At 44.8% G+C, this 283198-nt stretch overlaps 13 protein-coding genes and 1 long non-coding RNA gene across 21 annotated transcripts; 7 read left to right on the top strand and 7 right to left on the bottom strand.

Moving 5' to 3' along the window:
• Positions 1-22601: 22601 nt before the first annotated feature.
• Positions 22602-24372, bottom strand: LOC118079330 (uncharacterized). The gene is made up of 3 exons (XR_009558098.1): positions 24123-24372; positions 23283-23862; positions 22602-23054 (listed from the first exon to the last, which is right to left on the bottom strand). It is a non-coding gene; the product is annotated as an uncharacterized LOC118079330 (long non-coding RNA).
• A 1177-nt stretch (positions 24373-25549) lies between these two features.
• DELE1 (DAP3 binding cell death enhancer 1) lies at positions 25550-44927 on the top strand. The gene is made up of 11 exons (XM_035103448.2): positions 25550-25708; positions 25796-25901; positions 33508-33583; positions 33731-33866; positions 34115-34255; positions 34632-34693; positions 38785-38878; positions 41697-41839; positions 42932-43093; positions 43707-43824; positions 43934-44927. Exons 1-11 carry the CDS (start codon positions 25657-25659, stop codon positions 44179-44181), a joined length of 1338 nt encoding a protein of 445 aa, XP_034959339.2. The 5' UTR covers positions 25550-25656; the 3' UTR covers positions 44182-44927.
• Positions 44928-45005: 78 nt separating this feature from the next.
• Positions 45006-54143, bottom strand: PCDH12 (protocadherin 12). Of its 2 annotated transcripts, XM_035103445.2 has the most exons (4): positions 50076-54140; positions 48695-48792; positions 47115-47227; positions 45006-45600 (listed from the first exon to the last, which is right to left on the bottom strand). In XM_035103445.2, exons 1-4 carry the CDS (start codon positions 52773-52775, stop codon positions 45308-45310), a joined length of 3204 nt encoding a protein of 1067 aa, XP_034959336.2. In that variant the 5' UTR covers positions 52776-54140; the 3' UTR covers positions 45006-45307. The 2 variants fall into 2 exon arrangements, with proteins under 2 accessions (XP_034959336.2, XP_034959338.2); XM_035103447.2 differs by lacking the exons at positions 45006-45600; positions 47115-47227 and having other exon boundaries at positions 48700-49932; positions 50076-54143.
• Positions 54144-56619: 2476 nt separating this feature from the next.
• POLR3F (RNA polymerase III subunit F) lies at positions 56620-70359 on the bottom strand. Its single transcript, XM_035103535.2, has 9 exons — positions 70252-70359; positions 67973-68090; positions 66419-66486; positions 66013-66080; positions 65662-65774; positions 63831-63974; positions 61962-62069; positions 59470-59661; positions 56620-57001 (listed from the first exon to the last, which is right to left on the bottom strand). The coding sequence occupies exons 1-9, from the start codon at positions 70293-70295 to the stop codon at positions 56924-56926; spliced, it is 933 nt and encodes a 310-aa protein (XP_034959426.1). The 5' UTR covers positions 70296-70359; the 3' UTR covers positions 56620-56923.
• Positions 70360-70463: 104 nt separating this feature from the next.
• Positions 70464-96982, top strand: DZANK1 (double zinc ribbon and ankyrin repeat domains 1). 2 transcript variants are annotated; one of them, XM_035103557.2, is made up of 17 exons: positions 70464-70529; positions 71322-71444; positions 73693-73846; positions 75796-75913; positions 78814-78910; positions 79551-79675; positions 80070-80183; positions 80345-80437; positions 81801-82017; positions 83342-83445; positions 85106-85180; positions 87780-87876; positions 89218-89312; positions 91365-91445; positions 92298-92425; positions 93809-93883; positions 96001-96982. In XM_035103557.2, the coding sequence occupies exons 2-17, from the start codon at positions 71336-71338 to the stop codon at positions 96155-96157; spliced, it is 1839 nt and encodes a 612-aa protein (XP_034959448.2). In that variant the 5' UTR covers positions 70464-70529; positions 71322-71335; the 3' UTR covers positions 96158-96982. The 2 variants fall into 2 exon arrangements, with proteins under 2 accessions (XP_034959448.2, XP_060134074.1); XM_060278091.1 differs by lacking the exon at positions 85106-85180.
• Positions 96983-97525: 543 nt separating this feature from the next.
• On the bottom strand, positions 97526-111831 carry KAT14 (lysine acetyltransferase 14). Of its 2 annotated transcripts, XM_035103495.2 has the most exons (10): positions 111576-111831; positions 110197-110315; positions 108994-109115; positions 108279-108460; positions 107020-107436; positions 104523-105082; positions 102341-102477; positions 101150-101325; positions 99792-99982; positions 97526-97750 (listed from the first exon to the last, which is right to left on the bottom strand). In XM_035103495.2, exons 1-10 carry the CDS (start codon positions 111829-111831, stop codon positions 97577-97579), a joined length of 2334 nt encoding a protein of 777 aa, XP_034959386.1. In that variant the 3' UTR covers positions 97526-97576. The 2 variants fall into 2 exon arrangements, with proteins under 2 accessions (XP_034959386.1, XP_034959388.1); XM_035103497.2 differs by lacking the exon at positions 107020-107436.
• Positions 111832-111950: 119 nt separating this feature from the next.
• LOC118079357 (protein PET117 homolog, mitochondrial) lies at positions 111951-113997 on the bottom strand. Its single transcript, XM_035103498.2, has 2 exons — positions 113832-113997; positions 111951-112097 (listed from the first exon to the last, which is right to left on the bottom strand). The coding sequence occupies exons 1-2, from the start codon at positions 113988-113990 to the stop codon at positions 111951-111953; spliced, it is 306 nt and encodes a 101-aa protein (XP_034959389.2). The 5' UTR covers positions 113991-113997.
• Positions 113998-120696: 6699 nt separating this feature from the next.
• On the top strand, positions 120697-127485 carry OVOL2 (ovo like zinc finger 2). Its single transcript, XM_035103361.2, has 4 exons — positions 120697-121075; positions 124187-124389; positions 125713-125902; positions 127175-127485. Exons 1-4 carry the CDS (start codon positions 120976-120978, stop codon positions 127483-127485), a joined length of 804 nt encoding a protein of 267 aa, XP_034959252.1. The 5' UTR covers positions 120697-120975.
• Positions 127486-128592: 1107 nt separating this feature from the next.
• On the bottom strand, positions 128593-136769 carry MGME1 (mitochondrial genome maintenance exonuclease 1). Of its 2 annotated transcripts, XM_035103359.2 has the most exons (6): positions 136603-136769; positions 135659-135724; positions 134421-135024; positions 133168-133387; positions 130364-130496; positions 128593-129404 (listed from the first exon to the last, which is right to left on the bottom strand). In XM_035103359.2, the coding sequence occupies exons 3-6, from the start codon at positions 134944-134946 to the stop codon at positions 129258-129260; spliced, it is 1026 nt and encodes a 341-aa protein (XP_034959250.1). In that variant the 5' UTR covers positions 134947-135024; positions 135659-135724; positions 136603-136769; the 3' UTR covers positions 128593-129257. The 2 variants fall into 2 exon arrangements, with proteins under 2 accessions (XP_034959250.1, XP_060134073.1); XM_060278090.1 differs by lacking the exons at positions 135659-135724; positions 136603-136769 and having other exon boundaries at positions 134421-135644.
• Positions 136770-136825: 56 nt separating this feature from the next.
• Positions 136826-164316, top strand: SNX5 (sorting nexin 5). Of its 2 annotated transcripts, none has more exons than XM_035103357.2 (13): positions 136826-136958; positions 142869-142973; positions 144191-144301; positions 145634-145755; positions 149748-149871; positions 150505-150600; positions 151810-151915; positions 152012-152087; positions 155134-155173; positions 156678-156764; positions 159338-159497; positions 161157-161242; positions 163722-164316. In XM_035103357.2, the coding sequence occupies exons 1-13, from the start codon at positions 136893-136895 to the stop codon at positions 163770-163772; spliced, it is 1230 nt and encodes a 409-aa protein (XP_034959248.1). In that variant the 5' UTR covers positions 136826-136892; the 3' UTR covers positions 163773-164316. The 2 variants fall into 2 exon arrangements, with proteins under 2 accessions (XP_034959248.1, XP_034959249.1); XM_035103358.2 differs by lacking the exon at positions 136826-136958 and adding an exon at positions 137619-137947.
• Positions 164317-170406: 6090 nt separating this feature from the next.
• Positions 170407-173552, top strand: BANF2 (BANF family member 2). The gene is made up of 2 exons (XM_035103531.2): positions 170407-170875; positions 173406-173552. The coding sequence occupies exons 1-2, from the start codon at positions 170750-170752 to the stop codon at positions 173550-173552; spliced, it is 273 nt and encodes a 90-aa protein (XP_034959422.1). The 5' UTR covers positions 170407-170749.
• A 1537-nt stretch (positions 173553-175089) lies between these two features.
• Positions 175090-208353, top strand: RRBP1 (ribosome binding protein 1). 2 transcript variants are annotated; one of them, XM_035103461.2, is made up of 22 exons: positions 175090-175261; positions 177689-178342; positions 179643-179791; positions 182349-182471; positions 184166-184318; positions 185299-185417; positions 186258-186411; positions 188517-188655; positions 191508-191695; positions 191908-191945; positions 195201-195291; positions 196422-196514; positions 197242-197334; positions 198556-198633; positions 200446-200535; positions 201442-201534; positions 203460-203531; positions 203825-203920; positions 205608-205691; positions 207130-207222; positions 207525-207668; positions 208144-208353. In XM_035103461.2, the coding sequence occupies exons 2-22, from the start codon at positions 177709-177711 to the stop codon at positions 208183-208185; spliced, it is 2766 nt and encodes a 921-aa protein (XP_034959352.1). In that variant the 5' UTR covers positions 175090-175261; positions 177689-177708; the 3' UTR covers positions 208186-208353. The 2 variants fall into 2 exon arrangements, with proteins under 2 accessions (XP_034959352.1, XP_034959353.1); XM_035103462.2 differs by lacking the exon at positions 175090-175261 and adding an exon at positions 176079-176230.
• Positions 208354-210580: 2227 nt separating this feature from the next.
• On the top strand, positions 210581-241319 carry LOC118079333 (uncharacterized). 2 transcript variants are annotated; one of them, XM_035103451.2, is made up of 8 exons: positions 210581-210766; positions 215078-215204; positions 216347-216524; positions 222778-222857; positions 224535-225353; positions 228519-228699; positions 230659-230806; positions 233654-236062. In XM_035103451.2, exons 3-8 carry the CDS (start codon positions 216432-216434, stop codon positions 233716-233718), a joined length of 1386 nt encoding a protein of 461 aa, XP_034959342.1. In that variant the 5' UTR covers positions 210581-210766; positions 215078-215204; positions 216347-216431; the 3' UTR covers positions 233719-236062. The 2 variants fall into 2 exon arrangements, with proteins under 2 accessions (XP_034959342.1, XP_034959341.1); XM_035103450.2 differs by lacking the exon at positions 233654-236062 and adding an exon at positions 236069-241319 and having other exon boundaries at positions 210589-210766.
• Positions 241320-241660: 341 nt separating this feature from the next.
• On the bottom strand, positions 241661-280056 carry ALOX5 (arachidonate 5-lipoxygenase). The gene is made up of 14 exons (XM_035103519.2): positions 279853-280056; positions 270924-271122; positions 269493-269574; positions 262984-263106; positions 261114-261220; positions 258970-259142; positions 257892-258038; positions 257610-257813; positions 256395-256481; positions 252881-253059; positions 250358-250479; positions 248055-248155; positions 245139-245309; positions 241661-244511 (listed from the first exon to the last, which is right to left on the bottom strand). Exons 1-14 carry the CDS (start codon positions 280000-280002, stop codon positions 244332-244334), a joined length of 2025 nt encoding a protein of 674 aa, XP_034959410.1. The 5' UTR covers positions 280003-280056; the 3' UTR covers positions 241661-244331.
• Between the last annotated feature and the right edge of the window lie 3142 nt (positions 280057-283198).

Raw genomic sequence — 283198 nt, 5'->3', positions numbered from 1 at the left:
CAGATCGTGAAGCTGAGGCTCCAATACTTTGGCCACCTCATGAGAAGAGAAGACTCCCTGGAAAAGACTCTGATGTTGGGAAAGATTGAGGGCACTAGGAGAAGGGGACGACAGAGGACGAAATGGTTGGACAGTGTTCTCGAAGCTACGAACATGAGTTTGACCAAACTGCGGGAGGCAGTGGAAGACAGGAGTGCCTGGCGTGCTATGGTCCATGGGGTCACGAAGAGTCGGACACGACTAAACGACTAAACAACAACAACTCATTTGCAGGACGCCTTGGCAAGGGCACTGCCAAGAGTTTCAGACAGCATGGGGTGAGTATGGTCCTATCTCTACCCCTTGGCTGTTGGGCTGTTCCCCTGCATTAAGGGAGGCCCTCCTGAGTACCCCAGGCCCTACAATTCTGAGTGGGTGAGGGAGGTTGACTCCAGTTAGGGTTCCTTACCCTGTTCCATAAGCCCCACAGCCCTGAGTGGCAGGTCTCTAGAATTCTCCATCACCTTAAAGATGATTCTGGGTGCTCACTGGTGTGGACAGCAATTTTTAAAAATATCTTTACCCAGCCTCCTTGGGCAAGCAGCTAAACTCACACTATACCGAAGAGGGTGGCTGAGTGCTCTGCGGCAATGCTGAGAGGACTTGGCGAGAGTGTGCCACTGCTTTAATGGCCAGGGCTGGCACGTCCATTTAGGCAAACTAGGCAGCTGCCTAGGGCGCCAAAATGGAGGGGGCGCTGGCCAGCCTGCCTGCCGCTGCCCACCGCCCCCTGGGGCTGCCTGGGGCGACCTCCACTGCGCCTGTCACCTGTTGAGCGGCTTCAGGCCACTATCCTATTTTTATTTTATTTTATTTTATTAATGGGGGGGCAGAAGGTGATCTCGCCTAGGGCGCAAAAAACCCTAGCACCGACCCTGTTAATGGCCCACTCACATCACTGCTGATGAAGGTGTGAGAAGGGCCAGCCCAAAACATTTTGGCACCTGAGGCAAACCACAAAACGGCTAAAAGAAAACCCAGCCAGGGAAGACGGGGTGGGTGAAGATCTACATCAAGAACAAGGGGGAAATTGAACTGGGAATCAAATGGGGGGAAGGGGCCCAGTCTGAATCGCCCTGGGGCAGGTGCAGAACCCAGGCGACCTCGGAGGGCAGCCCTCATTATTTCCTCCCTAAGGGAGGAAAAGAATTGATGCTTTTGAATTATGGTGCTGGAAGAGACTCTTGAGAGTCCCATGGACTGCAAGAAGATCAAACCTCTCCATTCTGAAGGAAATCAGCCCTGAGTGCTCACTGGAAGGACAGATCATGAAGCTGAGGCTCCAATACTTTGGCCACCTCATGAGAAGAGAAGAATCCTTGGGAAAGACCTTGATGTTGGGAAAGATGGAGGGCACTAGGAGAAGGGGACGACAGAGGACGAGATGGTTGGACATTGTTCTCGAAGCTACGAACATGAGTTTGACCAAACTGCGGGAGGCAGTGGAAGACAGGAGTGCCTGGCGTGCTCTGGTCCATGGGGTCATGAAGAGTCAGACACAGCTAAATGACTAAACAACAAAGGGTGGGAGGAGACCAGCAGCACCTCTTATTTGCTAAGAGGCCACTGTAGAGATGACATTTCGGAGGGCGGCTGCCGAGGAGGTGGCAGATCCAGCCTCCAAGGAGCATCTCACTGCCGCCATGGCAGCGGTAGTGGGCAAAGCGTTCCTTGGAGGCCAGATCTGCTGCCCCTGTGGATCCTGCTGCCCGAGACGGTTGGCCTCGCCTTGCCGCTTGAATGGACCAGCCTTGAGCATGGGAATACACACAAATGTTCCCTGCCTCCATCAAGGGCTGCTGCATACATCACCTCCACCTGAACCTTGCTGAGCCAAATGGGGAAGCGGATTTTTCAGTCTCATCTCATTTGCGCCCAGGAGTGACACCTCTATCGCACCACCCGGCTAATTAAACTAGCTGATTCCTCCTGGATGCAAATTTCCTTTTGCCGTTATTTGTTATTGTAGGAAGGGGGGCAGTTTGTGCCGGAGGGAACGAGCTTAGAACAATCTACGGTTGGGTTCCATATTTATTTCTATATATACAAAAGCAGCACCTTCATTATTCATCCCCCTTCAGGGCAACTATCTCGTAATAATAAAAACGTCAAAAGGAATACACAGATACATATATCCACCAATAGAGAAGGTTCTACAAATGTGCCTGGAGAGACGGTGATTTATGACCTAGCAGAAATGGGGATGGGGTGAGGATCCTGCTGTGCCAGCTGAAATGTAACTCCTTCTTGACTAGCTGCGTTGGTTACTGGAATCAGTCATCTCACGGGGCAATGCTCTGAGCACCTATTAGTGTTAGGTGTTCAGAAAGGTGATACACAAAGCCATATGTGCAGTGTGAATGTACACTGGTAGCTCACGGCTGTGCCATCCTCTCTGAGTAAATCAAAACCCCACCCCTTTCCATGGGAGTAGCCAGGGGGGCAGCTGTTTCCCCTCAATCCAGTAAATAAATAAAAATACTTAACTAACTGACCATTCGGTCACAGATAGGTCGGTTCTGCCCCCCATAAATCCTGCCTCCCGGGAACATAAATCCTGGCTATGTCCAGTGAATGATTTGGACTGCACTTCTATTAACCTTTCCACTGCACAATTCACGACTACTTTCAGTTTACAAGGTGGTTTAGGGGCTGCCTTAAGATTTTCCTCTCTTTGTAAGAGTGTGGGCTCATCCGCACTTCCCTTTGTCTAGTGCAGGGGTGGCCAACTCCCAATAGACTGTGATCTACTAACAGAGTTAAAAACTGGCAGTGATCTACCCACTTTTGGGGGGTTCGGGTTAAAGTTGAACTTTTTTTTAGTAAGGAAAGCCCTGTTTGGGGGGGTTCAAGTCAATGTTGTTGAACTTTTCTAGGGAGGAGGAAGGACCGTTTTTGGGGGTGCAGGGCAAAAATGTGGAGCTTTTATTATGGGGAGACAAAAGTTGTTGAGCTTCTTTGTGGGGAGCCAGGGATCTATCAGTGATCTACCACAGACGTCCAGTGATCTACCGGTAGATCACGATCTACCTGTTGGACGTGCCTGGTAGTGATTTCTAGTCTTGGGTCTTTTGTCCCACCGCATTCCCCAGGAAAACCCGCTGATTACTGCTGAATCGGAACAAATATCAATAGTTTTTTCTGCAGATTGCATTTTTTTGTGATTCACCTGCAGGGGAAGTCCCTAACTCACTGAGGGTTTGAGACCCATTGGCTACCCTCATCTGGTTTAGCCAGCCAGTCAACCAAGGTGTGGGCACTGTCACATGCTGTCAGCTTCTAGGAGACACAGGTGAGAGCTGAATGCAGGGTGGGGACCCAGAAGGAGCACGGCATGCCCTCCACCAGGGGTCCCTCCCCTCCCCTAACACCCTATGTACTCCAGATATTGCAATACTGTGCAGCTAAATAGACCACACACCTCAGCAATAAGAATGTCAGATCTTAGGGCTGTCGTTCTTCCTAGGCTTCTGTTTCATTTCTGGCACTTGAAAGTTCCTGTCCTCAACTTCCCGCCCCACTTCTGTCCCTCGAGTCCTTGGGTAACACTCCTTCATCCTGGGCATCTTTGCTTTTGACGTTAATCCCATTATCTCTCTAGCCTCCATCTTTTTTACTACCTCACTTGTTTATAACCATATCTTGGTTGCCAGTGGAGTCATAAATCTCTTTTATGCCTCTGATGAGTGACTCCGTGGAAATGCTCCGAAGGAAAACTCATATTGCTATAATATAGCTTGCTTTGTGTACCTCAAGCACTGTGGTGTCTGGTTCCCTCACTTGTGTGTGTGTGTGTGTGTGTGTGTGTGTGTGTGTGCATATTTAAGAGAAAGAACATATCAAACTCTGCCCCTGTTTATGTGGGGATATGACCTCATCTCTCCAACTAGGTCTGGCTCTGCCATGAGGCAGAATGAGATGGCGACTCCGAGTAGCAGGTCTGAATGTTGTGAAAAGGCAGCCATTAATTTCTACTGTGAGTGAGGAGGTGATACTTGTTTGATTTTCTGCTCTTGGTGTCAGGACCACTTGACTAGCCTTTGGTACTGATGTAGAAATTGCACACTTCCACACACACGTTGTTCTTAAGGACACATGTAGATAAATGTGATCCAGCAGCCATAAAGGGGGACCAGCTCTGCGTGATCCATTCACAACCTTTCTCTTTTCCAACTACAAAGATTCCAGAGTATTTGCTTCTAACAGCATCACAGTGCAGCATCTCAGCGTTCCTTGTTGATGAACAGAAAACCAAGTCAAATAAGAAAATACAGGGAAGCGTAGAATAGAAGGAACCCTGGAATCGTGTTTAATGAACAACAACAACAACAACAACAACAACAACAACTGATTTATACCCCACCCATCTGGCTGGGTTTCCCCAGCCACTCTGGGCGGCTTCCAACAGAATATTAAAATACAATAGTCTATCACAGCGTTTCTCAACCGCTGTTCCGCGGCACACTAGTGTGCCGCGAGACGCTGACTGGTGTGCCGCGACGTGCGGCAACGAGAAGGGTGATTTGCATTGTCACGTGCCTGGCGGCCGCCAATTAACAACACTGACCCGCTGGAAAGGAAGCCGGCCGGGTCACGGCGTGGGGCGAGCGCAGCTCTCAACAGCCACCACCACGGGAGGGTGGTTTTAGACAAACTTAAAGAAGCTGGCTGGATGAGCTCAACCTGAAACTTGCTGAGCAAAGGATTGTGTTGGCAGAGAAATCAGCGGCTTGTGAAGCCTTATTACAGGAGATTGCAACCAACACAGCAATTGGCAAGTGTTTCTTACAGTCATAATTATATAGTCAATATAGGGCGGCACAGAGTTAAATTTTTTAAGTTTTTTAATGGTGGTGTGCCTTGTGATTTTTTTCATGGAACAAGTGTGCCTTGGCCCAAAAAAGGTTGAGAAACACTGGTCTATCAAACATTAAAAGCTTCCCTAAACAGGGCTGCCTTCAGATGTCTTCTAAAATTCTGGTAGTTGTTTTTCTCTTTGACATCTGGTGGGAGGGCGTTCCACAGGGCAGGTGCCACTACCAAGAAGGCCCTACAAATGAACTACAAATGAATGAACTATGACTGTAACATTGAAATATCATTGTATCCTATATACCATCATGTAACCTGTCTTTGCATCAACTGTATCATAAGGTGTTGATATTCTGTAGCTTCATATATTTTGATATTGGAGGTTGAGGAAATGGTTCTCCAGTATGGGGGTTCCTGATCTTAATCTCTCCTCTCTTTGTTTTTAAAATAATTCTTATTAAATATTACCCTGGGGATTTCCTCACAGGGTCTGCCATCAACAATGAGCATGCAAGCCCTGACCAGATGGAAATTTAGTTCTCACACCACACCAAATTACTTACACTTGACCCCAATGTTTCCCCAGAATCCGACCATCAACCCATCTTCCAGTAACTATCAGGACTTTTGTGCCTACTCTGCTCTGTCAAAATTAGATGTGTTTGTACCCGGACCTCATTGTTTTGCATCTGGGGGGCCCTCTCTTTGCACCCCTTACCTCTGTAACCCGAGTCATGCATATCCACTATGCATTGTATTTCCTGAAGGCGGAGTTCTCTTTTGGCTCCTCTTTTGGGAACCCAGTTGCAACTGTAATAAAGGATCATAGCTTTAAGCTTTTCCGACTGCATCATGAACTTCAGACCATAATATTTTTTTACAACAGTATCATGCTCTTTAACTTGGGGTAGGAAGCATGGTTGGCTGCTGTACCTCAAGCAGCAAAATATTTTGAGCCAACGCTGTCTCCAGCAAATCTAGAGTGGAGACAATTAATGTTTGTTTAAAACTCCTTTCTTTTTTTGTTTTGTTTTAAAAAGCACTCAGCTTTACTTGCTTATTATCCACCTGAGGATGTTAACTCCATTATTTATTTTGATATATATATAGGCAGAGTTTTGACTACACTAGAGTGTTATTCTTTAGGGCAAATAAAAGGACCAAAGGTGTATCTGTACAACAAAATACAATTGGATAATAATAGGAAGTTTCCTCCACCACAACCCAAAAATAAATAAAATCTTGGGAATTTTTGTCTTGGTAACAGTGTTGTTGCTGTTGTTGTTGTTGTTTTGTTAGAAGTCACTACATGTTTCCTGCGGAACTAAAATTCTTTTAGGTTTTTTCTTTTTCTTTTGTTTTTTAAATAGACTTAAGGTAAAGGTAAAGGGACCCCTGATCATTAGGGTTGCGGCGCTCATCTCGCTTTACTGGCCGAGGGAGCCAGCATACAGCTTCCGGGTTCATGTGGCCAGCATGACTAAGCCGCTTCTGGCGAACCAGAGCAGCGCACGGAAACACCGTTTACCTTCCCGCTTTTGGACTGCTAGGTTGGCAGCAGCAGGAGCAGGGACCGAACAACGGGAGCTCACCCCATCGCGGGGATTCAAACTGCCAACCTTCTGATCAGCAAGCCCTAGGATTTGTGGTTTAACCCACAGCGCCACCCACATCTACTTTTAAATAGACTATTACACTAATTTCAAAAATCAGCATGGTGAGGGTGAAGTGCAAATGAAGAGCCAAAACTACATAAAATGGGTGGCCAATAATGAGTACTAATAACTTACCTTAAAGTGGTGCCAGCTGTAGAGCCAGAAAACCATAGAATCATAGAACTGTGGGGTTGGAAGGTGCCCTAAGGGTCATCTAGTCCAACCCCCCTGCAATGCAGGAATCTCCATTAAAGCGTCCATGGCAGTTGACCATCCAACCTCTGCTTTAAAACCTCCAAGGAAGGGGAGTCCACCACCTCCTGAGAGAGTCCGTTCCACTGTCTAACAGCACTTACTCTCAGAAAGTTTTTCCTGATGTTTAGTTAGAATCTCCTTTTCTGTAACTTGAAGTCATTAGTACGAGTCCCAGCCTCCAGAGCAGGAAAAAACGAGCTTGCTCCATCTTCCATGTGACAGCTCTTAAGATATTTGAAGGTGGCTATCATATCTCCCCTTAGTCTCCTCTTTCCTCTATTCCTAACATACTGAATTACCTTAACCGTGCCTCAGAAGGCTTAGTTGCTATCCTATGCACCTGTTCCAGCTTATCAATAAAGGTAAAGGGACCCCTGACCATTAGGTCCAGTCGTGACCGACTCTGGGGTTGCGCGCTCATCTCGCATCATTGGCCGAGGGAGCCGGCGTATAGCTTCCAGGTCATGTGGCCAGAATGACAAAGCCGCTTCTGGCAAACCAGAGCAGCACATGGAAACGCCGTTTACGTTCCCGCTGGAGCGGTACCTGCTTATCTACTTGCACTTTGACATGCTTTCGAACTGCTAGGTTGGCAGGAGCAGGGACTGAGCAATGGGAGCTCACCCCATTGCGGGGATTTGAACCGCCGACCTTCTGATCAGCAAGCCCTAGGCTCAGTGGTTTAACCCACAGCGCCACCTGGGTCCCCAGCTTATCAATATCATTCTTAAATTGTGCTGCCCAAAACTGGACACAGTGCTCCAGGTATAGTCTCACCAAGGCAGAATAGAGTGGTACTTCTCTTGATGTGGACACTACCGGTATATACTTCTGTTGATGCAGCCTAGAGTGGCATTAGAGCCCTAAGACTCCCAGGGACACAATTCACATGGAAATCACAGAGGCTGAGGCCACAGCCAGCAAGGCGTTCAACATGGGTGTGAGGTACAATGAAAGGATCCAGTCTGTTATAACGGCTAATAAGGAACTCCAGCTGAAGGTGTGAACCTGGGGGACTGTGTTAGAAGTAAGGACTGGTTTGGGGGTCCCAGAATTCTCTGGGTGGGCTTCCTCGATCTAGCCTTACAGACTACAGATGTTGGGAAAAACCATAGTGTCTGACATACAGTATAGACCCAGCTCTGAAACTCATATGGCTCATAGTCATATAGAGTATTACCTGGTGAAAGAAGAACTCTTGAATAAAGAGCACCCCCTGAAACTGGCTTGGAATGAAAAACAAGTGCTTTTCCTCCAGGATTTGAATAAGGGATATGCCATGTAGAGATAAAACCTTGATACCAGCTACAGAGAAATGGCAGGAGACAATATCTGATGCAGTTGGGACTTCCCTTTTCACCTCATTGTTCAAGGAGGGCATAATAAACCATTCAGCCACAACACACAAAGGAACCAGACACTTTATGTCTTTATTTAAGATTGAGCAATCCTGGTCACTGGAAGAACAGGAGGACAAAGTACATAAGATACAGACAAAACGGCACATCAAACAGGGACATATTCCAGCTAAGAAAAACTACATTCAGCACCACTCCAGGACATCAAGATTTTAGTGATTCTACCAAAAACAAAGTTTCCCACACAAACTAGAAGTGCCCCTATTGCTAGACCACGTTCACCTGAATTGGCATGGCACTGGCTATGGCATTATGAACACGTCACGATTTCAGCAGCTGGCAAAAGGCTACAAGAGCAGGGAAACATCTGCTCACAGCATCACCCTCCTTTTCCTTCTCCAGTGTTCTGCCAGACACCTGCAAAATGTTTGCCTGAACGGATTGTGGGAACGTCCCTGGTGAATTTCTAGCAAGAGGGCACACAATGGATCAAAAGGGTATTGTGTTCGAAAGTTCTTTGTCACACCAAAAGGTTGTAAGTTGAATTGGCATACGAAACAGGGAGTGGGGGACCTTTGAGTCATATCTGGGAGATCTCATTAGATGAAAAAGGGTTTCCAAACTTCTTTAAAAAACATAAACCCAATGTTACTTGCTTGTAAGAGAGGCATCTCACTAAAAGCAAGTGTTAAAAGATGGAGGGAAACATTTTTCTGCCCCAGACTTGCCCAACTCCAAGATAGTGACAATTGTATTATGCACCCCCCAAGTGGTGTAGGAAGGGGGGTGTTGTGGGTGCGGGCCACCCCGGGTGTCATCACTGAGGGGAATGACAAAATGGCAAAAATATGTGTTTTTAAAATAAGAAATTCCCATTGCGAATAAAAGGTTTCAAGTGCTACTGCTCACAATGTTAAGTAAATAAACCAGAAAATAACACTTGCAACTATAAGTATCTCCCCCCCTTCTTTTAATAATTTCAATGTGGGGGGTGGTGACAAGAAATTTTCTGCACCGGGTACCACCTGACCTTGCTACGCCACTGCACCCCCCCTCCCTTCTAATATAAAGAAGTAGCAAGAGACCCTGAGGGGAGATTTATATTTGTGAAATGCTAACTTAACAATTAAATATTGGAGAGGAAAAGGGAAATTGGAGAGGGAAAGGGGGTCATAGTTAGGAGGAGAAAATTGTGGGTGGGATCAGGCCTGTGGGCGGGGAGGGGGGGCAAGCTCGGGCCAGGAGTCCTGCCAGGGACTGGTTGCTTTTTTTGCCTGAGTTTATTGATGCTTTTGAATTATGGTGCTGGAGGAGACTCTTGAGAGTCCCATGGACTGCAAGAAGATCAAACCTATCCATTCTTAAGGAAATCAGCCCTGAGTGCTCACTGGAAGGACAGATCCTGAAGCTGAGGCTCCAATACTTTGGCCACCCCTGAGAAGAGAAGACTCCCTGGAAAAGACCCTGATGTTGGGAAAGATTGAGGGCACTAGGAGGGGACGACAGAGGACGAGATGGTTGGACAGTGTTCTCGAAGCTACGAACATGAGTCTGACCAAACTGCGGGAGGCAGTGGAAGACAGGAGTGCCTGGCGTGCTATGGTCCATGGGGTCACGAAGAGTCGGACATGACTAAATGACTAAACAACAACAACAATAACTTTGTTCTAACAAGACTTCTTCCCAGGCCTCAGGCAAGCTCTGCAAGAGCCTGGATGGGATAGTACCATTTCTGCTGTGCACGCATGGCACTCGCAATGATGCAGAAAATATGTGATCACAAAGGCTACTTTATTCCTTAACTTATGACCAGTGTGATACTTCTAGTTATATGAAATGCCACCTCTGACGGTATATCTCATCAGTCAAGGGCGGAATGAAGAGAAAATGTTCTGCCACACGACGTGGGGGGCAGAGTAGAAGCATAGCAACAAAATTCTTCTGGATGTTCTCCTGCACATGCTTCACTGAAAGGAATGAGGGTCACACAAGAGCGCGATTCATTGGGACGGCCTGTTAAAAATATGCAAGCTACCAGTGCAGTTATCACAGGGTGGGATTTGGACAGGTGAAACAGAAATTGCACATATGGAACAAAACAGAGCCATTACTGTTTGGTTTCTACAGTTCTCTGACTTCGCTGGGGGTTCACCAAGGAAATAAACTCCGTTGCAGCATATTTCACTTACAGCATCAACAAACACAGGTAAGCTCAGCAGTTTCAATCAACCACTGACTGACAATGTGATAGACAATCATCGACACTTCAGGCAGACACCATTAGAGTGACACGGCAATCGCCTCCAAGCCGGGTTCCTGGCAGAGGAGTTGCCATGGCAACATGCAAGCCTATGGGACAATGCATGCGATGAGATGCACCTGTGAGAGTACAAAACATTAGGCAGAGAAGGGGAAATATTTCTGGATTCACAAATATAAAGCAGCCTTCTGTGTCCTTGGACGTTTAAGCATTTGCTATCTGAAAGGCTTTGAAAGCAATGTTCCCCCCAAGATGCGGTGGGAAATTTAGGGAGCTTGTGAGGTATAACCTCCCCACCCCCCACCCCGCATCCGAATCCCCTCATTTATAGTTAATGTAAAAATTGGGGTTTGGCTTTTGCTGCCCAACTCCCCATGGGGCTGAGTCCCCTAAGACCATGATTGGTCAGAGAAGAATGGATGGACGCAGGATCCAGTGGAGAGCAAGGCAGATATTTATTTTTCTCTTGCAGCAGAGTTCCCGCCCCTCCATCCAAGGAGGGAGAGGCCCTGAGCAAAAGTTTGCAGGAACCTTTAAAGACTTTTGACATTGCCCAACCCCCTTAGCCAAAGACCACCCCAAAACATCATACACACATCACAGAAAGAGGCGGTCTGTAGCAGAAATCCTGTCTGCCAGGATACCCGATAGTGGTCACTGATTGCATTACTTGGGCAGACTGGCCATTCTTTTGTAATCCAGGTTACAGGCCCACCCTATTCATAAACTAATACGCCCTTAAGGATTTGTAGATTGTGAAGCTGAGGCTCCAATACTTTGGCCACCTCATGAGAAGAGAAGACTCCCTGGAAAAGACCCTGATGTTGGGAAAGATTGAGGGCACAAGGAGAAGGGGACGACAGAGGACGAGATGGTTGGACAGTGTTCTCGAAGCTACGAACATGAGTTTGACCAAACTGCAGGAGGCAGTGGAAGACAGGAGTGCCTGGCATGCTATGGTCCATGGGGTCATGAAGAGTCGGGCACGACTAAACGACTAAACAACAACAACAAGGATTTGTAAACAAAAAACAATGGGAAAATAAAATAAGCAACTATCAAATATGCCATTTGCTCATCAGACAAATTCATAACATAAAGGTTGCTCCAGCTACTCCTGGCTTGTTTGTTTTTACTGGCCACTCATGAGCCAGTGGGGATCCTAAACTGGTCTTATGGCTGTGGTGCATCAGTTGTGGGACTTCTTTGTAACACTGCCTGAAACAGTGGATTTTTCCCCACAAAAGGCTAGTATTTCCCAGCAAGCAGGCAGAAAAGTCCACATTGAAGTACCTTAAATATGCAAAGATTTTCCTCTCTCCGAGTTGCTTTGGTTAATTACTTTGGGAGATGTTTAACATATTTGAAGGATTGGCTCTTTGAACTTCAGAGAGACTTCTTCAGGTGGGATAATCTCCTTGTTATAATCCTGATTTTAGATATATCTGGCTGACCTTCTTATGACCTGGTTCCAATGATTAAGAGTGTGGCCTTCCCTTTGTGGCATCATTAGGTATCTCTCCTATTAGACACTGTTCTAGTTTTTCCTCTGTCTTTACTGACTCCTACATCACGAGAGGAGAGGTGCATGGCTGCCGCTGCTACACAGAACCAGAGAGTTGGAAGGTACCCCGAGGGTCATCTAGTCCAACCCCCTGCAATGCATAAATCTCAACATGTCACCTCTTACTTACCCCTCCTCTAAGCCCCTTAGCCCCAGATGCTGCAACCTTACTCCACAGGGGAGTTGCTCCATCCCCTCAATCACTTTGGTGGCCCTTTTCAGAACCATTTCCTATCTCCACAATATCCTTTTTGCGCTGAGGTGACTAGAAACGCACACCTTCTTCCAAATGTGATCACACCATGTCTTTGTATAACGGCACCATGTTTCTCTCAGTTCTATTTCCAGTTCCTTTCCCAAGGATCCCTCTTTTCTCTCTCTCTCTCTCCCTCCTTTTGTGCTGATGAAAGGAGAAGCCAGCTCTGCGGACAAGTCATGCTTTTGAGTGCAAAATGCTTCATTGGCATTAATTTACGGTGACTGGAGGACACAGGTTGTGAGTTTTTGCCACCTTTGCTTTGACGGTGTGTGTGTGTGTGTGTGTGTGTGTGTGTGAGAGAGAGAGAGAGAGAGAGAGAGAGAGAGAGAGAGAGAGAGAGAGAGAGAGAGAGAGACCTTGTCTCTGTGTGGGTCGTGAGTACACAGACACCCAAGCTCCTTTGTGAAGCCTCCTCTGCAGGGGCGGTGGTGGGAGAAAGGCCCACCATGCCGCTGCCTCAGGGCTGATGCTAGGGATTTTTGCGCCCTAGGCGAGATCACCTTCTGGTGTGTCTCCCCCCCCCCCCGGGCGTCTGCCTCCTCCCTGCGGGCCTGGCCTAGCCTTCACCCCCTTCCCTTCCCAGCGCCCCTCCCGCTTACCTGTGACATCGACAGCTGGATTGCTCTGGCCGCCCTCGGGCTTCAGCCACGGACCCCCGGGCGCAACAGCAGCTGCTCCCACCTGCCCGAGGAGTAGAGCACGGCAACGGCTCCTGGAGCTGAAGGGGCTGCTCTCACCCCACATGTTCTCCACACGCTGCTGCCCTCAGAGCTCCGAGTATGCCTGGGCTGCACCGGTGCCGCTGCTGCCTCCCGCCCTGGACGCGGGTAGGTGGCGTCGGGGTGCAGCGGCCGCGTGGCAGAGCGAGTCCTGCGAAGCCAGCAGCGCTCCCCATCGTGCCAGCGCCAACTCCATTTTGGCGCCCTAGGCAACTGCCTAGTTCGCCTTAATGGATGCGCCGGCCCTGCGCTGCTTTGCACCTTGAGCAGACACCCACCCAGCGCTCACACTTCCTATGACCCTCCTTGGGGGATGCCTCCTTTACCAAACAGTTGTGGGCAGGAGGGAACAGCTTTGACTACTGCCCAGAGCTGTGGGGCTCAGTCCCAGCCCACCAGCTGTGGCGACATCAGTTCCTGGAGGGGGGAACGCTCAGGAGAAAGTAGTGGGGTGCAGATCCAAGAGGAGTGGTCAGAGGGCGGAGGAGGAGCAAACTGGGAAGAGGAGGAGGTTTTGGAAGCTGAAGGGGCCACAGGGTTTTAGTGAGCAAGAAGAGGCTGTAGCAGAGAGCAGCCCAGACTCAAAGGCTGGAGAGGAGGCTGGAGACTGGAACCAGCTCCCCTCTCCCCTGGTCTCCTAGAACAGAAATAGAAATAAAAAGGGCATAGGAGAGGTTGGTTGTGCACAGGTGCAGTCTATGACTGCTTGGAAAAATCCCTGGACTTGGGCAGCTGTGGGAAGCAGGGACCTTCATTGCTCACAACTGCCTCATTCGGGTAAGACCTACTGGGAAGAGCTGGAATCGCTAGGCCTGTGCTGTGTTGATTTATTTGAATAAAGAGTTACAGTAACTTCACTGACACCAGTTTTGTTGTTGCTGCTGCTGACCTTCACCTGACTCCTGCTTCTTGGGCCCAGTCTTATTCAACATCTTCATCAATGACTTGGATGATGGGCTTGAGGGCATCCTGATCAAGTTTGCAGATGACACCAAATTGGGTGGGGTGGCTAATACCCCAGAGGACAGGATCACACTTCAAAATGACCTTAACAGATTAGACAACTGGGCCAAAGCAAACAAGATGAATTTTAACAAGGAGAAATGTAAAGTACTACACTTGGGCAAAAAATAATAATGAAAGGCACAAATACAGGGTGGAAGACACCTGGCTTGAGAGCAGTACATGTGAAAAGGATCTAGGAGTCCTGGTAGACCACAAACTTGACATGAGTCAACAGTGTGATGCAGCAGCTAAAAAAGCCAATGCAATTCCGGGCTGCATCAATAGGAGTATAGCGTCTAGATCAAGGGAAGCAATAGTACCACTGTATTCTGCTCTGGTCAGACCTCACCTGGAGTACTGTGTCCAGTTCTGGGCACCACAGTTCAAGAAGGATACTGACAAGCTGGAACGTGTCCAGAAGAGGGCAACCAAAATGGTCAAAGGCTTGGAAACAATGCCTTATGAGGAATGGCTTAGGGAGCTGGGTATGTTTAGCCTGGAGAAGAGAAGGTTAAGGGGTGATATGATAGCCATGTTCAAATATATAAAAGGATGTCATATAGAGGAGGGTGAAAGGTTGTTTTCTGCTGCTCCAGAGAAGCGGACACGGAGCAATGGATTCAAACTACAAGAAAGAAGACTCCACCTAAACATTAGGAAGAACTTCCTGACAGTAAGAGCTGTTCGACAGTGGAATTTGCTGCCAAGGGGTGTGGTGGAGTCTCCTCCTTTGGAGGTCTTTAAGCAGAGGCTTGACAGCCATATGTCAAGAATGCTTTGATGGTGTTTCCTGCTTGGCAGGAGGTTGGACTGGATGGCCCTTGTGGTCTCTTCCAACTCTATGATTCTATGATTCTGACATGTGGCCAATTCTTCCAATTCTGGTCTTTGCTGTCCCTGCTCCACATTGCAGGCACATTTTAGTGATATTTTGGGGTCACTTCCGGAGAAGTGAGATGTGCACGTGACTGATCGCACATCTATGAGATGCGCCTAAAATGGTCACTGCCTGTACTCAGCTTCAAATACCAGCAGTAATGTTTACATATCAATAATGTGACACACATATTTCTGCAAAGAAACATACCAAAATGGAACTTTGGAGCACGCTGATTCTTACACCCTGTGGGAATTAAACGTATGAGAGACCATGTTTACTTTACTGCTTTAAGCTACTTGAGTTTAGTTAACCTGGGTGGAATGTTAAGTCCTTTGAGGATTTTAAACTGCTTAAATTGCTCCAAAGATCAGCTTAGTCTGAAACTGTTCAAAAGGTTTACAGTGCAGCAATTAATGCACTCTAAGCTGATTTAAAAGCTTGAATTTTACTTACTGCACTCCCAATGCCCCACCTCACTTTTTAAATGTAATTTCTCTACATCTTTGTCCAGTCATATCTTACCTGAAAATGTAAAAGGTAGAAGTAAAGGTAAAGGTAAAGGACCCCTGGACGGTTAACTATGGGGTGTGGCGCTCATCTCACTTTTCAGGCAGAAGCCAGAGCACATGGAAACGCCGTTTACCTTCCAGCCGCAGTGGTACCTATTTATCTACTTGCACTGGCTTGCTTTCAAACTGCTAGGTTGGCAGGACAGAGCAATGAGCTCAGCCCATCACACAGATTCGAACTGCCAACCTTCTGACAGCAAGCCCCAGAGGCTCTGTGGCTTAGACCACAACGCCACCTGCATTCCTACACCTGAAAATGTAAGAAATCTCCAGTCATATGGTGATTCTACTTAATAGATCCTCGACCTAAAAGTCATTGCCTTGAGTATGTTATTTAAATATCAGAACAAGGACCAAGGAAGTACAGCAAAAGCGAAAGTTGTCACAATCATAACATATCCTTAAATACAGGAATTGCTTCACATTGATATGTATTATATGTACCGTATATCATTTGACGTGTCTATACTTGTTAACTCTACGCTTGAGCCCTATTTGCATGATGAATCTGCATTACATCTGTAGACCTCTTCCAGATCTCTGTACATTTAGCCAAACCTCTAAGCAGAGACTATGTGTGGAGGAGTTCTTTGTGAGCTGCATCAGTACTCTGAACGCTGCACAAAGAGAATGGATATGCACATTGTAAGCTCTAGCCAGAGGTACAGCTGAACATGCAGAAAAGGGGGGAGTATAGGTATAATCTTAAGAACGTAGGCAAAATCTTAGATTAGATCAAAGTCTACATTAGATCCAGTCTATTCAGCAACTTTTCTATGGGTTTGGGGCCCAAAAGTGAAGTAACAAAGATCAGACTTGCTCTGCAACAATATACTACCCAAATTACAACTTAAATTTGCACAAATGTAACCAATATCTTGGGCTCCTTGATCACTGCAGATGGTGACAGCAGTCACGAAATTAAAAGACGCCTGCTTCTTGGGAGAAAAGCAATGACAAACCTAGACAGCATCTTAAAAAGCAGAGACATCACCTTGCCGACAAAGGTCCGTATAGTTAAAGCTATGGTTTTCCCAGTAGTGATGTATGGAAGTGAGAGCTGGACCATAAAGAAGGCTGATCGCTGAAGAATTGATGCTTTTGAATTATGGTGCTGGAGGAGACTCTTGAGAGTCCCATGGACTGCAAGAAGATCAAACCTATCCATTCTGAAGGAAATCAGCCCTGAGTGCTCACTGGAAGGACAGATCCTGAAGCTGAGGCTCCAATACTTTGGCCACCTCATGAGAAGAGAAGAATCCTTGGGAAAGACCCTGATGTTGGGAAAGATTGAGGGCACAAGGAGAAGGGGACGACAGAGGACGAGATGGTTGGACAGTCTTCTCGAAGCTACGAACATGAGTTTGACCAAACTGCGAGAGGCAGTGCAAGACAGGAGTGCCTGGTGTGCTATGGGCCATGGGGTCACGAAGAGTTGGACACGACTAAACGACTAAACAACAACAACCAATATCATTAGTGGTATCCTCATTTAGATATTTAAGTGTGCAGGTCTTCAAAAATAAACTATATTGCCATAATTATCAGCTCCATCTGGTACGCAGGCTGAGACCCTACCTGCCCGCGGACTGTCTCACCAGAGTAGTGCATGCTCTGGTTATCTCCCGCTTGGACTACTGTAATGCGCTCTACGTGGGGCTACCTTTGAAGGTGACCCGGAAACTGCAATTAATCCAGAATGCGGCAGCTAGACTGGTGACTGGGAGTGGCCGCCGAGACCACATAACACCGGTCCTGAAAGACCTACATTGGCTCCCAGTACGTTTCCAAGCACAATTCAAAGTGTTGGTGCTGACCTTTAAAGCCCTAAACGGCCTCGGTCCAGTATACCTGAAGGAGCGTCTCCACCTCCATCATTCTGCCCGGACACTGAGGTCCAGGGCCGAGGGCCTTCTGGCGGTTCCCTCACTACGAGAAGCCAAGTTACAGGGAACCAGGCAGAGGCCCTTCTAGGTAGTGGCGCCCACCCTGTGGAATGCCCTCCCACCAGAGGTCAAAGAGAATAACCATTACCAGACCTTTAGAAGGCATCTTAAGGCAGCCCTGTTTAGGGAAGCTTTTAATGTTTGATTGATTTCTGTATTTTAATATTTTGTTGGAAGCCGCCCAGAGTGGCTGGGGGAACCCGGCCAGATGGGCGGGGTATAAATAATATATTATTATTATTATTATTATTATTATTATTATTATTATTATTATTATTATGGTCGATTGTAGTCCAGAATGAAGCCAAAGATAGACATTGTCTCATTGGAATCTTTCACTTTCCAGTAGAAGAGCTACCATAAAAATGATGCTCTTACCTTGATTCACATACATTTACGTACTTATTCTATACACTGCCTTGGGAAATACCATCATCTCTAGAGATGGCTGCGCAAATAGAATTTTTCACCTTCAAAAGCACAAAACCCAGAATAGCAAAAATCATGAGATACAAATCCCCTTTAGAAGATGGATCTGGATCCCACAACCGTTACTTTATAACAATTTAGATACCTAATTCCCCTCATGAATGACACAGGAAGAAAGCAATGGGTACAAGTTGGGGGGAAAACTTTATTGGCACAGGAAGATACAGATGGCGTTCATTTTAATAAAAAGGCTTTAAAGGAAAACATAGCAAATAAAAAATCCCCTATACCATCAATACTGCACTGAAGGTTTGGCATCATAGGAAAGGTAGTTTTTTGCCAGGAATCTCCCCTCTGACACCGATCCACAGATATCCAGATTTCTATCAAAATGATAGGAACATAAACACAGATGCACCGAAGGAGGATTACTACATAAATACACAACCCATACTGAGAGATACATGGAAAACTAAAGCAAAAAAAAAATAAGAGTTTCGGGTGGTTGAATTGATACCAGTTGAACACTTTAATAATATGGACCAAAGGCATAGAGATTTAACACGTTTTGGAAAAAAATATGCATGGTAGTTTAGAGAGTAGCTCCTCCTCTTCCATTCCTCTCCTTCTATTTTGTCTTTCTCCCTTTCAGGACGCAGCTGGTAGCAGAAGTGATGCAGGTCTATCTGCCTGAAAGGCAGAACAGTGGGAAGCTGACACATCTATCACAGATCTGCTGTTGGAATTATGAGAGCACCACAGGTTCTAACTGTCAGTCACCAGTTCCAGTTTGCTGCTTCCATATGCTTGCAGCCAGCAGACTCTCCCTCACAATCCCTGCCAATTAATGCCTATTAAGTTCACAGCTTCATTACTGTAAAACAGAACGAGCTGACCCCCTCCCTTTCTCCAACAGTCACACACATTCACTGAAGCTTAGATTCATGGTACCTTAAGGAGGTGGTGCAGAATGGCCAATATTTGACCGGATTTCAGGTCCAGAGAGGAACAAAGCAGGGGTGCCCTTTATAGAATCATAGAGTTGGAAGAGACCACAAGGGCCATCCAGTCCAACCCCCTGTCAAGCAGGAAACATCCCAGCTTTTCATTTCAGCAATCAAACCAGTGGTAAAACACTGTTAGGCAAATTATCATATTAAAGGTATTAAAATAAACGGTATGGCCCACACACTTAGTAAGTTTGCAAATGACATCACTCTGGTTTTCTCCGTCTTGGAGACCTTGATGTCAGACGACGTTAGGGTGACTGAGTGCCTGGACTGACAATCACTCAGAATCTGAAACCCCGTGCTTGAACTTTCCTCCTGCAACTCAATCTAAATTACACAAAATTGTCAAATTCAGTTTCCCCCCTAAATAGTTTTAAATATACAAGTCACCAGACACTAGTCAAAAATTTATAAACTAAGCTTACCGTAATATGGATTGTCTGACAGGGTGGCTAACAGTGCCCTACCCCACCCTTCTCATACTAAAGCTTAGCTTGTTTCTCTCTCTCTCTCTCTCTCTCTCTCTCTCTCTCTCTCTCTCTCTCTCTCTCTCTGGATTTTTACAGAGGAATAGAAGGGAGGGGAATGAGCAAAAGAATCCACCTTCCTACTAAAGCCACTTTTGAATTATGGGGCTGGAGGAGACTCTTGAGAGTCCCATGGACTGCAAGAAGATAAAACCTATCCATTCTGAAGGAAATCAGCACTGGAAGGACAGATCGTGAAGCTGAGGCTCCAAGACTCTGGCCACCTCATGAGAAGAGAAGACTCCCTGGAAAAGACCCTGATGTTGGGAAAGATGGAGGGCACTAGGAGAAGGGGACGACAGAGGACGAGATGGTTGGACAGTGTTCTCAAAGCTACCAACATGAGTCTGACCAAACTGCGGGAGGCAGTGGAAGACAGGAGTGCCTGGCGTGCTCTGATCCATGGGGTCACGAAGAGTCGGACACGACTAAACGACTAAACAGCAACAACCAAGCCTGTGGGATGGAGATGTTGGCGACATGGGTGGGACCTGCTGGCCGTGATTATTTTTGATTGGCTAAGGAGAGATGGGCAAAGCATTTAAGAAGCCTTTGAGTCATTGAAAAATATATTAATGACTGTGATTGGATTGGATTATGGCTCTGGAGGTGCTGGGAGAGCTACTTTGCCCAATAGAGGAGCTTCTGCTGTGAAATGCCAAGCATTGACAGGAGACATAGATATTCCGACATGCACTCTCTGAGAGAGCTCACAACCCATGCTTGCTTTCCTTAGTGCAGTGCTCTCAGTTAGGCAGCGTACTTTCAGCTCACCGGAACCTTTTTTAAAAAAATTCCCCAAAGGAGCTAATGTTCTACACCTGCCAGCGGTGTAGCTTCAGCACCTTGCAGAAATGGCAGGCGGGAGAAGAGCCCATTGTGCAGTGCCTCTGATACAATTATGCTTTCCCAATGAGTTATTGCTAGGTTAAAGGGCTGTGATAGTGCCAATATCCAAAGCTGGGTTATTGTGTTATTTATGCGCTATTGTCACTGGATATTAGCTCTATGATCAATCTCAGTGACAGAGGCTGCTTAGCCTGTCACACTTTGTTTTGTCTTCCATCCTTACTACCTCAAAATTGCTAATCCAATGTCTCTATAACCAATTTAGGGGAGATCAAACCCTGCTGTTACGGAGTGGTATGGAAGCAGGTTCTTGGTCTCCAAGACAGCACAGAAGATGAAGTCTTCAGGCTTTGGAGCTAAGCTGTTGCCTGTCTGTCCATCTATTAGCAAAGCACCCATCAGTAGGAGTGTGTGTTTGTGTTTGTGTGTGTATGTGTAGATCCCTGTGAGGAAGATTCCTATATAGGGACAAAAGGCAAAACCAGAATGGTAAACATTCACTTGAATAGGGGAACGCAAAGAGATACATTAAGACAAATCATTGGAGTGGAGGCTAAACCTCCTTGCTACTCAATCACTGAGAATTAAGCTTTTTCTATCCATATAGTTTCATTCTGGATTCTTCATGGCATAGAATCATAGAATTGTAGAGTTGGCAGGGTCCCAGGGTTCATCTAGTCCAACCCCCTGCAATGCAGGAATCACAGCTAAAGCATCCCTGACAGATGGTCCTCCAACCTCTGTTTAAAAACCTCCAAGGAAGAAGAGTCCACTACCTCCAGAGGGAGACCGTTCCACTGTCAAGAAGCTCTTGCTGTCAGAAAGTTCTTCCTGATATTTAGTTGGAATCGCCTTTCTTGTAACTTGAAGCCATGGGTTTTAGTCCTACCCTCCAGAGCAGAAGAAAACAAGCTTGCTCCCTCTTCCATGTGACAACGCTTGAGATACTTGAAGATGGCTATCATATCTCCTATCTGCCTCTTCTTTTCCAGGCTAAACATACCCAGCTCCTCCAACCGTTCCACACGAGGCTTGCTCTCCAGACCCTTGATCATCTTAGTTGCCCTTATCTGCATACGTTTAAGCTTGTCAACATCGTTTTTATGTTGTGGTGCCCAAAATTGGACACAGGGCTCCCAAGTGTGGTCTGACCAAGGCAGAATACAGCGGGACTCTTACTTCCCTTGATCTGGACACTATACTTCTGTTGATGCAGCCTAAAATAGCATTAGCCTTTTTTCTTTCTTTTTTTCTCTCTTTTTTTTTTTTTGCTGCTGTGTCACACTGTGGACTCTTGTTAAACTTGTAGTCCACCAAGACCCCTAGATCCATTTCACATGTACTGCTAGTAAGCCAGGTGTCCCCCATCTTCTATTTGTGCATCTGGTTCTTCCTGTCCAATTTCTGTCTTCTGCGGCATTAACTACCCCTCCCAGTTTGGTGTCATCTGCAGATTTGATTAGCATCCCTTCCATTCCTTCCTCCAAGTCATTTGGAGGAGCCCAAATCAATTAATTTCATAAAATTTCTCTACCACTGGATTGTAAATCAACCACCACCTTCAAAGTAGTTTACAAAATGGGAGATATTTCCTATGACCTGTTGCTACCGGTAGGAGCAAGACTTCACCCTTAGACCTCTTCATCACCCTGTTTCTTTCTGTTTCTGCCCAGTGTGTTATGCCAATAAACAGCTTTCCTTAGGTTGCAAGGAAGTGAAATGTTATGAGTTTGTGGGTGCCAGACTCCCCGGTGTCATGAGTTTCTGAGTGCCAGGCATTGAACCCCTGGACAGTGAACATCTGGGGAGTTGATCTAAGCCTTGTTTAGATGTACCCCAAGCTCTACATTTGATTATTGGCTATTAAAAGCTAGTAGGAATCATTTTATTTCATTCACAAAAGAATTGAAGCGGTACTATTACTTCCCTTGATCTGGACACTATACTTCTGTTGATGCAGCCTAGAATAGCATTAGCTTTTTTTGCTGCTGCATCACACCATTGACTCATGTTAAGCTTGTGGTCCACCAAGACCCTTAGATCATTTTAACTTTTACTGCTAGTAAGCCAGGTGTCCCCCATCCTGTATTTGTGAATCTGGTTCTTCCTGCCTAAATGCAAAACCTTACATTTGTCTCTATTGAAATTCATTTTGTTAGCTTGTGATCAGTTCTCCAATCTGTTAGGGTCATTTTGAATTCTGATTCTGTCTTCTGCAGCAATAGATACCCTTCTCAGTTTGGTGTCATCTGAAAATTTGATGAGCATCCCCTCAACTCCTTCATCCAAGTCATTTATAAAACCATTGAACAGCGGTGGGCCCAGTAGAGAACCCTGCGGCACCCCACTTGTGGCTTTTTTCCTGGAGGACAAAAATGTCCAGGGCATTCCCTTTTTATTATTTATGATTTTCAATTTTATACATTTCAATAATTTTACAATCATTTTAACATTTCAAAATTCGACTTCCGTCCCTCTTTCTGCTGTTCCTTAAATTTATTAATTTTTATATTTTCTGCATATCCAAATTAACTTAATTTGCTCATTTATTCATCTACTTAAAATATATACTGTATACTCTTATAAAACTGCAGGTTATTACAATGTTCTTATCTGTTCACAGTTTATTTGAAAATATTCAAGAAACCATTTCTATTCTTTTGTAAGCAGTTGGTTACCTTGATTTCTTGTTTTTCTGGTAAGTTTCACCATTTCTGCATATTCCATAAGATTTGGTACCCATTCTTCTTTCCTTGGGACTTCTTCTTTCCATTATTGGACAAGTAACCCATGAGACCACTGGAGACTCGTGGTGTTTTTTAAATATCTATCTATCTATCTGTTTATATAACTGGGGGAACTGGGTCTTGGTGGGAGGAGAGCTGTATTGGAGCTGCTGGCCTCACTGCTGTCGCTGCCTGGAAGAGAAAAGAAGAGAAACGATTCTTATTATATTCATTTATTATTATGTTGATAACCCATCTTTCTGCAATGATCTCAAGGTGGCTTACATTATTCTACCTTTCTCCCTTCCTCATCCCATCCCTGAACTCTTCTTGAATCAGGGAGCTGCCTCCCCAGCCCCCACCCAGCAGCCAGATTCTCTCTGGCCTCCCGGTTCCTCATGAACAAAGATCAACACTCACCATCCATGTTGGCATTGGTGGCATCCATTCTCTGGTTGTACGGTCGTAGGTATATGGTTCTTATCTGCATTACAGTAACTCCTCCTCATTTTTAATTACATTTACTTCATCATCCCATTGATGTGGCAATATTTCTACCTCCTCCTCCTCACAGACCAGGGGATTGATCTTTGGCATGCGACAGCAGGAGACCAGCAGCCCATGCAGCCTTTGAAACAGGGATCGGCAACCTCCGCCCCATGGACCGGATGCAGCCCACAAAGGCCGTTTATCCGGCCCACGGGCCGCCCGTGAACCAAGCCGCCAGACCGGTGAGTCCCCCACGCGCTGCGCTAAATCGGCCCAGCACAGCATGGGGAGTTGCTGAGCAGTGCCGGAAATGGCGCCTGCGCCAACGCTGGAAATCGCACATGTGCATGCCCAGACGTCGAAAATCACTTCTGCACAGGTGCGATTTCCAGCGCTGCGGACATGCGCAGACGCCATTTCCGGCGTCGCGCTGTGCCCGTCTGGCCCACGGACGTCCGTGGGAGCGATCAGGCCCATGGCTGGATAACCTTGCCGGCGCCTGCTTTGAAACCTAGGGAAGAAGAGGGAAAATAATCAGGAAATGGGTTCTAGATACTTCCTTGATTCTCTCTATCTAACAGCTAAACTTGCTTTCAGAAACCTCTATTGGAGAGCAAATAGTTGCTCAAGTAGTTGTTCTTCCCAAAGTCCTCACCCCATCCCTTAACTCTTCTTGAATCAGGGAGCTGCCTCCTCCCCACCCCCTGCCCCCACAGCGAGTCAGATTCGCTCTGGCCTCCCTGTTCCTCATGAACAAAGATCAACACTCACCATCCATGTTGGCATCAGTGGCGTCCATTCCCTGGTCATACGGTCGTAGGTACAGTATATGGTTCTTATCTGCATTAACTCCTCCTCCTCATTTTTAATTACATTTACTTCATCATCCCATTGATGTTGCAATATTTCTACCCCCTACCAGGGGATTGATCTTTGGCATGCGACAGCAAGAGACCAGCAGCCCGCGCAGCCTTTGAAACCTAGGGAAGAGGGAAAATAATCAGGAAATGGGTTCTAGATACTTCCTTGATACTCTATATCTCTGTGCTGAATTTGGGGCACCTGGCAGCTAAACCTACTTTCTGAAACCTCTGTTGGAGAGTACAGCAAGCAGTTGAACCCACTGAGGAGGGCATCTTGTCAAAGGACCCTGCAAAACTGGGAGATGCCCTTCTTGTGATGACGCCCACAAGGGGAAAGACAAGCCATTTCCCTCAAAGCATCTAAGGTGGCCCTGAGGACCATCATAAAAAATAAATCTAACCATGACTCGATTCCCTGTTTCTAAATCTTAAGGGATAGCAAAAGAAGCAGACTGAGGGAAGAATAAGAGATCCTACTTACAGGCGAGATGATTTTTTTTTTCATTTTTCAGAAGACACAATTCATGTAAACAACCTCTTTTCTTTGAACTATCCTCAAATAGTTGATCTTCCCAAATTCTCAGCCAAGTCACTCAGCAGGGGGATATGTCACAATGACCCTGTTACTGTAGCTATCATACTTAACATACTTAACAATTGGCATTGTTCCCCTTAACATGCATTTTTCAAATATATCTTTCAGTGGGTTAAGCGGTTTTATTCGATTTATTTAGAAAAGATCCAGAGCTGGCTTTACAGATGAATTTCTCCTCTCTGTATTCTGTGCTTTCCCTACTTTCTTGCGCTGTAAACCGCCCCCCAGCCAAGTTTGGGTGAAGGGTGGTGCTGCGTAAGTTCAATAAGTCACATAATCATAATAATTCATCTCTCTCTTCCAGAAAGCTCCTGTCCAGGCACTTTAAGGAGCAAGGCACAGCAGCCACATCCCATCCCATCATGTCAGCAAATCGGACAGGAAAATGGGGCGGTTATTGCGGAATCGGCAAAACCCAGACGTATGGCAAGGGGGTTGATTTTCTTTTCTTTTGAAGAAAAAACCCTTTAAAAATCCAGAAAGACCCCCAAACTTTTTTTAATACTTTTTTTTGGTGGGGGGACCTGTTCCCCCCAAAAAGCTCAACCTATCTGTCCGGATTTTCAGTTTGGGGGAATATGGCAAAGCACTAGCATAAACCTGGTTGTTGCGCGCAGGCGCATTGGCGTCCTGAAACCGTTTGTCGAGAGCACGTAAAGAATCGCACGGTTTGCTTCAGGGCGCACGCGCACGCTCCTTCCGTTCTTTCCGCTCCCTCCCGCCCCGGCCTCCCAGAGGAGGGGGAGGGGCATCCGGAGCTCGACGGAGAGCCCCGGAAGTCAGCCTGCTTGCGGCGCGAGCCTGACGCAAGCCGGGCGCTCTGGCGGGGACAACGAGGCCCCTCTCTATGGTCGCCGGGACGATGCTGTGGCGGCTGCTGTGGAGCCTCGGCCGGGGAGGTGCGTCCCGTCTCGGGGCGGAGGGAGGGCGCGCCGGGGGCCTCTCGCCCCTCTCCTCATCTCTGTCTCTTTCTCTCCCGTGCGCAGTGAGGCTCCCCGGAGGAGGAGGCGGCGGCACCGCCGCCCTCTGCCGCCACCGGCCTGTGGGCCCGGCCCGGACCTGTGACGGAGACCCGCAGCCGACCGAGGACAGGTGAGGCGCCGAGACCCCGCCGCACCTGCAGCCGCGCTCTCCAAAGCGGGCCTCCCCTTGCGCCGCGGGTGGGGGGGGGCTGTCATTGTAAGCCGCTTCATCTTGCCTGCAAGCAGAAGCCAGACAAAATAAAGCATCAAGCAGGGCTGACCCCCTGCTTCTGAAAAGGGCGAAGGGCAGCTGGAGCCCCCCCCCTGGCTACCCAGGGAAACGGTGGTGCCAGGTGAGCCTCCCTGGGTTACCTGCGCAGGTTTAACCGACCCCCCAGGCTGCGAAATGCTGTTGGATCGGTGTCGTCCGTTATGTTAATTCAGTGAGAAGAACTTTTAATTGGATTTCGATTAAATGTGCAAGTAATTGACCACTCTTTTGAGTTTAGTTGGGTTATCCTCTTTCTTAGTGGGCCATGCAAGCTGCAGGTTTTGGATGGTGCTGGTTTGTAGAACCAAAAAGGGGCTCCAAAAAGTTTGGGAACCAACTAATAAACCTTTGGCTGTTACACAGAGACTTCGGATAGAGACACAGCATCAGAAACACAGCAGGTCTGCCTGTTTGGAAAGAAGTGAACTGCTGTCATTTCCTTTAAATTAAACTTTGCTCCTGTGTGGGTGGGTTTTGAAAAGGCAGTGAAAGTAGAAGCTTAACTAGATTTATCCTTGCTTGCAATCTGAAACATGTTTTGGGTTGGATCACTTGTGGGAATCTACAATCACTGACGGAAAGAGAACCAATTTCCTATATAGACAGAATAAATCAACTATTTAGATCATGTTTGTGGGGTACAAAGCCACCAAAAATATCACTACAGTGGTACCTCGGTTTATGAACACAATTGGTTCCGGAAGTCTGTTCATAAACTGAAGCGTTCATAAACTGAAGCGAACTTTCCCATTGAAAGTAATGGAAAGTGGATTAATCCGTTCCAGACGGTCCGTGGAGTACTTAAACTGAAGCGTTCATAAACTGAAGCAAACTTTCCCATTGAAAGTAATGGAAAGTGGATTAATCCGTTCCAGATGGGTCCGCGGAGTACTTAAACTGAAATGTTCATAAACTGAAGCATGGGTGTAATTGGTTCTGGAAGTCTGTTCATAAACTGAAGCGTTCATAAACTGAAGCGAACTTTCCCATTGAAAGTAATGGAAAATGAATTAATCCGTTCCAGATGGGTCTGCAGCGTTCATAAACCGAAAATTCATAAACCGAGGTGTTCATAAACCGAGGTTCCACTGTACATAGAATGCAACTCCCAATTAAGGAAGGTGGCTTTGGCCTCCCAAATCTGGAAATCTATCACCAGGCTTACCTGCTGAGTAAGACTAATGATTGGAGAGCTAGCCGAAATCCCAATTGGGCTACTCTTGAATATAGTTTCTTTGAATCGCTTGTAGGGTGGACTAAACTCGACTCTAATTTTATGAAATATCCTATTACCTTAGACTATTAAAGCACCTATAAAAATTTGGATGAATATAAATAAAAATAATAAGCATGACTCCTATCAGCATGAGAAATTAACAATATGGGCCAACCCAATATTAAAAATTGGAAGTCAAGTAATAATTTGGCAAGATTGGATGAAAAAAGGTATTTTGACATTGACATTCTATAAATTTATAATTTTCATCAATTAATTGACATTGAATCAATTAATTGATGAAAATTATAAATTTATAGAATATAAGACTTTGCAAGTATGGATTAACTAGTGAAACTCAATGGCAATACATCCAATTGAAACATATGTTGGAAAGGCAGTTTGGTCCTGATGCTATAGCAGCATCAGAAACACTTTGATTTAATCTCTGCAATAAAAACAAAAAACTCTACACTTGCATTATATAAAACCTTACTCAACAGAAAGAAATATGATTTAGAATATGATAGACAAAAATGGAGTGAAGAGTTAGGGGTACAGATAACAAATGTTATATGGGAGTCAAGTATAAAATCAACAGAAATAGTCTCTATGAATCTAAGACTAAGACTTATTCAACAGAAAATAATATTCAGAGTCCACTGGACTCCAGCAAAATTATACCAGAAGAAAAGAAGTGTAGATAACTGCTGGAAGTATGGGAGTAAAAATGCAAATTTAGTACATATGTTGATTAACTGCCTGATGATAAGATCGTCCTGGTGCGAGGTAAGGATATTTATAGCAAGAGTAATAAAAAGAAATGTTATCTAGGGGAACTGAATTTAATTCTAAATTATATTCCGGAAACGTGGGAGATTTCAAGGGGTCAAAAAAATGGATATACCGTGCCATATTTGAAGCAAAAAAACTTGTTTTGATGAATTGGAAGAGTCATAAAAAGATTCCATTGAGCACATGGATTGATAATATGGACAGATTAGCTACATACGAACAAATTGCATGTCGACACAAAATAAGAATGGATGAATATGAAGAAATCTGGAACGAATATTTAAACGATAAGGCAGATAGTGGTTGAAGTAGGGGAAGGAGAGAGAGGTGGGAAAATATTGTTAAAGGGGTGTGGCCATAGGTATATATCAGCATACTTAAATCTGAAATTTCAAAGTGTGTTGTTGTGGGTTTTGTGTATGTATTTTTGCGGCTGTTGTTTGTGTTGAAGAAATGATTAAATAAATAGAATTAAAAAAATCCTATATAGTCAGGTACTATATCAGTGGGGCAAAAGGAGAAATAAATAGCAGGAACAATTTTTTTATTTATCTGGCTAGGTATCCCCAACAATATATATACCTTCTGAAATTGGACTATATAACTGGTAATCATTTATTACTGTGCAGTAACCATTCATGGCTGAAATAAAGTTATAAAACATGAATTTTGTGCTGTATAACTTTAGACTACGTTTGGATTAGTAAGAACAATTGTTACTATTCTAAGTGCAAAAGAAATGATGGAAATCCATATTTTTGCAAATTTTCTTTTTAAATAGTGTCACAGCTGTGGCCTTAATAAAAACAAATTGGCTAGAAATGATGGCATAAAATTGTGATTTGCAATAGTGGGGAGATTAATAATAAATTTATAATTTTAGTTACAGTAGTTAGTTAGTTAGTTGGTTAGTTGGTTAGTTGGTTGAAGGAGACCTGGCTGACCAGGATTGACCCACAGGCCAGAAGTTCCTCACCCCTGGCCTGAACCTCACAGCAAGCCCAGAATCTGGGCAAAACCATAAGGCAGAAATGGGGAGCCACAGGCTCTCTCTGCCCTTGGGACTCTCCCTGCTAGAATGTGTCCTTGGATTTTGATCATGCTTCTTGGATGGAGGATAGAGAGGGATGTCTGAGTGTATGTAAATACAAGTCTACTGTACAACCTTAAAGTTAACATTTGTTGCTCTAATTTTGCACTGGCATTTCCCCCCAGAATGCTACCTTAAAAATAATTCATTTCTCAAGCTGAAAACAGGTTCTCCATCCCAACCCTAACCTGGGATCTTTTCAGCATTAGTTCTGTGATATTCATGATGGGTGGCTGCTTGAGCAGTTGTCCAGAAGCAGAGTTCTTGTTTGCCTGAGGCTACATTCTTTAAAGCAGACTTCCAGTGTGCTTAAAGGGAAATATGTGCCATTTATATTCTCAGCATGTGATTGTAATGATCAAAGCCATTTTTTCTCTGCAACAAGACTTTCAAGCTAATGCTCATTTTTCAGAGCTCATTGGCTTTGGTTGCGAAACTGTACAAATAAAGGGCTTTAGAAACTTTAAAGTTTATTCACCCTGGGGTTTTGTTTTGTTTTTGTGGGGTGCAGAGCGGGGAAACCTTAGCTATTTCAGAGGGAGGACTTTTCACATGAGGGCTCTGCAACAGAACATTTGCTACCTTCACCTTAGTGTAGCCAAATTTTGGAAACTGTAAAGTTATTAGGAAATATTGCTCACTGCAGACACATAGATTATAGCTGTAGGAAGGATTGTGTCATTTTAATATCTTTGGGAGTCTTATGTAAATAAAGCTTTAACACTCTTGCCTTATTGAAGGAGCTGTTCTGAGCTTCTTGTCGCCTCTGCTTTTATGACTTCTGGTCTGCCCAGCTCCACATTACAGGTGTTTCAAAGATGAATTTTGGGCATAGTTCAGGGTGGGTTGGAGCAAATGTGCCTTGGAAAGAGGGCCAAGTCTCTTCTTTCTCTTATTTCAAGCCTCTACCTTCTTGTGTTGTATCAGTTTTAAGCTCATAGAATTGTGCCTGCAAGCATGATACTCTGCCCCAACAAGACATGGGTCCAATTAGGAAACTCTCAAATAGGAAACGTAGCTTTTTCTCAATTTTTGCTCAATCCAATTTCACATGCCTTTTGTAATAATATTAAACACATACACACAATGCTCTATTGACATTTGGGTGAAAATGGCCGAAAAAAATACTGTTCATATACTATTCACCACTAATGAAAGTACTATTCTAAAGCTAATGACCTCTCAATTAAAAATACATTATTTTTACAACCAAAGGGTTATTGTTTGAAAGATTTGTACCAAAATTCATACCCAATCTCAAGAAAGCAATGACAATCTGGTGGGGCATTTTTAGACTTTTAAAAAACCCATCAAATACATCCACCTGTTCCTTCAGCAGTTACGGACCTCTGGGTCTGGTAACGTGCTCCATACTCACCTTGGCTGGAAGAAACAAAACCATAATCCTCTCCTCGACCTAATCCTTTTACCCTCAACTTCTTAGTTGTCAGCTTAACCGTACTGATCCTTTATATAATAATATAGCAACATTATGAACAATTGTTATTCCCCTATTCCTCATGTTTGTTTTTCTGTTAATGTATATGCAGAATATTAGTTTTGAAACTTAATAAATAAATAAAAAGCTATGCCTTCCAGCTTTCCTTAGAAAACAGTGCCCACTACCACCATGCAATACTTTTGTAGCCATGTCATTCCAGTTCTTTTTCCATTGCTACCTCTACACGCACACTAAGCAAGAAGCTGTGGCCAGTCCTGGCTCTGATGAGTGTACCTGCATTATATATCTTGTTTTCAAGCAGCTCCCCATTAATGCTTTATAATTTTAGTGCATTTTCTTTTCTTTTTTAAAGTGATGAGTTGTGAAAGCGGTTTGTGTCAGTGTTCTGCCCTAGAATCTGACCCTATTAGAATATTGCTTTGATGTGGATGCTGGTGCATGTTCTCAGATTAGCACCCCATGCTCCAAGCATAGCCTAAGTCCCACTGCCTCCCTGAATCCCTGAGGCACTTGTGACAGCCATAACTGATACAGATCTAATAAAACTGCAGTTCATTACAGGGTCACAAGTTATTAAACAGAGAAGACTGAGGAATTAGATTTCAAGACTTTAATAATACGCCAAATGATAGATGTAAACCATAAATAAGCTGAAATACAATATTCTCTCATCTTACATAGGACTCAGATCCAAGGGTTTCATGCAGTGCTATTTTTCTAGAAAAAGAGGTCCTGGAACTCACCATGAATGCCTCCCTTGTTCTCCTATAATGGCAATGCTGCCCACCTGAGAGGCACCAGAACTGAGTTCTGGTGAGTTCTGGCTGAAAGAAAGCCCTGGTTACATCAAGCCCTTGGAGCCGCCCCATGGCTAGCGAGTAAGGAGGTGGGGAGAGAGCATCCCCAGCACCCCCAGATCTGGCACGCTGAGTGGGCCTTGCTCAGCAAGCAAAGCATAGAGCCTAAAAGTTTTTTTCACACTGGGTAGCCAAAGCAGACCTGGTGCGAAAATAGCTTTTAAGCTCTCCACCTTGCTTGGGGAGCAAGGATTGTTTGGTGTGCTGGCATGAGATCCCCAAAAAGTCAGATTGTCCCATGAGATCTTAAGAGAGTATTCCAAAGTTGATGTGCCAAGTGGACCCAGTTCAAAGAGATCTTTTAAGCTACCTGCCTTCCTTTGAACTTTACTTTTGTGGTTTAAACCAGTCTGCCTTCAACTGCATATTGTTGAGATCGCACAAGTCAAATGCATGTAAGGTGAAGGATTACTGTTGTTGGATTTCGCAGTTAAACAGAACTTCCTGCTTATCCCTTTGGGGCTTTGAGTGGAACATTGCACATGCAGGGACAGTTTTTCCAGGCCTGCGCTTGAGTCCATGCCTTCCTGTCTCACCTGCGGGATACTGTCCTATGGGTGGGGGTTAGTGTCTGTGTGAGACCCTGCTCCCAGCCGTTGGTAGAGCAGAGTGTTAAAGCAATACATTTGGCCAAGACACAGTATTCACATACAGTGGAACCTCGGTTTATGAAAACCTCCGTTTACGAAAAACTCCATTTACGAACGCTGCGGACCCGGAAGTGTTTACATCCAGGTTCTGTGGCGTCTGATGTGCAGACGCGATCTGTGCAGCTTGCGCATGCGCAGAAGCAATTTGTGCAGTGCATGCGTGCGCAAAAGTGCTCTATCGGCGCTTCGCACACACGCAGAAGCGTACCTTCGGCGAGCGAACACCTCGCGGAACGGATTGCATTCGCAAACCGAGGTACCACTGTATGGCACAGTTTTGAAAAGTAAGTGGTGTGTGCGCACACACAAGTGCATGCTTTTGGGGGGGGCAACTCCCATTCACGGGTGTTAAGGGCACGTACAACTGCACACAGGGGCAGCTGCAGAAACAATACCTTGTAGCATGGTTGCTGCCTTTCTTTGTTTACCTCTGTGGGGTGCTTTCTTCCAGTTGTGGAGGTGGAGTGGGAGTTGCTGTTGAATATTTGTGTCTAGAGTTCCAAGGCAAGTCTGGGTTCTAGTTAAAGGAGTGTGCTCTAACAGGCTGCTTTGTGCAGAGTGCCCTTTCTCCCCTACATACCATCACCCTTCTGTGTTCTAAGTGTGCACAACCTGAGGCAAGAAAGTAATAGCTCCAGCATTTGAGTTATCTCCCTCTGTGGGGTTCATAGGCTGTTGGTGGTATGTTGTAACTAGGTGCTGGTTTGCATCATATTTTACTGCATCATGAGGGTAGCTTGAGGTGTAGGAGTGGGCAGAGGTTTTTTGTTTTGTTTTGTTTTAACTCTACCGACTTTTTAAAAAATAAATTATTTAAAGTGTATCTCATCTTCTGCTGCCATGGCAGGGGAGCGGAAAGGGGTTTCTACCATATCCAGCAAATCATGAGTACAGAATTGCAATCTAAAATCCAAAAGATTTTTCATCATCCTCTAGAAATCTGTATTTTGCTCCAGCTTGAATTACATCCATGCTGGAGAGGCAGAACACAACCAGCATCAGGCTTACATAAGTTCACAGGTGAAACCATGTCCTCGACTCAAACGTCACTATACATTGGACACTTGCCCAGAGCTTCCAGTGCTATAGTTCTGGATCCACCTAACTCTAAATTTAAGCTAAATATGTTTGGGGTGAACTGTTCATAGGGAAAAAGGGAAATTGTTCAGTTAACTTTTCTAACCCTGCTTACATACAGGAAAAACATAGATGAATATTAATATGAAAACTGAGTGACTGGTAACCCCATCTGCAAGAAAAGGTGGTGTCTGAGTATAGATTATGGAGTAGGTCACACATAGCCTTTTCTCCAAAGCTTTGGTGCAGGCTGAATTAAATGCAAGCTTATTTTCTGGTTTCCATATCTGTTTTCTTTTCTTGTCCTTCTTCCTGAAGCCGGCATGAGAGGCACCATCAGCACAGAAGTTGTGGATGTGGGAACCTCTTGCATCACTGCACATCCTTCACCTTGGTAAGTAGGCCTGGGAAGATTGCATGGTAGAAGAGAGTGGTCGCTTTGGGGGCAGAAGCCAGGGTGTCTTTATAATAGGAACAGAGTTGTATATAACCTTTAACAAAGCTGTTCTGATAGTCCCTAATCTTTGCTCTTCTTTGTTAGAGTGCATTGGCTGTTCTTGCTGTAGAGTTGGTGAAGCATGTTCGAAGGCTGAGCTCTGTGCAACCAGGTGGAGGAGATGTTGGGTTTTGCCAGTTGGAGGGTCACCTTGCTGTTTTGCCCCAAAGTCAACATTCAGGTAAGCTTGCTAGGGAATGGCACAACTGAGTCTAGAGCATCGTGTGCTGGGAAGAATACACTACACACACACACACACACACACACACACACACACACACACACTTCAGCTATATGTACTGCACTTAAAACTCCAGCAGTAAAATTGTATCGGAATTGTAAAGACTCCTAGATGTTTGAAGATTTATCTTTGTAAATAGGGATTGAGACAGCACCCTATGTACTTTTAATATGTTTCCTCTCCTTTAGTCCCTCCCACAACCCCTCCTGCTTGTTCCAGTGGGAAAGAGGAACAACATTTCTTTGTGGGAGACGACTCCAGCTATGCACCAAAGAATCCATCTAGCAAAACTTCACAGCCAAAACAATATCAATATGTTTCAGAAACAGGTACAGATCTTGATTTTGTAAAGCAAAGACATGTTAGAAGGCATGGGGTAGTGGCCAGCTGCAAAAGAGGACAGGGAAATCAGCAGGTCATGTAAGCAGCCTGTTCTGAGGCGAAAGCCTGGAGAGAATTTGGCTTGGCTTGTTTTGTTGGGACATGGCTGCCTGAGATGTCTCTGGTTAAACAGGAGATTCACTTGTGGGCTTTCCAATCAGTAGCTGCTTTATGGAACTTTCTTGTGTTTCAAAAGCATTTGATTTTATTATTTATTTATTTATTTATTTATTTATTTATTTATTTATTTATTTATTTATTTGTGTTGAGGCCCAGACTGTCATTGCCTTACCTCCCCACCCCCCCACCCCTTTTTTTTTGCAGGGGACATCATCTTCCTATCCAGCACAGGTTCTGAACCAGACTCGTGCCTATTACGCTTGCAGGTAATGCCTCTTTCTTTTTGTGGAACTTGGCTTTTAGCATGAATTTAGTTTGAGTATGAGATAATGAGCTAGGGAAGTGTCTTTACTTTTTTGAAAGCATGAACACACTCTCTGCATAACCTTGATACCACTTGCCGTATTAGTATCATGTGAATTTCATGTGCATATAGGTACACTTCAGGGACATCCGTGATAGCTTTGAGACCAACTAAATTCAGGGTGGAAGCAAAGGCACATATCTTAATGTTTGCTTTGGAACATCTACCTTGACATGATTGCAGAATGAGAGTAAGAAATGGATATGCCTACATCTTGGGCCATGATCACTAGCACTATCCCAGGTGAAGAATCTTGGTTTGTTTACTGAAGCTGTATTGTCCATGTTTCCTGCTGTTACCCAGAATTTGCAGGTATATGTTGTCTCTTGAAATTGGCCAAACATTGAGATTCTAGCAAGACAGCTCACTTAATGCAAACCCTATACATAAAAAGTGTTTAAAGGTTTTGGGTTGACTCATCTGACAACAGTTGGTTGATGTGCAGTCACAAAATGTGCATGTTCCAAGTGTTCAGGGGATAAAGCTGCTAGCAGCAGAATGTCCTCCAGCTTCTGTGAAAGAAGAAGAAAATACCCATTTTGGCTGGGATTAAAATTCCTATGCCTTCCCCAACCTGGCACTCTCCAGATGGTTTGGACTTCAGTGTCCATCAGCCCCGGCCAGCATGGCCCATGGTCGAAGATTATGGAAGTTTTCGTCTAAAACCTGTGAAGGGCGGAACATTGGGGAAGGCTGCCCCAGGAACAGCGAGGAGAGTTTCAGAATGGAGCAGAGCCTCAGAAGGAGGCAGAGTAGTTAGTACAGGCTTCCTCAAGCTCAGCCCTCCAGATGTTTTGAGACTACTATTCCCATCATCCCTGACCACTGGTCCTGCTAGCTAGGGATCATGGGAGTTGTAGACCAAAAACATCTGGAGGGCTGAGCTTGAGGAAACCTGAGTTAGTGTGATGAGATATAGGAACCCAAGGGAAGGATAGGTGAAAGAGACAGAAGGCTTTAAAAAAGCAGGACAGAGAAGACCGAGTGGTATCTGATAAGAAGGTGGAAAGCTCACATGGCTGTACAGATAGAAGCAGCTACATGGTAATAGCAGGAAGCAGGTTTGTCCAGGTAGAAATAGCTAACAGAGAGTGGTGGTGTCTCAGCTAAGTGGTATCAAGTAGATGCAAGCTGAAAAACAGAGACTTGGGGAAATGATAGTGTCACGACCCAGATTGGGGATGGAACTGGATAGTGAACTTTTAAACAACAGCCTTGCTGTGTCTGCCAGGTTGTTCAGGCCTGAGACATACATACGGTTTGGGAATTTTTCGCCTAGTGCCAATATTTGCTAGGATTTCCAGTTTTACTAAATAGTGTTTAAAGATGCAAGATGCATTTTAATCATGACTGTAGAAGTTTGGATGGATGAAAGAGGAAAATAGAGTAAGGCTGGAGCAAGAGCTCACACAGTGCTGTGGCTGTGTACTCTTGAATTCAGGTTGTTTATTATTATTATTATTATTATTATTATTATTATTATTATTATTATTATTATTTCCTGCAACATGTTGCACTCAAAATACCATACAAAGGGAAAATACGCATCTGATTGATGCACAATCATGCACATGTGAACGACGTCGAACCTGGAAGTGACCCCCAAAGTCTCTAAACACTTCACTAAAAGGGTGGAACGGGGTGTGTGTGCTTACCCGCACTCCACCAGTGCTCACAGGGGCCAGGGACGGGTGGGTAATTTCTGGGTCCAAATCTGGAAGCGCACTTTTCATGCCAGAGAGCTGCATTCACATCTTTTGTACCTCTATTATCATCAAGCAAGGCTTTGTAGCTTCTGATACAAAAGCATTTTTAATTTCCCATAAGAAAGGACTAACCCATCTTGCTTTCTGGCAACAGTCCTTCCTGCCTCTTAATCCTGACAAGATGAAGAGTATCCTGTAATATATACTTCTGCCATCTGATGGCACCAAATCATTCCAGAACTGAAATTGCTGACTCCGTAGATTTGCCAAAGATTCACTGAAAAAATAAAACACTTACTTGGCTTCAGTAAAATTAGCATGTGCTAACTTTCTGAACTTTCTGAAATCTTCTTTGAAAGTGTTGACTTCAATGTCAAGAAATAAGGGATATACTGAAGAGTTAAGAGGGCAAAAAAATCATCGTGTATACTTCACCTAAAAAAGCCCTCTAAACATCTGACAGGAAGTGAAATGTACCTCAAATGGCTATGTTGTATCTGATGATAAGATATTCTCCAGATGTGGATTGCTAGTACTGTACCAGATTGAGAGAAGCCGGACTCAGTGAAACCTGTGATTAAGAAGAACTGCTCTTGCTATAGCTCCATGTAGTCCTGTTTAAATGTAGGTCAGTTAATGCACAGACATGCAAGTCATACAATTGTGTGTGAATAGCACCACAATTCAGTTCTGAAGCAAACTCCAAGAGCATTTTCTTCTACTACTCTACTGCAAATTTAGCATGCATTCTAGAAAATTAGTACAGTTTATGGGTGTAAGCAATACAGTTCTGTTCTACAATAATTGTGCAACAAACATGTAACATGATAAAGAAGGAATCTGTTCTGAAGAGATGGAGAATATGATTTAAAATGCATCATTTTGGGCTTTGGGGTGTAGCCATTAAAAGTGTGGCCATGTGTCATGATACATCTGAATGTATCTAAATTTCCAATTGAAAGAAAGGATACTGGCAGTTTTGGATATTTTGAACTGATCTATTACTTACACACTCTTTCTATTGTCTGTTTTGAGTTCCCTCTTTCCAGCTGGGGCTTATTCACATAGAGTTGGTATATTAGATTATTTGTAAAGAGTACCTAATTCAGAGCCAGGATAGCATATTTCATGTCACCAAGGTCTGCAGTCAAAAGCAGTGTGAAAATGCCAGGAAAGCCACTTGTGACATTTGTCAGTTTGCACCTCTGAACTGTGGGGTCACTGCTATGACAACATTCTGACCAGCAGTTTCTCAAAGCCCAGTGACAAGTCTACACTTAAGGAAATGACTCCACCTGTCCAGTCTCCTGCTGGAGGATATGATTGTCAGTGTATTTAATCTTGATATTTTCAGCAGTGGTAGGAAATCAGACTTTGTGTTCAACACAAGTGGGAGAATGAAATAGTTTTATCTGCCCACTTGCAAATTGCCACAGTTGCTCCAGAATACCATCCACTTCTTCCTCTCTTATTTTCGTGATCCTTAGGTTAAGAGCCATTAGTCTTTTAATTCTCACTCCAAATGTCTGGTGACTGTAGGATTGCCACACAGTATGAGCATTTCTTTGGAACAGAACAGAACAGTAATTATGGGCACCTTTAGAAATTCTGAAGAAGCAACTGCTTCTGAGCAAGTTTTCCTGGGAAAAAGAACCTGGGTTGCAAGGAAGGGCTGAAAGATTCCTACTCTACCATTGCATCTCCCCACTTATACGGGGGTTATTCTCGGGTACTTCACATATATAGCCAACAACTGATATAGGAGTGTCCAAATGATGTGTGATTGCGCATATGTGTAGGTGCTGAACCTGGAAGTAGCCCCAAAACATCATAAAGATGTCACAAAAGGGGCGGAACGTGCAGGTTTGGAACGTATCCCCCGCACAAAATGCGGATTTCCTATATGTGAAATTGCATATAGTGGGGAGCACCATCTAAAAAGCCAAACTCTGCCCCAAATCCACCAAACTCCATCACAATCATTTCTTCCAAACCTCCTTTCTCAAACTGGTGCAAAGGTTCCTGGGATTGCAGTTGCAAAGGTTATGCGATTGCTAGCCATCTTCTCTCTCTTTTAATGCCTTTTTGTTGTAGTTTTTCCCACTCTCTTCAGGCTGTTTTTGTGCCTTTTACAATTTAAATTGATTGATTGATTTCCTGGTGCATATGCATACACAAACGCATGTAGGTGCGGAAGATGCCTATAATGTGAAAGCTAGTGCAAAGAGAGGATTGTCTACAGATGGGTAACCTATACACCGTTTTCATTTTTGGCTCTTCTGTGCAGGGCAATCGGGAAGAGGAGTCGTCTGTTGGTGAAGCTGCTTCTCAAGTGCAGCAGGTGTTTCAAGCCAGCATTTCCATGGCATCAAACATCCTTGGTAACAGCTTATAGAGTCACTTATCCAGTCTTCTTCAGGGAGGGACTTCTGTCTTCTGCTGTGTCATAGACCTGACAGAGATACTAGAGGTTTAAGCTACTCACTTACATTAAAAGGGGCAGTAACTCAGGCCCAGAGAAAGGACTTCTCTAGCACAGCATTCTGTATGTCCCTTTCCTTTCAGTTTTATGGAGTTTACTCAGTCCCCTAAGTATTCTGCATAGGTTTATCTTGTAACATTTGCTGGGAGAGCAGAGTGGTTTGTTCTGGGATGCAGCACTAACTCCCTCTTTTATATGGCTAACCCTTTCCTTGGTCTTTGATTAAATCACCTTGGCTTGCTCCATTCTCTTGGATGACCCAGTCTAACATTGTATAAGCCAGTTATCTTGTCTATTTGGAAGAACGTCTGCTGTATCATATGCTACCATTGACATGCTTGGACATTTGAGTTATAAGGAGAGGAGTAGAGTTTCAGGGGTCATCCTTTGGTCTTTGCCACTCAGGGACATGGGTGGCGCTGTGGTCTAAACCACTGAGCCTTGGGCTTGCCGATCGGAAGGTCGGCGATTCCAATCCCGATGACAGGGTGAGCTCTCGTTGCTCGGTCCCAGCTCCTGCCAACCTAGCAGTTGAAAGCATGTCAAAGTGCAAGTAGATAAATAGGTACCGCTCTGGCGGGAAGGTAAATGGCGTTTCCATGCGCTGCTCTGGTTTCGCCAGAAGCGGCTTAGTCATGCTGGCCACATGACCCAGAAAAACTGTCTGCGGACAAACATTGGCTCCCTCGGCCAGTAAAGCGAGATGAGCACCACAACCCCAGAGTCATTGGCGACTGGACTTAACAGTCAGGGGTCCTTTACCTTTAGGCTCTGATTCAGCCATGACTACTTCTGAGTGCTGAAGGAAGGGGGATGCCTCTCTGGCAGAGGTGGCTATCCTGCAGCCTGCAGATCATACACAGCCCTCCCTAAAAGGTTTTCTGTGGCTCTGAACTGTTCCTGAACTGTCTGCTGTGTTCATGGAATTCCCAAAATTATATTTGGTCTCCGTATTGCATCTGCAGTCCTTCCATAGAATAGCTGGCTCCATATGCTGAGTGTTTCCGCAGTGCACAGTAGTCTTGGTTAGCTTTCAGAAACTCTGTCCTACTGATGGCTGCCCAAGAGAGACTTCCACTACAGTTCTCAGTAATAACTGAAGTTCCTGTTCTCCTGGATCATCTCATTTTGGCAGCTGTTGGTGACAGCTGATTGCTGCACTTTAGAGCCAGCAGATGAAGGGCTCATCCAGACTTGCTTTTGTGCCACACTTTCTAGGCATAGGTCTGCACTTTAAAGTGCTGTGTCCAAATACTCCCCCCCCCCCCCGCCCTGGTACTTTCCCCGTGAAAACCCACTCTTAACCACTGAATCAGAGCAAGCGGCAATCTGCAGAAAACTCAAAATTGCCATTTGTTCCGCTTGAGCGTTAAAAGAGTAGGTTTCTGCAGGAAAAACACGGGGGTGGGGGGAGTGCTCAGACCTGGCACTTTAAAGCACAGACCTTCATCTTGGAAGTGCAGCACAGAAGGGTGAATGATCCCTGAGCATCACAGCAGCAGGGAGAAATTCAAAAATCCAATGAGCCTTAAAATACTGTGGAAGCTTGAAATATTAACAAAGACGGTTAACATGCTGGGCTGGGCTGGAGAGGGAATGAATTAATTAAAACCATATTTTATGAAACTTTATAGAGTTTTTTCTTTTGCGAGGAGGGGTTGTGGGGAAGAATTAATAATGTCTTGAGTGGGGAAATGAATTAATTGGATGAAATGAATTAATTGCACTATGTTGAGGGAGAAATTGATTTATAAGAGTGGAAATAATAATTAATAATTTTTCACACACTGTATTGGGGGGGATAATTTGTGCACTTTGGATTCAGTCATGGCCATTTTTGTGTGCAGTGCCAGAGGGGTGGCCATTGGGGGGTGTGGGTAGGGAAGGCCTGGGAGAAAGGTTCACCATCACGGCTCAGGGGTTCATGGCAATGATAGAGAGCATGTGTTGAATCCAGAAAGTCCCAGGTTCATTCCTCAGCAACCTGTGTTTTCAAAGGGTCTCAGGTTAGAAGGCATGGGGGAGGGGGTGTTCCCAAAGAAAACTGCTTCTGTTGAGAGTAGATGCCGAGCCTAGATGGACCAAAGGTGTGACTTCATACAAAACAGCTTCAAAGGAGCTGTGCTTTAAGGTATTTTCTTTCAATGTGTCCCTGGGTACATGAAATGACACGTGAAATATTTCCCATTTAAGTAAGAAAAAGCATTCATCCCATGATGACTAGATAAGTACGTGAGAATGTGGTGCATTTGAACATGTTTTCACCAGAGTGCTTTTTTGCAGCAGCATCCTATTTCACCATTGTCATGTGCTGCCTAGTTAAACAGATAAAGGAAGACTTTGCAGAAGTTACATGACCAGCTGCTTGCTGCATAACTGTGTCCATTTTTTTGCTCCGTGCCACCTCAAGTACCTGAGTACTGTTCTCTGTGTGTTTTAAGCTGTAAAACAGAGAAATTAGGACTTGCTGGGTGTAGTGTAGTGCAGTGCGAACTTGTCTGAAAATGAATTTGAAGGTGCATAACAGGAGGTACTGGAATCAGTACATTTTATATTGAATTGCCACTGCCTGCCTCATCTCCACTGCAGGATAGCCTCTGAATTCGCGAATGGTCCCAAGTGTAAGTGTCCTCCTGAGGGTATTCTCTCTTTGATAAAAGGTGCAACCACCATCTCAGGTTAGAATTTGGACCACTGTTTTTACCTTATTTTCCCAGGGCTTGAGAACATGCATGAGAAGCAGTGGAAAACGGCCTTTTCCTGCTTCAAGCTGGCTGCAGATCAGAACCACAGCAAAGCCCAGTTTAATGTGGGATTGTGCTATGAACACGGAAGAGGCACCAAGAAGAACGTGGTCAAGGTCCTCTATTCCTAATTCTCATTTGTTTCTTGGCCTGTGTGTTGCTGCTGTGCACAAGTGGGAAGGAAAGTGCTGGGCAAGTTCAGTGTGCCATATGTGCTGGGAGACAAAATTTGTTTCTCTTTCTGAGTCACAAGCTTTAACCCAGAGACCTACAGTGGGAGGGATACTTGCTGCAGTTCATCACACACATTGGATTTGTATGTAAAAGTTCCCAGAGTCAATCCCCAGCATCTTCAGGTAGGGCTGGGAATGCCCCCTACCTGAAACCCCTGAATGCAGCTTCCAGTCATTGTAGGTAATGTTCAGGTGGATGGTCTGACTCAGTATAAGGCAGCTTGCCTGTGTCCCTTTATCAGATTTTCCCAGATAGTCTTCCCAGCTGATCCCAAGAGAGCATGCCTATCACTGTAATATTCACTGTCAGAAGAAACTAGCAACAAAACAGCTTTATGTACAACAGCAGGCTAGAGTAGAGCATTTGCCATAACGATGGAGGTGGGGGTAGGGGCAGCCATTCCAATTGCAGCAGTGACCCAGTTCATCTCTTGCTCCAGGCTGCCTGAGCTTCCTTTGTTTGTGTCCTTGCTCAAAGGGAGGTCAGGCTCTAGGCAGGAAATATTGGTCCTCCCAAGTTGTGCCTTTTCCAAGTGTTCCAGTACAAGAGAAACTCAGTTTATTCAGTTATGAAGAATCTTCATTATGCGGAAGCTCAAAAAGAACCTCACTAGAGGTACTTAATGTCCACATTATGGAAGAACCTCCAGTTGCATTATGCAGCTTGTGCCTGCAGCTTAGTCAAAAGCTACCCTGTAAGGAGCCAATGTTTTCACTCAAGAGAGCTGAAACATTCAGCAAAAGAGAGAAAGATGCCAGGGCTGTCCGAAGGAGTCTCCAGCTGCTGCCCCCCCTCCCCCAGGCAGGTTTTCCAGTTTATAGTAGTTCTTCCTTGCATTGGGGTTGGGGCTAACATGTCAGGCCACTTTCCTGTCAATCATGTGTGGGACTGAAGCCAGCAAGGAGGAACACTTGCTTGTCTGGCAGGAGCACAGTTTATAGGATGTGCAGTAGTGTCTCTGTTCTCTGTTCTAGGCAGTCTTCTACTACCAGCAGGCTGCTCGCCAGGGACACCTCATGGCCCAGCACCGCTACACTCAATGTCTCCTCCGCCACTGCCCCAGAGCAGACAACAAGGGAAATTTGCAGGAAGCCATGAGTTTGTTGGACGAAGGCGCCGCTGCTGGGCTGACAGAGGTGAACGTCAGCTTGGAACGTTATGGCATACTGTTCAGAAGTTGAAGTAGGCTGTTCACGGGTGACATGAGAATCCCTTTCTTTTGCCCTTTACAGTTTAGCTGTTTGCCATGCTTAGGTGAAGAGGTGCTCACCTGGCTCAGCCAAGGGATTCTACTGCATGCTGTGCAACTAACCACACGTCTTGCTTTCCATTTGGCCACAAACACAAGATCCAAGAGCTGCTATGGCTCTGTTTTTGCTAGGCTTTGTTTGTTCCTTGACAGCTATTCTTCAGTTCACTAAAACAAATGGCAGCCCAGCATCTGCCACAATCTTGGTATTTTTAAAGTGAACATAAGCCTCGGCAGCTGGGCTTTTCTTTTTAATTATGCATAGTGATAGATCTGGCTTTGGAGAATTTGCAGTTTTTTTAAAAAGGCAGTGCATGTGGAAAGGCCCAGGGCAGCGTTTACAGCTTAAGCATGGTCTTTTGCCTTGAATTGGATGGTTCTAAAACAATAATATACTGCAGTTCAGGTGCATTGGTGTGGCTGATTAATGCTCTTTATATACATGTACTTGCATGTAGGATTCCTCAAGCAGCTTTCATTTGTGTGTTTGCTATGAATAGGGCACTGGAGTCTCCCAGAACGCACCGACAGCAAGACAGCATTACCAGGAAGCAGCAGCTGCCGGCTCCAAGGCTGCACAGGAGAGAATCAAAGTAATGGCACAGGAGGAGATAGCAGGTACTGAGTTGGGGGCGGGGGCGGAATGGTGTGGAAATGGTGCTTACTGGAGAATGAATGAAATGTTGACTACTGCAGTTATGATAATGTGATATTCTCTCTCACTCAGCTATGCAGATCCGGGACCAGTCACCGCTGGCAGCAAAAGCCTCTTCATCCAGCCCTTGTCTTCAGCTCCTGGAACAGCTGCCGGCTTCTCACTTTGGACAGCCAGCTTTTGGCCTGCTTCACTCCTGGAGCACAGGAAGCCTTAGGGATGCAGCAAATAGCTCTGCAAACTGCATGCCTACTACAGCTTTCCCAGATAACCTCAAGCTACAGTCCTTAGCGTGGTCTTCAGGAGTAGCAGTTGGATAACATGGCTAATGAGAAACTTTCTGCTCTAGATGGTGGCTGTGTTACTGGCTGGCACAGTGATCCTTTTAAGAGACAAATCACATGGGCATAGCCGGCACCTGTTTCCATCTCTTCCTAAATGTATAACTTCTTATTTGACGGTTTCCCCGCAGCATAAAGAATGATATAATGGAGGCTATCCATCTAGGCAGCATCAGATTGTGAATGGAGTCAGGATACGGGGCCCCTGCTGAGTGACACTTGCACTAATGGAAGCAAATGTTGCATCCGCAAAATGAACATGGGGAGCCTATAGACTGCAGTTTTGAAGCCCAAGTCTTGAAGCACTTGGTGCTGAAATTAAGCAGATGTGGACTTGCACACCCCATGTAAAAAGGGGATACAATCATAAATTGTTTCTGAAAATCAGGCAGGCGATTTCACACTGTGGTCAGAAATGCCTTACAGAACTTGGGGAAGGAGTCTGCCCTAGCCTTCTTTCTCTAACAGATGTGAGCTTACTGAATTTGTTAATTGCACAAGGAATTCTGCTGGTTCTCCCCTGTATTTCAGAAAGGAAAGGAGATTTTTAGCCACGTTTCAGAATCTTAAGGGAGCGAAAGGACCTTCTCTCTAATGGGAGGGAAATTTTTAATGCAATAGAATAAAAACAGGAAGTGGAGTTTGGGAAGTAGACTGAATAATTCAAAGAACAGAATTTGGTTCCTGAGAGTTTTATCTTTATTATAAATAAATAACGGACTCAAGCAGCAGCTTCTGAATTTCATTGTTGTATAAAAGCTTGGCAATAGGTGAGCAGCACCTGCTGGAGACTCGGTGCCTGACCAAGAAGCAGCATTTCCTTACCTTCGCTCCTGCTCCCACTCAATCCATTCAAAATAATTAAAATGGGGGGGGGGGCAGGGAGCCTTATGCTCCAGTTTGCCTTTCATTGTCCCATAGAGGTAAGCCAATTTCCTGCAGCAGGGATGTGGTAAGAACAAAGGGGACTGGCTGCTAGTAGCTGTTCCAGAAGAGGTGAAGGTCTCCTTGCTACCGCAGTTGCCAGTTCTGTTGCCCAAAGGCACATCATCTCTAGTCAAATCTTGGGGCTCGCTACATTCTGAGAGTTGCTCAAGAGCCCCAATCATGACTCTACCTGGGGACTGACTTTCTGAGCCAAGATCTTCTCAAAAAGTGTATTCATCTCCGAGAGGAAGGTACTGGAGAGCCTGGGCTCTGCTGAGTTTGGCTTGTGCCCAGCTGCTTTGCCAAAGGTTGCAAAAGTGTGAGGTTCATCTCTGCCTGTGGTTTCCTCGCTCAGTGGAGACGGTGCTACCCCTGGTGAGACAATATTGTCCTTGTAGTCAGTTGAGATGGGAAAGGACAGCCTCGCCATCCATGCTGGGTCTTCCACGTTCAGCTGATCAAGATCCAGCCCTACAGGGTGGGGGAAAGAATAAATTAGGCTTCATTGATAAGGATAGAATCGGGGCTACACGAGTCCTGTAATTCCATGTGAGTACTGATTTCAGAACCCTGCATCATGTTAATCTCATTACTCGTTTTAAAATCAAAAGCAAGTTTCTACTCCGTTTCCAATGCTTTGTGGGTCGGGGGGACACCACAATGAGATTTTTGTTGTTCATCAGCGGTTGACCTAACTGTTGCCCTCTCCATTTCTAGCAGAAGCAGAATGAATTATGTACTCAGGATTTTACCCAGAGAGCCAGTGTGGTATAGTGGTTAGAGCAGGCATCGGCAAACTCTGGCCCTCCAGATGTTTGGGACTACAATTCCCATCACCCCTGACCACTGGTCCTGTTAGCTAGGGATGATGGGAATTGTAGTCCCAAACATCTGGAGGCCCGGGGTTCGCCTATGCCTGGGTTAGAGTGATAGACAGAGACTTGGGAGACCAGAGTTCAAATCCCTGAAGCTCACTGGGTGACCTTGAACGAGTCACTGCCTCTCAGCTGAACCTACCTCACAGGCTTGTTGTGGAGATTAAATGAAGAGGATGAGAACCATGTATGCTACCTTGAGCTTGGAGAAAAAGGGGAGTATTTTAAATAAATAGATAAGCCTATCTACCTCCTTCCTTGGAGGTTAGATGGCCATCTGTCATGAATGCTTTATTTCGTACCTCGTACCTACGGGACCGCCTCTCCTGGTATGCCCCGCGGAGGACCTTAAGGTCCACAAATAATAATATTCTGGAGATCCCGAGTCATAGGATGGCTAGATTGGCCTCTACTAGAGCCAGGGCCTTTTCAGTACTGGCCCCAACCTGGTGGAACGCTCCTTCCCAGGAGACCAGGGCCCTGCGGGATTTGTCATCTTTCCGCAGGGCCTGCAAGACAGAGCTGTTCCGCCTGGCCTTTGGGCTGGACTCAGCCTGACCCCTGTGTTTTTCTCCCTCATGGCTTGGATTTATGGCCTACTTGAAATGAGGCTGCACTTTAAATTTTAATACTGTATTTTAATCTGTATTTTAATTAATTGTTTTTATGTTTTATTGTGGTTCTGTTGGTGTCAGCCGCCCTGAGCCCGGTTTTTGACTGGGGAGGGCGGGGTATAAATAAAAAATTATTATTATTATTATTATTATTATTATTATTATTATTATTATTATTTGGGATTCCTGCATTGCAGCGGGTTGGGATAGATGACCCTCAGGGGTCCCTTCCAACTATATAATTCCATTATTCTACCTTGATCACTAGGAAGAGGATCCCAGCAATGCACTACTCTTCCTGTGTCTTTTCCTAGGTAGCCTATGGGTAGCATAGGTAGCATATCACAGAGCAGGGATTAGAGACAGAAACGGGTCTCTAAGGCTACCTACTCTGCTCCCATTACATGATGGGCCCGTGAAAGGATAAGATCAGCTGAGATACAGCTTCAGAGACTGCACCACTGAGACGGAGGAGACATGAGTGATGGCATCTCACCAGATGGGCAGTCCAGTAGGTTCCCTAGCTCCTTTCCCAGCAGCTCCCAGTCATGATGTTCACATCCACTGCCCTCCTTGGCGCTGAGATCCTCCGCATTTGAATTGGGGTTCCTGAGGAGAAGGAGAAGCATCATGGGTGATTGGGTCTTCGCCCAACACAGGAGAAACTGCCCCTTCCATTGTACCTCCTCAGTCTGCGCTTTGCAGAGATGCCACAGGGACAAGCCTAAAGTGTATATGCCCAACAGCAGCAGTGGATAAAAGAGAACTTGCATTATCTGTTAATAAAACCACAGTACTATGCCTTATATACAACCTTCATTATAAGAGAAGCGTTAGGCATTCAGTTCTTTATACAATCAGCACATTATCAGTCGACTCTTTAAAAAGAACTGGCTACACCTCTAGTGAAGACTTCCTCTCAGCAAAGTGCCCAGCTCTTCAAAGGTACAGGACCTATTAAACCAGGGGACCCCAAACTAAGGCCCGGGGGCTGGATGCGGCCCAATCACCTAAATCCGGCCCGCGGACGGTCCGGGAATCAGCATGTTTTTACATGAGTAGAATGTGTTCTTTTATTTAAAATGCATCTCTGGGTTATTTGTGGGGCCTGCCTGGTGTTTTTACATGAGTGGAATATCTCCTTTTATTTAAAATGCATCTCTGGGTTATTTGTGGGGCCTGCCTGGTGTTTTTACATGAGTAGAATGTGTCCTTTTATTTAAAATGCATCTCTGGGTTATTTGTGGGGCCTGCCTGGTGTTTTTACCGTGTTTCTCCGAAAATAAGACACCGTCTTATATTTATTGTTCCTCAAAAAACACACTATGGCTTATTTTCAGGGGATGTCTTATTTTTCCCCCTCCTCCTCCTGCCACAGCCGGCATTGCTGCTACGCCTATCACTATGTCTTATTTTCGGGGTATGGCTTATATTCCTTGAATGCTTAAAAATCCTGCTATGGCTTATTTTATGACTACAGTGGTGCCTCGCTTAACGAATGCCCTGCTTAACGAAATTTCCACTTAACGAAAGGATTTTTTGAGCGGAGGTTGCCTCACTAGACGAATTCGTTTTATGAAAAATTTGTCTAGCGAATCACGGTTTCCCATAGGAATGCATTGAAATTCAATTAATGCGTTCCTATGGGCAAAATTTTTTTTAAAAAAAATTCAATGCATTCCTATGGGATTCGCTAGACGAATTTTTCGTTATAAGAAAAGACCCATGGAACGAATTAAATTCGTCTAGCGAAGCACCACTGTATGTCTTAAAATAGGGGAAACGGTACATGAGTAGAATGTGTCCTTTTATTTAAAATGCATCTCTGGGTTATTTGTGGGTCATAGGAATTCGTTCGTGGGTTTTTTTTCGAAATTTAGTCCGGCCCCCCCACAAGGTCTGAAGGACAGTGGACCGCAAAAAGTTTGCTGACCCCTGTATTAAACAGTTGGCAAACCTTACACACCTGTGATAGGGAGACAAGTTTCTAGAGGACATGAGGGATAGGCCAGCCATTTCCAATGAAGAAGAAAAGCTGCTTTACAAGGCTGGGCATCTAAGCTGCCCAAAACTCACCTGCAACAGGCATTCTTGGCAGTGTACTTGTTCCCTCTGTGGTTGGGCTTAGGCTGCACTTGGCCCTGATGCAGCAGAGACAACAACTGCGAGATTTGCTGAAAGACAGGAAGAGCCGGTATCCGCATACAATCCTGACCAGAGCTGTTTCCTAACAGGATATCCCCACTCCCCTATGCTCCGCTTGAGTTATTTATAATGTCTAGTGCTCTTCCCCTCTCTGCAACATCCACCTCAGGAAGAAAACAAGCCGTTTGTGTCTATCTGCATCTTTGTTTACTCACAGCAGCTACCACCCATCCTACAAAGCTGTGGAGTTGATGGCTGCTACAGCGTTACAGTGGCTTGAATGATGCTGAACTTGCCAAGTTGGACAGTTTCCTCTGAGTAATTTCTAATGCACACTCTCGTTGCAAGCCTACATAGGTTGGCGCTGCTTATAAATCTACCAACCCTGAATAGAACAGTGGATGAACTAAATCTCTCCACCCCCCTTGCCCACTACTGGCAACTCAAAAGATGTAGCCACGCAGTGCCACAGCTAAGGGTTTTGAAGCCTGGGCTCCCAATTCCTTTCATCCCTCGTCTCTCTGGGATCTGTCACTATACAAATTAAAAGGATGATAGGTGAAGTGGCAGGAAGTTACAAAACAGAAGCTGCCCCTGGACCGACTTCTGTGGAAAGTGATTTGTAAAACCTGAGCGACATAATTTGAGGCTGAAATCCTAGGCCAGGCATCCCCAAACTTCGGCCCTCCAGATGTTTTGGACTACAATTCCCATCTTCCCTGACCACTGGTCCTGTTAGCTAGGGATCATGGGAGTTGTAGGCCAAAACATCTGGAGGGCCGCAATTTGGGGACGCCTGTCCTAGACACATAATGCAGAGTAATCCCCATTACACACCATGAGACATAATTTCCAAGCAAACCTCCTGCACAGGAGCAATGCTGAATTAAAAGGGGTAGAAATAAATCCTACTTCTGTTACAACTGTTTACTGCTCAGATAAAGAAAGCACAAAAAACGGGTGCAAAAATAAAATTCTGCCAGATCCTACTGACTAGTCATGGCTTTCTAGAACACGTTCTTCCCTCATCCCATCAGCCATATTTAATAGATGAACCTGTTTTACAGGGTTAGGCAAAAAGAGTAAAAAACCAGCTGCCCTCAGTAAGCCTATCCATTTGTTGGCATCTGGAGCTTTGCCGACCACTTTGAAAACAAAATTACTTGAATCTGAAAAGGAAGCATAATATAATATATATTTATTTCAATAGCCAACTATGCATCACCACCCATAAGAGATTGGTTACTATATATCCTTATTCTGTTGTCCCTATTCCCACAACCCACCCTATTCCCGTCCTGAAGTCTCTTACCTGGACGGGGGCAGATTCCATGGCTAGTTGTCCTCCGGGGCCTTGCTCAGCAAGAGCGGCCAGAGAAAGCCTCACGAGGCTTCTCAAGATGTGCTGGCGACTAGGAGCCTCCTCTGGTCCTGCCTGAGCCTTTTCCGACAAGTGGTCTTTAGGCCAGAAGATGGAATCGAGGAGTTTTTTATCCGTGGGCTGCACATCCCGAGCGGCGGGGCTTCTGAACCTTTGTGCACAGAAGGGAGCCTGCTCCGCAAGGCTGCTGGAATTTCTCTGGTTCCTGAGGGTCCTGTACAGAGTGGGTGTCATGTGGCATGGCACCCCCAAGGCCTCAAGCCAGGCAGCTTCTGATGGATTCTCTATCTCAGCCTGAGGCTGCTGGGCATCCTCCTGCCGCAGCACAGGCACGACATGGATGTCTGCTTTCTGGATGGGCTTGGGGGGTTTCTTTGGTTGCTGTTGGCTGTAAGCCTGCTCTGCTTCCCGACAGTTATATGCCATGCTGCCGTGCTTCTCCCTTTTACACAGGGACATCATCAACCCCAAGCCTACCAAAGAGACGGCAAGCAACCCTACAAGGCAGATTCCCGTCACCACAGAGGGGCTGAGGGGCTGGGACACCGGGAAAGAATCGGGCATGCGCTCGCAATGCCTCTTGAATGTTACCTTCACCAGAAATCTGGTGGAGAGTGGCACCGAGCCTCGGTCACTCACCGATATCGCCAGGTCCCACTCCCTGCCCACAAGGCTGCTAGCATTGCTGCCATTCAGATAAAGCTGCCCGGATTGGGGATCAAGGACACAGATGCCGGCTTCATTGCCACTCAGGATGCTGTAGAGCAATGTCCCGTTCAGGCCGGAGTCTGCATCAGTTGCCAGTATAGTGAGCAGCAGGGGAGCATTAACCGAGGCGGCTAGTTCGGAGCTCCCTTCTTCCTTGGGCACCAGCACACGTCCAGTGTCAGGATCCACAAGGGCAGTGACACTTGCCCGGCCACCTTCCAACTCTGGCTTTATTACCACTGGGGAATTGTCATTCACATCAAGCACAGTGACTGTCACGGAAGTGTTGGCCGATAGCTGAGGCTGGCCCAGATCTTCTGCTATTACAAGGAAGTCAACGCTGGTGATCTTCTCTGAATCAAAAGCCACATGGGCCCTGATTTCCCCAGTGCTGGCATCAATAGTGAGCCACTCTCGAACTAGAGGATCTGGGATTCTGTACACAACTTTCCCATTAAGGCCTGAGTCTGCGTCTTGGGCCCTGACCACAACTAAAACAGAAGGCGGCTCACTGTTCTCTGCAATGGAAACGTGATAATGGTTTGTTTCAAAGCGGGGCATGTTGTCGTTGACATCACTGACATGAACAGTGAAATGTCTGGTTATGGCCAGCAATGGGGTCCCTCGGTCCTGGACCAGCAAGGTCAGGTGGTGCTGTGTCCAGCTCTCCCTGTCCAAGGGCGCATTTGTTAGCAACATGTAGCTGCCAGGCGAGAACCTTTTCAAGGCAAAGTGTTCCTCACCTTGCTTGATATAACAATCCACCTGCCCATTACGACCTGAATCTGGGTCAAATGCTGTCACTAGAGCAACAAAGCTGCCCTGGGGTTGAGCTTCTGATAGTACGGCTGCTTGATTCGCCCAGATGACTTGGACCTCGGGCGTATTGTCATTGACATCCAGAACACGTATGAAGAGCTTGCAGTGAGCTGGAATGGAATTGGCACCCTGGTCTCTGGCTTGCACCTCCAACTCGTAGGCCGAGTGCTTCTCATAATCCAGTGACTGCTGCAAAAGGACACGGCCTGTGTGACCCTCCACAGCAAACGTTCGTAGCACCTCCTCAGAAACATGTTTGCTGAAGGTGTATTCAATCTCTCCGTTAGGTCCTTGATCGAGATCAGTGGCAGTGAGGTTGCTCAGAAGAGTCCCAACTAAAGCATCTTCCCCGATCTCCACGGACACAGAACCCTGGGCAAACATGGGGCTGTTATCATTGGAGTCGAGCACATTCACAGTCACAATAGTGGTCCCAGATCTAGGGGGCACTCCGTGATCCACTGCAGTCAAGAGCAACTCAAACGAGGAGTAGAGCTCCCGGTCCACTTCTTTAATGACCACCAGCTCTGGCTGCCGAGTTCTGTCCGAACCGGCTGTGACCTCCAAGGCAAAGTGCTCACTGGGTGACAAGAAGTAGGAACAGAAAGCATTAGATCCAGCATCTGGGTCCAGGGCTCGGCCCAAAGGGATTCGGGTCTGCAAGGATACACTTTCAGATATCTCCAGTTCCAGTGCCGCTTGAGGAAACACAGGCCCATTGTCGTTGATGTCCAAGACGTGGATCTCCACATGGATCAGGGTGAAGTATTGGGCTGCTAGCACGCTGAATGAGAGGACACACGGGTCTCTATGGTGGCAGAGCTCCTCCCTGTTCAGCCTCCCTGCGGTGCTCAGCAAACCGTCTCGAGAGTCCATCTGTATGGGAAACACTGCAGGAGACTGAAGCAGCTGAAAGGTTCCCCAACTGCCCTCTGTCCAGCCAATTTCTTCCGACAGCCTTCCCAGAACAGTCCCAGGCTGTACTTCCTCCATAATCCGATACTGCATGGTGAATGTAGAAACTTCCTGACAATCCATCAGCAGGAAAAAAGAGCACAATATAGGAACACACAACGCCAAGGACATTCTTCTGAACGGTGTCATTGCAAATCTCAGCCCCTCTGTTGGTTTGAAAGTTGACTATCCTAAAGACTCCCAAAGAACACAAAGCCTTCCTTAGAGGCAAGATCCATTTCTACCTTTCTTGCTGCAGGAAAATCAGACTCTCCAGATAACGGCAGCGATTGTACAACTGCTTCTCTTGCTAGCGCTCAACCCCCACCCCCACCCGAGCTGGGGGCTTGGAAAGAGCAGAGAGCGTGTATTCTGCCCCCCTAGCAATGCAGACTTCGCCCTGCAGCTTCCTGCCAAGGCCATTTCCTAGGGAAACTCCACCTACAGGAAAGGGGAGGTAGGCCAGCTGCACAATGGCCCGCTCTAGATGGGATTTGCAAGGAAGCTGGGAACAAGAGTGGTCTCGCCTACATCCCAGAGCAGAGGTAATGCACAAATCTAAGGCGTGGTGATGATGAGCCTATACCTAACCTAGATCTGCCAGACCAAACAACTCACATGGATCTGCTTGGATCAGATTCAAGGGCTCTGCCCCCTCTTCCTCAAGGTGTTCTTGTGTAGTGTGAACAGTAGGCTGACCTGCCCAAATCAACAGGATGAAGTGTTTCGTGGCACAGAGATCACTATTATCACCTGCAGAATGTGATAGCAAGGACAATCCTACTTCCTCTCCCCATATGTACCCTGATTACAGCTGCCCCTGCTCCTATTCTCTCTTGAACACTGTGTACCACTCTGACTGCCCCATTGTGTCTTAACCCTCCTGCACACTGTTTAAACTGAAAACGGGTGTTACAAACTGCAAAATATAAACCCTTTGAAAATACACAAGACATGAGAAACTACAGCTGTTCCTGATTATGAAAGAGATGAGGAAAGAAGGAATTTCACATGAGGAAGCGACAGCGTTGTCCATACTTCCCGTTTTTTGTTATTTGTTTAAAGAGGACTATCACACCGTGTGTCATTTTACAGAGAAAATATGGAACAAGAGAAGGAAATATGCCTGTTCCTATGCACTGGGATGGGGAGAGTGTCAACAAAAGGGAGAGAGATTGTGAATCATGTAAGCAAACACAGTTACCATGTTAACATTATCCACCAAGTATTATTTTGTCTGGATTAAAGAATCCAGTTCTTAATAAAGATTGTGCAGCAGAGGGAGCACTAACATCACTAAAATAAATCGCTGACTGTGGCTCTCTGTTAGAAGATCTTGCAGAAAAGATTGCCAGCAAAAAGGTTCTTGAGGTGGGTTGCGGAAACCAAGAAACGCTTATTTAGCACATCTGAAGATACAAGTTCCCAGATATATTGTGTCAGGATTGCTTTGTCAGGGAATCAAAGAATTGTAACCCGTAGCCTCACATTTACCTTCCCACTTAAAATACACAATTCCATCTGAAGCTCCTGCAGTGGGGTAGGAGAGTGTGGGGGGGGGATCACATCTGGTACCCAATGTGCCACTTTGGTTTCAGATGGGTAAAAGGTAAAGGGACCCCTGACCATTAGGTCCAGTCGTGACCGACTCTGGGGTTGTGCCGCTCATCTCGCGTTATTGGCTGTGGGAGCCGGTGTACAGCTTCCAGGTCATGTGGCCAGCATGACAAAGCCGCTTCTGGCAAACCAGAGCAGCACACAGAAACGGCGTTTACCTTCCCGCTGTAGCGGTCCCTATTTATCTACTTGCACTTTGACATGCTTTCAAACTGCTAGGCGGGCAGGAGCTGGGACCGAGCAACGGGAGCTCACCCCGTCGCGGGGATTCGAACCGCCGACCTTCTGATCGGCAAGCCCTAGGTCTGTGGTTTAACCCACAGCGCCACCCACGTCCCGGTTCAGATGGGTAGACGAGTCTAAAAAGCCCGGGACACAAATTTTCACGGTCATCTAGCAGCTCATTTACCAGAAGTGATGCATTTAGTGCTAACTCTGGGAGTATATACTAGAGTCTGACCAAAGCAAGCCTCCTAGAGCAAAATATACACCAGGATTACTGCAATGTGCTCTATGTGGGGCTTCCCTCGTGCTAGATCTGGAAGCTGCAGTTGGTGCAGAATGCTGCAGCACAATTGCTGACAGGAATGTCAGCATATAGTACCTGCACTCAGAGATTTGCCCTGGTCGCCAGTTTGCCAAAAGTTCAAGTTTAAGGTGTTACTATTACTGTAGTATATAAAGTCCTTAAAAAAACTAGGACCAGATTATCTTCCCCCACATGTGCCAGCTGAAACCACTCCGATCTGCAGAACTCGTACTGTTACAGGTGCCACACATAAAACCCATTTTAAAAGGTAAAGGTAAAGGGCCCCTAACAGTTAAGTCCAGTTGTGAACAACTCTGGGGTTGCAGCGCTCATCTCGCTTTACTGGCCGAGGGAGCCGACGTTTGTCTGCAGACAGTTTTTCCGGGTCATGTGGCCAACATAACTAAGCCGCTTCTGGCCGGAGCGGTACCTATTTATCTACTTGCACTTCAACGTGCTTTCGAACTGCTAGGTTGGCAGGAGCTGGGACCGAGCAATGGGAGCTCACCCCGCAGCAGGGATTCGAACCACCAACCTTCCGTTCAGCAAGTCCTAGGGCTCGGTGGTATAGACCACAGCGCATTTGGGAAAAAAATGTATTATAGTGGCAGCACCTACACTTTGGAATTCCCTGCCTACTGACATTAGACAGTCACCCTAACTGTATAGTGGTACCTCAGTTCTCGAACGTCTTAAAGTCGGATGTTTCGGTTTTCAAACGCCAAAAACCCGGAAGTAACTTCTTCAGTTTTTGAACGCTTTTCAGAAGTCAAACATGTTACGCACCTTCCGTTTTGAGTTTTCCATAAGTACTTTGCTTCAGGATGAGAACAGAAATCGTGCTCCGGCGGCGCAGCAGCAGGAGGAGGCCCTATTAGCTAAAGTGGTACCTCGGGTTAAGAACAGTTTCAGGTTAAGAATGGACCTCCAGAACAAATTAAATTCTTAACCAGGGGTACCACTGTATAAATTTCATGAAATAAAGGAATATTTCTCTGTACAGTATATGAGGAAAGAGGGACAAGGGATCACTAACAGAGTATTGTCCTCCGGAAACTACAAAACCCAGTATATTGAGGAAGAAGTCATGGCTTTTAAACTGATATAAAATGTAAGTTGATCATATTAATATGCCAAGGCAAAACAAGTTATGAAACATCCTGTAAACTAAAGTTTGAATACTTAACAGTAATTTGGCCAGGCCTTTGGAGGGTGTGTGCAAGTTTATAACCACATGAATGTGCCGGGAAGGCAAAGAGACCTTCATTTTCCTTGATGAAGCAGGGGGTGGGGAGGTGGGGGAGCCAAAGGTAAAGAGGGTCTCTCTCTCTCTTTAAATAGAGAAGAGAGGCAAATCTAAGGAGTCAGAATGGCAAAAGGCTGCAGGAAAAGAAGGCAGCAGAGCTAAAGGTAAGAGAACATAACACGGAGATGTGGGCAATGCTCCAAGCAGGACAGGAAATGAAGCTCAAAGTCCGTCAACAGAGAGAAGCTACAAGCAAAGAAAATTGCTGATCTAATTTCCTGCCTTCCAACCAGGAGGGAGTAGAATCTACTTGGACATCACTCACACTCAACTTAGAATCCATTGTTTTTGCTGGATTTGATTTTACAATTTAAGACAAACACCTGGAAAAGATTTGCCAGAACAAAAGATTAAAGAATATCTCCGTTTCAGCGCTGCCCCATCTTGTATTCCTATGCACCTCCCAGTTACTTGGCAAAGGCTTCAACAAGAGAACATTTGGGTGGATTGTGCCCACCCAGTACCATAAAACAGGGCTGCTTCTTGTGCAGCTGCTCTCTACCACATTATGACCCAAAAGGCACACTCAATGGCAATATAAATGGCAATATAAATTATTTATTTTATTTAGCACAGGAATCAACAAATCTCCCAACAGGTCAAAATATAACTTGCATCTCTAAAGAATATGCAGAACTCTGTGCCTGCATACAGTTTATACAGGAAGCAATTTTAGAGTCTTGGCCCCTTTCTTTCCATGTGTCCAGTCAGTGCCCAAAGAGAGATCAGAGTCTTTGCCACAGGAAAGACACCGTCAAGGATTTTTGCATTCTTCTTCAAGAAAAACAGTGTCCATAATTAAAAGGTTGATCAACCTAGGTTGCAATAAGCTCTCTCCACTTACTGCTAAAATTCTAACCACTCTACCATATAAATACAATTTGATGGAGATATCTCACCACCTTCATGGCAGTCATCAAAAACCTAGAAAGGGAATTAAATATACATACAATTAGTTTATGCCATTTGCTAGAACAATTCAGCTATATATGCATTCAGCCCCAAGGACTGCATGTTAGTTTCTCAATCATCTCCTTGGGGCATACGGGGAGGCGGGGGTCATATGGATTTAATAAGGCTCCTCCCTAGGCAACTGATTGTTGATGAAATCCCTCGTTTTCACTGCTGCAACCTGCAACCTGCAGAAAACTCTTGCTCTCACCAAGGGAAACATATGCATTATCCAGACCCTCCAAGTGTCCCTATTTTCCAGGGACAGTCCTGGATTTCTGAAGGAGCGTCTCCACCCCCATTGTTCTACCCGGACACTGAGGTCCAGCGCCGAGGGCCTTTTGGCGGTTCCCTCGCTGCGAGAAGCCAAGTTACAGGGAACCAGGCAGAGGGCCTTCTCGGTAGTGGCACCCACCTTGTGGAACGCCCTCCCATCAGATGTCAAAGAGAACAACAACTACGGTACCAGACCTTTAGAAGACATCTGAAGGCAGCCCTGTTTAGGTAAGCTTTTAATGTTTGATGGATTACTGTATTTTAATATTTTGTTGGAAGCCACCCAGAGTGGCTGGGAAGGCCCAGCCAGATGGGCAGGGTATAAATGATAAATTATTATTATTATATTATTATTATTATTATTATTATTATTATTATTATTATTATTTACAGAAGCCATTCCAATTTTCTGATTTAATCCCAGAAAGTCCTGCTTTTCCTCAGGGCATCCCTATTTTCATTGGAGAAATGTTGGAGGGTATGCATTATCTGCTTATTCTGCATCAGCATTCTTTTTTTAATTTTTTTTTATTCCATTTTTTTGACACTACAGAATCTCATCCTGTCCTCCATATTCTTTAATATGCCCCTGCACAAGATTATATTGCCTCTGCACAAGATTATATTGTGGCTTGGAAGTTGGATGCCAACAATATGCAGGCTTCTTCTCCATTTCCCCCACCGAAGCGCTTTGTCTGGAACCAGGAATGAAGCGGTCGAGAGCCAACAAGCTGAAGCTCAGTTCTGAGTTTGCTGCTTTGTACGTGGGGCCACCTTCTGAATACTGGTCAGAAACAGTAGCTATTTCAAATTATAGCCGCTATGGTACAACCGGGGGCCAGCTGCTGAGCATATTTCACCAAGTGCTTACAGCTTCTCACAATTAAAAATGAAATGTGCCCTGGCCTACAGCCTGGGATGCAGGTGGCTGATGGAGCAACTTCTCCCACATGGGCATAGCCATTTACTTAGATCTTCAGAGGTTTTTCCCTTGGTGCCTCTACCACCTGAGGAGACATAAGCAATGGCTGAAATGGGGGGAGGGGCGCTAGCTTGTGCTGTACTAGTTGTGGAATTCCATCCTCCAGATAATTTGCTTGCGTCCTTTACATACCTCATGAAGACATTTTTATCTTCCGAGGCTTCTGATCACCTATGCCTACAATTTCTGATAAGTTGCTTTAAAGCTATCTTCAGCTACTGTGTTCTGTGTATCTGTTTAGCGTTTTAGTTCCCGTTGCTCGGTCCCAGCTCCTGCCAACCTTGCAGTTCGAAAGCACAGCAGTGCAAGTAGATAAATAGGTATCGCTGTGGCGAGAAGGTAAACGCCGTTTCCGTGCACTCTGGCACTCGTCACCGTGTCCTGTTGTGCCAGAAGCGGTTTAGTCCTGCTGGTCACATGACCTGGAAAGCTGTCTGTGGACAAACGCCGGCTCCCTCGGCCTGAAAGCGAGATGAGCGCCGCAACCCCAGAGTCGCCTTTGGCTGGACGTAACCGTCCAAGGGTCCTTTACTTTTACCCTTACAGTGGTGCCTCGCTAGACGAATTTAATTCGTTCCACGGGTCTTTTCTTATAACGAAAAATTCGTCTAGCGAATCAACATAGGAATGCATTGAATTTTTTTTGAATTTTTTTTGCCCATAGGAACGCATTAATTGAATTTCAATGCATTCCTATGTGAAACTGTGATTTCGTAAAACAAATTCGTCTAGCGAGGCAACCTCCACTAGAAAAAACCTTTCATTAAGCGGAAATTTTGTTAAGCAGGGCATTCGTTAAGCGAGGCACCACTGTATTGTGTTTCTGATTGTTTTGTAAACACAGCTGTTGTTGGTCCCCCACCCCCCCCAAAAATAATTGTATCAAAATAGAAGCTAATAACACAAGAGCAAATGCTGGAAGTCACAGGAGGAGAGTGTTGTTCTTGTGCTCAAACCCTGCTTGCGATTTCCCCACAGGCCTCTGCTTGGCCACTGTGAGAACCGGAAGCTGGACTAGATGGGCCATTGGCCTGTTCTATTCCTGCTTAAACATTTTACAGCTTATAGGGTTTGTTATGTATGTTCTCTGCAGTCCTGCCTGAATGGCTGCCTAAATGAGAACCAAGCTTAAATATGTTAGATCAGCTCAATATCATCATGTTATTCCTGAGAAGTAACTCACCGGACAGAGTCCACAAGGTGTCCGAACTAAGCCTGTAGCCTGGATGATGGGATTGATGGCTCTGTACAGTTTCATGTGCCCATCCACGCTGCCGGCAGCTGCTTCTTTTGCAGCAACAATGGTCATTTCTACCTTTCCATCATAGATTAGTGTGTTGAGAATGGTTTCAATATCTTCCATTGACAATTCCACCTAAAAAAAAGATTCGTAAAAAATGAAACAACAGAAGCAGCTTTTTCAAACAAAGGAGGAGATACCTATCGATACTTCTAAAGGTAAAGGGACCCCTGACCGTTAGGTCCAGTCGCGGACAACTCTGGGGTTGTGGCACTCATCTCGCTTTACTGGCCGAGGGAGCCGGCATTTGTCCACAGACAGTTTTTCCGGTTCATGTGGCCAGCATGACAAAGCCGCTTCTGGCGAACCAGAGCAGCGCACGGAAATGCCGTTTACCTTCCCGTCAGAGCATGCACTTTGACATGCTTTCGAACTGCTAGGTGGGCAGGAGCAGGGACCAGCAACGGGAGCTTACCCCGTCGCGGGGATTTGAACTGCCAACCTTCTGATTGGCAAGCCCTAGACTCTGTGGTTTAACCCACAGCGCCACGTGTGATGGATCCCCCACCTCACTGCTTTAACCTCAGAGGCTCTCTCTGTGCTTCTCCACAAAGAGGAGAAAAAAACCTCCAGAGTCCAAATTGGACTTGTCTCCAGAGTACCTCAGGCTCTGCGTTCGAAACCTATGGCCACCAGTGGGGTCTCCCTCCCTGGGATCCCTACTGCTACAGTGTGCCTCTCCCTTAGGCAACTATGTGGCTCCTTCGGCTGCGCTAACCAGCCCTTTGTATGACAGGAGAAACAGCAAACAGTTTCCTCTTCCCCAGGAAAGCTTTGTTCTCCCCTCTTTGTCACACCTCTGAAGGTACTGAGACACTGCCGAGTCAGTGAACGTTTAAGCACATTTAACTTTATTATTTAACTTATAAACATGAGTTTCTTTGGTTCTTAAAAGCACATATCTTCTTTTTATTTAACACAGTTTTCTTCATACAGCTCCTGCATCCCTCTTTAACACTCTACTCTCTACCAACTCCCTAACTCCCAACTGTCAACCACCTAACTGACCAAACCGCTCCTCTCTCCTTTTAAACTGGGAACAGTCCCGCCCCCATCAGAATGTTATGTCAGTCAGGCTGGAGGTGGATTAACTCTTTTCCAGCCAGGTAGGAATAAATATTTCAAAACCGTGTCAATCCGTTACACCACCCACATCCATTGATGGTTCTAGACTGCAGCTAACACTCCAAATATTTGAAATTAATGTGGCAGAAATTAGAGGTGCTAGGAACTTACAGTAAGAAAATCAAAGGCTTGTCAAGCAGGAACTTAAGGTAGCGTGGAAAAAAACCTCATCTATTATTGTTAAAAACAATTTATATACCGCTTAACTACACCTTCTTGGGAGCCAAAGACGGAACAAGGAGCTGGTAGTGCAACACCATCATCTAATTAGGACCAGCGCAGGTCTCCATTTGACCTGCTAGGCTCTTTTTACCAAGCCATGGCCACCTGCCCTACACCTGACATTATATGTGACATCAGATGTGGAGCAGGAAGGATGTGGTTCCACGGGAGCAATGAAAGCTCCTGATTATTCCTTTCAAAAGTGGGGCTCACTGATCAGCCCAGAGAGAGAAGCCCACTGGGAGTGGAGACTCAGGGATCATGGCGGTGCTTGCAAGGCCAGCGCCAGCCATCAGCTGAATGCCTTTACCTGCAGCACTTTTGATTTCACAAAGGAAAACAAACAGTAAAAAGAAAGTTTTACTGACTGTTCCCATAGTTTCCCCCCACTATGTGACCATAAGGTTTATTTTATCACTTTCCAAGCCCACGCCCGAATATTTGTTCCTTTTTTTTGTAATTGAGCATTGTTTTTAAAAACTTTAGCAAATAACCATAGGAGATGAAATTTTTAGGGGGGAAATGAAAACCCGATAAAGTAAGATTACGCAAATGCAGACTGTAATAACGATAAAAAGCTTTTAATGCTCTCCTATACACCAACAAAGAAGTAAGTATAGTGGTACCTCGCAAGACGAATGCCCCGCGCAACGAAAAACTCGCAAGACAAAAGCGTTTTGCGATGTTTTTGGTGACTTGCAAGACGAAGTTTTCTATGGCTGTGCTTCGCAAGATGATTTTTTTTGGCGGTTTTTTGTTGTTTTTTTGCCGCGGCAAACCGCACTTCGCAAGATGAAATTATCGCAAGACGAAGCGACTCGCAGCACGAATTAATTTCGTCTTGCGAGGCACCACTGTATTTCCCTGGGGAGGATATATCTAAAATATAGGACATCAGAGAAATATGTAGCTGAAGTTGAGCTGATGCTAAAAAAATATTTATCCACAGCAGCCATTGGTTTCCAAAACAATACAGTATTGATCATTGTACAGAAAATGCAAGGAAAGAAATAGAACGACTACTTTACCTTACTGACACCTAACTCACTGATGTATTTCCACACCTCGTGAGAGGATGCAAACGAGCTGTTTCTCTGGATCATGGGGTTCTGCTTGCTTTCTCGAGCTGCTTCGGCCTACAAAATACAGAGAGAGAAGCACGGTGTGCGGCAAAGCCAGTCTGCATAGGTAAAGGAGGATACATTCCTAGTTTAACAAAATTTTAGAGAGATTATTGGACATGGCACCCAGAAAGGCACATGGGGCTCAGTGGTCAAGCACATGCGGGAAAGCACACCAGGTTCCGCATCCCCTTCTCTAAAAGGTGGTTCTCTTCCAGTATTTAATCTCACATTCTGGGACACAGAGAGGTTAATTATGTATGTATGTGGGAAATACAGCAATGCATTCCTATGAAGAATATGACATGTCTTTACCCAGTCCAATAGTCAAACCATTAGGCAACACTGCCTGCCAACCCTGCACTGTTAGCACCACACTGCTCCTGTCCACAATGGAGGGGAAGTGTAGTGTAGTGGTTTGACTACGGGGCTAGTTGCATTCCCTTCCGGAGGAGAGAAAGCGGGCAGGCAATCTGGAGGGCGGTAGCCACCCTCCCCACTGCATCTGGGCCTGAAAGGCCTAGGGAACCGGTAGGTGCATGGAATGTGTTAGGAAACACAACTCGCATCACAATTGTGCATCATTGCTGATCGTGGGCATGCATGTTAAGCATACCTGCCAAGTTGCTGTCAGAGAAATAAGGGACCAGGCGGGAATAGCAGACCGGAAGTAGCGCTGCCACCATTTTGGAACTGGGCGGAGCATGCTCAGAAGTGACTTTTGATGCTGCTTTGCCCAGTTTCAAAATGGCTGTTGCGCCAGAAGTCTCACTGCAGCCATTTTGGAACTGGGCAGAGCAGCATCAAAAGTCACTTCTGAGCATGCTCCGCCCAGTTCCAAAATGGCTGCCGCGGGGAAAACGGGAGACTTGGCAGCTATGATGATAAGGCATTGTTTTAGGTTTATTACGGTAATCTATTAATTTAGGAAGATTTATATGCAGTTTCATCAAAGAGGTCCCTAAGCACTGGACATAACAAAAATGTAGAAAAACACACACACATACACACACAAAACTACAAAAATATTAAAAAACAAATATACATAAAACAATTAAAATTTTAATGTATTTTAATCTTTTTAATGTATTTTAATCTTTTTAATGTACTTTAATCTTTGTTGGAAGCCGCCCAGAGTGACTGGGGAAACCCAGCTGGATGGGTGGGATACAAATAATAAATTATTATTATTATTATTACACCACACATATAATAAAAATAAGTAAAATTCAAAACAAATGTAAGTAAATTAATTAACTAAAACTAGCCAGCTTTGTGGTGCTTGAACCAACATGAGACACACTTAAACCGCCAGGTTTTTTTTAAAAAATCACTGAGTTTACTTTGTTCCTTGCAACCATATGGAAGACATTTAGTGTCTGAGATATTTGCAGAGCCCCATCCTATATTCTGTTTCTGGGTAACACCAGAGTGTGATGGAACCCTTCAAACTAGCAATATCAGGGCTCATCACCAACAGCACTCCCAAAAACTCGACCAGCACTGGTGACAAAAAATATAACAACATGTTTCTTCTACAGTATTTGGGATTGCCTTTTTAGGAAAAAGGAAAACTGGAGACAGTTAAAGGACTTTATGAGTTTATTCCTACAGAATGTTCCTCAGCAGTTGCTCCCTCCTGCGTCCCAGCTGGCTGGCCGAGATATGCTATCAGTGAAAACTGCAAAGCAAATATCTCTTTGGCACATTATTGGGGTTGCAGTGACATGGCACAAAGAATCATGCACAGAACAAGGACACAGGTAGTTCACTCACCTTGGTCTGTAAGAACTTAAAACACTGTTGATTAAGCACCTCTACGAATTCAGATTCAAAGTCTTGGTCGCTATACCAAGCTCCTCCTGTCACAGAGCGATCTGGTTGAAGGTTGTATAACATATACACTTTCTTCTTGGAAGCCTAATGAATTAATGGTACAGGTTTTGTTCACAAGTTCTCTTTCATTAAGAGAGAGAAAATTAAGCCTGGATTGCTGAGTTGGTTAGAGCAGTGTTTCCCAACCTTGGGTCTCCAGCTGTTCTGGGACTACAACTCCCATCATTCCTAGCTAGCAAGACTAGTGGTCAGGGGTGATGGGAACTGTAGTCTGAACACCGCTGGAGACCCAAGGTTGGGAAACACTGGGTTAGAGCATGGTACTGAGAATGGCAGTGCTGCAAGTTCAATCCCTGTCTGGGACAGCTGCATATTCCTGCATTGCAGGGGCTTCAGGGGCTGGACTTAGGGTCCTTTCCAACTCTACAATTCTCTGATTTCTATAAAAACGTGTGTATTCTGGGAAATGCCATAAACAGTTTTGTTTTTTAATTTCCCCCCCTTTATTAAGATTTATTAAGATTAAAAAATAAAATACATCGAATTAATTCACAGTTAAATCATACTAAACATATAACACAATAATAATGATATATACAATGTTTCAAATCAAATCATATAACATACAACATAAATAACACATCAATCTCTCCACTCTGTTACTTCCCCTTGTCTGCACCTCAGTTACCTTAATTTCTTCTTGACAACTGCTTCTCTTTACATGCCATAAACAGTTGTGTGCATGCATCTCTCTGACTCTGCCAAAGTGAATTGCTTCAGCACAATTGTATATTCACCTCTACTTGCCCTACATTGTGTATGCTCGTTTTGTTTTTGTTTTTAAAAATATTTTTCATTGGTTTTTACAAAAACTAATTCAAAATAATGGAGGAAAAAAAACTTTTACCATATCCATATATGAGATTCTCTGAATCTCGCGACTTCCCCCAGTCCCCTGCATGGGTCCTTAAAATATTTTTTCTAAAACTACTACTACCACTAATAATAATAATAATTATTATTATTATTATTTATACCCCACCCATCTGGCTGGATTTCCCCATATCATTACGTTCTCTGCAGTTTTCATTTCTCTAAATTATCCATATTTTCGTTTATTTACAAGTTATTTTTACAGTCCAGCTAATGTTTTTATTTGTTCACAATGGTCTCCTAAGTAAATTATAAAAAATTTCCACATTCTTTTTAAAAGTCTGTATCTTCTCAATTCCTGAGTCTCAAGAGACACAGGCACGGCCATGGTGTGGGGCTATCGGTGGCTCTGGCAATGACAATGGCAGAGGTTTGGGCAGCAGCAGCAGCAGCACTGCTCATTTCTTTAAGAGCATAAGAAGAGCCTGCTGGATCAGGCCAGTGGCCCATCTAGGCCAGTATCCTGTTCTTACAGGGGCCAACCAGAAGCCTGTGAGAAACCAGCAAGCAGGACCTGTGTGCACAGTATCATAGAACTTTTAGAGTTGGGAGGGAGCCCTGGGGTCATCTAGTCCAACCCCCTGCAATGCAGGAATCTCATCTAAAGCATCCAGGACAGATGGCCCATCTAACCACGGCCACCACCTCCAGGAACCAGGAATGGCTGCAGCTCTCAGTCAAGGGCGCTCGTTAGAGACAAACCCATTATTTCTACCACTTAACAGGTGAAACCACAATTAGACAACGACTCTTAAGAGCTATTTCTTCTGTTACACAATAGAAATGCTTTACCCCCACACAACGGTCAGGCATTAGTTCAAAATTATGAGCTACTCACCGCTACAGACTTCACAGCTTTAATGAGTTTCTTGCTTTCCAAGTTCTTCAGGATCTTGTTGATCTCAGTTAATGGAAGATTGCTTTTGTATCTAATATCCCTGCTCCAAATACCTGTTTTGGGTGTTGAAAAAAAAGGAAAACTAATTCATATTGAGCTTGAATCATATTTTTACATATTACATGTATCCAGGTTCTCACAATACCACCCCCACATCATTTCCCTGTATTGAATGCCATTTCTCCAAGTAAAATAAAAAACCTTTCTAACTCTACTGCATTCAGGAATTAAAAAGCTACAGTGAAGAAGACCACAAAGTGGGAAACACAAAGCAACAAACACTCACACTACCTTTGTTTCCTGCATCCTCTATAATCTGATATACCAGCTTCTCCTGATTGTCAGATCCCTTCATTTTACTGCAGAAAGACAAAATAAGAAGTGAATTGTGTTGAAAAGCTTGGTGGATTTGATCGATGTGAAATTAAATACTAAACAACTCTGAGGGTTTTTTCCCCAGACAATCAAGCAGCAAATACATTTTATGAAACAAATAAATACTATACATATTTTGAGATGTCAGAAAGAAACTAGAATTTGACCACAGATGAGAGCGCTTTCTGCTAGTTATTTAGAAATGTTCTTTCACCCTAAGGTGATTTTCCAAGCTACAGTGTTATGGTAATTACAATTATGTCCATCAATTTCTCAGTGACAGAAGCAGAAAAAATGTTGATGCTTTGACAGCACAGCTTACCCAGCATTCTGAGATTCCTTGATCCTGTAGAGAAGGCCAGTGCTGCTCCTCAGCAGATCCAGCTGTCCCTAAGAGAACACACATTATTGTACTATTTCTAAAATAATGATTTAACATTAGGACGCAATATGAAAGACACTCAATAATAAACTTATAGACTGTATTAATTTAATACTGCATATTCCCTTATATAATTAATATTCATTCTTAATGGATCAGGAAAAAAGTATTTCCCCCTTAAGATGTTATACATTTCTTTTTTGTGACTCTGAAGGACACCTAAATGGATTACATTTTTAGGCATACTCTACAAATTGTAATGTGTGCACATGTTTATGGATATGCATGGCACAATTTTATGGACACGTGTGGCAAACAGATATATTTGTCAGGGAAATTTGGCTGCAGTTCTCTGTTGAGCATATGTTCTATAGTAAACCTTGATTTGCTGTTGTACAATATGTGAAATGGTTCTAAGCAGCAAAGCTAGACAAATGGATGAAGATTATGAGATGAGCTAGATTAGCGGCCTTCAAGAGAAGGCTTAAATCTATGGTGTTGCTTGCTAGACGGGGTTGGGATATGATCAAGGTCCCCATTTGCCACCAGAGGCCCCTGCTTCATATGCAGAGTGGCTCAACGGGCAGAACACAAATGCTGGCGGTGTTTCTGCCAGCAGTAGCAGGAGTAAAGCAGTGTCTTACACATATTGGCCAGAGAATATAGCCATGATACGAACATTCTCCAATAGGCTTTGAATAAGGTCCATATCCTGGCTGAATTCTATACAATTCTATACAGTACATTCTCTGAGCAATATGCACATTCTCTAATAAGTAAGTAAAGTCTCCCAGAAGCATGCTCCCCCCCCCTTACACGCAATTCTTCTTGATGAGCAGATTATGTGCACATTCTCCATGAGTTTTCATGAATATGCACAATAGCTGGTTGTTACGCACATTAACCGCTGAACGTGCGTTATCCCGATATATACTGTAATCCAGTTTAAATACTGTCAAAGAACTATGGTAGGTGCACTATTGTTCAGGTTTTGCTAAATTAGTAGCATGAGAAACCATCAGATTGCTTCTTCACACATTCAACTCTAGGACAAGCAATTAACACTGGGCAGAAAGCCAAGGTCTACTTCTGCCATAGTAACTGCGCTCTCATTGGTTGAGATCAGCACTGAGACCTGTTATCAGAGAAAGCTAGCACAGTACGTAGTGTGGTGAGTGTGGTCAGTGTAGGAGGAGAGGTGCTGTATCAGTTGTGAGAGAGAGACAGAGACAGAGAGGAAAGGATTTATTTTACTTTGTTTTTTAGTTCTAAAGTTGTACATAGAAACTCTGGATTTCTTTTATTTTAATAAATCCTGTATATAGTTTATTCTGCGTCCAGACGTCTAGTCATTTAAGTTACCACCAGAAGCTTCCAGAAAAACCTGCGCAAACTCTGCTGTGTTCAGGCTGAAGTTACACCTGACACTTAAAAACACTAAGACACTATATTGTCTTTTGAGACAACCAACAACAGAACTAAGGAAGGTCTTACCATTGAGAGCAGCCTGTTAATGGCCACGGCCCGTTGCTGAGCCTCCATGTGAGGCATGTCATTCTGAATCACCTGGTCTGTGATGCCCTGGGGAAACTGATGGCACAGCTCAATGATCCTGGCAAAAGTAGAAATAGCAAGTAAAGTACCACTAATTATAGAACAAATCCACAACTAACATAACATAAAGCATCTACCGGTATATCTATTCTTTTCTTAAGTCCCAAATATCTAATAAGAAAAATATTAATTGCAATTAAAAAAAAGAACTATCACTGAGAAAGCAGCAGAAAAAAAATGTTAAAAAACAAATACCTATAACAATAAGAAAAATAATCAAGAACTAACTCTACACCAGGGAGTCAAAAGCTAAAAGCTCCCTGGAGAATCAAACCAAGTCAAATTGCTGGCTGAGTAAATATGGCTTGGTTCACAGCCTGCCTTGCTACAAGAATGGTGTCTGCCACACTGCCCCTTAAGAACCAACTGACAAAAGACTAGGAGTGGGGGCTGGTTTGGTACCAGCCTGGTGTATTCTCCTACCCAGCAAGACTGTATGGTTTTTGCCTGCATTATTCTGGTTTGCCCAATGAGATATCTGCCTGCAGGTAAGAGTGGCGACTGCAGTGTAGGATGCTATTTGACTACTGGTTGACTGAATACAGCTGGAGTGTGGGTGTGGTCCAGAGCTTGCCTTGCTATAAGAACAAGCTCTGTTGTGGGCAGTGGGGATGACTGTTTTGGGATGCTACAGGGGTAGGGTAGTCCTGCACTGTTTGTCAGGATATGGCATTGTAGGTCAGGCACAGTGACTCTCACCTGGTGTGAGGCCATGGTAGAAAAGTCTGGTTTGGTTTGGTTTCCCCTGAGGAAGATACAGGAGGGGTATTGAAAAGGACATCCTCTGCCATCTGACAATGTGAGTTGTTGCCTACGAACTGTGCCTTAATTTATTATCTGTGGCCTAAATCTCCCAGTTATATATGCTGATACTGGATGGTGCTAAAATGTGCCTGGGGAGATGCATCTCCAGACACTCCTCCGAATCATAGAATTGGAGAGCTGAAAGGGACCCCAGGAGTCATATAGTCCACCCACTGCAATGCAGGAATCTCAACTAGATCATCCAACCTCTGCTTAAACGCCTACAACCAAGGGGAGTCCACCACCTCCCGAGGGAGACCTTTCCACTGTCAGACAGCTCTTACTGTCAGAAAGCTCTTCCTGATGTTTAGTTGGAATCTCCTTTCTTGTAACCTGAAGCCATTGGACTTTGAAGTCATCTTATTTCACTTGTTATTTTGTATTATATTTACTGTTTTTAATTAGGTTTTGTAATTTTGGATTATGCGGAATGCTTTATCTGAGTGGATGTAGCAACCGAGTAATTTCGTTGTTCCCGCAAGGGGACAATGACAATAAAGATATCTTATCTAAGTCCTACCCTACAGAGCAGGAGAAAACAAGCTTGTTCTGTGTTCCATGAGACGATCATTTAGATATCTGTAGGTGGCTATCATATCTCCTGGCGTGCTCTGGTCCATGGGGTCACGAAGAGTCGAACACGACTAAACAACAAAATCATATCTCCTCTCAATCTCCTCTTTTCTAGGCTCAACATATCCAGCTCCTTCAACCTTTCCTCCTAAGGCTTGCTCTCCAGACCCTTGATCATCTTGGTTGCCCTCCTTTGCCCATGCTCCAGCTTGTCCACACACTTCTTAAATTGTGGTGCCTAGAATTGGATACTGGACTCCCAAGTGTGGTCTGACCAAGGCAGGATAGAGTGGCACTATAACTTCCCTTGATGTGGACACTGTATTTCTGTGGATGCAGACTAGAATAGCGTTAGCTCTTCTTCTTTTTTCTGCCACATCACCCTGGAGCTCATGCTCAGCTTGTGGTCCACCAAGACCCTCTAGGAGTCTAGGTCCCTTTCACATGTACTAGTGCTAGTAAGCCAGGTGTGTTCCCCCCCCTTCCCATCCTATATCTGTGCAGCTGGTTCTTCCTGCCTAAGTGAAGGAGCTTAACCTTTGTCCCTACTGAGATCCTATCCACACAAACACCCCGCTTGCGCCGTAATCCCTTCCAGGGAATCTTGTCTCCTGCGCTGTTTGGTACCCCTTCTCCACTTCCAACCCCAGCAGAGAGGATGGGCCTCCTCCCCTCCATTCCTTCCTCCCAGTCGCTTGTGAAGACGTGGATGAGGACAGAGCCCTGCGGCACCCGGATCCCCTGGGTGCAGGCGTCGGTTTTGACTCGGGCTCGGCTTTTACCTGCTCTCTATTTCCAGAGGCTCCGGAGCCTTCGCTTCCGCCATCGCGGAAGCCTCCGTCGCAAAGCGAGACCAGGGGAGTCGCGGGGATGCCGGTGACGTCAACAGAAGGCGCCAGTCGAGGGAGGCGGGGCTGCCGTGAAAGAGTGGCTGCGGTTGCCGTGGCGACGGGGTAGGTGACGTCAACAGAAGGCGTCCGTCGGGGGCGGGGCTGGCGGGAAAGAGAGGCTGCGGTTGCCGTGGCGACGGACGAGCCTTGGGTCCGGAGCGAGGCTGCTGGTGAGTGTCGCCTGAGGGGCGGTGGTTCCGGGGCTATTCCGTTGCACCTAGCGGTTCTCCCCGGTGACGAGGACCGTAATAGATACAGGACGAAGGGTGATGCTTTGTTTTCTATCCCCAGTTTCCTCCAGGGAAGCCGCTCAGAACATAACAAAACAATGGTAAAATTGGTTTGTGGTTGTTGTTGTTTTTTAAAAAAAAAGCTTACTGAAAACAGGATAATCATGATCAAATTATGAGGCTCAGACAGCATAAAATGGTTCTAGCGATATTTTTGAAGACTGAAACTAAAGGGGGCCGAGGGGGCCCCCTGAATGAGAGCTATCTAGAGCAGGTGTGGAGAACTTCTGGCCCTCCAGATGTTACTGAACTACAACTCCCACCAACCCTGGCCATTGAGCATGCTTGCTGGGGTGATGGGAATTGTAGTTCATTAGCATCTGGAGGGCCAAAAGGTTCCTAGCACCTGCTGCAGAGCCTAGATCCAGGTGACCTATCTCCTTGACTCACTGAGTGTGCCTCAAGCAGTGCCACTGAGCGTCCCTGGAAGTTATTGGCATGCAAACAGCCTTTCAAGGATCCCAAGAGGAGAAGTTTCCAGCAATCTTCTGCAATTCATAGCATGCACAATTGAGATCATAACCATTTCTATTTAGAATTACTGTAAATCCCACTGGCTACAGTGGGTTTACTGTCGAGTAAGTATGAATAGGATTGCAGCCTTAGTCTTGGAGTGGACGTACTGCATTGTTGTGTTCATAATAATAATAATATTTTGTTTTGTTCCAATAGACCTTGAGGAAAAAATGACTGCTGGATCCATCTTAGTGCCTCAAATTATACCACTACGATTCTCAACACCAGGCAAAGCTAAACATGAAATAGATACAAATACACTAATAGAGATCAAATCAGGTATTTGCAACAGCTCAGAATGCATGCTATATGTTTCATTTTATATGTGCAGCACACACACTGCTGGTCTTTCCATTTCACTTCATAAGTGATTTCATCTTGTAAAAAGGAAGACACTTTAAAACAGAGGTGGGGAACCTCAGACCCAGAGACGAAATACAGCCCTCCAAGCCTCTCTAAATGGACCAATGCCACACTTCTCCCTAGATCACACTTCATTCCAGCTCTGCCCCAAACCCTTCTGGGCGAGAGGGTTGCATGTTCTAGAACTGTGGTAATGCCTCTTGTTTGTCCTGGATGGAGAGAGGTGTGCATAGGAATGTGAATGAATGAATAAATGAATGTAGCCTACTGTACAAAGGTAAGAATCACACCTGTTGGCTCTTGTCCAACCCACTACAGGCATTTATCTGGGACAGCGTAAAAACAGTGGTTAGAGGTACTGTTTTGGGGGGACGGGGGGCAGGCAGGTGGGGACTTCCTGGTACTGAATGGTAACTGTGCCCCTAAAGGACCAGGTGCGCAGCCTGGGAGTCATTTTGGACTCACAGCTGTCCATGGAAGCGCAGGTCAATTCTGTATCCAGGGCAGCTGTCTATCAGCTCCATCTGGTACGCAGGCTGAGACCCTACCTGCCCGCAGACTGTCTTGCTAGAGTGGTACATGCTCTGGTTATCTCCCGCTTGGACTACTGCAACACACTGTGTGTGGGGATACCTTTGAAGGTGACCCGGAAACTGCAACCAATCCAGAATGCGGCAGCCAGACTGGTGACTGGGAGTGGCCACCGAGACCATATATAGCACCAGTCATGAAAGACCTACATAGGCTTCCATTACTTTTCCAAGCACAATTCAAAGTGTTGGTGCTGACCTTTAAAGCCCTAAATGGCCTTGGCCCAGTATACCTGAAGAAGCGTCTCCACCCCAATCGTTCAGCCTGGATACTGAGGTCCAGCACCAAGGGCCTTCTGGCGGTTCCCTCAGTGCGAGAAGCAAAGCTACAGGGAACCAGGCAGAGGGCCTTCTTGGTAGTGGCGCCCGCACTGTGGAACGCCCTCCCATCAGATGTCAAGGAAATAAACAACTATCTGACTTTTAGAAGAGTTGTCTCTGAAGGCAGCCCTTTTAGGGAAGTTTTTAATGTGTGAAGTTTTATTCAGTTTTTAATATTTTGTTGAAGGCTGTCCAGAGCAGCTGGGGAAACCCAGCCAGATTGGTGGGGTAGAAATGATAAATTATTAAATCATTATTCTTCTAATAAGTAAACATGCCAGAATTAGAAAATAAAAGAATGGTATTACATACTATTAGCAAGGAAATAAAGGAATTTGGGGGGGGGAGACCACAAATGGCAAAAGCGTTTATCACATAGTACTTCAAAAAAAGAGAAAGGACCTAGAAACTCGCTATCCCCAAAATCATTCACTTCTCTCAATAAATACTGTTGTTGGCATCTATTTGTCTTGAGAGACAGTGGAGTGTCAGTCCAGGAGTGAAGTCAAACCGCTGCATTAGCAAAGTGCAAACCTGGGGGTCCTATGCTGCCCAGACAAGACCCACTCTCAGCCTCACTGATGTGCTCCAAAGGAAAGCAGAGCAATATGCTTGGCACCAGCTTGGGCTGCAGGAGTTGCTGGAAGGAGGCATACATGGCTCCTACTTCATTTCCCATAAAAAGCATATGCCACTGAAGTTAATGGCATGCTTTTTCAGGAAAATGCACACACGGAGAAAGCGTCCTTCAACACTTGAGGCTCAGTAGTACTGTTTCTCTGCAGATCTATAGATAGGCACCAGGTGTATCAGACCTGGAGGAGTAATGTGTGCCAGGAGTTTAGAAAGAGAATGGGGAAAGGGAAAGGGAAAGGGAAAATTCTTCCCTTTCTTACTCTGCAACAGGATGTCTGCCCACCCCACCCCCACATAACATAAAGTGCTGACAGCCCTGAATTAGAGCCTTTCAGCACTTTATAGTATAGCTTGGGAAAGGGGTCCAAAAGCACAACAAGGCTCCAGTTTCCGCCTAGCTAAAACACAGGCAATCCTGTTTGGTGCAGCTGCTGAATACTGTATGCATTCTTATGTACAGAGAAAAATGTATTCATGGTCTTTAAGCGAGAGATAGATATCTGCTCACAAGAAGTATATTCTTCTGATTTAAATGGGGGGGGTTTAAAGGAATATTTTCATATAGAAATTATTGTTTGTGGGGAGAAGGGATGACATCCTTTTCTTTCATCTTTCAGATACCCCTAATGTCACCATATATTATACTATTGATGGAAGTAAACCACAACTCTTTAGGAAACTTAATTACGGAGATCATAATACTTTTAAGTATAATGGACCAATCACGTTACCAGATGGGAAAATAACAATTAAGGCACTGGCAGTCACAAAGTAAGTGTTATCACTATGTAATCAATCTTTTAAACAAAGGCAGATTTAGAGAGAGAGAGTGTGTGTGTGTGTGTGTTTGGGTATCCTCTTTGACCCAGGTGGCGCTGTGGGTTAAACCACTGAGCCTAGGGCTTGCTGATCAGAAGGTCGGCGGTTCGAATCCCTGTGACGGGGTGAGCTCCCGTTGCTTGGTCCCAGCTCCTGCCAACCTAGCAGTTCGAAAGCACGTCAAAATGCAAGTAGATAAATAGGAACCGCTACAGCGGGAAGGTAAACAGCGTTTCCATGTGCTGCTCTGGTTCGCCAGAAGCGGCTTTGTCATGCTGGCCACATGACCTGGAAGCTATACGCCGGCTCCCTCAGCCAATAATGCGAGATGAGCGCGCAACCCCAGAGTCGGTCACGACTGGACCTAATGGTCAGGGGTCCCTTTACCTTTACCTTATAACAAATATAGGGGAAATACTACTCTGTGTTATAATTTAAAGCTAAACTAGATATGACTATAATTGCATTAACATCATTGAAGTATAGTTTTTTTTTTATGTAAATACCAACCAAGGGGAAGCCTGAGCAGTTTGGGGTAAAGGAAGTTTAACTTTTCTTTTCCACTGTCTCAACACAAATCCCCTCTCAAAAGCTGGCATGTACATTTTAAAGCAGTTCTTCGCTGCCTGCCCTTTTAGAATTTTTGTGGCCCAAAGACTCCCTTGCTTGAAGTCTGGATAGGCAAATACCAAGGATCACGCCTCCCCGATATACAATAGTGTTTTCTCTTTGGTTAAGAAGAGCCCAAGACAAGATTCCTCCAACTCACATCTCTTCCCTATCTAGACAAAGGAATTATTTCCCCAAGCACAAATCTCTGAAGGTTTCCTGCCTCATGCTGCTCCAGGTCTCCACTCCATCAGTTGGTTCTCCTGCCTTCTATTTTATCCTCACAAGAGCCCTATGGTTAGGCTGAGAGATAGTGACTGGCCCCAAGTCTCCCCAGACCTAGTCCAACACTGTGATGCTGAAGGTTTACTGGTCATTGTAGGTCACTCCCATGAGGTTGCTCCAGCAATACACGCCCAAGATTTGGGCAAACAGGGAACCAGGAGAAGTTGGGCTGGCTCTTCCTCCCCATAATGACCGGAGAAAGTCTGTAAGTTTCCCCATCTCCAGAATAAGAGACTAAAGTACTAGTGAAAGGTTGGGGTCATTAGTTGCACTTGAAGGTGCCATCCACAAGGTGGAATTATACAGAGGCTTTGTGACCATTCCAAATGCAAATAGCAGCTTCAGCGAATAGATTTCTGTTAGGACCATGATAGAGATCAAAAGAGGTAAAGTTTTATGAGGTTGAAGCATAGAATCATAGAACTGTAGAATTGTAGAGCTGGAAGGGACCCTGAGAATCGTCTAATCCAGGCATCCCTAACCTGTGGCCCTCCAGATGTTTTGGCCTACAACTCCCATGATCCCTAGCTAACAGGTCCAATGGTCAGGGATGATGGGAATTGTAGTCCAAAACATCTGGAGGGCTGAAGGTTGGAGATGCCTGGTCTAGTCCAACCTCCATCAATGCGAGGATGTATATCTCCATGTGGAAATTTCTACTGTTGTTTCTGTTCCATATTGGTTGGATGTTATTTTGTGTTATTGTTTATTTTATGGATTGGTTTTGGTTTAATTTAACTTTGATTATTATTAACTGCATTGAGGAGTCTATTTGAGGACTCAAAGGCAAGATATATATATATTTTAAAAAATTAAGTAATAAAGTTGAAACACATTTAATCCTTATTTACCTATTATTTTCCTACTGTGTTAGAACACAGACAGCATGTGACCCGCAAAGCCAAATTCTTATACATTTACCAGAGGCAGCAAAAAGAAGAGAATCCCTTATATGAGACACAAATTATGCAGGCCTGGTCTAGAGTTTATTGTTTCTTAACTTACAGAGACGGCAGACAGAGTACCATTGTAACAAAAGTATTTATAGTAGAATATGTAACTCCCAACGTACATGTACCTGATGAAGATGAGAAGGAGAATTTCCTGGAAGATCTCGTCAGTCAGGCAAGTTATAAAAATGTTAAATCTACTGAAAAGTTTTATGAATCATTTATGCTGTTAAATATGAAGGTCTTGCAGCACAATATTTTTTTTAAAAAAACTCCCCTTCTTGTTGCTGGAGAGACCCGTTAGGAGTGCTTCAGAAAACATTGAGATAGAATTCAATGTCACGCTAACACAGTTGTTCCATCAGCATGACCATTTTTGTTTGCCAGATGGAACAATCTCCCCTCTCCTTCTCTCAAGTGCTGTTCTGGGGGCTCTCCTGACCCTCCAGAGTGTTTGTGGGAGAAGAGAGAGAGAAAGCCCCATTGTACCAGCAGGAGTTCTTCCACTAATGCACTGGGTTAGTTGGATCTAACTCAAAGTAACTCAGGATTGTTCAGGGGAAGCATCTATTCAAGTAAGTCATCAGAACCCTCATGGATCAAGTTCACCGACAAATCAGGCTTCTTCCATTCCTGCTGCAACTTAGGGGGAAACAGTGGCTTCATAATCCATGTTCTTCCTGTCTGCCTGGGGCATCACAAAAGGGGGAGAGATATTGAACACCTGCAGAAGTTACAACCTCCACCCCCAACCCCTACTCACGCATGCCTGGTGGTCCCCATTCATATTGGAGGGGTCACAAGTTGAGCAAGCTTGTTATAAAGTACAAAGCAATATAGGTAAAAAGTAAAGGACCCCAGGACGGTTTAATTCCAGTCAAAAGTGACTGGGGTGTGGCGCTCATCTTGCTTCAGGCCGAGGGAACCAATGTTTGTCCACAGACAGCTTTCCAACAACTACCAGAGTGCATGGAAATGCCATTTACCCTCCCGCCACAGCGGTACCTATTTATCTACTTGCACTGGTGTGCTTTCGAACTGTTAGATTGGCAGGAGCTGGGACAGAGCAATGGGATCTCACCCTGTTGCGTGTATTGGAACCGCCAACCTTCTGATCAGCAAACCCAAGAGCCTCAGTGGTTTAGTCCACAGTGCCACCCGTGTCTCCCTACAAAGGACTATAGAAAGCTGCCTTACATAAAATAAGAATCATTGGTTCATTTAGCTTAGTATCATCAGCACCAGTCACCTAAGAAAGAAGAAGAATCATAGAATTGTAGAGATGGAAGGGACCCCAAGGATCATGTAGTCCAGCCCCCTGCAATGGAGGGGTCAACTAATGGTTGAAGATGATGTGAGAAGGGGAAAGAAGAATTTGTAGTAAGACTTAGAAAAATAGATAGGAGATATAAGAAGAGGGAATTATCTGAAGAAGTGTGCATGCACACGAAAGCTCATATCGATGACAAACTTAGTTGGTCTCTAAGGTGCTACGGTTAGAACTGGATACGGAATAAGTGGTTGGTTCAAAATTGGGAAAGGAGTACAACAAGGCTGTATATTGTCTCCCTGCTTATTTAACTTATATGCAGAATTCATCATGAGAGAGGCTGTACTGGATGAATCCCAAGCCGGAATTAAGATTGCCGGAAGAAATATCAACAACCTCAGATATGCTGATGACACAACCTTGATGGCAGAAAATGAGGAGGAATTGAAGAACCTTTTAATGAGGGTGAAAGAGGAGAGCGCAAAATATGGTCTGAAGCTCAAGATCAAAAAAACCAAGATCATGGCCACTGGTCCCATCACCTCCTGGCATATAAAAGGGGAAGAAATGGAGGCAGTGAGAGATTTTACTTTCTTGGTCTCCTTGATCACTGCAGATGGTGACAGCAGTCACGAAATTAAAAGATGCCTGCTTCTTGGGTGAAAAGCAGTGACAAACCTAGACAGCATCTTAAAAAGCAGAGACATCACCTTGCCAACAAAGGTCCGCATAGTTAAAGCTATGGTTTTCCCAGTAGTGATGTATGGAAGTGAGAGCTGGACCATAAAGAAGGCTGGTCGCCAAATAATTGATGCTTTTGAATTATGGTGCTGGAGGAGACTCTTGAGAGTCCCATGGACTGCAAGAAGATCAAACCTATCCATTCTTAAGGAAATCAGCCCTGAGTGCTCACTGGAAGGACAGGTCGTGAAGCTGAGGCTCCAATACTTTGGCCACCTCATGAGAAGAGAAGACTCCCTGGAAAAGACCCTGGTGTTGGGAAAGTTTGAGGGCACAAGGAGAAGGGGACGACAGAGGACGAGATGGTTGGACAGTGTTCTCGAAGTTATGAACATGAGTCTAACCATACTGTGGGAGGCAGTGGAAGACAGGAATGCCTGGCATGCTCTGGTCCATGGGGTCACGAAGAGTCGGAAACGACTAAACAACAACTAGGTGCTACTGGAAGGAATTTTTTTATTTTGTTTCGACTATGGCAGACCAACACAGCTACCTACCTGTAACTGCCCCTTTTTAGACACCAGAGAAGTGGGCAAGGAGTCAAGGTAGATAATCAGCCAAGAGCTCATATGCTTCAGGAATAGCAGGGGGCAGGAGATGCATAGAGAAAGGGGGAAACAAATCTCCAAAGAGAATTTCTGGATGAAAGAGACCTGGAGACTCCAAAGGGGGGAGAGGGGGGAATATTCTGGCATGCTGAACGTAAACTATACATTTGTATTGGCCTCTGGTTTATCTCCATCCCTAATCAAATTATGACTCTAATATAAAAAATGGATGGAATCCTGAAATGTCTCTGGATTGTAGATTGTACAGTGAGGGGAGAAAGTATTTGATCCCCTACTAAATTTGCCCATTCGCGCTCTGACGAAGAAATGGCCAGGTGTCCACAGATGCAGACATATCTTTTCACTTGCTGCCTTGCCCCATTCCTAATTCCCTCCATTCCAACCACAAGGCCTATTACAAAAGCACACTGATAAGAGTCCTTTCAGAATGGCTAGAGCATGTGCAACAGATCAAAATATGTATATGGGATTATAGATCAGAATCTTTGTTCTTAGGAGATGGAAGATGAATTGTCTCATTTGAAACTAAGAAAGAAGGAAGCAAGTGCTGAAAGCAGGTTCCATTTGCATGATGTAGCACTGGAATTACAAGGTACTGTATGTTAAATCTTCAATTGAGAGAACTCCAAAAAGGCCACTGGTTCAGATAATTTGAACTGGTAGCAAGTGAGCTTTATGGATAACTTCCTGAACCCATTCTTTTCTGTACTCAAAGTTATTGCCTTGGATTTTGCCACTTTGTATCAAAATTATCAGTGAAATTGGCAGTGCTGTAAATTTGACTTTGTGCAACTTTATCACTCTAGTTTTTAGTAAGCTTTAGGCTGCCAGTTTACCATATACAACTGATTAGCATACTTACCCAAAGCATACAACCTCCTCCTTGGTGTTTTGTATTGCAGGCAAATGTCCATATGTAATAACACCAGTGGACCAGTTCATTATTATACGCCTAGTACACTTTTTGAACCATTGAACAGACTATCAAGATAATAATATAAATAGGGATTAAAACAACAATAGTCTAAACTACGGGGCAGCATCTATATGTTATTATTTCCATGTATAGTATGTATTTTGGTATATGTGAATTTGCCATTGATTTAACTCTTTTCTAATTTATTTCATTCCAGAACATGCTTTAGATATGTTTTACACAGTTAGTCAAGGTTAGCATTCCTTTGAAGTGTGATATCGAAAAATAATAAAATGAAATGTGTGCGTAATTTTAGGCTTGTCAAAAGAAAAACCATTTGTGCCCTCACAAATCATTGGAACACATCTGTCGAAAAATTACTTGAATACCTCAAGTGATGGAGAAAAGTCTAATTCTGCCACATGGATGCCTCGGTCTCAGGTAATGAAAGTGGCTAGCTGGGTCAAATGCATGTTAAGTGTTTGCACTGGCTTGTATAAAGAAGTAGTGTTAGAAAGGATTTGCAGATCTCGACTTTTTCTTAGTGGACACACAGATTTGCCCCAACCAGGGCTCCAGTGTTTCCATTGCCACCATTGTCACTACTTCACCAGGAATTAATTTCCTAGTATTTTCATAGACAGATGTGCTGAACAGCAGAGTCTTGAGTGTGGTTGGCTGCTGTTGCCTTTTTTGTGATGTGAAATTTCTTTTTTTACTTTTAACCTCTGATTCATTCCACAGATTTTGATGGTTCTCCTCTTTCAAAGTTTTAGGATTATTGTCCTGGTTTGGCAAGAAAATGGGTACAAATGTGTCTGTTATTTCCCTACAGATGGAATTGTGCAACAAATGCCAGACTATAGTGCCAAGAAACTCGCCAACATGTATCGTATGTGAAGCTCTGATGACTCCACGGCTGCAAGAACAAGGCAGCATCCGCCAAAAGGTAGCTCAGAGTTGATGTAAAAATAAAAGATTTCTGTAGAAACGGTTTCTGGGGGTGGGGTGGGGGGTTCCTGCTGTAGCAGTAAGAACATAATACCTGCTATATTCCTACATTGCTTGACACTTACATTTACTGAAATGTGCTTGTTCTATAATCCAAAGGGCAAAGTAGTCTACTGTGTGTGTGGAGCAGGAAATCCAATTTGCGTTACGCAGTGTGTGGTCTGTGGGATCCAATTTCCAGAAGCGCAAATGGTAAGGAAATTTCCGCACAAAATAACCACACACAAGCAATCTGAGAGGCCCAGGACCACTTGACAAGCTTCTCAGTCATCTGGTTGAAATGAGATGCCATTAAATATTTTACAGATTACTTACTGTATGATTTGCATAATAGAATGAAAGCCTTAGTAGTATCAAAGCCAGGTCTGCTGCATAAATAAGGCTGCTAGTACACAGAACTGCATTTCATTTGGGTGCCTACAAATCATTTTCTAGTGGATTGTATCCCTTATCAGTAGCTCAAGGAAAGTCATGCAGACAACTGCACAATCCTATACATATCTAAATTCCACTGGGTTCAGTGGGGCTTTCTGCCTGAAATGGCTGCTGCTGACAAGCAAAATCCAAACAAGTAAGAAAGTGGGCAAACTCTGGCTGTTATATCTGAATCAGCCACTTGTGTAGCAAGGTTTGGACATACTGTACTTTTGTGGATTAAGGTAACTAAGTTTTCAGAGAATGAGTGTTTCGATAGTGGGGCCAGCATGTAATAAAGACCGAAGGGGAATTTTCTATGTGCCTTAGGCTGAAAATGAAAATGAGTCTGCTTTAAAATAAGCCAGTATATTGCACTTTGTTATAGCCTATGACTAAAATAAATAACAGTGAATAAATGGGACGCGGGTGGTGCTGTGGTCTAAACCACCGAGCCTAGGGCTTGCCGATCAGAAGGTCGTCGGTTTGAATCCCCGCGACAGGATGCACTCCTGTTGCTTGGTCCCTGCTTCTGCCGGCCTAGCAGTTCGAAAGCACGTCAAGTGCAAGTAGATAAATAGGTACCGCTCCGACGGCAAGGTAAATGGTGTTTCCGTGCGCTGATCTGGTTCGCCAGAAGCAGCTTAGTCATGCTGGCCACATGACCCAGAAGCTGCCTGCGGACAAACACCGGCTCCCTCGGCCAATAAAGTGAGATGAGTGCCGCAACCCCAGAGTCATCCATGACTGGACTTAACGGTCAGGGGTCCCTTTATCTTTTATGATGCACATCTATCTAGACCAGGCATCCCCAAACTGTGGCCCTCCAGATGTTTCGGCCTACAACTCCCATGATCCCTAGTTAATAGGACCAGTGGTCAGGGATGATGGGAATTGTAGTCCAAAACATCTGGAGGGACGAAGTTTGGGGATGCCTGATCTAGATTATGATACTGAACCCTCTAAAAGGTGAGTGCAAATGTATGTTCAGACCACTGGATCAGATAGAGAATGTCGGAATTCCTTCAGAAAACATTTTATTTAGGGGAAATATATTGGTGGGATTTTATGTTTATATCTGATAAGCTGTGTCAGCCTTTTTACCTATAATACAATATACCTATAATACAATCTTTAACAGAGCAGCAGCTTGCAGACGAGGCAGCCATCAGTCATATCATTGCCACCATCAATACCTAATTTACTAGAGAAAAAAGAGCAAGGAACTCAAACCATTGGCTTGTTCTATCCATCCATCAAATTTCTAGAGAAGAAAGAAAGTGAGCTTTCTCAAAAGGAGAAATCAAATGAGACAAATTATCACAAGCCTCTGCTCACAGCCATCAGTCCTGGAAGAGGTAAAAAGATGCTATTCAGAATGAATCCTTCATAAAGCAGCCTGTCAACCTCTTCACTCCTACTCCTAGATTCCTTTGCACATGAAGAACTTGAGTCATCGTGCTTACAGCAACTTTCGGCTATCCTTTTGTAGTAGGTTCAGTTTCTTTATGCAGGTTCTTAGATTTTGATGCTGGTATGTTCTGCTGTATTTTTGATATGTGATTGATTTTGATTGGGGGATTTTAATTATCGTATACAGTAATACCTCGGGTTATGAATGCGATCCGTTCCGGATCGCAGTTCGTAACCCGAATAGTTCATAAACCGAACGCGACGCGAAGCACCATTTTGCGCATGCGCAAAGCGCAATTTTCGTGATTTTTGCGCTTTGCACATGTGTAGAAGCACCGCGCGCGCGGCGAAAACACTACCGGGGTTGCGCAGTTCGTAACCCGAACTGTTCACAAACCGAGGTGTTCGTAACCCGAGGTACGACTGTACTGCCCAATTAACCATACCCTCTGGGGATTCGCAATTTATTTTTAAAGGTGATTTGTTATCCACCTTGGATAAAATATTTTTAATGAAGGGAAAATAAATGTTTAAACATAAAATAAATAACAAACGTCAAGGTTTTCAATCTGGCCGCTCAGGGAAAGTAGGTAAGGAGGGGAGATCTGGCCCAATACGTTCCTGGAAAATGGAGACAGGATTCCCCTCTCTGTTGTTTGTGCTCATCAGGGGCATTATATGCAGTCCCACTTTCAATACTGTTTGTGCCTGCAAAAGTTTCAGGACAGTCATATGGCTTCATTTCCAATCAGTGCATGTTCCACAGCCTTCCTGCTGAAATCTTGTTGTTTCTTTGTCTCATTTTTGTTGCCCACCCACCCAAGCAATAGTGCAGGCATGTCAAACAGGTAGATTGTGAACTACCAGTAGATCACTGGATGTCTGCGGTAGATCACTGGCTCCCTCCAAAGAAGCTGAACTGTGGCTCAACATTTTACCTCCTCCCTGAAAAAAAGTCAACAACTTTGACCCGAACCCCTCAAAAGGGGGTAGATCACTGCCAGTTTTTAACTCTGTGAGTAGATCGCAGTCTCTTGGGAGTTGGCCACCCCTGCAATAGTATAAGAACACTGGGGAAGCATCGCAGAACACCTAATAAAATGAAATGATTTGTGGATGGTCCAATATGGATCCACCACTAATGTATTGCTATTGTGTTTATGGCATGTTTTAGAAATCACCTGCAAGAGCCACCAGTCCACAAGGACCCTCTTTCTTCAGCTACTCTGTAACACCAATGATATGTTCAGTCTAATTTCCTTCATTCAGGTTACTGGAGGAAGCAACTAGATCACGTTTGTGCACACCTCAGAAGCTACACACAAAACAATCTGGAGTTCAGGACTTTGATTGGAGAACCTCAAATGGGGAAGGTAAGATAAAGAAGGGACCTTTTATGGCTCTAATCTTTCTCCTGTGATGCTGATGCATAAAGGGAATTAGGGTAGTGATTTAAGGCAAAAGGTGAGATGACTTGGCTTTTTTAAAAAAAATAGAGGCTTGCTGAGAAGAAGGGAGACAGTCCTTCCCCCCCCCCCCATGCAATTGGTGAGAGAAGTTGGAGTGAGAATGAGGAGGTTGATGTTAGGATGGATATCCTTTTCTCTGGTAATATTTTCTATTGCTTTTCATAGATTTATAAATTCCGTGAGTCTTCAGATTTATAAATTAGCTGGCCAATTTTAAGTCTCTTGGTGACTCAAGCAGTCTGCATTATGTATTATTATTTTTATCAGATGGAAGAGAGGCCAGAGCTCTGCAGGTGCAAAAGATGCTTGAAGAGAGAGACCGTTTACTAATGTTTATACACTAATGCTAGAGGCCTCCAAGCCTAGATGGGACATAATGGAAACCTGATGGAATGGGAAGAACCAGCGGGGCACAGTTTTGTCTCTGGGTATCAACTTCATGGGAAGGACGTATTGGAGGTGGTGTCTCTCTGTGTGCCAAAGAGAGCATTGAGTCCAGCAAGCTAGAAATCCCCAAAGAGGCAGACTCGTCCACAGAATCATTGTGGGTGATAATACTGGGCCCCAAAAGTATGTTAGTATTGGGAGCATGCGGTCATCTCCCTGATCAAAATGATCAGGGAGACCTTGAGATGGAGAAGGTTAATAATCAAGCCAATTGTAAAAGTTAATGTTAAAAGGGTTGATGATAAAGGGGGCTCAGTGGTCCACTTGGCTGGGATCATGCCTGTTTTGGATGGGATCACATTCTCCATTCCCCTGGTAGGGTTGGGTTTGCCATTAGAACTTACTACTGAGCCTGGTGTTGCTCCTGGGTTGCTTTTGTTTTAGGTTTGGCTGATTCAACAACTGCACTGCTACTGAAAGATAGACCCTAGATACCTTGGTTTAACCAGAGGATATTACTGCAGTGCACTCCACTTGGAGCTGTTTTTTTAAAAATAGTTCAGGAACTTTGGCAGGTGCAAAATGTTCCTGTTTGCCTCTTGATGGGCATAATCGGCATAATCACCTATCACCTATTTTTGGCAGCCAGTTCCTGCACCCAGTGCAAGGTGCTGGTTTTGACCTTCCAAACCAAACATGACCAGATCCTGTTAAGTTCTTTGAAGTACCCTTTTCTTCCCTGCCTCTCAGCCGTCTGAACCTCCACATTAAAAAGAACTAGAAGTAGAGGCCTTCAGATTCCATCTTGTGTTGATACCACAGTAGCCTCTGCAAGAAGCAGGGCCTTTTTCATTACAGCTCTGACATTGTGGAATACCTTTCTGCAGGTGGTGTTTTGGTCCCCTCCTTGGTATCTTCTTGCCAACTGGTCAAGACTCATCTCAAAATGTACTGCTGATTTATTTTTCTTACTGCTATTCCACTTTTCTTTTCAACTAAGATTTTAACTGGTTTTATATATAACCTAGCTGTATTGTACACTGATTTGAAAAATCTTTTTTGAAAGTAGTATATGTCCGTCCGTGTGTGTGTGTGTATGTAGGTGTGTAAGGATCATAGCTATTTTTCTTTTTAAAGGAAGAAAAGAAAACTTAATCACATTTTTTCCCTTCTATAGCTTATTTCTGCTACAGTCCACAAGGATAGCTATCAAGTCAGTCTCCAGATAAATTATGCACTTGCTATAAATAAGGTCAGTGTGGAAATCAAAGCTGATAAAGATGGGAAGGTTGCAGTGCTATAATGAGAATCATTGGTAGTCAGGAGTCATTAAATTGCAACTGGACTAATCAAGGCTCATTGCAGTTCTTTTAAACCAGTGGTATTCCAAATATCTACCTTAAAGGATATCTTTCTTCAACACTGAGGAATCTGTGTGCAGCTGCCTTAGAGCATTTTACATTAGGGGTGACCCTCCTGAGGTGGTTTTTTATCTATCTATCTATCTATCTATCTATCTATCTATCTGTCCTCCCACCTTTTTTGTAACTATACATTACAAAACTATTTTATGTAACTATACATAAACTAATGTAACTATACATTACAAAACTATTTTGTAACTATACATTACAACTATACATTACATACAACTATTCCCTTGCCTTAGCTTTACACATGTGCAGAAATGAGGTCACATTCTCAGAGAAAAAGCATGCATGTATTATCAGAGCTAGATGACTGACTCTGGAGGATCAGTTTTACTTTCTATCTAATCTGAGGCTGAGTTTTTCCTACACAAACATTCTTGACACATTCTTAATACGGTCTGGGTAAGCAGATTCTCCTAACAAATGTGCTTTCTAATATAATGCCCATCTGATCTTCCTTTATTTATTCTTCCAAAATAGCATTTTACCCTTCCTGCTTATATTGCCACCAAAATCAAAGTCTGTATCCAGGAGTGGGATAGGTCTATAATGGTCAATGCTTTTCAGGATTGTTCCCCGATTACTGTATAGTCACTATATGCACTTTCCCCAACATTAGGCACTCTGCATCACTATTACTTCACTGAATTTTTTGGATCAATCTAAATGCCATTAATCCATTAAATTCCTGGAAGAATTCTCCACTTATCCCATCTGGACATTGGTCCTTTTTTATTCCTTGGTCTTTTTCACTTAAAATAGAAACATCTAATCTATATCACTGTTGTCTTGTGTAGGATTCTACTGCTATTCATATAACTTGTTTTATCTACTTCCAAGGGTTATTTTTATTTTCATAGCTTCCAGTAACAACCCATACATGGATCGTTGTCATGCTTGAATTGAGAGTTTGATTAAGGATTAGTCCACACAGATTAATATGAGCAGGTGTTGTACTTGTGGGTGCTCCTCAAAGGTTTGTTCATTCTTCCCTTGCGCTGTGAATAAAACAAACCAGAGGCAGGTTTGTTATGTAGTCTGAACCTAGGCTCATGGTTTGTTTCCTCATACCCCTGAGTGGGCTTGTATTCTGTTTTCTTTTTCTTTTCTTTTTTTAAATAAATTTTTATTGATTTTGCATAATAAAGAAAAGCATACACAACATATTATCCCCCTTCTTCCAACCCCCCTCCACAAGCCCCCCTTTTTTACCTAATACAAAACCAGACAAACAAATAAAACATATCTCATTTTCAAGCTCATACTTTGTTTAACATTGTCTTAGTGACTTCCTCAAATCCCTTCCCTCTGATTTTCATAATTTCATAAAAATGGTCATAGCAGATTTCTTCATCCCAATTCCAACCCTTTTTCTTTAGACAGACATTCAAACAGCTATACCTAATCTCTAAACTTAACCCTTTCCCTTCTTAACATATTTTTCCCCTTCTTCTTGCGCCCCCTCCTGCCACGAGAGAGTCCCATGAAAGGTGGACAATTGAAGGTGGTCCATTTTATAATTGGGTTTATCCCCACCTCACCCTCCCTCCCCCCAGAACCGCCCCCCCGGCCACCAAGAGGCTCTAGGAAGAGAAGGAGAGATAAAGGCGAATGTCCACCCAACTATCTATTTTTATTTTATTTTTTAAAATTTTAAAATTTCCCCCCCTCCACCATATCGTGACTTCCAACCTCTCCTATATTCTGATTTAAATTTCTCTGATAAACCGCATACACCTATCTGATTTAATTTGATTTCATGATGTTGTACCCCTCATAAATCCGCTATCAGTTGCGCCTTTTCCACTTGTTTTTGTAAATAAATCTTGAGTGGTTTCCACTCTTCTCCTGCTTTTTCTTCACCCAACTATCTATCTAAACATACAATTTCTACTTAACTAACCTAAAACTATTTCTTAAACCTCATAAATCTAATTCCACAAAATAATCATATTGTCTCTTCCCATGCCTGTATTCTGTTTTCTTCCTTACACACCATGAGTTGTACCCAATATTTGCTCTTGGCTTACCACTTTTGGTTTGTTCAAAGGAAACAAACCATGAGCCCAGATTGGACAACTCCACAAGCCAAGACTATTGAGGAGTGTTGCAGAAGATCGAGTGGCGTACACCAGCATGGTGCTCATTCAAATTAAACCATTGTTTGTTTTTAAGCTATTATTTAAATTTTAATGCAACGTGCACACTGCACCTAAGCTTATTCCCAACACCTGCTGTAGCTACACATCATAGGGAAGGATAAGCAGTGGTATGCAGATTGTCTTTTAGAGAAGCTTAGCAGCCATAACAGATCTTCTCGCCAAGAAAGTTTGCAATACAGTTTACAACTACTGCGTTGAATTATAGCTTATGTTGGTATGGCAAAGGTTGTCATATAATATACTGCTTATGCTTCTCCAGGATATTTTGACCAATAAACCACTGACATTGGGCTACCATGAACTGAGCCCCAGCAAAGCAGAAAGAGCTGGATTACATGAAAGTCAAGCTGGTCTGGGTGAGCATTCTGGTGTGATTTGGTTCAAAGGAATGCTATCCTTGTTTTGTACATTTTCAAACAGTGACTTGTATGCAGAAAAGTATGTCCCACTTAGCACATCTGGAAATTAAACCTTGAAGTAGATCCCAAGTGCATGGTATTCCCAAGGACCCTTCACTGCTTTCAGCCCCTTTCCACTCTGCAGAGCCAGGGACCTTTGAGGATGGCCCACCCTCAGATGGGTTTCCAGACGGCTCTGGGGAATTCCCAGCTAATATGACTGGCGCTCCTGTCGAAGCCCTCACCAACCTCTGGAACACCCAAATGGCTTGGGCCATTGACACAATCTCCTCTGAGCGCCCTCTCCTGCTTTGTGGAGCCAATTTGGCTTCCTGCTTTACTTCAGAGCTTAGGATGGGGAAAGAAGCTGGGGAGACTGAACGCGAGTGGAGAAAAAACTGCAGTTGAATGCAATCAAACGCTTGCGAGGGCTCATCATGGAGCCTACCTAGTGGCAGAGAAGGCAGCAAAGGTGGCTTCCTTGCTGGCTCCATTGCATCCTTGTTGTGCTCTCCAGCAGAGCTTTTCCAGGTAGTGTAAGTCTGGCCCAAAGGAGGTGGTGGAACCAATGGTAGCTCACTGTGACTTGTTTGCAAAGCATTTTGAGGACAAAATCGCTTGCATCCCCTGGGATCTTGACTCCGTTGTTACAGCAGATGAATCTCAAGGCATGTCCAGAGCACTGTCAAGAGGGCAGCAGCAGAACAACGGGCATTTTTTTGCAGTGGCTCCCTGCTTATGGAACAAGGGAGGCTGGCCTGATGCCTTCGTTGCCTAACTTTAAGCGCCAGGCAAAAACATTCCTCTTCTCCTAGGCCTTTGGCTATCATTTATAGCAACTCAACACAATGACCCCATGGGGCTTTGCCTTGTAATTCACCTGATGCCTGCTGGTTCCATCGCAGATGCTGGTCCCTTTGGTAGTGGAAATGTAGCCTGCTGCTATGTCTCAGGCTGTGAGTTACCAAGAGCCAAAAGAGGTGGCTCACACACCTCTTGCCTAGGTTTCTTGGTGTGGAGGGGAAAGGCGCTTCCATCAAGAGCGTCAGGTATTCACTGACCTGAAAAGAGAATTTGATCAGCAGCAAAGTCAGAAAGCCATACATCACGTACCAGGCATCTCATTGGAAATACCGGAACATATTCTTGGGGGAAAAGACTGCAGGGTTTGTTAGGAATATTGCAATAAACAAAAAAACTTTTGTTAATCAGCTCATGCTGCTGTTATGTGGGGCTCCTATGTTATTTTGCTATACTATGGACATCACTTGAATATCATTGTAGCTTTCTCTATTTTAGCACGAGAAGAGAGTCAAAGAGTGCCAAGCCCCAGCGAGAAGGTCAAAAGGATGAGGAAAACAGGGACATGTCTAGAAAAAGAAGACAAGCTCACTGTATGTATGTGCTCTTTGTATGGTGGTTAACACCATGCTGCAACATAAGCAGTGTTAGTACCAAGCTGGTTTTAAAAATTAATCTTTTCTGGAAAGTACTATTTGAGGCACAGCAAATATTATTACTTCCATTGCCTTTTCCCTTCCTCCTACTTCTGCTCTATGCATTTCCTTTTTTGTCTTAGTAGCTAGAGCAATCCCACAGGGAGAGCATGTAGGCCACACAGTATATCCCTGGTCTTGTCACCAAAGTGGGTGGGTGGGGGAAACATTGGACAAGAGCTATTGGGTCACACTTCCATCCTGTCACAGGCGAGTCATCAGCTGGCCTGCCATGCACTCATTTCCAATCTCACGTTTGTTCATGCAAACGGAACTGTTTATCCAAATCCCGGGAATTTGCATACAGTGGTACCTCTACTTACGAATTTAATGTGTTCCGAACACACATTTGTAAGTCGAAAAAATTTGTAAGTCGAATCCCATAGGAATGCATTGGGAGAAAAAATTCGTAAGTATCTAAAAATTCGTAAGTAGAAAAAATCCTATCTAAACCGCATCCAAGATGGCGGACGGAGCTCCATTTGTAAGTAGAAAAATTTGTAAGTAGAGTTATTTGTAAGTAGAGATACCACTGTACTTGACTTAGAGGTCAAGTATGGCATGAGTCTGACCAAACTGCGGGAGGCAGTGGAAGACAGGAGTGCCTGGCGTGCTCTGGTCCACGGGGTCACGAAGAGTCGGACACGACTAAACAACAACATGGTCACTGGAGACACTGAGCAAGAGTACCGTGGGCCTTGGCCCTTTCCCTCGCAGTTGTTGTGTGCCTGCAGATGTTCCATCTGAACAGGGCTTCCCTCAAGGTCATATGCACGCTCTTAACACCATGGCTCTGGGGAAAGATGCCTTCCAAAGCAAAACAAATCTGTTCTGTAACTGGGACTGATGGCTCTCCAATATGTAGCCAATGGTGGTTTTCAGTGGGATGTCTCACCTGTTGGGAGCAACGCTGCTTTTCTCCAATGAGTTCATCGTTTTCCTCTTGACTGAAAGGAGTTCCGGGGGATGATTAGTGCGGTTGACTTTTGTCACAATTCTGGCACCACAAACCCATCCTGACTATTATTCAGAACTGACCTCACCAGCAGGCAGCCAATGCATAGCTCCATTCTGCGTGCCTGTCACCTGACTTGGGGTTGAGGTCACCTCAAAGAGGGTTGATATACTGTTGGGTCTGTGCAGCGACTACACCCTGAGCTCCCTTATTCAGAGGTCGGTCTGGCAGGTGGGGAGCAGTTTTCTGTCATTGATCTCTGCAGGAAGACAATTACTTATACCGGCCTTTGACAAGATGAGACCTTTGTGCCCTCAGGGATGGAGTAGCTGATGGAGCTTAGGATGTGGCAGGCACCAGCCATGCCCACGACCCATCTGTGGCACGTTGCTTTCATAGGCACTCAGCCATTGTTTGGTCTGTGTGGTATTCTTTGAAATAGAGCATTTCTGCCAGTAGCCCAGGGCGATGCTGTAGGCAGGCACCTCTTACACATGGAACACCCTCTCCAGGAGCAGAATGACACACCTGCAGGTTCCTGATGCCACTCAGCAGGCAGTTTCCTGGCTGTAGGATTGCATCTCTGTTGCCTAGAAATGGCTGTTTTTGGGACCCAGGTGGCGCTGTGGGTTAAACCACAGAGTCTAGGGCTTGCTGATCAGAAGGTCAGCGGTTCGAATCCCTGCAACGGGGTGAGCTCCCGTTGCAGGAAGGTAAACGGCGTTTCCGTGCGCTGCTCTGGTTCGCCAGAAGCAGCTTTGTCATGCTGGCCACATGACACGGAAGCTGTCTGCGGACAAACGCCGGCTCCCTTGGCCTATAGAGCGAGATGAGCGCCGCATCCCCAGAGTCGAACACGACTGGACCTGATGGTCAGGGGCCCCTTTACCCTTTTAATGAATAAATATGCAGGCTGTATACCATTGGGTTTGTTTTCAGAAAAACCATCCTGTAGATAATTCTATATTGGCTGTTTTGTTTCTGCATTTTTCTAGACTGAATCTAGGCAGTTGCTGAAGGAAGTGGGTACAAAAGGCCAAGGGCGACCTTTCGTAGTAGAACAACTGATTGACGAGGCAAGTTTCAGTAGTGTGGCATTCTGAAGCTTTCTGTTCAACTATTAGGAATACATTTGTTTCTTTTCTTTAATAATATTTGAAAATCAAACTATCCGGTAGATGTATACCATAAAGGTACCTAAATTGTCAATACATAGTTCTTTATGCTACTCACTTAACAGGTATAAGCTTGAATAGGTGATCCACTAAAGAGTTCTTCCTCTGTATGTACAAGTTTCCCTGGCATATGTTAGTCAAACAGTTCAAATTACAGTATTGGCATGTGGTAAAGGGGATGTGGGAAGAGAGCTGGTGAGCTAGGCCTTGTTCCTCTCCCTGCTACCTGCATGTGAATCACCAGCAAGTCCTGCTTTTATAGCCACCACTTACTATGCTCAATCCTCTTTCCTCCAGGTTAGTAAGCGTGTGTGGATATGTGAACCACATTGCCACGATTCAGGCATCAAAATCCCTGTTGGAAGCGTAGATTTTGGCAAATTTCCTTAAAAGTAGCTCAAAAAGTTCTCTCTTTTTCTTTTTTTCTGATGTTGCAAAAGCTTAACAACTTTTGTGTCCAGATTTAAAATCACTTTTTAAAATATGACAACCCTATTATATATATTCTAACAGTGGTAATTTTATATAAAAATAAATTAAGAAATTGTCCAGTAGCACCTTAGAGACCAACTAAGTTTGTTCTTGGTATGAGCTTTCGTGTGCATGCACAGTTCTTCAGATACACATTTTAATTTTTCTTAACATTAACCAGATCTTCCTGCAATTCAAATACCATTTGAACAGTGTGTAATGTACAATACTTTAAAAGAGGGAAGAAAGGGAGGTATGTTTGATTATCTACTTACACTCCAGGGAGCTGACCCCAACTGCACCAACAGCGAGGACCAACCGGCTTTAACGCTGGCTGTGCTGAACCGGCATCATGAAGTTATTCCCATTCTCGTGCAGAAAGGTGCCAACGTGGACCATCAGTCAAGACCGTACGTCAGCCTTCTTCATTCTGATTAACTGTTCTGATTGTTTATTTGGAAATTGAAGCTGTTAACATACAGAATGAACTCTGAATACTTTTTAGCAGGAAGGAACTCCAATGGCAATCCTTGTTACATATTTTTACATGGCTGTTTATTTGTATATATTTTAAAATTTTATATATGGATGTTTTATGATGGCCTATATTTGTAATGCCTAATAAAGGTTTGTTGAAGTAACTCTGAAAACCAGGGGGAAATCTACCGGTAAATGGCATTTTTACATGCCTATATAGTTCACATAGCTTGCTCTGCTGTCTGAAGCAGTCAACAGGTTGTTTGAAATATGCCATGCAACCATTCTCCCAATGCACACTCCCTTTTAAACATTTAATCTCACATGGAAATGTGTATTTTATATGGAAGCTGCACAATCACACTGAATGCTGCAGCTGGGACACGGGACGATCAAAATGTCGGTTCCAAGCCATCTGACCAGGGGGGAAATGATCTTCTCTGGTATGCAGTCATATTGCATATTGGTTTGTTTTTGTTCTTATTTTGTGTTTTTATACGTTACTAGCTGGCCCTGCATGTGTTGCAGTGTGTTAGTCTGTGAAATGGAGGGTAATAGCCCCCCTTCAGATCCCTGAGCCTCAGAGTCCCTGAGTCGAGGCGAGATACTGTGGAGAGGGCAGGTTTCATCCCTGTGTCTCCCCCCACCCTGTTCTGATCCATTACGTATCCCTGCCCCCTATTCAGCCCCCCCCCCAAGGCAGGCCCCTACCTCCACTTGGCAATGTTGGGCCTTGTTGCTGGAAAAGGCCTGTTTTCAGTTGGTTTGGTCTTCGACACCTCTGCCAAATTGATATATGTGAGTGGTGGATCTCGTGGTGGAGGCGGGGTTTGTGGGTGTGGTGTAGATTTCACAGGGAGGGGTGTACTGTGGGAGGAAATCCACTTGAGGGCGCTGTTTTACTTTGTTGAAAAAGAGATTTGTACCTGCGGAGGTGTGAGATTTGAGGGATTTTTTTCTAATAACACTCGGGGAGTGGCCTGGATCGTTGTGTCAAAATTTCAGGACGATTGGTCAAGCGGTTACGGAGAAAAGTGGAGCCCGCACTTTCATGATTTTTACATTTATATATATATATATATTTTATTTTATGTTGTGAACTCAAATGAAGTGTGGTATACAAATTTAACTAATAAATAAATATAGTAAATTAAAAGCGGGTTCCCATTTTATATGTTAGGATTTAAAGTTGGGTTCTTACTACTACTTGTGATTTGTGATGGCTGTAAGCAAGCCAGCCTCCTTATTCTTACCTTACAGTTGACAGCCTAGGATTCTTATGCTTTGTCCCCTTTCCTCCCTCTACTTTTACACAGGCTTTACAATACAGCTCTACATGAAGCAATCTTGCTTGGATTGGAAGGATGGGAATGCATGGATGCATTGCTAGGGTAAGTACTGTATGGAAAAACCTTGGCTTAAAAAGGGGTGCCGAGTGCACCCAGCACCTACTTCTTCTCAGGATAACTAGAGAGTTGACATTGTATCATTGGATTAAGGAACCCTGCGATATTAGTTCCCCCTGCAGTTAGTTCTAGTAACTTGGCCCCTTTCTTCTAACAGATAACGTCATTATAAAATAAAATTTAACTGGTTGTCCAGAGTCCACCCACAATAAGGCCATGTTACTGTGATATGCTACAGCTGCAGGTTTACATATTCTGTGACTGGTAGCATGAGTAGTGGGATCGAGTGGCACAGCAGTCTGGGACCCCCCTGAGTTGGCAGTGGATCCCAGCTGTGCCATCTGCCTGCATTGCAAGGAGAAGCTGAGCAGGGAAAAGTTCCAGAGACTAGGCCGAGAGCAGCCTTAAAGCACACCTGCATATGCGGTAGTAGTTCCCCTCTTGCTTAGTTAAGAAGCAGATGCAGAGATGTCAGGCATGAAAGGCAAGAAAGAGGTGTCCAAGCAGAGGAAAAGAGAAGCCCCCACTCACTCTCTGCTCAACCCAAGAAGTAGGAGCAGTTTGGGCAGGTGACTGGAGAGGAGGAAGTATGGTCCAGGAAATGAAAGTTTCCAACCCCCACACCAGCTGCCCCCTCAAATATTGCTGCTCTGTGTTCAATACCACCCAACACCATTGAATCAGTGCCCACAAACAAAACTACTGGTAGGAAACTAATCCCTTTTAGTTTTTTCTCCCTATCCCACCTCCAAATTATTTAAAGGCACCTAGAATGAAAGTGCTGGGCCAATTTGTTTGAAATGTGGAAGCATGCATGCTGTGGGCGCCAGATGCCACTTTAACGTATGTTGTTTTTAGACCAATCACACTCAGAATACTAGTGAAGATTATTTTTTCCCCCTTTTGTTACATACCCCACTCCCCAACTCTAAAAGTTGCCCATGTGGGGAAAGCACTGCAGTTATCCTCCTGAAATTTGGCAGGATTCATCCCTTGGGATGGGTCTATGACATGGGTAGGTAAACTAAGGCCCAGGGGCTGGATCTGGCCCAATCACCTTCTAAATCAGGCCCGTGTAGATGGTCCAGGAATCAGCGTGTTTTTATAATAATAATTATTATTATTTATACCCCGCCCATCTGGCTGGGTTTCCCCAGCCACTCTTGGCGGCTTCCAATCAAATATTAAAAACAATGCAGCATCAAACATTTAAAACTTCCCTAAACAGGGCCGCCTTCAGTTTTTACATGAGTAGAATGTGTGCTTTTATTTAAAATAAATCTCTGGGTTATTTGTGGGGCCTGCCTAGTGTTTTTACATGAGTAGAATGTGTGCTTTCATTTAAAATAAATCTCTGGGTTATTTGTGGGGCCTGCCTAGTGTTTTTATATGAGTAGAATGTGTTCTTTTATTTAAAATGCATCTCTGGGTTATTTGTGGAGCATAGGAATTCATTTCCCCAAAAAAATATAGTCCAGCCCCCCACAAGGTCTGAGGGACAGTGGACTGGCCCCTTGCTGAAAAAGTTTGCTGACCCCTGGTCTTTGATATCTGCAGATTTAATGAAATTCTTCCTAAAAGTATATATAAAGACGCTTTTACTTTGTGCTGGAGAGCTTTGAAAGTTTAATTTAAAAAACAATCACACCAACTCACACCCACAAAAGCCCTTATTTCACTGTAATTTGGTAGGCGCTGTTTACTCCGGGATGGGGGAAACTGCCTGCTGTGAAAAGAAGTATAACTAGTTTTGACTTCCCAGTGGCAAGACGTGGGAGGGAACAAACCCTTATTTTTCCTGAAGAGCATCCTGCCATGGACCATGGGCCTCTAAGGTGCTTCACACCAAGGCATGTTGTTTTCTGGAACAGCAAATGGGGCTCCAAAGTTAATTTTGTTGCCTGGGAGCAACCCTAGTATTAACACATTTTATGTAGTTTTGTTATAACTGCTGATAGAAGTAAGAGCTATCAACACTGTTTGAATCAAGAGTCGTGACTTAATTTTCCTGGCACAACAATCTAAGCCCTCCTTCCGGCAAGCCAGAGAAAGGCAGTTGCATTGGGTAGAAGTATCCCTGATAAAAGTTCTTTTTTTCACAGATGTAATGCAAACATTAAGAAGAAGAATTCCAGCGGGCTGTCAGCCTGTGATTTGGCACTGAAGAGTGGCATTGACAAAATAGTTTCATTGTTTGCTGGAAAGCTAGGAAAGAGGATGTTAGACAAAACTTCCACAACACAGGCAGAGTCCACCTAATGGCCCAGGGCTACAATACAGTGGTACCTCGGTTTAAGTACACAATTGGTTCCGGAAGTCTGTACTTAACCTGAAGCATACTTAACCTGAAGCAAACTTTCCCATTGAAAGTAATGGAATGTGGATGAATCCGTTCCAGATGGGTCCGCGAAGTACTTAAACTGAAAGTACTCAAACCAAAGCGTACTTAAACCAAGGTATGACTGTACCTCAAGGACTGCCTCTCGCCCTATGAACCAACCTGGACCCTGCGATCATCATCTGCAGCCCATTTTTATGTGCCCCTCCACAAGAGGTCCAGAGGGTGGCAACATGAGAATGGACCTTTTCTGTTGCAGCTTCCTATTTGCGGGATGCTCTCCCCCAGGAACTATCTGTGGCCTTTTAGAATCGGGCAGGATGCTTTTAATGTATTTTCCCCCATTAGTTTTAATGTATCAATGTGCTGGGGGGGGGTTTGCCTTGCCTTTGGAAAAATAAAGTTCTAACTAAACACCTGCACGATAGATAAAATCCCTAAGCAACAAACCATGACATCAGACTAAGGTCACCTTGAACATATGGATGCCAGCATGCCTTGCTCACCTGAACATTATCACACTTATGGATGACTGCAGGAGATGTGAATGGCCACACGCAGGCCTAACCTACTTCCTTCCAGGAGGAAATGCAAATGAGAATTAACACTGTACTTGACAAATCCCTGATAATGGACTATATCAATATAATAATTGGGTACATACCTGCAACATACGGTACCTGTTTAGCATCTGTAGCATGTATGCTAATTCTCTTTTTGATACAATAAAATTGCATTTGATTTCTCTTGGTTGTCCTTGTTAACCCTTGGAGTGTTAAAGTGTGGCGCATGTTCAGGTCTCATAAAGGTGACAGCCATATGTGCTAATTGCACACCTCATAACACTTTATTAGCATTGAATCACTACATTAGGGATCCTATAAATTTCATGCTGTTATGCGAGCCCCTAAGAATTTGCACACAGCCTTTTTATTATGTATCTATCCAATCTGAATTTTTACAGGTTAGATTTTTCCACCTAATGTCATGTCTAAAGCGATTGAGTCAAACATTTTATTCCTTTCTACAAAGAATAGTTGGAACATTTGTGTCTTCATTCAGTATGAGAACTCGTTGGGAATCATCAACTAGTTTGTCAAAAGGGTTCTTCATGAAGAACAGGACAACCAATTCCATCCTTACAGAAAAAGGAATGAGTTTTTGTATTTGTATTTGTCTTGGCCACACAGACTCTATTGTAGTAATATATATATATTATATACACACTAATCTCAGTAAAGACCACAGACAAATAACTTAATAGCAATAAAGGCAACAAAGCACCTCAATAAGAGCGCTAAACCGTATTTTATTGTAGTGACCAGATTTCCCTTGCAGTATCATCGCCGCAACCTCAGAAAGAATGCATGTTTGCATTCCTTACTGTCCAAAGCGTAGTATTTGTCATAGAAATCTAAAATGTACTCCTCAGTTTTAAATCCAAACTTTTGGTACAGCAGCATTGCAGAATTACTTGCAGATACATGAAGGGTTACATCTTTGCCCATACAAGTCTGTGAAAAGAAAAAAAAGAGTAGTGTTACATGTGAGGAAGGAAATGAGGAGATAACTAATTATGGGAGCACTGTGCAGTCAAAGCAAGACAACTTTGAAGGAGGAAGAGATACTAAAAGCAGACAGAAGTATCATGCATTAATATACATACATCGATAACAGATGATAAAGCACAGGTTACATCTAATACAGATTTCTCTTGGGGAACTGAATTCAGGATACTAAATTTTAAGAATTGCTAGCTTCCAAGTTTGACTGTCCTTCAATCCTACTTGATAAGGACCTCAGTCATTCAGTACAGTGGAACCTCGGTTTATGAACACCTCGGTTTATGAATTTTCGGTTTATGAACGCCGCGGACCCATCTGGAACGGATTAATTCACTTTCCATTACTTTTAATGGGAAAGTTCGCTTCAGTTTATGAATGCTTCAGTTTATGAACAGACTTCCGGAACCAATTACACCCATGTTTCAGTTTATGAACGCTTCAGTTTAAGTACTTCGCGGACCCATCTGGAACGGATTAATCCACTTTCCATTACTTTCAATGGAAAAGTTCGCTTCAGTTTATGAACGGTTACTCCGCGGACCGTCTGGAACGGATTAATCCACTTTCCATTACTTTCAATGGGAAAGTTCGCTTCAGTTTATGAACGCTTCAGTTTATGAACAGACTTCCGGAACCAATTGTGTTCATAAACCGAGGTACCACTGTACTTTCAACTGGTAAACTACAAGGAGTAGCAACCTTCAAAAGATGCAAAGTTACAGCAACACTTACATAGCCTTAATTTCACTGAATAAATTAAGAAATGTACCAGAAAGAAGAGCTGGAAGAGTGGTGGAAAGTGGAAGTATCTCATTACTTGCAAACGGGGTAAAAACAATTAGCCCCAGCAGATAATAAATTTTGAACCAACAGGTCAATGAACCAACAGGTTTTGTGATGAGGAGCTTGTTAAGTCATTCAATCTGGATATGAAAGCTACAGAACTCAAGACAACACATAAAAAAGCAGATAGTTTGCTCCATGCTGGCGAAAACTGGGAATTTAGGATTGTGCTGCTATTGGACCGACTAGGCATCTACCTGAATCCCAAATGCAAGCCACAAATTTTACAAGGGTGTTCTCCTGTCCTTAATGAATCTGCACCAGTGGCGTAGCATGGGTTGCCTGGACTAAGGCGCAAAAGGAGTGGCAACCATGGGGAAGGGGGCTAGCATGTCATCCTGGGTCCTCCCCCTTTTTAGTGCAACTTCTGAGATCTGAGATCTCCTGGGAGGTGCTGGACGTGGACTCCAAGCTCACAACTGGAGCCCCCTGGCACCGCAGCTCACCCTGCACCAGCCGCTTCAGCTGCTCGTAGCACACCCACAGAAAGCTCCACCAGTCCAGCCAAGGAGCCAGCATGCTGCCAGCGGAGGCTCACATGGTTGCCTCTTCATTCACACCAGGCACTCCAATGGCCCCTGCCGTGCCTACGGTTGCCTGCTCCTGTACAAGGGCTGGACTGGGTGCTCTGCGGTGGCCCCAGGGCAGAAGGGAGATGAGGGGACCACCCAGCACAGCAGCGACCTGGCATGCACACTGTTGGCACCAGCATGTTGTGCATGACACCTGCAAGCTAATGATACGAACCCGAGGCACCAAAGGGGGCAGGGAGCAAGAGGGGGTTCTGCCCTGGCACAGGAAGGTCTGGCCGGCTACCCACTCCCCACTCACAGCCCACCCAACCACCCAGGAAAAGTTCACACCCGTTGCCAGGCTAGGCAAGGGAGCCATCTCCCCCCTCCCAGTATTGCAGCTCCTTCAGGACCACTGCAGCCCATTAAGAATTTTGCACCCGGGGCAATTGCCTCTGCAGCCCCCCCCCCCATGCTACGCTACACCACTGATGTGCACAACATAGATGTGACAACTGAACGACAAGTAGGTCATCAAAGGGATATAAATCTTGAGTAAACCTGCCTTGTTTGCACTTGTATTTAAAGTAAAAGGTACAGATCATACTTTTCAAGAGAATAAATAATAAAACTACCTGAATAAGATGATAGATCATGAAGGTTGCAATTCCTGATCTTCTCCATTCAGGGTGAACAAACAGAAAAGAGATGTATGCTTCATTGTATTTAACATCTGGTACCATAAAACCAAACGCAACAATGACCTTTTTGTAAAGGACAACAACACTGAAGTCTGGATACTGCAAGCATTCTGAGAGGTCGATTCCTGTTGGAGAGAAAAGCACACCACAAATGATCAGATTGTTGATGGAAAAGGAACATTATATAAAATATCTATTTAAGGCTTTTTTTAAAAAAGAAAAAGCTTTGCTCATGTGGAGCCCACCTATTTTCATAATTTGACATTAGCATGGAGACTAGTTCATAACGTCCTAAAGGACTCAAAATCTAAATACGGGACTGGTAATAAATAATTTTACAATGAAATGTTAAGGACATTTCCATGTTAAAGGAATAATATCATGTTAGATATTATTATTATGTGAATAAAATGACCCAGTAGTTCTATCTTGTATGCATACTTACTTGGGAGGTATGTCCCACTGAATTCAATGGGTCTTTGACCAGAAGTAAGTGTGTGCAGGATTACACCCCAAGATCACAGTAAATGTCTGCAGGTTATTCAACTTTTCCACATATACTTTTGAAAGCTATATTTATTCAGTCATGAGAGAGAATTAAAAACGGTTTTATAAGGTTATGGGATTCCATTGGGAACCAATCAGAAAAAATAGGTGCCTGTTCTGTTAGGAACAGGTCACTTCAGCCAATAGAAAATGCACTGATACATGCACGCAGACTTTTTATTGATATTACTATTATATTTCTTTTTATTCCATAAGAGTGACTGTAAGCAACATACAGTGCAAAATAAACATTAAAACTAAGTATGAGAACAATAATAAAAACCCACAATGTTCATTCATAATATATATAGCCAACTCAACCCACTCCACTAAAAAGATGTCACAAACCTACCTAAATAGCCTCCAAATTAAGGGCCAAAATTCTGTGAGAATAAAAGTATTTTTGCCCAGCCCCTCAACACCAATAAATGATGGCACCGGGCTAAGTACACATTAGGCACAAATTCAATAATTAACATCCCCAAACCCTTTCTTTTCCTTTCCTCTTCAAGAAAATCAGCTTCATAGCTTTTATTACCCACTCCATTTCTTTTTCAACTCTCCCACCCATCCTTCTTCTGTCTTCTCAGGATTCAAAACTAATGTATGCCTTGTAGGGGGCAGCTGAAATTCTCTTTGGGAAGGGAAAAGAGAGAAGCAGTGGCAGCATTAGAGCTGTAGTACATCTACCAGAATGGAATGCCTAGTCGCCCTATTATTTCCCTTGACCACCTAGTAAATCCTACCTGGCCAAAAGAACTCATGGCACATTGAGTTAATAGTGGGAATGTGATTAGGGCGCACATAGCAATAATCAATTGGTGCCTCTGGCTCAGCAGTCCAGCTGGGATCATTCTTGTGTGAATGGGCTCGGATCTCGTTCAGCAACCTTAGTTTTGGAGGCTTGGTTTCATAATCACGCCTGGAGGGGACACAACAGAATATTTGTCATTTTCATAGTATAACAGCAGTCAGAGTCAGTCGGGCCTGAAATTAAGACACAAGAATGGTGCAGAGAGATCAGGAGAGATTTGCTGTTGCCAGAGTCTAGTTGTCAAAGTGAGTCACAAGTTGGAGAACAGTTCAAGGGTGCAGCATTCTCCAGATGTCTCTCAAGTCTTATTGTGATACCATGCTGGAAAACATGTGTCTCAACTTGGAGAGGGCACCTTTCCTTTTCTGTCCATGCACTAAATATTTCAATCTGGGACCATATCCATCCACCAAGCTACCAAAAAGGTAACCATATCATCTCTTTCACAGCAATTCAGCGACCCCATTGATGAAAATATCTTGCTATCTGTTCAGTCCTTAAGGTGCTCCATATTAATTCATTAAGCTGTAAGTTGCCATTTATTTTACTGTGTTATTAAACCTTCCTTTTTGTGGAGAGTATTCCACTACCTAGACAAAATTGTGCATGCTGTGCTCCTGTACATTTGATAAGTGTATTTGTTTCTGTCCCAACTCCAGCATACTCACAAGAAAAATACGGTAGTCTGGGCTGCATAGAGAAAAGATCCTCCTAGCACGAGAGTTTTGCATCTTATGAAGTACCACCAAAACAGGAAAGATGAGCAAGTAATACTTCCTGTTTCCATGCTTTTGGTATAAAACACAAAGGGGGCAGTTGAGTATCTGCCCTGCAAGGCCACCTACACTGAGAACCCATACATCTCCCCATGACTATGGACTGACTTTGTGGCAAAATCACTTCTGACAATTTCATTCTACATCTGTAATATGGGGATAACAGTGATCTATTTCACAGAGTAGACTTAACAGACTGTCTTTACAAACTTTAAAACATATATTTCAGCCTGAAGCCAAGGCGCTAAGAGTTGAGTGTTCAACAATTTCCCAGAAAGAGAACAAATCTGTAGGGGAAAAGGAGAAAGCCATCTGCTCGTAAGTTAAAACAGCTCTGGAATCTGTACCTGATGTAGGGTTTCAAAACACGGGAAGTGTAGGGACTGATAATGCTGTGGTCAGTCAAAGCATCTTCTGAGCCTACAAGTCGGAACAGAAATTTTGTTGGCATTTGTCGAAACCCCTTCACAGCAGACAGCTTAGTCTGTAAAGCAAGGACAAAAAACAAGGAAATCAGCCTAGAATGAACATAAACAAGAGTGCTATCGCTGATAGAATACAAATAACACCTGCAACTGATCCTTGCACCTTGGTAAAAAAAAAATGCCGATGGCAAGTTTACTACAGTGTACCACTGGCTATTTTATAAATGGTAATTTGCACCAACCACAAGGTGGCTGTTACTACCAGTTTTGAAAAAGGAGAACGGACAATATTCAGCTAGAAAGCTGCCCTAGCGCAATGGGATTTCCTCCCTTTCCTCCCCACATGCCATCCCCAAATGTGTACCAGAGGGTTGGGGAGAAACCCAGAACAGGTTTAGGGGTCACAAAGAGGGAGGAGAGGGGAAGAATGTTCCATTGTGATAAATCTTTGCACCACACATTGAATACAACCTAAGTTACCCTATCTGCAAGATGTTGAGATTACCTAGTCCCTCTTAGATATTCAAACAGCATTAGTCTACTGGTCTTAAAAATGAAGTTACTGTGACACTGTAATCTCTTTAATGGATAGAGGTTACCCAGGAATTGTTTGCTTCCCCCCCCCCACCCCCACCTTTGCTTCAAGGGCAAAGTTATGCAAATGACTTTGTGACTCGTCTCAGGGCACAGGGAGGGATTCACTTTACAAGCCTGTAAGCAGAATCTCTGAGCAAGGACTTTGGCTTGTGTGCAACAGGGCTTTCCCTACCTCTTCTCCCCACCCCCTTGAAATTGGCTCTACGGAGATCAGGAGAACCCTCAGTGAAGCATGCAGGGGGAGGAGAGGTGGGATATTTTTGTGGCAAGCCGAAATGTTTGTGGAGATGGAACCTTTGTTAGCACAATGTTGAATTCCACCCATAATATGCTCGATAAAAACATAACTTGGTTTGCAGTTAACCATTAACTTCTGTAGCAGTAAATTATAAATGAGTGTGTGCATTAACACCCAAGAATATACAGAGAAAATGTCATTCCCAGGATTTGGATAATGTTAACTATTGAACCGAGTCGTCACAGAATGCTCCAGATTCTGCAGTAGAAACCTGGGGCGTTTCTGGATGGTCTCCATCTAGTCAAGAGTGTAGCTACAGATCCCTCACTAGAGGGCTCCTTAGAGCTTCCATAAATTCCTACGGTCCTTTAAAGCTGAAGAAGAAGAAATACGTACCTAGGCTTTAGAGCTGGGTGATATATTGGTAAATTGTCTGAAACCTTCAGACAATTGTCAGAAACATTCAGATTGCAATACCAGCTTCAGACATTTTGAGCTGGCAATACCAGCTCAAAATGCCTACAGACGGCAAAGGCGCAGGCAGGCAGGCAGGCAGGCAGATGGAGCCTGAAAAGGTTCCGGGTGAACACCTACTCAAGCTCTACTTGCCTGCCTGCACCTTTGAGAAAGCCCCTCCCCCACCCCATCCCTCCGTCTCACCTGAGCCAGAGCGGTATGAGGGCTTGCTCAGTTGAGCAGCGGAAGGCTTCCCATCCTCCAGCTAATCAGTTTAAGGAACTCCCGATGCCTCTCCGGCTCACACAAGCTGGAGCGGTATAGGGGCTTGGGCTGGGCAATATAGCAGACATTGTGGTATATCAGCATATTGTGGAATTTAACCGCTGGTACATCACAATGATGAGAGCCAGATACTGCCCCGCCCTACTAGGCTTTGTGGTGGAAGGCTCTTTTGTTCCCCTGAAAACACTTCCTTGGTCCTTCTGGACATAAAGGCATCACCCAAGTATGCCTAGATGGATATAAAGGAAATGAAAATTGTCACACCTAACTTCCAGAAAAACAGCAAAGCACTCACTCTCTGGAAAGGAGAAGGGATTGAGCAGCCAGTGACGAGGAATAACATTGCCCCATTCCATTAAGAGATTTTTTACAATGGATGTGATCATGGGCAGTGATTCATAGATAATGACCTAAGAAAGGGTGCCTAGATGTGTGGTGTATAGACTAGCAGGTTGTGTTCCCTTTGCCCACTATCCCCATCCAGAGTATGGGAGCTATTGAAAAAACAGTTTAATTGGAAACATTAACCTGGTATCGATCCAAGATTCTGAAATCCTGGCTGGTAGTTCTGTACATTGCATAATTTGCTGGGGGACAGGGAGCAGTTCCTTCCTTGGGTCCATAAATCCGATCAACCAGGAGAAGAGCTGCATTCACAATACTGTCCAAGTCGAAGAGGGGCAGCCCTCTCTCGCGCTTGGCCTGCCGGATTATCAACTTGCGCCGCAGTCTCTGAGCTTCGGGGGTCATGGCTGCAGCATTTGGGCAGCCCTCCAAGTTCCTCAAGAGAAGCTTTTCTTCATAGATGCTAACAGGTGCATACTTGGGCATGCCGAACTTAGCATTCTTATGTTCCAACTGCATCCTCCTTTTGTCTCGACCCTGCTCCTGAAGGGATGTGCGAGTATGATCAGAGTTTTCAGTGTCACGTTCAAGTCTCTCTGCTTTTTCTTCCTCGCTCTCCATCTCCTGCTTAATCTGCTCTGGTGTCTTCACCTTCTTTCGGATCATTCCCACTGGCCCACTCGGGGGTGGGATATACTCTATTCCCGGATCTATAACACTATCACCTTCCATTTCTTCATCATCTGTAAACAAAACAAAATATTCCATAAATTTTGTGACAGTGTAACGAATACGACTTATCTGTTGTATTCAGTTGTATCTGAATACAACTTATCTAAAGAAGTGTGCATGCACACGAAAGCTTATACCCAGAACAAACTTAGTTGGTCTCTAAGGTGCTACTGGACAATTTTTTAATTTATTTGGACTGCGTCAGACCAACCTTCCTGAATCTAGAATACAACTGTGTTATCTTTCTAGAAGACTGTGGCTTTAATATGAAAGGGTACACAGCCATTCCCCATTAATATTCAGTTGAGACTACCCTTTCCAAAGTTGTATTCTCCACAATTGCTAGTTCAAAGATGTTTTGATTTATGAAAATCAGGCCACTTTAGTAGATCCAGTGTGGCTCTGAATAGGGTGCTTAATTAGGGAAGGAAGATGGACCACAAAAGTCTGACAGCAGAAAAGACAGACCTTTCTGTAGCACAAATATGTCTAAAAGTATGCTGATAGAATAGCCAGGAACAATAACTCAATGGATGTATATAAAGACTGTGGCAAGTTTGCCAGAATGAAATGCTAGACTCACTAAAAGGTAAAGTTAAAGGACTGCTGGACAGTTAAGTCCGGTTAAAGGCGACTATGGGGTTGCGGCGCTCATCTCGCTTTCAGGTCGAGGGAACCGGTGTTTGTCCACAGACAGCTTTCCGGGTCATGTGGCCAGCAGGACTAAACCGCTTGTGGTGCAACGGAACACCGTGACAGAAGCCAGAGCGCACGGAAACACCATTTACCTTCCCGCCACAGCAGTACCTATTTATCTACTTGCACTGGTGTGCTTTCAAACTGCTAGGTTGGCAGGAGATAGGACAGAGCAACGGGAGCTCACCTTCCGATCGGCAAGCCCAAGAGGCTCAGTGGTTTAGACCACAGCGCCACCCACATCCCTATTAGACTTACTATGAGGTTCCATTACAGCAAAATATATATCAGGAGGCTTGGTTTGGTCAAAATTGAGTATACACTTCCAGAACTGACGCTAAATCCAGTGCTTCTGGTAAATGAGCCACCATAGCCACTAGTGCAGTGATGGCCAAACTTGGCCCTCCAGCTGTTTTGGGACTACAACTCCCATGATCCCTAGTTAACAGGACCAGGGGTCAGGGATGTGTTCCGGGCTTTTTAGACTTGTCTACCCATGTAGAATCTGAAACCCAAGGGGGGCATTGGTTGTCAGATGTGAAATATTTTCAGCATTATTTTCAGCTCTCCTGAAAGTAGCTGTTTGAAGGAAAGGCAACATAAATTTTAATAAGCAATAATAAACCATCAGGAAAGTTAAAACATAACTGTATTGACAGGGAGGGGGAGAGGGTAGAATCTCCAGAACTAGCAGCCTAGAAGGTCAACCAAAACCAAAACAGCAGCAAACAAAAAAGGCATTTTTCTATGTTCTAGTGTTACTGCTAATTTTGTTTGTTTGTTTTGGTACAGTTGAGACAATAGGTTTATTTATTTATTTTTCGCATGAAAGTACTATAATAATGCCCTTTATACAAGTACACATAGTATTAAGGAAACAGCAGTTGCAGCATTTTCTTCTTTTTTGCCCATGAATATGCTTCCAGAAGAGTACATCAGAGAAAGTTAACGTTCCAGCAAGTATCTAGCAACACAGATGGCATATATGTGATTGTCAGAAGCACTGGTTGGGGACACAATTTTCTATGTGAATTAATACTAGACAAGGAATAATATTATGATAAGTGCTTCAATATTTTTCACATTAGAAAACATTTTCCTTGGTACATTAGTGAATATAATTATTGAGAATAAGTATCACAGTTCCTGGTAGATGTTAAATATCACCAACAATAGAACTATGGTCAAGAAATGGTTGTGGGAATGAGATCCAATAGAGGTTAACAGACAAGGAAATGTTAGTAGCTTTTACCATGAAACAGGGCCTGGGGTGGCATTATATCTGGAATAAGGTCTGCTTCTGAGAGCAGGCTCGGTGTAGCTGAGTGAGAAGCTGGTGTTCCGGGAGCAGAGAAATCTGGAGAAGGAGATGGAGATGGGCTTGTCAAAGGGGTTCGATCAGAGGAGCTCAGGGAAGAAAAGTCAACCACTTCCCCCTTCTCAAGTATAATGTCAGGACGCCGGCTTCGACTGATGAATTTGACTGGCGTGGAGGATGTGCTTCTGTCCAGGAAGGCAGCTGCCTCCTTCTGAGCTCTCCTGATGTCCTTGGCTTCCTGAGTGCGAGATCTCTTCTCCTTCAGCTCCATGGCAGATTCTACTGGATTGCGGCTCACTCTCTTTCTAAGTCCCTCCACTGTAATGATAGGGTCTAATGATGGTTTTGAACCTGCCAGAGAACAAGTAGTGTGTTTGTTCCAACATGCAGAGAGAATACCAGTTTTAGAACTTTAGGGAAGCTTTTGATATTTGATGAATTATTGTATTTTAATATTTTGCTGGAAGCTGCCCAGAGTAGCTGAGGAAACCCAGCCAGATGGGCGGGGTATAAATTATTATTATTATTATTATTACTCCAAAGCAAATACAGCATCTATTTCTACAGAAGGTATCCAACATAAACAACTTTTTAAAGACAATAAAAATACACCTTTCCTGATACAGGAAAACAGGACAAGCAGGTGCTAACATTCTTTAATTCCAGACTGCATATAACAGAATGTGGGAATGGAATACATATTTGTCACATACACTGAACCACTGAACGTTTTCCACCAAATTTTTAAGAGGAAGAAGAGAGGCAAGAAGTAGTGAAAAGGAGAACTCCAAAGTGGTAAAAGAAGCTGGGGAAGAAGCTGGGGAATAGAGAGGCTGAATGGGTGGTGAGCTTGGGAGTGGAAGGGAATGAAAACAAGAGTGGCTGAGAGGGAGAAGCAGCAACCAAGAAACATAATGGGATGTACAAGGGGCAAGAGCTATACCTATACAATACCTACCCACCCACACTTTGCAGAAAGTTCACGGGTCTTTAAAAACTGAGGATGTCTGCATGGTGGCATACCCTTCACAAATTTCTACATTTGAAATTTACTGTTTTCATTTTGATTGAAATCCATGTCAATAGTACAGAAGAGTGCAAACCCACTCTCTCTCCTCACGTACCCCCACCCTGCCAAAACCACCAGTTTTAAGACTACTGTATCCTTAAATGTGCAGTTTACAAATTATTACCTTTTGTTTTTAGGGCAGATGCAGAAAGCTTCTCTCCTTCCGGCTTCATTGTAGGGGGCCTATTGTGGACAAGTTTCCACCATCCTGGTTCCCCAAACTCTTGAGCCCCTGAACGAAAATATAAAGGGCTCCCCACAGAAAGACAACCAGCAACAGTGCTCCACCAAGTAGAAGTCTTCTTTCTAAATCAAAGAAAGAGAAAAATGTCTCTGAAAGAGAGCTTTGTTTACTACATTGATAGTAGATTGCTCTTCAGATCTTTAGTGAAATTAATGGGATGAGCACAGTAGCAAGGACTGGAAGCAGGAATCAATTTCTGCAATCAACTATAGCTGAAATGTATATGCATTATTTCAAATTTTATTCTGGATTCTCAACATCTTAGGACAAATTACAAATGAGGGCTAGTAGATGTTAAGGGACACTCAACATGGTGCAATCTTGTACTATTTTGAAAGACCAGAATAAACCTTGAAAAAAAATGGCCGTATATTTTGGCCTTCGCTGCTTGCAGAAACCAACTGGAGAGAGACAAGCTAGGGAAAGTCATACTATGCAGAACTATACAGAAGTGAACTAGCTATTGACCTTCCCCCACTATGGATACCTTCTCTCTTTTACTCTCAACGAGGAGAAAAAATGTTTTCCTACATTTTAATTATATGTGGACGTTTTGTTCTTTACCTTCAGTTTTAAGACAACATAATGGCATTACCGGTTTCCTAGTAGAAAATTCCAGTGTTTTTCAATGAAAGCACAAATGTCTTCCTTCCACCTGAAGTAGCCTTGGCGGCCAGTTCCTTCCAGGGATAGATTGTACATTGCCAGCATAACAACCTGAAACACAAATAGGAACCTCTCATTAACAAGGAATATTTTTTCTGGGATAAAATGATTCTCTTCTCCTAGCAGGTTATATAAAATAATCCACTCTTAGACAATATAGGGGGAATTAATCTGCCTGGATTAAAATTATCCTAAATGCAACTATTTCAGTTAACGAATGTTCAGATATGTTTTAGCCTAAAAGAGGAACACAACAAATGTGTCCTTTATTACCCTAACTGGAACAATAAAAATACAAATGGAAATACAAGGAGCTAAGATCAGACAAGAGCAATTTAAAACTAACTGGTATGTGGATGAATTCATCTGGGAAACTCCTAAATTTGTTTTACAGAATTCAATGCAATCTCCAGATACAAATTGATTTTCACAAGGCCTGAATGGATGGGCTTCAACTTGGATAGAACTACAAAGGGAAAAACAACAGGGTACAGTATCTGATTCCATGGAGGGACTTTCTAATTAAATACTTAGAAATTTGATATTACTATAGTCCTAACTACTATGGGAACTCATGGAAGAGTTTAAGGAAGATTTGTTGCAATGGGCATACCCTAATAAGGGAAAATTTCAGCTTTAAAAAAATCTCTACCATTTGATAGTATTTATATTTTAAAATATCTCTCTGCAAGTACTCACTACGGCAATTACTAATCAGCAAAAACTCAAATTGCATTTCCTATTGAATTGGAAGTAGCAGAAAAAGTTATATCATGATGAATAAAAACAATGATGCATTAAAGAACTTTTGCAATGTTGCTATGTTAAGGCCTTGCTTTATTTTTGGAACAAAGTAACAAATCAATGAAACTTAAAAATACACTCTTGCAATGCAGTTAATTTGATGATAGACTTGGTTAAAACACATATTCAACCAAACAGTATGTTTTAAGGAGGAATTGGAGCATAAACTTTGTTAGGCAATTTGCAGCTTGGAGAAGGATAACTCAGAAATTTATTTATTAAAGGAATTTTGAAATCTTATAACTGATTAGATTAGCCAACACCATCCCCCTGACTCCAATATTTACTGTATATGCCGGCAATAACTAAGGGTCTTCTTGTTACTTACCTGCTGCCAAGTTAGCCTCAGCCGTTCAAACTGTTCCTTCCCATCTTCTGAGCAATCAGAGCAAGTAAATCTGAAAAAATTATCACCTTTGAGGTAGGTGATCTGTTCTCTCACCTGATCTGTAAACAAGTAAACAAAATGTTAGCCCTGAATTCTTTCCCAACAAATGGGGCCTACACACCAACACATTATGAGCAAGGCCCAAAATAGCACAAATGGGGTTCATTCCAACAGCATTCATCCACTCTGCATTTTGCTTTGTTAATCACCTCAATTGGTGGGTACATCAGTCTCTATTTTGGAGATATCACATATATATGTATCAGAAGAAGAAGAGGAGGAGTTTGGATTTGATATCCCGCTTTACGACTACCAGGAGGAGTCTCAAAGCAGCTAACATTCTCCTTCCCCTTCCTACCCCACAACAAGCACTCTGTGAGGTGAGTGGGGCTGAGAGACTTCAAAGAAGTGTGACTAGCCCAAGGTCACCCAGCAGCTGCATGTGGAGGAGCGGAGACTTGAACCCGGTTCCCCAGATTACGAGTCTACCGCTCTTAACCATTACACCACACTGGCTCATAAGTGCAATTCTTTTTGAAATCTTAGGAATTGTGCATCCAGGTTTTTTTTCTCAAACAGAAAAAAAATCTTATCTATAGCTTTTATGTAGTTCTTGTGAACACCATCCAGCCACTCCCCGAAGAGGCTAATCTAGCCCCTTCTAAAGGGATCACTGGAGAGGCTAGCCTTGGCCTTGAAGTTCACATGCCAGTGGACTCTGCTAGGGCCCTGGCTGAAAACTGAAGAGCAAATGCAGTTGCATCTCTGTGTAGGCACAGCCTTTAACTAGTTTTCATAGTCCCTTATGGGTGGTGCTATGGGCAACATCCAGCAGAAGGGGCTGTGCTTAGAGCAGGCATACACCCGCCCTGAAGGAAGCTGCCTTAGAGGCTCTGATGGCTAAGGCTGAGAGCTTGTGGGTCCTGCACAGCATGAAGTCTGCCTTCCTCTCAATGGGGTTCTTTGGGAAATCCTCCCCATGTTTTAAAAGGGGGAATGGGACATCCACCCATTCTTTCTTCTGAAAGGGATATAGCTGATTTACCAGCAAGCAGGAGGCCCAAGAAACTTCTGAGGTCTGCCACTCACTCATGATTGTGGACTACAAATCATGTGGAAAAAGGAATCCCCTTTTGCTAGGTCTGTGCCTTGGGAAGGATGTGCTTTCAACTGGCTTTCATCTGACCTGCTTCCTGAAGGCCCAGCTCAGAAAGGGTCACAATCTTGTAGGTCTTCCTGACCAAGGCCTTGAGGTCAGAAGGACAAAACAAAGGACACATTTTTATTATTTTAAATAATCAAGAATTAGGAAGCCTTACTTGCCGGTATCCATTTCTGACATCTTTCACAGTAATAGGACATCTCTTCTGTCCAGGATGTGTCCCCTTCATCACTATTTATAGAGTCCCCACTCTGATCATGGCTCAAATCCACGGATGCCTGATCTTCAGACTCTACTATGAGAAGAGTTTCTCCTTCCACTTCTCCTTCTTCCAGCCCTTCGGAAGGTGATGTCCTTGTAGCTTCATCATCATGACGGCTCATCATCTCGCTCATGTACACATTAGTATCCATTGTGAATTGACAGTCACTTTTATTATGCAAGAAGCCCAGCCAAACCAAGACTGTTCGAACAAATATGAAGACATTTAAATAACCGAAATGAAAAGGGAGATCCCAACTCTTCCCTGCCCTTACTGTGAGGATTCTTTTCCCATGAGCATTTTGCTTCTTTCCATTTCAAGTTGCTCAGTCAAGGCAATCTGTTGCTCCAAAAGGCGAAGATTTTCTTGCTTACGATTCTGCCTCTCAACGTCTCTCAGCACTCCTTCACGTAGCCTCTGAAAGAGACCTCTCATCATATATTATGCTATATATCTCTTAATAATCTACTGTTCAAAAACTTGAGAAAGTGTAAAGGTACTGCTATAGGAAATTAAGGCCAAATGTGAATCTTACAAAGCAATCATACTGTTGCAAAAGTAACTTCAAAGGTTTTGCTAACAGCAGGAAGTATACATCCTCATTCCAATACAGGACTAAGACATCTGCAAATCATAAAGAAAGGGGTCATTACCTGAAGATCGCTATATCACAAACCAATAATCAGAGGCCTTCTGTGGCCATATGGAACACTGGGGCATAAAATGCTGGGGAAAATTTATGTTACAAAGTGCAGAGGGAGCGTGTAAGAAGGAATGGTTGAATTGGAGGAAAGGGCAGCAACAGCAGATGCAATTTCTCCTCCTATGCAAAGTGTCAAATACCTCTGTTCTTTTTTGCTTCCTTTTCTCTCCAGCTCCTATACACCTTTTTGAAAATATTAAACAGCTTCATAGCAAGTGTATGTGTGTGTGTGTATAAAAAACATCTGGCTATATAGGAGAATTTCCTACTTCTACCCCTCCAGGCTTTTGGACAGAAATCCAGGGAATATTCTCATGACTACTTGGCAGTCCAGACAGCCCCCCCCCCCAATTTGTGTGGGGGTTACATTTGGAGCAGGGCTTTTTGTCAAGTGGGTGCCACTGCCATGCTAAGAGAAGGAGGGAGGTGTTCATGGTGAGTTCCAGCACCTTTTTCTCTAGGGAAAATAGCATGGGTTCCGAGGCACCACACACACTGGTGAAATTGTGTACAATTGAAAACCCACTGGAAAAGACCACAGACACCCTGTCCCACTCTTTGAGCAATGTTCCAGTGACATCTTTACAACATTTCGGGGTCCCTTCTGGGTTCATTGTGGTGTGAGTGTATATACTGAACCTGTGCAGCGTTTTTTTCTGGGGAGACGCAGGGGTAAGCATACCCCTAAACATTTTAAAAAATTAAATCTTCTCTAGCACGGTGAATCTGTTGCTACCCCCGACGGCGGCCTCATTTCCTGAGTCTCATAAAGAAGTGAGCATTTAATGTGTGAAGCAATGTAGAATGTGGATGTGTGGTGTTTTGCTGATAGAAGTTTGGCCTCATTGAGGGGCAGCATTTCAATATGAGTAGGAAAATTAATGTGAGCTGTCAGCTGTTTAATATGAAGTAATAATGCATGTTCTTTGTACTTTTTGCCATTTACTGTATTTATTTCCCAAGATTTGAACTATACAATGGTGATTTTCTTGAGTCAAAATGAGAGTAACCCTAAACATTTTGGGGGGGGAGCACTGAACCTGTGTAAATTTGGGGGGAGGGGCGTGTCCGCTGCCCGTGCCCCTCCCACAGCCATCGTACCCGTTGGTTTACACCAGGCATCCCCAAACATCGGCCCTCCGGATGTTTTGGACTACAATTCCCATCTTCCCCAACCATTGGTCCTGTTAGCTAGGGATCATGGGAGTTGTAGGCCAAAAATCTGGAGGGCCGAAGTTTGAGGATGCCTGGTTTACACGCACACAGTTCAGTCCCTTCTCGGCAAAAGGGTCACATGCATTCACACTAATAATGCAGCCGCTGGCATGGGGCCGCCCCGGAAAGTCAATGGCTATTTCTGCCGCCGAAATCGCCCCCCTCCCACGAGGGGGGGGATAGGAATAGGCCACGTTTATATAGAGTGCGGGTGGGGGGAGGGAGAGGCCTACCTCCCTGACGCGGCTCTGCTGGAGGTGGACGGCCGCGACGATGACGCCCGAGACCGCGACAGAGGCCGCCAGAACCGCCTTGGACGCCGCCGACATGCCCGGCAGAGTCGGCGGCGGACTCGGCCTTCCCTCAGCGCCCGCTAGGACCCCGAGGAGCATGCGCGGCCTCCTGCGCATGCCCAGCGGCTCGGCGCCTTCCGAACGCTCTTTCGGCCGCGGCTTAAAGAGGCAAAGGCCCTTGACGCTCTCCTGACCGCGGTGATTTCCGGTTCCATTCGGAGCTCGCCGTTCCACGCCGCGAGAGGGGCAAAGAGCGTGCAGCGCGTCTCTTACGACAGTTTTGGTTAGGGTTCAGAACCCCGGGTCAGCTGTAGCGGTTTTTACCTGCAGCCCTGAGGCTTGCCTCACCTGGGATGGTCGGAGGGAGAAACACGGGCTTTTCAGTTCGGTGTAGGATTTTTATTGACGTTTTTCATAATTCAGTAATGTATAGAAGACTAAGCAAAAAACTCAAAACAAAACAACTACCCAGAATATGCAAATAGAATAAAAAGAATGTGGAATCCTCTGCCTCTTACCACCCACAGGAGGTAACAAGAAGAAAGACAGAGAAGGAGAAAAGGGGGGGGCAGTTTTCCTTTTTCCTCCCCTCCATGTTTCGCGGAGTGGCGGTGGTGTCTATGTGTAGGTGCAAAAACGGAGTCCTGTTCGTGGGCGTAGCCAAACGGGGACAGGGAGGGGCAGCTACCCCCCCCCCATCAATAAAATACATAGCAAACAGGTTCTCCCCTACAACAAAAGGCCTGCCCCCCCCCAACCCCAACCAAAAATCCTGGCTACGATCGTGGTCCTTTTTATATGGAAAATAAAATCTCTGCACCAAATGAAGGAAACGGTGAAGCTGCCATACGAAGTCCTTCCTATGATTTGGAAGGAAAGGTCACGAATCCCTTTTAAATCCATTAATTGCAATGCTTCAGCAGCCAGCCATTTCTTAGGAAATGAGGGGAGTGTTGATTCCTTTATGAGAGTCTTGTTATGGCAAAGGGAGCTGGCTCTGAGGGGATGTGTGTTTCTTTATCTTATTGCTGAAGGGGGGGGCAATTATTTCAAAAGCAAGAGTTAATTCTGAAGACTGGAGAAGCTTGCATTGTGATGTGGGGGGCGCTGGCTGAAGAAGGGAGGAGTGGCATTTATTTTATTATTTAAAACAGTCCAGTGTGCCGTTTAAAAGAAACCAAGGTAGGCTTCGAGCAGCCTACAGACTTATCATGGAGTAAGGGTACTTCTGAGTAGACATGTGTAGGCCTATGCCAGGCTTCCTCAACCTCGGCCCTCCAGATGTTTTGATACTACAATTCCCATCATCCCTGACCACTGGTCCTGCTAGCTAGGGATCATGGGAGTTGTAGGCAAAAAACATCTGGAGGGCCGAGTTTGAGGAAGTCAAATAGCACCAGTAGCATGTAAGAAGGAGTTGTCTTGGCAGACTTGTGGGTGCTTCAAGGTTTGCAGAAGTGCCAGAACCCAAAAGCAAACCCCCTAAAGTGGGGAATCTAAAGCTGAATGAGAACTGCCCCTGTAGTCACAGAGAAAAGCAGGAAATGGGGGTCATGGTAAGAGGATGTAAGATGGTGTGGCTGGCTGGCTAGCTGGAATGCTGAACAGAAGCACCCCATACTGCAACATTTTGTTGCAGAGCCCACTTCTGATTGAATATTTTCAGTTCTGAAAAAATAAATATGCACATTGTAAACTGTCATGTTAGGGAGAAGGGTTCTAATTTAGTTTTCTACACGCCTAGGACTTTTGGGGATGGGTTAATAATGTAATCACGTGAACACCCCCTGCAGTCTGGAATTGTGTGGTTCAATCTCAGGTTCACTGTGTAAGAGATAATTAGGCCTAAGTCTCAGTACATTCACTAGAACTTACTTCCCAATAAGTATGTTCAGAACTGTGTTCTAAGGCAGGCATCCCCAAACTCGGCCCTCCAGATGTTTTGGAACTACAATTCCCATAATCCCTGACCACTGGTCCTGTTAGCTAGGGATGATGGGAGTTATAGTCCCAAAACATCTGGAAGGCCGAGTTTGGGGATACCTGGCCTATGCACTTAACTGCGGGATAAACCCACCCCTGCCCATGGGGGCAGCAGCCGTTATTACTGCAGCCTTAATGAACACAAGGCCAACCACAAACCCAAGTGGATTAAATCTCCCCCCGTTAGGAATTGTGCTTTGTGCTGGGAATTGGACAGTTAATCATTTCAGCCCTAGATAACAGAAGCTTTGTCAGCCTGTAGGATTCCCTTTTAAACAGGTCACCAGTGGTAGAAGAGCACTTGATGACTAGCAATCCTAACCATGATTCAGAGGTAAAGTCCATTGAAGTTAATAGGGAAAGGATTACTCCCAGATTAAATGGGTTTAGAAATACAGGATAAACTGCAATCCGAACCCTACTTCCTGGGAGTTGTAAGGTCTATTGAAGTTCTGTGTGGCACCTTTAAGACTAACCAATTCAGGCTCCAGTCCTAACTGGGAGTAATCCCTATGGCATTTAGTGGGGCTTATTTCAGAGTAATGCATGGCTATAGTGACAGTTACTCACATTAGAAATTTTGACAGCAGGGAGTCAGGGACCCCCTTCTAAACCAAGGTCAGACACTTTTCATTTTAGTTAGGTACTTTGTATTATTTGCAACTGCAATGATTTAGTGTCCACACACACCTTTGCAAGGGAGGAGAAGGATGTTGTGGGGAGGGGAGCAAAACAACTTGGCCCCATGCATGTGACTTCATTGGCCTTTCCTACAAGTAACTTCTGGGATAGCTCAGTCGAGCATATAATCATAGAATTGTAGAGATGGAAGGGACCACAAGGGTCATCTAATCTGACCCCCTGCAATGCAGGAAGCTTTTGCCCAATGTGGGACTTGAACCCACAACCCTGAGATTAAGAGTCTCATGCTCTACCACCTGAGCTCTCCATGAGACTCTTAATCTCAGGGTCATGGGTTTGAGCCCCACGTTGGACAAAGAAATCCCACATTGCAGGGGGTTGGACTAGATGACCCTTTGGCCCCTTCCATCTCTACAATTCTATGATTCCTCCCTGGCCACTGGTCACCCCAGCTGGTCCAGGGGGTAGTGCACTGTGGTCTAAAAGGCATCTTATTAGGTCCATGGGGCAAATTGGAGGTGCTGTTGGTGTATTGTCCACCCTGAGCAGCCTCCCTGTCTGAGCTTACAGAAGGCATATCAGGCATGTTGTTGGACGCAGGGCTGGCCCAATAATGAGGCGAGGGGCAGCAGGGACCACAGGGCAGAAGCCTCCAGGCAACTGGGAGGGGCAGTAGATCCACCTCCTGCACTTGTGGGCTGCCACTGCCTCTTCCTTTGCAATATGCCCCCCCCACCATGCACCCACCTGCTGCCACCTGCTGTGTGCCTGCTGCTAGGTGGGGGCACAGCAGTGGGTGTGTGGCAGTGGGTGCACAGTAGAAGAGGAGGCAGGGGTGGACTGGGGTAATCTTTGTAATATGACGCCCTGTGTGAGGTCAAAATTCAGTGCCCCAAAATGGATCTTCTCAAGTATGGATCTTCTTAATTTTGTCTCTCATTAGCTCAGAGCCCTGTGCTGGGGAACTTCTCGCACTACCTTTAATCTGGCTCCGAAGGGGGACAGAATATTCTCTTCTGTCTCTAGTGCCAAAACATCCTGGGTCGCAACTGGACAATTTCTGGAATCTGGTGGGGATTTTCCAGTGTCAGCAATCCCATTGAGCTCCTTATCGGTACCTCACTGTGGACCCGGGAGATAGAATCATAGAATCATAGAGTTGGAAGAGACCACAAGGGCCATCCAGTCCAACCCCCTGCCGAGCAGGAAACACCATCAAAGCATTCTTGACATATGCCTGTCAAGCCTCTGCTTAAAGACCTCCAAAGAAGGAGACTCCACCACACTCCTTGGTAGCAAAATCCACTGCCGAACAGCTCTTACTGTCAGGAAGTTCTTCCTAATGTTTAGGTGGAATCTTCTTTCTTGTAGTTTGAATCCATTGCTCCGTGTCCGCTTCTCTGGAGCAGCAGAAAACAACCTTTCTCCCTCCTCTATATGACATCCTTTTATATATTTGAACATGGCTATCATATCACCCCTTAACCTTCTCTTCTCCAGGCTAAACATACCCAACTCCCTAAGCTGTTCCTCTTAAGGCATCGTTTCCAGGCCTTTGACCATTTTGGTTGCCCTCCAGGAGGGCTATTGACTCAATCTCTTGGGAGTGTCCACTCGGACACTCATTGTGCTCCTTAGCTTTCCTCAGAATTATGTGGATTGAAGCAGGCCAGGCGATGTCCATCTGGCTAGCATGGAAGTAGCAGAGTGCAGTTGACTGAACAGCAAAGCTGCTTGACTGATGGGGTGCTGGAACTGTCAAAGACCTGCTGTGACAAGATTGCTAGACATTTTGAGGGCAGAAGGGGTCGCCTTCACGCTGATCTTGATGCTGCTGTAAATACATTCTCTGATGAGAGTGTTGCCTTACTCAATTCTCCAGTTGCTGAGGCTTTTCGGTTAGCATAAACTGTATATTGCCCCCTATATAGATAGTTGTCTGGGGTAGGAACTTAATTACGTTATTTAGGTTGTATTTCTGATGTACTGACTAAACTTCAGCTTCTGGGCGAGAGTGGGATATGTTATTTCATTTGTGCATGATGCTGTACAGTAAAAAAAATATTAAAAAGAAAAATAAATCAAATGATGTTCTTCCTGCCTTCTAACTCCACCAGAAGACTCTAAACACAAAACTTGGATGAACAGGGCTTTGTCAGTAAAGCTGTCTGAATGCCACAGCTGGAAATAAGAGCAGATGTGTTTAGGATTAAGGACAAGGCATGTCTAGAAGCATATTTCACATTTTGGGTTCTTAACTGTGACATGGGTATAACTTCAAATTACTGTACAAAGAAAAATGTAGGCCTCAGGACAACAGAGCTTTGAAATGTCTTCCTGTTGGTCAGGGGCCAGACGCCTAGGGATGGTAGGTGACGGAAGGCCCATCAAGATGGGCCCCTCAGCACCACAACGGGCAGGGCCGTCTTAAGCACCTCTGGTGCCCTGCCGCTGTGGTGCGACGGATCCCTCCGGTGCCCCCCCGCCCCGTTTCCCAGCACGGCGGGCGGGCAGGCGCAGCGCAGCTGCCGAGGGCACTGCTGCGCGACGGGCAGGCGGGCTCAGCACACAGCGCTACTGCCGAGGGCGCTGTTGCACAGAAGAGTGGCAGGCGGGCGCAGCTGCGATGCGCCCCCATGGCGGGCCGGCGCCCTGCGCCACCCAGCCTGGACATAGGGCCAGCCCTGACAACGGGGCCTGATCCCATACTGCAGGGGTGGCCAACTCCCAAGAGACTGCGATCTACTTGCAGAGTTAAAAACTGGCAGTGATCTACCCCCTTTTTGGTTAAAGTTGTTGAGCTTTTTTTAGGAAGGAAAACCCTGTTTTGGGGGGTTCCAGGTAAAAGTTGTAGAGCTTTTTTGGGGGGGGGAACAAAACTTATAGAGCTTCTTTGGGGGAGCCAGTGATCTACCAGTGATCTACCACAGACATCCAGTGATCTACCAGTAGATCACGATCTACCTGTTGGACACGCCTGCCATACTGTATTGGTTGTTGGGTGAGGGGCAAGCCACCCCTTGGGACATGGAAGTCACTAAAGGCATCGTGGCCTTTTAAGCATGAGCCTGTACATTGTGGGGACTTGGAAGCAGCAGCCTTATATTCTTATATTCACACGTCTTATATTCTTATTTTGTTTATGGATCTATACATCCCATTTATTGTATTATAAGTTTTATATATTTGGTACTAACTTTTTTGGATTTTTGTTTTATTGCCTTTCTCTGTCTTTTTCAATAATAAGATCCAACTCTTTGTATGTAATTTTTTTTATTTATGGGTATCACAGCCATTAGATTTTGTGTACATAGAGAGATTATAAAGTTCATTTAAGTTTCTTACCCTTGATTTATTTATCTTATGTTGTTGCCTTATTAATCTGGGGTCATTTTTCCTTCTTTCGGTTCTAGTGAGAAGCGGCCTATACTCTACAGTTATTTGCTTTGAAACTCTACATAAAACACACATCAGAGTCCTTGATGTACATAGCAGGCAGCTCCATCCATTATTATTTTTTGTAGGCTCTCGTGTTTCATCTAGACATTCTCACACTTACATGCTGGAGAAGCACCCTTTGCCCTACCCCTTGCAGTGCTTGGAGGCATCTCCATCACCAAACTCAGAGGAGAGAGAGAGAAAGAGGCCTCTGAATATGACTGCATGCAAAGCAGACAGCAAAAAAACCCCTTAATATAAGTGCCTGGAGCTGCTTGGCTTTGAATGTCAGCCTGTAGTTACTTCCCATGGGTGCACTGCATGTCCACACACACACACAACCTAGCTAGAGGGAAATTCTTGCATGTCCTGCAGAAGCATTCATTATATTAATATGAAATTAGCTAGTGTGTTTGTACATGGCAACCAGATACACATTTAAAGCCCCAAGGGGAGAGCAGCTCAGCGCCCAAATCAGCTTCCAGGACCTTGGAGACACAAGCATGCTGCAACCCCAAGGCTCCACCTGGGTTGGTGGGGAGGGGGGGGGTCTTCGCTGCTGGCAGGAAAGGGGGTGCTTGCTCTTGCTGTGGTGACAGAAATGATCCGGGGAGGGAAGTCTACGGTCCTACGAATCCCCCCTCCTCATTTTCAGACGTTACATTCTTTGCAAACATTCATGCCTAAGGAAGGGCTGGAACAAAGCAGAGCTGCTCCAACCGGTCGGACAGGTAGAGAAGCTTGTTGACACCGTTATGTTTGCAGCACGCATGCTCCCTCCCAAGTTTCCTGGTGGTGCCTTTGCTCATATACACCTTAGGAAAGGGGGTGGGGGTGAAGGGGGGCACCTTCGGCTCCGGCTTTGGGGTCTCTTGCGCTCCGCTGGGCCGGGGTGGGGGTGGGGGGCCGCCAGTAGAAGCCGCGACCCATTGCCAACGCGCCTCACCTGGAACCCCAGGGAAGGGCGGAGTTCCCAGAAAACGGAACGGCCAGGAGGAAAGGTGAAATCGCGGAGCTCATCATGCCCAGAGTCTTTCTGGTGAAGAGGAGGAACCCGCTGCCGGCCAGTCGCAGCTGGGACGAGCTGCCCGACGAAGAGAGAGCCGACACTTATGTCCCAGGTAAGGCGGAGGAAGCAAGCAGCACACCTGGCCTCCCCCCCACACACACACCGCACCTCGGCCTCAGCCTGGCTGCTGCTGGCGAAGGAGGGGAGCCGGGCTCCTCCCGCCGCCCCCAAACCGGTTAGGTTCTTCTCCAGGAGGCCGCAGTGAGTTGTCCCAATCAAACAGCTTGGAAGCCGGATTGAGACCGGCTCTGAATTCTGGCTGCAGGGGACCTAAGCGACGGGCAGTGAAGAAAAGGGAACTCTGCGTATGCTTCGATGCACCTTTGCTACTACTTCGTAGACGCTGGAGCAGAGTACGGCATTTAAAAGTTTCCGCGGCTAAGCCCTGGCATAGCTGCCAAGTTTTCCCTTTTCTCGCGAGGAAGCCTATTCAGCATAAGGGAATTTCCCTTAAAAAAAAGGGAGAACTTGGCAGCTATGAGCCCTGGCAAGAGTTTGGCGGATCTGAAATCGGTTTCTGCAGGAAAACTACAATATAACGTTTTTGGCTTCAGCCCGAACCTCCTTTACCCGGGAGCGAGCCGTACTGAAATCAATAGGAGTTACTTCTGAGTAGACACGCTTCGGAGCAGGCGGGATGGGACGGGAGTTCCGTGCCGGCCAGTCTCCAGAGGGCTGCTCATGAATGCTGTCCCGCCGCCGAGTTCCACGAGGCTCACTTCTGGCCAAGTTAACGCGAATCGGATTGCAGCAGCCCCATCCTAACCGTGTATACTCAGAAGTGAATTCACTCCGAGCCAACATTGTTTGGCTCCAGCTTTTAGTCGCTCGCCCTTTCGACGGATTGCGGTCTCAGGGGCCCTGAGGTCAGGGGGCGGGGCTTCGCCGGCGGCTCTCGGCCGGGAAGGGGCCGCGTGTCACCGTTTCACACCACCAGAGAGAGAGACCGAGCGAGCTTTTAACAAGAACCGCGCGGGAGGGCTGCTAGTCCCGCGCACGCGACTCGAGGACTGCCTTCCCTTCCCCGAAAGGGCAAACGAAACACGTGTCACAACGAGGCGGGAGCTGCGGGCCGGTGCCTCGCCCGGGGCGCACCTGCGCCTCGCGGAGCCTCGTCGAGAGCGGGCGGCTCGGCGGCGGGGGGCGCTTGAGGCGGAGCGCGGTGACCTTTGCGCTCGACGGCGGGCTGAGCGCTCCCGGTTGCAGCGGCGAGGCGAGGCGCCGGGCGGCCACGGGACCCGCCCTGAGATCAAACAGGCCTCGGGAGGGAGCGCCTTTGTTTGCCGCGCCGCCCCCGGGGAGCTGCTGGCCCCTGAAGGCAGGAGGCAGCCCCGCGCTCCAAGTCGTACTGCCCGGTGGTGATCACGAGAAGAGGGAAGTGAATGGCCCCGTGTTTGGAAGATTATTATTTCACTTCCAGTAACTTTCATCTCAAATTACCCCACCCCCACCCCCACCCCCATTCCGAATTCGGAGCATTGCCATTAACTGTAGATTAGGGGAATTCTCCATTTCACTTACAAGCATGAAGACATCAGTTTGCGCTGCTACAGGTGTGCTAGGGTGGTTCTCTCCCTAGCCACGCCTACCAGCTCTAGGGGGCCAAAGGCTCCTCACTCAGCCCCCTCAATATTTGTTTTAAGCAAAAGTCTTCAGGCACCCCTGTACACGTGAGCGATGCAGGTCCAGTGGGCGAACACTCGCCTCCTGTGTTATGTGCATGGTGTCACGGTGTACACAATGCGCACCAATCTTGGGAGCAACCGCGCACCTCTGTTCTTAATGGTTGCTCTACCTGTCGCCACTGCTGGGGATACAGACCTGCCTGCCTGAAGGCACTGCGATTGCCTGCAAGGGATTCTGAAATGTACTCGGAGTCGAGAGTGAATTTCATGCTCTTTATTCAGCTCATAGTCATCAAGGAGAAGAGGAGAAGAAGAATGGCTCTTTTCCCAAAACCATCTGCTTATATACATTATTTACACAATGGGCCTTGCGTGATTGGCTACTTCAGGGCTACACCTGTGGGCCAATTATATTGTGGATTGACTTCTGCCTGCAGCCTGATTGGCTGCTCCTACAGGCCAATCAGGTAGCAGATTCACTTCTGCCAGCCGCCTGATTGGCTGCTCCAGCAGGCCAATCAGGTTGCGGATTCACTTCCACCTGGAGTTGGATTGGGTAGCTCCTGCTGTTTCTGAATCCTATTGTTCTAGGATTCAGCTCAGTACATAACAGATTCCCACATGGTAGGGTTGACGTTGCCAGCCTTGCCAATGGGCCTGGTGCCGGAAGCCAGCACATGCTTGGGGATCCTGACATCTTCCATTCTATGTTCTTGACCAAGCCAGCATAAACATCACTGAGACAGAAGGGCAAACATGCTGGGAATGTAGTCTTGGAAGAGCACGTCTTCGTTTGAAACTGCCCTGCCATGCCCCGAAACTTCCCAATACTGTACAATTTATGGTGTAATAAGATAAAGGCCCACAGTGGATTAAAAAATAATATAAAATTAGAAAATTGTTGTTTAATGTATGGATTAGGTACAATCTTCCCGATACAGCGCATGTGGAAGGCGTTGAAGTGTCACTCCTGACAGTTGATAGTTACCCACAATTCACTTCCATAAAGCAGCGTGCTGGGAGACTTTCATCTTGGTGTTGGACATTAGCATCCCATTCTTCCATACTCTTACGGCCATTGCTTTTTCCTTACCTGATCCTTTTGAGATCCCATTTTTAATAGCCAAATTTTTATATCCCACTAATTTCAACTGCCAATCTCTTATATTTGGAATTTTTTCACTTTTCCAATTATGTGCGATTAGAATTCTGGCGCCTATAGTAGCATATATTAACATACACCTGTCTTTCGCCTTGATTTCTTCACTTGCCATGCTCAGGAGAAAAATCTGGTTCTTTTTTAAATGAGATTTTAACTATCTTTTTTAGCTCCTAATAAACTTCATCCCAAAAATTCCTTATTTTTTTACACCACCACCATTTGGAATATTTAATATGGTTTGATTGGATTGTTAAAGTGGAAAATTTAATAAATAGTATTTTTTTAAAAGTGAATAATTCCAGGAGTACGTTGCAAAAATCATTATGCATATGAATGCTCCCTGTTTCTGTTATTTAACCGTGTGTTAATTCTCCAGGAGAGGTGAAGCATGACCTTCTCAACTATCGCAGTGAAGATAGCTGCAGCTTAGAGAGCAGCAGCAGCAGCAGCAGCAGCAGCAGCAGCAGCAGCAGCAATAAGGACACAGAGGCTGCCAACACCTCGGCTCCTGAATCCACACCAGAAGAGGCGCTTCTGGACTCGGCAGTGAACCGCCCCACAGTCAGATCCAAAATCAAGGTACAGACTGTCCTTGTGAATGAAGGACACAGGTGGTCAGGGAATGTTCCTTCTGTATGACTAGGGGCGGGCTTGTGCGGTTAATCTGACAAAATATTAGATGGCTTTAACATTTCTAGACACCTATAAAGAAGCAACATTTAGACAAGCAGCGCATGTTGAGGGACACACAGCAGCTTGATCTAGCCCAGACACCCCCAGACTTCGGCCCTCCAGATGTTTTGGACTACAATTCCCATCATCCCTGACCACTGGTCCTCTTAGCTAGGAATCATGGGAGTTGTAGGCCAAAAACATCTGGAGGGCCGCAGTTTGGGGGTGCCTGCTCTAGCCAATTCACCTGTCAGTATTGCTCATGCAAGCTTTGAATTTTGAAAATAAGTAACTGTAACTGAAAAATGTCTACTCCTCACTGCTAGTGGAAAGTCACTTTCTTATACAATTACTATTGTTTGACTAGCAGTTGATTCCAGTTTTGGAGCACTAGTCATTGCCTACCATTAATGCATAGAGCAGCTACTCACCCTGTCCTTCCATCAGGTTGGAATGTGATTTGTAGAGCATTGATACAAACCTCAGACATTTGCCAAAACTCAGATCAATGCGGTTGAGGGCCTCTGACCAAGTCAAGGCTACTGCTGGGCAAGACCTCATCTTGGAGCCTTTGATACCGTTGAATGGCCGTTCCCCATCGTATCCTTTCGGATTGTCTTCCTGGGATTAAGAATTGGGAGCACTGTGTGGCTGCTGAGTCCAGGGAGTAGTACTGGGATATTGCTTTTTGTGTCCCTGGCAGTAAGGATCTTGCCTCCATACCCCTACCTCCATGTTATCATCCACACCAAACTTGTGGGAAATTACCAAAATTGTGAGATATAAGAAACCATGTGAGTTAACATTCCAGCAGAGGAGCAGAAGGGGATCACAGAAGTTGTCTGATAAGAAATTACCTTATATTTAAATTACATATTTTTAAATATCTATGTCATTAGCCCAAGGAAATAAGGCAATTGGCAGGCACGTACTGTAGTATGTCAGTTGCAGATTGGCAGATCTAACGTTTTGCAGGCTTGCTCCAGGACAGGCACCCCCAAACTTCGGCCCTCCAGATGTTTTGGACTACAGTTCCCATCCTCCCCAACCACTGGTCCTGTTAGCTAGGGATCATGGGAGTTGTAGGCCAAAGCATCTGGAGGGCCGCAGTTTGGGGATGCCTGCTCCAGGACATACTTTAGTTTAGGCTAGGTAAGATCTGAGGGACCTCACCAGCCCCTCAGTCTGGACCTGTGACTCTTAAGATCCTGTTTTATTTTCCTCTCTTAGTTCACGACCGGCACTTGTGGCGAGGCCTTGTTGTACAATTGTGAGCTATGCGGCAAAGGATTTCGCCTGCAGCGCATGCTGAACCGCCACACCAAGTGTCACAATCAAGTGAAGAGGCACTTGTGCACCTTCTGTGGGAAAGGATTCAATGATACTTTTGATCTGAAAAGACACGTAAGGACACATACAGGTAAGAAATGAGGTGCACTTTCCATTCCTTGGGAATGTCCATAGGAGAATTTGCTCTGTTGGCTGTGCAATTGATTTAAAGCATTTTTCTTCTACTCTTCAGGGGGGGAAAAGAAAAGTTCCCAGAGCAGCTTAGAAATCTCAGTGATAAAACAGATAAGCCCATTTGCTTTTTGCATATGGACACACCAAGTAGCTCCTGGTTAAAAACAGGAGTAGGGGACTTCAGGGCCAGGGCGCAAATGTACGGTAGACCTCCAGACCTCAGTGTCCAACTGTGGAAATTGGCCCAGGCCACATGCTCTTGCTGGCCCTGCTCTGTACCCTTTTCTAGTGATTTTATCCCACTGGATTGTGACAATACTGCTGGCTATGGCCTCTTTCCCCACCCCTGCTCATCTAAGGTTGCTAACAGGCAACTTGCACACTTTTAAGCTGTGCAATCACAGCTTTCTTTATGTGCCTGGTGGATAGGTGGCTGAAATTGCACCAATTAGACACACACAAGGCAGAGTGCTGAAAAGCTCTTCTGGGTTCTGGGAAGGTTTCACATGAGTTCTAAGACCCTCCAGAGCCTGGTAAGCAAGGTGGAAAGCAAGGCTTGCTGCCTTCAGGGAAGTTGGGGTGGTCGCACTGGGGCGGTTTCCGGGGTTGTTCTGACTATACACAATTTTGGCTTTACGAGCAATCCCCCAGAACATAACCCTAGCGCAAGTTGCAAGCCTACTGTATTCCTCTGGAAAGGAGCAGCAAATACTAACACTACTGTGTGTATTCTCTGTTTTGTGTGCATTTCAAATTAAAAAGCAGCGTTCAGCTAATGCAAATACTGCAGTTAATCTTGAGCTCTCCAGCACACATTTCCCCCAAACATTCATATTTTTTCCAATTTTATATAATTATGCATTTTTAAATCAATTTCTAGATTTCCCCTCTAGTTTTGACAGCTTGGGGGGGGGGGGGGAGAAGCTATGCAAGACACTGAAGCCTGGTGCAACTATTATAAATATTACCCAGTTTCTCCCTTAAAAGTATTTTCAAACATATATTTTCAGCTATAAAGGACAGAAGCAAATTTCTGAGTTCTGCAGAAATATTATTTTTGTGGCCTGTACCACGTTCAGCCCTTGCCCCCAAAGAATTACAACATACACATAGCAACAAGAAACATAATCAGCTACAGTTTGCAATGATCAAATCTGTAAATGTATGTAGTGAATGCTGGGAATTATTTTTAGAATGTTCCTTAAAGTTCCTAAAAATTACATTGCAGGAATCCGCCCATACAAATGTGAGATCTGCAACAAAGCCTTTACCCAGCGTTGTTCCCTGGAATCACACCTTAAAAAGATCCACGGAGTGCAGCAACAATATGCTTACAAACAACGAAGAGATAAACTGTATGTCTGTGAAGATTGTGGCTACACAGGCCCAACCCAAGAGGACTTGTACATGCACATCAGTAATATTCATCCTGGAAGTGCTCTTCTGAAGAAAACATCCAAAAAACTTGCAGCTGTTTTGCAAAACAAACCGATCTCTCCAATGGAGATGAGCCCAGAAGAGACGGAGGAGCAACAGTAATACTGCACTGCATTGTAGTGGCCAAATGAGTTGGAAGTTTACAATTGTCTGAAGTCGGGTTGCCAAGTGTCATGATCTGACAAAACGTTTCAGGGTTTTAGTGGCCCTGTTGAAATCTCTAGGGGAAGGGAAGACTGAAATCTCTTAGGTAGGCAGGCAGGCAGGCAAGCTAGCGTCTGTTTGGCTTAAGAGTTTTTTAACTATTCTCACTGTTGGTACACACAGGCCCATTAGATCAAATTCTACCTTTGACCTGTCAGGTGCTGCCTTCAGCCTACATCTGATGTCACTAAACTCTGCTCGTAACCTTGCAGGATTTACCTACTGAGCTGCATTGAACTGAATTCAAAAGGACGACAGCACTCAATCTGGTCTGATCAAACTGTCTAGGTACTTAATTTCTGAACGTGAATAAAATCTCCCCAGTATGGGGCGAACATAGTACAGTACATAGCATAAACTGAATTGTGCTTGGTTCTCTCTCAGCCTTTGTACAAACCTCTAATACGTGCCTTTGATAAAGAAACAGTTACCTACGGCTATAATGTATTTGACCAAAATAACTGTATTTAATTTGAATACAGGTAACTGGCCTAGAATTCAAATAAAATATCTTTGCCAATAACACAATAACCATCATTTGTATTCCCCTCCCCCCAAAGAAAGCAAAGTCTGCTATGAAATATTCCAATAAAGTTATTTATGACTATATTCAAAAGCCTGTTTTGTGTCCAAGCCTGTGGTGGCGCTCCCTCTGTGGTGCCCACCCAGCTCCCATTGTGCTTAGCGGGAAGAGAACGGAGTTATGCTAGCTCAAGGGCTGGTGTCAGAGAGGTGCTTCGGGGGGCATGTCAGGGAACAAAAGGGCTTAGGTGCCTGTGGATCCTCAGTCATGGTAGTGTACGTCCAATGCCCAGCTCCCACACCAGCAGTGGACCTTTCTGCAGGCTTACTGGGGTAGGATGGGGTGGCGTAAGTCCCCTCCCTGCATCAGACTTCCCTCTCTGCTGGTAGGGCAGGACCTCAGATGGCTCTTGGCTAGCTTTGGAATGGCACCCAAATTAGCAATAGATTTAAGTGTGGATTTCCACACAGCTATTGAATCAGAGCTATGTCCTGGGAACACAATGTAATCCGTCTATGCAAACCATTTTTCATTCAGGCAATGTCTTCCTAGAATATATTGTTTGTAGTCAAGTCACCTCAAAATAGCACCTCAACAGTTTGGAGCAAGGCTGGTTTGTGCAATTTCAAATTTAATCTGCTACTTGGAATATGATTCACATCATAAACCTTTCCTGCAGTGGAAATTACAGTGGAATCCCTCTATAGCAGGAGCAGTCCTGACCCCAGGGATGACTGATTTTGGTGTCAAGAATAATTACACCCTGCCTTTTTTTTACAGTAGACCCAGCATAAGATCTCTTCACCATGATGGAGTTGTTAATCACCTGTCATGGATGCAAAGGAGTGGTGGGAGGCACCAGCTGGGGAACCCCCAAGGGAACCCCCAGGGGACTGGGGGTGGGATGACGATGGCTGGTCAGAGGGAGAAGGCACAGCTGTGCTCCCTCCATCAGAGGCCCAGGCAGCCAATTGTACCTCAGCTAAGCAGAATTAACCAGAAGGGAAATTCTGTATGCAACCACGGCTGCCAGAATGAGTAACTCTTAGCTTAATACCACCCACTACCACTCACTGGTAGCATTTAGTTCCTTCATTTGCTTCAAAGTAAAAAAGTCTGCCTTAAAGGGACTTAAATTTAAAAAGGGTCACACAATTCCAAAGTCTTTCTCTTTATATTCTTCGAGGCGAAGCAGCCACTTGTTCCAGTACTGACAGCATAGCTCAGAGTCTATGTAATGTGCATGTGCAGGAGAACCATCTTTGTAGGCGACCACAAGGAGGCCGCAGTCAACCTGAGGGACAAAGCAAGTTCAGCAGAAGTTATGCAAGCGAAATGCTCAGCAAAGTGACTTTTTTGTTCTAGACTTAGTCTTTGACTCTCTACAGCAGGGGTTCCCAAACTAAGGCCCGGGGGCCGGATGTGGCCCAATCGCCTTCTAAATCCGGCCCGCAGACGGTCCGGGAATCAGCATGTTTTTACATGAGTAGAATGTGTCCTTTTATTTGAAATGCATCTCTGGGTTATTTGTGGGGCCTGCCTGGTGTTTTTACATGAGTAGAATGTGTCCTTATATTTAAAATGCATCTCTGGGTTATTTGTGGGGCATAAGAATTCATTCATATATTTTTTCAAAATATAGTCCGGCCCCCCACAAGGTCTGAGGGACAGTGGACCGGCCCCCTGCTGAAAAAGTTTGCTGACCCCTGCTCTACAGAATGAATTTGCTAGACATGCACGTAGAGCTAACACTACAGTGTGGATTGGGCAAGTGAGTGGTAGAGCTCTCTGTGGGTGGAGGAAGCTTTTTCTTCTAGCTCAGTCCTTACTCAGGCAACTTACCTGGCTTCCTTCTGGAGAAGAGCAGGAAGAGGCCTCTTTCCCCCCATGCCCATCACAGAAACTAAGCAAACAAACTACTTTGTCCCAGCTCACCCAAGGTATAGCAACAACACCTTTTTCCCCTTCCCACCCTTCACTGTCCTTATTTTTCTGCTACAGGTAGGTAGCCATGTTGGTCTGGTGTTGGTGTAGTCGAAACAAAATTAAAAAATTCCTTCCAGTAGCACTTTAGAGACCAACTACCAATGGCAAACTAAGTTGGTCTCTAAGGTGCTACTGGAATGAATTTTTTTACTTATTTTTCTGGAATAATAGATTCACCTCCTGAATGAGCATGTGGAAATAAGAGGCTGCAAGTGCAAAAACTTATTTGAATTGTCATGCTACTCAGCAGCTGCCCAGATTACTGACCTGAAAGTTGTAATTGGCATCATGGTTAATGGCTCCTATGTATGCTGCAACCTGGAGTGGATTGTCAAACGTATTCCGAAGAAATGGTTTCACTTTCCCTGATGTCTTCCATTCAATTACACATAATTTCCCTCTGCGTGCCCAAGCGTAAAAAGAAAACACAGTTATGAATCAGCCAGTCAAAATGTTTGTGCTTATGACAGACCCTCCTCCCTGAGGGAGGGGGCTGAGGGCTTGTCCGACACCACGCTCACCAAGAGGCTCCCTGTTGGACAAGTCCACCCCTCTTCTCCAGCTCCCAGTGAGATGAGGCTGCTTCCAGTTGCATAAATTCACCAGCGAAGTTACTCATTGCTGACACAAGTGCTTCTAAAATCAGCACAACATAAGAGAGAGCCCATCCCAGGGCCCAGGTGAAGAGTGGGGACTTGTGCTGATGTCAGGCTTGTGGAAGCTACTCAGCTGCCTGAGGCAGAGGCAGCTCCTTCTCCTCCTGTTTCATTACTTCAACAAAGGTGGCAATTTAGATGTGCCAAAGCTCTCTGGAGCCCCTCTCCTGATAGTCCTTTCATCTGATGATGGGGCTAAGGCAGGGGTCAGCAACCTTTTTCAGCCGTGGGCTGGTCCACCATCCCTCAGACCATGTGGTGGGTCAGACTATATTTTGGAGGGAAAAAATGAACAAATTCCTATGCACCACAAATTACCCACAGATGCATTTTAAATAAAAGCACACATTCTACTCATGTAAAAACACCAAGAAGGCGCCACAAATAACCCAGAGATGCATTTTAAATAAAAACACATATTCTACTCATGTAAAAACATGCCAATTCCCAGACTGTCCATGGGCCGGATTGAGAAGGCAATTGGGCCGCATCGGGCCCACGGGCCTTAGGTTGCCTACCCCTGGGCTAAGGGATGTAGGGTCCTTCAAGAGTGAAGAACTATGGACAAGGTACCCCTGAAGAGTGCATGTACGCAATCTGAAGAGAAATCAGATTTAATGTACCATATTTGTTATGTGTGTGTTTTAATAATTTTTTTTAAAAAAGGTGCTTGTACTGCAGCTTTGCTGCCATGGCAGCAAATACTAGGTAGCTTTACAACAGTAAAATTTAAAAATGTAAAATCTATCAATCCACTACTCTTAAACTATCTCCAAGGCCACCTCATCCAGAATGCCTTGCACTGAGTAAGGTCCCTTTCAAAGAATGAGACATTCTGTGATGGGCACCACTGCAGAGCCATGCAAGAGTGCGGCTCCTGCATTGCTACCTGCCTCCTCTTCATAAAGAGGAAACCCAAAGAACTATGACAGGTAAAGAAATAAATATTTGCTATAAGCTCCAAAATATCTTATGGGTTTAAGCATGCTTTGCTGTCCCTGCTCCTCCTTTCTCCTTAGGTAAAGGTAAAGGGCCCCCTGACCATCAGGTCCAGTCGTGTCCGACTCTGGGGTTGCGGCGCTCATCTCGCTCTATAGGCCGAGGGAGCTGGCGTTTGTCCGCAGACAGCTTCCGGGTCATGTGGCCAGCATGACAAAGCTGCTTCTGGTGAACCAGAGCAGCACATGGAAACGCCGTTTACCTTCCCGCCGGAGCGGTCCCTATTTATCTAATTGCAGTTTGATGTGCTTTCGAACTGCTAGGTGGGCAGGAGCTGGGACTGAGCAACGGGAGCTCACCCCGTTGCGGGGATTCGAACCACCGACCTTCTGATCAGCAAGCTCTAATTCATGATAAATATTGAATGAGAGAAATTTTAGGCAGTTAGGTAAAATAGGTATTTCACCTGACCGTCAATAATCCATAACAACCTAAGCAAACCAGTGTTTGGGTGGGAGAGTGGGGTGGGGGGTAAAATATCTGCTATAGGAAAGGCAGGGGGTGGCTGAAGTTATTCTACTGAGCCAATGAGTCTTATTTATTTGTAAGCTATGGCATGTCCTTTAATTTGTAATTCTAAATGTTATTGTCGAAATGGTAATGTTTTGTTCTCAAAATACAATGTGAGCCATCTCAAACATTTGCAAAAAATGGAAATACATGTTTATAGAAAGGTATCCCTCTGCTTCTGTAGCACAGTTGTGATACTCAAGTTATGGCTGGCTCTGCAGTCAAGCTCCAAATGTGAGCAAGACTGCAAAAGGATGTGAGCATTTCCCCCTCCCCCTCTTAATTGTGAAACACACAGCAAAAACATACAGCCCTCTGACTTCTGCTGGGGTGATGCCACCTTGGGTTGGGAACCAAGGTTTTTCCACATGCCCCGGTATCGTTGGGATACCTTGTTCTATATTTGACTTTTCTTTTAGTTGGAAATTTTACCATTTTAAAAAAGCACAAACCATTTATGCATGAAAGAAATATATGCAAAGGGGTACAAAAGCAAGGTGGCAATGACTATGCAGAATCTCCCTACTATTTTTCTCTGGGTGGCCTATTTTGCTGGTTTAGTAAGCACAAAGCCACCCAATTAATTATTAGGGAAAAGGATGAGCTAATTGAGTCACTTTGGGCAAGCTACTTTCTTTCTTGGCTTCACTCTTGACACAACTCCCAGAGTTTGGGAGAGGATGAATGGGATAAGGTCTCCTGTGTCTCAGTTTGCAGCACAGGGCAGTCATAAATCTAGATACTGTAGTCTTAAACATTTAGGGCACAAGGCACTTGAAGTTAGACACTTTTGTCCCATTGGCTTCAATGGGAAAGCCAAGCATATGCCTAAGTCAACAAGACTCTAAAGCATTTAACATTGTTTGGAACGTTCACGTACAGTATTATGCAAAGTTAGCCTCTCACCGATATTCTGCCACACAATCCACTAGGCCTTGATAATGAAGGGTCTCATGCTGTACCGCACTTTCAAGGACTCTCACTCCAGTAACATGTTGCAGCACATGCTGTACACTTCTTATGTAGCCAGATACATTGGGGTCTTCTTCCTGCTCCACAGAGATTTCTTCACCTAAAAGTAAAGTTTCCATGGCTGCATGGAAGAATTTACCTTGTTGAAATATATCTGCAAAATAAGAAAAAAATAATTATTACTCAAACTTTAGCTTTGCAAGATTAATGCTGTTGACCATTTCACACATATATTGAACATTACTTTATTTTATAACCTGATTACTTAGAACTTGATGACTTGCAGATCAATGTATGAACTGCTTTGACTGAACAGTATCTTGTTCATAGTCATCTACTATATATTTTGATGGCTTGTGAGTTTGTCCACTATACAGAGTATGAAAGTAATAAAAACAAAAATGGGGGAAGACAACTTGTTTTTCCTGAAGCTGACATTGCTGGAAACTCTGCCTAGTAACTGGACTCCTTTTGCTACTGAACTCCACTCCCCACTATGAGTCACAGCTGCAGCTTAAGCTGGAGTTGCAAACTTCTTTGAACAATCACATTGCGACAGCTGCATGCTTGACTGATTATAGATGGTGAATGAACGAAATTTGTGAGCATGCTGTGACCCTTAAATTTCATCCCTTGTTTAGCTTGTATCTGATGCAGTATCTGCTGCTGAAAAGGTTTTAAAGCTGCATCTGTCTTATGTGACCTTAATGTAAAGTTCTTGCAGCAACAACAACAAAAAACCCTTCTGGGTGTGTTATATTTATGCTGTTAGGCTGGGGGTTCAAACAGATGAACTTGCACAGTTGGAAAAGGGGAGGAAAGCGGATGTGTATGAAGTGCTGTCTTGAAACAAATGCACTTCATCCAGGTAGAAAGAGCTCACAGCTTTGATAGCAAAGCACAGAAAGAAAATACAGAGTGGGTGTTGAGCAAAATGAGGTTCCATTTCTGACACTGATTTGACTAACAGATTAAACTTACTGATGTGTGCATTAGTAAAAGCAGTCAAGGCCTCCAGCAGCAGAGGGGTAGGGGAAAGGCAGTGGGTAGTTCTAACATTGCTAATTCTTACTAAACTCAGAACATGAAATCATTGATTAATTCGCCCCCTTTTTTGGGGCGATTTCAATCAACCCACCATAGGATGTTCACACCACACACACATAATGCATTTAGTCATTGCTTACTTTTAGTGTATTCGGCAAAACCCTCTACCCCAAGTTCTAGAATCATCCGCTGTTTCCACTTCTCCAGATAAAAAGCTTGCTCCACAGGCATGGTCTGTTGCAGAACAGCTGTCACACTAGCCAAGTTTTTCCTTTGCAATCTAATTTGCAAAGGCTGTCCTGGAGCAGTTTCCTGAGGCAAAGAGTTCTTATTGGGATTCATTAGAGGACTCCAGTTCCTACAAACTTTTGGTTCATCCGCCTGGTCTGAGTTCTTATATTTCCTTTCTGGTCTATTTAGCATGTTACCTTCTTCAAATACCAATTCAGGTCTTTGAGAACTGTCTTTGTAGGATGTGAGGTAGTTGATCAAATCTCTGTATTTTTCTTGGTCAATGTTTTCATACCGGATGGTTGTTTTCTTCTTCCCATAAAGAGAGCACGAAGCAGTAAGTGATCTAAACCTGAATCCTTCCTGGTTCAACATTCCTCTCAACAACATTGGGACCCTCCAACATTTTCTGTTAATGCAGAGAAATGACATCATACTGCAAGGCAGTATTTACAGAAGGCTGACTCCAGAAGATGTTTCATTGAGAAATGCTTCTACTTTCCCATAATTTTCCTATTAAATATAAAAAGCTTTGATTATTTCCTGTGTGCTGTCATCAGGTCTGCCACTACGACTTCCAGGGTGATACATCAAATATGCTTCAGATAGCAGATTTTGAGGTAACAGTGAAGTGCAGCAAAGTATGACATATTCCAGAAACAATTGCATTTTACCACCAAGAGGGGCACAATTTAATCCTAAAACGTATTGGGCTCTCCAACTACTATCATGTCTTCTTAGTTGCACTGACAATTCTCTCTGCGGCACATTTCCTCAGAAGCAAGTGCAATTAGTATCAGATACAACCCGTTTCCCCCCAAACCTGGGTCTCCAGCTGTTTTCGGACTACAAGTCCCATCATCCCTGACCACGAGTCCTGCTAGCTAGGAATGATGGGAGCTGTAGTGTTTTTCTTTTTTTGGGGGGGGGGAACCCGGAGACCCTAGTTTGGGAAACGGCTATTTTGGAATCCGAACCGGGGGCTTTTCCGTCACCACCCGGTCGCTTTCGCAGCTGAATAAAGCCGGAGCCCTTAAGAGCAGTCGAAATGGGAAGCGGCTGAGGGAAGAAGATGCGTCTAAGCGGCTGGAGTGCAAGACAACTCCTTAAGAGCCACCTGAATAAGAGCCACCTGAATAAGAGCTACCTGAACATCCCGACGGCCTCCTTCAGCCGCTCACCTCACGACGCACGTCACTTCCGTTCGCCTTGTCTGCCGGAAGCGAAGACGGGCGGGAGGAAAAGGAGAAGAGAATGCGAGAGATAGAACATGCTAAATGCTACGCGCGGAAGGATATTCCGGGTTTCAATACACTTCCCCTTCCCTCTCCCCACCCGCCCGACGGGAGGAATCCAGAAGTGAAACATAGTTCCTGTCCTTACTTCGTATGCATTTTTTTATTTGTGTGTGTGCTTCAAGCCATTTTGCATAGTGCGATTTAGTACTGTAAAAGCTTTCTGTGTTGGGAGAATGGGAGTCCTTTTTATGCCGGGAGGGATCTCGGCAAAGCGCCCCCAAACGGCCTCTCCACTGGCATGCCTGGACAGTTCTTCCAATGCCCCGCCACGTAGCCGCTGCGCGATGCGGGTGGCCCTCCCCACACCGGCTTCCCCTGCAGATACAATGTGCCCCCCTTCGCAAGCCGTCTGGTCAGTCAGCTGAGAATCAGAGCTCATCCCCAGCCCTCTGCTCACCTGCAGGGAGTCTGCTCTGGTGTGCTCGTTTGGAGGCCACACCCACCGCTGCCACGTGACTCCTGCGGGGGGTGGTGGTGGTGGTGGTGGTAAAGGTAAAGGGACCCCTGACCATTAGGTCCAGTCGTGACCGACTCTGGGGTTGCGGCGCTCATCTCGCTTTATTGGCCGAGGGAGCCGTAGCGGTACCTATTTCTCTACTTGCACTTAGACGTGCTTTCGAACTGCTAGGTTGGCAGGAGCAGGGACCGAACAACGGGCGCTCACCCCTTCGCGGGAATTCGAACAGCCGCTTCTGGCGAACCAGAGCAGCGCACGGAAACGCCTTTCCTGCGGGGTTAACCAAGGGTTAATGCAACCGTTAGGCTATATGTGTTGCGTGTTGTCTAGGCTTACATCGGGACCTGCTGCCCCGTAGGTCCTGCCATCGGAAGGCGGTCGCCTCAGCTCTCCTCCTGGGCGGGCCGGCGCTGCCCACCATTCCTCTCCATCCCCGGACACGGGACTCAAGGCGGCTTAGTGAGGATAAGATGCACGGGCAGCTGCAAACGGGACTCATTACCCTTTTCTTAGGTCTAGGCGGGCGAGCGTGGGGGGCGGGGCCACCGCCTCTCGAGCGGCAGAAAAGGCGGCGCGAGGGGGAATCCACGGCTGCGCAGTGAGGGCCGTCGGGGCGAGGCGCTGTCATGTCTGTGGCCGCGAAGGAGCAGCTGCCGCGGGAGGAAGAGGAGGAGAAGGGGAGTCGGGAGAAGGTGAGTCTCGCGCGGTGCAGGGGGGCGAGGGGAGCCCTTATCTCCGGGCTTGGCCGGGGGGGGGAAGGGAAGCCTCTCTGCAGCCCCGCCCGAGAAGAAGTGCCTTTTGCAGCGCTTCCCGTCCCCTCCCCCCGCCGCCCGCCTCGAGCTCTGCCTCTTTTCCCCTCAGAGAAGCGCTGCTCTGTTAGGCGCCCGCATATTTTTTTTTGGGGGGGGGAATGCGCGCGACTGTTAACCAACTGAATCCCCCCCTCTCCGAGGCAGAAAAAGGCCTCCGGAGTCCAGCCTTACGGCTCCCAGGGAGCGAGTCGGTCCCGCTGCGCTTCTGGACGGGCGTCGCGCGACGGCACCGCTTCCGAGGAGAGGAGGGGTGGGGGCTGCTTGCCTATGCCTGTCTGTCTGCCCGTGTGGACGCGGCCGGCTCGTTTCCTGCGCGCTGTCCGGCTCCTTCATGCGGTGCCTGCTTCGTCCGTCCCCCCCCCCCCCGGTCAGGATCCTTTTCTCTCGGCGAAGCCCCCGGAGCGACTCGGTTGCTCCGAAGCTGAAGCGAGGGCTGCAGGGCCTGTGCCTCAAGGGCGGAGCTGCCCCACCGCGAGGAGGGGGCGCGGTTTGCCTTGGAAAGCCCCGTGAGGCGCTTGTCGGGCTGCTCCTCCAGCGCGGGTGGGGAAGGAGGTGGGTCGGGCTGCAGTCCGGAGTCTGGGCGATACGCTCGTAGGAAGCTGCCTTTCCATCATGCTAGGCCTCTGGTCTGCTAGCTCAGTACTGCTGGCAGGGGAATTTAGCTGAGGTTCTCTCCCAGCCCCACCAGGAGACCCTGAGGACTGAACTTCCTGTATGTAAAGGAGATAGGCGCCTGTTCCTGGAGCTGTCCGGTTTGGCCACAGTGACACGTTGCCCTAGTTGCCGTATGTCCTCTCTGCGTGGAGCTGCGCTTGAAAAGTGTTCAGGGACTCCAGCTGCCTCAAAGAGCTGCAGCCAGATTGTAATAGGTGAGCAGGCGACTTGCTAGAAAAAGCTCCACACTGGCTACCAGTCTGTTTCCGGGCACGACTGAAATTGCTGGTTATGACCTGGAAGACCGTATTCCCTTCCCTCATACATACCTGCCCAGGTTTGGAGGTCTTTGGGGGATGCCCTTTTCTTGGTCCTTCCACCCTCACAGGCAGGCTAGGTGGGGATGTTCTCAGTGGCTGCTCCCAAACTTTGGGGCTCCAACCCTAGGGAATCTAGATCAGCTCCATCCTTCTTTCCTTCCACCAGCAGGTGAAAACTTTTCTGTTACAGCAAGCTTTGGGGAACTGACTGTTTTTAATGAAAGTACTAGTGCCATGCTGTTTTTATTGTAATTAATGGTATGGTTTAAATATATTTTATATCCTTATATAGTTTTAATTTTATCAGCAGTTTTTCAATTATTATTGTTTTTTGAGGTTCTTGTTTTTATCTTGTTTTGTATTGAGTCGTGTCAGAGAAAAGAGGGGAATAAATAAACAATGCCAGTGAACTGCAGCCCATCTCCAGTCTACTTTTAAAATGTGTAGGTGATGAGATTGTTCTGTGCTTAAATGCAAAGAACTACCACCATGTTCAGTTTAGCCCTAGATCAGTGGGACTTCTTGTGCAATTCTCTACAACTTTACTTGGAAGCAACTTTCACTGTTTTCAGTAAGGCTTATTCTTAGGAAAGTGCATAGAATTGCAGCCTAAAATTTATTTCATAATTTATATTGTAGAATGTACTGTATATACCATTGGTTGTTAAAAAACAAACAACCCCCCACTCAAATCTGTTGAATGCTAAGATTATGCTGTGCCCACATTTTTAATATGCCTTAATTTTAACATCAAGTCTCCCTCAATTTGTGAGCCATATTTTTATATTTTTAATACTATAATTTTTAATAGTATAATCCTTACAATACTGTGGTTCCCCAGATGGTGTTGGACTACTGTACAGTACACTGCAACTCCCATAATAGTTTCTGACCGCTACCAGTTGAGTGTGTTGGCTGAGGCTAATGGAACTATGAGTCCAACAACATTGGAGGGCTACAGCTTTCCTACTCTGATTGCCTGGGTTTATTAATCATTAGTCTGCAGGCAAAGTCAACTCTGAGTAGGAGTAGCATTGCGTACCACCAGTGGACATGCTGGAAACCAATTTGCACATAATGTGAAGTGATCCTAAATTGCACTATGAACTTCGTGCATAATCTGTTGCTTATTCTGGAATAGAGTGTTATCTGAGCGGAAGCTGTTTCTTTTGTCCAGTATCCTCCCCCCCCCCATGTACTCTGCAATATATATTGTTTTGACAACGGAATCTGCCTGGGCAGTTAAGATAAGTAACTTCAGAATAGCTGTATAAACCTTTTGACAATTGAATATGCTGACATGGCACAGAGTCTACAGGCAACTCCTGCTTTGTGTGCGCTCAAAGAGTGTGTGGCTGTAAATGCTGGGGCTGCTTTTGGACCTGGAAGTGGGCAGGGTGGGCTTATGTGCACTCCACTGACACATGCGATGACCCAGAATGTAACCGCCCCCCCCAATAATGGGTAGGCTGGAAGAGGAAAGGGTAGAAGGTCGAGATGATGTAACACCTTCCCCCAAAATGAGTTTTGAGTTCAGAGGGAGGCTAATATGACCACCTGCTACATTAATAAGGAAGGGGAACCACATTGGTTGAAAACTCTGTCTGTTTGAGCCTGTTGAGCACCAAGCTTCATAGGTCTGTTCCTCACACAGGGCAACATGCAATATACGGTTATACCAGGCTGTAAGTGTTAAGTCAGAAGAACTTGGAGGAGGAAAGGGATGCAAAATATTAATTAATTAGCAATTTGTCTGTTTTCTGAATGGCAGCGGGCAGGCTTTTCTTTTCTTTACCCTAGACACCTGCTACAATACTGAGAAGTCTAGTGCAAACATGGCTAAGAATTTTTGGCCACGCTCCCTGTTGGTCCAAGTTTATAGAGGCACATAGCAGCAGCAAATGTGACGACATGGACATGACCATACTTGTGCACACTTTTTGTACACACGGGCCACATACATACATACATACATACATACATACATACATACATACATATAGACAGGCGGCACTTTTATGCACTTTTATGTGCATGCTGCATCAGCATTTGAAACTAACGGGGAGCCAGTCGCCTTTAGATATCCTGCCACTTGTTTGTGACAGAAATCACCACCACAGGAGTCAAGGGTAGAGGGAGGTGTTCAAGGTGAGTTCTGGCACCTATTTTCAAGGACAAATAGCACTGTGCCTTTTGATGTGCTGAAGAGATTCCCTTGTAGTACTCTTGGCATAAATAAACAAAACTCTTTCACATGGTTAAATGGATTGCTTCTCACTTGGGAGTGGGGAGCAGGATGAACAGCTAACTTTGCAGGTAGCAACTGAAGACCAAAGCAAACTGTCCTTCTGTGGTCTGGCCATTTCTACCCTCTACCCTGGATTCCAAAGGCTGTAGCAACTGATTTTTCAGCCCACCCACCCTAACCTCTCCCTCTACCCCTCTCTGCCTTTGCTCCGCTGTTTCGTTTCTGCTTGGCTCAGCTTTCAGTTCTTGCTCCTAGATGGATGACATCTGATTTTTCACATTGTGATATATCACTAGTTAACCATCGCAATACACCAATATATTACAACTAGCTGGCCCGGCCACGCATTGTTGTGGTTATCCTGCCCCCTCCTCCCCCCACCCCCTGGTTCATCCCTGTGACTGGCTCCACCCTGTCCTGACTCATGAGCTATCGAGCCCCCTCTTCCCCCCACCCCTCCGGCACATCCCTGTGACTGGCCCTGTCCTGACTCATGAGCTATCGAGCCCCCTCACCCCCCTGTCTGAGCTCTCTGTTGTCTCTGGGGAGTGTTGCTCCTTCCCCCCTGTATTTCCATACTTGGGCCCCCACCCTTGGAGAAGGAACTGTCAGCTTTTGGGTTCTATTTCCCAGCATGCCCTTTTGTCTGAGCTCTCTGTTGTCCCCGGTGAGTGTTGTCCCCTCCCCCCTGTATCTCCATACATTGGCTACTGCGCACACATCGTGAACATTTTTATATATAGAGATTGATTTTTAAAAAATATAAGAACATGAGAAGCTGAAGTTACTATTGTTTATTTTATTTTTGGGGTTGTCATTTATTTTGGTGGGTATTGTATGATTTGGGCATTGTTGTGTGTTTTGTGGTTTGTTTGTTTGCTTGCTTTGGTTATTTGGTTTTTCTAATTTTTGAGTAGGTGTTTTGAATGTAGGATGTGGTGTTGGTTTGAGGACTTAAACTGGGGAGAGAAAGTGCATGGTGGTTGTTGTTTTTTTAAAGACGCAGAGGCTGGCAATCAGTCATAGTATAAAGCCTAGGTTAAAAGGGGCAGGACTGCCCTTACTTAAAATGGCCGCGTAGCCTCGCATGTGACACAACGCCCACTAAGAAATGATGAACGACTGCCTAATGCTGCCAGGCGTTTTTTAATGCAGCCACCCGGAGAGGCTTTGGGCTTGGGCTTTGGAGGTGGAATGGCCGTTTTGGCGGTCGGCCTATTCATTTTTCCCTGTCCCAACCCACCCCCACTGCTTTGGCTGACTCAGGGTCCTTCCCCCCTCCCTTTGTTGTGCCTCATCCCTGTGCCCCCCTCCCCCATTGTGAAAGGCCCTATTCTGTTTGTTTTTCCCTGCTTGGCAATGCTGCGGCCTATTGAAAAAGCTGGGCCTTGTTGCTGCAAAAGGACTGTTTTCAGTTGGTTGCTGTGGAATTTTGTGATGTCATCTGGCGGCGCAGCTTTGGAGCTGCTGGAGTCTTCAGAGCTTCTGGTGGTGACGTCTATTTGGGGCACCATTTTGTTGTGTGTTTAATCATTATTTTAGGTGTGAAAGGTGTGGTTTTTTTGGGGGGGAAATTATGCCAGATCCCTCCCTGATGGGCATGGAACGTTGTGGCCAAATTGGTTACATTACGGTTTAGCAGTTATGGAGAAAGGCTGTTTCATCCTCGTGCACAATGCCTACATTTATATATATATAGATGTCTGAAATCGGGAGGGGCAGCTAGGCTGTGGAGAAGGGAAGGTGCAGGCAGGCAGAGGAGCACCTTCTTCGGTTTCCTTTGCCAAGGCCACCAAAACCTGTATCTCTCTCCGTGGTCCTTCCCAGCAGTCACCGCCCGACAGATCTTCACGCTTGCAAGCTCAAAAATTCTGAAACTGTTATCGTGTTCTGAACTTCAGACTGGTTTCAGACGATGTATTGATACATCACACAGCCCTAGTTATGACTCTGAGTTCCATCACACACACATATATGTGATGGAACTCAGAGAGAGACCTCAGTTGAAGATCTTAATGCACTAAGAGTGGTGTGGGAGGAGGTCATCATACATGGGGGCAAGCAGTTTTGATAAACGATGTTGAAATTAATTCTAGCCCTTTTTTAAAAAATAAATTTTGAAATAAAATTCAAATTAACTTTCCACCAGTTCTGCATAGGCTTCTCTGAGATTGCAGTGTAAATCTAAACTACCTAAATGTCATGCTGCTCCTAAGGAAAGAAAAAAAATAGTAGTTTATCTTCCCCACCCCCAAGTCCTGTTTTTTGTAAAGACAGTCATTACATCTCCTCCCAGAGATGTGTTCACCTTTTCACTTAAGTAGGTCTTTCCCATCAATCACAGGTTGCAGCGCCTGTTCAAGTGCCCAGTTAGCAACACCCTCGGTGCCTGTCACCAAAGTACTCATTAGCAGTAGTACCACAGTAAATAGGTGACCCAAAGGTTGCTTCCAAAGAATTGCTATTCCTATCCCATCCTCCTAGCTGAGGTTTGACGGGTATGGAGTTGGTGTAGGAAGCTGTTGCTGAGATCTCCAGCCCTCTAAATTCCTTCTGCTTTCATTTCAGATGAGGTCTGTGTCTGTGGATCTAAATATTGACCCTTCACTGCAGATTGATATCCCTGATGCTCTCAGTGAAAAAGACAAAGTGAAATTCACAGTCCATACTAAGGTAAGATGGCAGGGAACAAAGCTACAACTTTGCCATGTTTAGTGACCAAGGTAATTTCTATAAAGTTACAGATTAGTGAACATGGCTTGGAAAATAGCCTTAGCTCACATAAATTGAAATGAAAGCATTTTTATGCCAATTTTCTTAAGATGGTGTGCTCTGTCTCTCCAAAATTATCTCTTGGGAAATCTTCCCTCTACAGTGGACCCTAGCGTTTCGTACCTCTCTGGATACGTAATCTTCGGGTTGCGAAAGCGGCAAACCCGGAAGTATTTTTCTGGGTTTTGCCGCATGCGCAGAAGTGCTCTATCATGCTGTGCCTGTGCACAGAAGTGGCGCCTCTGGTTAAAAATTTTTCAGGGTGCGCACGGACCCTCGGAACGAATTAAATGCGTATCCAGAGGGTCCACTGTACTTTTTATTATGATATTTTCTTTTTTCACTTGCTTCCATATACATCTAAATACCTCTTGTACTAATCAAGATTGAGCAATGTATTGAAAACCATCTGAAAATCCATATATCACGTTTCAAACCAAAATATCCATTTATATAAAATTCAAAATGGACCATGGCCAAAATAAGCTGAGATTTTGTTTAAATTGAACAAAAGCAATATTTCAGGGATAATGTTGCTCATGGGTCATTTTAAGATACTGGTTTGGGGTTAAGAAATTTAAGGTACTGGTTTTTGGTTCATTTGTTTAATCTCACTTTATATTCACACATTATATTACTGCTTTTAATAACATGTAGTAGTTCAGATTTGATTTCAGTAGGTGGGGGGGGGAGAGATTTGGGTCTGTAAGTTTAAAATCAGTTCAGTCTTTTTCTGTTAGTTTGTATCTTGTCTTATAAACAGTTTTTGATGGCAGTTGTGCTGCCTGCATGGATCTGAATATGGGATATGGTTGCAACAGCAAGTGAGGAAGGCTAGGAGTGGAGTTTTGTGTAGAAGGGCTGTAAACTCAATTTCCAGCATTCAGAACAAATTTCTCATCTCTTGTCTCAGAATCCTTTAATTTTACACATGTTTCTTTTGCACCCGGCTCCAGTTGGTGGTTCTCAGGGTTCTAGTTAAAAAAATAGTAGATCCTACAAACCTGAAGTCTTCCCACCCATGTTCCAGCTTAACAGGCTTAAAAGCCTACACTATTTTTTTATTTTTATTTTTTCTATTAATGAGGTCCAAAGGAGTAACTGATCTCTGCTTTCAGACTACGCTGCCAGTTTTTCAGAGCACAGAATTCTCAGTTACAAGACAGCATGAAGATTTTGAGTGGCTGCATGACACATTTATTGAGACAGAAGAGTATGCAGGACTAATCGTAAGTACTTACAAAATCTGATTTAAAATGCAGACATCTTCGCTAATCAAGGAAATTGCAAACAAGTAATTCTGTAGTTTCTGGTTTTTTGTTTTAGAATTTCATAGTACTGATTCTTAATCTCCAGTGTATATTGGCATATATCTGTAGCCTTGAAACCCATTTCAATGCATGAGTGGGGTTCCTATGGATATTTCAGTTATGCTGCAGTTCTGTACCCACTTAACCTGGGATTAAACCCCATTGGGTTCAGTGAGACTTACTTCTGAGTAGACATGGGTAGGATTGCACTATTAAGTAACCACATTGCAACTCTTTACAATAACTAATTTTGAGTTTATCAAATAACGAAACCTTACTGAGGCCAGCAAGATAATTTAACGAAGTACTGTAGTGATACTTCATTGGAATTCTTTTGTGAAATTGCCTCCAAAAGGAGATCTGAGAAGAGCCAGAGATATAGATCTTGCGGAAGAGCTGTTTAATTCTGCTTTATTTTGCTAATCTTTGAATTGTGTGGTTTTCTGAGTTCTCCAGTTGTTAAAATAAATTTTATTGTACTATTGTTGGGATTTTTTTTTTTAGATTGTTGGTTTTATTGAAGACTGAAGTAGTTGAGAAATGACATACAGTATATGTTTAGCAGCAAGAGTGTGTGTATGCTTGTGTGTGTTAGAGTGCTGTTCTCAAAGTTTCAGCTCCAAGAGCATTTGACACCCCTCAACAAATTTGTACTAGGGTTTCATACAAAGGCAATGAGATTATTCTCACACTTCAAATTTTATCATTTTATTCAAATTAGACATACAAAACTACTTTTTTTAGATTGCTCCAGTTTTTCATTTACTTGCAATGTGCTACATCACCACCACTGCCTATCCTCAAACTCCATCCCACCAGATTTGTGGCTACAGATTTGCCCTTAGAACACTCTTGACTACATTGGTCATTTCTTAGCTCATTACATATCTTTTCAGCATTTACACCGCTGTGTTATAAGGAAATACTGTTATACAATACTGTACCTATTTATTTATTAATTACTTCAACCATTTATATACTGCTTAATTATAGTAGGAGGCACAATACAATGAAACTAAAAATGACTAAAGGTTATTCTATTAATTCTATTAAAAAGCTGGAATAAAAAAGTTTTCAGAAAGCACTGGAAGCTCAACAGAGAGGTGGCCTTTCTGACCTCAATGGAAGGGATTTCCGTAAAAATTAGATGTTTGACTAGCAGTGTTCTTGTAGAAATTGCTAGAGAGTAGAAATTACTAAAGTTCTCTTTTTGGACAAGGAGGTTCCTAGCAACAGATATTTTTGTCTAAGATTCCTCCAGCACCTGCAAAGCCTGACTTTGATGGCCCCAGAGAGAAGATGCATAAGCTCGGGGAAGGAGAACTGTCTATGACAAAAGAGGAATTTGCCAAAATGAAGCAAGAGCTGGAAGCGTGAGTGTGATTATACTTAACGAAAATACCCTCTTTATCCCATGTAATTTTTTGCTTGCTGGTGAATCTATATGAGTGTAAAGGAGGCTTCTGAACTGTCAAGGCTCTACTGTACTTGTTAAAACAGCCTAGTAAGTTTTCTGAATTGTCTTCCCACTCTTCTGCATAGTTTGTTAGTTTAGTTTAGTTTGTTGCATTCATATCCTCCCTTTATTCTAAGGACAATATATGGCCCTGGAAAGCTCAGTTAGATAATGTCAAGGTTGCAAATTTGATCCCCGTATGGTACAGTTGCATATTCCTGCATTGTTGGACTCGATCCTCAGGGTCCCTTCCAATTCTACAATTCTATGATTTTTATCCTCTCAGCAAACCTTGTGTGCACGTTTGGCTCTGAGGTAGTGACTGGCTCAAGGTTACCCAGTGAAAGATCCAAGGGGCAATGGGAATTTGAAGCCAGTTTCTCCAGTCCTAGTTAAAAGCTTACGTTATTTAAATCTGTTTATACAACACTATTCAGACAATTTCAATCATTTGCAAATTTACAAAAACCCAGAACATAATTAAACATTTCAATAAAGTTACAATACATGGTAGCAGTCTGTCATCCAGTGTATGTGAAAGGTTGGGGTAGGCAAATTCACCAGTCTCCAAAAAGAGGACAAACCTGTCTTGGTAGACTATTCCAGAGCATCAGAGCTGCTACGAAGAAGGCTCCTCTCCTGTTTGAGGGTAACTTAGGCGGTTGGAGGATGGATGGCGGCTAACAGATTGAGGTTGAATCCTGACAAGACAGAAGTACTGTTTCGTGGGGGACAGGAGGCGGGCAGGTGTGAAGGATTCCCTGGTTCTGAATGGGGTAACTGTGCCCCTGAATGACCAGGTGCGCAGCCTGGGAGTCATTTTGGACTCACAGCTGTCCATGGAGGCGCAGGTCAATTCTGTGTCCAGGGCAGCTGTCTATCAGCTCCATCTGGTACGCAGGCTGAGACCCTACCTGCCTGCAGACTGTCTAGCCAGAGTGGTGCATGCTCTAGTTATCTCCCACTTGGACTACTGCAATGCGCTCTACGTGGGGCTACCTTTGAAGGTGACTCGGAAACTACAACTAATCCAGAATGCGGCAGCTAGACTGGTGACAGGGAGCAGCCGCCAAGACCACATAACACCAGTCTTGAAAGATCTACATTGGCTCCCAGTATGTTTCCGAGCACAATTCAAAGTGTTGGTGCTGACCTTTAAAGCCCTAAATGGCCTCGGTCCAGTATACCTGAAGGAGCGTCTCCACCCCCATCATTCTGCCCGGACACTGAGGTCCAGCACTGAGGGCCTTCTGGCAGTTCCCTCGTTGCGAGAAGCCAAGTTGCAGGGAACTAGGCAGAGGGCCTTCTCGGTGGTGGCGCCTGCCCTGTGGAACGCCCTCCCAACAGATGTCAAAAAGGAAAACAACTACCAGACTTTTAGAAGACATCTGAAGGCAGCCCTGTTCAGGGAGGCTTTTAATGTTTAATAGACTACTGTGTTCTATTTTTCTGTTGGAAGCCGCCCAGAGTGGCTGGGGAGACCCAGCCAGATGGGCGGGGTATACATAATAAATTATTATTATTATTATTATTATTATTATTATTATTATTTATTAGGCTTCCCATAAGACGTATTTCAAAATAGGGTCTCCTCAGAAGATCTCAAGTGCTGGGAGAATTTGTACATTCTCAGAGATTATGAGAACCAAGTTGTTGAGAGTTTGAAAGTTAAGAACCTGTGCTTTGGATTAGGCCTGGAAATCAACTTGGGAGCCAGTTTGAAGGTAGAGTTGCTGTTAGTGTGAATGTCATCTGTCCAACTAGCTGGTATTCAGTCTGTTCTGGAAGGAGTTAACACACACACACAAAAAGAAGAGATAGGGAGCCTGTGGCTGTCCAGATCTTGACTGGATCAAATTAGGAATTGGAGTCAGAAATGGAGGGCTACAGGTTCTCCAACCCTGCCTTGAATGATCTGGCTTGTAGACTCTTTGATCCAGCACTGTCATTGGAGACAGATATGTATGGTGGCTTGTAGCACCTTTATCAGCTTAGTGTCACAGTCGATATATCAGCCTGTCATGACAGAAAGCCTTGCAGTATTTTTTTAGTGGGATTAAAGGGTAGGTCTTAAGTCTGAGAGGTTGAATACTGATTTAAAATATCAAGATAGGTGTGTGTGTGTGTGTGTGTGTGTATGTGAGAAGAAGCTAAAGTTCATATCTGGATACAAGAACCAGTGCTTTTTTTCTAGGGGGATGCAGGGGTACCCTAAACATTTTGTGATTCTAAGTTTGGCCTCACTGAGGGGCAGTATCTCAAAATGAGTAGGAAAATGAGTGTTGTTGTTTAGTCGTGTCTGACTCTTCATGACCCCATGGACCATAGCACGCCAGGCACTCACCCCTAAACATTTTTTTAGGGAAAAAAAAGCTCTGACAAGAACTGTATGTGATGGAAGTCATCCCAGTTCAGCAAGGGAGATGAGTTTGCTGTGAAGCAGGCTTCTTTGTGTGCATCTTTTTCTGGATGGAGGGCCACATAAAGAAGCAGTTGCCCAAAACCCTGTTTCTTGGGATGGTCTCTAATTCCAGTCTCTGGCTGTGCGTGTGGTTCCTACTGCCAGATTGGGATCCGTACACATAATTCAAGGTATATGGTCATTGCAGCCGCTGATTGTACTGGTGGGTGGGAGAGTGGCATCTAATCTGTCATCTAAAATGTAAATAAGAAGTTATGGGATTCATCAGTGAAAGCAACTGCAGTCGTACCTTGCTTTTCGAACAGCTTAGTTCTCAAATGTTTTGGCTCCCGAACACCACAAACCCGAAAGTGACTGTTCCGGTTTGCGATCTATTTTTGGAAGCCAAACATCCGCAGCCTCCAATTGGCTTCAGGAGCTTCCTGCAGCCAATCAGAAGCCGTGCTTTAGTGCTGGAAATGTAATAATAGCGATGGAGATTTCTACCACATGTGGTGGCTGTGCGACAAGATAAAGGTTTTTTGGGATTCAATATATAATGAAAAGGTTGTTGCGATACACTTTCCCAAAAAATCTGAAGAAATGTTACTGGGAATTTTGGGGAGAGATATAAAAAAGGAGGACCAAAAACTTTTTCTGTACGCCAACACAGCCGCGAGAATTATACTGGCCCAAAGGTGGAGAACATCAGAAATCCCAACTGTAGAGGATTGGAGGGAGAAAATGACAGAATACTCAGAGTTGGCAAGGCTGACAGGAAGAATAAGAGACCAGAAAGAACAAAGGCATCAAAAAGAGTGGAATAAATATGTAGAATATTTGAAAGAATTTTGTTAAATTTGAAAAGGTTTTATTATAAAATACAACATGAAATTTATTTAGCCATTGTCACAAAGGTATATGTGAAGTTGATGTAAGATTAGGACAGGCGAGAAAGAATAAAGCACCGAAACCTGAAAGATGGAAAATAAAACCAAGAGAGAGGAAAGTGGAAGTCGAGTTCGAAAGAACAAGTTTAAAGAGGAAATCTTATAAGTAAGAAAAGAGAGGTAAATAAGGCATGATACAGCGTAGTATTTGGAAGACATCTTTGTTTTATTTGAGAATTGTATACATTATTTTGCTGTATGACAAAATGATCGTTTGTGTATTAGTTTTTTTTTCTTTACGAATTAAGTAAAAGCAATAAAAATCATTTTAAAAAAAGAAGAAGAAGCCGTGCTTTGGTTTCCGAATGTTTTGGAAGTCGAATGGACTTCCGGAACAGATTCTGTTTGACTTCCAAGGTACGACTGTAATTGACTGCAATTAGCTGTGATTCCTGAGGGGCAGATGAGACTTTGGGTCCCTTCCAGCTCTACAATTTTATGCAAGATGCCTGCAATGCCTGTATGCACAGCCAACTACGATGCAGGTGCACCTTAGGCCGAAGTGTGCACAATATGGGGCACATTTTTTTTCCCATTCCAGTTTTTTTCTTCTTCCAGGGAGTACCTTGCGGTCTTCAAGAAAACAGTATCATCACATGAAGTCTTCCTTCAGCGAATTTCTGCCCACCCTCTTCTCAGCCAAGATCACAACTTTCATGTCTTCCTTGAGTATGACCAGGATGTAAGACACACCTGCTTTTCATTTATTTACACTATTTCTAAACCAGCCTTCATCAAAAATATCCCAGGGTGATTTACAGATCATTAAATTAAAACATCAAAAATAATAATAAAAGCATTAAAATATAAAATCAAATTTTTTCCATTTAAAACAGTCCAGACAATTACAAGAACCACTGAAAGAATCAAGCCCAAAAAAATCCTGTCAAGGGAAGGCAAGACTGCATTTAAGCCATATACAACTTCACATTGCTTCCATAAATAATACCTACTTAACTTGAGGACAGCTGAACTATGGAACTCCTTGCCACAAGGAAAGTGCTGTGGCAAAGAATTCAGCAATTTTTGAAACAGGGTTAGAAATAATAAAATTATGTCTGTAGTTGCTGATTGAATATGCCAAACTCCCATCTGCCACAATTTTGTAACTGGCTCTGCTCCTGTAGTGCCAATTTGTCACACATAGTCCTCATTAATAGCTCCCACTCTAAAGTGGGCTCTGTGGGTAGAATGCTGGAAATGCATGGGTTAGGGTATGGTCCCAAAAGCACCAAGATCACAGGTTTGAATTCCAGCATAATGATAATGGATAGTTTATCGCTGCCTAATGTGTCTCTTGCCATATTTCTCTTAGCTAAGTGTTCGGAGGAAAAACACAAAAGAAATGTTTGGTGGCTTCTTCAAAATTGTGGCGAAGAGCGCTGATGAAGTTCTGTTCTCTGGGGTTAAAGTAAGAGTTCTTAAAGCTAGATTGTCTCTTGCGTTATTTTCCATAAATCTGTATGCCTGCTTACGTATGCTATATTACTAGCATTTTAAAACTTTTATTCCAGTTGCTCTCTTGGATTTCATATAAATGTTGTTGTTGTTTTGAACTGTTTTTATATTTTTAAAAAATCTTTTTATATATACAATTGATTTAACTGCTTTTTTGTATGTTAACTGTTTTGTTGTAAATCACTTCAAGACTTTCTGGCATGAAATTGTGCAAATTGTGTTGCTAAGAACAAACACTTAGGCTCATTCTTTAGCAATGGAGTGGGTTGGAGGGGGGGGCAAATCAGGGGCTCCAGGACACCATGGATTCAGTACTACTGTGAGCTCTGCTCTGTTTTTGGAGGTATAGACATAACAACAGCCCTGCTGGATGAGAGCAAAGTGCTATATTTCCCAGCACTTTCCTTTCCACTGTAAAGTAAAACTTATCAGGATTTTTTATGGGGTAGGGAACAGAGCTGAGGGAATGGAGATTGCTTGTGCAGTGAACCTAACAGAGCAGGACTTTCAAAGAGTTTTTTTTAAGGCTGATTATTTTCAAAAAAAATACCGGTAAGTACCTTTCAGGTAAAAGGGGGTTGGGGCTGTCGTAATCCTGCACACGTACACAGACATTCACATGATGTTCACTTGTTTCAGGGAAGGCTTAAAGTAGCTAAATATTTTGTAAAGGTAAAGGGACCCCTGACCATTAGCTCCAGTTGTGACCGACTCTGGGGTTGTGGCGCTCATCTTGTGTTATTGGCCGAGGGAGCCGGCGTACAGCTTCCGGGTCATGTGGCCAGCATGACAAAAGCCGCTTCTGGCGAACCAGAGCAGCACATGGAAACGCCGTTTACCTTCCCGCTGTAGCAGTACCTATTTATCTACTTGCACTTTGACGTGCTTTCGAACCGCTAGGTTGGCAGGAGCAGGGACCCAATAACGGGAGCTCACCCTGTCACAGGGATTCAAACCGCCAACCTTCTGATTGGCAAGCCCTAGGCTCTGTGGTTTAACCCACAGCGCCACCCTCGTCCCTTAAATATTTTGTAAATGATTTCAAAAGCCAAGCTCGTATTGCATTCCTACTAAAGAGGGTTAATGCGAAAGTAACTCTAGCCTAATTTTCGCATTTTCTTGATCAAAACACTACCTTAACCATCTGAAAATTTCTTTTCAGGAAGTAGATGATTTCTTTGCACAAGAGAAGACATTTCTTATAAACTACTACAACAGAATCAAGGATGCGTGTGCAAAGGCAGAGAAGATGACAAGAGCTCATAAAAGTAACTTTTTCACCCATAGAGACACTTGAGAGTATTTTCTAAATACTGCTCAGTTCAGAGACAAGAGTGAAAGTGTTTTATGTTCTTTCTCAACAGATGTTGCAGATGACTATATTCATACTTCCGCTTGCTTAAATAGTCTGGCTCTAGAAGAACCAACGATCATTAAAAAGTAAGTCCATGCCATTCCTCTTCAAAAACAGCTCTGGCAAAGATTCTCAAACTTGTCACAGTGACAAAGGCCACTAAGGTTCAAAGTAGATGTAATGTGTCAGATTCATCATCTGCTATCCTGATAACTTTATTTTATTTAAATGGCAGCAGGACATGTTGGGGCGACACATTTGAGACCTGTATAATTTAGCTAAATTAAAGACCTGAAAACAATATTAAAGGGAACTTAGAATTCAGAATATTAACTTTTGGTGCCTTCTGTAAATTTGATTAGTTTTCATGCTATTTCCTTTTATTTTTCTGCCTTTGATTTTCACTTTCTGTATTTCTTTCCTATTGATTCTTTTTTGCTAGTAGGTGATATCCAGCTTAGGGAGTTATCCAACTGTACTGTTTCACTAGGACAAGAACTTTCAGCTGTTCACGAGAACCATCCCCACTTCTCCCTGTGCTGCCACCCCCTTCCAGCTTGACCTTTGAATCTATTCCAGGGGTTCCATTGCGCGACTAAGAATCCTTACACTAGCAGAACTGTTCGGTTGGATACTGTCCCATGTCGTATTCAGCATAGACCTATTGATTTCAGTGGGTTTTATCTGAGCATGATGAATGTTGATATCACCTAGTGTCTGTAAATTTCTCTGTTCTTTGTTTTTGTCTTAATGCTATTGATTTCTCAACTGGCAGCTACAGTGGTCCCTTGACTTACGAAGTACTGTACTCGACTTACGAAATTTTGAGTTACGAATGAAAAAAATGGGCGCATGCTTACATTTTTTTTTCCCGACATCCGAAAGGAAAACTATTGTGGTTTAGATGGGGTTTTCTCGACTTACAAATTTTAGATGCGGTTTACTCAACTTACGAATTTTTCCGTTTCCAATGCATTCCTATGGGAAACCGCTTTTTTCGACTTGCAAACTTTTCGACCTACGAATGTGCATTCGGAACGGATTAAATTCGTAAGTTGAGGGACCACTGTAGCTGCTTTTGCTCCCTGCATTCTGCTGTTCTTACCCTTTCGTGTAACAGCAATTGACTCCTGTGGTTTCATTGGTCTGTATTCAACAAAATTGTTGCCCTAGCAGAAACCAGTGCAATGATTCCCACTAGGGTAAGAGGACTGCCCCTGCTTCTCCTTGCCACCCACACCCTGATCTGCTCTGGAAGGCCTTGAGAGCCCCCAGAACAGCACACAGACCGAGGAGAGGGGAGAACATTCCATTGGGCAAGCAGAAATGCCTGTACTGATGGAACAATCTCCTTAGCACTACTTTGAATGCAACTCCTTATGGTATTTTTTGCTGCCAGTAAAAGGTAAAGGTAAAGGATCCCTGGACGGTTTAAGTCCACTCAAAGGTGACTATGGGGCACGGCGCTCATCTCGCTTTCAGGCTGAGGGAACCGGTGTTTGTCCACAGACAGCTTTCCTAGTCATGTGGCCAGCATGCCTAAACCGCTTCTGGTGCAATGGAATACTGTGACAAGTGCCAGAGCGCACAGAAACACCATTTACCTTTCCACCACAGCGGTACCTATTTATCTACTTGCACTGGCATGCTTTTTGAACTGCTAGGTTGGCAGGAGCTGGGGCAGAGCAATGGGAGCTCACCCCATCATGGGGATTCGAACAGCCAACCTTCTGATCAACAAACCCAAGAGGCCCAGTGGTTTAGACCACAATGCCACCTGCTGCCAGTACAGTGCTATTCACTTGAGTGTGCTGTCACCTACTGATACAAAAGTGTACTGAAACTCATGTTTTAAATTTTTGCAAATGTACAGTTGCTAGACATTCTATTCCAGATCCATGTATGTTTCTAGTTCTCTGCACCATAACAACACCAGCCCTCGTTCTTTTTATGTGGGTCTCCTTTTTGGGCCAGTGGGCACATCTGGAATTTTGAGAGAGTGCTGTGGGCTCCAGTCACAAAATGGCTGCAGTGGGGTTTGTTGCATAAACCAAAATGGCTGCCTTAGCTAAGAGCAGAACAAGAGAGAGGACTACAGAATGGCACAGCCATGCCCCCTTGCCCCACTCCATTCAATTAGGGGGAGGCAGTACATCAGGCACCCCCCACATTTTCCCTCTGTTCAGAACAGAAGTGGAGGTGGGTGTCCAGTCCTGGCATCCAATGAAAAGTGGACATGTTTTGGGGAAAGAGTTCAGTGTAGGAGAGGGGAAACCAGTGCACTTTTGAGCCTTTTTTAGGGGTACCATTGGAAGTATTGGTGGGCACACTGATGCCTGTGGGTGCCATGTTGGCAACCCCTGATCTAAGTTGTCTTCTAGTACTATATCTTCCTCAAGCATAATTCCTCACTCCTCTCTGTTGGACTTGTTAATAGTGATTTTCATTACTGCCTAGCAGGATGCAGTAGCATGAATACATTCACCAGGTTATCCAGTTAATAAGGTGTGGTAGCTTCTGTTGGTCAGGGATATCTGCACATCTTGTCTTTTGTATGGCTTCTTAGCTCTACTGTTAGTGCCTCCTTCCTTGCCCTGTATTCTTCTGTGTTGTCATAACTCTGGAGTCTTACGGAACAGGCCAAATCTGTTCAGGCAGGTAGAATCAGAATCTAGCCTTGTATAAATAAGCTCACAAAAGTTACTTGCAGTGCCATTTCTTTTACATGCCTGCTAAGGGGCTAGTAGTCTGAGTCACTGTGCTGGCCGTATAAAAGGGGGAACGCTCTCCTTCCCAGCCAGCATGGAAACACAGACTAAAAGTATTGTTTTCCTCCAGGTAGACTGGTAGAGGTGATCAAACCTGGAGGTTTCTATCCTGGTTTTGGAGGAAAGACTTTCCTCTACAGTTAGCACAGAAGCCAAATAGTTTGGCAGAGGAGGGATGGAGCCAGGTCACTTACTCTCCTGCATGGTCACCTATGAATTTAACCACTAACTTGGCAGCCATAGCTGATGTGGCCCAACTCCTTGCCCCAGTGCAGGAGGTTTGCTGCTAATATAAAGCTATTGGTGTGAGTTCAGGGTTTGGGAGATACAGTTAACATTCTCTTCTCACCCTATTCCTCCCCAGGTACTTGGTGAAAATTTCTGAGCTCTTTGAGAAACTCCGGGTAACCTTTATTTTATTTTATTTTTTATTTAAAATATTTATATCCCACCTTTCACCAAAAAAAAAACCAATACAGTAACATCCCTATTAAAAGCTATCAAAACATTTAAGGATTGTATTATAAAACATAAGTAGCATAAAGGAGCAAGATAAAAATGTAATCTACAGAAAAAGCAGCAGGAGACGAAACAAAAAGCTACAATTGGCACATGACATCAGTATAAAACGATATCAGCCAGATGTCTCTCTAAAATGGAAGGTATTTGCCATCTGACAAACTATTGTAAGGGAGGGGGTCAGCATTCACTTCATCAGGAGGGACTTCCTCTGAGAAAATCTCTCCTTAGACACAGCCTGTGCTGGTCAGTTGGGACACACAAGAGGGCATCTGACCATGATCTTAGTGGGCAGACCAGTTAATAGTGCAGAAAACAGTCCCCTTAGTATCATTAACCTATAAACCACAGGCCAGTTCCACTAAAAAGGTGCTCTAGCAGGAGCCAGCACAGCAAATTCACTTGGGGGAGGGTGTCGGGGGTCTGGAGAACAGTGCCTGGCGGGAGGAAAGGGGATAATATTTTCTCAGGCAAGCTCAAGTGCTTATGCTGACAGAACCATTGGAAAAGTGCAACGTTCAATTCCTCCCCATAATGGATGTTAAAGATTATTGCACCTTGGACCAAACTTGAGTTTCCAGACACTTTTTCAAAGGAAGCCCCACTTAGAGTGCATCCAGTAAGAGTAGTCCAGACAAGGGGTAACTAAGACATGTGTTTTCATGGCTAGATCTGTAGTTGGCGTACCAGCTTGTGCTGGACCCACTGCAGCTGTCACCTGAACATAATTTGTCAGAGTTTGGTCCAAGGGTACTCCAAAATAATAACCTGTGTTTAGTGCCCACACAGCTTGAACCCCTGTGTTTAGAGCAGCAGTCCTACTGAACTGAACCCTACTGATGTGCACACCATATTGTGTTTCTGCATGCTCTGTTCTGGATAACTTTGTTGATCTGCAAGTTTCATTTGGCTTCCTGACATGTTGGATTATTGGGGAAATGTGTGGTGTGATATGGCTTAGCAGCTACAGTGCCATAAAGTTCAATATGCCTGCCTGCCTGCTGACGGAGAGCACCACAGCCATTCCTGGATTAAGCTTCATTTGTTAGCCTACAGGCAGCCCATGGAGGACCCAGGCACTGATCCAGAATCTCAGCAAGGTTTATCTTTGAGGCACCCTATAAGCAAATGACCAAGGTGTAAAATAGAAGTTGCCCAACACTTCTGTCTAGAATCATATCCTCCAAAGTCACTCTCCTGTGTCCTTGTGTGGGTCATTCAGCAGGGCAGCCAAGGTTGTTTCCATTCCTAAACAGCCTAAGGCCAAATTGAAATGGAACCATTTATTCTGCAGAATTTAACTTTTTTTTCTTGAAGATGCTACAGTCAATATGCACTAAATTTTAAATTGTTTGTCTATATATTCAGTAATTGTTTTCTTCTCCATAGAAAGTAGAGAATCGTGTTTCTTCTGATGAAGATTTGAAACTAACAGAATTACTAAGATACTATATGCTCAATATAGAAGCGGCAAAAGTGAGTCCTCTCTGAACGTTTTCTGCAGTACTTACACTACGAGAACAATTTGGCTGAACTTTGTACCACAGTTCTGATAGCAGTGCATTAACATGCTCCACGTGATCTCAATCTGAAGGCTGAAATGGTACCAAGATAATGGGGAGACAATGTTCATTGTTTGGGTACATTTTTTGTCATTGAGGTTCAGAACTTCTTTGGCTACTCCTAGACCGATTGCCACACCTGGAGTTCACAACCTTATTCACCGGCTTCTGATGAGAAACTTGCAGCCCTTTCTGATTCAACTATATCACTAATCATGAAAAAATCAGGAGGTTGCCGTGCTCAAGGCCAACTTATTGCATCCCAGCTTCCAGCATCCCTGAACCTTGGCCCTTCTCGCTTGGAGTGATGGGAGATGGGAGTCCAGCATCATTTGGAGGGAACCACATTGGGCACCAGGAACCTAGATTGGCAGGCTTGTGCTAAGGAGATAAGCTTCATATCTCTGCTTGGCTACGAAGATCACTAAGGTCTGTCATTAGCCTAACTCGTAACTCAAGCGTATGTGAGGATAGTCTGGTAAGAAGAGGCCTGTGCTGTTTAGGTGAAGGGCTATGCATGCTCACAATTTTGAAAGCAAAACTAAAGACACAAAGGGAAACTGACAAGGATGGAAGAGGAAAATCAAATCCAAACTCAGGCACCAGTTTCTAAACAGTTCCTACGATGGCCAGCTGAAACAATTTTCCATACTACAGACAATAAGTCAATGTAAAATAATAATATAATTAAAGGTTTTCCTAGGTTACAAAAGTACGTGTGGTGTTTTTCAGGTTGTAGAGTCTTTTCTACAGATCAATTACATTCAATGTAGGACAGTATTGTATAAAGAAATAAGTCTGTTCAAAAGGTTTACGGAGAATATTATGAATATGGGAAACAAACATGCTCAGGGTAGCTTTCAGTAGGACTTTCCAAAAGCATCAAGCTTTTTGCCAGTGATAACAGTAGGCTATGTCAGTTAGTAGAACTCGTATGATAGATCAGTATTTACTGGTGAATGTGGGCAAATGGTTTTGAATACAGTGGTACCTTGGTTCTCAAACTAAATCCATTCCAGAACTCTGTTCCAAAACCAAAGCATTCCAAAACCAAGGCACACTTTCCCATAGAAAGTAATGCAAAATGAATTAATCCGTTCCAGACTTTTAAAAACAATCCCTAAAACAGCAATTTAACATGAATCTTACTGTATCTAACCCATACACCGGCAACCTCCGGCCCAAAGGCTATTTATATGGCCCACAAGCCTCCCGCTCGGCAAGTCCCCCGCGCGCTATGCTAAACCAGCACGGTGCGGGGACTCGCCGAGTGGCGCCGGAAATGGTGCCTGCGCAGACGCTGGAAATCGCGTCTGCGCAACCGCAGAAGCGATTTCCAGCTCTGTAGACATGCGCAGAAGCCATTTCCGACACCCCAGACATGGGCAGCGCGGCGCCAGCAATCGCTTCTGTGCATGTCCGGACCACGGCCAGAAAACGTTGCCGACACATGGTCTAACCAGACCATTGATCCATAAAATGAAAGCAATAATCAATGTACTGTACTATAAAATAAATAAGACAGTACTGTAGAGGATAAAAATTAAAATTAATTTTTTTTCTTACCTGCACTGATTATAGTCATTGTTTGGATGGGGAGCTTTTATCCACTTCCGCAGTCACACAATCATAAAACGAAGAACAAGCCACAGTCACAAAAACAAAAAAGCAACACAAACAAAAACACAAAAAATGGAAAAAACAAAAGCACCAAATATAAGCTCCAAATATCATCTCGGAACACTGCAATCGGAAATGGAAGGCTTTGATTACAATGGGGGGGGGGACACAAATTAGCAGCACAATAGTGGAAACGAAAGCTCAGAAGCACTTTCGGAACACTGACTTCCGGGTTATGCAGCGTTCGAGTTCCAAGTTCAGGAACTAAGCTGCTTGAAAACCGAGGTACCACTGTATTCATACCGGTAACTGTACTTTCACCACATTGATAATGCACACACGCACTCTGATAAGATTGGATATGAGATGGGGCTTCCTCCACCAAATGCAGGATCTCCTGAATTCATTGAGTTGTTGCGCATTCCATCTCCCCACACCCATATGTGCTACAGTGCCTCCTACCTTGATTGTACAGTGGTACCTTGGTTCTCAAACTTAATCCATTCCAGGAGTCCTTTTGACTCCCAAAACGGTTCGAAAAGCAAGGCGCTGCTTCTGATTGGCTGCAGGAGCTTCCTGCACTCTTATCGGAAGCTGTATCAGACATTCGGCTTCCGAAAAATGTTCCCAAACTGGAACACTCACTTCCGAGTTTGCGGCATTTGGGAGTTGATTTGTTTGGGAGCCAAGCCGTTTGAGTACCAAGGTACCATTGTAATACCGGTAAGGTTTATCTTAAACTTCTTCAGAAGCTCTTTGTGCATTTTGGAATGCTTCTTGAGATACGGATCAGGCTGCATATCTGTATAACATGGGGTATAGCTTTGAGTTAAATTCTCTGTTCTTTCTTTCACTCAACCTATTCAGGATCTCTTGTACAGACGTACACGGGCCCTTGTGGAGTATGAAAATTCAAATAAAGCTTTGGATAAAGCTAGGTTGAAAAGCAAAGATGTCCAATTGGCAGAAGCACATCAGCAAGAATGCTGTCAAAAATTTGAGAAACTTTCTGAATCTGCAAAACAAGGTAACACTTCAGGACACCACATTAAGGCAAAGCTTTGTAGTGGATGTCCCTGAGATGTTCTTCCAGGATTTTTCAGTCTAGAGTTTACTTGCCTCGTAGAAGGATGTAACTTCTGCTTGTGATATGCAGTCTTCCCTAGCAATCAGCACAGGGATAAACATTGAAATTGCTCTGGAGTGATGGATGGGATCTCATTTTTCTGTTTCAACAAGCAGCATCTGAATTGTGGGGATGGCAAAGGAGTCTGGTCCCCTTAGTAACTGTGAAGCATTACAAGGGCATGATTTGTCTAAAAGGTGAGGAGGCAGGAAGCTTATGAATTCTTTAATGGCCTCCCTACCACTTGTAATCCAGTACCAAGAGTACTGGATTACCTGATGGGCAGACTTATGTTTAAGGTACAAGCAAAGCATAATAATAATAATAATAATAATAATAATAATAATAATAATAATAAATTATTTATATCCCGCCCATCTGGCCAGGTTCCCCCAGCCACTCTGGGCGGCTTCCAACACAATATTAAAATACAGAAAGCAAAAAAACGAGTTTTTTTGTGGGAGGTTTTTGGAAGCAAAAAAAGAACCCAAAACCAGCTGTCATGGGAAAAATTCAGAACTTTAAGACATCCTTAAATGCCACTACAGTTTTATTTTATGGTTTAGTATTATTTTTGTTTTCAATTACTATAATAGTGTTCTTCGGGTCTCTAAAGGTTTGCCCTACTGACCAAGAATTGAAAATAAAACCCCACCTGCTTCACCCAGTATTTTCCACATGTACATGCTCTGCCAGCATTTCTAGAGCTGTTTCTATGAATGAATTTTGTTTGTTGGTTTGATTGCTATTTCCCCTTTCTTCACCTCTACAAAATCCTGCTAAATTTATTACTAGGGCTAACACTGAGAGTTTGGGACAAGTATTCGTTACCTTCATCCCAGACTTTTGATTCAGTCGACAACCATTTTGCACGGGGGTTCCATTCATGGCCCCCACATGCATTGGAGGAACTCACATGAGCACGCCCCGCCCCCCCTTATGCTCTCTTAGTGACGTGTTGAGTGACGTTTTCAGGTCACTTCCAGGTTTGGCACCATGGATACATCCACGGTCATGCATCTTTCAGGCACACATTCATTGGTCGCTGCCTGCATTTCCCTTTCCATAGTGCTATGGAAATCTTTCAGAAAAACTGGGTATTATTTGGAATAGATATACATCAGCATGTTTGGCACTTACTGATAGTTTGACGAAATGGGTTAATTCAGTTACAAAGTTTCTCAAAAGACATAAAACATTTTGCTGCCTGTAAAAGTTACTCAGTCCTGTTGGCAAGTACTCTACATCTTTATGCTTATGATTTGTTCATGTGTTTATCATTTAACTCGATTAAAATGAAAGTGGCTTTAACTATTGGAGCACTAACTCTACCCAAATGAATCCTGCACTAATGGAAGTCCATGTGTGTTAGGTTCTGGCATGCAGGCATTCTTCTCCTACCCAGCCCATCTGTAATGCACAGGATAGACTCTTGTTGGTGCCCCCCATTTGTGCCTAATAATGAAACTGAAAACAATTCTCTCCTCACCCCATTAGAATCATTTTCAGATTATACAAAAATAATGTAGTGATTTAACGTCTCTGTTCTCCCAATGGCAGAACTGATCAACTTCAAACAGAAGCGAATAGCAGCATTTCGTAAAAATCTAATAGAAATGTCTGAGCTTGAGATCAAGCATGCAAAGGTATGTGTTCTAAAGTAAGATTGTGGTTGGAGGCTGTCTTAATTGTAGAAAATATTCCACAGTATGCATTAGGGGGCAGTTCAGCTTATTTGTCCTTTCAGGGCTAGCAAACAACCCTTTTGCAATATGAACTGTTCAGGTGGGGGGAATTGCCAATTAAGTAGTTTGATTTAGATTAGTGTGTTTTATGCTGTAAATCAAAACTTTCAATATCACTAAATAAGCCCTGAAGTCTTCAGCTTTTTTTTGACGTGGCAAAACCTTTCAAAAATGGACAGAAAACTTGTTTAAATTAGTTTCAAAGAACTTCTGTGCCACTGCTTTTCTCTGGGTGCAGGGGGGACTTGTATATGTCTGAATTGAGCTCTGACCTTTAAGGACATTCTCATAGAGCCTTTTATATGAATAAGAGTCAGCTATGAAATGGCATGGTATGTTTAGGAGGAGGGACTACTGGAGCATATAATTAAGAGCAAGGTGCCCAAGATGTTGAGAATTCACACTGCGTAGCCATATCCAGGGGGAGGGATGTTTTGTTTTTAATCTTATACCGAAGACCTACTTCAGGTGTTATACTTAATTTTAAAACCTGCACACAAGTGCATGAAGCTCTTTCATATCAAGCCTCAACTCAGGAAGGTGAAGGTCTGAAGAAAGGAGCCTCCTGTATTCAAGGCTTCCCATGCAATTTTGAGACCTTGTACAGGAGAATCCCAGTGTCCAGTGGCGTAGCGTGGGGGGTGCTGGGGGGGCCATTCGCACCGGGCGCAAGTTTGGGGTGGGCGCGCTCACACTCGCAGCTCTCTGCCTCTGCCTGGCACACACACACCCCACACTCACACAAAACACGACGCGTCCTGATCTCGGATTGTCTCGGAGGGACATTTCGGCATTTTGGAGACGGTGGAGGTAAACGAAGCGAGAGCCACCCCCGCCCCGATCTCTCTCTCTCTCTCTCTCTCTCTCTCTCTCTCTCACACACACACACACACACACACACACACACAGGCGCGCGCACGCTGGCGGCGGGGTGGAGGCTCTGTCTGCCTGGTCGTTGCTCCTCTCCTCTCCTGCGCTTCCCCCGCCTCGGTGCACACAAACAGGCACACGCACGCCCCGCCAACCCCCGGGCGGTGAGGGGGGGGACACTCGGTGCTCCTCAGGAGGTCGGGCCACCCGGCCTCGCCTTGCGCCCTCAAGCGTCCCAGCGGCCCCCGGTGCCTCTCTGCGGCGTGAGGGCTTCGTCTGTCTCGACTGCTGCCGGATTCCCCTTCGCCAAAGGAACCGTTCGCTCTCCTCTGGCTGTGGCGCCCCCTCCCGGCAGACTCGCTCAGCAAAGGAAGGTGAAGGCGCCTGGCTAGAGGCGCTCCGTGGCGGCAGTGGCGAGCCCCCTTCCTTAGTCCGGCGCAGGGGGCAAATTAAGGCAAGTTAGGGGGCGCAAATTACTTGCCTTGCCCCAGGTGCTGACAACCCACGCTACGCCGCTGCCAGTGTCCAACCATACACCTCCACACAGCGGCAAAGAACGCTTAGTATGCTCACTCGTGATCTATCAGTGCTTGGAAAGTTCATTTTTAAAAGAATCTAGTTCTGGTTCATCCTTTCCATACAGGAACTAGTTCCGGTTTATCCAAATGAACCTTTAGTTCATAAAAAAGTACATCCTCTGCAAAAGAAAAATAAATCAGCATTCAGATCTTATAAGCTGCTGTGATGAAGTAGAAGGTCCAACAGTGAAACACAACATGTGAAGCTTCCCCCCCCCCATTGATTTCCCATACCAGAAAAGACTTACCATATTTAATATGTTTCAGCCACACAGCTGTTAAAGGCATATGGCATCATTTACTTTGTCCCTGTCTCTGTACTACTTGTTGCAAGCTGCTCCTGTTGGAAGAGAGCAAACGGCTTCAGCAGGGAAGATAAAGAAAAGCCCTCCAGCAACAGTGACATGGACATTAGCCACAGCAGCATCTCTATCTGGCTAATAAGTCATACCATGTTGCCTCCACATTTTGTTTCCTATCTTTCTTTACTGAGGCTCAGTAGTTTTTTTTAAAAAATGTAACAGCTAAAAGTTTGGCAGGGGGAGGTATTGAACGTGAAGATGAACTAGAAATCAAAGTTTTGCACCAAAGTGAATTTATAGTAACTGCATTTGCATATGGCTACCAGCAGGCTTCCTCAACCTCGGCCCTCCAGATGTTTTGGCCTACAACTCCCATGATCCCTAGCTAGCAGAACCAGAGGTCAGGGATGATGGGAAGTGCAGTCTCAAAACATCTGGAGGGCCGAGGTTGAGGAAGCCTGGGCTACAGCGTTGAGTTTCGGTATGCAAACTGACTTCAGTATTTCAGATAACAAGAAAAGCACATTGAACGAGACTATTTGAAAATACATTGGATTATCTTATTCTGTGGTTTAGGTTTGATGGCTCCCTGTCTCCTCCACCTAACGGACTACTTCTTTTGCCTTCCAGAATAATGTTTCTCTCATACAAAGCTGCATTGACTTGTTAAAGAAGAACTGAAGGCAACTTACCTGCGGGGGATGGAGTGAGGAAGGCACTTGGAAATTGCACTCAAACAGCCGCATGGGACTGTTTCTAGCTTGGTTTCTCTACATCACCTTTTTCTGGCTAAAAACTTAACCAAGCTGATACTAATGCATTGATCTCAATGATAAAAAAATAAATTGTATTACACATAGATTTGCTTGAATTTCCACTGACGAGTTAATCCTCAGGGAAAGCAAACAATATGTGTATGAGTTTGATAACTGGTAAATTACTATTGTGGAAGAAACTGGTTTCTGGAAAAATGCCTTAGAACTGGAAATGAGCTTGTGCAGTGGAAGATTTGAAATTACAATCTGTCATGGTGCCTATTGCATATATACCATAACCCAAATATCTCAATTTCCATGTGCAGATGACTACAGCTAATGCTTTGCAGTTTTATAAGGAAATGCATTAACATTAAATTTCATAAACTTCTACTGCAATATTTTTTGATTCACTGTGTATGTACTCTTGAAGAATACAAAATAAATATGTCTACTCTTGATTTATGTAGCATTTAATTGATCAGGAGTCTTCTTTGCTCTTGCAACAGTAATAGGCATCTATGTTCCACGGCTGTTTTACATATTGAAATGAGCAGTGTAACTCTAGTTCCACAGGCTGAAGCACCTTTGTATTGGAACAGAAAAAGATGGATTTATTTGATTTGATTTAATAATTGTATTCCACTTTTCCAACAACAAAGGGGGCTCACAATAACTGGCAGGGCCCCACGATCCCAGTGGGGTGCCATTGCGGCTCCCACCCCCCCCGTGCTGGGCACCACGCCCCCGGGACGCGCGCCAGCCATGCCCCCGCCTGCTCTCTGCCCCTGGTGCCGGAACATGAAGCTCCGCCACTGCTCACAATAACATTAAAACACAAACATTGAAATCACAATAATAAATTGAAAGAATGATTACTGTTCAATAAAGTCATAGTAATTCATAGTTTTGCCAGGATACTTCCTAATCACAAGGAACCTTACTCCACAACAACAAAATGAATTAACTGTGATGGCTTGGAAAGTATATTGGCATGTCACCAGGAGAGTCCACAACTTCCCGAGGAAGACTGTTCTAATGTTGAACAGCTCTTAATGTCATAAAGTTTTAGTCGGAAATCTCCTTTTGTGTAACTTGAAGCCATTTGTTTGAGTCCTACCCTCCAGGGCCTATTACACCAGTTACCTGTCATCTGCACTAACTGAAAGTCTGTTTCTGGGGCCAATGTTTGATATTTAATCAAACTCAGTTGAAGCAGAATTGTTTTTTCTGTAAATGGTTGCTGTTTGTATTATTTTGGAACAGTAAACTTAATAATTTTCACCATTTCTCAATATGATAACTCATGTCTCTCTCTATATGATAACTTAATGGGTGTGTTTTTGTATTTTTCTGTAATGTAAATAAAATGTAATGCCCTCCCCCCCCAAAATGGGTAAGTTAAGATCTGAGGCATCCTATCTCCTGGCCAGAGACCATTGTCTGTTCATCAGCACCTAGATACAAGCACCATGGCTACTGCTACATACCTAATCACACATTTCCATCCATTTGTGAACAGGGCTGCATAAACTACAGTGATGGTCAACTTCAGCGCCTACTAAGTTAACATAACCCAAAGAAGCAGGTGAGCGAAAACTTAACTGTGGAGTGTCTTGACTGTCTCTAGAGCATAGTGGGTGGAGTATGACACCTGGTTACAAATCAGAGAAAGGACTGTGGCTCAGTGTAGAGCACATGCTTTGCATAGCAAACGCCCCAGATTCAGTCCTTGGAATCTCCAGGTACAGCTGGGATAGACTGGAATCCCGAGAGCAGCTGGTTCTCACTTGAACCTGACCTTTGGTGACTTGGTAAGTAAACCATTTTAAACTTACCAAACGTGTGGTGTTTTTCTATGCTAGGGGAAGGAACTTACAAGGGCATATGTTAGAGGTCTAACTGCTTACATTTCCATGCTTTGCTGCATATTTTAAGTCTCTCCTGGGGTTCTCTCACCAAAGAGAACTTGCTCCAAAGGGAACTTGGATCTTGGCATTCAGGAATTCTCCTTTCATACCTATTTTTTTCTTGCCACCAACAATCTGGATACTAAAAGTAAAGGACCCCTGACAGTTAAGTCCAGTCGCGAACGACTCTGGGGTTGTGGCACTCATCACTCATCTTGCTTTACAGGTCAAGGGAGCCAACGTTTGTCCGCAGAGTTTTTCTGGGTCATGTGGCCAGCATGACTAAGCCGCTTCTGGCGAAACCAGAGCAGCGCATGGGAATGCTGTTTACCTTCCCACCGGAGCGGTACCTATTATCTATTTGCACTTTGACGTGCTTTCGAATTACTAGGTTGGCAGGAGCTGGGACTGAACAATGGGAGCTCGCCCCGTTGCAGGGATTCAAACTGCCGACCTTCCCCTAATCTGGATACTAGACTTCTATTAATGCAGCCTAGAATTGCAATAGCTTTTTTTGCTGCTGCATCACACTGTTGACTTACGTTAAGCTTGTGGTCCACTAAGACCCCTAGATCCTTTTCATATATACTGCTGTCAAGCTTGGTGTCTCCTATCTTAGATTTGTTCTGCTGGATATTCTGCCTACATTTGCCCCTATTCATTTTTAGTTTTGGCCCAGTTTTCCAATCTCGAATCTCCATTCTTTCTTCTGAGGTATTGGGTACCCCTCCCAATTTGGTGTCACCTTCAGATTTGATGAGCATCCCATCTAGTCCTTCGTGCAAGATGTTTATTAAAGATGTTGTTCAACACTGGGTGCATCCCGTTTGTCCCTTTGCCCCCTAGGAATGCAAGGAACTATTGTTTACAACATGTACTTGCTTGTGACATTGCAATCCAGACGAGCAGTAATGGTGACAGCACAATTTCGCAACACAAGGCATCCTTTTGTCAATTGTCAGTGAAACTTCTAAAAAGATTAGGACAAAACACTACAAAGCAAAACATAAACATAAAATCTTACACATTTTACAAGAAGTCATATGCCATCGTGAGGCAGTCTCTCTTCCCCGCCCCTCCTTTATCTACAATGAAGGGCCTGTTGTGAGCATGAAAATGAGATCTTTATGTGCACACCAGGTGCAGAATTTAGCACAAATATGATGGTACGCTATAGATAATAGCTTAAAGTGGCTGTCATTTGTAAGCCTTACCAAGTGCAATATGCTTGCTGTCAAGTGCACCAGAAGTTGTAGCCTTTGTATGGAAACACAAAACCTCCAAAAAAATAGGAGTTGGGAGGCTGCGAAGGGGGAAATGGCAGAGAAAAATATTCCTGAATTAGGGTTAGCTGGTACAAAAATAGGTTTTGTGCATAAGGCTCCATGGTCCTCCTTAGCAGACATCTCTCCATCTCCTCCATAACAACTCTGGTTCTTGGGAAATGGGAAGTCGGCTGCAGCAGAATAAACACACAGTCTCCATAAATACAAATACAGTCCAGTGCTCACACAGGCAGCAACTTGGCAAGCGTCATGAGGGGTGTGGGAATATGCGTGTACACACAAGTAAATATTGCATCTAGAAAAAATTATGACTAGAATCAGATCAGGCATATTATTTCTGGCTGAGCTGGTGCCTGAATGGTGGTGAAGCCTGGAAAGGTGTGGCCTCTGGGAAAATTGCATCCCACCCCTCTGGTCTACTCTTCTGTTTCTTAATGGGCATCCTGGCTGTCCATCTAGGGATACTACTTCTTCTTTGGCGATCACTCGTAGCCAAGTAAGATTGTCTTCCATGAACACAGTTTTAACAGTGAGTTCGTAAGTGACTGTGAGGCCAATTCTGGATCCACACGTCCTTCCACAGTGGGGACATTGGTTTCTGGGCGGGAGTTGATCATGGTGTGGATTTGCCAAGTGTGCCTCCCTCTTAGCACGATTCTCCCTTTCATCCTGAATTCGAGCATCTTCAAAGCCTTTGGTAAAGGCTGTTCTCCAGTTGGAGCTCTCGTAGTCCAGTGTTTCCCAATTGTCAGTGTTTATACTACATTTTTTTAGACTGGCCTTGAGAGAGTCTTAAACCTCTTTTGTTGTCCACCAGTATTTCGCTTTCCATTCTAAAGTTGGGAATAGAGTAGTTGCTTTGGAAGATGGTAATCAGGCATCCGAACATGACCAGACCAACAAAGTTGATGTAAGAATCATTGCTTCGACACTGGTGATCTTTGCTTCTTCCAGTACATTACCATCAGTTTGCCTCTGAACCCAAGTGATATGTTAAATTTTTCCGAGACACCGTTGATGGAATCTATCAAGGAGTTGGAGATGGTGTTTATAAGTAGCTTGTTTATAATAAGCTTGTTTCACAAGCATGCAGTAAGGTACCATACACCTGGCACCCACATTCTCTTCCCTCACTGCTGAAATCCCACATTATTCCTCAGTCTCACCCTGTCCCCTCAGGAAAATAAATCACTTTTTTTGCAATACGATCCAAGTTCCAAAGATACTGATCTCTCCCCATTGAGGAGAGATCCCTAGCTAACAGGACCAGTGGTCAAGGAAGATGGGAATTGTAGTCCAAAACATCTGGAGGGCCGAAGTTTGGGGATGCCTGTTTTAGACTTTAAGAAAGCCGACTTCAGAAAACTTAGGGAAACTTAGGGTGAAATCCCATGGACAGAAATACTAAAAGGGAAGGGAGTTCATGATGGTTGGGAGTTTGTTAAAAGGGAGATATTAAAAGCACAACTACAGGCAATACCAATGAGATGGAAACATGGAAGGTGCCTAAAGAAGCTAGGATGGCAATCCAAAGAATTTTTAACTGAGTTAAGATTTAAAAGGGATATGTACAAAAAATGGAAAAAGGGTGTTTTTTTTGTGTTTGAGTTGACGTGTGGCTCCCCAGTCACAGCTACACTAAGCCTGGGCGGATTTGATTTAAATCAAAGCGATTTAACTCACTAGTCAGAAAGGCTTGATTTAAATCACAGAAAGACTAATTTTTGCTGGTATAAGGTTTCATACTTGGAATAAAAAAATCAGAGTAGTTTTTACAGTTATATCAAAAAATACTGATTTGGTGAATTATGAAGGTTTAATAAATTAACTATTTGGACAATTTTTCTGCTGTATTTTTTCAAGGGGGGAGGGAGATACGGATGGTATGCCTAGGCTGGAACAGGCTTGCAGAAAGAACAGGCTGAGGAGAAACAGGCTGGTAGAAAGCTGGAAAAGGGGAAGAAAGGACTAGAGCAAATAACTTGAGGGATTCATGCTGCAGGACTGAAGTTCGAGGTAGAGACTTTATTGTTTGGACAATGTCAGGCAAGCCCCGGGAAGAAGAGCCTGGAACCAGTGAACTCTTATTAGTTGACTGGCAAGCACTTAAAGGTCTCGCCAAGGACTTGTAGATCCCAGTTACTATTTCCACCCCCCACCCCACCCCCTTTGGATTTGCTTCAACATTCAGGTGCCTATTCTGTACAGTTAAGTGTTAACGCAGTTTTGGAACCCAGTGGGATTGGGAAGAGGTTGCCAGCTCTGAAGTACCTTCAGCACTTGCCTCAAGTCTGAGTTGCACAGACACGCAACTGACTTGCACAATCATTACACAAAGATCCCAAGACTCGTGGAGTATTCTGATCACAAGGCTGCACTTTCATTTTTACTGCTTTACACTTAGCTACTTGTGCAGATCTATTCCACTCCCAACAACCTATTCATTGAACCTCTTGGAACTTAGCATTTGCGAGGTAAGGGGTTGATTCTGTGTATATAAATTTGCAAAGGAACAATGGATTAAGGTGTTTTTCCTCAACTCTGTATATAACATATTTTTATAACATTTTTTCCTGTGAAGAAAAGGCATTTATCTGTGCAGACACAAACTCACACTTTTGAGAACTGCAAAAACAAGCATCTGTGATAATATCTTGTTAGAAAAACTGCCCCAAATAATCTGACAGAAACCTCTGCAAGCACATGACATTGTGAATGGATTAATGGAATTCATTTACCAAAAAATTTAAACATTGCATATAAAGCCTCATGCTACAGAATTAAAAACAAATCCTTATTTCTTGATGAATAGCCTTTGGACTATAATGTAACTTAAATAGAAAACTATCTTTAGAAAGATTTTTCTCCAGAAGCATTTTATTTTTTAAAAAAACGGATTTAAATAAAAGAATACGATTTAATTTTTTTAAAAAAATCTGATCCCCCCCCCAAAAAAATCATTTTATCCACCCTGGTAGGCACCAAGCTTATTAAGGCATGTCTGCGTGGCACAGTTTTGATTTTTCCATGTGCACTTTTATTCACATATGAGCCCTTTCTGTTTAAATTTATTTCCCACCCACACTTGGGGTGACGCTTGATGGGATCTATTTGTGGGGTGTCCCCCCATAAAAAACAATACCTTTGTCAGTAGCCATGGTTTAAAAAGGCATTGGAATACCGTCAATGCAGAGGAATTGCATCCTTCTCAAGGGAGAAGTGTTACCGGGTATGTATTAAGCTAACTGCAGTACTCCTTCTGGCCACCGTGGCTGCAGTTCTTACCCTGCCCACTGTGGCTGCAGTTCTCACTCAGGTCCACAACATGCAAATGAAGGATTGAGACTGCTGTTCACGGATTGGGTAGCTAGGGGAGGTTTGTTACTGTTGCAAGTTACTGAGTACTATATAAACCAGTTGGCTAAGCTACTGTTCCGTCTGGACTCAGAGCTAGAATAAAGAGCTGGTTGTTTTGAGAGCTGTGTCTTCATCCTTCTTACCCACTATTCTACAAGAAGAAATTCCAGTGATGAGACACTGCCATGGACAAGGCCCACCCTCATGTCTATCACTTGCTGGTGGAAGTCTAAGGAGGTCTCCCCAGCAGATATACTCAATACTTCCGGGGCTCCTTAATCTTTGTATTTTCATTTATATTCTATTATAACTCCTCTGTCTTGCCTCCTCTTGTGCTACTGTTCTAGATAATGGCTATCAGAAGCAGGAAATTCCAGGACTTTGTATCTGAGCCTATGGGTGACAAACCTATTATAGTAGTGGATGGCATAAATGAGGAGCTTGGAGCAAGACTAGCAGCAAAGGGCTTTGACAAGGTAACTGCTTTAATGCTTTCTGCCACAGCACTTTTATTAACCCACACAATTCATGATTTATCTAAATCATATTCACATAAAGAAATGTCTTTGAAACCTGGTATTTCTGACCTTAGTGTTGCAATTGTTCGCATAGCCTGACCACTATTGGGCAAATTTTGTACTGTATTATACAAGACTAGTGTCATTCAGCCCATTTAATAAACGGGCGCTAGAACATTTGGCCTTTTTCGGTGGCAGCGGCGTGGGGGGGGGGCTTTTATTCCTTGTCTAATTGATTATTCCTTCTCCCCTCCCTTTGATCCTTAATTTATCCCTAATTTCTCCCCTCCGTTCCCAAACCCCAAGCCAAAGTCCCCCCCCCTTTTTACCTTTACAGCCCGGGCTCGGCTGGGGGGTGTGGGGGTATTTCTTCCTTTACCCCCTCCGAAGCTTGTGTTTGGAGTGCGGATCCCTCCCCACCCTGTTTTCGCGCGCTTTTTACGCCTGCCGTTTGGTTCCTAATTTTTCCCCGTCAATAGTGCTGCTGCTGCCAGGGCCCAGTGGCCGAATTTTGGCTCCTGGACGGCCCGGGCGGCTGCTCCGGGGTGTACGCCCAGTTTTTCGGGGTGGGGGTGGCTCCCACTACTTTTGTTGGCCTTCGTGGCTGTTTTTCAGTCGTCTGCTGCATCCGGGAGGGAGCTTTGCCGTCCGGGGGGCTTGCGCCCGCCCCGGCACTTTCTGAGGGTCCCGCGGTTGGCGCTAAGCATTCGGTGGCCTCCCCGCGCCTTTCCTGGCCGTTCCGGCCCAGCGGGGGTCTCCCGGTTGCTTGCGCTGTTTGGGCCTCAATTTTGGGCCTGTTAGTGAGGAGAAGCCGGGGCCTCAATTTTTGGGTCGTCCCGGCTTCCTCCTCAGGCCCTTGGGCACGTTGAGAGAGGGCCTGCCCTGCTTAGGAGCCTTGCTGCCGGCTCCTGCCTTCTACCTGGTGGCCACTGTTTTAACTGCTTATTGAGCCAGTGCAGGGCAGAGGGGTGGGGGTGGGGTGGGGTGGGGAGAGTGTGTGTGTGTGTGTGTGTGTGTGTGTGTGTGTGTGTGCAGTCTCTGCGTCCAATCCCTGTGTCCCTGGGGCACATGCTCAGTAGCGCGGAAAACGGGACACAGGGAATCTGGATGCAGAGACACTTGCACTTTATTATATAGGATACCATTGCTTTTATAGACCAGGTCTGTCAATGTGTCCATTTTTGCTAATTCAATACACCTCAAAAACAATCCTTCATGGATGGAACATAACAAGGTGGTGTCTTTCCATCTTCTAGCCTGTTCTACTCTGGCTGTGACTATTAGGACTTTTGTTAAGGACACATCATCCTCGATCCAATGAAATGCTGCCCCAAAAGACCTCTGTTGAAGCCCTGCCCTGCCCCCAGTGCTGGATAATTTCTGGCCAGTTTCAAAAGCTGACTTTATGACAGATAGCAGGGGGAGTCTAGAAGGGAGGGAGTCCTGTGTCTTATGTCCTGCCAGTGGTCACACAAGATGGGAGATGGAACTGCACGACCACTTATCATTAATTGCCAACTTGACTTTCTTGCCAGATGGGAAATTTTATATTTGTAACTTCTGGCCAAGCAGTTAAGAGATCTCAGGTTTTCTGCATCCATGGAGCACGGCAGTGTTTATCTCCCCAGTTGCCAAAAACAGCTGGAGCCCAGGTGTTCCAAACGGGGCTTAGGGAAGCACACTGGCAGACAGAGTATGCACAAGTGTGCTAGCTCTGCCTGTCATCCCTGCCACCTTCTGCATGTTCCAGGGTGATTGTCTCCAAGGGAAAGGACTCCTGTGCTTGTAGAGGTTTCCACGTTTTGAAGCCCTGGTTTCCCAGGATTTCAAAATGCACAGGGGCCTCTGTGAGTACAGGAGTCTTCCCGCTACACACAGCCACCTTTGAACCCATGGAGGGCGATGAGGATCGAGGACAGTGCTAGCTCTCTCTCTCTCTCTCTCACTTGCGTGTTTACTTAAGCCCCCCGTTCAGAACATCTGAATTGGACTTGGCTCTCAGTTTGATGACAATGTTTAAACTGCAATCATGTACTGCCTCCTCTGTGAACCCAGTCTAGCTTTCGGGCTAAACCTAGTCGGGCCCTTACATTTCCCTCAAAATTATCCACTGTGGGTGCTGATATTGAATATCTGACAAATGTTCAATCCACATTTGGCTTCCAGCATGAGGGGTGAACTGAACGTACTAGGGAGCCCATCGTTAAGCTTTGTAATGATTTCATTGTTCAGCTAACCATTCCGAAAAGCTGAATAGGTCAATGGGTAATAAACTGTCCCCACCCCTATTAGAAGGGGGGGGGTTCAACAAAAAGAATTAAGTGCTAAAAATTGAAATTTGAGCCCAAAACATTCAATCTCAAATTCCAAATGACAAAATTCACAGATTTGCCACACACACACCCTGTTTATTTCAACATTCATTTCAGGCCTGCTTTTCTTGGTACTGAGGGAAAATACTAATTCTGCTTCCTGATTTTCCTTCCAGGCATACATCCTCCTGGGCCAGTTCCTCCTCTTGAAGAAGGAATGTGCTACATTTCAAAAGTGGCTGAAGTTATCCTATGGAGCCAGTAGCTTCCAGGCTGAGCGCTGTGCCCTCTGTCTCTTGGAGTGGTGCTTCACATTCCTGTAGGATCACAGGGATCCTCCACACCCCCAAACACACCCTCCTCAAAACAACAACCTCTTCCCCATCACAGACCTGAAACCAATGATTTCTTGCAGTCATGATGTTATTAAACCAATGAAGCATTTATCTGTCTAGCTGGGACTTTATTTACCGCATTTTTCACTCCATAAGACACACCTAGTTTTTAGAGGAGGAAAACAACAAGAAGAAGAAATTCTGAATCAAATGTTGTACTAAACTATTTAATAAACTACCCCAGTATATCAGAATAATATTTCAACCATGTAAAGTGAACAGCAGTCAACAGTGGCATTTAGAACCATCATCACTGTCATTAACAAATGAAGAGAGACTTTATCTCCTAGTAAGAGGGGCAGGCAATGGAAATACTTGAGCTTCCCACATTGAGTCCCTCAGATCTAAAGACTGTATGGTTTAGCCCTACACAATTATTTTAATAAAGCCAAAAGAAGTGGGACCAAACCACAGCTGCCCTTCAAATTTCACACTTCTGCAAAGGAAGGCACTACTGTGGAAGACCAATGGCAGAGGGAGGGTCTTGTGTGGCGGCATCTCACTTTTGGGGACATGCGATGCCCACATGAGCGTCGTCCCAAGGAGGTGGCGCGTGTGCCCATCCCAAGGGGGCGGCCGAGCGCAGGGGTGGCTCCTGTCCGTCCCTACTTCGCGCAGCACTCGCTTCATAAGACGCACAGACATTTCCCCTTACTTTTTAGGAGGAAAAAAGTGTGTCTTGTGGAGCGAAAAATATGATGGTTTTAAATCATTTATATACAACTTTTTATTTTTTAAAAATATTACAATGGTTAACAAATATAAAACTCAATAAAATGCTTAAAAATGGGACACTCCATAAAGAGATGCAAGAACACAGCAAAGGAGCCACAAAACGTGGAGCACAGTAGTCAGTTTCAGTTTCTCAAGTGTAGGGAGGGACAAATCTGCCCATTTCAGTTCTCCAGTTTCTCAGTTTTCAACCTGCAATTCAGTTGTCCACACTTATGCAGCAGTTTGGAGATTTTAAAAAGGAATCAATCCTGCATGCAGTTTTGGCTAATACGCACATTTTTTTCAGGCAGTTTCCCTAATACTATGCATTTTGGTATGTTTGGTATGTTTCAATCCCCACGTGCAATTGGAGAAACGTGCCTCGGTGTGAACGCGCAAGAGAAGCACGCGTGGCTGGGACCAAGGGGTCTGCGAAGAGAAGACCAGCATCTTCCTGGGGCAGCCGACCGGCGCGTCCGACCGTGGGAGCCGGCTTCTCGGGACCGGGAGACGAGAGCGTCGGTAGCCGCCGGGCTCCCTCCGCTGCCTGTCTGCGCCCAGGCCCCTTTCGAGGTGGGCGGCGGCGGCGAATGACCCGGTCCGTCCCGCCCCTTTCTTTCTCCGTCCCGGGCAGCCGCCTCCTTTGCGATGGGCCTCGTCCGCCTGGCAGCGGCTGCCCTCCCCTCGGGCGGACTTCCGAGCCGCGGGTCTCCCCACTGGGCCGGAGCGCCTTTGACTGGCGGGCCGGACACCAACCGCAGCCCGGGAACCTCCTTCGGCGCCGGCGACGGGGCGGGGATCCTCGCGGCCGCGTTGGGGAGGTTCTCCGAGGAAAGTGCCACGACTTCAGCGCGCCCGCGGCAGGAGGAACACGCCAAGGGAGCGCGGGAGAGCGAGCGGAGAGGCAGCGGCGACGGCGCGAGGTGAGCGAGGGGAAGGGGAAGCGCGCCCCGTCCTCGGGCGGCGAGGAGAGACAACAGCCGCCTCCGCGCCCGGTCGGGCAGCGCGGGCACCCCGGCTGCAGAAGGCAGCGGGCAGCGCGGAGCGGCGCTTGGACTCCCCGCCTCGGGCGCCCGTCGGACGGCTCCGAGCAGGCGGCCGGCGATGCAAGTTGCGGCTGAGGAAAGGGCCCCTAATCGCGGTCGCTGCCCGCGCGGAGCCCCGTTCGACCCCTCCAGGGATGCAGCGCAAGAACGGGAGACCTCGCGGGGCACCGAGCGCGGGGCGGGTGGCTCCGCGGTCACGGGGATGCGTCCCCCGACGGCACCGAGAGCAGAGCGTGAGAGGGAGAAGGCGGCGAAGAAGGGGCGACTGCCTGCTGGAGCGCCCGAGCGGGGCGTCGAGCGAGAGGCTTGGCGTGGACGTGGAAGAGCGTTTCAGCTGGAAGGAAGGAGCGGGGGAAGCGGCGGCGCCGCTGCAACCGAGTCCCGTCGGACTCGGCTGCAAGGCCCTCCCCGACAGGCGCGGGGGTCTCTTGCCCTCGGCCCGCTCTGCTCGGCGGCCGGACCCTGGACCTCGGGCCGCCCCCCGACGGGCCCGAGTGGCGACGTGTCTCGCTCTCCGGCGGGGAGGAGGAGCCTGGCGCCGAGTCCTTTGGGCTCCTCCCGCTGCTGCCCTCTCCGCAGCCGTCGGGGGGCTCCCCGCCTTCCCCGCCCGAGCTGCCGCAGCCAGCCGCTTTCCCGCTGGCCGGAGAGTCCCGGCCCGATGATCGCCCCTTCAGCCCCAGCTTCGAGGGCTCTGGCGCTTCTCCTCTGCCGCGCAGTAGGGAGATCGCCTCCCGCCTGGTCGTCTGGGATTGCTGCGTCTATGGGGAAGGAGACCCCACGCCCCCTTGCAGTCCTGCAGCAGGCTCCTCTACTTCACCAAAGCTGCTCTTGTGGCCCGTAGTCCAGGTTTGCTGGTTGGTGCCGCGCAGTTTTGCGCACGCCATGCTGTCCCTCGGTCAGAGGGCAGCGGCCTCCACGCCACGGCTGCATATTAATTTTCTTTAGCCGCTCCCTCCCCTCCTGCTCTTCGCTGTCCCCTCTCCACCGACTGGCCTGGACTCTCTGCTTGCTTGCACTGTTGGAAGCCTTTGGCTGAAACGAACTGCCTCGCACCCCCCCCCCTCCACTTTTGCAGGGCAGCGCAGTGGCTGCTTCAGTGTGGCAGCTGCAGCAGGGCAACCGGGCTGCTACCCTCGCAGGGTTGCGCAGCATCCTATTTGTGGAACAGACTCCCTTCGGAGGTGGTGGACTCTCCTTCCTTGGAGGTTTTTAAGCAGAAGTTGGGTGGCCATCTGTCAGAGATGCTTTAGCTGAGATTCTTGCATTGCAGGGGGTTGGACTAGAGGACCCTTGGGTCCCTTCCAACTTTTTGATTCTATTATGCTTCTATTAAAGCTGTTAAATGCTTTGTTGCATTTAACAGCTTAGAGACAAACAGACTTCCATATTGTGTTGTTAATGAAGTGACTCTTGCTGAATGTTTATTTAAATTCCAGAGAAAGAGAGAGTTCCTTTAACCCCTGCTGGAAAAGCTATTTATCTTCCCTGTGCTTATACAAAATTTGATCTGTGCTATAACTCTTGCCCAATATGTGTCTCACTCCTGCCACCAGTTGCTCTGCACTAACTGTGATTTCCAGACAAAGCTCAAGGGAAGCTCCCACGTTGAAAGCATTTCAGTCAAATGCCTGAACTATTGTGGTCAAGCTATCCTGGTCCAGTAATGGCCAATGCTGTTATATCAGCTGAAACTGATTTTAAAATGCTCCTCACGACCAAAGCCACCTGGGTCTCCAGGAACAAAATTGAATCTATAAACACCCCTACACAATCCTGTACAGATCATGCAATTCGGCAATTTCTCAAATGTGATTGCTTCTTTAATTCTTTTAGTAGGAGCTCCTTGTTGCCGTTGTTCAAAACTTCTAGTTATACAGTTGTACCTTGGTTTTCGAATAGTTTAATTCTCGAACATTTTGGCTCCCGAACGATCAAAACCTGGAAGTGAGTGTTCCGGTCTGCGAACTATTTTTGGAAGCCAAACACCTGATGGGGCTTCCATGGCTTCCGATTGGCTGGCAGGAGCTTCCTGCAGCCAATCAGAAGCCTCACTTTGGTTTCCGAATGTTTTGGAAGTTGAATGGACTTTCGGAACGGATTCCATTCGACTTCCAAGGTATGACTGTATTGTGTGGAACGCCGCAAGCTAGTCTTGAGTAGAATTCTACTCTGAGTACACTCTGGCTAGGTTGCGTCTGAGAATGCCTCTAGGTCAGCAGGGCAAGCCGACCATTCTGCTATGTAAACATGCATCTGCAAACATGCTTCTAGGTCAGCAATAACTTACTCAATGTTGTTTTGCAGGTTAAGACTACGGAGCAAGAATGGATTTTTATGACCCTCAAACCCTGGGCGTCATGGTCTTTGGAGGCTTCATGCTGGTCTCAGCAGTTGGGATATTCCTGGTGTCCACCTTTTCCATGAAGGAGACGTCTTTCGAAGAAGCTTTGGCAAAGCAGCGCAAGGAGCTAGAGAAAGCCAGCCACCACAAGGTGGAGAAGAAGAAGAAAGAGAAGCCTGCTGAGAAGAAAGGAAGGGCGAAGAAAAAGGAGGAGAAACCCAACGGACTGCTGGAGCCAGACACAGGTCTGGATGCTTCTGATGGAAGCCCTGAACCGGTCTTGGAGGCACCTATTGTGTCTCTTTCAGCTCCTGAGGAAAAACCAACCCCGTCTCCTAAAGACAAGAAGAAGAAGGAGAAGAAAGTGGGGAAGGTAGAGTCGGTTCCCAGCCTGCCAGCGTCTTCTCCACCAATAACTGCTTCAAAAGATCTGGTTTCTGATGTGGTTTCCAAGGAAGTGTCAGTAGCTGCTGCTCCACTAGCTGGGGCTCAACAGAATGCTCCTTTAACTAATTCCGTGAGTGTCAAAAAAACCCAAGCTCCTGGAAACAGAGAGGAACAAAGGCACGACGGCGCTTCCAACAAGAAAGCCATTGCACCAAAGAAAAAGGAATCAAGTAAGTCAATTGCTGTAAACCACACATGTGTACTTACAGTATATATGTGTATTAATTATTTGATTAATATCTCACCCATTCCCAAATGTTTAAGGCTGGTAAGCTACTCACAAAATCCGAGGCAATTAAACCAGGCATCCCCAAACTTCGGCCCTCCAGATGTTTTGGACTACAATTCCCATCATCCCTGACCACTGGTCCTGTTAGCTAGGGATCATGGGAGTTGTAGGCCAAAACATCTGGAGGGCCACAGTTTGGGGGTGCCTGAATTAAACCCTTATCTTTCCTTCTCCTTACTTTTCCTGGCCACCCAAAGCCAGCTTGAATGAAAACACTTTTCATAGTTTCCAGATGCCCACACTTTATCTTTGTTAAGTCTTTCAGTGGCCAGAATAGTGCTAGGTATAAAATAATAGAGGTTGATTATCTCCAAGGAAAATAAATTCCATAATTGAGGGGAGGCAATTATTGCAGCAGAACAGAATTCGCAAGAAAGGTGAAGGCCCTGTATACTTCTCTCATGAAGAGGGCAGCACCCTCAATGTAGAAAAATGTACCTGAGCTCTGAGTGTTGCATATGTCTACAGCATATGCAGAAATCATCCTGTAATGTGCTACTTTATCTTACGAAAATATATCGGTACTACATGCTTTGAGTGAGTAAAAGTTGCCTGAAAAAGCTTTTCACTTACTCAAGAAAAGAAAATATTTCATACGACTTCGCCTTTAATACCCCCCAACTTATATTGGAAAATGGGATGCGGGTGGCGCTGTGGGTTAAACCACAGAGCCTAGGGCTTGCTGATCAGCAGGTCGGCGGTTCGAATCCCTGCGACGGGGTGAGCTCCCGTTGCTCAGTCCCTGCTCCTGCCAACCTAGCAGTTCGAAAGCACGTAAAAGTGCAAGTAGAAAAATAGGTACCCCTCCGGCGGGAAGGTAAATGGCATTTCCGTGTGCTGTTCTGGTTCACCTCGCTTTACTGGCTGTGGGAGCCGGCGTACAGTTCCGGGTCATGTGGCCAGCATGACTAAGCCGCCGCTTCTGGCAAACCACGTAGACCAGGCATCCCCAAACTGCGGCCCTCCAGATGTTTTGGCCTACAACTCCCATGATCCCTAGCTAACAGGACCAGTGGTCAGGGATGATGGGAATTGTAGTCCAAAACATCTGGAGGGCCGAAGTTTGGGGATGCCTGACGTAGACTGTCTTTTGGGTAGACTGTCATTTTTGTTGTTGCTGTTGTTGCTAGTTTTTTTTTTAAATTCCCAGCTTACTTCTCTCCTCACACTTCTGTTTTTAGGTACCACAGATGTTGAAAATATGCTTTACGTTCCCTATAAGACCTTATGTTCCATAATTAGCAGCATGGTTTTTGGTCAAGGGGAGGCCCAGCAACTGATTGAAATCTTGACCGAGAAAGCAGGAGGGGCTCAGGACCCGTGGCTGATGGTATGGACATCTTTTGATCATCAAAGGCCTGCTGTGGATACACTTCATGAGAGTATTAATGGCTACAAGCCGGGATGGCTGTGCTCTGCCTCCACGGCCAGAGGCAGTGATGCTTCTGAATCCCAGTCGCTGGAAACATCAGGAGGGCAGAAGGCTCTTGTGGTGCTCAGCTCCTGCTTGCAGGCATCTGGCTGACCTCTGTGAGAACAGGAAGCTGGACTAGATGGGCCATTGGCCTGGTCCAGCAGGCTGCTCTTAGTTTTCTTACGTTCATCTTGAGGACATTGACTCTACACAACAGACTAAGGAAGAGCCAGGCCATTTGGTTGTTTCTTCTACAGCGGAGAAAGCAGCAGGGTGTCCTTGCCTATTGAAATGGCCATGACAGTAGGGCAGGCTTCCCCAAACTGCGGCCCTCCAGATGTTTGGGCCTACAACTCCCATGATCCCTAGCTAACAGGACCAGTGGTCAGGGATGATGGGAATTGTAGTCCAAAACATCTGGAGGGCCGCAGTCTGGGGATGCCTGCTTTAGAACACAGTTCTGAACATACTTATTGGGAAGTAAATTCTAGTGAATGTACTGAGACTTGGGCCTAATTATCTCTGACACAGTAAACCTGAGATTGAACCACACAATTCCAGACTGCAGGGGGTGCTCACGTGATTACATTATTAACCCATCCCCAAAAGTCTTAGGCATGTAGAAAACTAAATTAGAACCCTTCTCCCTAACATGACAATTTACAATGTGCAAATTTATTTTTTCAGAACTGAAAATATTCAATCAGAAGTGGGCTCTGCAACAAAATGTTGCAGTATGGGGTGCTTCTGTTCAGCATTCCAGCTAGCCAGCCAGCCACACCATCTTACATCCTCTTACGAGTTTGGGGATGCCTGCAGTAGGGTCATATCAAGGGGGATGTAACTCAGAGCCTCTGACTTGGTCCAGTTTATTTTATAAACCAATGGATCTCTGGTTCATGAAACCTCCCAAATATATATATATATATATTTATGGTTCATCAGCGCCAAATAAAATTAACGTTGCATAATATAAAATATATGTTACTTAGAATGGAGGTTTTTTTAAAAAAGCAGTTATAGATTGTCTATGTGAAATTTCTATATTTAGATATTTTGCAACTTGTTCTGTGATTTTTTTTAAAAAAATTAGAGCTTGGGGCAAAGGTCTCTGGTAGGTTAATGAAGGGCCAGGCTTGCTAACAAATGTGATATAGCATAAGCTTTTGTGAAGTGTCCACTGCAATGGAAATGGGGGGCTAGGGGAGCCTGCTTATGCCCTTCCTTCCACAACAACCTTGCAAGTAGGCCAGTCACATCTTAGAACTATTCAGTAATCACTGTGACCCCCATCTGTCAACACTTACGGCCTGCAGAGAGGAGGGGATTCTGGGGTGCTCACAGAAGTAGTAAAAACTGGGACCCCAAGATAGCATTTGGTTTCCTTGATCTTTCCTGGGGTTCAAGAAAGTTGCTTTTCTCTGCTAAGATCCCCCTCGGTTCGCGAGGGACAACAGGGCAAGCACCTGACTGCTTTCAATGCAGCCTGTTCTTTCACTCCAGTAGCAGCTAGTCCAGAATCCTACAGTTTGACATAAACTCATTCCGGACCTCAGCAGCCAAATTATACGAGGTTTTATGAAGAATACAAAAGAAGAGGAGAGGAGAAAAGAGCAAAAGCAGGCTATTGAAAATGAAAGAGAGCTTTTTAGCTGAGATCTATCTTTCTCTGACCTGGTTACAAAGAGGCTTGTGGTCTCCTGATGTGCAACACAGTGTAGGCTTTCGCTTGCAGAGTTTTCTGATGGGTGGTGCAGAATGGAAGGTGAGGGAGATGGATCTCCCACCCACGTTGGACTCAGGGATAGTTGGCATTTTTTAGCCAATCAGAGCACAGGTCAGGTAACTAGTGTGAAGCTTGGGAAGATGCTAGTTGCTCCCAGGGCACAGGAAAGGATGATTATCGCTGGGGGAAATTGCTGCTGCATAGCTGCCAAGTCTCCCGTATTCCCCAGGAAACCCCCGTTTTTCCAGCTGTCCCCAGCCAATTTTTTTGTTTCCCCCCGGTTTATTCTGGCGTGGCGGCCATTTTGGAACTGGGCGGAGCATGCTCAGAAGCGACTTTTGATGCTGCTCCGCCCAGTTCCAAAATGGCGGCAGCGCTACTTCCGGTCTGCTACTTCCAGTCCAGTCCCTTATTTCTCAGGCCGGAACTTGGCAGGTATGCTGCTGGATTTCTCCATCTTTCTGCCAGACAGAACCTGTTCTGGTTTTCTGGATTCAGGAGTCGGCTGAAGCACGTGCTTGCCTTGATCAAGCAAAATGGAGGGAAAGAGAGCGTGGATTTTCTACACATCCACTTTTTCTGATGAATAACAAGAAAAAGGGAAATGGGATAACACTCTGTCCTTCCATTGATTGCCATTATGATACCAAGCAATCACTTTTGGGTCTGATAGCTGGCTGGCATACAAGAGAATACGGTGGTAGTTCTGAAGCACTTCATCCGGCACTGAATTGATTCTTGTTGCAGGCAACTCAGAAAGGCGACCCCATTGCCGTTCTGAAACGACAGCTAGAGGACAGAGAGAAGCAACTCGCAACGGAACAAGAAAATGTAACTCTCGCAAAAGCTAAACTGAGAGAACTCTCCAAGGTAGGTTCTTACAGTGGCTTCAGAAGTGGCGCTTCAAATATTCAGAACTTACATTTTGGGCCCCGTTGCCTGGATACAAGCTCCTTATCTGTGTCCAGAGTGTGTTTCATATTTTCATTCCTGCTTATGGCATCTGCTGGCAATGGGAACATTCTCTCATTCTGCTCTTAATCATTTATTTATCATCAAGGAGCTTCACTGTTTGCTGTGATTTGCAGAGTTTCAACAACAACATTCTGAAGTCACCCATATCTTCGTAACTGAAGAAGTGTGCATGCACACGAAAGCTCATACCAAAATAAAAACTTAGTTGGTCTTTAAGGTGCCACTGAAGGAATTTTTTTATTTTGAAGTCACCCACTTTAGGATGGATTTGCAAATTTACATATCAAATCTTGGCAACAGGTTTTCTGCCCCTATGGGAGTGCGGCTTCCTGCTCCAGTCCATACAAGGGGTGCTTAGGGGTGACCTGGTACAACATACAAAGAAACTTATTGCAGAATGTAATCAATCATTCTCTCCTTCTGAAGAGCTGTGGCCTGATATTCTTTTGAGCATATTTAGAATAGTCCCAGGGCTCTAGTGAATATTATGAATACCATATGAAAATGCTCAAAATTAGACTAAAAGTTTTGTCATTCGGAGGTGTCAATGCCTTTTCTGACAGAGTGTTATCAAATATTACATTGCTTATATCGAAGAAGACACATTACACCACAGGGATTGTACCTGCCACCATCAACCCTTTCTTAGTGACCCTCCAATAGCACCTTTTTGCAGACCAGGCCTTTAGATACTAAAGTGATTTGTGAGATACTAAAGTGATTTGTGAGATACTAAAGTGATTTGTGAGATACTAAAGTAATTTGTTAGATACTAAAGTGATTTGTGAGAGCCGTCTCATGTTGCTTCAATCTAATCTGTGAAGCTACCCCCACTTTTGAGGTGGATGTGTAACTTCATTCCAGGTCAACCCTGTAACTAGGAGACCTCAACACTTTTTAGTGGTTATAGCAAGCATCCCCAAACTGCGGCCCTCCAGATGTTTTGGCCTACAACTCCCATGATCCCTAGCTAACAGGACCAGTGGTCAGGGAAGATGGGAATTGTAGTCCAAAACATCTGGAGGGCCGAGGTTTGGGGGTGCCTGGGTTATAGCATCAGGTTGCTACAGAGTGCAAATGAGCCCACTTAAAGTTCAAAGTGTGAGCTGTGTTCTCTTCTACCAAGGGTGAGGAAACTCAGGCCGGGGACCGAAGACGGCTTTCAAGGCCTCTCTGTCCAACCCATGGGTCTCTTCCACAAACCCCACCTCTCACTGCAGGGCACATGAAGTGGTTGTCTCACGGCAGAGGCTCCAGACAGCTGGAAGGGTTGGCGCTGCCACCACATGCCCGCTGCTGCGCCCGCCTGTCATAAAGAAACAGTGACTATGATGTGTGAGTTTGTATAGTTTGTGTGTCACATCATAGGAAATCATGGGAGCATAGTTCAGAATGGCATGCTGCTGGCACCCATAAGCAAATGGGTTATTAATACCGGTTTAAATCTGTGTTTTAATTAAACTGAGGCCTACTGTAGTAACTGAGTAATCCCAAGAATCAGCAGTGTCTTGAGTTTCTCCTTTGCTGTATGTTCAAGACCTTGACTCCGCCTTTTATGCACACCTCATTATAAACGTCTTCTCTTGAAGGAACTCACAGCAGAGAAGGCAAAAGCCTTAAGTGTTGAGAATAAGTTGAAGGAGCAGCTGCAGACACGTGACCAGGAGGTGACCGCTCTACAAGCACGCATGCAGGCCACTTACCAGGATCGTGAGACTGAGACCCAACAGTTGCAAGGAAAGGTGGGATAAGTGGCTTCATGTTATTTAACACAGGTTTATTTGTTGTCAAGGATTCCGTTGGAATTCTTTTTTTTTGTGGAAGAATGAGAAGAGCAATATTAGAGCTTTGTCCTACTTGGATCTCCTTCATCCAAAGCACAAATAAACAACTGGCTGTGTGACGAAGCATCCATAGCCGCTTTCTCATACGCTAGATTTGGCCCATATCTCTTTGGCTCAAATATATTCAGTCTAAACCAAGGGTAGGAAAACTTTTCAGATGGAAAACTGTCCATGATTGCATCCCGCGATTCAGCTGGGGCAAGCGGACCCACACAATCCCTACCCCAAAGCCGTTTCCCATGGAAACTGAGGCATATAGTTAATTCTTAAAAGTTTCACCTTCCGGTTTGGTTTCTCTGTAGACTTTAAAAAATAAAATTGGTTTATAAAGCTCTCCTTTACCCTATTCCGATGGTGCAAAGGGTGAAAAGAACTCTGTAATGCCATCAGAGGATTGCAAATAATCAATGCCCATCTGAATTGCAAACCCTACCTTAGAGCTATTCAAAGCCTCACACTTCAGAATGCAATGGCATATAAAAAATTGCATGTATTTGCAACAGAAACCAAGTATGCTTCTCTGTGGAGACATGTTCTCTTTGTGTGGTAGAGGAAGGAGCTACAATTGTACCCTTGGAGCAGCACCAAAGGCCTTTTCCTTCTCTGCTGCTCCCTGCTGGCTGGGAGGGGACTCAGAGGGCTGCATTAGGCTGTGGAGACACCTGGCCCATGAGCTGGGGTTCTAGTCTACATACTGGTTGACATGCCAGTTGACTCTCAGTTAGAAAAACCAAACAAAAAACAGTGTAGAGTAAAAAGAGAGGCCTAGAATCTTCATGGTAAAGCTATGTGCTTTCCATGCCGAACCCTGAGCTGCTACATCTAGATGTAAATGATAGCCGGGAGCTGTTCTGATGTTCTTCTTCGTTGATTTTCAGATTCGAACTCTACAAGAACAACTGGAGAATGGCCCTAACACCCAACTTGCTCGCTTGCAGCAAGAAAATTCCATTCTCAGAGATGCTTTAAACCAAGCCACAAGCCAGACCGAGAGCAAGTAAGATGGACAATATTTTAGTCAACGTGAAAATGTAATGTAAGAGGGAAGAATTTTATAGGGGTGGTCTGTGCAGACAATAGGTGTGGCTTTAGTGTGAAGTCTTTGAATTAGTTAGGTGCTAACACTGAATAATTTCTTTATTGTGTGAATTCTGTTCTGAGAATATTCACTTAGTAGGCAACATCCAGAGCAGTTGATCATTGTCATGATAGACCATTTTTTCCCAACCCACTCCAAAAAGGGGTGTTCTCTTTTTCCAGTCTAGCTATCACTGATTTTGCAGCAGTGATCAATTTAGTTGTCACCTCTAGATCATTTTTTTAAGATGACTGTTTTAAAATAGCCAAACATAACAATCTTGGGCATGAAAGGTATATAGCGTATCCCAAATAACCACAGATATTGAATTCCACAATTGCATTTGAGGGCATTCCTTTCAAATATGCATAAAATCTGTTTTAAATAACTGCCTCTCCAACAGTTATAATGCCCTACTCTGTATACAGTATTAAATTTAACTTATGTGGAGTATCGTTCTCCAAGAATATTATAATAGTTCTCCTTCAAATCAGCAGACAACAATTTAGGTGGAACATTTTCCCATAACCATTTCCATTATTTCCTGTTCCCATCCCTTATATATGCTGGCGGCAAGAGAAAAAAATTATGACGCCAGACTTACATTGCTAGGAAGATATGGATGGTGGGGAAACAAGATGCTGATACGGTTCTATTTATCAAATGTTGCATATAGGTAGATTTTACAGTTCTTTAAAATCAGAATTGTTTTGAAGCAAGCTTGATTCAGACCTTGCTATTTTCACTTTTGTAATTCAGACAAAATGCCGAACTGGCCAAACTGCGCCAGGAGTGTAGCAGACTAGGCAAAGAGTTGACTGAAAAGTTGGGCACATTACAGCAGGTGGAAGATCAGAAAAGGGTCTTGGAGATAAAGGTCGCTGCCTCCGAAGAACAAATCCAGCAGCTCCAGGTCAGTAACAGACAGGTACCAATAGTTCTGTGCTTACAGTGAAAAGATTGCTAGAAGTTGAAAGATTTGGGTTCTGGCATATTTCCATTTCTGACCCCGGGAAGGTGACTTCGCTTAGAGACACTTTCACTTAGAGAGTGTCCCCTTCTGCGTCCCACTGTAAAGGCCCTTCAGATCCTCATGGGACAGGAAATCAATATGGTGGCCCCTGTCCCCTGCTGGGTGTGTGTGTGTCACCATTCATTTTCACATGGTTGCAGGGCCATTATTCATCTCTGCACCCTTATGTTGTATGGACTTATCATATGTAGCTAGCTGACCGATGCAGTTAAGGAAACTGTTGAGTCGTGGGAAAGGCGGATGAAGACACAGCTCTTAAAACAACCAGCTCCTTATTTCAGCTCTGAGTACTGGACTGCACAATAGCTTAGCCGGCTGGCTTATATAGTACTCAGTAACTTGCAACAGTAACAAACTTTCCCTAGTTACCCAATCCGGGAACAGCAGTCTCAATCCTTCATTTGCATGTTGTGGACCTGAGTGAGAACTGCAGCCACGGTGTCCAGAATGAGTATTGCAGTCAAACTAAATACATAATACATAACAGAAACTGTGTTACTCAACAGATAATCATTTGGCTTCAAATGGTCCATTTAATGGATAAAGCCTTTTCCCCACATTGGAATATGTATGTATGTATGATGTATGTATGTATGTATGTATGTATGTATGTATGTATGTATGTATGCATTTAGTTAGTTAGTTAGTTAGTTAGTTAGTTAGTTAGTTAGTTAGTTAGTATACCATCCTTCATCCATAGATCTCAAGGTGGTTCACAACAGAAAGATCACAAAATGCATAGGAATTACATTCTGTAGGAAAGAGTTTTCCATTTACGTATACACTATACTGCATATTCATCTAAAGACTGATATGAAACTGTCTCTTATCTGTATCAGATGCATCTGGGGCCATTACAAAGGGTCTCGTAAGATCACTCCCTTTTGGCATAGCATCTAAGGCACCACCCCATTCAGGAAATCAGTGGATGGGGTGATCCGCTGCTTTTTCAGCACATCTGTTTAGGGTTCCGGAAGTGTGGCACATTGGAGGATAAGCAGACTGTTGTATCCCTCTAATCCTGGAATTTGTCATACTTTGTGTCAGCTCTATGGCCAGTGGGCGACAAACAGAAAGCACGATGGCTTTAGAGACAAGTAGACCGGGGGGGGGGTGCTGTCCAATAACTGCTGTTCACTGTTCTGCATTTACAACGACCCCACCCCCACCCCCACCCCTCTCATGGTGATAAGATGGAATAAGCTCATGAACAACTCTAGGGAAACCGTGTTGGACACAAATTCATTTATTCATACCTGCTTTCCTGAATGTATCTGCACTGGAAAGCTGCAGCAATTGTTGCTTTCTGGTACTCGTGACAAATAAATATGTGTGCTTCATGTGTGACAAAATTCCTGAATAGCGGTAATACCCATGGAGTCATCTGTGAAGCTGTATGCATGCTTGAATGAATGAATGAATGAATCTTTATTTGCATCAGCCATTGGCCATAGCAATAAAACAACAATACGACATACAATGGATAGAAATAAAAAGTCAATTATATAAAATACATTTTAGGGTTTTGAATCAATAGTCAAATGGTGGATCTTATTCTAATTGTCCCAGCTAAAAACCTTGCAACCTTTGCTGTCACCTGCTCATCTTGATCTGCATGCATGTTTTGGGATATACAGGACAGGAATTGTCACAGCAATAATCAGGGCCACCCCAGGATGTTTTGCCACCAAAGGCAAAACAGAAAACACCCCTGCCTCCTCCTCTGGCAGTGGGTGGTGGGCTTTGGTTGCGCAGTGGATGAGGAGGCAGCCAACAGGTGCAGGAGGCAGTCAGGAGGGTACTCCATGCAAGCTGGAAGCTGCTGCCCCTCCCAGCCATCCAGAGCCAACTGCCTCACTGCACCTGATAGGCGCAATGCCCTGGTACGACATGCTAGAAGTCACGTGGCTTTCAAAAAGTAACCCTGTGCTTATAAGCCTGCTTTTGTCTCACATCTTAATTTTTATCCCACCTCCTTCATGCAGATATCCCAAAAAGAAAAGGAGGCCCCACTGCAGAAAAGCTTGGAAGAGATGGGCGAAGAACTCTGCAAATCCCAAGCCAGCTATCAAAGCTTGCAGAAAGAGCTGGGAAAGGCGAAAGAGCAGCAGGCCAGTCTTGTTGGTGAGATCCTATTGTAGGGAGGATATCACAAAATTCTCCATCTGGCACAGTCGTTTCCCCAGGAGCTGAGTCAGGACGCTGGATCCACGCTGGATCTGAGAGGTTTTGTCCTCCCACTATAATGATCCCCCAACTATTAGCTAGTAACAAATCTGTTTTGGGTCATGGTGCTTCTGTGAACAGTGGTTGTCCAGTTCCAGGCTCTGATACGTAATCCTCATTTTTAACATCCATTTCAGTTTATTTCTAGCTTGAATTTGGACAAAAACAGCTTGGCACCATCCTCTGGTGGCTCCAGGTCTATCTGGCAAGCATATTCCAGATGTTGGTGCTAAGGACTGTTCCTTAGCTCTGTGACATTTATGCTATACAGTTCTTACAAAACCACAACAACAACTTTTCCTCCGTCATGTTCAACATCTACAGGTAGGTAGGTAACCTGTGGCCCTCCAGATGTCGTTGGGTTGCGACTCTCCTCCTCCCTGATTTTTGGCCACTCTGCCTGGGGGTGATGGGAGTTGCAATCCACCAATATCTGCACCTCGAAAAGAAGATGAAATGCCTGGACGTGGTCCAGAAAAGGACAACCAAAATGATCCAGGGACTGAAACAACTCCCCAGTAAGTAAAGGTTGGGAGCTTTTCAGTTTTGGGGAAGGGGAAAAAAAGTCACATAAGGGAAGGACACGATACCTGTGTATAATATTACTAGAGAGCGTGGATTGAGAGTAGTTCTCTTCTCTCTCGAATAACACCTGGGACCACCTAGTGAGGCTGAATAGTGGAAGATTCAGGACAAGAAAAAAGAAATGACTTCTTCACACAGCACATAGTTCAAACTGTGGAATTTGCAGCACAATGATGCCCCCCCCCAAAACCTGGACAGCTTTAAAAGGGGATTATTCATGGAGGATCATCAGCTGAGAGGGATGCTGTTGTGCTTATTGGACCCAGGTGGCGATGTGGGTTAAACCACTGAGCCTAGGGCTTGCTGATCAGAAGGTCGGCGGTTCGAATCCCTGCAACGGGGTGAGCTCCCGTTGCTCGGTCCCAGCTCCTGCCAACCTAGCAGTTCGAAAGCACGTCAAAGTGCAAGTAGATAAATAGGGACCGCTCTGGCGGGAAGGTAAACAGCGTTTCCGTGCGCTGCTCTGGTTTGCCAGAAGCGGCTTTGTCATGCTGGCCACATGACCCGGAAGCTGTCTGCAGACAAACACCGGCTCCCTCGGCCTATAGAGTGAGATGAGCGCCACAACCCCAGAGTCGGACACGACTGGACCTGATGGTCAGGGGCCCCTTTACCTTTTTATAGGCATATACTTAGCCACTGAAGAAAAGGATAATGGACTAGATTGGCCCTGGCTGTCATCCATCCAGTTAAATAAATGTGGCTGCCGGTGCCACCATCTCATCTAATTTGGCCATAATTCTGAAAGAAAACGAACCAGGGACTTCCAGAGGCAAAGCCAATAATGTGTATGGAATACTGAAATTGCATCCGCCTTTATTCCCAGTGCTGTTTATATGAGCACGGTTTATTTTTTATCTTTTATTTATTACACCAAGCTGGATGCACAGCACACTGTTACTACATTTCAGAAAAGCTTTTCCAAACTGTTAAATGATTTTTGTACGGTGTAATAAGATGTCTGGATCAACCTAGTTCTATCCCATGCTGGCTTATCTCGTCTCCCATTTGTGGGTGGAATTTTTAAGGGGAAACACAATAATCTGCACATCCAGTTTGGTGGAGTACATTGAGGCCAGTCATCTTTCCCCATTCAATGTAAGACCGCTAGGGATGTTGGAACAGGTGATCTCCATAAATAGATTGGGGCAGCCATCTGTTTCTTCGTCCAATTCCCAGAGAGTGACTGCATTTTATGACACATTAAAGGAGGGGTTTTGTTTGTTTGTTTGTTTTACTGTGTGCCCGTTATTTATTAACTTAAAGGTAAAGGGACCCCTGACCATTAGGTCCAGTTGTGACCGACTCTGGGGTTGCGCGCTCATCTCGCATTATTGGCCGAGGGAGCCGGCGTATAGCTTCCAGGTCATGTGGCCAGCATGACAAAGCCGCTTCTGGCAAACCAGAGCAGCACACGGAAACGCCATTTACCTTCCCGCTGTAGCGGTCCCTATTTATCTACTTGCATTTTGATGTGCTTTCGAACTGCTAGGTTGGCAGGAGCTGGGACCGAGCAACGGGAGCTCACCCCGTCACAGGGATTCGAACCGCCAACCTTCTGATCAGCAAGCCCTAGACTCAGTGGTTTAATCCACAGCGCCACCTGGGTCCCATTTATTAACTTATATAATGCTTATTTACCAAGATGGCTTCTAAACAGTTTACAGTGGTGCCTCGCTTAACGAATGCCCTGCTTAACAAAATTTCCGCTTAACGAAAGGTTTTTTCTAGAGGAGGTTGCCTCGCTAGACGAATTCGTTTTACGAAAAATTCATCTAGCGAATCGCGGTTTCCCATAGGAATGCATTGAAATTCAATTAATGCGTTCCTATGGGCAAAAAAAAAATTCCGAAAAAATTTCAATGCATTCCTATGGGATTCGCTAGACGAATTTTTCGTTATAAGAAAAGACCCGTGGAACGAATTAAATTCGTCTAGCGAGGCACCACTGTACAAGTATATTAGCTGTTCTGGCTGCCCTGCGACTACCCCATAAGCAACTACCTTGTTGCTTAATTCGTACATCTGTGTAAGGGGGTGGCCTGGGTAGATTGACTCCGAAAGGTGAACCGGAGTGCCCTGCATCCCTGTGATGAAAGCAAGAGGAACGATGGGTGCAGCTTAAATTGCATGTTTATGACCAGTGTTTCATCCACCTTTAACAGAACTTCAGTCTAAATTGCTGCACTCTGAAATGATGGTGAAAAGTAAGGCAGAAGAACTAAACAGTTTGCAGGTTAAGTTGTCAGAAGCCACTTCCAAGAATGCAGAGCTTGCAGAGAGGATTAAATCGACGGAAGCCCTCCTAGAGGCTGGGCAAATGAGAGAAGCGGAGAAGAACAAAGATGTTCAGGTCAGAGTCTTGCAATGTCCTTCTCTGCTAGCTTCTGCATCCGATAACTTTTGCTTCTTTTACAGGGGTTCCCCCTCTTTACGGCACACTGCTAAAGCAGCATGGCATTATTACTTACAGTGTCGCTTCCTATGTTTTTAGATACAAGGACTGCTTTGAAGACAGTAATGTAATTTCATTTCCTTCTCCCCCCCCCCACCCCATATATTCAGGAAGCAAACCAAATGGAAGTCAGCCAAGTGCAGTTAAGGTAAGGCTGGTGAATACTGTGCTTTTGACACTGATCATTAAATAGTTGGTCTGTGAGCATTCAGAAAAGAACACTGTGATTAAAAATAGCACGCAAGACTATTGTCGGAGGTTATTACGGCTATTCCTGAGTATCGACTCTCCACATACTTGTCTTTCAGTGAGATGAACTGTCGGTTTCATGTCCGCTTATTCCGTGTCAGAATCCGGCACTGCCCCTTTCCACCCCTTGGACCAACATAAGAGCCTGGGGACAGCGAATCTCCTCCCTTTCCTCCTCCTCCTTAATTCTGGTGCCGGGGGAAAGGGTCTACGCTCCGTCTTTTCCCTCTCCCCCCTTCCCGTCTCTCTCTCTTCCCGCCTGTGGAGCAGGGGCTCTTCCCTGCTGCCGGAGCCCTGGCTCTCCCTCTCTGCTTCCTGACTAGCTCCTTCAGACCCTGCGCTTCCATGGCTGCTTGGGGAGGAGCTGCTCCTGATGAGAGGGGGGGTTCTCTATACTCTCTCCCCCTAACAACTATTATATCTTTTATTTATAGACAATGCTTTTTTTCCTTAAGAAATGTTTAGGGGTACTCTCATTTTCCTACTCATATTGATATACTGCCCCTCAATGAGGCCAAACTTAGATTCACAAAATGTTTAAGGGTATGTGTACCCCTGCGTCCCCCCAGAAAAAGCACTATTTATAGAGCTACTAGTGTTGCAGATAAGGAGGATTATGTCCCTGTAATATATCTTAATTTCAGCAAGGATTTCAACAAGGTCCCTCACAATGTTCTTGTTGGCAGGCTGGGAAAATGTGGGCTAACAAGTGATGCTACTTTTGGGTGGATTTGTAACTGGTTGATGTACTATATCCACATAATGCTAATTAATGTCTCCTCATCAACCTGCACAGGCATGACAAGTATAGTGCTGCAGTGATCTGTCCTGAGTGCAGTGTTGGTCACATCTTAAAACGCACGCACGCACGCACGCACACACACAAAATTGCATGAAGGGAATGCTAATTAGATTTGCAGATGACCCCAATCTAGGAGGAGGAGATAATACCTTAGACAGAAACAGGATTAGAAATGTACTTGACAGGATGAAGAACCGAGATGAGAGCAGAATGTTACATTTAGGTATGAAAAATCAGATGCAAAAATGGGATGTGTGGGGTGCCTAGCTTGACAGCAGTGTTAGTTCAAGGGGAAAAATATAGGTGTAAAAAGGAGAATTCCCTGGATGCCAAGATCCAGGTTTGGGGCAAGTACTCTTTGGTGAGAGAACCCCAGCAGAGATCTAAAATCACAAAATATGCAGCAAAGTAAAGCATGGAAATATAGGCTGTTAGACCTTCAAAATATGTCCTTGTGAGTTCCAAAACTTCCCTCTTCCCCCAGCATAGGAAAAGACCACTTATTTGGTCAGTTAAAAATTTGTTTACTTACAAATTCTTCAATGGTTCATGATCTTTTCCATACAGCACCCAGAAAAACGTTGCTCGGGCAGTAAAACTTGGCTTAGTTTTAGTGGTGAAAGCCCTAAATTATTGGTATAGGAATTCAAGAGTGGCTTGTAAGAGCCATGCGGTCTGAGCTGCATCTTTGTGGTCTGAGCTTCAACTACCAGCTCAGACCTCCCCACAGCGCCTCCCAAGGTGAGCTAAGTCCAGCAGGATAGTTTACTCTGTTGTTGTTGCTGATTTCATTTCTATAATTCTTTGTATTTTAAAGAAAAAACCTCAAAGCGGTTTACAACCTACATCAAATAAAACAATCCAGGATAAAACATTACAGAAGAAAGTCAACTATAAAGTATATTCAAAGCAACATAATTAGCAGGAAGCTAAAACAGAGGTCGGCAACCTACGGCCCATGGGCCGGTAGTGGCCCACGAGGCTTGTCTAACCGGCCCATAGCGCCCCCACGCCGCTGCCGCCCGCTCTTACCGGCGTGGTGCGGCGTGGGGACCGCCTTCCGGGTTGATGGCGCTTGTGCATGTGCACAGGCACTCCTCCGACCTGGATGTGCGCCAAAAATAGTGTGTGCGCACACATGCGGGACTGAGAAGCGCCCATGCACATGTGCACACGCTATTTCCGGCGCACTTCTGGGTTGAAGGAGCGCCGGAAATAGCGTGCGTGCATGTGCACGGGCACTCCTCCGATCCGGAAGAGCGCATGTGAGCACATGCTCTGGCCCATCCGACGGACGGAGCGTCGACCGGCCCATCCTCGGATAAGGTTGCCGACCTCTGAGCTAAAATATTATCTTCAAGATTTCAAAATAAAACATTACTAAAGGAAGTCAAATATAAAATGAACATTTAAAACAGCATAGTTAGCAAGAGAATAAAACACTGAATTGAAAGCATAGAACATAATTGCTGCCAATCCGGCCAATGTTGGTTCATGGCGGATGGCAGCTGTGGAAGCTCAGGCTCAGTGACCTGGGTCTGCACTAAGAGACAGCCAAGATCAGGCACCCCCAAACTGCGGCCCTCCAGATGTTTTGGCCTACAACTCCCATGATCCCTAGCTAACAGGACCAGTTTTCGGGGAAGATGGGAATTGCAGTCCAAAACATCTGGAGGGCCAAAGTTTGGGGGTGCCTGGCCAAGATGGTCTCTGACCTCTTCAGCAACCTCAGCTTTTGAAGTTGGAGCAGATCTTCTTGAACTCACAGCCAAGATGGCTTCTGGCCTGTCAGCAGCATCAGCTGTTGGTCTTAACACCTTCATACCTTGATGAGACTAACAATGGCTAAACCAATCTGCGTGTTACAATAAAGAAATTGCACCCTATCCTACCATGCCTTTCATTCCAAAAATTGCTAAATGGCTACCATTGATGCTCAAATTGGCTCATTCTTTGCTTTCCTTGTTTTATCTGTAGTAGTGGAGTCCATGGGTGGTGTTCAGCTACGTTTTACTCAGAGCAGGTAGATCCATTGAAATTAATTTCAGTGAGACTACTGTCAATAAAACTTAGTTGAATACCACCCTTTGTTATTTAACATAGGGCTGCCAGTTTCCATAATTTAATCAATCATTCTTATTGATTATTAATATTATATAATAATATAAATTATTATTATAATATTATTATTATATTCTTTTGAGGAAGGAATCTCCCCATATTAACATATATTTAAAGGTTACCCTCTGGGGGAGTACTGTAGCTTCAAAATAATAAATAATTGTGTGTGTGTAAAACTGTATATTGTGGAATATTACAGATAATTAATTTGTAAATATTTTTCTGCTTTAGATTCCAAGGCTCATCCGCACAAGTCACCACATTAGAGAATGAAGTTGCTGAACTGAAAAATGCAGTTGAGCAGCTGAAAATAAAAAACAACGTGAGTTAAGCCGACTGTATTATTTCCTTAATATACAGTGGTACCTCGGGTTACGAACACGATCCGTTCCGGGTCGCAGTTCGTAACCCGAAAAGTCCGTAACCGAATCACCATTTTGTGCATGCGCAAAGCGCTATTTTCGCGCTTTGCGCATGCACAAACCGCGCACGCGCTTTGCGCATGCGCAGAACGTGCGTGCGGCGAAAATACTTCCGGGTTTGCGCAGTTCGTAACCCGAGTTGTTCGTAACCCGAGGTGTTTGTAACCCGAGGTGTTTGTAACCCGAGGTACGACTGTAACGAGGACTTTGAGCTGGTTTTATGAGAGCTGTCCTACATTTTGGGCACCTGCAGATTTGTATCTATGAAGATTGCTTATATCAGGCATCCCCAAACTTCGGCTCTCCATATGCTTTTGGACTACAATCCCCATCTTCCCCAACCTGTTAGCTAGGGATCATGGGAGTTGCAGGCCAAAACATCTGGAGGGCTGCAGTTTGGGGATGCCTGGCTTATATAACGAAAGCCTGGAAATAATTAGAAAGAATTAAGAAGAGAACATAGTGAATATATCTTAGCATTCAAAGCAAGTATGAGATAGGAAGCTGAAAGAATACACTTAACCTGAAAGGCACTGCAGGGTTCCAATTGGTGTATGTTGGTATGTTGTTGTTTTTAAAGAGCCAATTGTTTCAAATACATGAAATGGATTGACAGGAAGCTGCAGGCAGGGGTGTGGCTGTCTGTCCATCCATCCATGTGCTTGTACAGATGTATTTTCCCATGCATCTGCAGGCACAAATGTGGAACTGGCGTAAATTTGTAGTTAGAATATTTTAACAAGGCAACAGCTTAAAAATAAAGAAACACAGAAGAAACCATTTGGGAGATAAGCAAGTAAAGGAGAACACATGTAAAAGACAATAAAGAAGAAAAGTAGTTCTAAAGAGAAAGAGATATTTGATTTATGTTGCAGCAACATAATTCACATTTAAAATTGAGATAAAGATTCCAGCAGTTTTGAAAACTAACTTGAATTTCCTAACGGGGATGGTTGAATTGCTGTCCATAAAGTTTTGTGGCAGCCTTCCTACAAATAAATGGTTTGTTTTTGGTGTTTGTTTCCAACAGGACCTGCAAGAGAAGAATTTAGAAGCCATGGAAGCCCTGGCTTCTGTGGAAAAGGCATGTGAAGAAAAGCTGCTGTCTTCAACTAAAGCAAAGGTTAGCTTTCCTGTAAACTCTGCAGTATTTTGTACCATACAGTGACATCTTTATATATGAGCCACACAGCATCACCAGGATTGGACTAGGTTTGGCAGGCTCTGATGCAGGAGGAGGAAGAGGAGGAAACTAGGAAAAGAGTGGGAACCTGAGTTGGAGGAGGGGAGGTTTCCCCTTCCCACCCTTACTTCTGTTGCTTTAGAAAAGGACCCAGGGTGCTGGCTCTCCCCTAAGACTTTCCTTTGAAGCGCCTCAGCGAAGACTAGGGAAGGCTTTGATCAGCCTGTGGGGGAATTTGAGCAGATGACCACAACAAGAGCCAAAACAGGCTCCCTTGCCCCCTAAAACTGGACACCCAATTGTGAATGGAAGCAGATTCCCCAGTCTTCAAAGAGCACATGTTTTCAATCTTGACATTACCATGTCTTGTGAGCATAACCCACATCATCTTTAAAAGAGGGTTGGGGTAACTTGTTGGGACATCTTCATTGCTTCTGCCCGGTTCTAAACTCCTTACACTGCTCCAGAGTACGGTTGCCGAAGTAAAGACCTCTTTCTTACTTCCAAATAAGAGTATCTGTCTATATGTGTTGTATGGGAGCCTCACCACTCCCCCCACCCGTTTCTGGTGCTGGAAAAAGTGGGAAGGCAAGAGATGAGCCGGAGCCCTTCCTTGCCCCTTATCTAACCCACAGAAGCATCCTCTGGTTATCCTTTATTCTTTCAGGAAGCATTGGAGCAACAGCTTGGAATAATTCAGGGACAAACAATGAAGGTTCTCTTGTCCCTCTTCCCACAGATCCAGTTAGGTGATCAGCAGGTAAGCAGCATTTTTTGGTTAATGCTCTCCAGACCTAAAATGCATGGTGATTCAGGCAATTTCAAATGGAAATAACATTAAAAAATACTAAAGGGAAAGATGCACAGTAAAATAAGATGCACTCCCAGTAACAAATGCCTCTGGCAGTGGGGCTTGGAGAGCTGCTGCCAGTCCGGGGGGCCCCATGGTTCAGTGGACAACTTCATCACTCACATAGGAAAGTGAAATTAAGACAGTGAGCTACCTAATGGCTGTGAGCAAATGGTGTCCTACTGGCACATCTTTTAATGCAAACTACACTAGCAACACAGTTTATGCTAAGGACCCAAGTCCAGTGGGAAGCCCTTTGTGCGAAGCTCCTTTAACTCTTATTAGCAAATGTGTTCCTGAAAGGAAAGTTTTGTTGGTTAAAATCATTCCACACAAGAAAGTGGTGAGGAACCACTGTACATCCCTCAGAGATATTTTTAATATATGAAGAAGAAGAAGAAGAAGAAGAAGAAGAAGAAGAAGAAGAAGAAGAAGAAGAAGAAGAAGAGGAGTTTGGATTTGATATCCCGCTTTATCACTACCCGAAGGAGTCTCAAAGCGGCTAACAATCTCCTTTCCCCTCCTCCCCCACAACAGACACCCTGTGAGGTGGGTGGGGCTGAGAGACTTCAGAGAAGTGTGACTAGCCCAAGGTCACCCAGCAGCTGCATGTGGAGGAGCGGGGAAGCGAACCCGGTTCCCCAGATTACGAGTCTACCGCTCTTAGCCACTACACCACACTGGCTCTTAAGGGATTTATAAATGGTGTAAATAAATAAATAAATTTAAAAATGGTATCCCAAACCCAGGACAGGTAGTTTCTGTGCTTTCGGCTGCTGGGTAATTGGTTTTTATTGGACTGGGATGTTAAAAGTCTTAAGCTGGTTGAGGAGAGAAGGAGTGTTTGAAGGCAGCAGACAACGTGAAAAAGGGATCCATAAGGGGAGATTAAGAGAAGGTAAGGAAGAAGAAATTGAGACAGAGTGATTTAGACAAGTACAAGCTCTTAAAAATGGACAGAATGTTGAAAGTATGAGTTGGAAAGGAATATAATACTCAGCAATGCTTATGCACTTCATAAGCCCAGAGTGACTGGGGAGGCCCAGCCAGATGGGTGGGGTATAAGTAATAAATTATTATTATTATTATTATTATTATTATTATTATTATTATTATTTGTTTCCTTCTCAGGCATATGCTGAATGGTTGCAACAATTTAAAGAAAAGGCTTTGGAAACACTTCAGTCGCAGGGTGCAAGAACAGAACCTGTAGGTATAATCTGCAAATATCCTCACATGAAAAGTGTTATACAACACAGTAACAAATATTGTGGGTGGACTAAACTAATAAGGCCTCATTTGGAGAACTTGGCATTGAGCTGCCCAATAGCGGCAGAGGTTTTCTTTGGATCCTGAACGCCCTGGAACTCGGACGTTTTGGCTCCCGAACGCCACAAACCCAGAAGTGATTGTTCTGGTTTGCGAATGTTCTTTTGGAACCCGAACGTCTGACGGGGCTTCCACAGCTTCTGATTGGCTGCAGGACCTTCTTGCAGCCAATCGGAAGCCGCAGTTTGGTTTTTGGACGTTTTGGAAGTCTAACGGTCTTCTGGAACGGATTCTGTTTGACTTCCAAGGTATGGCTGTATTTCACAAGCAAACAGAAAATCACACAAACCAGACACATTAGATACTGTCAGGGGATTCTTGCGACTACTCTAGAGTAACGACGCTCCTCATGTTACTTTTTCACAACGTGTTTATTGGTGCCTCTATGTACAGTGAGCTAGGTGTAGAAACATGTCTTCTTACTCCGATGCAGGATCCGGCAGTGCCCCCCGGCGCGACCGCCTCCAACATAAAAGTCGCGGGACACTGAATCTCCTCCCCTTCCTTCTCTTTCGTAATTCCGGAACCGGAGGAAAGGGTCTGCGCTCCATGTTTTCCCTCTCCCCTTTCCCCCTTCTCTCTCTTCCCGCCTGTGGAGTCTGGGCTCTTTCCTCCTGCCTGAGCCCTGGCACTCTCTCCCCGTGTCCTGACTAGCCTCCGCCGAGCCTGTGCTTCCTTCGCTGCTCGGGGAGGGGCTGCTCTTGATGATAGGGGGAGGTACTCTGTACTCTCTCCCCCTTACAGATACGATCACACATATTGTGTAGTTTGGTCATTTGTCTAGTGGCAATATCCATGTTTGAGGAAGGCTAATAACTTGGTGTTAAATAAAATATTTGGGCTCACTCCTCCTGCAGCTCTTAGTCAAAATATCTTCCAAAGCCCTGGAAGCTTCCTCCTCCCATATGTCGCTCCTCCCCACCCCAGTCTGCACACAACAGTGCAAAAGCCTTGATTCTTCTGAATGTAACAGGTCTAAGTAAGCAAAACGTGTTGCATGGGCACGTCAAAACAGGATGGCAAATCCTAAATCACAGTCTAGAGGAGAAAACAAACAGCATCTAAATCTACATTTTATTTTCCCCAGATGTAAAGTGGGTCACGCTGATTTAAAATGGCACTTCAGGGGAGGTTTTTGAGTCCTGGGTGTGGGTGGGTTTCTCGCTCACTTTTTACAATTAAAAAGCACCCTCTCTCAAGCTGGAGAAGACCACCAGCGACCACGATGAGTTGTAGCCAGTATAGCTCTAAGTGAACGTTTTGTCAGCGCACAGATTTCTGTTTGTGCAACATTCCCCTCTGTCCTGCCCACATGCACCCCCTCAGTCGGTTCTACGGGTTTCCCTCAACCCTCTGGAGCAGATTTGAGGAGATTCGCAGCATGTACAGGCAGATTAAAGGGGAAGGTCCCATTGCAGAAGGGGAAATCCTTGCATGGATGGGATGAGTTAGTTGCCATATTGGGCAACTCTAGCAAGTAGTTTTGCCTTCCAGTATTTATCTGTGTGTTCTCTGAAATTATTATGTAAATGCATTTGTGTGGTATATCATACCCACTCTGTTTTTGGCATACTGAATTTTGTGGCATTTTTAGGGTTGGGGTTGATGGACTTTTTGGCTGCTTTCAACTCTGGTATTGAATCCACTCAGTGCAGTTTCCTTTAAAAGCTTGTCTCTGAAATGCGTTTTTAGGAGATGACACCTCCGTCAAGAGAAGCAAATGAGGCAATGAGTGCGCTGCAAGCAGAATGTGATCAGTATAGGACCATTCTTGCAGAGACAGTAAGTGAAATTGTTTATACCAGATCGACATATTACATTGAGTCCAGTTGACTGGGTACACTCTGATGAAGTGCTCAGACAGGTTGTTTTCCCATAAAAGGGCCGTTGTTTCAGTGCTTTACTTGTCCTGGGATAGGTGCCACTTTTGGACATTCTACTCTACTAGCCTCTATAAGAGACCTGTTCTGCTCCAGAGGAAGAACTGAGGGGAGAGGGACTTTCTGCCGGCAATGGCTTTCCCACCTGCCTTGCCACACCACACCCTCCAGCCCTGGGAGCCTTTCCCAGACTATGACTCTGAGAACAGCAGAAACAACTGGGAAGAGAGAGGAGTTCAGGGATAGTTTTCTCGGAACAACGGGTGTGGTTAATTATTCTGTGTTTAACAGTTTTTAAGCTGTTAGTTTTTCCAAGTCCTGGAACTGAGTACAGTAGTCTCTTGCTCAGGATTTGCAGAGCTAGTGTCAAGAGTACCAACTCATCTAATGAGAATGAACTTCAAATGTAAAGTCCTTTCTATTCCCAGTTGTGTTTTCATGCTCATACCTGCCAAGTTGCTGTCAGAGAAATAAGGCTGGAAATAGCAGACCGGAAGTAGCGCTGCCGCCATTTTGGAACTGGGCGGAGCATGCTCAGAAGTGACTTTTGATGCTGCTTTGCCCAGTTCCAAAATGGCCGCCACGCCAGAAGTCGCACTGCAGCCATTTTGGAACTGGGCAGAGCAGCATCAAAAGTCGCTTCTGAGCATGCTCCGCCCAGTTCCAAAATGGTCGCTGCACCAGAATAAACCGGGGAAAAACAAAAAAAAATCATTTTTTCAGCTAGGAACAGCTGGAAAAACGGGGATTTCCCGGGGAAAACGGGAGACTTGGCAGCTATGTTTCATGCTTTGTTTCTCAAAACTAGGAAAGGATGCTCAAGGACTTGCAGAAGAGTGTGGAGGAGGAGGAGCAGGTGTGGGAAGCAAAGCTGATTGCATCTGAAGAAGCCCTTCAGAAGGTACTTGCCGAAGGGGAGTGTGTGTATTCGTGTGCATGCTTTAGAGTTGTTCCCGAAACCACTTTCTCCTTGTTACCAGTAGGAGCACTTCACTGTGCAAGGAAGGTGTTTGATTAGGTCAACCGTCACTTTCCACTGTGCAGCGCAGAGGCGGTGGTGAAATATCTCATTGGTTTATCCCTCTGCCAAGGACATTATTCCATGTTAAAAAATTAGGCAGGTTTAGATAATGGAGGTGAATGTGTCTAGCTTTTTCAGTTATGTGTTAAGGAAGTCTCCAAAGGAGATGCTCCAGTTGTGGAGAAAAAGTATGGAAGTACTCTGGAAAGGCTGTACCGGCCTATGTGCCATCGGAACGACCTCTGCCTCCTTCCCCTCTTCCTCCGGCGCCACAGACATCCTTCCGGAAGTGCTGCGATAGAATGAGGAAGAAGAGGCGATGTGCAGAAGTTTTCTTCTTTCTGTCCTGCACTCTGGTGTGAGCCAGCTGACTCATGCCATAGCGCAGAACCATAAAACGCCCGTCTTTTGTCCCATGCTCTGGTGCAGCCCAGAGCACAGGAGCCTAAACGGGAAATCTGGGATTGGGATCAGAAGCCTAGGCAATTTCTGATACAATCTGCTGCTAAAGAGCAGGTTTTTTCCGTGGGAAAGCAGCGGGGCTGAGGCAAAACCACTTGGGCCCTTGCCTTTAAAGATGAAAAGGGATTAGGAATCAGGAGTAGTAATCTGGACTGGATCACTAACTGGATCACCTCTGCCTTTCATGATTTATGTGCTTGGCCCCTGCTTCTGGGCTTCTTATAGGAATTTGGTTGATCACTGTGAGACTGGGATGGTGGGCTCATCCAGCAGGACTCCTACATTTATCTTCTGAAAGTAGATAAGAGCTTTGCAAATAAAACTACAATTACTGGTTCATTAAAAAATTAAAAAATTAAAGCTTCTGCTAGACAGACAGTGTTAGTCACTTCTGGTATATTGAGAGCCTAATGGAGTGAAAATAACATTGTTTCAGGCGAAAATGTTCCTCTTCAACCAGGATTTTGGCTGACTAACATCCTATGTCCATTTAAATGTTGTGGGGTGTAGGGGGGTTATTGTTTTGTTCTGGTTTCTTTGTGTATTTTGTGTTTTTAACAACAGTAAAAAACGATCAGCCAAGGAGACAGGATAAGCAATGGCAGTGTGAGAAGTGAGGTTACAGGGAACCAGGCAGAGGGCCTTCTAGGTAGTCACACCTGCCCTGTGGAATGTACTCCTGTCAGATGTCAATGAGATAAACAATTTTATGGCTTTCTGTAGACATCTGAAGGCAGCTCTGTATTGGGACGCTTTTAATGTGTGGATACTCTGTTGTGTTGGTGTTGCATTTCTGTATATTATGTTGGAAGCCAGCCAGAGTCATTGAGGCAACCCAGTCAGGGGGGTAGGGTACAAAATTATCATCATCATCACCATCCTCCTCTTCCTCCTGTATTTTTGTGCTGTGAACTGCCTGAGATCTAAGGGTGAAGGGCAGTTTACAAATTTAATTAATTAATTAATCATAATAATGATGATAATGATACACAGCTGGAAATTCTCCACCTGCAACTTCCCTTTCAGCCGATAGCCCTTAGATCAGGCATCCCCAAACTTCGGCCCTCCAGATGTTTTGGTCTACAATTCCCATCATCCCTGACCACTGGTCCTGTTAGCTAGGGATCATGGGAGTTGTAGGCCAAAACATCTGGAGGGCCGCAGTTTGGGGATGCCTGCCTTAGATGTTTCGCCTTGTTTTCCTTGAGCCCCAAGGTATGTAAGCAGAACTCTAGATGCCATATTTGTGCCAACATATCTCTCAAATGAAACTATTAATGGTAAATGCTATACACTAATGCTCTAATTTCTGGTCCCTTGGGTGTGGGAAATGCTTCATTTAGTCCCAGGGCCAAATGAAATCTCTTGAAGATGATGTGGAGAAGTTAAAGATGGAACTTCAGAATACAGACAAGGTATGGAAGCCTTCCAAGACTCCAGAAGGGAAGTACATGAAAAATTTGAAAACGGGGCATTTTACCTTTCCCCTTTAGACTGTGGGACATGAAATTGGCAAACACAGAGCAAGCCCAAAGCAGGACTGGGGTGTGGAATCCCAACCCAGCTTTTACTTAAGGGAGGGAGGATTTGTTGTGGTGTCCAAGAATGTATAAATACGATCCCAATGCAAATTTTCTGGTATGAGGGGGAAATGTCATCTTAATAGCTTTCTGTTGTTCTCCCTGCCCCCCCCCCACTTTTTTAACAGCTGAAAGAATACACCTCTCTTTTGGAAGCACAGCTGGAAAATCACTTGGCAACAGCCAACTCCGAACGTCAAAATTACATGAAAGAAGTTGAGCATGTAAGTGTTTGTGAGACATTTGAGTTTTTCGGGAAAGTGATTTGGATCATGATTTGGAAAATAGAGGTGGCTGAAAAGGTTAAGGAAATAAACATCGTGTCAGCAAAGAAAAGAAGATGCCCCTTTTCAAGCTCGTGGTAAAGGAATGGGCATTCTTTTGAGTTACAGAGAGCTATTCTGTGATTCAGCAGAAAGTGGGGGGAAATAGTAAAAGGGATTTGCCATTTAATAATATAGATAGACCCCTGATTGTTAAAACACTTCTTTGAATGCAGTCCCACTGGATGAATAGAATCTTTATCTTTTACTTTGATTTTAAGTTGCACTGATGGCTTAAAAATCAAATGAGAAGTCAAGTTATAGATCTCAAATATTAACACAAAAAGTTGTGTTTGTCCTCTTTCATAACACTTGGGCTTCCAGTGAAGCTGAATGTTGGGAGAGTCATGACAGATTAAAAAAATTGCTTCTTCACGCAGTTCAACTATGGAACTCTGTCCCACAATAATCAGTGTTGGCCACCAACCCCGATGGCTTTAAAAGAGAATTGGACAAATTGATGGGCATAAGGTTACTGGCTATGGTGACTGTGCTCTGCCTCCAGTTCCAAATACCAGTTGCTGGAAACCACAAGAGGCTTCTTTCGCTTGGATCCTGCTCTCTGGTTTCCCACAGGCATCTGGCTGGCCACTGTGAGAACAGGATGTCGGACTAGATGGGCCATTGGCCTGATATAGCAGGATTTCATTATATTCTTAGGTTGTCTGTTCTAGGAAAACCAAGAACAAGGAAGAGAGAAGGTTTGAAGCACAGTGTGCAGAACTAGGTATTTAAAGCACCTTCTGCTGTCAGGAAATCCTCAGAAACACAAGAAAATATTTAATTAAAAGTTGTTGTTGTTTAAAAGAAATAAATCATTAAGTTTAACCCTGATGGATACCATAAAGTATCACACTGGATGGAGGAGAAATCTGTTGTAAATAGATTTATGCATGGAATTTTATGCGATCGAGCTTTGTTTGCATCAGACTGCCTCCTGTATTGAGCGCCTGCTTCTGTAAACCACTGATACATTTTTGTTTTTTAAAAGCCTAAGTATTATATTAATTCTAAACAGAGTCGAGCTCCATGCCTTGCTATATTTCTGCAACATAACTGAGGGCAGGTGATTTGCATTAGAGTCAACTTCAGTCACATTCAGATCAACATTTTCTACATTTTCCAGCTCAATGGCAGAGCTGAGTTCTCTGTTGAGACACTTGCTCTGTGCTGAGCCCGACTAGGCAGATAGAAACTTTATTTGCATTAGCCACTACCCATAGCAATAAGATAAGATATACTGGGGATAAAGCTAAATAGTTAGCTATACAAAATACATTCTAGAGGTTTACATCAATACAAAACAGACTAAGGTTCAGCACAAACTGAACCTGCAAACTGACAAGCAGTCAGTTATATGGTTGCAGAAGGTTATGGCTATTCATTTTCAAATAAACTCAGTTTATATACGAAAGCAGGCATATGCAGACTTGGCCCTCCAGATGTTTTGGAACTACAACTCCCACCATCCCTAGCTAACAGGACCAGTGGTCAGGCATGATGGGAATTGTAGTCTCAAAACATCTGGAGGGCCGGGTTTGCCTATGCCTGTACTAAGGTAAGGCAATTGTGTCTCCGTGTGTTTTAGCTGAGACAACTGTTATCTGAATCCCAAGAACACCTGGACTCAAGAAAAACAGAAGCACTCAAAAAAACCCAGGAGCTGGCTCAGGTAAATGGTTACATCATGACAGAGTTTCCTCGTTGTTGTCAATAAGATAGTAAAACTCATAGGCCACCAGTAAATCTCAAGCCCACATAACAATATTTGAAGCCACTTCGCCACAGATGCCAAGATTGGGGGCTCTTAATTTGGAGGTCTTGCACCTGCCACAAGTTATTGTGTTAACAATAGCAAGTTTGCTTTCACTGGTGTGTGTGGACAATCCTATAAAGAAACACAAGCCTCAGAAAAGTCAGTTTGGGTTCCATACAAAAAATAAAACCTGTCCACAGGAAACTAGTGTGTGAATTTATTCTCAAACTCTTCACGTAGACATTTTGGGCCAAACCACACATTATGCTTTATGCATGCAGCACAGTGTCTCTTGATTTTTTCCTTTCATTACTGGCATAGAGTCTCCCAATTTCTTCTTGAGATTATGGAGAGGAAGATCCACCCCTTCCCTTACCAGCCAGGATTAGGCCAAAAACCTCTTCTCACTTTGTCTGCACCAAGAGCTTTCTCTGGTGTGTTTCTAACACACACACACACACACACACACACACACACACACACACTGCAGCTGTACTTGAAAAACTATATTTCCATTATATTACAAAGAGGTCCTTGTCCCAATGTAGTTTTCGTTAACATTTCCAGCTTCCAAATCAGCACAGCTACTTGAATGGGGTCTAATCAATACCCAGCAATTACTGCCCTAAATGGCCTCGGTCCAGTATACCTGAAGGAGCGTCTCCTCCCCCATCGTTCTGCCCGGACACTGAGGTCCAGCGCCAAGGGCCTTCTGGCGGTTCCCTCGCTACGAGAAGCCAAATTACAGGGAACCAGGCAGAGGACCTTCTCGGTAGTGGCGCCCACCCTGTGGAATGCCCTCCCACTAGAGGTTAAAGAGAACAACAATTACCAGACCTTTAGAAGGCATCTTAAGGCAGCCCTGTTTAGGGAAGCTTTTAATGTTTGATGGATTTCTGTATTTTAATGTTTTGTTGGAAGCCGCCCAGAGTGGCTGGGGGAACCCGGCCAGATGGGCGGGGGTATAAATAATAAATAATTATTATAATTATAATTATAATTATTATTGCTGCTTGTACCATACTGGAGTGGCTTTGTTTTGTGTGTCCTCCCCCCCGGTGGTTTTCAGTTCAGTATTAGAAGTTTAGGTCTGTATGTGGTTTTGGACAATGGTTTCAATACCAGATCTTTAAACGGGCCTGCCATTTTCAGTGTGTAACGCACCAGATTTGACATTTTTATTAGCATCGTTAGTGTAATAAAAATACTTTAGCTGAAGTTTTATGTGTTTATGATCCGCCTTACAATGCCTGTCCTGAGAAGTTTCCGGCTTGATAAGTTCCTTTTTTTATTAAAGTGTCCCATTATTTCGGCTCTGCAGCTGATTTAAACTTCAACTTTTTTGAAATTCAAGGCTCAGGACTTGGTGTGCAGCTTGCAAGCTGAACTGGAGAAACTAAGACTTGGTGGAAATGAGGCTGCCAAGGAAGATGTTTTGCGGCTCCAGGTAAGACTTCTACCATTGGATTGCTTTAGGCCAGGCATGTCAAACCTGCGGCCCTCCAGATGTTTTGGCCTACAACTCCCATGATCCCTAGCTAGCAGGACCAGTGGTTGGGGAAGATGGGAATTGTAGTCCAAAACATCTGGAGGGCCGCAGGTTTGACATGCCTGCTTTAGGCAGAGGGAGGAACTAGGCAGAGGTGTGGGAACTCACCACTGAATTTCACCTCCTTGGAAATACCACACATCCGTTGCCCTGAGAATAATTGATTGTTTTTGTTTGTTTGTTTGTTTTGCCAACTGAAGGAAACACTAGAGAAGGAGAAAAAGCTAACAAAGGACTTGGGATGTGCAGCTACCAAACTAAAAGAGCTTTTGCAAGTCACCCAAGAGCAGCTGGCTAAGGAAAAAGACACAGTGGTAAAACTGCAAGAACAGCTTAAGGAAACGGTACTTGGAATTCCTTCTCTTTCCTTGTCTCATCTGCCCACATTAACCTGGCGTTGTCTCCTATTGGAACAAGAAACAATTTTTGGTACTGAAGAACTTGGAGGGCAGCACTAAACATTGTTAAAAATATAGGGCTTCTGTTGACTATGGTAGCCCAGCACCTGCTTCCCCCCACCCCATTGCCTTCTGCAATATGAGATACAATTTGTACAAGGTAGTAAGATCAGAGCATGCAGATAAGCACATGGTGTATTATGCAGGAGGAGGGGGGAATTGTACAATTTAGCAACCCCATAGTTCCTACATTAATTTTGCCTCTGTAAGACCCCAGTATAAACCGCATTTGAATTCCTCACATCTGTAATCTTAATTTACAAGGTTTATTTAAACCATTTTTTTTCCTGTTCTGGCAAGCTGCTTCTTGAAAACTGTTTAGAACACAAAGTGCAATAACTTACTTTTCATTCTGCCTCAGGGAGAAAATGAAGAGGTTGCCAAGGAAGGGACATCCGTTTGACCAAACCGAAATCCAGGACATGTTTTTCACCATATGAAATGCCTTAACACTTTCCTAAACTATGCACTTGTTTAATGTAGGGAGAAGCAAAAGAAAGAAAACACTATTGACCAGAAATTGCTTTAGGGTTTTTTTTTTAAAAAAGAATAAAAGTAAACTGTGCAAGAACCCATCAATAAACACACTCTTTGACTATGTTGTAAAAACTGCAATAATTCCTGCTGCAGGAGAAACTCTGGGCCATGAGGAGGAATCCGGTAGCTTTGAAATAATGCCTGATCGATGGGGTGAATGCCCTTGAAAATTATGTTAAATACTATGAAGATAAACATGGCTTGGGTAATCTAATAGATTCATCATGAAACCCCACCTATAGTCTGGGAAGCATTTGATGAAGTTACATGTGGCTATAAGCAGCCTGCCTATACAATCACGGCAGTTTGTCTCTATGTGAACACCTTGCAACATCTGGGAGAGGACAACACATGCCGCTGTTGCTTGCAAGGGACAGACAAACACCATTTCAAAGGCAGACTACGTCCACATTCTTAACACTGGAGTCTCTTCCGGAAGCAGGGAACCCTTCTGTTTTCCAACTGTGTTCCAGGAAGGCTGGGACTCGCGTCTTCTTAAGAGCTCCTTACTGTCCTAGTTGCTGCAGCACAAACGGGTTACTGTCATGCCCTGCTTGTGGGCTTCTCCCAAACAGCTGGTTGATCACAATTAAAAATGGGATTCTGCACCTAGCTTGAGTGGAGTTCTTACACTTTTAAGAAAATTAGTAATGGCAGCTTCCCTAATATTCTCTGGCAGTGCACAGCGCACATGAAAACATGGAGCGTGTTCATAGTGTGACTTAACATTAGAGCCCAACAGAACTGGTTTGTGCTGCGCGTCAACTGTGTGTACATTCCAGAATATACCCTATGGCAGTGGTTTTCAACTCTTGTGCACAATGGGGGTGGAGAGACCCAAACAAGATAAAGCATGCAGCCAACACAGAATTGTCCTCTTCGTCCAATTACTTTGTCCCTTTGTATTACGGAGTGTGTCCGCCCAGTTTGATAATGAAGTGAGAAATGTTCCTGGTGAAATGTATGCTGTCCAATTAAAAACACAATTTATACATCCAACTACAATTTTTTGTGTATCCAGCTCGTATTAGAGCTTTGGATCTGTAATGCTTTTTTAAAAAAAACACAAGCAAACATGAGAGCTGCCAAAGACATAAATATATTGCTGCTTTACATTGCAAAGTACATTCACGAATATTGTGGCATTGCATTGGAAGAAATTATGCAAATTCCCTGAAGAAAAAGCTGCCTCCTTAAGTAATACACCGTTCAAGAGAAATCAAGTGTAGAGGAATTTGCTGTGTATCTTTGTAACTCTAAATGTTAACTTGTAACCACAGAAGAGCTTCCCAAGTTCTCTCAGTCCATGGTGATGCAACTTCTGCCAGCCAACAAGTCCAAATAAATGCATTACAGTATGTGCTATTTCATCAGTGCATGGGAAAAATATGAATTTGTACTATCCAGATGGGGCTGCTATAAACAGCTTTTTGAGGAGGGAAATGCCTCTTTATTTGAGGGTATGATTAGCACATTTGTTAGCCTTCAGCTATGAATTGCCAGAAGTGTGCTGGAAGCAGCAGTTCCTGGGAAGATGAAGCCTGCAGAGCACATCCTTTCAGAAAAGTCCTCTGCTTCGATGTCTGAAGTTATTTTTATATTATAGTCAACATTTCAGAACTACAGACAGACTTCTCCCTGCTCAGATACAGAGTGAAGAATAATAAAATAAACAGTAAAAAAAAAAACCACTCAAGTTTCCTTAAAAAAAAACTTGCTGGCTGCTGAACCATTGCAGTGAAAGAATTTAAAGTGGATTGGCTGCATTTTCCTTCAAAATTACAAATGCGAAGTGCTTTGTATGTCAGCGTGGTATTTTCTTTTCTTTTCTTTTCAGTATGAACAGGACTCAGTTTTTGCAGCTGATCGTGTGTCTTCTCGCGGTGGAAACGCTCATGTTGTCCTCTAGAACCAAACACACACATACTGTACAGAGAGCACACACGTGTGTGTCATAAGCAAGCAGTACTTGCCTTTTAAGTTGTTTCATCCTGACAAAAGCTCCTGTTTCCTAAATAAATAAAGCTTTTCTTTTTTAAGTGAGGCTGTGAATTTTTCCGGATTTTACGGCCTCGTCTTTTTTGCAACCCGCCTTCTTGAGATTTATCTGCAGCAGGCAAGCGACGTCTGGACTGTACGGAATAAACGCGCGAGCGACGGAGGTGAGAATCCCTCCGCGGAGCCTTGCGCGCTCGACCGGCGCGGGGCGGGGCCTATTCATGCCCCTCCTCCCCTCCTCCTCCTCGGCCAATCGTGAGAGGCGGCCGGGGGCGGCCGTCGGTCGTCGTCGTCTCCGTCGTCGTGCTCCTGCTCTGCGGGCGCCACAGGTGCCCCTTCGGAGGCCTCGCTCGGCAGGCGGGCCGCGGGGCTTCGGCCTGGCTATGGCGGCGGCCTGGTCGGCGGCAGCGTCGGCCTGGTCGGCTTCCCCGTGAGGCGGCGGCGGCGAGGTGAGCGCTCAGAGGGGAGAAGGGCCTCGGCCTCGCCGGTTCGCCGCGAGGGAACCCGGCGCCGGGGCCTCGTCTCCCTGCTCCCGGGGCCGGCCGTTGCGCCCTCCGGGGCCCTCTCCCTCCGCGCCGCCGGGCAGGAGCAGCGCCCGTAGCCGGAGAACCGGCGCAGGGGAGCGGACTCTGGAGCCGCCCTGAAAGCGGCGCTGCTCCGCGAGGCGAAGGTGCCTCTCCTCCCCCCCCCCGGGGGCAGTGGGGGTGCGGGGTGCAGAGCCTCCCAAGGTCCCTGTTTTCCAGGGACAGCCCCGGTTTCTGATTAGACCCGGGAACGTCCCGCTTTCCCTTCGGACAACGTCCCTATTTCCATCAAAGAAATGTTGGAACGTATGCAGGGATGCGACCCCCGAGCATCTGAAGGCAGCCCCGCATAGGGAACTTTTCAAATGTTTTGTTTTTTGTTTTTATAGATGTGGCAAGCTGCCCAGAGTGTATGGGGCAACCCAGTCAGATGGGGGGTGGGTATAAATAGTAAAATAATAATAATTGTTGTTCAATAGGAGGTCCCAATTTCCATCAGAGAAAAGTTGGAAGGGATGCAACCCCCGAGCATCTGAAGTGTAGGGAACTTTTCAAATGTTTCATTATGTTTTTATAGATGTGGGAAGCTGCCCAGAGTGTATGGGGCAACCCAGTCAGATGGGGGTGGGTATAAATAAGAAGAGGAGGAGAAAGAAGAGTTTGGATTTGATATCCTGCTTTTTCACTACCCTAAGGAGTTTCAAAGCGACTAACAATCTCCTTTTCCCTTCCTCTCCCACAACAAACACTCTGTGAGGTGAGTGGGGCTGAGAGACTTCAGAGAAGTGTGACTAGCCCAAGGTCACCCAGCAGCTGCATGTGGAGGAGCGGGGAAGCGAACCAGGTTCCCCAGATTACGAGTCCATTGCTCCTGACCACTACACCACACTGGCTCTCCCTCCTCCTCCTCTTGTCATGCTAGCTCAGAACAGTAGTGTTAATTATTATTATTATTATTATTATTATTTGAGTAGGAGGTCCCAGTTTCCATCAGAGAAATGTTGGAAGGTATGCAGGGATGTGACCCCCGAGCATCTGAACTTTTCAAACTTTTTATTTTGTTTTTATAGATGAGGAAAGCTGCCCGGAGTGTATGGGGAAAACCCAGTCAGATGGGAGAGTGTTGTTGTTGTTGTTGTTGTTGTTGTTGCTATTATTATTTGTATAGGAGGTCCCTATTTCCATCAGAGAAATGTTGGAGGGTATGTGGTTGGGAAGTGGATAGTGGGGGGGGGGCTATGGTTGGGGACCCCTGCCGCTGTGTGAAGATCTGGCCCCATACATATCCGTAGGGCAACAGCATGTGGGATGCTGTGCACAAGTTTCCCTCCAAAAAGGGAGGGCAGGGCCAGCAACTCCGCCTTGGGGAAAGTGCAGAAAAGGTGCAGCCAGATGATCAGGGCCCAGAGCATCTCCCCTGTGGTGGAAAGGCAGTAGCAACCTGGACCTTTTTAGTTTATACAAAAGGTGACTGAGGCAGAGCATGGTATGGTTGGGGGCATTATGGTGTGGAGAAACTTGGGTAGAAGATTCACAGTAGACAAGAAAGTACGGTGAACAAATATATGAAATGTACAGCACAACAGCAAGACACGTAAAGCCAAAATCACGCATAGTTAAAATGCAGTGGGTGCAGTTGCAGGTGGAATTGCCAGTTTGTTTTTTTGGATGTCCACTCAGTTTTTGCCTCCCTTCTTTTTTCTTGCAAAAAAAATTAAAGCTGAAAGTTCACGAGTTAAATGCACATAATTTGCAGGTCTACTGTATTGTTACAGGAAGTGGTGGGGACCACTAGCTTACATTTTTAAATAATACCGTAATAATCATTTATTATTTATACCCCACCCATCTGGCTGGGTTTCCCCAGCCATCTAGGCAGTTTACAGCATATATAAAAACATAATAAAAAGATCAAACATTTAAAACCTCCCAATACAGGGCTGTCTTCTAAAAGTCCAATTCAGATGTCTTCTAAAAGTTGTGTACAGTCGTACCTCGGCTACCAAATGCCTTGGGAGTCAAACGTTCCGGCTCCCAAACGATCACAAACTGGAAGTGAGTGTTCCAGTTTTTTTTAACGTTCTTTTGGAAGCCAAACATCTGACGGGGCTTCCGCAGCTTCCAATTGGCTGCAGGAGAACAATCAGAATCAGAAGCCGCACTTTGGTTTCTGAATGTTTCGGAAGTCAAACGGACTTCCAGAATGGATTCCATTCGACTTCCGATGTACGACTAGTTCTTTATCTCCCTGACATCTGATGAGAGGGTGTTTACAAGAAGGGTGCCACTGTTGAGAAGGCCCTCCACCTGATTCCCAGTAACTTCACTAATCTCAGTGAGGGAACCAGCAGAAGACCCTTGGAGGAGGACCTCAGTGAATGAAGCCAATTAAGATCCTTTAGGACCGGTGTTATATGGTTCTAGCGGCCACTTCCAATCACCAGTCTAGCTCAGGGGTCCCCAAACTACGGCCCCCGGGCCGGATGCGGCCCAATCGGCCTTCCAATCCGGCCCGCGACGACTCCCGCCGCCCGCTCTCACGGCGCGCGGCGCAGCGACGATCTAAAAAATCGGCAAAAAAATCGCCGAAAATCCTTTGTGCGCATGCGTATGGGCCTCTCCCGACCCGGAAGAGGTCATTTCTGGTGCACTTCCGGGTCGGGGGAGGCCCATACGCATGCGCACAAGCGATTTTTGGTGATTTTTTCCCGCCCGTGTGCGTGTGCGCATGCGCACGGGCGCGCACTCCCCCGCCCTCCGGCCCGCTGCACCGCGCACTCCCCTGCCCTCCGGCCCACTGCGCGGTCGGCGCGGCGGGCACCGGCCCGCCGCGCAGAAAGTCTGGGGACCCCTGGTCTAGCTGCTACATTCTGGATTAGTTGTAGTTTCCAAGTCACCTTCAAAGGTAGCCCCATGTAGAGTGCATTGCAGTAGTCCAAACAGGATATTACCAGAGCATGTACTACTCTGGTGAGATAGCACACAGGTAGGGTCTCAGCCAATGTACCTGATGGTGCTGGTAGACAGCTGCCCTGGACACAGAAACAATATTAAGAAAAGTAGAAAATACTCATGGAGGATACTTGGATCACTGAGTGCTTGCCATACATAATAGTTGTATAGAACCTTGGAGGCTTTGAGAGGGGATATTGTTTTCATGCCCTGTTTTTAGACACAATCTGATTTTCCACTGTAATAAATGATATGATGTTGATCTGAATGGAACTTCTATCTGATCCAGCAGATCACGCAAACTACGTTCCAGGGATGGCACCTAAAGAGAAAATTGCATATACAGTAGTCAAAACACATTGGGTTCAAATTAGTCACATAATAGTGTGGCAGATGTGTGGTGTTTAGCCATTATCAGAATATTGGGAGATACAAAATTAACACAGGTGACCATGAAAACCTACTGCGTAGTGAATAAAAAGTGGATCATTGTATGATTTTCCGAGGGGATCCTCTCAAAACCATTGAATGAAAGCTTACATTGATAATCCTGCATCGCAGGGGGTTGGACTAGATGACTCTCAATGTCCCTTTCTACGATTCTGTGATTCTATGATTGATCCATAGGCTGTAGAGTAATAATTACATATCTGGCCCTTGCCAGCACTGCTATGACACAAACATTGACCCATAGCAACAATTCCAATGGGTCTGGTCTTCATGATTTTTGCATAGGATACTAGCATCAAATCACAGAGCACATTTGTTGTTGTTTAGTCATTAAGTCGTGTCTGACTCTTCATGACCCCATGGACCAGAGCACACCAGGCACTCCTGTCTTCCACAGAGCACATATCTGTTGCAAAAGTAGATTCAAAATATGGTGCAAGTATTCATTTACGCCCCCTAAAATTTGGTTGGAGTTAAAAGTCCCACCGGAATCCACTCCCAAGAGTTCACTAATATTAATAGTCATGCTTATACAATATATCTGGTTGGAAAGGGTTTGGGGCAGCTCCCTATCTTATAGCACAAAACATCCCTAGCTCCATGCTGCTTGGCATCTACTTTCCAGGCTGATTTATGGTGTCTCAGAGGAATCTAGTGTGCTCTAGAACCATTAACACACGGAGTGCATCTGAGCTGAAGACCTTCCTGATTCAACATTGCAAATGAACATGCTGCACATCGTGAAAGACAGTACTTAGACTTGAGGTCCTCAAGTGATCATAAAGTTTACTCATTTACTTGTGTTTTATTTTCTCAACTTCTCTTTCTGCCTAGGCTCACGGCAAGGACTATTTTTGCCCATTTGGAATTTGATTTTCCCATTTGGAAGACTGTACAGAAGTAAGATTCAAAGGTGTGGTTGCCTAGGCTTGGAAATTTCCCTGGCTTGCCATCATGTCAGGTAAGAATTGATTTGGGTTTGGGTTTCTTGAGGCACTTTGACCTCAGAGATATCCAGTGGCTGCCCTGCTCCCCTTGTCTCACTTCCACCAGCTATGAGGTTGTGATAGATGCTGAAACACAGCAGGTTAATTCTCTCAACTATTCACTGAAATTGGAGTTTTTCTTTGCAATATAGTGTCAAGTTCCTGGTCCAAGTAGTTGGTTATTCTGTTGAAAAAGGATTGCAGAATATGAATTGGAGGCACACATTTTCAAGATCTTTTTATGTCTCATAACTGAGGGGAAATACCCCCTACTTAGAGCTGATAATAATAATAGGGTCCAAATTAATTTTAGCAGCTGACTTAATGTATTTTGCTACTATGATACAGGCATTAAAATTTTCCAGTTTCCTTGTAAAAGGCCAGTTGAAGCTGGTAGGTAACAGAAATAGCACTCAGAAATCTGTTCTTTTGTTTTGATGTATATACACAAAATTGAAACTGAATCCTGACAAGTGCTGTGGCTTAGTTGTTCCTAGATCCAACAAATAGGAAGGCAGCTTGTTTTGGCCACCACCTAAAAGGCCTGGTGTGTAGTCTTTGGGGTACTGATGGATTCTACGGTGATTTGTGACCTAAGGGAGTCTGGATGATGTGGAGTGCCTTTCTCCAGTTCAAGTGGGTTTGTTAGCTCCAGGCATTTTGGGCCAGGAATTGCCTGGTCACAGTCAACTGCTTCTGTTTCTGCTGTCTTTATGAGGGGCTACCTTTGAAAATGGTTTGGAGGCTGCAGCTAGTGGAATATGTAGCATCTGAGATTCTGATGGGCTTTACCTTTCATGACCATGTCCTTAAATATCTGTACTCAATGCCTATTTACGGTATCATTGAGCCCAATTCAGTATACTGTATTCATTTTGATATACAAAGCCTGAGTGGCTTGGAATTTTCTATTCTGCCTGGGAATGGGGAGCCCCTCTAGGTGTTACTTTTACACAACTTTTACTTTTATTCAGTGTTAAATTTTATTTTCATGTACTTTTACTTTTAAAACACCCAGGAAACTTTCGCTACTGGGTGGCATATAAATACTACAGTATATTGAAAATATTTTTCTCATCAGTTTTCTGCAAATTCATCCCATGCCATTTATTTTTAGGTGTATGGCTTAGTAAAGCCAGATAGTGCACTTAATATCCAGAACATCATCTACAAGAGAGGACCAATTCTATATTGGTGGTGTGATGAATATGCCATTGCATCAAATCTCCGTGATTCCAGCCCGGGATGTAACTTTTTCTAGAGTCTCTAAGAACAAGGTGAAAGAGAAAGAACAGGTATTGTGTAATACTTCTTTATGTTTCTTTTGTTAGGAGATTTCAGGTCTCTACGCTTATCATTCTTAGTGCATTTTGTATATGCTTATGTCAATAACCATTCTGTGTAAAAAATGACAACAATTTTTTTTAAAAAGGGTGGGTGAGAATAAGATTTGTTTCTCATTACTTCTTTTTGAGAAACCCATGCTGGCTCTTAGTAATCTTGAGTTTTGAATCTTTATCTGTGGCGCTGGGGATGTTAGAGTTTCATTACTATTTGTCATGGATGAGTTTAGCCACATCTTTGTGGATAGGTTTTTAACTCTTATTCAGAATTAAGTAATTTAATATACTTTGTGGACATGTGGTTTCATATTATGGCTGTGTATCATTAGGTAGTATGTGGACAATATAGGTTGTTGACACCCTGAACAATTCCCATCAACCTTCGGGGGCTCCAGCCAAATATTTTATTGGGGGGCTCCTGTGCTTCTGCATGCTTTGTCATGCTGGCCACATGACCTGGAAGCTGTATGCCAGCTCCCTCGGCCAATAATGCGAGATGAGCACTGCAACCCCAGAGTCGGTCACAACTGGACCTAATGGTCAGGGGTCACCTTTACCTTTATGCTTCTGCATAAGCATGCACGGGCCTGGTTCTGTGAGACCAATGTCAGTAGTGAACATGTGCTGATCAGCAGAAGTGTCTTGATCCTGCCACATCATGAACATTGGTAGCTGGAGAGGGAAAGTGGAATGATGACAGTTGTGATACCTTAGGCTGCCAATACTCTGGGTTCTTGATTACTCTGATGGGGAGAACAAATGAGAATTGGTGTCCACAATGCACTGAGTATTGAGGTTGTTGAAGGAAGGTATTTGGGGTGCCAAAGGAGGAAGTGCCTCTGAAGTGAACAGCACAGACTTTGCAGTAGGCATGCCAAGGTCTGGGGCTGAGTTTGAGTCTTGCTATGTGTACGTGAATTCCAACATTATGACAGGTGCTGCTGTTTCTATCGGGGGCGTTCTCAAACAGATTGGGATTATCTGTGAGTTTTGGGACACATCTTGGAAGAGCAAAGTGCCCTCTTCCCCCCTTGCTTCCCTCATCATGGAGCATGCTGTGTGCCTTCTCTGAGTTCTAGGCTCCTAGATGGCCATTTTTCCTGGGGGTGGAGATTCCTTACTTGGGTCATTTGTTGGGTGGGCTGTGTGGTGGCTGGCTCTGGAGGTTTGAAGTATCATGAGAGCTGTCATTTATTTTGGGGGGCATGTCAGAGACTTGTTGCTGAGGTGGGTTTAGAAGAGCACAACTGGTTCAGTTGCACTGGACTCGGAGCTTCGTGTGGCACTGCAACTATGATTTAGAATGGAGAGCAAGAGGCAGGGTGCGTGCCAATTTTGGCGTTGCACAGGGCGCTGCTGAAAGGGATGTTTTGCAGTTCAGATTGTATTTGGTTATGTCTGTCTGCATTAATTATTATTATTATTATTATTATTATTATTTATACCTCGCTCATCTAGCTGGGTTTCTCCAGCCATTCTGGGCAGCTCCCAACCGAATATTAAAAACACAATACAGCATTAAACATTAAAAACTGCCTTCAGATGTCTTTTAAAAGTAAGATAGGTAAAGGTAAAAAGGTAAAGGGGCCCCTGACCATCAGGTCCAGTCGTGTCCGACTCTGGGGTTGCGGTGCTCATCTCGCTCTATAGGCCGAGGGAGCCGGCGTTTGTCCGTGGCCAGCATGACAAAGCTGCTTCTGGCGAACCAGAGCAGCGCACAGAAACGCCGTTTACCTTCCCACCGGAGCGGTCCCTATTTATCTACTTGCACTTTGATGTGCTTTCGAACTGCTAGGTGGGCAGGAGCTGGGACCAAGCAACGGGAGCTCACCCCGTTGCAGGGATTCGAACCGCCGACCTTCTGATCAGCAAGCCCTAGACTCTGTGATTTAACCCACAGCGCCACCTGGGCCCCTTAAAAGTAAGATAGTTTAGATAATTTAGACTTTAGGGATTGTGGGTGGGAATGTCCTTGAGCTAATGATGCAAAAGATCAAAAGATACTCTGTACTGGAACGCCACCCCACTCTTGTGCACACCAAATTCCATTTTCACCCACCCTGGGTGTGCAGTTTGGAAAACAGAGTGAATATGGGACTGGGTGGGCTCTAAGGTTGGAGAGATTTTGACCTTGGGGTTTTTAGTCCAAGTATTGGGAGAGCCATCTCCTCACAGTACTGTTTCTGATATACCTTACCACCATTCAGTGGCCATTATTGAGCCATAAGGTTTTTCAGCTCACCTCCCAAATTAGATTCTTGCAGAGAGAGCATGCAATCATGTATTTTAGAGAAGTTTATAATAATTTAAAAAACTGAAAGTAGCAAGGAAACCATTAAAAATGCTAAATTGTACTCAGATGGAGAAGGTGCTGCATTTCATTAAACTAAAAACATTTGAGAAATGAAGAAGGTAGACAAGGTAGACAAACTGCTTGTTATTTTACTGAAAAAGAAGCAAAATGATCTCAGTCCACCACTGCTGCAAAAAAAATGTAGCCAATAACTAAGGAAATAGCAGGGGGATTTCTTAATTTTACAGCAGATTCTATGCTGTAGAAAATTTATTGGCAGACAAGATTAGAAATTTTGTAGCAAAGGTAAGATGTTGCTCAATTCTTGGAAGAAGAGATTACAAGAACCTGTGGTAACAGAAATATTAAAGTAGACTATTAAAATAAATTAAATCTTAAGAACATAGGAAGAACATGCTGGATCAGAGCAGTGGCCCATCTAGTCTGGCATCCTGTTCTCAGAGTGCCAGTCAGATTCCTTGGGAAACCTACAAGCAGGACCCAAACACAAGAGCACCCCAACCCCAACCCCAGTACAGTTTCCAGCAACTGGGATTCAGAAGTATGACCATGGAGGCAGAGCATAACCATTTTAGAGCCATCCAAGTTGGTGGACATCACTGCCTCCTGGGGGAGGGAGTTCCATAGTTTAAGTATGCACTGTTTGAAGAACATGGGTAGGCAAACTAAGGCCCGGGGGCTTGATTCGGCCCAATCACCTTCTAAATCTGGCCTGCGGGAGGTCCATGAATCAGCATGTTTTTACATGAGTAGAATGTGTCCTTTTATTTAAAATGCATTTCTGGGTTATTTGTGGGGCATAGGAATTCATTCTCCCCCCCCAAAAAAATATAGTCCAGCCCCCCACAAGGTCTGAGGGACAGTCGACCGGCTCCCTGCTGAAAAAGTTTGCTGACCCCTAATGAAGAAGGATTTTCTTACCTATTCTGAATATTCAAACATTCAGCTTCATGGGCTGTCCCAGAGTGAGCTAGTGCTGTGAGAGAGGGAGGAAAACTTTCCCTTATCTACTTTCTACATTATATGCATCATTTGACCTCAAATCCCTGGTTTTTCAGAGGCCCAGGTGGCGCTGTGGGTTAAACCACTGAGCCTAGGGCTTGCTGATCAGAAGGTCGGCGGTTCGAATCCCTGTGACGGGGTGAGCTCCCGTTGCTCGGTCCCAGCTCCTGCCAACCTAGCAGTTCGAAAGCACATCAAAGTGCAAGTAGATAAATAGGTACCGCTACAGCGAGAAGGTAAATGGCGTTTCCATGTGCTGCTCTGGTTTGCCAGAAGCGGCTTTGTCATGCTGGTCACATGACCTGTAAGCTATACGCCGGCTCCCTCGGCCAATAATGCGAAATGAGCGTGCAACCCCAGAGTCAGTCACGACTGGACCTAATGGTCAGGGGTTCCTTTACCTTTACTTTATGCATCATTTTATACACTTCTGTCATGTTTCTTCTTACTCTCCTTTTCTCTAAACTTAAGAAGCTCCAGATGTTGTAACCTTTCTTCATTGCTCAATCTCCTTGATAATTGTGGTTGCCCTTTTCAGCTCTACAATATCCTTTTGGAGGTGAGGCAAATGGAACTGTACACACTCTTCCAAATGTGGCTGCACCATAGCTTTGCATAACAGCATTATGATATTGGCAGTTTTATTTTCAGTTTCATTCCTAGTGATCTCTAGCATGGAATTTACCTTTTTCAAAGCTTCTGTACACTGGGTCAACATAGAATCATAGAATCATAGAGTTGGAAGAGACCACAAGGGCCATCCAGTCCAACCCCCTGCCGAGCAGGAAACACCATCAAAGCATTCTTGACATATGCCTGTCAAGCCTCTGCTTAAAGACCTCCAAAGAAGGAGACTCCACCACACTCCTTGGTAGCAAATTCCACTGCCGAACAGTTCTTCATTATGACCTCAAGATCTTGTCCCTGGTCAGTCACTGCCATGAGAGGGGGGGGGTATTGCCCCAATGTGCATCACTTTACACTTGTTGATGCTGACTTTTTAATACAGTGGTACCTCGGTTTACAAATTTAATCCGTTTCGGAAGTCCGTTCTTAAACTGAAACCATTCTTAAACTGAGGCACGCTTTCCCTAATGAGGCCTCCCACCGCCGGTGCCTTTCCACCGTTCGGATTCCGTTATTAGAACGAGTTAAAGTTCACAAACTGGAACACTACTTCTGGTTTTGTGGAGTTCGTAAACCGAATCATGCGTAAACAGGACTGTTCTTAAACCAAGGTACCACTGTACTACTGCATTTCACTCAGTTTGGAGAGTTCCCTTTGGAGCTCTTCACAATCTCTTTTTGTTTTAGCCACCCTAAAAAGATTAGTATTAGCAAACCTGGCCACCTCACTGCTCATCCCTAACTCTAGCTATGGGCAAGTTTAAAAGCATGGGGCCTAGTGCTAATTCTTGAGGGATTCCATGTTTCACATTCCTCCATTGGAAAACTGTCCATTTATTCAGATCTCTGCTTTCTGTTGCTTAACCAGTTCCTGATCCACAAGAGGACCTGTCCTCTTACCCCATGACTGCAAAGCTTACTCAAGAGATTTTCACAAAGTACTTTGCTGAAAATCCAAGTACATTATGTCAACTAGGTCACTACTAACTATATGCTTGTTGATACTCTCAGGGACCTTTAATAGATTAGTGAGACAGCACTTGCCCTTGCAGAAAGCCATGCTGGTTCTGCTTCAGCAGGGTTTATTCTTCTATGGGCCAGACATTAAACTAATTGGCCTGTGATTTCCAGGATCCTCAGGATTCCTTTTAAAAAAGATGTTACATTAGCTGCTTTCCTATCCTTAGATATGATGTTTGATCTTAGGGACAAGTAACAATTTTTTGTTAGAAGTTCAGCAATTTAGAATGTGAAATTGCAGAGGGAGAGGGCAGAATGGAAACATTGTAAGGTTGGTGGTTTTTTTGTTTTTGTTTTTAAATCATTTATTGGGACATTTGTTAAATGCTATAAGATTTCCCAGAGACTTGAAATATATCAAACCTTATAGCTGTAGGTAAACAAGGGAAACATCTTATATTTACAGACTTACAGCTCTTCTCAGCCAATATCTTAAAATCTGGCTACTTGGCTAAGAGATTGAACTCTTTTAATTAGTATCTGGATCACAGATTATTAAATGGGTCTACTGACAAGAATTCTTTAATTTTGTTTTAACAATTTGTATACAGTACCACTTAATCACAGTCATCTTTAAGCAGTGCTTTCATACAACAGTGCAGTAGTAAATAGAATTCATGTTGTTAAAAAACTGAAAAGGCAAGAGGACTATTTTTGGATGCTGAACAAAATTGGTCATCAAAATAGAACATCTGCACTGGGTTTTGGAGAAGGTTGCCATAGGAAGCAAATGCATACAAGAAATTATAGGCTATTCTGGCTCCTTTAATTGTATTAGTTTGTCATGTCAAATCACTCATTCCATTCTCATTGTCAAAACTAGGAAGGGAAAGAGAAGAGGCTCCACCAGTATTTGAATGGCTATTTATAAAGATGTAAACTCACCGCTACCATTTTCTCTCTCTACACCCATGTGTACTGCTCTGGATAATGTTCTCTCTGTGTGTAACAATTCTCTTGTACAGTGGTACCTCGGTTTAAGTACGCAATTGGTTCCGGGGAGCCGGTCGTTCCCTGAAAAGTACTTAAACGGAGTGGCAATAGCGTGTGTGTGCGAACCGCCGATAGAGCGCCTCTGTGCATGCACGCGCCGCGGAACCCGGAAGTAAACACTTCCGGGTCCATGGAGTACTCAAACCGAGAGTACTCAAACCGCAGAGAACTTAAGCCGAGGTATTGTAGTTAGGAAGAGAATCCTGTTGTGCGAAATACACTTACCTGAAAACATACGTTTTCTTGCAGGCTGGCGGTTCAACCTCTGTTTCTGCTCCTCGCATCTTCTGTCAAACATCTGTTACGCCAACCAGTCAGGACATATGCAGGTAAAGTACTGGCTGTGTTGTTGCAGGAAAACATTACTTTCAGATTTGCACATGATGGCTATTCACATACATTCTTATGTTGTCAGAGATGAGATGCATGGATTACAATGCAAAGCAAGTATCTCAGACACCTGACTCCTCCAATATGCAGCCATTTTTCTAGTGTTCTCAAAATGCAAATACAGAAACGCAACAACAGAAGTGCCTTTCCAAGCAAAAAAGACACAGGAAAGCTAGCAATCTTGGAGTATACTATTAAGGGCTGAAGTTGTTGTTAAGGTGGCACAATTAGTGTGTTACATTGCATGTCATGCCAATTTCCTATAAATCAGAATGTGGAATATAAAAGCACAACAAATGGGGTGTTCAGGCCAGAATTCAAGGTAAAAGCACGGAACAGCTTCTTCCTTTATTCTCTTTAAATAGATTCCCTATTTATGGTATATTACATTTATTTTTATTTACAAGATTTGCCACACATGAGGCCTCCATGATGGCTAACATAATACAGTGGTACCTCGACTTACGAACGACTCGGCAACTGAATTTTTCGACTTACGAATGGGGCTAATGGCCACGCGCTTACGAATGTCTCGATATCCGAAAGGAAACCGCGGGATTTTTCGACTTACGAATTTTTAGATAGGGTTGCTTCGACTTGCAAATTTTTCCGTTTCCAATGCATTCCTATGGGAAATTGCGTTTCCAATGGCGTTTTCCGACTTACAAATTTTTTGACCTTCGGAACGGATTAAATTCGTAAGTCGAGGCACCACTGTATACATAAAGCAGTAATAAGATTTCTTTAAAAGCTTGTGGTGTCTTACAAAACTCTAGGGCAGGAGATGCCAATGTGGTGCCCTTCTGATGTTGTTGGACTACAGCTCCATCACTACCAGTCAGCATGGACATGGGTCGGGATGATGGGAGCGGTAGTCCAATAGCTTCTGGTGGACATCAAGTTGGCTCTCCCTGCTCTGGGGGACAGTGATGGAAAATGCCCACTCCAAGCTTTAGGTGTTTCTGTTGCTGCTGTTGCAGCTGCTGGTCTTTGAAGGTTACTTGGCGACCCTAAAGGACAATCCTCCTCTGAAGTGTGCTACCTTACAACTCAGGGCCAGGTAGGATCAGATGTTTTTCATCCCTGGGACTAGTGCATATGCTTTGCACTGCTGTTATCTGCTGCTGTTGGTTTTATTTTGGTTTAAGCTGTTGCTGGTTTTATTCCGATTTAGACTTCATGTTTGTATGTTACTTCTTTCCTACAGTTTAAATTTTTACTCTAAACTGCCCCACGAACCTTGATTGTTGGGCAGAATACAAACAAATTAAATAAAATCATTATCCTCAGCTGCTTTCCCCCCAGTGGGGATTGTTTCTGATCTTGGAGCTTCACTAGGAGAACAGTTGTTAAGAGTACTTTTGGAGGGTTCAGCAGTCCCTGCCCACACATGCTGTGCTTTGAATGGCATGTTCACATCGCTTAAAGGAAATTGGCATGGCACACATGGCATCATATTGATTTGTCTGTTTAATGCTACTGTTTGCCACTTCTGTTCTGCTTGCTATTTGTCATTCCCACACTAGCTGAAATTGTCATTTCTTCACGTAATTGTATGCATTCTTTTTATAATTGTTTTTACTTTCTGTGCTTTTATTCCACTGTTCTGCATGCAGTTCCAGTGCAGTGTGTTCTGAATGTTGTCATCACAGTCCAGTGCAATCTGCTGTTGTCTTGAAAAATCCTGTCTCCCAGAATTCTCTGACTCAAGGGGCCACTGTGACAGTAATCTGTCAGGATATGGTGCAGGCTTCCAAGAAAAAGCTCCATGGGCATGATTGTGGCCATGTTCTCAAGTCTAAGAATGGAAAAGCTACCCAGTCTCTGAAATTCTCCAAGTCTCTCAGTGATATGGACCAGAAGGCTCAGAGTGCATTCAAGAGCTTTCACTACGCAGAACGAACCTGTTCAGAAGGCAAACTCTCACAAGCCCAGGAGCAGTGTTTAAAGCTTAATACATTTTATCACAAGGAGAAGAAAACATTCAACCTCAGGCCCTTTAATTTCAGTAGCTCCAAACTCTCTTATTTCCAGACTCGTTCCACCAATTACTCTAGCACTTCTGGGGCTAGTGCAGTACACATTCCTCTCCTGGAGGAGAAGAGTGAAGGTGAAACATCCCGGAGCAAAAAGTTGTTGCACTACCTTTTCTCTTCTCATAGCTCCAGCGCCAGCAGTCATGAATTGGATAACAACTCAAGCTGCCTCCAACCAAAGAAATCATCCAGTGTGGTGGTAGAGAGCACAGGTTTCTGTTCAGATGACATGGGAGATGACGATGTCTTTGAGGACAGTTCCTCTGTGAGGCTGAAAATTACAGAGCTACGAGCACCACTCTGTTCGGTTGAAAAGGATAGTGACCTAGATTGCCCTTCCCCCTTGTCAGAAATGTCCCCCCCGCTTTCCCCTGTGTCTGTATCTGGGGATGCCTGCAGGTCGGTTTACAAAGCACTGTCTTTTTCTTCTACCCCCTCCCAGCTCTGTTGTAGTCTACTCTGTCCCTTGTGTTTCCACTCTTGCTTGCTTCAGCACATGCCGTTTTAAGACCATGCTGCTCTCCCAGCTTACTGATCTTTCCTTTTAGCATAACTTCCTCTTGAGTTAGTAAACTCTTTGAAAAACCAAATCAATTGAGTGGCCAAGGTAAAACCCATAAATACCCGGGTGAAGCCATAAATAGCAAAAGAAAATGGGCTACTTGTGTGAAAGACGAAGGTGATCTTACAGACTGAAAGAACTTAGAAACGAGGTGGCTGCAGTCCTGCACCCACTTACCTAGAAGTGAGTTCCATTGAACTTAACTGGACTGAGTTAGGTATATACAAACTTGCTCCATAAATAGATCTTGGGATCCTAGCCACATAGCCAAAGACTTACTAAGGCATGTTGTATCTGGGCATTCTGTCAATCTATTTTACTGAAATAATTTAAGTAAGAGTCTTGTAAGTGGGTGGAGTTGGGGCACGACGACATTGCATTTATTGAATGTAGTGCTCACATACACATAGCACAACATACATTACACACACTCATGCATGTTCCGTGGCACAGGTGCTCTAACGGCTAGGTGGCCTGTTTAGGAGTCTGAAGGGAGGAAGAGGAGGAGGAGGCAGGAGTGGAGCTGTGATGTCAGCAGCATCATGCTGCTCAAGGTGGATGAGAGAGTTCTTGCCACTCGTTTTGTCCCAAAAGGTCCTGTCTTCTGCCCAGGCTTTTGCACTCTTCCCTAGGGGATCAGTTGCTCACGCCCCCTTCTTTGACACACTTGATCACAGGTTGCCAGCACATGATCAGAGAGACTTTAGTCCCATAACACCAGTGATCAGATACAGGGGCGAATCTACTAGGAAACTAATGAAACTTAATCTTCAGTACCCCTAATCCCAGAAGCACTGGGATTAAAAATCTTGCTTTAAAAAGTGCATCGTGCATGTATATAACATTTCCCTAATTTCCCGTAGTTTTCATCCCCCCCCCAAAAAAAATCATAGAATAGTTGGAAGGGACCACAAGGATCATCTAGCCCAACCTCCTGCAATGCAGGAATATTTCATCACCTCATGCTCTACCAACCGAGCTGATACTCAATAAAGCATAGGGAAACTTTATTCACACCAGTGACTTTGACATGTGAGTACAGCAATTTTAATCAAAATGTGAAATGTAGTAACTAAAACAAAACTGGTGATCTGTTATGGAACAAACCCACTGAAGAAGTTAGCAGTGGTTACCCAGACCTTGTTGCTGATTGCAAAGGAACCTCCCATATCAGTTCAAGCTTCAGGGCCCCAAAAATGTTGGTCCACCACTAATATTGGTGTGTTCTTTTGGACTGAGGTCACACATACAGGAGCCTGACTGAGTGCTGTTTCTTACAGCTGAGAGGAGAGGAGGCCTCTCAGACTTGGGCATCTTCAGCCAGTTTTGTTGTGTTGGAATACCAGACATGATGAACTAACATTGCCTGTTGCTTCTTTCCTAGTAGTAGAGCGAACTTTTCTAAGCCAAGCAGCATTCATTCCTCGCTCATTCACAATTGATCCATATTACATTGAGGATATTAGAGACAAATATACTTTGAGAAGACTAAAGGTACAATGTTGTAGGAATATAATTGCAGTTTATAAAGAAAAGATGGTGTTTATACTTTAAAAGTTTGAGTGGAAAGCATTGGAGGCTTTGTGCAAGGGAAAGAACATACATGAAAACATACCCCATAAACACACACATAACTTATTTAAATGTGTAATATGTCCTGGTAAGTAGTGCAGTAAGTAAGATATTAATGTCCCTGTAGAAAGATGGTGAAGTATTATAATTATTTTGCCCACTCTCTCTTTGTTACCAGTTCTTTTCTTGACTTTATTTATCCCACCTCTTGAGCTTTAGAAAAGCTAGGAAGACAAAACTGTGTCTTGTGGTTACGTAGTGTTATGTGTATATAGCATATTTGTATTACTGTATCTAAACAGAAATTGTCCTTGCAGTCCTTTGGGGATCTGTACTGGCTAGCCATGCATGATCTTCAATGTATATAACCCTTTCCATATTGCTTCACATGTAATGTTAAGTCAAAACATGGTGTAGCATGATTTAGCAAATGTGCAAATTCCTGGAGCGAATATTGTGACTTCATCTCTTGTCACTGCGCCTCAGTTCCTCAGACTTCCCTCCTGCAAAAGTTAATTCAGGCACCAGGTACTGGATTCTGCCCTGTATCTTAACATTTTGAAGACTGATGCAAATAATTCATTCAGCTTCTGTGCAGCCCCCTTATCCTCCTTTATCACACCTATTGATTCCTTATCATCCAAGGGTCTGATCACCTCCCTAGACATTCTCCCGCTAATGTATTTAAAGAACTTAATGTTGTTGGTGCTGGGTTTTGTTTTTTGTTTAGCAATGTTCTCAAATTCTTTTTTTTTTAAGCATCCCATGTCATTGCTGCCAACATGCACCATAAGCACTGACTCCTCCCCAGGCTATCTGGGTGGCGAGCAACATCAGCTACCTTTGCCCCCAGCAGACAATTTACCCTGTGTCTATCACACGCCCTCCTGTCTATAAGTTCCTGTTCCCATGATTCCTCCACCCCCTGGAGAAGTATCCTCAGAATAGAGGATAGTGTCCCCCCCCCCAAATGGTCCTTTCTAAGTGAATGCTTCCCTCTTCCTCGAAGCAATGCTCTCCTCCCTGACAGTAGGGGAGCTATCATCCTCAGAGTGGGACACAGCTATAACATCCCTGAAGGCCTCATCCACCAGTCTCTTTGCCTCTTAGCTTTTCCAGTCTGGCAACAAATGTCCCCAGAGAGCCTGGGGCTCATTGCACCTTGGGCACACTCACAGTCATAGATGTAACAGACAGTGGAAGACAATCTGGGCCAAGTTGAATGTTAAACTAGGCAAAACAAGGGCTTAGCAGCAGCAGCAGAACTGGGGAGGAATGCAATGCCTGCAATCTTTGCTCCCGGAGTCCACATCTTTGCTCACTTGTGCTAAGCCATGGCTTGACAAAATATTATGTGTGAGCTGGGCCTGTGTTTTCTTGGTTTGGTTCACAAATCTTCCCCCTAACAACTTGCTTTGCTCCTGACATAGGATATGCCATTGTGAAGGAGACGATGAGAGCCCTCTAATCACTCCCTGTCACTGCACAGGGAGCCTTAATTTCGTGCATCAGGCTTGCCTGCAGCAGTGGATCAAGAGCTCAGACACCCGCTGCTGTGAACTCTGCAAATATGAATTTATCATGGAGACCAAATTGAAACCTTTAAGAAAAGTAGGTGGAATGAATGGCTTTCAATCATGTAAATTGTAGATTTCCTCATTACCTCTTCACACACATTTAAGCAGCACACATTACAGATATCTGAAGTAGTTTTCTTTGTTCAAGTGAAAATAGCAGAGAGCTGTGAGGTATCTATGCCGGGGTCGGGAGGGGTCACAGCCAGAGAGTGTCCATGAGGCTTTGAAAGATGTGCTGCTCCCTGTGCAATGAAATATGTCTGAAGTGCTGTTGAGAATGAGTGTACACCCAAACACTACATGCGACTGCATGTGGGTGAGAGGTGACATTGTGTGCGAGAGGGGAGGGGAGAGAGGTGGTATTGGAAGGAAGGAAGGAAGGAAACCTGAAGGGGTCTGAGAGTAGTTTCAGGGAAGTGTGCATGAGAAAGGTGCTCCTGTTGTGGGGATGGAGTGAGAGAGGGGCTATCACTGCTTGTGCAAAAGGAACTGCTATTGCATGTGTGTGTCAGAGCAGCAGCACTGGTGGGCATGCCAGAGGTGTGTGCTTGTGTATAAGATAAGCACAAGAGAGACTCTTTGACCTGTTGCGCAGGCTGCATCCCTGTTGTCTGGGAGAGGGGTGTGTGTGTTGCTGTCTTGGCTTGACGTCTCCCCTCAGGGCAATATAGAAAAAAAACAGCCATGGGTTATAAACAGTGAACTATTGCACAGGCTACTAAGGTAATTAAAAACAAGAATGATGCAACCCTTGTAGGATTGATGTAAAGGTGATATCGCAATGTCCTCTCAATACCTTAACACACTATTTGATAGGGTTGGTATACTGTAATAGGTTAGAGTCATAGGAAATAGCTCTTTTGTTGGGTTTTTATTATTTTAACATTCTTTATTAAATTCATATATCCAAGGATCACAGGACAGTTTACAGTATAAAAACAAAAAATATGTAACATAGTATCAAACAAAACAATAACCCCCACTGTAGTATAGAAGGCCATAGATTGTTTAATTAGCCAAAGGGCTGGGGAAAGAGGATAGTTTCCTCCCGGCACGTAAAGATACGTAACAAAGGCGCCAGGCGAGCCTCCCTGGTTCAGAGCATCCCACAAGCGGGGAGCCACCCTAGAAAAGGCCCATTCTCATGTTGCCACCCTCTAGACCTCTGGCAGAAGGTGCACACAAAGAAGGGTGGCTTAGATGATGACCTCAGTGTCTTTGTCACTTCATATGGGGAGAGAGGATCCTTGAGGTATTGCGCTCCGGAGCCATTTCATGCCCCCAAATTCTTCACCAGCTGAAGTTTCTAAAGCATCTTTAGAGGTAGCCCTGTGTAGCATGGTTAAGCACTAGCTGAGGTCCACTGCCCAGCAGAGGTGCCTTTGTAATCTCTTATTTCTTCTCCTTCCCTCCCTCTCTCAAACTCTGGCGGAAGGGAGAAGTGTGGGGAGGAGATGTTGGGAGCTGAAGGTGACAGGAAATAAAGGTGTCTGAAGGAATGGGGAAGAGAGGAGAGAAGGCCTTTCTTTAACTAATATGGGTACATTCTTTAATGCAAGACACCAGAGAGAGGGCAGCTGCTGTTGGCCATATAGGGACAACTCTGTCGTCACTCCAGTGCAAGAAAATGTGGCCATAAAATGTATCCAGCGGGAACAGCTTTTTGAACATTTAACTTGACCTAGTGGAGCAGCTTAATAATATTTTCAGCATAGCTTGAGGTCGTTAAATTTATATAAGTGATGGAGAGAAAAATCTGGACTGATACGTTTATGGTATCAAAAATAATTCTGAGTTGGCCAGTCAAGGATGTGGATAGAAAGTAATATGCCATGGATAGAGGGTGCTCAGATCACCTAAGCAGGGAAAAGCACTTTAAAAGTGAAATAAAAATAGTTTCTGTCTCAAGTAAATACAACTTGCCTCTTCTACGGTGTTCTGGCATTCCTTTTATGATCTCACCACTTGTTCTGCTTTCTGGATTTCTTCCTAGTGGGAGAAGCTGCAGATGACAGCCAGTGAGCGAAGGAAGATCATGTGCTCTGTGACTTTCCATGTAATTGCTATCACTTGTGTGGTGTGGTCTCTCTATGTCCTCATCGACCGAACTGCTGAAGAGATTAAACAAGGGGAGTCCACCGGTATGTTACTTTGCTTTTTTTCAACAGAAAACGGGCAGACAAAAAATACTTGCCCATTTGCTCCAAGGAAACGTTATGGCAACATAAAAGGCAACGGAACCTTGACATTTTTGTTTTTATGCTCTATACCAGGGGTCCCCAAACTACGGCCCGGGGGCCGGATGCGGCCCAATTGGCCTGCCAATCCGGCCCGCGACGACCCCCGCCGCCGCCCGCTCTTATGGCGCGCAGCGCGGCAGCGCTCTTCCAGGTCGGGAAAAAAGCGCCGAAAATCCTTTGTGCGCATGTGTATGGGCCTCTCCCAACCCGGAAGAGGTCATTTCTGGTGCACTTCCGGGTCGGGGGAGGCCCATACGCATGCGCACAACGGATTTTCGGCGCTTTTTCCACCCTGGAAGCGCGCCGCCGCGCCAGTAAGCGCCCGTGCACATGCGCACGGGCGCGCACTCCCCCACCCGCCGGCCCGCACAGGCGTGCGCTCCCCCGTCCTCCGGCCCGCCGCGCGATCGGCGCGGTGGGAACCGGCCCAAACGCCGGTAAGTCTAGGGACCCCTGCTCTATACTAATCTGATTATACCTCCGCTTTATGTGCCACCATACAGAACATATCTGGAGGTAAAAAGTATTGCGGGGGAAATATAAAGTGAAGTGGCATATGCATTTTGCTAAAACAAAAAACATTTTGGACTAAGACTTGTGGTCAGAAGGTACAGCCGGCCACCATTTCGTGTGGGAGTTCTGTTCCCAGCCCCCGTGCGCATTGCTGGAGCACGTATAGGTGTGCCCTGTTACGCCCTTTTAGTGACGTCTTGAGTGACATTTCCGGGTCACTTCTGGGTTTGGCGCGATGCCTGTGTGCAATCACATCACTTCTGGGTTTGGCGCGTGTTAATTAGTCGTTCTCTGTGTGGGGCAAGGAAACCATGACAGCTTTGGAGAAGGAAGATAAACAGTGCTCTTCTCCATTTCTGATCATGCTTGATCATGGCAATGTGCAAGCTGTGACAATGAGACAGAAATTGGGGGACTGGAGCCTTTCCCTTAGCATATATTGCCATATTTTACTTGCTTAATCTTCCATTATGTCACCTCTTTCTGTATTTCTGTAATGAACACAGATGCTTGCCTGTTCTTCTTTATTGTGCTACTTCTTTATCCATTTTCTTTGTCTTTCATACATATAAAATACAAAATCTGATTCTTGCATCACATTCTTATTGTACTCCTCTGCATATTCCCTTCCTTCCTTGACTCTCACAGATTTTGTCGGCCTCTCGGCCTCCTTTTTGTTTATCTGCTGGTTCCTATACCTAAAATGGGCATAAACCTCAAAATCATTTCTTCTGCAAAGGCGAGCATCAGTTCATCTATTGAATCCCCTAACTTTGCACTTGTAAGCATTCACATTGGTTATTTTTCAGGGCTGTACGTATTCTACAAATGCTGCAAAACGTATAGGACTTCAGATGGAAAATTGAAAGTCTCAAGTAGTGATGTGATTAACCCCAGTTTGAATTCCCACTCAGTGTGAAGGCCATTCTCATGGACACAGCGCCCCCTCGGCCAGCAGGAGGAGCGGAGTCACTCACTGCTCTATCCACAGCCTGGATATAAAAGCCACTAAGACACAGTTCCACAGGACCAGGGGCAACTAGGAGTTTGTTCAGTCCCCCACCCCCTCAATTCTGAATCTGAAGTGTTTCATACGGTACAAATTCCTAAAGAAGCAACACATCAGGAAGGATATTTTATGATTAATTGATGTCAGCCATAGAATCTCAGATTTGTGGTAAATGAGAGCACCGTGATGCCAGTTCAGAACCTGGAGCACCCAAGAATTCAGCTGGACATTTCATCTTACTTCATGCATTTGTCAGAAGAGAGGATGGGGAAATTATAGCACCGATCAGTCTGGTGTTGACATTTTGTCCACATGTGGTCCTTGCAGAGCATCCTATTGCCTTACCGACTGCAGATCATAAACACAGCCAACATTTCAGTACTACTGTCCAGCATACTAAAGCAATCAGATGGGATGACTGGATCAGAGGCTTTCTGAAGGGTTCAGCCTTGCAACACACTGACGGATTGTGAATTTCTCCAGATGTGAATCCCCTGGCTCTGGGGCCTGTATGTTAGGCCAAGCGGCCAAGGGTGTATGGAACAGTCAGGAAGTGAGCAAAAGTATAAATTGACTGAGCACTCAAGCTAGTGCTGAGATCATGTCTAAGCCATAACAAGGGTCGTCATGTGCACACATATACTTATACCATACTTATGTGAAGGTATTTGTCGACAATGTCCAGTCACATTCCCTCCACCAAAAGCCAGCAAAACCTTCAACTGGACAGAAAAGGCATATGGCCCTGTGACAGCAGGCGCATCTAATGGTAGATTGACTAGTCCTTCACCCACAGAGTATGCAGTGCTTCAGAAAACCAGTGAGGCATCTGTTTGCAATGCAAGCAAGCTGACAGATACAGAGATTCGTGTCAAGGTACCGGCATCCCAGAGAAGAGGACGTAAACGTCCTGGAAGAACAATGGCCAATGGGACTTGTGTATGCTTTTTCAGGGTGTTGAAGTAACTCAAACTAGCAGCAGAGATCATTCTGATTATTCATCAGTAGTCAAGGAGCCTGTGGTTCCTTGATCTGGTAGAAATTGTTGGAGGGAAAGCAAATCCATTTCCTTCTCTTAAATTCATAGTCAGTGCATGTGCTACTTTAAACCAGCAGAGGCCACTATATTGTACAGCAATCTAGTCCGCACTTGCATGTAGTATTTGTTTTGTTTAAGTTTACTCCACCCCTAACAGCTGAGCCATTTTGTTTGTTCTTCTCTCCAGACAAGATGCTTGCAACTTTCTCGCATTTCCACTCATCCTACATGAATAAAGCCTTTGAACTTTAATTCACACAAGCTGCAAGAGAAATAACAGTCAAGACACATTGGAATCTACTGGAATGGGTGAAGGACCAGTCCTCTTTCTTCAACTCTAAATATGCCTTGACTGCATAGAGGCTGAAAATATCTGAATGCAGTAACTTGGATAATCACACAGTTTTTGAAGCCCTCTTAGCTTTGGGGGGGGGGGGGGGAATCGATGGGAACACCTGGAAGGCCTTTGTATAGTGGTACACTTTGAAAAACAAAGCTTAAGGCCTTGAGAAGTCTTGTTAATCTTCAGAGATTTTAGAGGATTAGTCTGGTCTAGCTGGATGGTTGGATCTCCAATCAGAGGAGTCGAAAGTAGAAGGTGACCCTGCCTCTTGTTGGTGCGAGAGGCAGACGCAAAGCATAAGGAACACCTTCCTTATTCTCCCAATAGCAGGATGTTTATGGTAATGAGAATTCCTGCTGCCACTGCCTCTTTTGTTTGTATTCACCTGATACCCCACAAGCCTTTGCAGCAGTCCAAGACTGATGCTACCTTACCACATCACCAGTTCAGTTACCATTGGCTGGCAGCAGAAACACAACAGAAGATGCAACCACCGCTGTCAAACACACTTCCAAAACTTCCCTCAGTTCTAGCACACACCACTCCACAGAGGCCTGGTGCCATTTTCCAGAATACTTTCCTCCCAGCTCTCTGGAACAAAACAATATCGTGCTACAAGATATCTGTCTACATCTCCATAAAGTTTTTAGAAAATTGGCTAGTAGCTCCAGAAGGTGCCTGACCTGTGGTGAATGGATTTGTGAAACTTCTCTGCTGGAAACTCAAGAAACCTAGCATAGGCTATGAGGGAAATCTCTGTACAGTGACTTTACCGGTCACTAGTTCCCAGCCTGCAAGCACCACTTCTTCATCTTCTTTTGCTCCGTGCCCAGACAGGTTGAGATGATTCTGCAGAAGAATATCCTCCTTCATCTCACAGATGACGTGGAAGATGCAACAGGCCACGGTCACATCAGCAGCTAAATCTTCCTTGAGGCACTCTTCACAAGCAGGCTGGCTCAGCTTTTACAGCATTTGTAGTTCTTTTTTATGGCTATCCTTGGAGTAGAGTCTGGCAAAAGGATGAGTTGCTTCTGGTTTGCAATAATGAGTTGTTACCAAGAGGCTCACTTCAGCTGGCCCTCTGACCACCAGCTTGGATGGCTTTATAAAAGGATTAGACAAATGCATGAAGGAAAAGGCTTTCAATGATTGTTAGTCACAGTGATTGTGTAGTGTCTTGAATCTGAACTGCAGCAAATCTTAACTATGGTCAGTCGCAACAAAGTGATTTCAAACTATAACTTATGAGATTAGCTTGATTCAAGTAATCATGATTAACGTAAAGGTAAAGGTACCCCTGACCGTTAGGTACAGTCGCGGATGACTCTGGGGTTGCAGCGCTCATCTCACACTATAGGAAAATTCATCCTACATTTTCTTCAACTTCCCTTCCCACTCTCTGCAGTTCCTTATTTTATATCATTTTCTTACTGCATAACCAATTCAAACTTATTTACAAATGTATTCTCTATGTTCCCTTTTAAATATTTCTTGCTGCACATGTTTATGTCAATCCTGCTAACGTTTTTAATTGTTTAAAGTTTGTCTTCATATATTCAACATACTTTCCCCATTCTGTTAAAAAAATGTCTCTCATCCTGATCTATAATTCTTCCGGTAAATTTTGCCATCTCTGCGTATTCCATCAGTTTTAGTTGCCAATTGTCTTTCATTGGAACTGCTTCTTCTTTCCATCTTTGGGTATAAACCATTTGGGCAGCTGTAGTAGCATACATAAATAAATAAATATATATATTCTATTCTTTGGGTGCCTCTCTACCAATTACACCTAAAAGGAAAGCTTCTGGTTTTTTTAAAAAAGTTATTTTCAGCATTTCTTTCCAACTCTTTATAAATCATTTCCCAGAAGACTTTTGCTATGTTACATGGCCACCACATGTGAAAAAAGTGCCTTCCTTCTCTTGACACTTCCAGCAGGTATTTGATTCCGCCTTATACATTTTACCTGGCTTACTAGGGCTGCCCTAGGCCCCTTTGGGAGAAGGGTGGGGTATGTGTTTTGTTGCTCTTTAGAAATAGTAGAAGCTGAGTGAATTTGTGCCAAATGTACAATTTTGCTTCATCAGTTTTAATGCAATTTCTCTTAGTGTTTGCACAATGTTTTTAGATCTTACAATACATCTGTTCCCACAATCTAGAGAACCTTGAATTTAAACATTTTGGTGGGTTATATCTTTGTTAACAGAGACTCACTATGCCAGCACTTTAAACTTTCTCTTTTATTCTTTCCTTTAGGTATTCTAGAGTGGCCATTTTGGACTAAACTAGTAGTGGTAGCTATTGGTTTCACTGGAGGAATTTTGTTCATGTATGTTCAGTGCAAAGTCTACATACAGCTTTGGAAAAGACTTAAGGCTTACAACCGTGTTATATATGTTCAGAACTGTCCAGAAACAAGCAAAAAGAACATATTTGAGAAACCAGTGCTTATTGAACCAAATCTTGAAAATTCAGATATGCTTGCAAGTCATCATGCAGAAATGAGCAGTTTACATTATACAGAGCCTGAAGACTCCAGGGCAAACATTCTTCATATCTAGCATATTTCCCTCCATGACGATCTGCACCAGCATTGTTTACCCTGCTCAGCAGCTCAAAATCAGCAAAGGTTGAGCTGGTGCAGCTTTTTTCTTTCTTTTGCACTTAATAAACACCTTACCAGGGTTGCAAATCTCAATCTGACCTGAAGAAATACAGGATTGATTGCAAGATTTGTAAATGAGGTGGAATGTCCTTGTCCTCTGTAAAGAATTGTCAGTTTTTGGAGCCTACTTCCCCCGTCTCCCCCCCCCAAAAAAAACCATCCTCCGCTATTCCAGGGCCATGTAAGAACTGATGAAGCAGCCATTACTGCGTGAAACAACCAAAAGCGACCTCTAAGAGCTAAAGCATTGCCATAAATATGTCTAAATGCTTCCCAGCTACGTAAAAAGGACTTTCTTGCAAGGGATGGACCGACCCATTACAGACTACTCGGGGATGCAACTAAGTCCACCCCAGCCTTTAAAATCTCTGTTTGAAAAATAAAAGTACTTATAAAGCTGTCTGAGGGCTCCAGCCTCAAATCTGTTCCCCCCAAAAAGCCCTTTTGCAAAACTCCAGAAGTCTTCTAGCCACTCGCAGCGTAGAGCTCCTAGTGCTGGAGCTTCATACTGTGGTGTGTTTTGAGTAGAATAGAGAGCAGCAGGACTTGATGGCTTTCTGTCATTCTGAGAGGGAGCAGGGAAAGTTTGGCTGTCCCAGTTTTTCCTTGCGGAAGCCCCCCCCCCCTGCCCAGTACAGACCCCTCAGGGTGCTGGAGCGTCAACAGGTTCCATCTCTCAGAAGGAGACTTGCTCTGTTGGGTGCACACAATGTCAAAAACCCATCACAGGAGCTGTTCGAAGCTGTGAGCACCTGGAAGACTTCTGGAGCCCTTACTTTGTAGAAGCAAACTTCTAAAAGGAAAAAAAACTGCTAGAGGCAGTACTGGAGTCCGCAGAACACCCTATTATTACGAGACCTGCAGGGCTGCACATTCCAAAATGGAAGAAAAAATCTGGGTCGTGAGCCTCCCTGATCGAATCCACTTAGGAACCAGTTCTGGTCCACTTAGGCACCAGTTCTACAGATTTCTCCTCCATCCCTACTTCCTGCAAACACAAAACAAGCATATCAGGAAGGCGTTTCACCACCACGACTTGTAAGCCTGCAAGTCCTAATGTAGTTCTTATATTACCTCAAGCAATCTGCTTTAAGTTCCAGCTGTGAGATGTTGCTGAATATTGTAACAGGGAAAAGGAGGTTGCCAAGCATAGAGCACTTTAAGGGAGCAATCCTACCTATCGAGGGAGAGAGATCTGTGGCAACCAGAGCAGGAAGTGGTGTGATTTCACCCCTCCGCTTGTTTTTCATTTTGTTCCCTCCCGTTGCAGCCAGTGGGACAGAATTAACTGCACCAGCACTTAAGGACTTTTTTGGAGAAGTGCCAGGGGAACAAGTAGCCATATTATCCTGCAGATCCACAAACTCCCTGGTCACACATCCCGCAACTGCTGTTCCTTGCTCAGTCATAATCACAACAGTGACAACAACGTAGATTTTCACCACCACACTTGCAAAGCTTACAGCAGACTGTCCCCCCTCTCTGGTAGCAGAGGTCCACAGCAACTTACCACCATTTCAGGGAGCATAGGATTGCTCCCTTAATGGTTTTTATTTTATTTTTGAAAAATTAAATAATTTCTTTTCGGTTTGTTCCTTTGACTTAATCAAGACTCAGTTGCAACATAGAGCTAACCACTTGCCTTAAAACAACAAAAAGGAGACATGGTTTATATATTAAGAATCTACAAACATTCTTAAGCCTAACACTAAAAGTTCTCTGGGCATTTTTCCAGGAGTATATATTTTTTTCTGGGAATATTACACATTTGAGTTTTGTAACAAGGAAAAATTGCTATAACCATAGATTAAATGTAGAATCATTTCAGTGTTTTGAATTGCTTGTCTGAAGAGTGAAGACTCAGTCGATAGGCTAATTTCTTATACAGAGAATTGCAAAGGGAATTTTGATGCTGCATTTTGAAGGCCTTGGGACGCTGCTTGTATGTATGTTTTCTGCTATTTCCACCTGGGAATTTCAAGTAGAACATTTAACAAGAATTCATAAAGTGAACTGTGTGATGTTGGTTGTTTTGATCAGCTGATCACACTTGCTAAAGGGGATCCTTTAAAATAACTTGAAAAACACATTGGTCCATGTGGCCACATACAACTCTGTTTTTCATTTTGACTGTTTCAATATTTTCTATAAAGTTCTGATTTATTTCCAAAGAACTTTTGCAAATCAAAGTTCTCTAACAAAGGTGTTTAGACCAACATCGTTAGTTAATGTAACAAACAAAACCAGTGACTGTGAACTTATTTGTATCAAACTTAAATGTACTTTACTGTTTACTATGAAGACCATGACGTGTATGATTTAGTAATTTAACATCGTATTGCTTTGTAAATTTATGAAATATTAATTGTAGTGCAGTCCAAAGATGGGGGGGGAGGGGAATATGAAAGTGGTTATATTATTCAAGAGCGTGGCTGGATACCTCCAGTTTGGGTGTGTGTCAGGGGGGAGGTGGACCTTCAAATGCTCTCCATTTTGGTAACAATGGCTTGGCCAGGGCATTGGGGGAGCCAGAAGTTGGGAGGTTGCTTCTGACATCAGATCTCTGTCTCCAGCATAGGAGGTAGTTGATCTGATTTGTCCTAGGGGCCCTTAGGATTGCATTCTAAGTGCCTTAATTTTTACTCAAACAATAATTCTAAACATGTCACGTGCTAAGAGTTTCAGCCTACTGGATTTTAAGGTATATCTTTTTTCTAGTTGGGAAAATAGGAGAAGAACATTGTAGCGAACAAATTTTACCTGCTCTTAAAAACAGGACAATGGTTTAGGTTTTTTTGGGGGGGGGCTTCTGTGGGGCAGAAAAGCAGGTTGTCTGACTGCCAACAGCTAAAAGGCCTTTCCTTTCCTAGCACCACTGCTTCAATAATCTTTGCAGTGCCCATCATGTTTCTGCTGTAAGATCTCCCGTGAAGGAAGTGTACCTGCCTGAATTTCAGTGTGAGTTCTGACAAAATGTGTTTAAAGAAAAAAGACTTGAGAGACTGTGTTCATGAAAAGCAGTGCACTTTAAAATAGCAAACATTATTTTCAAAGATTATTAAAGAGCCCTTTCTATAAAGAGCCTTATCCAAAGTGACATTTCTGAGCTGTCGCAGTGGAGAAGCTGTCCTATAACGGTAAGACAGTGAGTTCTGGTGGAAAGAACCTACCGGTAATTTACTATACAGATTTCTCTAAACATAATACTTTAAGATTGCAGTTTGATGTTCCTTCCTTTGACAACGCGCACCCCCCACCCAAGTATTTGGCCTAGCTAAATCACGAACTTCTTGAAATGTTAGTAAGCCTCCAAAATATTCAATCTCATACTCATTTATGTCATTAGTTTAATATATTAGCATCACTCCCTTTGTTATTTAATCCACTGGGTTTCTTTCGAATTCCTTATCTGCACTTTATGTTATATTTTCCTGTATTGAAGAATGTACTGTAAGTGCATTTGGACAAAAAGTTTTGGCACTGACAAATATTGCCTAGCTAAAAACAAAGTGGAAAGTGGAAGAATTTTAAAGAAAAATCATGAGCCTGAATAAATTCTATTGCATCTTTTCATACTTTTAACATATTGTGAGAGGCAGGCGAGCAATAATGATATAGATTATCAAACTAGCTTATTACACAGCAAGAGTTTGGGAATACAAAAGATGTCACAATGTGAATTATAAAGCATGAAAAGGCTTTAAATATGCAATTTTACAGTTTTCTATCATTTAAAAAATTGAATTAACTACTAATGGATTGCTTTACAAGTCGTTTTAATTTTTTTCCAGAATACAGAGGGGATGTTCAAAAGATGCAGAATGGAATGAGTAATTCTTTCCGCATAGGAGAGTCATTTGCTCTGCCCAAGTGCCAAGCACAGGGCTGGCAAGGGGCTTGGTGCAGAAGCTCCCCAGGGCCTCACAGCCAGCTGGTGGCTGGACCTGGGGCAGCACTGGGGCCTGGCAAGTTTGGTTTGGCCGTGGGGCAGAAGTTCGCACCCCTGCTCTGAGACCTGTTGCAGAATACGAAGGACGTGCTGCTAGTTTTCTCAACATCAAGTATTTTAGTTCAAATCTTTTAAGAAAGGCAGGTGTGGAGACTCACGAAACTCACCCAGTAATTTGTCTTGTTCCCACAAAAATATATATATACATGCATGACATCTTTTAGGTAAGTTAGAACAATAGATTGAAGGGAAGCAGGTTGGTCCTGTAGTCAATGTAGGCTGGCTTTCTCAATAGTACAACTGATCAATGACAACATTTTACAAAAGTACCTTAGCAGTCCATCCAAAAACGTGTGTTGCATTTGTTGAACTCTCATCTGACTTTGGGGGGAAACATTTCAGCCAATTCGCTGGATAAATGACAAATGGCTGCTGTTCTTTATAATGATGCAAAAATTGGAACTGCACTTGCAGGCTGTCTTTTATATTCAATATTTACATAAAGGGAGTACAACAGTCTTGTATTTTGTCCCCACTACTGTTTTTTTACGTAATAACCCTCATACAAGAACTCTCTTCTCTCCCTGACTCCCCTCAATTGATAATCGAAACATTCAAATGGAGAAGATTGCTTCTCCAATCTGAAATTTATTGTAAGCGGGAATATTTATACGTAATAAAAACAAAGTGGTGGTGTTTCTTAAAAGGCATCAGTGGGTCCCGAATGGTCAAACGGTGTTGCTTCATTTTTGTGAAAACACCCTGTGGCACACACCCATTTGAAAGTAATTAAAATGTCACTTGCCCATTCATTGGATGCTATAAAGACACTTTATTGTGACCCTTTGGTCATCATTTGTTAGATATGACAATAAAAATTTTTGTTGCTAAAATTGTCTCTTGCTTTTTATATGGTGCAGCAACTGGAGTAGCTCTGGGTAAATTGGATACACAGTCATACCTTGGAATTTGAATGGCTTGGTTGCCGAATGCTTTGGCTTCTGAATGGGAGAAGGGTGGGTGGGGAAGCCTCTCAGGTTCTTCCGGTCTGCTGCATAGGTGATCAGGGTCAAGGAAGGGAGTTTTGATACCCTGTGATTATTGCTTTAAGCCTTTTAAAAATCCATTTCAGTTGGAATGGATAGGGAGCAAACTGCAAACTGGTATGAGGCAGTCCCCAATAGTTTTATACAAGCTACAAAAAGAGCGAGTGAAAAGTCACACTGGCGCAGGAATAAAATGCTGTTTATTTAATATCATTTAGAAACCACTTTACTGTTTTTAAAAACACCTTAAGCCGTAACAATATCAAGCATAAAATATCGGGGGGGGGGGTGAATAAGGATTGAAATGTGGCCTTGGAAACATGCTGAGCTCATCACTATTTTCAGACAACTATTCTGTTGAAATTCAAAATAGAGGAAGAATCTTTCTCTTCAAGGACTTTAACCAACCAGCTCCCACCACAATTGCCCTTGTTCTGTTGAAGAGCTGCTTAGAGCTCTTCTCGGCTGCACAGCTTCTGGGGAACATGAGGGCTGGGTTTGCCTTCCTTTGCTGCACTTGAAGGGATGTGGTTTTAGGCCGAAAGTGCATAAATGTTGGTTTACTACATTACATTTTGCCTGTTTGCCTGCGTTCCCATACCAAAATAGGAGATCCAGTGCTGGTCAAAGAAAATACTAATGCCTTCCTTACCATGGTCTGTCTGTGAAGGACTGTGTTCTACTGATAGCAAAGGAAGCATGAAGCACCTGGTGAAATATTGAAATCTCAGTGTTATTATATATATATATATATGTAAACTGGGCACGTCTGTTGGTTTCCACTTTTCACCAAAATCGCTTGAGCGATAGCGATGAAATTTGGACACAACGTCACATGCCACTATGCGAGTGTTCCTAGCTATATGGGGTATACAAGTGGCACACCTGTGCAAGCTAAAACCCTGTTTTTAGGACCTAAAAAGTAAGCCAGGAGACCCTGTTGAGCCTGCTGGGAAAAGAACCAGGTTACAAAACATCGCCCTCTAGTGGTGGCTACACTGGTACTGCAGCTAGAAAACCTTCGCCCTCTAGCGGCGGCTACACTGGTACTGCAGCTAGAAAACCTTGGCTCACCTTTACAGACTAGGCCGAATGGAAGTGGGGACTCGCCTGGGTGGGGGTTGGGGTGGAGGGGGTGGGATACGTCATGGATCGGGACAGGGTTAGGGGGAATCACAGGGATGAGCCACAGCAAAACGTGGCCGGGCCAGCTAGTATACTATATTTTTAATCTTTGTTGGAAAGCTGCCCAGAGTGGCTGGGGAGACCCAGCCAGATGGGCGGTGTACAATTAATTATTATTATTATTATTATTATTATTATTATTATTATTGAACAACTGGGTTGGGGGGGGAATTACTCAAATTTTGAAAAAGAGGATAATTTAATTGTGATAAAAATGAATCTGAACAAGATTGCAATGGAATTGAGACCTGCTAAAGAACGCTTGAAATAGATTAGTGATCTTATTAACAATTGTGGAACTGAAACTATGATGTCTTGGAAGAGGAAGTCGTTGAACAAGCTAAAGTTCTTTTGATTCTTGCAGTCAGTACTATGTAGTCACTGTGGTGAACAGAAAACTGATGAGCTTTTAGTTATTTATCTGAATAATAGGAAGTGGTGCTCATCTTGCACTCTTATCAAAACCCTGCATAATTTTCATGTAAAACAATTTAGACTGCAATCCTATGTAAATTTACTTTGGAATAAAATCAATTGAGCTTGATGGATTCTACTTCCGAGAAGACATGCAGGCAAAGTGCAATGCACTAACTAAATCTATGCACTTCGTAAAGATCCAAACTTCGTATCACTGTTGCATTATACAACAGTATGTCAACTAAAATTAGTGGGTTTCCAGCAGAATAATTAAATTCAGATTCAAGCTCCTAATCCGCCATGTCTCCCTCCACCAGCCTCTGCCCGCAGATAAATTCAGATTCAAGCTCCTAATCCGCCATGTCTCCCTCCACCAGCCTCTGCCCGCAGATAGACATTCGCATTACGCCACTGACATAAAGCTCTGTTCCACCAGCTCAAAAGTGTGGGCAGGAGGCAGTAACCACCAGTAGTAGGCTTTCTGCCAGTGACAGCAGCACACAGGCAGCCCAAAAATAGGGCATGGGGGGTGCTGATCCAGTTCAGGACCCACCCCTGGATAGCATTGGATCCCATTGCTAGGCCAGCTCCAGGCTTTTGCCTGGCCCTTCTGCCCCAGCTGGCATGAGTGGCAGGGCCTGTGGGTGCAGTACTCATTGGGCCAGAAGAAGAAGAGGAGGAGTTTGGATTTGATATCCCGCTTTATCACTACCCTAAGAAGTCCCAAAGCGGCTAACAATCTCCTTTCCCTTCCTCCCCCACAACAAACACTCTGTGAGGTGAGTGGGGCTGAGAGACTTCTGAGAAGTGTGACTAGCCCAAGGTCACCCAGCAAAAAAAAGGCAAAAGAAAATCGTCTTGCGAAGCACAGCCATAGAAACATTCATCTTGCGAGTCAACAAAAAGATCGCAAAACGCTTTCGTCTTGCGAGTTTTTCGTTGCGCGAGGCATTCATCTTGCGAGGTACCACTGTATGTGGAATAGAGTTTCTCCATTGGTAAAGGTTCTGTTTTAAGGTAAAAAATGTTCCTTACGGTTTTGTATTTCCTGATAATTATAAAAATTATTATCGAACAGTAACACGGTATCAGCTAATTATATATGAGGGATAGATATTCAAAGAAAACTTAAACTACAATAGTATCTACGACAAATTAAGACCCAATTTGGTTTGAAGGCAGCTGATTTGCTTGTAGATAATTTGCCATGATTGTCACTCCAGCTCACTGCCTTTCCATGTCTTCGAAAAGGCTAATTCAAACAGCCACACTGTTAGGTATTTGATCTGGGGAAAGATAATAGTAGGGGAGTTTTTTGTTCCTGTTGCGCTCAGCAATGCAGCTGGTAATTTCATCAAGATTCTTGCGGAATTTCCTCATGGCCTCTTTCACTGGCTTCTCTATGAAGTGTTCATCTGGATACATCCCCAGAAACACCTAGTTGGAGAAGAAATCACAAAACGTATCTGTTGGGAAATGTCTAAAAGAAATAATGCAGCTAATTTTGACACACTGCAAAAATAGTTCCTTCCTCGTTCTGGAGGTGTGTTTATGGGGAATGTTAACAGGCCCCAAATTTTGGACAACTCATCAAAAATGTTCTAAAAGCACTATGGAAAAACATGGATTTCCAAGCTAAGCATTGACCCTCAGTTTTGGCCTCATGCATTATGACTGAGATATATGAGGGGAATATCTTAGAAGTTTCATAGAATCATAGAGTTGGAAGAGACCACAAGGGCCATCCAGTCCAACCCCCTGCCGAGCAGGAAACACCATCAAAGCATTCTTGACATATGCCTGTCAAGCCTCTGCTTAAAGACCTCCAAAGAAGGAGACTCCACCACACTCATTGGCAGCAAATTCCACTGCTGAACAGCTCTTACTGTCGGGAAGTTCTTCCTAATGTTTAGGTGGAGTCTTCTTTCTTGTAGTTTGAATCCATTGCTCCGTGTCCGCTTCTCTGGAGCAGCAGAAAACAACCTTTCTCCCTCCTCTGTATGACATCCTTTTATATATTTGAACATGGCTATCATATCACCCCTTAACCTTCTCTTCACTTACTTCGTTCTCTTGAAACTGACTCAAGGCCCAAACAGCACCAAGATGCCAACAGGAGCGCCCTCTGTCCGGTAAACTCTCAACAATATACTCAATGGTGACACTCCCCTTTTCTGTAGGTGGTGGGCGACGCATCGTTGGAGGGGCGTTAGGAATCCAGGAACACCAGTCGTACTGGGAGATAACAGGACAGAGCCAGTAAGATATAGGAATCTCTAGGAATCATAAGGGGTGCTTGTGTGGCTGGAAGACACTCCTATTTATACAAAAAGGGTTTTCCATTGTAGCTTCAGTCCCATGCAGCACAATCCCACATTGGAACATGTTTTTGAGGGCTGCAACTAGAAGGAGGAGACATTTCCACTTCCTCTTTGTGAATGCAGGATGAGCTAATATAAGAAGTCATAACTGAAAAGTCATGAAATTTAGTCTGGAATGGGGGCACTGTTTTTTTCTTCTTCCCCATTTCTGCCCCCCACCCCCACCCCCGTGACTTACTCTTTAATGTCAGGCTGGTGTTAAAGGCAGTGGAGGGAGTGGGGAGTAGAAAACCCTAATGTCTAATACATTTTCTTTGCAGCAAGTCCTATGTATTCAGTAGGGCTGACTAAACCTGCCTTGGATTGGAATTTGTGGGGTAAAATAACTTTATGATGGTTTCTCTATTGGAAGGATGTACTGTAAGGAGCAGGCATACTGCTGAAATGTGACTTAGCTGTGACACCAACACAACCCTATGCATTTACTCAGAAGTAACTCCCACTGCATCCAGTGGAACTTTCTTTTGAGCATGCTCAGTACTGCAGCCAACTACCTATCATTAGCTATCCTGTGTCCCACCAATGTAAAGAGCCAGCAGCTGCCACTAGCCTGAATAGTTCAAAATAATGCCCCAGATTAGCAGATTATCTTTAGGAAAAATAATGCCTAAAGAGAAAATGGGCAGCCTCCAAGAGAACAACAAGTTTAGCATCAAGTGAGAATTGTGATTCGGCAACCTGCCCATTCAAGCAATGACAAACCTAGACAGCATCTTAAAAAGCAGAGACATCACCTTGCCGACAAAGGTCCGTATAGTTAAAGCTATGGTTTTCCCAGTAGTGATGTATGGAAGTGAGAGCTGGACCATAAAGAAGGCTGATCGCTTAAGAATTGATGCTTTTGAATTATGGTGCTGGAGGAGACTCTTGAGAGTCCCATGGACTGCAAGAAGATCAAACCTATCCATTCTGAAGGAAATCAGCCCTGAGTGCTCACTGGAAGGACAGATCCTGAAGCTGAGGCTCCAATACTTTGGCCACCTCATGAGAAGAGAAGACTCCCTGGAAAAGACCCTGATGTTGGGAAAGATTGAGGGCACAAGGAGAAGGGGACGACAGAGGACGAGATGGTTGGACAGTGTTCTCGAAGCTACGAACATGAGTTTGACCAAACTGCGGGAGGCAGTGCAAGACAGGAGTGCCTGGCGTGCTCTGATCCATGGAGTCACGAAGAGTCGGACATGACTAAACGACTCAACAACAACAACAACAACAACAACAACCTGCCCTTTCACAGCAGTTTCAGTTCACATGGTGCACTGATTTTATGTATCAAAAGAAACTCATAAAATGCAGATCCCTAAAACAGAACTCTACATGAACTGCACTATATATCATGATGTACCAATACATGAGGTATTTCCCAACATGTAAAGACGTGATAGGTGCAGAAACCATGCATGTTGATCGTGGCAACCATCCTCCTTTCTCATCTTCTCAAAACTGTTATGTTAACTGTTGCAAATAGCGTGGTTTCCTGTACTTCACAGATGTGCCCTCCTCTGCCCTCACCACATCTCAATTCTGAGCATTTCCAAAGCCTTCCCTTTATTTTCTGGTGAAACTGCAGTCGGATTATCTCTAATCTACTGCAACCCCTCCTTCCTCCCTTTTGTCATTTTCTCTCTCTTCCTCTGTCTGGTATGCCTCTGGTTCACATATCATGTTAATCTGTGGTTTAAATAAAAGTGAATTAACAGCCTGTGCCTTATTGTTCCATTTGAACACAGCACAATGCTTTAACTATGGTGTACTGATCTTAACGTTCAGTGTGAACCTCTTCAGCAGCAGTCAGCAAGGTTTACCTCGCCTGGGCCGGTGCAAGCTATGATTTAAGTGTTTCATTGGCCAAGTCCATGCCAAGCCAAATTGCCCACCAAGCAGCAAAGTTGCTAGGCTGGGAAGTAAAGTTGGCTTTCATCACTCAGCTGCCCTTGCTGATGCTTTTCTTGAAGCTGACACCAGGGCTAACTCTGCCAGCAGGATCCCTCCCCGCCCAGCCTCCTTCAATTCAAGCTGAAGCTCGGGCTGGGCTTGAAAAGGGAATTTCTTTCAACCTCACAGACATTTTCACTGGTAGATACTTGATTGGTGGTGCTGGTGAATAGGTTTTATGCCAGGCATCCCCAAACTTCGGCCCTCCAGATGTTTTGGACTACAATTCCCATCTTCCTCAACCACTGGTCCTGTTAGCTAGGGATCATGGGAGTTGTAGGCCAAAACATCTGGAGGGCCGCAGGTTGGGGATGCCTGTTTTATGCATTATGAAAAGACTTCTTTTAAAAAAGAGACCTTATTAATGTGTTTTTAGGATAGGATCGTCACACAGGTGCTGTTGGGTTTCCTTTATCCCATTCCTAGCTTTCTCGAGACTGGTGCCCGCCAGATGTTTGGGGACAGAACTGCTACGTATCAGCCCAGCCCAAATCACCTGGAAGACTAAATTTGGGTTAGGCTGCTCTATGCCTTTTAACAGGTACTCAGGTGACCCTACCATTCCCATCGTTGATATTTCTTTATCAAACTGTAGACTATCTGGACTGGTGTGTAAACCCACTGCCCAAGTTCAAGGACAGAATTGCTTCCAGACAAACTGTACCTGACCAAAATTTACTGCTGCGTGTTGTGCAGATGCTGTAAAGATCACGACGGTGAGATATTCTGACAGCTTCTGGCGTGTCTTTATTGTCTTAGGAAATCCTGAAAGAAGAAGAAAGAGTTAAATTAATAAGAGTAGTAGTAGTAGTAGAAATAAACTAACTAACTAACTAACTAAAGGAAGGCTGTGGAACTTTTCTGAATTCTCACCCACCTGGAAACACACCATCATTTATTTTTCACTGTCCCAATGTGGAGAGAGATTTGCCAATTGTGTTATTGAGCTAGATCTGATCCTATAGTTTGCATTGCCTGCATTGTATAATTGTGAGTGTATGGCTTAGCCCCCCCATATCCCTGGGATGACTTGCTTAAAATGCTTTTTTTTCTTTGCCTCTCTCTGTGTGCCAAAGGGTAATGTAAACAAAACAGGATGCCCAGCTAAGCTATCAAGGCCAGATGACTGTCTTGTCTGATGCTAGCAGTCTGACGCAAAGAGCAGCAAGATAGTCAAGGCTTGCGTGCGTGACCCCCTTGCGTGCACACATTTACAGGGAGGGGGAAAGGAGCCCAAAGAAGTGTATAAGAAGCTTTGCAATTTGTGTTTCTCTACTCCTGTCGTGAGCTTGACCACCAGGAGTCTCTTAAATTTAAGAATTAAATTCCTTCTCTGGATTCAACCCCGGTGTCATTATTGGCTATCTCTGTCCTGCCTGGGCGCAACTTAGGGACCCTTAGTAGCTGATAAGGCTACATTTTGTGTGTGGTTGAGACTGGATGGAAGGGGAGCTTGCCTGCTCTTGATGGGGTTAGACTGCCTCTGAAGGAGCAGCTACAAAGGTTGGGGCTACTTATGGATCCTTTTCTGTTGCTTGAGCCTCAGGTGGCCTCAGTGGTGCGGATTGCCTTGACTGGTAGTCCAGGTCCAGCTCTGTCTAGGCAGGGACAGCCTAACATCTGTTGTCTATGCTCTGGTAACCTCTAGGCTGGATTACTGAAATGCGGTATACATAGGGCTGCCTCTGAACACAGTTTGGAAGCTTCAGATGGTGCAGAACTCAGTGGTCAGGTTGCTCATCGGGGCAAGATGGTTTGAGCAAATCCTGGTCCGGCTGCACTGGCTGCCAATTAGCTTCAAGGCCCAATTCAAATGCTGCTTTTGACCTACAGGTGAAACTTGGAAAATTAGAATATCGTCGAAAAGTGCATTCATTTCAGTAACACAAGTTAAAAGGTGAAACCAATATATGAGATAAGATGCATGGCATGCAAAGCAAGATATGTCAAGCCTTGATTTGTTGTAATTGTAATTATTTGTCATTAGGCGGGTCAATTATAAATGGAATGGAATTAATGAAATGTAATAGCGATGTTTATTTTTGTTTATGTGGAATTTCCAAATGAAAGCATTTGTAAAAATTAAAATAAAAATGAAAAGAAGAAGTTGCATTACTGAAATAAATGCACTTTTCGACAGTATTCTAATTTTACGAGTTTCACCTGTATAAGCCTTAAACGGCTCAGGACTGCAATGCCTTTCTCCATATTAACCGACCCGGAACCCGAGATCAACTATGATTAAGCTAATTTAATACAAAATAATACATATAAACCAGCCTACCAGATTATGGACATTTTTGTATTTTTTAAATGTTTTGCACTAAATTCAATGATAGTGCCCAACCCTATGCTGCTTTCAACCTGATTAGTAAATAAAATTTGAATGCAGAAAGAAAGAAAGATCTGGATTGATATCAACAATATATCGATTTGACTTGGATCTTAAAATGTTTTTATTCACTTTTTTTAAAAAAGCCCAAATTATTTAACTTTTATCATACATTATTATAGTGGGTAGAATAGGGATGAATAAAAATGTCCCTAATGCAAGTAAATGGTAGAACACAATTAATGATTTCTTGATATTTTTGATATATTTTTCAAGAGATTAGCAGATACTTTATCAATTATGGCAATGCTCTTGTTTCTTTTACAGCTGAGGTTCAGAGCACATATATGATATATTGAGAAACACTTGTGCTAACAGTAATTTTGATGCATGTCCTGCTACTTCTTTTGTTATTAATATCTTATTTTCCATAACTTTTGAACAGGTTGATAAGAAAGCATTGCATACATTTCAGGTTTTCTTCCAAATTTCCATTTACTGTATTCCAGGAGAAGAATGGATTCATTTGCTGGAAATTTTACATCTCTACCTCAGTTTCAGATCAAAGGAGGAATGAATTTCTGTTCATTAGCCAGCAATGCCACAGGACAGAGAATCCGGCTAGCAGGTCTCACCTGAAGCCTTGGTTCCTCTCAACCCATAAACATAGACGTCTTTCACAAAGGCCTGGAGTTCTACGTCTTCACAAACCATCTCTTCGCTATCATAATAGATGTCAACAACATCTGTCACAAAGCTGCAGAATGAAAACAGCAAGGAAAGTGACTAAAAAGCTTTTACATTCTCTTGAACTGCCCCATCACACAGACACATATGACTTTTGTCAAAAATACAACTGGGAAGTGCGGGGGGGGGGGCAGGTCGCAAGCTTTCACAATATCTGGAAAAATCTGTATTTCTCTGTAGAAAAACAACAGCAGGATGATTTGTATGTCAATATTCACCACCCCGTTAGGTTAGAGCAGTGTTTCCCAACCTTGTGCCTCCAGCTGTTTTCGGACTACAATTCCCATCATTCCTGACCACTGGTCTTGCTAGCTAGGGATGATGGGAGTTGTAGTCCCAAAACATCTGGAGGCACAAGGTTGGGAAACACTGGGTTAGAGAAAGAATTAAAAAGTCTGGATGAATGATATTTTGAAATTTTCCTTAATGGTGTCCAATGGTTCCCCACCCACCCTTCCCATCTTGCTTCCACACATTTCTGTGGGTGGAGCCAATATATTTTTCAGAAGCAGGTTTATAATTGTGTGGGGAAGCTTCATGAGTAGAGAAGGCTCCCTGTTTCTGATCTTTACCCTCGAACGCATAGAGGTCACTAAATTACGTGCCGATGGCAGCATACCCCTGCTTCTCTTGTGTGTTTCCTTACGCGTGAGAAGTCTAGGGCTAATGTCAACCCTGAATGAGGCAGAAAGATAATTTCTGTCATGGATAAACTCTGTGTCTTCCGCAAGGCATTACAATGTGATTTGTTACAACAGGGAGCAGCAGTCTGTACCAAGGTGGCATCCTGATCTGGCTAACAGTAGCAGACCTTGGGCTACAGGAACATGGAAATGAGAGCCGCCCGTGCCAAACCTCGCTCCCAATATGGCAAAAAGTCCATTATATGGGGCAGCATGGAGCCCAATAAGAATAAAGAGCTGGCAATGTCCATTTCTGATCCGTGATTTGTCCGTTCTCCTTCTACCCCTGGTTTCTGTCAGAAATGGTCAGTGCCAACCAGCATAACACAAACAAGTAAGGAAGTGGGCAAACTCCAGTTGTTTGGCTATCTGAATCAGCCACTTGTGTAGCAAGGTTTGGGTATAATTATTTGGGTTCAGGTAACCAAGGTTTTAGAGAATGAGAGCTCTGATAGTGTGTACAGGATAAAGTACACCTCTTCTTTTCATGCTCAAATTCAGGTTGCCATAAACGTGTTCTCCCACTCCTGCTTGACTGAATTATCTTAGGAGAACCAACATTCTCATGCAGTTTGTGTGTTGTTGTTGTTGTGGTTTAAATTTTTGAAGGTAAGAGCTGTCCAACAGTAGAATGGTCTCCCTTGGGAGGTGGTGGACTCGCCTTCATTTGAGGTTTTTAAGCAGAGATTGGATGGCCATCTGCCATGGATGCTTCAGTTGAGATTCCTGCATTGCAGGGGGTTGGACTAGATGACCCTTGGAGTCCCAACTCTACAATTCTAAGATTCTCTGATTTTATACCACTCTTCATCTGGGGATCATTTATGTCATAAAGGACGTGTTTCATGTTGCCAAATCTCAGGTGCCAAGATTTCTACTTCTGGCCCTGCAGGCAACCCAGCAAAGCCATGGTACAAATCTTTATCTCATGGTAAACTGGTTATCTGTATTAGGCAGGCAGCTAGGTCCAGAGAGATACTCCTAGAAATATAGTATGAGTGGATCTGGATAAACAATATGAGCAAAGCAATGTTGCGAATTTCGGGCTATAAGGAAGCCTTTTGTGGAGGTAGGTGGCAGCATAGCTGCCAAGTCTCCCGTTTTCTCCGGGAAACCCCCGTTTTTCCAGCTGTCCCCAGCCGAAAAAACAGATTTTTTTGTTTTCCCCCGGTTTATTCTGGTGCGGCGGCCATTTTGGAACTGGGCGGAGCATGCTCAGAAGCGACTTTTGATGCTGCTCTGCCCAGTTCCAAAATGGCTGCAGTGTGACTTCTGGTGCGGCAGCCATTTTGGAACTGGGCACAGCAGCATCAAAAGTCACTTCTGAGCATGCTCCGCCCAGTTCCAAAATGGCCGCCGTGCTACTTCCGGTATGCTAATTTCAGTCCGGTCCCTTATTTTTCAGAGAGGAACTTGGCAGGTATGGGTGGCAGAGTCATGCCTATTAGACCCTTCTAAAATGGTGCCTATCAGGACCATCCCCAATACTGGTCCTCCGCCAATAATTTGAGTCATGTGTCACAGAGCAAAACAAAATGTATTCACTATGACCTGGTGGCCACGTGACAATTCTCAGCTCCTTCAAAAAGCACCTTGCGTGGAACGTTGTTAAAAGGAACATGCAATAGGTACCGCTAGATTCACACTTCCAAGATCTCGGTTAGATCTGTTCTCGATTTCCTGGTTCTCAGTATGACAAAATAAAATCTATTTCAGACCATCTCCTACCTCTGTATGGCTTCCCACACTTTGATGCCATCATCCCGATAAAAGTAGTATGGAATTTCCTCCGTGCTTTCCATGCCTCTTGCCTTAATTTCTTCGGGGAAGCACAGGGAACTGTAGGTGAGGTGCTTCATCGCTCGCTGGAGTATCTGCGCAAGCCCTCCTCCTCCAGTGGCATTGGCCTTTGGCACCCAAAACAAGTGTCAGAGAGCATTAAGGAATGGAGGCTCCATAGGAGAGGTGCCAACTTGAATAAAACATGTGGGGACAGGTCATTGAGCACACACAATTTGAATGGCAATACCCATCAACTTTGGGAGGGGGAAGCCCCCTCAAATCTTTTATTGGGGGGGGAAGGAACCTGGGCCCCTAAGAGTTGGCTCCTGTGTTCCATAGCCTTAAATATGAGTGCTCTTAACAATGGGGAGGATTTTGCTGCACAAGGGGATTTGGAGAGGAGGGCCTAGGCCACACTGGAGTGAAGTTTCAATACCTGCATCACGCAGCTGTGACATAGGGCACATGGATCCACATGGAGTGGGATTAGTGCCATTGTAAACCTCCTTGACGGACACACATGCTTAAGGCATGGCCGTTCACCACTTGCAAGTCCTCCAAAGAATGCATGCAACCTTGTCAGGCCGAGCAAGAAATAAGGACGTGCGCTTTCCTTTACATAGTCATTGTGTGAAAATTGTATTTATTGTTCCCTTTACAGAATAAGAAACCTGGCAGCTAAGTGGATAGTAAACGTAATACGAAAGACACTGGAATAGGTTATATCCAATGCTAGAGCTACTCAGAGTAGACCCACTTAAATTAATGAACCTAAGTCAGTCATGCTAGTCCTAAATAGAGCCAGCATAAAATCTCACTCTGCAGATTAACTGTTTAACTGCAAATCAGTATTTGTAATGGTATATGTTCGCTTGTTTTAAAGAAGCCAAGTGTTACAGTAACTGGAGACTGGAAAGTATGCAATTACGGTAACTGGAGTCCAAATAAAATTACTTTGGGGAGATTTACCGGAGAGATTTTCCTTCATGTAAAAGGCATGGCCGTTTGAGGGCTTGTGAAGGATGTTTTTCTTTAGGTCAAACCCTATGGATTATTCTCTTTGGTGCATTAGCTTGGGTTTACTTTATTATTTTACGGTCTACTCTAGCTTTGTAATTCCATGCCCCTATTTTGAGTTCTGCCTTTTCTTTTCTGCCAAAGTCCAATACAAAACAAGCAGCACGCAAGGGCACCAGATTCAATCAAGTTTCAATCAAGTATTATTAATCCAAAGAGAAAACAATAAGAGAACTTGATTGAATCTGGTGCCCTTGCGTGCTGCTTGTTTTGTATTGGACTTTTGAAGAAATTGGCAGCATTAGCCCATTATATCTGTTTTCTTTTCTGCCAGCATTGTGTCAGCTGCATGTTGTCCAGACTGGCTATTCAGCCTTGCTATTTTGGCTGCTCATATCTGCTTCAACTTGGGCATCTCTTTGCTGATAAGGTCTCTACCAGCAGCACCTTTACAACTTGTATTTCAGAATAAAATCCACGGAATACATAAAATATGCATACTGTGCTGTGAGCCTGCCTTAGTCATCCTGGTGACTAACTTTTATGGGAGATAGATAGGGAAAACGTGGGCCTGCTGAGGCACTTGGTGGCTTTCTGAACCTCGGACCACGACACGTTTCCGAGCACAGTTCAAAGTGTTGGTGCTGACCTTTAAAGCCCTAAATGGCCTCGGTCCAGTATACCTGAAGGAGCGTCTCCACCTCCATCATTCTGCCCGGACACTGAGGGCCAGCACCGAGGGCCTTCTGGTGGTTCCCTCGTTGCGAGAAGCCAAGTTGCAGGGAACTAGGCAGAGGGCCTTTTCGGTAGTGGCACCCACCCTGTGGAATGCCCTCCCATCAGATGTCAAAGAGAAAAACAACTACCAGACTTTTAGAAGACATCTGAAGGCAGCCCTGTTTAGGGAGGCTTTTAATGTTTAATAGATCACTGTGTTTTATTTTTCTGTTGGAAGCCACCCAGAGTGGCTGGGGAAACCCAGCCAGATGGGCGGGGTATAAATAATAAATAATAATAATAATAATAATAATAATTATTATTATTATTATTATTATTATTATCATCTTTCTATGCTGTCTTTCAGGATCAACGGCCATTACGCCTATATGACACCTCTTGAAGAGTTCTGTGTTATCAGCTTCTATTTTTCATCCAACTTAGACAAGGCAGTACAATCTTTGCATGCTAGCCTACAACCAGCAATGAACTAAATGAGAACTCAATGGGTTGAATAAACTAAGCTCAAACATGACTAGACAGACTTTATGATGGTGGTGAACTCAGCTGGGATGGGGTCTGCTCTGACTTTGGAGTCACAGTAAGGGTCAGATTTACAGACTGAGCCTTGCTCTTGAGTTCCCAGGTGGCAGGTGTAGCTCGGACTGGCAGCTTTGGCTGAGATGTCAGTTACGTGCTGATGGAAGAGGGAATCTTGGTACACTGTAACTCCAAGGTTAGACTATTGTGTTGTGCTATACATGGGCTATATTTGAAGACAGTTTGGAAACTTCAGCTAGTGCAGAATGTAGCAGACTACTTATTGATAGGTAAAGGTAAAGGGACCCCTGACCATTAGGTCCAGTCGTGACCGACTCTGGGGTTGCGCGCTCATCTCACATTATTGGCCGAGGGAGCCAGCGTATAGCTTCCAGGTCATGTGGCCAGCATGACAAAGCCACTTCTGGCGAACCAGAGCAGCACATGGAAGCGCCGTTTGCCTTCCCACTGTAGCGGTTCCTATTTATCTACTTGCATTTTGACGTGCTTTCGAACTGCTAGGTTGGCAGGAGCTGGGACCAAGCAACGGGAGCTCACCCTGTCACAGGGATTCGAACCGCTGACCTTCTGATCAGCAAGCCCTAGGCTCAGTGGTTTAACCCACAGTGCCACCTGGGTCCCTGGGACTTATTGATAGGTGTAGCCTAATATGTTGCTTGTACATACCGGTACTTGCTTTGAAGCAATCTGTCCTGGCTGATAGTTTTGGTTCCAGGCTCATTTCAAACATCTCCATATACGCACTTATTATGAGAATCTGAAATCCATCTCATGGAGAGGCTAGAACAGCAGCAGGGCCTCTTAGCAGCCCTATATTAACAGAATTTCCCCTTGAAGGAAGCTTGAAAAGTCCCTCCCTCCTGATCAAGAAGTGAAAACCTTTTCATGCCATAGAACTCATTTTTGGTTTGGCCCTCTGTGATTTGTTTTAAGTTGCCCTATTGCTTTTTGCTGGCTTTTGTTGGCAGTGTTGGCCTTTTGAATTTTGTATTGTGTTATTTTTACATTTTTAAACTACTGCTACAGATTCATAATGGTTTATACCTATTTTAAATGAATAAATTTTAAACCCCAAAGAGTTGGGGGTAAGTTATGGAGAAAAGTCATTGAAAGAACTATGTGGAAGGCATTTCCTTGAGGTAGAAACTTATGCAATCAATCTCACCTTGTCAAAAAGGCCATATTCACAGATAAGCTGTTCTCGGGCTTTTGTGTTGATGGCTATTGTAAACCGCACATGGGATACCAAGAGCTGTAAACCAGAAGAGAAAGTAGATAAGAATGAAATATTCCTTCATTGCTAACAATGGAATATTATGGGTTCCCAAAACAATTTGCTTTCAAATAAGGAACTACAGCTTTAATATAAACTATGTGTATGGACATTGAAGACAATTTCAAAGCATATTCCTTTACAATTTGATAGATGCTGCTAGATATCAGATCTGCAGTATGAGAAACATACAGTTTATACTGCCAAAAGGCTTTCAACATGTAGGTAGTATTCAAGCATGTTGGACTGCACTGCACCAGAATGGAAGGTAAAATAGGGTTCTCCAGCAAAATAATACAAAGACATTGATTTGTCAATTTGGGCATTTAAGAGAAGGATTACGGGTGCACATAATTCAGACCAATTATACATAGTGTTCTTGTCCAAGGGCACCTCAGGGCGCATTCTTTAACAAGGTATGAACCATTAATCCATCTTCATCCTACACGTTACTTCCAGCTTCAGAAACAAATCCACTTGAATACTCTATCATCTATCTATCTATCATCTATCTATCTATCTATCTATCTATCTATCTATCTATCTATCTATCTATCTATCATCTATCTATCTATCTAATACTGGTCAAATTAAATGGCTCAAAGACAATTAAAATGGCCAGTTGTTGTTGTTTTTTAAAAAGCATTGCACATAAGAAAACTGTTTAACTGGGTTATCTCAGCCTTTTCTTAGTGGAATATTTTAAAAATGAGCCGTTTTACAATTCAGAAGTGGTAACTTCTTTTTGCCACATCTCATAGAGTTGGGACAAATGATCATATATGTGTACACACACACACACACACATGATCATTTGTCCCAGCTCTATGAGATGTGGCAAAAAAGTTACCACTTCTGAATTGTAAAACGGCTCATTTTTAAAATATTCCACTAAGAAAACACACACACACACATGCATGTTCTAGTCTTATAATGATAAAATGCTGCTGTTTGCCTCATCTGCCTTAAATATACAGGGGCTCTCTAGTCTGTACAATACCAAATATTACCTTTGTTAACAATACATTTAACAGAAAATTGCAGGTCTTGCAGAAACAAAACAATCACCTCTGATATCCACATCTTCCTAGCACCCAAATAACCCACCTTAAAGAGAGGATGGACAGAAGGTAGTTGCCGGAACAAGGCCACTCCAAACACTTCAGAAATTAAGTGAGTCCGAAGGAGATGAGTAACAGTCTGATGTATGTGGAAATCAGAAGAACGTACCCAAATTTTGGCCAATAACCAGTCATACTTTGCATCTGAGGGCAGGAAAATAGGATTCCCTGGCTCAGGAGCTTGTTTTATCTGGAAAGTGTAACAAAATAGTTAAAAATTCTTTCAATAATGAAAGATTATTATTTTAGTGGGTAAAACATAGATTACCTGGATTGCAATAGGGACAATCTTCTTCGCTAAATTCTTATATAATAAGCAGACTGGAGCAGACAGATATTGCACAGTGCAGGGGTCAGTCTTATTGCCTTCAACACCATCCAGAAGTTCATAATCCACTATGAAAATATTCCCTTGCTGTAGGAAAATTAAAAAAAAACATGCACACCTGTTTACTTTGATTAATGGGTTATTCCATGAAAATGCCAACCTACAGACTCAGCTTTCATTTTTGGACATCGTTAACATGTTCTGTATCATTCTAAATAGAATTTTCAAGAGCTTCATATGGCAACATTATTTTGAAATTGGAGTAAACAACCAGAAGTGTGCAATACAAGACGACTCAGAATTTCTCTACTCCCCACCCCCCAGGAGAATAGGTTATTGATAGCTTTACTTTCTCATTTGGTGAAATGGCAAGAAATTTTATGAAAATCAAACGAGCTTAAAGGCAGCATAACATATATGCTGCTTGAGTGTGTTACATTAGTTACAAAAATGCATACTCCTTCCCACAACAAATGAAAATAAAAATCTATGTTTTAGCTACATTCTCGTCTTTGAGATTCTCAGCATTAAGAAAATGTGGTGAGATATTAACTGAAATATGTTTTACATGCAACATTATTTGTGACCAACAAAACATCACAATGTTGCAACTTACATAGCATAAATGTGTTGTCATGTGTCCTTTAAGCCTCTTTTTAGGAGCATCAGATTTTCATCCCTTAGAATGTGCTAAATTCTTAGGGCAGCAATCCTATGCCCAAGAAACTGGATTAAAGCAACCAGGTTAAGCCAAAGTGAAGTTGCACCGGATCGAAAAACTGTTCAGCAGCAGGATAGCTGCTGTTGTTCTCCCGAAGCAAGGCAGAAGCAAAACAAGCCTTAAAGAGTGTTCTACGCTGGGTTGTTAGGTCATACGGCTGAGCTGAACAGGGTTGAGATCCAGCCTTAGTCTCCCATCACTGATCCTGCCTACAGGACATCCCTTTTGGGGGGGATTAGTATTATTATTATTAGGGTATTATTATAAGACTGAAATAAATCCATTCTATATTTATACCTTTATTTCCTCTTCCAGAGTCATATTTCTCTCCAAACTGCATTCTACCATTTCTGTAGTCACGGGAAATTTCTTTGGTAACTCTGTGCACTTTTGGATCAATACAGGATTGCACCCGTTCAGGAACTGGTATCCAAACATAAAATCTTCTTGCCAGTGCTGCATCACATACTCTAAAAAGAGGAGAAAAAAGAGAACGAAACCCAAAGACTATTTTTAGCAGAAACCCTTCCAAAAAATAATAACTATTCTATATTAAACTATATCAAGTAAAACAAAAATAAAAAACCAAACCGAAAAAAGGAAGGCAGAGCCTGAAAATGAGGTTCAGGGTAAATTTATTTAACAACATGACATGCCCAGCACACATGCTGTCCTCATTAGAAGCACTGGGAGAGACTGAGATTACTAGATATTAAAATACTGTTACATAAAAAGCATACATACACATAATGGGCTCCTTTGCTAAATTGTTCTACATATATAGCCCTGTCTAGTTGCTGATGGAACCAAGTAGAGCAGGAGGTCGAACTACTGAGCTTGCCAAATTCCAGTGAGCAGGAATGGCAGATGGACTGAGGTCCATTTAGTGCTGTGAGAATGGGGATGCTTGCCAAGGGCAGGGACAGCAAACGTTTTGAACAGGGGGCCGGTCCACTGCCCCTCAGACCTTGTGGGGGGGCGGACTTTTTGGGGTGTGTGGGTGGGGAATGAATGAATTCCTATGCCCCACAAATGACCCAGAGATGCATTTTAAATAAAAGGACACATTCTACTCATGTAAAAACACGCTGATTCCCGGACCGTCCGTGGGCCAGATTGAGAAGGCGATTGGGTTGGATCCAGCCCCCGGGCCTTAGGTTGCCTACCCACGGTCAAGGGCATGCATAGGCAAACTCAGCCCTCCAGATGTTTTGGGACTACAACTCCCATCATCCCTAGCTAACAGGACCAGTGGTCAGGGATGATGGGAATTGTAGTCCCAAAACATCTGGAGGGCTGCGTTTGCCTATGCCTGGTCAAGGGAGTGGATACTGTGTGGTGATTAAGTGGGGATGACGCAGAGGCTGTGGGGGAGTTGAAGCCCTCTAGGACTCCCTTTAAAGGCTTTTTGAAACTGACACTAGTTCTGCAGTGGTCTTATGCAGAGCTGAAAGTAAGGATGGGGGAGAAATTCGATTAGGGACAGCTCACCCTACCTAATTTGCATTTTGCAAAACAATATGTCTTCCTTCAGAAAATCCACATGACTCGGAATATTGCAGTCCAGATATCCAACCAAGTATTGCATACAAGAATGTGCATTCAAGTGAGGAAGACGTGTTCAGAACCGAGTTCAAGGTTGCAAAGATGAAAAAGTGAGAGAAACTGACATTGACAGATTTGCTCACCCCTGGCTAAAACTTGGATGGAGGACTATCCTCTCACTTTCAAGGTGCTCTTAACAACCTTAAGTCAGGCCTTAAATCAAGATAAGGGCAAGTTACCCCACAGTTTTAAGCTGAAATCTGCACTCTAGTTTTGAAAACTGCACGAAAAACTGAAGCTTTCTGCTTTTTTTTTTTTTTTGCTCGGTTTGTTTGCTGCTCTTTCCTCCCCTAAAAACTAAAATATACACTGACTTTGAGGTGAAAGCTTAGTGGACTTTTCTGATTCTAACTTGTCTTTCCCCACTAGCTAGGTCTCTACTGTGCAAAACTATTAGGGGCGGGTGGGCTGTTTTATACCTCATCTCCAAAGGTTTATTGGTTTACTGTGGCCTCTCAAGGCTTCCCTGCTATGGTGGAAATGAAAACTCTGTTTCTACAGGCTTATCACTCCATGATTTGGCTCCTGAGATACACGTTTACAGGGTTTACCTCCTAACACACATTGCCTTTAGTGTACACCATGATTACAGTACGGTATAAGCTGATGCTCTAATTAAATGAATAAATTTGCATTATTTACCTTTAGTTTCTTGAGTGCCCTTCGACTTGTGCAACCGCTGGGTACATAAATTCTAATAATTATTGGCCTAACACATATCCCAAAGGTTTTTAGCTGAAAAATTACTAAATGGCGTCCAAACTAAAATTTTGGTCAGCAACATAAAAATTAATTCATCTTGTGATGCTAGTGTCAACAACTGCAATCGATCTTACCAGAAATTGTATTGCTTATTCTGACAAAGATCTTCTCAAAATCTGCAAAGTCACTCCAGGAAGATTGGAACATATGCATGAAACGATTCACATAGAGATTTTCCATCCTAAAAAAACCCAAAAATACTGTGAGGTCATTGGCTGTAATCTTATTTGTTTCATTTTTCTCCTTGCACACTTTCCCCATCACGTCTTTACTTCTGTATGAAATGTTCGGAAATGAAGGACGTAGATTTAAATGAAGGGGAATAAATCTAGAAACTAAATCTCACAAGCGAAATGGTGCAGTGTTTTAGAACATATTGGACATTGATACCACTTCTAAATCATCTTGTGTTACCTTCCATAGAACTGCACCATCATTTCTCAGGAGACATTTTACTGAGTATATATCTAAGATTTTTCTTTTTCTAATCCTCCTAGAAAAACAAGGTTGAGTTGCAAAAGTTTTGCTGAACATTATCCACCATTTTTAATGGGAGCTGCTATTTCTCCATCACGATTCTCTGGAACACCAAGTCCAAGGCATCGTGGAGGATAAAAAAGGCAAATACCATCTATGACAGTATTAAACTAATTGGATTGGATGCAAACACAGCTGGCACTGCAGCAGAAGCAGCAATAAACCTTATGAAAAACTGTATTAATAGCACTGCCAGTGCTACCGTGTTTCTCATATTATAAGACATGTCTTATATTTATTTTTTCCTCAAAAAAACACACTATGGCTTATTTTCAAGGGATGTCTTATTTTTTTCCTTCTCCTCCTGCCGCGGCCGGCATTGCTGCTGTGCCTATCACTATGTCTTATTTTTGGGGTATGTCTTATATTCCTTGAATGCTTAAAAATCCTGCTATGGCTTATTTTATGGGTATGTCTTAAAATATGAGAAACAGGGTAACTGTGAGTCCCATCACTGAGAAACTGTTGGAGAATTACTCCTCCCCTTGGAGACATTTGGTGAAACGGCCACCAATTTCTCTGCCCATTAACAAAGTGGAGAACTTTAAGGAGTCATTTCCACACAACTCTACTTCCAGTTCACCCTTTAATGTAGTCCTGTGCATGCAACTTACTGCTAAGTGAAAAGATTTGTGGATTGGGATCCAAACTCAACAATGCCATTATAAAGATGGTTACAGGTAGGTAGCCGTGTTGGTCTGGATCGAAGTAAAATAAAAAAATTCCTTCAGTAGCACCTTAAAGACCAACTAAGTTTTTATTTTGGTATGAGCTTTCGTGTGCATGCACACTTCTTCAGGTATCTGAAGAAGTGTGCATGCACACGAAAGCTCATACCAAAATAAAAACTTAGTTGGTCTTTAAGGTGCTACTGAAGGAATTTTTCCATTATAAAGAAGTGAACAAGACATCTTTGAAAAAATTATGTGGCTTATTAATGCTTTTAAATAAATAAATACAGCAATAATTGAGACAGTGGTTGGGCAGACAGGCAAAGCCTCCATACAAAAGATTTTTATTTTATTTTTAAAAAAGCAACTGAGACTATATTAGAACTGACTAATTTTACAAATTTAGCTAGATTGTGAGAAACAGAGGCTAGGTAGATAAAATCAGAATATGTTGTTAGTGTTAGTATCATTTTATTAATTATTGGGGTTGTACTGTAAAGGTAATACCGGTATTTAAGAAGTATAGTCATAAGTATTGTATGTTTGTTACCATTGTTTTGATTACTGAAATTTTACGTTCCCGTTCAGATTGTAATCATGTGTTGTTTTGCATCATCATTTAAAGTGTTATGTGATTAAAATACATGTTTAAATTGTGCTTTAATCAATTTTGTTCTTTCCCCCATTCCAATCCAGAATATCGCTACCAAATAATGAGAGCCACCATAATACTCACGCTTTAGTATAATTCAGAACGAAGTCGACTCCTTTCTCGCTGTCAAACTGGATGTTTCGAGGCAATTCCTTGTGAGATTTGGCATCTATGTTCAGGGGAAAGCCTGGGTGCCATTCTGCCCACCTGATTAAAAATAAAAAATAACTCAAAAGGCAGCTTCTCCATTTGAGCTAGGACAGGAAACACAGCCTTGCCATGGTCGCTTCCTCGGTCCAATCCATTTGGCAGCAAGGACAGTGGTGACTCCCCTCCTATCTGCTACTGCCCACCAGATAGCCAGAAATGATCACACAACTTTTAGTTGTTTTCTGCATATATACCTCAGTCAACAACTGGGGTGGTGGTGGTGGTTATGAACTGGGCAAGCTATCGTTGGGTGTGGAATAGAATCTCTGGGTACCTGAGCATGCCTAGACGTGTCTTTTGCTACCAAGCCCAGCCATAATTTGTAGTCTCTGCATATATGTAATACGCAAAAGGCTTTTCATTGCACTCTATTCTCTGGATAAAATGAGAAGAAGATGTATGAATGCCCCCCTTTCAGTTTTTGCAACTAATCGACATTTCTTGGGTCATGAGTGCACCACATTTTCTCTATCTCACTAATGCAGTAGACTAAGCTTTACTTTGATCTAGACCAGAAAACTGATGTAATTGAAACTCATATGAATTTGATTCATTTTTAATCAGAGAATTTCTCCCCCCTTACCACAGGAGCCCAGCGTTTTCAGTAAAATTCCAAACAATCTCTGTGTTGATAAATTGCTGTATTATTGCTGGGACTGGACTTCACAGCCGACTAGTAGAAATTAACACTTGCCTAACGAACTCACCATATATGCAACATGCGGAATGCCCTTGTACTTTATGTAGCAGTTCCATTTGTTTTAAAATGGGAGCCAGAAGTGATGGCTGTGTGTGGCTCGAAGTCTCTATGGAATATACAAGCATTGTCCAAGCATTGTCTGAGAGACATTTTTGAGAGCCACAGCCCTGTAGACATCGGTGTTTCTGTTATACAGTAAAATTAAAGCTAGTTGTCAGGGGACCTCCGTACAGGGAGCCTCCGCCTCTCCTGTTGACCAGAACTTCGCCCAGTGAGAGCAGCAGCAGCAGCGGGTCAGGTGGGGGGAATGAGGAAGTTAGAGGGATGGAGGAGTCAGGGCTCGGCTATACTAGAGAGCCATTGCAACGCCTTGATCAACAGGTGGAGGGGAACAGGCAGCCCCTTCCGGCACCCAAATTAAGGCGCGCCGCCAAACGTCAGGTCGGGAGGAGGCATTTCGGGGTGCCCAAACTCTTATGCTGGGCACGCAACAGGAAACGTCCACTCCCGGATTCTGCGAGTGACTGAGAGGTCATGTTTTCTCCTATCTCGGTGTTATGTACTGAGCTGAATCCTAGAACAATAGGATTCAGAATCAGCGGGAGCTACCCAATCCAACTCCAGGTGGAAGTGAATCCGCAACCTGATTGGCCTGCTGGAGCAGCCAATCAGGCGGCTGGCAGAAGTGAATCTGCTACCTGATTGGCCTGTAGGAGCAGCCAATCAGGCTGCAGGCAGAAGTCAATCCACAATATAATTGGCCCACAGGTGTAGCCCTGAAGTAGCCAATCACGCAAGGCCCATTGTGTAAATAATGTATATAAGCAGATGGTTTTGGGAAAAGAGCCATTCGTCTTCTCTTCTCCTCCTTGATGACTATGAGCTGAATAAAGAGCATGAAATTCACTCTCGACTCCGAGTATATTTCACTGGCGACGAAGGTGGGATCCTGCTGAGCTGACCGCCACCACGCACTGCACCGCAGCACCGCCACCTGCTGCACCGCTGCATCGCACCGGCATCCAGGCTTCAGCTCCAGGACCCAAGGAACCCAGAATGGCAACCGACAGCAGCTTCTCGCCATTCAAACCAGCATCAGGAGACTGGGAAGGGTACGCCGCCCGTTTCAACTTCCTCCTGCAAGCGAAAGAAGTCACCAACGATGCCATGAAGAGGGCGACATTCTTCAGCGTCTGTGGAGAGGAGACGTTTGAAATCGCCCGGGCTCTCCTTGCACCTAGAGATGTCGCTACCGTCTCTTACAAAACAATAATGGAACGGCTGAAGGAGCACTTCTCACCACAGCCCTCGGTGGTAGCTTGCCGAAATGCCTTCTACGCAAAGCGGCAAGCCCCGGGGGAAACCATAACTGGGTTTGTGACCTCCCTCCGCCAAGCCGCCCGGCTATGCAACTTCTCAGAATTGGAGAACATGCTTCGTGACCGCCTCGTCGGTGGCCTGAGGGACGAGATGTTGCAACGACGCCTCTACGCCAAAAAAGACCTCACGTTCCAGATTGCTCTGGAGGAAGCCCTGGCAACCGAAGCCGCCGAGAGGTCAACGCAAGAGGCACGACCGGCCCCGCCATCCCAACCGAGGGTCTACCACGAAGACCTCACCGACGAATCCGAATCTGACAGGGAGGAAGTACACCGAGTACAGCGGCGCACTCAAGCAGCACACACACCACAGCAGCCTCGACGAGAAGGAGGGAACTGTGCAAGCTGCGGGGAGAACCACGAGAGGAGGACCTGTCGTTTCCGCAACGCAGAGTGCAGGCAGTGCAGAAAATTGGGACACATCGCCCGGGTGTGTCGGGCTCGACTCACCCGTCGACAAGCATCAGATGACCGACCCAGGAGCCCCAGGTCACACGGCACCATGCACCAAGGCAACTCGACGGAGATCACGGACTACCAGGTATTCCAGTTGCCCCATCCCAGCACAGAGAAAATTTATATAGAGGTACAGATAGAGGGAGCCCCATGCCGCATGGAGCTGGACACGGGTTCAACTCTATCCATAATCTCGGCCCGAACATTAAGGGAACTGTGCCCTAATGGGGGTCCCAAACTAAGGCCGGCCCCATTCACCCTCCGGGACTTCCAGAAACGTAAGGTCCCTACTATGGGGGTGGGGACCTTCAGGGTGCAATATCGAGGGCGAAAGCAACAATTGGACTTGCTGGTAGTTAAGGGCCCCTACGTTAGCTTACTGGGACTGGCATGGTTTGGACCTCTGGGGCTAGCCGTTACCGGGGTGAACCGCACTAGCTTACAAGTGGACGTGGACGCCATATGCAAAGAGTTTCCAGGGGTTTTCGATGGGGCATTGGGACGATATACAGGACCCCCCATTGCCCTACAGCTAGACCCCGCTGTACGACCCATCAGGCACAAGGCCCGCCGGGTCCCGTTCGCCCTGAAACCCCGCATAGACGAGGAATTGGACCGGCTCGTGGAGCAAGGAGTGCTGGAGCCGGTGCCCAACGCCCCCTGGGAAACTCCAATTGTCACACCCGTCAAGCCTAACGGTTCGGTCCGCATCTGTGCAGACTACAAATGCACCATAAACAAGGCTCTCACGGCCCATGCATACCCAGTGCCAGTGGTCAGCCATGTCCTCGCCACCCTGGCTGGGTCAAAAATCTTTGGCAAACTGGACTTGGCCCAAGCGTATCAACAGTTGCCTGTGGACGAAGCCACAGCAGAGGCTCAGACGATTGTGACGCACAGAGGGGCATTCAGAGTAAAGCGGCTGCAATTTGGCGTTAGCGTGGCACCAGGCATATTCCAGAATCTAATGGACTCACTCCTTAAAGGGATTCCTGGCGTCACCCCCTTCTTCGATGATGTACTGATCGCCGGGCCCACACCAGAGGAATTTGAGGACCGCCTCCTCTCCGTCCTGCACCGTTTCCAGACGGCGGGCCTCAAGGTGAAGCGGGAAAAGTGTTTACTGGGAGTGCCGCAGGTGGACTTTCTGGGATTTAAGGTGGACGCAGAAGGGGTCCATCCAACCGGTGACAAGGTACGGGCCATTTGTGAGGCCCCAGCGCCCAAGAGCAAGCCCGAACTTCAGTCATTCTTGGGACTATTGAACTTTTACCATGCCTTCCTTCCCCATAAGGCAGCGGTAGCGGAGCCCCTACACAGACTCCTAGATAAAAGGGCCCCTTGGGTGTGGGGCCAGCGACAAAGGGCCGCATTCCAGGCAGTCAAGGACTTGCTCGTCTCGAACTCGGTCTTGGCACACTTCGACGAGAGGCTGCCAGTGGTGCTGGCATGCGACGCCTCTCCCTATGGCATCGGCGCTGTCCTGGGACACCAACTCCCGGATGGAAGAGAGGTGCCGGTGGCATACTTCTCCCAGACGCTTGCTGCAGCCGAACGAAACTACTCACAGATTGACAAGGAGGGTCTGGCAATCGTGAAGGGCGTAAAAAAATTCCATGATTTCTTGTACGGGCGGCCCTTTACCATAGTGACTGACCACAAGCCGTTGCTTGGCCTGTTTGCCCCCGAGAAGCAGACCCCCCAAGTGTTGTCTCCACGTGTCCTCAGGTGGTCAATTTTCCTTGCCGGCTACCAGTATGCACTAATCCACCGCCCTGGGAAGGCGATGGGCCACGCAGACGCCCTCAGCAGGCTACCACTACCAGAAACAGGCCCCGACCCAGCGCCTGCGCAAGAGGTTATGACCCTGGAGCTGCTTCCCGACCGACCCATTCAGGCACAAGAAGTTGCGCACCATTCCACAAAAGATAGGGTCATCTCCCAGGTCCTGAACTGGGTGTGGCGAGGATGGCCCAGCAGCAGCCCCGGGCCAGAATTCGCTGGCTACACAAACCGCAAACATGAACTGTCGGCACACAAGGGGTGCCTGTTATGGGGAAGCAGGGTTGTTGTTCCCCAGCCCCTCCGCAAAAGGGTCCTCACAGCCCTACACGAGACACACCCAGGGGTAGTGAGGATGAAGGCCCTTGCCAGGAGTTATGTGTGGTGGCCGGGGATTGACAGAGAGATAGAGGCCTGGGTCCAACACTGCCAGACCTGCCAAGAATCCCGCCCGGATCCCCCAAGGGCCCCAGTCCAGCCCTGGGAGTCCGCCCGACATCCATGGTCACGCTTGCACGTGGACTTCGCTGGCCCCTTCCAGGGAAAAACATTCTTCATAGTGGTGGATTCCTACACCAAATGGCTGGAGGTCGCACTGGTACCATCCACTTCTACGGCGGCAGCCATCCGGGTACTACGTAAGCTGTTTGCGACCCACGGGCTCCCTGACACCCTCGTCTCGGACAATGGAACCGCATTCACGTCAGAGGAGTTCCAGACCTTCACAGCGCAGAACGCCATCCGCCACATCCGCTCAGCACCATTCCACCCTGCCACCAATGGCCAAGCGGAGCGCATGGTGCGGACCACCAAGGACAGCCTCCGCCGCATGACACAAGGGGACTGGGAATACCGCCTTGCCGCATTTCTTCTAGCACAGCACAGCACCCCAAGCACAACGACGGGCCGGAGCCCAGCTGAATTACTAATGGGCCGGCGCCTTGCAACTAGACTGGACCGACTTCACCCCGACAGAGCTCAGGATGAGGTAGTGGTGGGGAAAGGCAGGAACCCCCGGACATTTGTGGCCCAGGACCCAGTGTATGCAAAGAATTTTGGGGCAGGCCCAGCATGGGTACCCGCCACAGTCACCAAGGTGACCGGTCCCGTGTCGTACGAGGTACTAACGGAAGGGGGGCAATGTTGGCGCCGCCACTGCGACCAGCTACGGCGACGATTCCCAGGAGGAACCTGGGAGGAGAGCGGGACAGAGGGGTCCCAAGGGGACAGCAGGGCAGTGAGGCCTGTAGAGCGAGAGGGGTGGGCAGGGGAAGCAGAAGCAGTAGGCACAGAGGGGCGCCCCGAGGCTGGAAGGACACCGGAACCAGAGCTACAACCTAGTGGTTCAGTGGCGCCAGACCAGACAGCCCCGGCACAGCCAGCAGCCTCGGAACATGAGCCAGAACCAGAACCCCTGACCAAGGAACACCCCAGGCCACAACGCACACGGAGGCGGCCAGCAGACCTTGGGGACTACGAATGCAACTTCCCGGGCAGGACTGGAACTTAGAGGGGAGGGGTGTTATGTACTGAGCTGAATCCTAGAACAATAGGATTCAGAATCAGCGGGAGCTACCCAATCCAACTCCAGGTGGAAGTGAATCCGCAACCTGATTGGCCTGCTGGAGCAGCCAATCAGGCGGCTGGCAGAAGTGAATCTGCTACCTGATTGGCCTGTAGGAGCAGCCAATCAGGCTGCAGGCAGAAGTCAATCCACAATATAATTGGCCCACAGGTGTAGCCCTGAAGTAGCCAATCACGCAAGGCCCATTGTGTAAATAATGTATATAAGCAGATGGTTTTGGGAAAAGAGCCATTCGTCTTCTCTTCTCCTCCTTGATGACTATGAGCTGAATAAAGAGCATGAAATTCACTCTCGACTCCGAGTATATTTCACTCTGCACTGCAAATACTATGCACAATAAAACTCTTAAAGACAGAGCAGACTTGGGCGTCTTTACTCAAGAGTAGCCGCAACAGCACCATTACACTAGGTCTCCTTGATCACAACTTCAGGGTACTATAGCAAAATTATAGCGCTAAATAGGAAGTTTTAGGAAACTCACCGATACATCTTCTGACGATCCTCCAGCTCTTTGCGCCTGTGATGCTTAAGGACCTGAGTCTTGTCATCCCCAGAAAGCTTGGCTGTGGAAGATGAATGAGAAGATATGCAGGCTGAAAAATGCACCAATAGCTTTGTACAAAGGGTAAGCACAGTTCTCTCCTTCGTACTAATAAACTAAAAGCCGAGCATGCAGCTCCTTATTTGCCAGTCATAACGAACTTCAAGCTGTCTCATCTTTGCCATTCGCCATGTGTGCACCTTCCTCTCTGCCTATTCTTCCTCTACATGTTCCTTCCTGTCCCAAACTCTTAATCTTCTGGGCTGGGGTGGGCAAGCTTTTTCAGCCAATGGCCACACTTCTTTGGGCTTAATTTGTCAAGGGCCATCACCAGTGATGAGTGGAGACAGCTGAAGGAGGAAACAGATCAGCCTTCTGAAGGTCCAGTTGGTTTGTACAACTATTTCTCCATGCTTCTTGGCAAGGGTTTTTGCTTTGCTTTATTGTCTTGATTTACTGTTTGTCTTCAGATATAAGTGTCACCGGGATGTGGCAGGTGATGTAACACCGCCCCCTCCCCCATCCCAATAATGACTTCTGGAACAGGGCAGAAGATTTAGATATCAGGCCTGTCAGCACTCAGCCACTAAGGCTCTGAAGTATATAAATTTGAGCTTGCTTATGTTATGACCCAGGTGGCGCTGTGGGTTAAACCACTGAGCCTAGGGCTTGCTGATCAGAAGGTCGGCGGTTCGAATCCCTGTGACGGGGTGAGCTCCCGTTGCTTGGTCCCAGCTCCTGCCAACCTAGCAGTTTGAAAGCACATCAAAATGCAAGTAGAGAAATAGGAACCGCTACAGCGGGAAGGTAAACGGCGTTTCCATGTGCTGCTCTGGTTTGCCAGAAGCGGCTTTGTCATGCTGGCCACATGACCTGGAAGCTATACGCCGGCTCCCTCGGCCAATAATGCGAGATGAGCGCGCAACCCCAGAGTCGGTCACGACTGGACCTAATGGTCAGGGGTCCCTTTACCTGTTATGTTATGTTATGTTATGTTATTCTGCTTAAAGTCCATATCACTGTAGTGGTGCATTCTCAACTACTGTTGTTGTTTTTTTAAATTAGCAATGGTTAAAGAATAAATAATATTATTGTAGTTGTGCCTGGTAGAAATGTAATACAGCAGCTATAAACTATTTTCCCTAAGTGCGTACATGTGATCTGGTGGACTACCTATCATAGCAAAGGAGCTACTTAGCAACTTTTCCAGACTGAACAGAACAATCTGAATTACATCTCGGGGGTGATGAGTCATATCTCTTGTCTGGATACCTTGGAGGAATACAACAAATATGTAATGTTAGGAACTAAGTAAAGAGGTTCTCTGGTTTTGCCTAGTGCTCTTAGTCGAGGACACTGCAAAGCACTCACCTCGCCCGTCTCGGAGTACCACCTCTTTGTCATCTGTAATCCATCTGTAGCAAGGGAACTCTAAGTAGTCACCCATGGGTGTTTTCACGGTGACATACTTCAAGTACCAGTCATCAGGAAACCAGTACTTCCGTTTCTCAATTTTTATCAGCTGGATCTCCCCCAGGTCTTCAGTTACTGTCACATCGTAAGTATCAATCTAGAAGAATGAAATGCGGAGGCTCTGAGCTGTTGGGAAACACTGAGTGTCTATGAGTCTAAGGGCAGCCACATCTGAAAGATGTTATTTGATCCTCACCAAACAGCGTAACTACGATAGTTAGGGCCAATCCATGCTATGATGGCTCTTGACATGTCTTTGGTGAGCCCCTGTACCAAGGAGCTCGGTTCACCTGGAACTCTGCACAAGCAGAGAGGTGTGTGTCTATTTTGCTACTGCTCTGAGCCTTGTAGCTCATGTGGGACCCTCCTGTTGCTGGACTGCCAACTCCAGCCAGGAAAGGCGATGGAAAGGAATGCTGTGAGCTCTAGTCTGACAACATCTGGAGAGCACTACATTGGCTGCCTACGCTAGGCTTCCTCAACCTCGGCCCTCCAGATGTTTTGAGACTACAATTCCCATCATCCCTGACCACTGGTCCTGCTAGCTGGGGATCATGGGAGCTGTAGGCCAAAAACATCTGGAGGGCCGAGGTTGAGGAAGCCTGCAAAATTACAGAGAAACCCACAGTGGATTGAGCCAAATCTCCACCCATTGCAGCTGTCACATATGTGATTCAACTTACACATGGCCCACAAAATGAGTGCAAGCTTAATGAGTCCCTGGAACCTCTCCTGCCTCCAATACAAACATTGAGGAGTCCAGCTGTTGTCAAGGCCGCTGCCTTAAGGAAAAACTATGTGACTGGGGCTGCTTTCCCTTGTGCGCAACATTTTCACCTGATCGGCTCTTGGGTTTGATCCTGCTTTCAAGGAGGGGAAGACAGCCAGAACTACCACTGATATCAGAATATTCCCACATAAAAACAGAGTCACATGAATGTCTCAAAGGCACTTTTAGTGATAATTGCAAAAACGCTTGTGGGTACTGCAACCGCATGGCAAATGCATTCCTGGACGACAGTGCCTGCAGATTGGAGAGTTTTCTTTATTTATCCCTGAAGATGAACTACCAACTGCTGCTTTAAACCATCAGCCTTAACTGACAGTTCTTTTATTAACCAAGGCCTGCTTCCTTTTGTCTGGTGATTAGCCGATAATAAAGATAATTCTGTGAGGTAAAGCTTTCATGGCAACAAGTATGGGTGGCCCTCTTACTGTGGAAAATAATGAAGATAGCTGTAAGGGGGAGGGATTATAGAGAACCCCCCCCTCATCAGAAGCAGCCCATCTCCAAGCAGTCATGAGAGTGAGGGGTCTGAAGGGGTGAGTCAGGAAACGGAGAGGGAGTGCCAGGGCTCTGGCAACAACCAAGAGCCCCTGCTCCCTAGGCAGGAAGAGAGGGAGGCGGAAAGAATGGACAGGAATAGGTCAGACAGAAGACCCTTCCCCCTCGACACCAGAATTGAGGAGGAGGAGGAGGAAAGGGAGGCTCTTCTCAGTTCCGAGGCTTTTATGCTGGTCCCGAACGCGGAAGGGAGTAGTGCAGGAATCTGACTTGAGCGGGTAGACATGAAATGAGCAATCCGTTACACTGCAAATAATGTGCACCAATGAAAGACAAGCATGTGGACAGTCGTTACTCAAGAGTAGTCACAACAAACCCTGACAATAGCTATGCAAATACTATGGATCAAAGATGAATCCAGCTGGTCAAAATATACTACCTGAAACTAGGTTTTCCTGCTGAGAACATAAAACACAAAGTGTATATTACCTCTGATATGATGAGGGATAGCTTACAGTTTCATTCCCTGTAAAGCTCAATCGCCCTGTGATCACAGTACTTTGTTTATATGCAAACGGTCATGGATTAATCATTGATCTAAGAATCCCAACAATGGTGCAATTGTTACCAGTAGCTTCCCAGCATGGCGTGGTGTGGGGAGTCATGTAATACCAAACTATACCAAATTACCTTCACTGTAATGTTATGTTTCCACCTCCCTTAGGAGACTATCGTACTCCTGGTATTTCGAAAACACTTATCAGTTAACTAGGCACTGTTCTGAAAGGAGCTACTCCCAACAAAACGTTTTCAATCAAAAAGACTTCAGAAAATGTATTTCTTGAAATGAAGGTGGAATATAGATATAGTGCAAATCTACATCATCAAACAATATTTACACGTTAGCAAGATAAGGTAAGAAAGTGTGGATGAAGCCACAATTTACTGATTGTCACAAGTAAATAATATTTCAAAAGTTTTCTTAAACTTTTACCCATAATGATATGTTTGACATGTCCCACAGACACACAGCAATAATGAGTTTCCTAACCTAAAAGCCAAGGAGGCTCTGATGGACCGAATCTGATGTCTGTATAAACATCTCTATATTTATAGATTTTTGACAGGTTGATAAATCAGACTCAACAAAGAAAACATTATATACCAATGCATTATATTGTAAATCTCAGGCCTGCTCTCTGAATAATATTTTATTCAGCATCTCTCCTGCCCCCCTGCAAAAGAAGTTTTCTTTTAAGTTTCAAAATAAGGTAAGTGACCTTTAGGTCATGGTTGAGTTCCTTCCTTTGACATCTGCCATTATTTTTGAGTTAGTGCAGGCATAGGCAAACTCGGCCCTCCAGATGTTTTGAGACCACAATTCCCATCATCCCTAACCACTGGTCCTGTTAGCTAGGGATGATGGGAGTTGTAGTTCCAAAACATCTGGAGGGCGAGTTTGCCAATGCCTGAGTTAGTGGAACAATGAACTACCTGACATTCTATTGCAGGCATCCCCAAACTTCGCCCCCCCAGATGTTTTTGACTACAATTCCCATCTTCCCTGACCATTGGTCCTGCTAGCTAGGGATCATGGGAGTTGTAGGCCAAAACATCTGGAGGGCCGCAGTTTGGGGATGCCTGTTCTATTGATACCCCAAAATATTCCCTCTCATGCATTTATGTCAAACACTGAAAACCAAGCCACACACACCTGCCCCACAGGATCATATGTGACATCAGGTGTGCTGCAGGTGAAGAAGACAGCTGCACAGATATAGGATGGTGGACACCTGGCTTACTAGCAGTACATGTGAAAAGGATCTAAAGGTCTTGGTGGACCAAAAACGTAACATGAGTCCACTGTGTGATGCAGCAGCAAAAAAGCTAGGGATATTCTAGGCTGCATCAACAGAAGTCTAGTGTCCAGATCAAGGGAAGTAATAGTACCGCTCTATTCTGCCCTGGTCAGACCACACCTGGAATCCTGTGACCAGTTCTGAGCACCACAGTTGAAGAAGGATATTGACAAGCTGGAACCTGTGCAAACGAGGGCAACCAAGATGATCAAGGGTCTGGAAACCAAGTCTTATGAGCATCATATTATGTGCATCATATACTCCCCTCAGCTCACTGTTGCCTTTGGACTGGGGAACAGTTCTGACACTGGCAGAAATTTGCTTAAGCTAAAAACAAAGTGAAATGGGCAGAGCAGAGGTTTAAAAAATAATGACATTGAATCGAGCTAAGTATATTCCATCTTTTAAACATACACTATTTTGAGGCACAGGTAACAACAACATAGATAGGTTGTCCTACAAGAATTTTACAAGCGTCAGGAAAGCATACAAAGCCACAATAAGAATGAGCAAAAAGTTCCAGGACTACAATTAATTTATTTTCCTGTACACTTGAAAGGCAGAAATAAATGGGATGATTGGTATGAATAAGGAAGGACCTCAGAACAATAACAGGATTATCACTCTTGCCGACTTCACTTCTGAAACTCTTATTTTCACATTCTGAAACTCTTATTTTCACATTAAGGCCTTCTGTCTCGCAATAAACTTCCAATGTAGGATGTGATACTATATGGTTTCTAATTTTAATAATATTCCCTTTGGTGCTTAATTTTGGAATGGATCTGGTTGTAATGATGACAGAACACTTGCCATTCAAAAACATTCACTAATGCTATCTGGGTTTATGATTTTTTTTGGGGGGGGGGCAAAGAACGGAAGCTGGTCCATTGGTCCATTGGACTCACCTGCATACCAAAGTGAGTATGTTATTCCTCCAGAAACAATTCTTGCCCTGTGAATATAACACTGTAACGTGGCAGAGATATTAGATATTAATGGTCACAGAGTGAGGAATAGATCTTTGGATCTCTTTTTGCTGCAATAAGCAAAAAGTCCTGCAACAACTATTTTTTTAAGTTTCAAAGTAACTCCCTGGGAAGGATAGTAAACTAGATGAGATGCGGAACTAAGACATTATGCAACATTATTTGTGAAAGAATCTATACAGGAACAAGAACAAAAGCTGACATTAAGAAGCAGAACTAAGTCTGAAGACATGTGTCCACGGGATGGACTTCCAGCACGCCTGTTCCAGAAGGGGAGCCATGCTGATCTTTCTTTCTTTCTTTCTTTCTTTCTATTGTCTTTTAATGATTTAGTCCCGCATGACCCCACTATTCTGACTTTTCCAATCAAACCACATATACCTACAGTGGAGTCTAGTACACTCTAGGTATCCTTCTAGTTATGATCAGAATTAGGTTTACAAGTAAATTTCCCTTTCAGACTTTCCATATCTGCTGCTCTTATCGAGGGTTTGGCATGCAGCAGCTCATAAGGCTTGTTCTGCTCTCGAAAGGACCCACCACAAATTTGAATGACTTCAGAGGAAGCAAGAGCTGTGGTGATGGAACCCAAAGAGTCTATGCAAAAGAGGAAACCAAGGATGACACTGCGGGAAGCAAGAGGCTACCTTGCCTTATGTGTGCATGCACCGAACTGGGTCTTTGACCCAAGTGGAATGAAGTCTGGTTTTGCCCCTGGGGAAAGAAGCTCTTAGGATGGAGGAGGTGTGCAGAATGCCTCCTTTGTGATCAGCAGAAAAGTGGGAAAAGGAAGTCACCCCCCCTCTCTTTCCCTACCAGATATTTCCTGACGCAACACACAGATGTTGTGTGGTAGACGTGCCCGCTGTGCCTCAGAGGCTCTGTCAGCCACAGAGAGCCTGAGGGGAGCAACTCCTAGGCAGCTCTTCCCCCTCAAGGGGATCCTGCTCATTGTATCCCACCAGACCTAGAGCATAAAGAGCCCTTGGGAGGAGGATGCTCACCCAACCACAGACTCTCTTTGGAAAGCCCCCCCCCCTCTTAAAATAAACAGCAAACCCCTTCCTGGCCCCACCCTTCTTGCAACCCTCAGCTGACAGGCGGGTCTGTTTCATGAACTGTCTCTTTAATGAGAGAAGGTGGCAAGGGAGGGAAGGGAGATTGGGGGGGGAGAGGAGATGACAAGTATCCCTTCCCCTCCCCATCTCTTTCAGTAAATTTTTATAGTGACAGCAGCCTCCTCTGAGAGAGATCACAAGAAGATCTCCCAGACAGAAGTCCTAGCCAGGCAGACTCAGTTTCATTCATGTAATCAAGGGGGAGATATTGGATGGGATGATTATTATTATTTTTTACTCCCCCACCCTCTTCCTTGGGGAAGGGAGAGAAATACCCCATCAGCAGCTCATTTTGTTTCAGTGTGTTCAGAGATGCTTTCTCTGGAAATGTTTATTTAAGGAGAGTTTTACACAAATCAGCAGCTCTTTGTTTTTTTATTTTTTTTAGAAAAACAGCATCGTAGCAATAATGAATTATGGTGCTGGAGGAGACTCTTGAGAGTCCCATGGACTGCAAGAAGATCAAACCTATCCATTCTGAAGGAAATCAGCCCTGAGTGCTCACTGGAAGGACAGATCCTGAAGCTGAGGCTCCAATACTTTGGCCACCTCATGAGAAGAGAAGACTCCCTGGGAAAGACCCTGATGTTGGGAAAGATGGAGGGCACAAGGAGAAGGGGACAACAGAGGACGAGGTGGTTGGACAGTGTTCTTGAAGCTACGAACATGAGTTTGACCAAACTGTGGGAGGCAGTGCAAGACAGGAGTGCCTGGCGTGCTATGGTCCATGGGGTCACGAAGAGTCGGACACAACTAAACGACTAAACAACAAAGCAATAATAAAATGAGTTGAAAGTTCAGCATGTTAATGAGTGGGCTTGTTTTGTTTACTTAGAAAAGCGAAACTGCTTGGTCAAATGGATCTAAGGATGTGATTGATATGTCGTAATAATAATAATAATAATAATAATAATAATAATAATAATAATAATTTATTATTTATACCCCGCCCATCTGGCCAGGTTCCCCCAGCCACTCTGGGCGGCTTCCAACAAAATATTAAAATACAGAAATTCATCAAACATTAAAAGCTTCCCTAAACAGGGCTGCCTTGAGATGTCGTATACAGTATAGTTACATATTCTTCCCCCTACCACACACCCCAAAAGAGCAGTAGAGAGGTGAATGAAATTCTACAACTGATGAGGGGGTTTCCATTACATTTTCCACTTCTATGCCGTCCTCATCAAACAGCTTTCCCTCTCTCACAACCGTTTATCACTCCCATCAGCCAATCACCCATTCCCACCACCCTTCTGAGTAATACCCCTCGCCACCCTCTCACTATATATAAGCGTCTGGTGACTTCTGTTTCAGTGTATCTGAAGAAGTGTGCATGCACACGAAAGCTCACACCAATAACAAACTTAGTTGGTCTCTAAGGTGCTACTGGAAGGAATTTTTTTGTTTCCACCGTTTTCACAATACTTTAAAAAAAAGGGGGGGAATAAATAGCATGACACGAGTTATTAGCCTTACAATGTTGAGACTTTGTTAGTAGATTTCTAGTACAGGTTTGTAAAGAGGTCCAAAGTGAAAAAGAATAGCTTTCTCCCATGACAACCTAGAAAGCAAATATTCAAGATGCACTTTGGCTCCTCACGAGACTTTCCTGCATATCACATCACAACCAGGGCTATTGTAAATATACATTTTGTAGATGGGAAGAAAAACAGCATGTAAACAGCAACAAGGGGAATACCGGCACCGTTTTTTCCAGGAAAAAAAAGGGCTGATGACCCTGAACAATTTGGCGTCATCATCAAACTTGGCTACGTCACTGTGCACCCACCCCTAACGCTAGATGGTTTATGAACAAGTCCCAACGCGGATCCTTGCGGGGTTCCACGCTTCATATCCCTTCGTTGGATGAATTGTCCATTCATTCCTACTCTTTGCATCCGGTCTCATAACCGGTTACTGATCCGCAAAAGGACGTCTCTTATTCCATGACTGCTGAGCTTACTCAGGAGTCTTTGGCGAGGCACTTTGTGCTGCAAAGTGAGAGGAGGATGCTCTTTGCAGAACCAGCCACTGCTCTTTCAGGATAACACATGTCCCCCTCTGTTTCTTTCAGTAGTTAGTATGGCAGAATCAATCAGACAAAAGAGATGGCTGTAAGACAGAGGGGGGTCCACGGATCCTTATCAGGATGGGCCAAATCTGACAGGTGAGGGGTGTTCATCTGAAAATCATTGGTGTCATTATGATATTGCATGATTGACAGGTAGGTTACCCCCCTTTGGCAAAACTATTTTTTTCCTCTTTGCCCTCCCTCCGCTTCCCTTTGATCCCCACTGTGGGAAGAGTGAAAAAGAAGCCTGTATTTCCCAAACTTTCCTTGGCTTCATGCGCCAGTTCCCTGGGCAGAACCAGTGGCATCAGCTGATGGAGGTGATCGTGGGCCAAATTGGACTTCCTGTTCTCAGGCGCGCCTGCCGCTGCTTCTGATAGCTTACTTTCCGCTCTCTCCCTGCTCATTCGCACGCTCTCTTTGGGTGGGATGGTACCGGTATATAGGATTGCGCCCTGCGACCTCCTGGCCTCACCCTGAACGAGCAGGTGGAAGCTGTGGCTTTTCTTCAACAGAGTCTCTGCTTACGTTCCCTGCCCTTCTCTCTGGGTGGCCCCAGGAGCTGCACCACCCACAAATGGGATGTAAACGGAGGGAAAGCGCCCTTTAGGAGCTATCTGATTCTGCTCCCTTGCACACCTCCAGCCTCTGAGGTTTTTGGGGTCTGCGCCCAGCTGCAGTGTCTGAAAAAAGACGGCTGCTATTATCTGTGTGCTGTACTGCTGTTAAGAGAAAGAGGGTGCAGCAGGCAGAGGGAGCAGGTCGTCCTGCAAAGCAACCCCAAAGTCTCCTTCTCCCCACCGCGCCCCTGGATAACAGGCAGAGGGAGGCTCCTCTGTGGCTCAGCGGCACGCTCAAGGCTCAGCGGAACCCCTGCCCGACAGGCAGAGGCAGTTGCGGCTCGCTGTCCTTGCAGGTATCGTTAAGTTGCCCTCCTTCGTGGGCACAAGGAAGCTGAAGCTGCCCGGTGACACTCGTGGGCAGAGGAGGTTGCGTGGTTGTGTATGGTGGCAGGCAAAGGACGCAGTCAGAGAGCAGCCACCCCATGAGCCCAACCTAGACAGTCCCCCCTAGTCTGAGCCAGAGCGACCACAGCCCTTCTCGACTAGGCAGAAGGCCGCTTCTTAAGCTCCCTGCAGCTGGTCCGTGCCAGTGCCGCCCGCCACGTCCAAGATGCTGCGCCGGGACCAAACAGTGAGCCGGAGGGGTGGATGGATGCGAGGCATGCAGGACCGGCGTTAAAGGGAAGCGAAGCGGGCAGAAGTTTCCATTGTCCGTAGGAAGCCACAAAATGGGGAACCCGTTTGCTAGACGGGGAGAAACAGGGGGGGGAGAGAGAAGCCCCCAGTCTCGATGCCTCTCTGTCGAAGGAAGGCGCTCTCTCTGCACCGGGGCAGGCGGAGAGGTGAGATGGTTTCTGAGCCTGAGCAGAGCGCGGGCTGCCGAAGCGCTCCACCCGCCCCTGTCCCGTCCCGTCCCGCCCGCGCCCCTCCCTTACTCACCGCGCCGCGCTCGAAGTCATCGTAGAAGGGCTTGTCGAGCAGGTGCCTCTCGCTCGTGCCGCCCGAGCCCACCAGGCTCAGGTAGACGTAGTCGTCGGTGCCCGCGAACCACTGGCTGCCCGTCGCCACCGTCACCGAGTAGGACGGCATGGCTGCGCGGAGGCGCAGAGGCAGCAGAGCAGAAGTCGCGGGGCTGCGCGCAGGCACAAGGAGGAGGCGCCGCCCCGGCGGGGAGAAGAGGAGGAGGAGGGCCCGTTCCGAGGGGAGGCGCTGTCGCGGCCTCCGCAGAGGAGGCGCCCCGCCGTCGGGGGCCGCTTCAGGCGCTGCCTCTCCTCCAGCTGAAGGGCCGCGGACTCCCCGTCCAAGGACTCCTCCGGCAGGAACTTGGCGGACTTGTTTCTCTGCTGGTGCTCTAGCAGAGCATCTTTGAATCCTTCTTCCAACTTAGCCCACCAAGACCAAGCAAGCAGTCTTTCTGGACTGGGGGAGCGGGGTTTGGGATTCCACTGCAGAAGTTTCTAAATCTAGACGAGAACTCACAGAGGAAGGAAGCCACAGCAAACAGACACGGAGGTTGGGAGGCCTAAGCTGGTGTGAATGCTGCTGTGGAATTGCCTAGTTACGCTTTATATCTCTATATAAGATCTAGATCCTAGTTATGGTTTATATCTCCAGTTCCGTCTAAGTCTTGTTTTGCATCCTCCGGTGCAAATATATTCAAATTATATAGGCTACGTCAGCCTCTATGACTCACTGCCTTGTGCTTTGCTTTTCGTTTGTAAAGGGAGATTTAAAGTATATTCCAAATTGGTTCTATGATCCCCCCACAGCACACAACATACAAAATAATGCAAATACTTTGTTCTTGGGTGGTTGGTGGAGCTCCTCAATATACCCCCTTGGTTTTCCTTGACATCTGACATAACAAATATAATGGGAGAAGTTCTACTGTGGCTCCTTGATCAGAGGAGCCTCTCTCCTCCCCTCCTCCTTGAGAGGACAATTAAGACAAGGGAGAGGTGAAATGCCTCAGAAAAAATAGGGGGGTGGGAGAGAGAAATTGGTAGGGGTGGGATTGAATGAGATAGGTAACTGGTTAGATAAGTATCATAATACATAAGACCAGGAATTAAGAACTACATTCAACTCATGGATAATGAAATAAGGATTTCAAGCCAGGAGAAGTGAGGTTACAGGGAACCAGGCAGAGGGCCTTCTCGGTAATGGCACCCGCCCTGTGGAACGCCCTCCCATCAGATGTCAAGGCAATAAGCAACTATCCTTTTAAAAGACACCTGAAGGCAGCCCTGTTTAGGGTAGTTTTAAATGTTTAATGCTGTATTGTGTTTTTAATTTTCGATTGGGAGCCGCCCAGTGTGGCTGGGGAAACCCAGCCAGATGGGCGGGGTATAAATTATTATTATTATTAACATTAAAGGGCTGGGGTCGATTATGAAAAGAATAGAAACATAAATAGCAGATAAACAGCCAAAGCTGGGGGGGAATGTGGAATAAACGCACTTTGAAAATATTGTCTATGAGGATAAAAGAAAATTATAAATTAGTTTGGAGATGGTATTTAGTACCAGTCAGATTAAATCAAATAAAAAAGGAATATTCAGTGTTATGTTGGAGGGGATGCCAGGAAACAGGGAATCATATTCACATGTGGTGGGGTTGTAAAGATGTACAATTTTTTTTGGGGGGGGGAAAGGGTGTTAAAGGAGATACATGTTACAGAAATCACTGGGTTAAAGCTGACCGAAAGTCCAGAGGTAGCATTATTATCAATTTACGATGGGGTGGTGGACGGTTCACAGGTTACGAAGGACCTGCTCACAAATTTATTGACAGCTGTGTGAGTTATTATAGCTAGGAAGTGGAAGCGGCATGGTGAATACAAAATAGAAGAATGGTATAAAGAGGTGTGGGATATACGGTAGCTATTTAATTAACATGTGCTATTAAGGTAAGGTGGGGAACACGCAGGAAATGGACTGTTAAAATGGAAAGGAGTCAAACCATTGCCAAGAAGTGTTGAAATATTGGGAGGTTGGATAGTTACAATGGAATGGTCTTGGGAGTAGGGTGCACATTTGTATTCTTATTTATTTATTATAATTACTTTGTCAAAATAATTTTTTTTTTAAAAAACAAAACAAAACTAATGTGGACCAAAGGAAAACAGAGCAAGACAATTGGTACTAGCTTGGTTGCCAGAGCTATTGGAAGGAGGCATACAATGTGCCATCCAACCGTCTTGGGGCAGGGGTCGGCAAACTAAGGCCCGTGGGCCAGATAAGGCCCGAGGGGCTCTTTAATCCGGCCCGAGGGGCTCTTTAATCCGGCCTGAGGACCCTGCCGCCCACCTAGTCAGTCCCTGCGCTGAACTGGCGCGGTGACTATTGCGACAGGTGCATGGGCTGCTTTGGATTGGCTCCAGGATGCTCCCACAGCCAATCCGAAGCTGCGGAAGCCTCTGGGCGGGCGGCGACGCTGGCCAATCCAAAGCCGTGCCCGGTTTCCTCAGCATGTGGGCGGCAGGGCTTCGGATTGACCAGTGTCGCGGCCATGGACAGAAGCTGGCGGGCGCGTTGCGGGGCTTCAGCCGGAGCTTGGTGCACCTGCTGGCGCTGCGCCCGGGAAAGCTCTCTCAGAAACGAGAGGCAGCGCCACCACCGTCAGCTCCCAACTGCTGCCGGAGGGGGGGAGGGGCTGGGGAGAGAAGCCCCCCTCCGCCGGTGCGTGTGTGCGCATGTGCGCAGTGGTGTACCAAGCCCAGGCGGTACCTGGTGCCATAGCTGCCAAGTCTCCCGTATTCCCCGGGAAATCCCCGTTTTTCCAGCTGTTCCTAGCTGAAAAAACGGATTTTTTTTGTTTCCCCCCCGGTTTATTCTGGTGCGGTGGCTATTTTGGAACTGGGCGGAGCATGCTCAGAAGCGACTTTTGATGCTGCTCTGCCCAGTTCCAAAATGGCTGCAGTGCGACTTCTGGCGCGGCGGCCATTTTGGAACTGGGCAAAGCAGCATCAAGTCACTTCTGAGCATGCTCCGCCCAGTTCCAAAATGGCGGCAGCACTACTTCCGGTCTGCTACTTCTGCCCGGTCCCTTATTTCTCCGACAGCAACTTGGCAGGTATGCCCGGTGCGCTGCCTGTGCAGCACCCCTTACAGACTGCGCATGTGCGGCATCCTGCGCGTGTGCGGCCCGTATGGGGTGCCGCTGGCACGTGGCAGCCAAGCAGCACCCCAAGTGTCAACCCCCTCCAGGGTGGCAGTTGGGGCGGCCTGCTCCCATTGCACCCCTTTGCTACGCCCCTGCCTGTGCATGGTCCAGCCCGCCAGAA

This window comes from Zootoca vivipara, chromosome 8 (genome assembly GCF_963506605.1).
Source record: "Zootoca vivipara chromosome 8, rZooViv1.1, whole genome shotgun sequence".
In the NCBI taxonomy this organism is placed as follows: domain Eukaryota; kingdom Metazoa; phylum Chordata; class Lepidosauria; order Squamata; family Lacertidae; genus Zootoca; species Zootoca vivipara.
This window is presented reverse-complemented; position numbering and strand designations above follow the sequence as displayed.

What these genes read in the sequence shown, in the direction of transcription:
- BANF2 (XM_035103531.2), top strand. Translation starts at nt 170,750, where the DNA reads ATGGCTATCAGAAGCAGGAAATTCCAGGACTTTGTATCTGAGCCTATG. An exon ending in CAGCAAAGGGCTTTGACAAG is followed by an intron (nt 170,876 to 173,405) that starts GTAACTGCTTTA and finishes TTTTCCTTCCAG; the next exon opens with GCATACATCCTCCTGGGCCA.
- RRBP1 (XM_035103461.2), top strand. Translation starts at nt 177,709, where the DNA reads ATGGATTTTTATGACCCTCAAACCCTGGGCGTCATGGTCTTTGGAGGC. An exon ending in AGAAGAACAAAGATGTTCAG is followed by an intron (nt 191,696 to 191,907) that starts GTCAGAGTCTTG and finishes CCATATATTCAG; the next exon opens with GAAGCAAACCAAATGGAAGT. An exon ending in GGACCATTCTTGCAGAGACA is followed by an intron (nt 200,536 to 201,441) that starts GTAAGTGAAATT and finishes TCTCAAAACTAG; the next exon opens with GAAAGGATGCTCAAGGACTT.
- MGME1 (XM_035103359.2), bottom strand. Translation starts at nt 134,946, where the DNA reads ATGATGTCATTTCTCTGCATTAACAGAAAATGTTGGAGGGTCCCAATG. An exon ending in GATTGTGTGGCAGAATATCG is followed by an intron (nt 130,497 to 133,167) that starts GTGAGAGGCTAA and finishes TTGGGCACGCAG; the next exon opens with AGGGAAATTATGTGTAATTG. An exon ending in ATGCCAATTACAACTTTCAG is followed by an intron (nt 129,405 to 130,363) that starts GTCAGTAATCTG and finishes TTTGTCCCTCAG; the next exon opens with GTTGACTGCGGCCTCCTTGT.
- PCDH12 (XM_035103445.2), bottom strand. Translation starts at nt 52,775, where the DNA reads ATGACACCGTTCAGAAGAATGTCCTTGGCGTTGTGTGTTCCTATATTG. An exon ending in GCCAAGAATGCCTGTTGCAG is followed by an intron (nt 47,228 to 48,694) that starts GTGAGTTTTGGG and finishes CCTTCTCCTCAG; the next exon opens with GAACCCCAATTCAAATGCGG. An exon ending in CCTACTGGACTGCCCATCTG is followed by an intron (nt 45,601 to 47,114) that starts GTGAGATGCCAT and finishes CCCACCCTGTAG; the next exon opens with GGCTGGATCTTGATCAGCTG.
- LOC118079333 (XM_035103450.2), top strand. Translation starts at nt 216,432, where the DNA reads ATGAATATGCCATTGCATCAAATCTCCGTGATTCCAGCCCGGGATGTA. An exon ending in GTATCTGGGGATGCCTGCAG is followed by an intron (nt 225,354 to 228,518) that starts GTCGGTTTACAA and finishes CTCCTGACATAG; the next exon opens with GATATGCCATTGTGAAGGAG. An exon ending in AATTGAAACCTTTAAGAAAA is followed by an intron (nt 228,700 to 230,658) that starts GTAGGTGGAATG and finishes ATTTCTTCCTAG; the next exon opens with TGGGAGAAGCTGCAGATGAC.
- DELE1 (XM_035103448.2), top strand. Translation starts at nt 25,657, where the DNA reads ATGGTCGCCGGGACGATGCTGTGGCGGCTGCTGTGGAGCCTCGGCCGG. An exon ending in GCCCCAAAGTCAACATTCAG is followed by an intron (nt 33,867 to 34,114) that starts GTAAGCTTGCTA and finishes CCTCTCCTTTAG; the next exon opens with TCCCTCCCACAACCCCTCCT. An exon ending in CCGCTGCTGGGCTGACAGAG is followed by an intron (nt 43,094 to 43,706) that starts GTGAACGTCAGC and finishes TGCTATGAATAG; the next exon opens with GGCACTGGAGTCTCCCAGAA.
- KAT14 (XM_035103495.2), bottom strand. Translation starts at nt 111,831, where the DNA reads ATGGATACTAATGTGTACATGAGCGAGATGATGAGCCGTCATGATGAT. An exon ending in TCAGAAATGGATACCGGCAA is followed by an intron (nt 110,316 to 111,575) that starts GTAAGGCTTCCT and finishes ACTTGTTTACAG; the next exon opens with ATCAGGTGAGAGAACAGATC. An exon ending in GAATCTTGGATCGATACCAG is followed by an intron (nt 102,478 to 104,522) that starts GTTAATGTTTCC and finishes CTTGCTTTACAG; the next exon opens with ACTAAGCTGTCTGCTGTGAA.
- LOC118079357 (XM_035103498.2), bottom strand. Translation starts at nt 113,990, where the DNA reads ATGCTCCTCGGGGTCCTAGCGGGCGCTGAGGGAAGGCCGAGTCCGCCG. An exon ending in AGCAGAGCCGCGTCAGGGAG is followed by an intron (nt 112,098 to 113,831) that starts GTAGGCCTCTCC and finishes GGTCTCTTTCAG; the next exon opens with AGGCTACGTGAAGGAGTGCT.
- DZANK1 (XM_035103557.2), top strand. Translation starts at nt 71,336, where the DNA reads ATGACTGCTGGATCCATCTTAGTGCCTCAAATTATACCACTACGATTC. An exon ending in TGTAGCACTGGAATTACAAG is followed by an intron (nt 78,911 to 79,550) that starts GTACTGTATGTT and finishes GCGTAATTTTAG; the next exon opens with GCTTGTCAAAAGAAAAACCA. An exon ending in GTGGACCATCAGTCAAGACC is followed by an intron (nt 92,426 to 93,808) that starts GTACGTCAGCCT and finishes ACTTTTACACAG; the next exon opens with GCTTTACAATACAGCTCTAC.
- ALOX5 (XM_035103519.2), bottom strand. Translation starts at nt 280,002, where the DNA reads ATGCCGTCCTACTCGGTGACGGTGGCGACGGGCAGCCAGTGGTTCGCG. An exon ending in GGTACTCCGAGACGGGCGAG is followed by an intron (nt 269,575 to 270,923) that starts GTGAGTGCTTTG and finishes CATCTTCCACAG; the next exon opens with CCAAGCTTTCTGGGGATGAC. An exon ending in GAGAGGAACCAAGGCTTCAG is followed by an intron (nt 248,156 to 250,357) that starts GTGAGACCTGCT and finishes TTCTTCTTTCAG; the next exon opens with GATTTCCTAAGACAATAAAG.
- POLR3F (XM_035103535.2), bottom strand. Translation starts at nt 70,295, where the DNA reads ATGGCGGAAGCGAAGGCTCCGGAGCCTCTGGAAATAGAGAGCAG. An exon ending in TTAACAGGCTGCTCTCAATG is followed by an intron (nt 66,487 to 67,972) that starts GTAAGACCTTCC and finishes GTGTTCTCTTAG; the next exon opens with GGACAGCTGGATCTGCTGAG. An exon ending in AAGGAATCTCAGAATGCTGG is followed by an intron (nt 66,081 to 66,418) that starts GTAAGCTGTGCT and finishes GTCTTTCTGCAG; the next exon opens with TAAAATGAAGGGATCTGACA.
- OVOL2 (XM_035103361.2), top strand. Translation starts at nt 120,976, where the DNA reads ATGCCCAGAGTCTTTCTGGTGAAGAGGAGGAACCCGCTGCCGGCCAGT. An exon ending in AGCCGACACTTATGTCCCAG is followed by an intron (nt 121,076 to 124,186) that starts GTAAGGCGGAGG and finishes TTAATTCTCCAG; the next exon opens with GAGAGGTGAAGCATGACCTT. An exon ending in CAGTCAGATCCAAAATCAAG is followed by an intron (nt 124,390 to 125,712) that starts GTACAGACTGTC and finishes TTCCTCTCTTAG; the next exon opens with TTCACGACCGGCACTTGTGG.
- SNX5 (XM_035103357.2), top strand. Translation starts at nt 136,893, where the DNA reads ATGTCTGTGGCCGCGAAGGAGCAGCTGCCGCGGGAGGAAGAGGAGGAG. An exon ending in AGCTCTTTGAGAAACTCCGG is followed by an intron (nt 155,174 to 156,677) that starts GTAACCTTTATT and finishes TCTTCTCCATAG; the next exon opens with AAAGTAGAGAATCGTGTTTC. An exon ending in TCAATATAGAAGCGGCAAAA is followed by an intron (nt 156,765 to 159,337) that starts GTGAGTCCTCTC and finishes CAACCTATTCAG; the next exon opens with GATCTCTTGTACAGACGTAC.